At 31.5% G+C, this 288,358-nt stretch overlaps 5 protein-coding genes and 1 long non-coding RNA gene across 7 annotated transcripts; 5 read left to right on the top strand and 1 right to left on the bottom strand.

The window, feature by feature from the left end:
• The first annotated feature begins 8,209 nt into the window (after nt 1–8,209).
• LOC136989858 (uncharacterized) lies at nt 8,210–8,821 on the top strand. The gene is made up of 2 exons (XM_067288139.1): nt 8,210–8,453; nt 8,656–8,821. The coding sequence occupies exons 1-2, from the start codon at nt 8,272–8,274 to the stop codon at nt 8,819–8,821; spliced, it is 348 nt and encodes a 115-aa protein (XP_067144240.1). The 5' UTR covers nt 8,210–8,271.
• Nucleotides 8,822–31,535: 22,714 nt separating this feature from the next.
• Nucleotides 31,536–33,709, top strand: LOC136989763 (uncharacterized). 2 transcript variants are annotated; one of them, XM_067288022.1, is made up of 5 exons: nt 31,536–31,672; nt 32,710–32,845; nt 33,123–33,229; nt 33,324–33,396; nt 33,436–33,709. In XM_067288022.1, the coding sequence occupies exons 1-5, from the start codon at nt 31,625–31,627 to the stop codon at nt 33,594–33,596; spliced, it is 525 nt and encodes a 174-aa protein (XP_067144123.1). In that variant the 5' UTR covers nt 31,536–31,624; the 3' UTR covers nt 33,597–33,709. The 2 variants fall into 2 exon arrangements, with proteins under 2 accessions (XP_067144123.1, XP_067144122.1); XM_067288021.1 differs by having other exon boundaries at nt 33,324–33,709.
• Nucleotides 33,710–35,780: 2,071 nt separating this feature from the next.
• LOC136989857 (protein BANP-like) lies at nt 35,781–55,379 on the top strand. The gene is made up of 10 exons (XM_067288138.1): nt 35,781–35,949; nt 40,836–40,951; nt 45,839–45,993; nt 46,122–46,129; nt 46,208–46,306; nt 46,381–46,456; nt 46,530–46,693; nt 51,462–51,583; nt 51,713–51,907; nt 54,983–55,379. The coding sequence occupies exons 1-10, from the start codon at nt 35,886–35,888 to the stop codon at nt 55,184–55,186; spliced, it is 1,203 nt and encodes a 400-aa protein (XP_067144239.1). The 5' UTR covers nt 35,781–35,885; the 3' UTR covers nt 55,187–55,379.
• A 28,355-nt stretch (nt 55,380–83,734) lies between these two features.
• LOC136989949 (uncharacterized) lies at nt 83,735–246,044 on the top strand. The gene is made up of 22 exons (XM_067288257.1): nt 83,735–83,917; nt 86,456–86,647; nt 127,295–127,496; nt 127,567–127,631; nt 134,182–134,303; nt 135,237–135,444; nt 135,939–136,752; nt 175,775–175,875; nt 189,390–189,590; nt 190,081–190,279; nt 209,334–209,521; nt 215,262–215,549; nt 216,624–216,773; nt 222,204–222,456; nt 227,079–227,530; nt 227,593–227,952; nt 234,196–234,324; nt 234,401–234,622; nt 234,697–234,894; nt 235,110–236,874; nt 236,942–237,097; nt 245,792–246,044. The coding sequence occupies exons 1-22, from the start codon at nt 83,896–83,898 to the stop codon at nt 245,934–245,936; spliced, it is 6,432 nt and encodes a 2,143-aa protein (XP_067144358.1). The 5' UTR covers nt 83,735–83,895; the 3' UTR covers nt 245,937–246,044.
• Nucleotides 246,045–253,406: 7,362 nt separating this feature from the next.
• LOC136989804 (uncharacterized) lies at nt 253,407–285,063 on the bottom strand. Its single transcript, XM_067288078.1, has 12 exons — nt 285,018–285,063; nt 282,030–282,254; nt 273,486–273,629; nt 273,148–273,390; nt 267,720–268,631; nt 260,800–261,066; nt 260,533–260,733; nt 259,571–259,811; nt 255,454–255,561; nt 254,318–254,518; nt 254,059–254,180; nt 253,407–253,986 (listed from the first exon to the last, which is right to left on the bottom strand). The coding sequence occupies exons 1-12, from the start codon at nt 285,036–285,038 to the stop codon at nt 253,828–253,830; spliced, it is 2,844 nt and encodes a 947-aa protein (XP_067144179.1). The 5' UTR covers nt 285,039–285,063; the 3' UTR covers nt 253,407–253,827.
• A 2,331-nt stretch (nt 285,064–287,394) lies between these two features.
• LOC136989810 (uncharacterized) lies at nt 287,395–288,120 on the top strand. Its single transcript, XR_010882963.1, has 2 exons — nt 287,395–287,546; nt 287,612–288,120. It is a non-coding gene; the product is annotated as an uncharacterized lncRNA (long non-coding RNA).
• The last annotated feature ends 238 nt before the right edge of the window (nt 288,121–288,358 follow it).

Raw genomic sequence — 288,358 nt, 5'->3', positions numbered from 1 at the left:
TGTATAAGCCCGAAATGCATTTGTAAAAGACAATAAAAGAAGTAGGCTACCTAACCTGAAAGCTGTTGAGATAGTCTACCGAACGTAATATTTATTCGGATTTAAGAGACATACATACACAGTAAGAAAAAACCAGCTACCATACTCGATATTTAGATCGTTTTGAGAGTCGTAGCATGCGCAGTGCACCACACGGAGCACCACAGTATGTGTATGTTCCGGCTCGACAATGCTTATATTTACAAGTTTGCACAAGATTAACATACGTGCAGAATATGAATCTATGAGTGTTATGACAGGTTCATTAAACATTAAAAATGTAGACAATATAATGTCGAGTATTTGAAATATGGTTTTATTCAGGCACCCTTAGGCCCACCACTGGCCAAGCGATTCCGTTCCCTGGACTTTAAGTGTTCAGGAAATGGAACTTTGTGATCGTGGGTTCGCGCCTCACTCGGACGGGCTGGCCACGTGGAGTTTTCCGGTTTTTTCACGTCTGTAACGCTTGAATAGGGGCCAGTTTCCCTTAAAAGATTTCCCGAAAGGCATTATTTCCCCCGCGTGCTCGTATGGGCATTCCAGCTACGGCCTACTCGGACGCAAGTATCCAATATAACGTTCATTCGGAGTCAGCCTATATGAGCTGCATACTCCATATAAAAAACGAAAGAAACAAGACATTACCAATGTGTCTGATTTGCCAGAGAGTTTTTTTAAATGAAGCCACGAAACCTTCACGATTAGAAGAACATTTGACCAAAATATATCCTGACAGAAAAGACAAAAATTTATCTTACTTTACGTAAACAGTAAAATCTGTCCAAAACTGAGTTCCGAAGAATTCTTCCCGTTAAGGCAGGTTTCCGTTTTATTAACGTTCCGGAGTTTACAATAAATAAATGTTTTTTTTTTCTACCTAATTACAAATTCATCTTTGCTTTTCCTTAAATTATAATAGTTCAATTTGCATATTTTATGGTGATTCCTTTTTACATTTATTACGCTCGGCTGTTTCCTGTAAACAATTCAATTGTCTTCTATCCGATGTGTTAACTATAATAATAGGCAAAGAAATTTATATTTTATTGCTGCAAGGGTATTAATTTAATGATCCTAAACACGTTACAAATGTATTAAAGGATGCATTTGTTTATTATGATTAAGCGGAGTACACTAAATTTTAAATTATTTCCTTTATTAACACCTAAATCATTTGACCGATCTGCACCAAATTTTTTAGAGTTACTCTCTAGGAACCTGCAGAAAATAAGGCGACTGTATAACCTGGATTCTCTAATCCTCTTCTTGGTTTTAAAAGTAAATTTATCTTAAGATAAATTATCATACAAAAACTTAAAAACTAGTCTACATCCAATGCATTCTTGTCTAGTTCACTTCAATTTACTCATTGATATTTTTAGAATAAACTAAAATATTTTACAAATCTTTGACAATAAATTACATCTAGAATGAAGCAAAAATAAATTTTAAAATCTAAAATTATCTAACAATTGAAAAATAATAATATAAATCAAAAATTAGACTCGACAATTTCAATGTGACATGATGATTGATGGATAAATACTCCAGAAAGAACATTCATGGATATATAACGAGGGTCTATGACCTAATATGTATTGTAATATTTAATTATAGTTACTATTTTTTAAATAAAATTTCGCTTAATTGATAGTATTTTTAATAAATAAAATGCAATATTAAATCGTTAAATATAAAAGATATATATATGTTTATTTGAAAAAAGAATAAATCGGAACGTGAAGATGAGGTTGTTTTTCTTCTTAATTTATTCTTTCATGCAAGAAGTGGCACCAAAAAAATTATTCTCATTAAAATTTTAGATATTTGACATTGGTAATGTATGTATACAGGCTAAAACACATAAACTCTGATTAGAAATCGACCCAATTATACGTCCCTAATAATACTGTAAGTTATCTAAATATTTTGAATAAATTTAAGCAAAAATTACAGTCAAAATCATTTAACTACGAAGTAAAATAAGGTAAAAATGACTTAACAATGGTAAAATTATGCCTATAAAACAATTTTCCATACTTGTTAAAACACTCTTTGTCCGGTAGGCACGATAAGGCGAATCATCCACGATACGTATGGAAAAAAGGTGTACCTAAATATGGAAAAAGTGTACTTATGATACGGAACAAAGACTGTTGGGCCTATAGGGCCTTTTTCCATGCCTATCGTGGGTGACACGCCACGCGGGTCTTTAACAGATAAGTCTAAATATTTTTAGATAGGTCTTAAAAGATTGTGCATAAGTTATATATTTATGGTTAAGAGGTGGGGAACAGTCATCTCTCTGCTCTCACTAAATGTATCTCTACTAATATAACATTCCATTATCAATAAGCATACGAACGTACAATTAAATATTATTTAAATAGGTAAAAGTTTGCTTTAAATGTAAGCGTTTTACAATAGAAATCTATATACAGGTATATATATATATGCTTAAGACTAGACAATTTCTATTCGGTAACTCACCTTACAGTTTGGAAGTGGAAGATAAATATTTGACAGAAGAGTGCGAATAGTTAAATAAGGAAAACATGGAAATAAAAACAAACTAATGCCTTTTACGCAGGAAAACTTTTGTAAATTGTTCGACACTGTGTCGTACGGATCCTAAGAGGGTCACGTACAGATATATAGTGATGATTTGATAGAAGGTCACCAGTGACGTAGTGGGATTGGGAATTTCGTGAAGTTATATGGCACAGTCCGTTTTTTGATGTTATTTTCTTTTTAAATGTTAATTCTAAGGCGTTGTTATCTAATGATAGTTTAAAAAGCTTAATCTTTAACTATCATTAACATACTTATTTTTTTTTATTATTTAAAAGTAAGAAAAGAAATGGTGGGGAAAAAATATCGTCTACATAATAGAGCTATACAGAAGGTCAGATTGCTCGGGAAGTTAAAACGTCAGCCTATCGCTCTGGGGAACCCATCATTGAAGGAATGGATAAAAACCACTGAACACTGGTAGTGGTCACGGGTTCGTGCTCGGCTAATGGACTGACTACGTGGAGTTTTAAAAAGCGTATATTTCGCACTCCGGAAAAAACAGTGATTGTAACTCATAAATGAACGATTTTATTGCCTTTTTAATATAAAAAAATAGGGTCTTATAGCAAAATTGCGCCTAGGGTCCGAAAGGAACGTAATCCGCTACTGCGTCAAGAAATCTTTCATGTACAGTACCTTAAGTCCCGAACATGTCGGACCCTGCACCCGATCGCTTCCATTGTGGGCTTCGTCATATGGCGGAAAGAACAAAAAAAGAAAAAGTATAGGTTTACTAAGAATATTTCTGAAAATTAATTTATAAGTTTGCTATACTTTGATCTGAATTACTAACATTGATCTGAATTGTGGATTTTGACATAATTTTTTTTTCTTTATGAATAGGAAAATAATTTTGTATCTTAAATTTATATTTAAAAAAAAATAATAATAGTTTTGAATAAAAGTAACTTATTTTTAGAAAAGAAAAGATTTAGGCTACATATTCTGTATAAACAGTAAATCTTCATCTTAAAAATAGAATTATAATTATAGAATTATAGCACCGTTATTTTGTCATAAAATTAATCTCTTGCAATTTATTAAAACTTGCCTCCGAGTAAATGTTTAAAGCTCTGTTGAATTTTATATTTTTACTGTAAATTATGTAATGAAATTTATCATAATACGTACTCAACAGAGGATGAGTGGATATAACTACTGAACACTGGTCGCGGGTTCGCAGCTGACCAACGGGCTGACCAGAACAAGTTTTCTGGGTTTTCTTCATGTTCTAATACCCAAATAGGGGGCAATTTCCCTTAGAAAGTCCTCACGGAATGTATCCTGAACACCTAAATAACGGCTAATTTTTCCCGGATGGATTCCCTATGGGAAATTGGCCCCTATTTGGATGTTACAAACGTGAAGGAAATCCGGCAAACTCCACCTCGCCAGCCCTTTGGCCAAGCGCGAACCTCCACTACCAGTGTTCAGTGATTTTATCTAGTCGGCAATGGCAGGCCCCATAGAAAGTCCTTCCGGGATGCACCCTTCTTGGCAGATGGCCAAGTGTTCTGTTGCTTGTTATTCTACCAATCGTTCACCCTTCTATTCTCAATTTAATACTAAAATATGCATTGTTAATTGATATCTGACAACTTAAAGCTATTAATAAACAATAAAAAAGTCAATTCATCCACCCAACTTTTCTATTTTGGAAATATTGTTTTAAATTGAAATATGTTTTATGCTTCACTTCTGTTAAGATGACAAATATTTTGATAGCTTCCATGATGAGATAAAATGCGAATGGATATTCATCACGAAAGATACGGTTGCAATTTCAGATTTTTTTGTTTTCATAGAGTTTAAAAGGGAAAAAATCATAATTTTTTGCGATCTAAAGATATAGGCCCTATAACACGCAAGTTTACTCTATAAAAATGTTCCCAGTGTTTTCAAATTATAATAAACAATCTCTTGGGGCATTACTGTTTCATATGAATGAAGATTTTACTTCTTATTAGCATTTACATTTTTTAAAAAATAAAAACTCATCCCTACCCTCAAAATTAAGCTTTTTCGCATTTTATTGATATATTAATAATTAATAATATAAAAAGTTTCTAAATAAAATATCATAATAGATGGTGCCAAACACAGTTTTAAAATTTGGCAGGGACTCGTGATTTTTCTTTGAGAAAATCTTCGAGAATTACGAATTTGCTCTATCTTTTAGCACAGATCACGTGATGGCTAAATGATACAGCAGAACCTTCAAAACCTTTCCGTCGTTCTCAGGTTCCGGCTTTCGCAGGTTATACTATATTAGAACAACTAGATCATTGTACAAAAAGTTATTGGTCTGGAGATTATATCTATTTTATGTTTGTAGATATTCAACAATGACCAACAAACAGTTAAGAAAACAATATATTTTAGTGGCGTGCCGTCTTTAGAAGCGGTGGAAGCGCCGCTTTCCTTGTATTTTCTAGGATATAAATACATATTGTGCGATTATTTTCATATTTGAACGTACTTTGAATTAATTAAAATTAATATTTTATTATAACAGCATTATGTATCTTATTTCTATACTACATGTGAAAAAATCGATAAGATTGCTATTGTATATTCGAATGTCAGTGGCACTGTATTGCCGAATATGGACAGCTTCCACGGAGAAAATATCTGAATGGTATAAAGCAGCCAGATTATAGGCATTGGCGTATGCGCTTTACAAAGCACCAACCTCACGCAATTTAGCTAGTGGAAGCTACACACCAAAATATCGTATAACGCTTTCAATGATTCTATCCAGGACCGGTTTTAAAATATTTGATATATTTATTCTGGTTTTATTCTGCACTCCCATCTTGTATTAGTTACAGATTTCAATGTTAAACTAGTGATACTGCGATTTAGTATGTCCTATCGATAAAGGGATGCAGAAAAAAACGTGTACAATTCTTGTACAGCGTTAAAAAATTAACTGTTACTTTGGCAGCATCATTTACAACTAAACTTAATGAATAAGACGCACAAGGTACCAAAAAATCTCTGCGTTGTCATAAAAATTTGTCTTTCCACTTCTTTCCCAAGACTACAAATATTCAGATATAAAGTAACCGGTTTCAACTTATTTCTACTTAGAAGTAGTTAAATAATTAAGAGATTAAGGAATTGGGGACAAATAAAACCGTGCTGAAAGAGCCGGAATTTTACTTAAACAAAAGTTTAACTGAACAAATCTCTAGCCGAGTACAATGGGGACTGATTTCTTCGTAATATTAGATGTAATACAAAAACTTTTCCAGTTCAACAAAAGTGACTGAAAAGTTGTAAATTTTGGTCCTAAAACGAATTAGAAAACAAATGACGAACAATCTACTTAGTATTAAGTTTAACATATGTAGATTTTTACAGCTATGGTGAGAAACGTTTAAAATTTACAACCCTGACTCGTTCTTTGAGGTATACTAGTGATGCAACAAAAGAGGCATTTGACATTGACCAGTATCGGCACCCGTCTTCACTCATGCATACACTGCACACCTACAGGACCGTCTCTGATTCCATCATTAGGCTCCACTTAATCAAATAGCTTCCTACCACTGGTAGGAAGCTATTTGATTAAGTGGATTGTTTTAAGATTTAAAAAGTAAAGAAGATTTTATGTTATTTTTATGTACGTTTCTTTACAAAGCTACATTTAATTATAATTTTCTTTAAAAGTATATTCATACATTCATACAATTGAAGAATATTTTGTACCAGTTTTGTACTGTATATCCACCGCACATTTTATTTCACCAAGTATGTTTTTATAATTTTATTTTTAATTGTAGCCCTTATATCATGGCTAGCGATTCAGAATGTAATTGCGATATTGAAAATTTATTTTTAAAAATTTTGGCTCAAGACTATATAATGAAAAAGAAGACATTATTAAAAGAGAAAGACCAATACCTAAATTAAATATAAATACTTCAACAAAAAATTTGTTCGACATTTTCACGATAAAATTTACGAAGACATAAAATGGCTTTGTGGATGCATAAAAATGCAAAAATTGTTTTGTCGGCTTTGCCTATTATTTTCAAATGAAATTAGTGTGTGGAATAAGAACTTTACGGCTTTGACGATTTAAATAATTTGAATAAAGTTGGCAAAAGACACGAAAATCGTAAATGTCACATCGATTCTTTCGTAAAATTGAAGTAATGTGGAAATCAAAGCAGAATAGAATTTAACATTAGTAAACAATATAAAATAAACATTGAAAATTACAACGAAATAGTTACGGCTAATAGATATATTATAAAATCTAAATTAATAGATGCTGTATGTTTTTATCAAAGCAAAAATCGGCATTTAGAGGGCACAGGGAATCTATTGAAGCTAATAACACAGGTAATTATATTGAACTTGTTTATTTATTAAGTACGTCAGATAATCGATTAAAAATACATTTAGAGAAGTCTATAGTTTTTACCGGCTTATCGAACAAACGAATACGAACGGGCCCTGACGCGCAATTAACTGATTGTCCCTGGAAGTCGGCTTCTTACAGAAACACAGCTTCCCTATCATCCAATGTCAAATTTTATGTAAATTCGGTTCTTGTATGTATATTAAAAGATTTAATGCTGTTTGATTGTGAATTTTCCTCTATCTGTAAGTTTGCAAAAATTAGGACAGTCGTATGCCTGAAGGGATAATGACGTCAGGCTAATCTTTTGAGAATCCACGTTCGAATCCGGTTCGGTTCCTTTACATTTTCGAATGATACGGATGTTTGGACCACCTATAATCAAGACTTTGCACCTGGGGGTTTAGTGGGTTTAACCTTATCCACTTTGAAAAAAATTAAAAACTTTAGAACAGTCGTATATTTTCTTTACACGAATTATATAAAAATGTTATATAAATGATCTTACTCCGTACCAGCGAGGCTCACCTCAAGGAATTTCTGTTAAGTACGCTAATGAATGGTATAAAGGTAACAAAATGATCGAAATATATTAATATTTCAATCGTAATAAATATAAAAGGTTTGAATTTTCTTGTTCTGTCATTCATAATTACATCTATAAGTTGAAATTTCGAGCCGGAGTACGATTGATTATTCTTAGTTAAAGCCATGTTTAAACGGTGAAAAATGTTTAGTCTAATTTTTTAATAATTATAATTTTCATAAAAATAAATAAAACTATTCGAAAATAAATTTTGTTTCTAATTTTTCGTAACATTTTATATGCATCAATTTATCAATGTGACAAGTTTTTGTATCAATTTTTTTCGGCTTAACCTTGATAAATAATAATCAATGCTAATCTGTTTCTAAGAAATTGATTGCACTCAATTAAACATGATGTAAATCGATTTATAATGAGTTTATAAAAGATATTTTTTATTGAGGATTAAATAAATAACAAGAATATTTGGAGTAAGCATAAATTAATTGTTGACAGCATCGTCACTTCTATTCCTATAAGAATTTATAATAATCATTAAAAAAATGATTGTCCCAATGATGTATTCCGAATAGGTTTCTGCTTTAACAAGTTGGAGTTTTTTTAGAAAGGTTTGGAGTAGTATTGCATGTGATTTATAACCGTATTTTATTGTTAAAGATAACCACCCTCACCAAAACATATCGGCAACACACTTGTACCCAACTTATACAAAGAGTGTAAAGAAAAATTGAAAGTTATGATCGATACAGTGAAACAAGTATCCATAACTATCGATATGTGGACTTCTATAAGTAATAACTCATATTTAACTGTAACGTGCCATTTTATTTTTAATAATATATTTACACCATGTGTACTTGAAACACTGATAGTGGCTACCGCTCATACATCAGAGAATATAGCAAACTTGTTGAACAAGTTTTTTAAAATGGTCTCTAGAAGATAAAATCATATGCGTAACTACCGATAATGCAGCCATGTTAGGTGCTTGCAGCATATTAAAAATCAGGAATCTACCTTGTTTTGCCACAGCTTAAACCTCTCTAGTAGGATGCTCAGGATGCTCTAGTAGGATGTTCAGGATGCTCTAGTAGGAAATGAAGAACTGATAAAAATAAAGAAAAAAATGTAAGGCAATTGTAACTCACTTTAAAACCTCAACCAAAGCTTCCGATAAACTCCATGATATCCAAATTAGACAAGGAAAAACGCCTAAAAAAGTAACTAGGGAAATAGTAACTTGTTGGAATAGTTATCTAAATATGATAAGAAGATTATTAGAATAGGAATGAAAGAATAGAATTAAAAGATGTAGGACTCGCCCTTATTTCACTACCAAACTCTCTCTTGCCATCGACAGCTGAAGAAATTGTAGTTTTACAAGAAAGTTGTAATTGTTTGGAACGTTTTGAACGAGCAACTAACAGCGTCTCGGGCATACGTACAGTACTTTACAATATCTTCAATCGTTCAATGGCCTTCACATCAAGCTAAAGACACTAGAAAATTCTGTTACTACAGAATGTAGTAAAAAGTTATTGCAATCATTGGAAGAAGGAGTAATCAAAAGATTAAATGGTTACGAAACGCAAACTGTATGTGGCATTTCAACAATTTTACATCCTAAATTCAAAAGTCTTGTTTTTCGACTCAAGGAGAACCACATAATTTTTTCAAAAGAAATAACATATGAACTTGCAAATATGATAAATTCAACTTCAATGGATGTCGAACCATCTAGGCTTGAAAATGAACAAGAGAATAAAGAAATAATCCTAAATAATACACCCGATCTTTTTGATTTTTTAAAAAGAGTAGACATTCACCAAATACAAATAACTCAACAGCGGACGCAATTATTGCTTTCCGGCATTAGATATCGATAGTATCCGACCACTAGTTTGGAGTTTGATCTAAAGGCAACGCAACACAATGGTGATCTTTTAAGGACGCTGTGGAAGAATGCCTCTATTTAGGTTTAAGACACGTTAGGAAACCCAGAAAAACCTCACATGGCCAGTCTGTTGACGAGGCTCGAACCCACGACCAACTACTAATGTTCAGTGGCTTTATCCACTGGAGGACGTCTTGTTCGTGATAATATATATATTAGTTTAATTTTTCAGAGATGAAAAATAGCTATATTAATACACACACACACACACACACACACACACACACACATATATATATATATATATATATATATATAGAAATATTTTTATCTATAAACTACTGAATTTTATCATATAAAACCTTCCAAAAAATATATTTTTTAAAACAGGATTTTATGTTTCTCTTTATTGATTTATCTTTATATTGCTATTACTTAATTATGTTAATTCCTTAATTAATGTTACTTAATCTTCCTGCTGTACATAATTAAAAAACATAATTAAAAACGTATATTGAGAAGAAGGCCTTCCTGGCCTTCTTCTCAATATACGTTATGAGTTCTCCAAGGCTCTCTGTGGAGAGGTGTAAGATCTGACAGATTAGGCCCACAAGTAGATGGACTGTAGTGAAGCACAATATATACGGATCAAATAATTTATTTAAACTTATGAAATTTCACCCCTCAAATTTGGTTCCTCCCAGAGAAGTAAAAATCACGATCATCGCCATGTAAAAATTATAAATACTACTATCATTTAATTGTATAAATAAATATAAAAATACAACGCAAAATACAAATATAATTTACTTATAAATTAAATGTAATCCTGTCTGCCATGGATTCTTACTACTTTTTTTTTAACTTAAAAACTACTATCATGTTTAAATTCCGAAATAAATTTAAATAATTTATTTCCGAAATTCTTCTAAATTACTAAATTCTAAATCTCCAGAGCGGAAGGATGACAGCTTAACTGCACTCTGTTGAATACTGCATTCAACAGAGTGCAGTTAAGGTGTCAGCCTTCCGCTCTGGGGGACCCGGGATCGAATCCAGGTATTTCTCATAGTTATGTCGGACCTCGTCCCTCACCAATAGTTGGCCTGGCCTTACCAATAACAGGTATGAGAAAAAAAAGGCCCTCTTAGTGCCAACTGGGCGGAAAGAGTTAAAAATGGGAGATGGGAATAATGCAAAGACTGGATTATGGATAACGAAATCGTTTTGGTATGTTATTTTATTATTAAGGGCCATCCTAATTCTATTTTAATAACACTACTAAAGTAATATGGGTGAAAGACACAACAATAAAATTAATCCAACCGATGATAAAAGGTTTATAAGTTGAACAATTGTACTATATCGAAGGACCTCCTTTATTTTTTATCATAACAATATAAGTCCTATACCTAACAGAAGAGTAGAGTATATTTAGAATGATATAGTATAGAGTATAGCGGATATTTAAATGTCAACAATAAGTGGGAAACAATTATTATATGGTAAATTATAGACTTGGTTTAAATCAGTTATTAACAACCCTTGTTATTTTATCATAGTTATGGCAACAAATGTCAGCCACATTGTGATAGAATTATTCTCAATTATTAGTTACTCACCTCGTGACTTAGAAGATGGCATGTACAAACTGTTATATATTGTTCACACGCAATCTAACCTTAAGCGGTGGCCCATGACTATTTTTTTTTATGATGATAAAAAAATAATATGAAAAATTTAAGACAATTTTATCACGTGCTTACTTTATGATGTTTAGCAGTAAAGGTGAGGGTTGTTACCCCTTAGTGGGCCTCAATTTTTGAATGGAATGGGACCGCTTTTACGAAAATCGTTAACACACGTCCAATACTAACGCTTGACCTCTTTTCCTTTTTTAAAGATACCGGGAGGCTAAAGAAGTGTGAATTAAATTCAGATTTATTTACTAATTTAATCTATTTTTTGTTATTTGCCATTACCAATATTTATATATTATATTTTTTTCGTAATTTTTAGATAAAAATTACTAATTGTTTTAATGGCTTTTCTATTACGTTACTAGTTATTTAATTTAAATTATTCCTACAATATTTTACTTTAATTTAAGTATTAAAATATTAAAATTATTAACAAAAATTTATTAAATAAGGAAAAAAAAATTGCGTATAAAATTCAAATTTTATAAGTTTTATTAAAGAAAATCAAGTTAAAATATTAAATATACCTAATAATTCCACATTTAAGTAATAAAGCATCAAATTATCCGCAATTTAGTAGTTGAAAATTTGAATTTTATACTGCAGAAATTATATTTAAAATTTATAAAATAATTATTTTAAAATGTACAAAATATTTTTGAAATATTAAATTTTATTAATATATATAAATTAAATTATAGTAAAGAGTAATATAAGACACTACTGACCTTCTAAGTCTGTTAAAATGCTGCGAAAAACTGATTCATAAGTGCTATCCAATGAGAATAAATAGTTCCCCCTGGTGATAATGCGCGGAACTAAAATTTACCATTTTATGCCTTTGTTAAAGTTGTCATTCTGGATTCTTGTGATCTTTAATAATTGAAAAAATATTTAAACCATAAATCACAATTTTCTAAAAATAAATAAATATTTTTATAGGACATCCTTTTCCATTATTAGTCAATGAGGTGGTGTCCATTAATTACGCGTATAGTTTAGAGGAGGGTGGAGAGTTGCGAAAAATACGTCACTGTACACAAAAAGGAAGGAGGTATTTCCTACGTGTATTTTTTAATGGTGTACACATTTACTCTCATAAGTCTACTTACTAGCAGTTGAAAAATGCAGCTTAACCTCTAATAACGGACACCTCCCAACAACGGACACAGCTGTAAACAGAAACATTTTGTGTTTTCAAATAAAAATGCATACAAAATAACCTCCGTACAACGGTTACTTTTTACGTTCCTGTCAGTGGTCGTTGCTTAGAGGTTCGACTGTAGAACTTTTTTGAGTCATTTATTTAATGTTAGGGGAGTGTATTAATTGTTGTGTATGTAATTAAAGGATAAGCGTTTGTCAAAAGTACAGTATTGTACCAGACAGGGAAGGAGGGATGAAAAATTATACACGTAAGTAATGGCCGGCTCACCCCTCTTATGAATGAAAAACAAAAACGCCACTTCATAGTCTGTAAAGTAGTTATATTTGTTGATAGGACGTATTTTAATTTATAGCAGTAAAATGATTAAATTATTGCTGCAAAATTGCTTCATTGTTAATTGGTTGTGTGCGTGTTTATATAAATTACATAACGAATGTCATAACCTGAATAGCTCACATAATGTATTTTAAATTATCATTATATTTTAAAAACTAAATTGTTTTTAGTTAAACATTTAACATTTCCTCCTTAACAATTAATTTATCATTTTTAATAGAACAGTTGTAGAGTTAGCAATGAGAACCAATACGACATTAACAATGAGGATCAAGTAGGACCTTAAACAATGATCAGTAGAACCTTAACAATGACGATCAATACGGTATTAACAATGAGGATCAGTAGAATCTTAGCAATGAGGATCAATCATTAAAGTTGGTAAAAAATAATCTGAGTTATTTATAACAATTTTTTCAATAATTTCAATATTATTTAATGCAATTTAGTTATAAAATTTGTGAATTTCTTATTTAAAAAATTGTTTTAATAGCTTTTTTTCTGAGAAGAAGAAGAATTTAACTTTATCAAAAATAAGTAATTCCCCTTATAATTTCCTATATATACCCAATTTGTTGGTGATTAATTAAAATTTTATATTTATTATAAGGGTTTTTGAACTCATAAGTAGGACAGATGAATGGATTTATAGCTTATTTATATCTATATCTCTAATTTAAATATGTTGTAAGTGTACATCACATTTAAATTATGAAATTCTTGCGTATATATCGTTCACTGACATTCTATTATTTCAATAAATTACAATTAAATTAGATTTATTAATTAAAATAAACATATTTTTAAATTTTAATTACTATTTTTTTATTTATTGAATGTTTTTATCGTAATCGCTATTAATTGTTAATTTTCATTGTTTTAAATAAAGTTTTCAATTGTTTGAAGATTAACACCACTATCTTCATCTTGATACGTAATTTTAATAATTATTATTTAAATATTTACGTCATAATTTAAGCAGTGCTGTTTTTTATGAATACATTTTTAAATTAATGAATTTGTTTTTTAAAAAATAAATAAATTCAACTAAAAGGAGCAAATAAATTGATGAAATGATAACTGCACTATATCGTGCTTAAGAAACAAATTTTTATGTTGTAATTGTTCAACCTGAACTTCAGAAAATTATTTTTCTTTTTCTTTTTAAGTGTTTTTCTCTTTACATATAGGAAAAAATCGAGTAAAAGAAGCATAAAATATTACACTAGCAGGGCCATGGAGAGAGGAAAGGTGTAGATTTTTTCCCGTGCCCAAAAAATCTTAGTGTTTCTACCCCTACAAATTTAATTTAACGAAAGAAAAAGAATTATAGGCATTTCATTTGTATAAAAGACAAGTAGGACCTGCCACGACGGACATGAGAGTCCGGAAGTCCTTAAATCCGTCACCCATTTTAAGTATAGTAGACGCTTACATTTATGATATAGCGAAGTAATGGATTCCTGGAATCCTTCGTAAAGCGAACCGTCCTATTTCCTACGATTTCTGTGTCCTAAATTGAGATCAAGTTCCTGGAAATCATTGTTTTTCACTGTGTGGGGTAGCCACACACAGATAACTAACAAAATACGGCTGTCATGATATTAAATTTAAATCAGTTGTCAAGTGGGAGTTGCAAAGTGAGAGGTGGGATAGTTCATGTTTTGACAATTTACTGGCAATTCCTAGTTTTTATTTTTATTTTTTTTCTTTCAAATTTAATATTAGAATTCATCTGGCATCCTCCTTGATCGACATGTTCCTTTCTTTATAGTTTTTTTATATAAAGAAAAACAAATGAAGTGTTATGTAAACGTTCCTAAATTAGCTAGTGGCAAAGTACTTAACCTTTATTGTTGTATTACTTGAAAACCTGTAACGTTGACATCATTTTTTTATAGCTTAAATTCTTAATTATTTGTTCGAATGAATGTTTCTTGTAAAGACAATGGTAGATCGTTTAGACTTCTTATGGTGTATTATTATATTTTTTCGTGAAATTTGTGTAATTTTAACCTTAAAATGTAGATACCGGCTTATAAGATGCATATTTTTTCCGTAAAAAATAGTCTGAAAATTGGGCGCGTCTTATACACCATAGCATATACGATATTTTGCATTGTAACTACGATAAAACAGCAGTTTATGTGTATAAATTAGTAATTAAATCATAAATTTACAAATGCAAATTTTTTCTCTTGCAGTAAAATTCAAATTTAAATCGAATTGTATTTCTATTGTAATTTCTTATAATGAAACGAATTACAAGGTATAATTAGAAACTATAATTATTTAGTTATGTAAATCTCTGTGTATTACGAAATTTTTGGAAATATCATACGAAAACCAGGAAAACTTCATGCTTTTAAAGCAATTAGAAGAATTACAGAATTTAAAAACGTTCAACTGTGACGTATATAACAATTGTAAGTTACAAAATTTTCCTGTTGATAGTTAAACAAAATTAAATATTGCGAAATATACTTTAAGAGTAGAAAATTTGAAAGAGATCATAATCGAGTTTTATGGTCGCCCATACTAAGTCGAACTAAAAGAGATAAAGCGATTTATGGATCATCCTGTATGTACAGTACGTTTCACAATGTACATACAGGATGTTCCTTAAATCTGGAACCATGAATCATTTTAAAGGTAAAATGATAAAGATTAACATGGCATTAAGTAAGGGTTTTTTTGCTTGTTGGAATATGACAACGCAACAAGTGAGCGATCTGCCGAGAGGACCTTCTCCCAGGAGGAATTTCTATGAGAATCTAGCCCCATTTGGGTTACAAACGTGAAGAACGACAGCCGTGGCCGAGGGGTTTCATCCACTTGGCCACTAGTGGGTTTTCAAGTAAGGAGGAATGAATTTGTGTTATTTGGATGGTAGGTACAGTACAAGTAATCATCGTGAAATCTTGAAAAGTTTAACGGACTGTATTGGAACGGTCTGGATGCAGCCTGTTAAATAAAGTAGAATGATAATCCAGGACTAAGCAGCTCCTCAGAAAGATAGTTTCTTGTTTCTCTTTGAACGATGTTAACGATAACTGAATTTATAGTTACACATAAATAAATGTATAGTACAAGGTAGTCCACGAAATCAGCAAATCAGACGTGTAGACTTATGTTGCACTTTATTAGGCTAATCTCTATTACATGGGATACCATTTCGGAATTTTAGTGTGGTTCTGTGATGACGTGCCATGTCCACACGTCTGATTTGTCCGATTTTATAGGCTACCAGCTGCGCGTGTCCTGTATTGCTCGAGCTTTTGAGAAGTGGGGATTGGTGAGGTTGGGTTAGAAGAGGGAGATTAAAACAACGTTCTCAATAACTAAAATGTACATTTATTGTAGCCTAGGTATTTATAATAATGAAACTACAAAACACAAAAAATTGCTCGAGCTTAAGTTGTTTGTGCTCTAGGGTGTTTGAGGGACACACAAACACCTCTAAAGTCAACCCCTCAGTTTTTTCTAGAGTTTCGAAGAATATTCTTCCCAAATTTGGTGAAAATACATTGAACGGTTAGAGCCCATTACCTAACAAATGTACATAGTAAGTTAGGAGGGGTAAGCTTTAGGGGTGATGGGATCCCACGGTAGTTTTTTAGGGTGTCAAAGAATATTCTTCCCAGATTTATTTTCACCTGCGTTTATGGTTTTTTTGAGTTTTGACTAAGACTTCCTCTCTTTGCTAATCAGAAACTACACCGGTGTAAGTCCAATTTATAAATAAGGTCCAAGTAGACGATATAGAAACAAAAAACAAAAATACATACAAGTTGACTTATATTATATATGGGTATGTGTATGAAGAAACATTGCATAGACTACACACAGAATACCTTCGTAATTTAGGGTTATTGTTATTTCCCAGTAGCGGATAAATTCTTATTATAATACGGGTATTACATCTCATAATAAATTATACTGAATATAAGCAATTATGAATGACTATTATCTGTTCAGACTTAAAAACAATTTTTAAAATAAATCATCTGTCTAAATATCTATTGTAGTCGAGGACAGATTGTATAATAAAATATATAAATTTGTAATTTTTACTCATTTTTAAAAGGATAATAGATAATCTTTTGAAGTACAACTGAGCAAAATTATATAGTATTATAGAATTTATATGTTTTGTAATTATGTCATGCATCACAGAAACGTTTATTTAATTATGGGCTGAAATGAGTCAAAAACGATTCTCCGAAACCCTGGAAAATATCGAAAAATGTCTCTATCACGTAATTAAATTGTTAAATATAATATGAAATAAACTGAATCAAGAACAATTAAACTTAAATAAATATAATTATAAAGAAAGCACTTAATTCAATAAAGTAAATCTATTTTTAGGCATGCCTCCGTGTAGATAACACCACTGAACACAGGTTCGCTCTTCACGTGGAATTTTTCAGATATCCTTCACAATGCCTAACATCCGAATATGAGCCAGTTTTTCATAGAATGGTACTCCTCCTTATATTGCTTTATCCTATCAATCATACAATTCCACTTTTAGGGACATTGAATAAAGGAAATTTTCTGTCTTAAGTATTTTTTTAATAGCAGATATTGTATATTTTAATTTATTAAATTTCTTTTTATGAGGGCGTGCATCAGCCTTGACGGAAGCTGGGAGTGTACCATACTTTCATCAGAAAGATCCAGATTCTTGCGTCGTGCACAATAAGGATTCTTGTCTTTCTCCTTCCGGGTGGTTCCTTTATATGCATATACAATAGTCACTTGATGAACTAATAAACATTACATTACATTACATTATTTTATTTTAAGTTTACAATAAGGAAAGAGTAAAGAAATACTAACGTATACATTTTCCCTTAAGGAAGATAATTTAGTATTTTCGTTCATTATATTATCAACAAAAAAGACATAATTATCTACGCTTCAAGACTAATTTCAAATTTATATTTTTATATAACTTTATAGAAAAAAAGCTTTAATAATTGTACAGCATTAAGTGTATATAAAATATATAGTAGGCTAATATAAATTCATTTATTAACATAATTCATAACATAAATTCGTTTAACATAAAGAAAATTGACGTTAACTACTTTTAACTCATTCAGATGGGTTTAATTTTGTTCTAAAACTCCATTATTTCGTAAAAGATTGTTTTCAAAATACTTTTCACCATTGTTTAATATGTTTCCCTCATTCCTATGCTACTTAAAAGTACATTAATGTTTATTATAATTAACACTAGCAAATAGACTCCAGGGTAAAGTAATAAGGAAAAGTAATGAGGGAATCAGAAATAGGGGAATATAATAAACATTAAAATGACATCCATATCAAAAATTTGATTATTTTAGTATACTCATGGCTATGTTATTGTTATCACAGTGTCAAAGAGAATTAGGGGCGGTGTGGGATGTCCAGATTTCATGGTAACTTATATTTTATGCAGGGTCCTAGAAAATAACTCTGAAAAACTTTATGCAAATCGATCAAAGGAATTAGGGGAGTATAGAAAACAGACAACAGACATTCTATTATATATAATGAACGAGTTTCATTCGTTCTCTGCGTAACAATACTTCTTGTTCCTTTTTTATAACGGTAGTAATTAATGTAACTATTCCTCTTTAATATAATATAGATGGATAAAGAGTGCAAATAGGTTATAAATAAAAATAAAAATTTTCTTCGCTCTAATAATTTATTATTTATTAAAATTAATACTCAAGTAAGTTCTTATGATAAAAAAATTGTTTAACATTTCCTTTGCAACATCTAAAGCAGTATGGAGATCAGTTACCGAGTAAGCATGGACCATTCTCATCGAATCTATTACAGATTTTTTCACGCTTCTTAAGCTACTGTCAGGCATAAAACAAAGGTTGAGTGGTTAACTCCTCCATGTGTAACCAACTTTAACGTTGATGATTTTTAAGTAATGACGACAAATAAGAATGAATAATTTATTTATTTTTTTTACAGTTGAAACAAGCACTTTTGTACACGTGTCAGAAGGACTCTAAATTTAAATTTTCTTAAAATAAAAAAATAAAACATACAGACGAATGCTAAAGATAGACTTTTCCTAGTTAGAAATAGATAACTGGGACGGATTTTCGAAGTGAGAAAGTTATAAGATTCACCTTTGGTGTTAGAATGGCATGCCTAATTATAAATAATTTATAATACAAAGCGATAATTCTATTTGTAGACAGGAGAAATGAATAAAAAATAGAATCTCAGAGTGTTTTCAGGTTTTAATTGAATCGAATTTTATATTTTTATATTAAGTATTTTGACCAGAGAATTAAAAAAACCTGTTTATTTTGTTGATAACTTTATCAAGTCGTACTTTAAAAACTTAAAAGCGAAAAAAATCGCTTATTTCTCACGCTTCCCATTGGTCAAATTTAGCAAATGAGGTCTCGAATTCAACCACGTGCCATCTACATGTGCAGAAAGGTATAAAAATTCGAATTTAGTTTGAATCGATCGAATTATTAACGATTTTTATATCGGCCGCGTGACTATTAGTGCTTTTTATATAGTCTACGAGGATAATTTGTATCCTAAATTAACTCTCTTAACGCGTTTATATTTATAAAAACTTTGACGTTTTGTCACGTGTAGGGATTGAAATTGCTGGATCCCTCATCCAGCAATCCAGCTGGATTCAGCGCATTCTTCGGCGTGCTGGATCCAGCGCTGCGGATCCGCAAATACTCAATTAACTTTCTAAATAATGGCGCAAACGTCTACGTTGTCGGAGTTGCCGCTTTGCTACTTGCGCTATCGCTCGGCGGCGAGAATGACGTTGCCGTTCAGTGTGGCAACCTGTGCTACACCTCTCTCTACACCGCACCGCCCGCCCCCTCTGCTGATCTAATTGCCAGTTGACTTTCCGCTCTCGCTAAATAAAGTGTCTTCGCGCTAAATAAAATAAGTAACTTCTCTCCTAGTCCTGGTGCATAATTCTAATTTACGGTCGTTGTGACGTCAATGAATCACGTGACGGAACGATTTATGATTATTTGATGACTCTGAAACCAACTAACGTAGAGGCAGAAAGGGCCTTCTCCGCAGCGAAATATATATGCAGTTCATTAAGAAGTAGGTTGGGAGACAACACCATTAATACCGTTTGTTTCTTGAGATCCTACTTCCAGAAAAGTCCAAAAAAATAATAATAATAACAGAAGTGATTGATTTAATTTTATTTAATCCTTTAAAATACTTTATTCAAGACAGGGCTAATATTTTATAACTTCTACTCTAATTCTATTAAGTAAGAGGTTTTAACATTTATTCTACAAGTGGTTAGTGGGCTAGACTAGGCAAGTTTATTGTGAAAATTAGTGAGAAACTGAGGCTACCTAATTAGTTAAATAGTTAATTAAATTAATGAGTATCAGTATCTTAGATATATGATGATATGAATGTATGTGATTCATGATTGTGATAATAATAACTAACTACTAGACTACTACTAATTACTTATTCACTACTTTACTAACACGAATAATTAAATTAGTTATAAATAACTACAGACTGATATGTAGAGCCTATATAAGAAAACTGGTAAGACTGATAGCCACTTAGCCACTGATTATCTGTCCTTACATTATTATAATATATTAATATAAATTAATTAGTAGAATTATCTTTGCTATTATTTAACTTTAGTTAGATTATAATTATAATGTAATCTTTAACATTTAAAGTTAATTATCTCTATCTCAAGTGTTAAACCGAACCAAAGTTAAGTTTGCTACCTAAATGTGTAAGAAGTTTTACTGATTTATAGTGACAAGTCTAAATAATAAAACATTTTTTTAAATACTTAAGAAACTTTTATTTCTTTAAAAAACATAAATTGCTGGATAGATAGATAGATAACACTTTATTGCACCAAAAATACATCTGCGCTGGATCCGCGCTGGATCCAGCTGGAATGATGTTGGTCCAGCAAAAATCCAGCTGGATTGAAAACACTGCTGGATTGCAATCCCTAGTCACGTGACAGTGTTATCGCGTGCTTCACTTTGACGTTTCATCCGCAAACACGTGATCTACACCATTAACAACATGACGATCCTCATGGTTTAGTGCTTTGTTAATATCTATTTTAAATTCATGGTTAGTAAGTTAGACAAGTAACTGTCGTGTGCGGTAGAGTTTAATATATCAAAGACGCTCTTCTATACTCCCCAGTAAAGTAGGTTGTCTTTGATATATTGATTTCCAGGAATTTTTTATTAGAAATCCCGCCGCTCCCAATGTGGATCTGGCCGATCAGGATGGAATTTTGTTATTCAACAAATCGAGACTAAAGAGAATTGCAGACATTAATAGGGTCGACCAGATATTAATAGGGACCTGGAGCAAAATATATATTGGGAGCCCTACAGCAAATTCAATTATTATATTAAATAAAGGAAGTAAACGAAAAATCATTGTATAGGTTTTCTAATTCTTCGGGGCAAGGGAAATTTGCTCCTCCCCTCTCGTTTCACCGTCTTTGGACAGTGGAAATTTTGTCCTTCCGCATTGTCGTTGGTAATACCATTCCGAGATTGGGGAGTTAATTTTGAATCGCAAGTGTATTAAGTCGGTTAGAAGTGTGAAAAACGTTAGACCATGGAACTCGCCGGGTGGTGGCCAACCGAAGCGAATGCCATTCAACCATCCGGATACTCATTAATCTTTATAATTAACATTTAGAGGTGATGGAACAGCTTTTAACTGAGTCGTTCCACAATAAAACACGCTGAATGTACTGTCGAATAGATGTAATTTACAATATTTTATACAATATATTTATATTAATAATGAATGAAACAGGATATAAATTCAAAAGTATGAAGTAAAAATTTTAGAAAAATTAAATTATTGATATTTTAATTGGTAATTAAATAGCTTAATTAAAACTTTAAACATTTGAAAGCAAGCAAAACTGAATATGTTGGCTTCATGAATTTATTTATAAACTTTATCATCCCTATAGGTACTAAGAGAGCTGTTTTTCGTGTCTATTAAAGTGCCAGCCAAATTGTAAGGATCTTACATATGTGATTACCCTAAAAAAATTCTGGAGGTCTGATACAAACAAAAATCTTGGTCCTAGAATAATTAACCATCTTGTTTATTCTAGATTTAAAAAAAAAAGACCGGAAACTTTAAATTGTATTAATTGTAATAATTATTTTATTTTTAATTTTGATGATTTTTATTAAAAAAGAAATAAAAAGCTGTACTCGATGCAAATCATTTAATTTTGTGTGAACTTCGACAGCTCCAGGCACAGTGGCGCGTTGTAGCTTCATGAGGCCCAGGCTAATTTGACTTAGGAGGTTCGTGTACAATGTTAACTTCACTCATTTTTATTCGGAGGAATTTTTGGGGCAATCCCTGGTATTCTCGTTCGATTTTTAATGCGATCTCTGCGTTCTTCTAGTGCACCTTGCGCTACACTGGCAATCTAGAGTCCCAGATACGATCCAAATTTAAACTTAAAATTAAACTTAAAAAATTTAAACTTAGTTACTCTTACTACAATAATGAGTTTATAAAAAATTAGTTCGGGGTTTCTTGTTTGTGAGGTCGCGAGCAATTGCTCTTCTTGCTCATAGGATAACGCGCTACTGGCTCCCTCCTGTAGCTCCCGTTCTGACTATAAATATTTAATCTATTGAACAAAAATTCGAATTAAAGACAGAAAATCATATTAAAGGACGTATTGTAAAGTTACATTCGAACAATGTTTTACCATTTCATTCGTACAATACGTTATAAAATATATTTTATCCGTAAAAATTTTTTGTAAATTCCAAAAATAAATAAAATTATCTCCAGATTAAAAACTACTCTTTCTTATCCGACTTCGAGTGATTTATTTTAAAAGACAAACAAGTAACGAAATAAATTCCAAACTTTAATTATCAATAACCTCGTGTTCATCGATGTCACGGATTCTAAATGCATTTCGCTTACAATAGCATTTCATGTCCTTGTAGCCGTGTCTCCAACTTTCCTCCTGTTTCTATTATGTAAAGTTTCGGTCTTGGACAAGTACACGATAATTTGTAAACGACACCTACAACTTCGAGTTGGTTTTTTAACATATTTTGGTCTTCGTTATTTATGACATTAATTACATTCGTCATCTTGTTTTTTTGTTTTGTCACTAGACACAGAAAATTTCTTGAAAACCGGTTTATATTTTTCAAATTATTTATATAAGGGAACTTAACATAAATTATTCGTTATTTGATTTTTAACGTTATATCTATGATTTATATAATATTTATACCACTTACATAATGTATTCTTTGGATAATCATTTAATAAATATTTTGTAAAGAGTTGACTTGTTTCTATTTCTATAGCTTCTTGTAGCGTTGTTTTATTTAATATTTTCTTTAATTCCATAATAAATTCATACACTTTGTTTCTGTAGGGCAATATGATTTGTAATTAATAACTAATTAATAGTTTTCTTTGTGTTACATAATTTTTCGTACCTACGAAACAAAATTTGCGTATCTTCTCTTTTTCTAGTAACATCTAAAAAATTTATTTCTTGATTTTGTTCTTCCTCACTTGTATACTTTAAATTTTTATCTAACTTATTTGCATGGTTCTTCAATGTCTTGGGATGTAATTATTTGTGAGTCATATATAATCAGTATATCGTCTACGTAACGTGCATAATATTAAATACCTTGAACTTGTGATATCTTTTCATCTATCGGTATCGTACAGATGTCAGCCAATTTTAATCCAACGACCGATCCCATAACAATTCCATTTCTCTGTCGATAGTAGTTCTGTAGAGATTTTAAAATAATTGTTTTTAAATACAAATTCTATAAGATTTAATATGTGCTCAGCATTTTATATTTATTAACGGTTCCTTTAATCATTTCTAAAGTAATAGATGGGTACATCGATTTAACATCAAGACTCATAATACGATAATTTTGTTTAATTTTACCTTTTAATAATCCATTAATCAATTCATTTGTATTCTGTACGCCATAAACTGATTTATCTATTACCTGTAAGTAGGTTTTTAAATAACATTCAAGATTATATAAAATAGATTTCTTAATTAAAGTCCACTAAAGTCTGCAAATGTTACCCGGTTTGTGAGTCTTGAATCTTAAATTTAATTTTGGTTCTCTTATGTTATTAAAATCTAATATATTCTTTACCTGTTGACTTGAAAATTCGTCTTTATATTTCTTCATTAGTTTGGTAAGACTATTTTGTATTTCTTTTAAAGGATCTGTTATTAAACGTTCATATTCATCAGATGAAACTATTTCTTCTTTTTCGACAATAATTCTTCTTTTGTTAATATAACTAATTGATGCGATTGATCTGGAAATAATCTTATTTATTTTTAGAATTTACAAAAAAATTTTAAGAATATTACCGGTTCCATTGCTTTTCAATTTTGTGAACATTTTATCTGTATTTATTATCTCCTACTTTTTACTGGGATTTGATTTTAGACTTCAATGCCAAGCCAATAAGGAAATAACCGAACAAGATATACGCGATAAACGGCAATAATTCGGCAGTGCAATACTATAATTACAGCAATAACTTTCTAGTGACATCAGAGTGAAGGTCCTCCGTTTTAATCGCGAATAGTCTACGTGACTAGAATACATGGCACAGTTTTACGTACAGATACGAAACTAATAGAGTTCTGTTAAATCAAGGTCTATATAAGGTCAGGACACGCGTGACCTACTTCTTGAGCCGCCATTTTGGGGATTTTTGAGTCGCATGTTTTAAGCAAACTTGTACGAGCAGTCAGTTTTATACGACATTAATTAAACTAAAATTGCAGAAATCCAGTGATTTCCAGTCAAAAATATAATTTCGGATGATTATGCAACCCCAATTTTATGTAACTTTTCGATCAAATAGTTTAAAAGAAACAATCATCCATATCATTTGCTGTCATGATTGAAACTAATTAAATAGGTGCTAAAACTGATGCAATTACGTATATAGTCACTTCGTAAAGTAATGCAATAACATCAAAGAAAATTTAAAGTATAATAAAGAATATACAATGAAGTTATCCAAAATTTTATTTTAAAGCATTTACCAACACAATATTAATGCATTAAAAAAATAAATACTAAACTAACGTTTAATTAATGAACATTTTTGGTTTTACAAAGGCTTAAACGTGTTATTTTCCTAATTATATAAACTTTAACAAAAAAGAATAATATTAAACACAATTTAATGATATTTTTAACAGAGCTTATCTGTGACATAACTTCTTTCTCTGTAAACACACAGAAAGCTGTAAACTCCGTAAACCCATTGTTTAACGTTTTGAGTACGTATATACGTAATAATAATCGACTCACTCAGGAACCACGTGTGGTGAGCTCTATCGATAAGTCCCAAAATGACCGCTGCCGCATAGAATCACGGGAGCGTGTCCTGACCTTCTTATACAGACCTTGTGTTAAATTCGTTTCAGTGGCGCCGTCTAGTAGCTGTGAGCGGAAACTAATTGCTCTTATGAAAGCAAACATGCAGAGATCAGCTTTACAAGCGTAGATTTGAGACCCACTGATTTAGAGTGATATACTAATTATTTCATATGATTTAATTGTTTTATGAGCACTAACATGGCCTCTTATTGCCCGAACTGAATTCCCACACTCCTATTGCTCTTCTTTATGGGTTTATCCGAGTTGACAATGGCACGACCGAGTGGCGAGTAACGGGACTTGACACATTCGGGATGGACTATACCCCGAAAATTTCCCGGAATTTTTCGAACTGACAAGATCCTCCAATTATGCCTCAACTGCCTCGACCATCTGGCCATCTTAAACTCAGATTTTTGATAAAGTTATGTACAGTAAAGTACTCTTCTAACAAAGTTTGATTTTAATTTTATTTATCCTGCAAGTAGTGTTGCCACCTTTACAAAATCGCTGGCCCGAATGGCAGGTCAGGTTTGTTCGAACAGAAGTTCCTGACGCATGCGCAATGTCATTTTATAATGCGAAGAATAACGTGCATGCAGGTTCTAAATCACTTAGAGTTAGGGACTAGGGGCTTGCGCAGGAGTAACATACAAGCAAAAAAAAAAGAAAGTCAAGAGGCAGGATGCGCGTCACACGTCAGCATAAACAGAGTAACATGGCTGAATGGCAGATGAGTTTCAGTGAATGTGAGGTCTTTCGTTGTTCAAATGGTGTAAATTTATAACAATATTTGCAAGAACATCGTAATTTCACAATTTCTATGAAATTCCCGGACGAAATTAATATTTCACCCGGACAGTGACTCAATTCCCGGACTGTCCGAGTGAAAACCGGACGGGTGGTAACACTACCTCAAGATAAATTACATAGTATGTAGTTGTATTTACAGTAGTAACAGAATAAGATTCTGTACAAATCAAAAGTTTATTTTACAGCAGTACACTGTTTTTATTAATACACGCATAAAAAATAGTTACAGTATAAACCACGATTTTTTCAAATTCGTGGAATTGTTATCTTCAAAATTTCTGTTTAGTTCTTTCATATTTTATTCTATTCCTTCCCCCTTAAATTTCTTCTTTGCGCAAAAAATTAAACAATATTTAAATAAAAAAACATTATTTTTCAGTTCATTTATATATTATTTTATTGCGGGGATTTAATTCTAGGTCGGCCATTACATTTATAGGCCTGTTAGAAAAATATAGGGGAGACTGGAAGAATCGGGAACACAAGATTTTGTTAGTCTTTATCGCGAGACCTTCCTTACAGAACATTCAGATCTTTCTATGGATTCCAATATGTTGGCCATTAAAATTCTAACCTGATTTTTTCCCAAAAAATTAAAAACCAGACACCTACGCGGTATCTGGTATTTCTTTGTGGTGCAGGGTAATTAGTGAACAAATACCCGGGATAACAACAAACAGTTAAAAAATGGTCAAAATTTTGGATACAGTTGAAATATAATTTACTTAAAGATATTCATTGGAAATTGAAATACAATAGATTGTCAATTAATTATAAAAAAGGAAGTTAACACCTCAATTTATCACGACAATTTTAGTTTTGCCATGGTCAGAAGCAGCTCCAGGATTTTTGGTTTTATTCGATTACGGCAACGCGACACGTGGGTGATCTGCATAGGGAAATACCTTCCGGGGGTTTATGAAAAAACTGGCCCTTATTTAGGTGTTACTAACGCGAATAAAACCTGGAAAATTTCACGTGGCCAGTCTGTTGGCAGGCGTGAACCCACGACCAACTACCGGAGTTCGGTGGCTTTATCCACTCAGCGAGTAGTGAGCACCAGAGTAAATTTAACAAATATTAAAAGAATTGTTAAACACAAGATCGTGTTATTAACTCAATTACTTGGCTTTTGACTCCACCTTTATTTAGTTGACAGTGAAAGGTGGAGTCAAAAGCCAAGTGATTGAGTTAATAACACGATCTTGTGTTTAACAATTCGAATAAGCAATCTAGCACAACACAGTTTCTCTACGACTGAAATATTAAAAGTTTGGGTATAAATCTTCTATACCGTCCCGGCACTTAATCGAATATCCACGCGGCTATTCGATTAAGGAATAAATAATAACTAAAATAATTCGTGTATATTAACTGCGACATCTAAGAAAAGCGTGGAAGCCTAAGAGGAAGTTTGAAGAATAAGAAAGCAATAATATGGCTAAAGATGTGACAACGTTGACCTCCAGGAGACGGCAAGTAGCCTACTTGAGGAGATGACAAATAAACTCCTAATGTAGATAAATGAGAAGTATTTAGCTGGTGATAGCATCTCCGAGAGGATTATTTGTGAGAAAGCTATGGACATTATTAATAATTTGGACATTATCACTCGTCACTAAGATATAGTAAATGAAATTTTTATTATTACAGTATATCGAAACGGGTATTGTTTAGAGTCTGGGAACATATTAATTAACTTTCCATTCTTCCTAACGGAGAAAATTGTTTCGGACTTCGAACAATTCAGCGTTTGAATGGTCTCCTGGAATGGATTAAATTCGAAGTACGTGGCAGCACTGCACTTAATAAATAACGACATCTACTGGAGATCGCGTGCACAACTAAAGAGATTAGAATCAAGTTTCAGCGCAAATTTAACATCATAAAAAAAGGGCAAGTGTCTTAAAACGATCAAAATGTGAAGAGAATAAAGTAAGTCTAGGCCTACATTTTTTGCATCTGTGAAAAATTGCACTTATAGCTCCATTAAAGACACTTAAAAAGCTGGTTTCACGACTTTCCCGGAACTTGCGTTTAAGACAATCAGGAGAATAGTCTGATAATTTCCACTTACACTAACTGTAAGATATAAAGTTTAAATAGAGTAGTAATAAAAACTTGTTTAAAAAACCAGTCGGAATTGTGTGTGGCGCCATCTGTATGAGATTTTATTTAAAAATATCTTTTTATAATATTAAGTAGTATAATTATCAAGCCTTACTTTAGGGTTAAGGAAAGTTTAAAAAAATATATATATATATGCCAATAACAGCTAAAACTTTCATTAAGTCTGACTCCACTCGAGATTTGACTTACCCCTCTCCATTCCCCCCCCATTTGACTTATAATTTCCAAAGTTTAGTAGCATTAACACCCAAATATAAAAACAATATATAAATAGTAATTTAGTAAATGACCTCATGAACCGAATTGCCCTCGAATTATCTAGATTTTGTCGCATGCCGATTCAAGGCGCACGTGCGCAGCCGTTTCTAAATTTTCGGGCTCAGAAATCAATATTAGGAACCACTGAAACGTTGCATTATTCTTCGTCTCGAGACGTCACACTATACATATCATCCAATGAGGTAAATGACGTAAGTACGTATTACATGTAAATAGATAACACATATCTACGTCGGAAATTATTTATTTATTTAATTACTTAATCTAATTAATTGTTCTTCTTACGTTAGTGTAGAAACCTTTCCGTTTACGGCAGCTAGACATCAATTCACATAAACACAGCTGTATGCGGTTGTGCGCGTAATTTTAATATACAGGATGATTCAAAAGTTAGTTAACTGTTATTATTTATCGACTAAATAAAGAAGAAGAACTATTATACTTCATTGGATTGGTGGGAAAGCGATTTGCTGAGGAGGGTGAAATTCGGTGGTTTTATCTACTCGATCACTGGAAGGCCATTGTACACCTGTATATAAAATTTTATAAACAGTTCCAAAAGTTAATTATGTTGGATTTATTTTGATGGTGCACATTTTTACATAAATTTGACATCATTCTTTAGAATTTCTTATTTTAAAACTGAAGTAATGACGTCAAATTGACGTAAAAAATGTGCACAGTAAAACCTGTCTAAAACGGAAACCTGCTAAACCGGAAAGAAAATCGTTCCGTTTTGGCAGGTTTCCGTTTTATTCAGGTTCCGTCTTGACAGGTTTTGCTATGTGAGTAAAATACAGTCCGTACTCTCTCTTGAAAGGTTATCTATCAAGAATTTGAATAATATAAAAATCTTAAAATTCGCTTATAACTTGCTGAAAACTTTATTAATAATCTGTATAAATTGTTAAGCAACAATATTAAATAATATTTTATGTTTGTTTATCTTTTGCTTGCTAAGCAACAATATGTATTGCTGCTTATTGAGCAACAATGGGATGATACAAGCCAATGATTTTGGCAATTTGATTAAGTGAAAAGACGAAAAATAAGTGTAACAACAGTAGATACAAAAGCTTTAATGATTCGGATTTATTAAGTAAAATTATATTTCATTATTAATTAACATTATGTAAATTAAATTATTATTGCGAATCATTTAAAATTGAAACTAAAATTGAAATTTCTAAAGTCTTATCTATCTGCGATAATCATAATCTATAAATAATTTAATAGACCAATTGGATATGAAAATAATGAAAATTTATAAATCAGTTAACAGAAAAGAACAAATGGTCTTTGACGTCAATGATTTTTCAATACGAAATACTGATTTATCTTGAATTGTTTGCGCCTGGAAACAAGTTATCAATCGCTCCTTATCAGTTTATTATTCATTGAATTGTATAACGTATCTCATGTATTTGATTGAATCGACCGAATAATTTTATTAGTGAAACAAAAAATTCAATTTTATACGTTTAATAATCTAAAGTACTTATTTTTATATAAAAACAAGCAAGAATGTGCTTTAATTGTTATAACTTTTAAGCTCACCGGAGGCCGAGTGAATGAAACCATTGAGCATTGGTAGTCAGTTGCGGGTTATCGCCTTACTAAAGGGCTGGTCACGTGTAGTTTTCTGGTCTTCTTCATGTTTAACGCTTGTTTAAAAAGGACCAGTTGCCCATAAAAGACCTCCCGGAGGTATTCTTCCCTTGGCAGATCGCTCATGTGTCACGTTGCGGTATACTAATTAAACCAAATCAAAACCAACCTAATGTCTTCTTAAAGGTTATGTCAACGTATTAATAAAATACACCTAGCTATACAAATTTCTCTCAATATTATATTATATGATTTTCTACGACACAAGAAACTAGCGGGTGATTCTTTCGCTATGAAATCCAAAACATTCTTCAATCTTTTTTATAACTTTATGGTTCTGTATAGTGTCATTTTCAACAACGCCTTGATTGCAAGATACAATGTAAGTGCACGTGAATTTTCATACGAAGTCATAAAACAATATAAAAGTTTATTGAGGAATGTTTGGGTTTCTTTGAGAAAGAATCATTCTATTATTAACTGTACTAGTTTTAAAAGTAAGTAATACATTTGTTTAAATTGTTTATTGTCTATTTAACTATCGATAGTTTATTTTTGAACGAAGATCTCCCGCAGTAATCTCCATTTTCTTTCTTTGGTTTGCTTCTCTCATCTACTCCTTCCTAACAACTTCACATCTCTATCTGTTGATCCCCTTCTGTTATAAATTCCCCTGTCTCATCAGCCCATTTCTCATCTTCAATCTTGTCACATTGCATGTCCCAATTCCGCTTTTTATTTTCTACATGATGGCCTGAGATCATAAATATTGATTAGTTTTCCTACCTCCAAGCATCAATTGGAACATGCTCTTCTTCATCTTTCTGTATATAACACTTAGCTTAATCGCCATATCCTTTGTTTCACTACTATAATATAAAACTGTATTATTTTTGTTTTCTAACTTCTTAAATCATTCATTTAAGAATACAACAGCGAAGATAAAACCGTCTCATTATTAAATACTGTAAATTGACAAAACTCTCATAATCTTTCTTTTGAACTTTAATGTTTAGACCAATCGTCCATATATTTATGTAATGTATGCCCAAGTTCATATAAAAATACAAGATTAATTCGTGAATTAATGAATAAAATTACACTTAACCTTTTTACGTTCTCGCGTCATAATTAATAATTTTCTTACGCAAAGAATGAAAATTCTTTGCTTAAGAAAACGGCCGTTGTTTGGAGGTTAAGTGAACATCATTCAACCTTCAAACAACGACCATTTTTTTATGTTTCCATCAGTGGCTGTTGTAGAGGGGTTGCACTGTATAAATAAAAAATTATACTCTGTTTATACTTTGAGGAAGGATTTTTTCACAAATTATACAAAATATCATTTAGAAAACAATAAAATTACGTTCTCACTAATATTATATTAAATGTAACTTACATATTATAACATATATTTATTAACTTAATTTATTATTAATTAATATTATAAAATTTAAATAAAATATAATAAAATATAGAAAATTATGTTATACTCTATCTACTCTAACTGTATCTACGAAACAGCTTATTGCAGCACCATAACTTATCAAGATATGGATGTCACAATGCCGATATTATTTTTAATTTCATAACATATTTGAACAGACGATGATAAATAATTGATAAAGGAAGGTATTTATTCAATCGGAAACTGAGTTTTGCCACATTTGCTTTTGAAAGAAGAAGAAATTAGGATGAAATACTTGTGCATTGTTGCCCTTCTCGCAGTCTCCCTGTACGAGGTAAGCTTAATTTTAAATTGTGAAATTTAGTTTAAATGTCGGTTATTTAATTTATTAACTAGCAATTATAAATCTTTTATTTTAATTATTACCGTAATTTGGTAATATTGATTTGTACAAATTAAGCCGTGATTAGAGATACTCACCCCCACTATTCGTGGAAAGGATAAAAACCACTGAATACTAGTCGCGGGTTCACACCTGACAACAGTCTGGTCGCGTGGAATTTTTCGTGTTTTCTTCACGTATCTAATACCCAAATGGGCTCAGCTTCTTATAGAAAGTCCTCCTGAGAGGCATCGTCCCTTTGCAGATCGTTCATGAGTTGAGTTGCCTCATCCAATCTATCATCGAATTCATACCACCTGGTCGAGATTCGGGGATGGGTTCAATTAAAATCTGTATAATTTACCAATAATAAAATAATTCACGTAATTTTTTTAAACAAATTATTCTTTAAGCTACGTACAATGCTTCATAGATTAGATTTCTATAACCTATATGAAGAAATTTTGTTTTAAATCTCTAGAAATTGCACATTATCATTTAAAAAATTTACAGTTTTGTATAATTTTTTAAAGTTTATTATTAATTTTCATTAAAAAACAATAATAAAATGTTTCTGAAGTTTGTTTGTTCACGCGCAAATTAAGATATAAATGAATTTTCTAATATTGATACTGTAATAATAATATTTGCTCTGGAAAATATGGCTGCTTAAGGAACTTTCCAGCGAAAATAGAATTAAAATATATCAATTATCTAATGTAACAGATCAGAAATTTATCTCTTATTGATAAGGAATAACAATTTATTTTATTCTTCTAAGAATTTCTATCGACAATATTTAATATGCAGAAATCAAGCATTGAGTTAATTATTATCTTTAATTATTGTAATATTATGTTTAATTACACTTTCCTGTTATTAAAAAATTAGATATTAATTACTAATTTAATTAAATTTTCTAGAATTTATCACATGCTCTAACAAAGTTTAATTAAAATTATGTTTATGTAATTAATTCTACATTTTAGGTAGCAGAGGGATTTGCATTTAAGCATTGCAAAACATCAGATGATTGTTCTACTAAGCAATGCTGTGTTCGATTAACTCCTGATATACCTTACATATCATTCAAGTTGAACAAATGCAAAGCTCTTCGTGGGGAAGGTGAGTTTAATTTACTTCTCTTTTGGATATCATCGAGAAAAATTAAGATTCAATATATAATAATACATTTTTCACGAATTTAATCTTAATTTTGAAGAACTTAAACTAATTTTTAATCACGAGTCAATTTAGAGATTACTTTGGAAAATATTTAGGCTTAGATTATAATTTGTCTTAAATTTGATGAAAAAAAGGAATTTGTGATTAATATTTTTCTATTTTTATGGAGCATTAATGCTTAAACATATATTATTTATTATTATTTTTTTTATATTAGGAAAAGTATGCAATCCCAATGACGATGATGAAGGCGTGTATATGTTCCAATGCCCTTGCCGGGAAGGTTTAGAATGTGTTGAAGAGTCTAAAAAATCTTCCTCAGAGGTATAAAATGAAATTCTGTTATCCATAACAATGTTGTTTCTAAATAAACTTTATAGCAAATATATATATATATATATATTGTTTCTCCTTGTAGGATTCTTCTTCATCTTCATCCGAAGAAGTAGAATACAGATGTCGTGCTCCTCCTACTGAAGCACCAGAAGAAACCGAAGCACCTGCTGAAGAAACCGAAGCACCTGCTGAAGAAACCGAAGCACCTGCTGAAGAAACCGAAGCACCTGCTGAAGAAACCGGAGCACCTGCTGAAGAAACTGAAGCACCAGCTGAGGAAACTGAAGCCCCTGAGGCTGAAGGCGAAGGTACAGAAGACAAACACGAAGAAAATCCAGAAGATTCTGCTGTTTAAAACACAACGCAAATGAATGAAGACAAATTACATGTATTTAATTTTTTAATGTAAAAAGTTAGAAGAATTTTTACATCGACAATAAAAAGAACTTATACTTTATTAAGATATAATTTGTTATAAATATTTAAGAAAATTTATTTATGTTCATTATTATTTTATAATATAAATGAATTAAATAATACGTATGTTTTTACTTGTACATTTTAATTTTCATATTTATCGATTTAAGAAAGCTCACTTAAAAACTTCATGTAAGCATACTTTTTTAAAATTTTATTCACCGATTTACATATTAAGAATTGGCAAACGCTTTTTGAGCTGTTTTCGAGATAATTTAGTCACACCCTTTAGTTCTTTCCCTAAATTATGAAATTAGGATGAATTTAAATTATATCATTTCTATCTGTTAACGACAAAAATCGAAACATTAAAGGTGTCAGCCTATTGTTTTTGGGGATCACAAATTCGAGTTTAGATCAAGAACCTTAAAAATATTCATAGACAGTCCAAGTCCTTCGTCATTCGCTACATGGTGGCTTTCTTTTCGGGTCTGGCCGAACCCATGATGGGATTGAAGTGGATTTTTGGAGTAAAGCAATGCAACACCTTTACAATCTGCCAAGGAAGCGATTTTCGGGATAACTTTCTATAATTAACTGACCCCTATTTAGATGTTAGACACATTAACAAAACTCCAAGTGGTAGCCCGCGGTCAGGCGCAGACGCGCGACTAGCATTTATTGGTTTTTATCCGCCCGGTTACTGAAGAACGCGAAACACTTATGAGTAAGATTAAAAATGTCCTCTTGTTGCACTCAATATGGAAATTAAATACTAAAAAAACAAACTATATAAAAAGTGGCTCAAAAGTAACGAATCAGCACCATTTTGCATCTGCAACTACATTGCAAATGCAGAATGGTTGAATTCACAATGTTTGAATTAAACCATCTCATAAGATACATTAACTCTACTTTAAAATGCAGCTGAAGAACCGGTATATCTATCCACTGTGACCAAACTTTTGCTGCAAAGAGACTACAGCGCTCGAAGTGGCAGAAAAATTTATTACTCCACTTTCGTAGCATTAGAGTTATTGGTAACTGAGGAACCAGTATATCTTTCGACTCTGCCTTTACTGTTTATTCTAAGTCAAAGAACTGGCAACAGTAAAATAGAAAAATCATTCGATAAAAAAGGTTGTTAGTCACTGAAATTCGAATTGTTAATATTATTTGCAATTGCTTCGTTTTATTCATTACTCTTAAACTTTATTTAAACTTTTTAATAGAATGTATGGCTTATATTTATTTGGTAACTGAAAGAACTTATACCACAGCCTAAGATAGAGAGAAATTGCCTTGAACATAATCATCTTATACTGAGCATAGTTTCTACTTTTTCATATTCAGAAGTAGAAGAGGAATTCTTACAATATTATTGTGCATATAAAATAAAATGAAGACGTTGGCTTATATTGTATTATTCTTTTATTTATGGAGCTGACTATTGGTCGAGTGGATAAAACCACTGAACACTGGTCGCGGGTTCGTGCTTCATCAACAGGCACACCGCGTAGAGTTTTCGGGTTTTCTTGAAGTGTTTAAAACTCTTCCTTTTCTTTGCACACTTTTACACAACGAATTAAGGCCTACCAGTGGCCAATCGGTTTCGTTTCCTGAACACTGGCAGCTGATTGCAGAGAGAACGTTTAGAGGCCGACGGCGGTTTACAGATCGAGTAGACTACAGTTCAGAAAAATTTCATTGCAGAGACAGCGTTTCGAGCTTGCCACAATGTACACAGCGATTAGAAACAAGTTATTTGACCTACTCACTTGACAGCAGGTTTAGAGGGTTTTTTAATTCGACTCGAATTATTCGAGTAATAGTTTTGTTGGTGGAAAAGTTTAGATAAAAGTGGATATCATAGCTTAACCATACAATTCAGAATAGGTCCCCAGATTATTTGGTAACCCTAATCCGGCCGTTAAATGTTGGAAGAACTATAAAATTTTTGACAAAATAATTTCAGAAATGGATAAAATTTTCAATTATTAATTTTAAACTTTATAGATAATTTTAAACTTTAAACAAAGAAATTACATATATTTTTATTCCACACATATTTTTTATTTTGCTAGTTTCAAGATTTCGACACCAGGCGGAAGAAACCCAGTAGTCACGTGACCGGAACAACCTTCTCAAAACAAACATGGCAGTCAATAGTCAAGTGCGTTGAAGTGTCTAAACATAAAGATTATAAATGTAACAATAAAATAAGCAAATGACATCGTTTCACCAAAAAGACTTGTCCATTTTACAGGAAACAGAAATGAGATACGAAGCGGGTGAGATAATCTTACTTATGTCTTTAGAATTTCCTTTCATTTATGCATCAGTAATTTGTTTAATGTAAATATTTTAACTCCTTCGAGATAATATGAGATATAAATCGCACTTAAATTCAGATTAATGAACAGTTGTTGACGATAAAAGTAAATATGAAGCTATAATTTACATTTCACACTAAAAACTGAAAGAAAAAGCAACATAATACCTGAGATTTGCAATTAATTATCTCAGTTATAACACGGTTGAACAGAAAGGTTGGTTAATTTTACCCAAGGTATCGAGATGGCGGCTCATCTCTGATCCCAGCAATCAGAAGAAAGAAAACAGTGGGGACGCACGTTCTAACCTAACCTAACCTATTCTAATAATTATGGTAATTTATTAGAATAGGTTAGGTTAGAACGTGCATCCCTACTGTTTTCTTTCTTCTGATTGCTGGGATCAGAGACGAGCCGCCATCTCGATACCTTGGGTAACATTAACCGAAAGGTTTTATATTTACTACAGTAAATGCAGCTCTGAATGAAGAAGATGAGGCATTTTCGGAGCTGCAAATCTTGCCCGAAGGAGTAGATTTCCCTGTACGAGCAAAATAGTTGCTGGAACCGTACACTTGTGAGATATTCAGCATCAAAGGTCAGTTTTTACCGTGCACCGGTACTACTATTCGTTCTCCATGTTGGTTGAGGCAAACGATAGATCTGATGTTTCGTATGTAGTCTTGTGCTTTGATGTGAGCAATAGCAAGCACCTTGGTGTCCATGTGAGGGCAAACTCCACATCCTCTGAAACTATATAACATTGTGTACTTCGTGAACAGTCAATTAGGTTACTCAAAGCTGGTGTAGTTGCATGGGCTAAATACGGTAGTTAAATGTGATTCCTGATTGTATACGACTGGGAAGTAGGCTGATTTCGGGGAGCCGTATCTCACCGAGGATCACATGTAGATGTATGGTTCCTTTGACTTTTTGCTTCTATGGGTATGGCCTGCAGCTCTGGTAATGTCCCAATCATCTCATTCAGAAGTGTAATTGTATTGTCATGTATATATATATATATATATATACAGGGTGGGCCAGCGAAAACGAAACGGCAGAGTGTTCGTGTTCGTCCAAGCAAAGCGCTCGGACAGGTCGATCTTTTGCTCGAGGGGACATCTTTTGCAATAAAGTTTTTGCGATTCTGAATACAAAAGACAACAAAAAATTTTAAAAACTCATTTATTTTGTATTAACTAAACAAACATTTATTTTGAAAAAAATGTTTGTTTAGTTAATATTCAGAATTGCAAAAACTTTATTGCAAAAGATGTCCCCTCGAGCAAAAGATCGACCTGTCCGAGCGCTTTGCTTGGACGAACACGAACACTCTGCCGTTTCGTTTTCGCTGGCCCACCCTGTATATATATATATATATATATATATATATACATGACAATACAATTACACTTCTGAATGAGATGATTGGGACATTACCAGAGCTCGCAGGCCCACCCTATATATATTTTGTGATGCAGTTTAGTAGAATAGGCCTCTTTCTACTCTGAGAGCACTAAGAGGTGTCATGTATGTATATTATTTTACTATAATGCTTCAATGAGTTTCAGAAAAATAATAATATTGCACTTCACTTGAAATTTTAATTTTGTTAAAATTTCAAGTTTTAATAAGGTAATTTGATTAAAGAATTGTTTAAATATGGTTTTCATATTGTAAATATGTATAAATTATGAAATATTCGGTAAGATCATTTGTAATTTCTTGTAATTGGTTAAAAAAGCTTTTGTTTTGAATTATGAAGATGCACAATTTAATTTTAAAATTACTTTTAATATTTAGAAGCATAAAACTTAAAAATTATCTAAATTCAATCTTCCTTACACACCGGTGATTCAATCAAAAAATACACTTACGTAATTATCGCAAAGTAGTAATAGCCCTAACCAAGGCAAGGGCCAAACTGGAGTTCCTTTTGACATGTAAGAGAAATGGGATATTTCCCATGTCTATATTCCGTATTAAACTGCCACCAGGAAATGACTCTCTCCATAGCAAAGTGAGATCGTTTCGTTTAAAAAATATGTTGGAACGTTTTCACGTGACGGAATTCGAAACTCGTTTCTTTCAAAAAGGAATATATTCGAATTTATTACTACTAAGCCTGAAGAAGAGCCTAGAAGAGGCTACGAAAACGTTTGCGACCCGAATACTAATCACTCCGGTTATCTGGTTTTACGTAAGTGTATTTTTTAATTATCTAAATCATAAATATTTTCAGCATAGGTCTACTTTACACTATTATCAAGCATCATTAAGTGAGATAGGACAGAATAATATCTTATTTAAATATGATATTTGAATGCCAAAGACATTAGCAATTTAAATAATTTTAAGTTTTGAACTTTGAAATATTAAAGTTAGTGTTAAATATGCAAGTAGTATGGAGATGTTGACTTTTTCATTACCTATGAAATGATGGAGATTGTTTGATTCATATAAATTAAAGCACTAGAAAGTATGTAATGTTTGCATTTTCAAACATAAACAGATATTTAATCTTGCTATAATTTTCTTTTTTCTATCTCAATCCAACTTTTTCTGCATATATTAGTGAGGTTGAGGCCGAAGTTTTAAACGCAAAAACGTGTAAGTCAGACGTTCAGCACTGCTTTCCTGTAAGCCTAGACGTTTGACAATGGTGCTTGGAAAGTCAGTGGAATTATGCTTGACATTCCAGACGCCATTGCCAAACTTCTAGGCTTACAGGAAAGTGGCATTGAACGTACAACGTACACATTTTTGTGTTTAAAACTTCGGCCTCAACCTCACTACTGAATATGTTTTTAGAAAAAACAAAAATTTACAGATAAAAAAAGAGATGTAAAAGTTATTGTTACTCATATGAGATTTCAGTGATTTAGGTCTGATCTTTGGTGTCTGTGTGTATGAAAATTTACTGTTTTTCCTTAGATAAAATTTTATATGTAATTCTAACATAATATTTTTTAATTTGATTTGTCTTTAAATATTTATATTTTAAATGATCTCTTTAATAAAAAAGACATCAATCTTTCAATCCTTTCTTATGTCTTTTTTACTACTAATCTGCATTAATATTGAAAAATTAATTTTAAATGAAATTCTTTTAACTGCTGAAAGGTCACTTCTTTGTAATTTAAATCATGTCATTAACAAATATATACTTACATAAAATCACTGAATGGGGTAATTTTGACCCTTTCAGAAAATTTGATAGGTTTTAAATTGGAAATAAAATCTCAAATGCTCTTATTTCAAGTAAAATGATGAATATTGCCTGCCTACAATAGGAAGCAAATAATAATCATCATTTTAATTTGTCTGTTTCATATGTCTTTATTACTCTTATTCCATTCTGAACTTTTATTGATCACAAATCAAAATAATGCAGATAATACTTATCATATTAAAAAATTTATTACATTATTTTTTTGAATATTGTGCTGCATCTAATAACTTGTAGTTTTGTTCCCAAGCAGGTTCTGTAGATGAACTTTGAACAAACATTACATATATCCACAGTTTTATTGCCTTTACTGTATTCTGTCTGGTACTGTTTGTTTTCTTGATTTTGGATGGCCTTGGATTTGTGATAAGAGATATTGTGATGCGGATAGTTTTTTTGGATTTCTAGATGGTTCTCTTACAACTCCTTGCACAGTTAGATAATGAATTTTCTTTGGGAAATTTTTTTACTCATACTCTGCCTGTACAGAATACTGGCATTTGTTGTTGCAGCCAGGTCCAGTAACTTGAAGTCATTCATTGGCCATCATTCATGTTTTTTTCTCTCTGATGAACTGTCATTGTTACATCCTCATGCTTCAATAGAGTTAATGCAATAACCTTACTGAAGTATTTTGCAAGAAGAGAAGTGCCAAATTTTTTCACTCATGTTGGCACTTCTCTTGTATGATTCACTGTACAAACTAGACTAATTTTACTGGCTTTTAATATTTCTCTGACCTTATTGTCTGAAGGACGGTGGTTATCTTTTCCTGTGTATGGGATTCCATTTAAAGGATACTTGAAATCCACATAAACTGTTAATCAACATTTGATGCCAGACTTCTGTCTTGTTGGTTATGTATTGCATAAAAGGACATCTAACTTTACTTGAAAAAAGCTATTCATTGATAGACATATTTTCTGAGCATGTAACTGGTAATGCAATTTTCAATAAATGAGCATATGTTTGTTTGGATGGCACTGGATTGAAATATCCTGTGACTCCAGTGAGCACGAAAGTTTTGTCCCAGTGTATCAAAATGAGTGTTGCCCTCTATAACAAAAATAATAATATGGGAGAAAAAGGAAAATGAACATCTTTGGAGCATGGAAACAAGCTTCTGAATCTATATAGAATCATTTTGACCCCATCTCATAATTCTAGGTCACCAGATTTATTAATCTGGAACTAAATAAGCTATAGCCCTGAAAATTGGTCTACTATATATGTGGAGTGAAACATTAAAAATCATAATATTTCAAAAGTTAGAAAAGAATAAAATGGAAGTATGCACAAAGACAGTTGCTTACATGGTTCAAAATGAACAAATCTGTAATTCAAATGTAATGAATTAGGAATATCTATAAAAATTAAGAAATTTATGACTATTATAAATATAGAAAAATTAAACATTTTTTACTCATTTAAATATACAATTATTAGATAATTTGAGGAAATTTTTGTAGCCTATAACTATTGTTAACATTTATTGCAGTTGTACAGAATGATATTATGATACTTAAATAGCTTATTTTACTAGAAACTTATTGCTTTATTATTATAATTTTGTATTGCATCACTTCTCAAATTGAAGTAAATTTTTAAATTCTAGATGCACTTCTTGATCATCAGGATGTTATAAGTGATGGATCCGGACAGAATGACATTCAGGGAATGGAAGCAAGTTCACCATGGATGGATGAATTAAGTCCACATCAATCAATACAGGTTTGAAATTTTAATTAAAAATAAATCAAGCAGGGTTTATCTTTATTGTAAGATTACTTACGTGCCATAAATTTAAACATAAACATCCACAAGCCCAATTTTTAGATTAAAGCCAAATTATTACTGTATATGTTATGGACAAAGTGATTAATTGGGCATTATGAATAATGACCAAAAAGGGCGGGCAGTGTGATAAATATTCATTCATTTATCAAATTGACCGGTCATTATGAATACTGCTACCACCTAGTCGGGCAAAGTGATGATAATATGTTGAGGAGTGATCATCCGACATACGCTAGCCAATCGGCACTCAGTTGCATGTGCATATTGTGTTTAGTACCGAATTTTAAATTTGATTAAAAAAAACTCCACTTATTTCATTTAGAAATATTTATTTTTTGTAAATTATTTCAAAGTACTATTAACTATATTAATTAAACTAATATTAACAAAAAGTATTTATTAACAAATTTATGCTTAATTAAAAAAATCAATTTACAGGAAACTTCTGGAGTTTTATTTTTGGTATAAATTATATAAAATATTAAATGTTTTTTAGTTTATTTATTTGAGCAATTAAGATTTTGATGACATTTGGAATTACACAATTTTTTTTCTTTGTAGCATTTTTTAAATTTTTTTTATTTTTTATTTGTGGTTTTAGGTTTTTTACCACTCTGAGAGCACAAAAAGGCCATTCTTTGTAGCATTTGCATCTATTAGATTTGCAACCAATTTTGCAGCAGCATCAACTATAGCCTTGACCTCCAGAAATTGATGACATTCTTGCACATTCTCTAAGTGAAATTTCTTCACCTGGTACATCTTCAACAGAAATGAAGTTTTCTTTACAAACAGTAAATTGGTTTTTATCTTTAACCACAACAACGACACCTAAAATATTATTTCCATCAATGCGGGCTCGATCTACATCAGGTACACGAATCCTTATTGTATCACCAACATTAGCTGCTGTGTATTTGGAATTTGATGTACCAATCATTTTTTCTGCTTGCTTTTTAAGATTTAACAAAGCCATCTCCCTTGTTTTACATTTTTTATTTTTTCTTCTATTTTTGGATCGATTGTTTGGATTGTTTCTTCTTCACTCATCAATTCTGTAATACTAATAGCATCCTGGTTTAGATTTTTTTCATGTGAAGACGATGTAGATCTTTGAACTTCATCAGTTATATTGCTATGTGAGGATGGCATTATCGAATAATCTTTTATAATGTTTTCTTGGACGGTACCTGAACTTTCAGTTTGAACAACTTTGACTTACTTTGTCGATAGTTTTAAAAGTCTCTCTAGATCCTCCTCCGTATTAACATTGGTCAACGATTCGTTGGGTATAAAATTCTTTAGTCCAACTTTTAACTTTGCTCCAAACATGGCCTCATAAGGGCTGCAATTTATACCAGTATGATGCTCTCGATTATTCGTCAGTTGTACAAAACGTAATCCTTCAGACCATTTGTTAATGTTGTTAGTTTCCAATCAAGAACTAAGCATATTTTCTACGTCTTGATTACATCTTTCTACTGAACCCTGACTTTGTGAGTGCCTGGGCTTTCCATGCACCATTTTTAACTCGGGCCACATATTACACATTTCTTTGATGACATTATTGGCGAATTCTCTGCTGTTATTGCTTTGTAGAATACTCGGTGCACCGAAAATTGTAAAAATGTCTAAAAGAACATAGGCTACATCTTCAGCCCTTTTGGTTTTTAATGGTCATAGTTGAACAAATTTAGTTAGATGGTCTTGATATACGAGTATAAATTTATAATCCTCATTGGCTTGCGACTGCATATATATAAGATTGACCTGACATCTTGAGTTCATTTTATTACATAAAATCGGTTTAACTACCAAGCCTTTCTTAGGAACATTCTGTTTTTTCTGACAGATTTCACACAAGTTCAAATAAATTACAATCATCTCCCTTGTAATATTTTTATATTTTGTACTTAATTCTTTTTCCATACGGTTTCTACCACCATGTCCAATAGCGATATGGGCATCGTGCAATATCTGAAATATTTCTTCTGTGTGAACGTAATATTTAATCACATTACCTTCTTTTACAAGCATAATTAATTTTTCTAAATTTCCGATAGATACAATGTCATATCTATGTAAACACTGATATTCTTCCGGTAACTTAGAAGTAACTTTCATTTTTGACTGTTTCACTTTTTCTATCATTGACAAATATGCTGATTTTGTAAAAATTTGATTGTTCTCACCTTTTTCTGCTATTAACTCGTTTAATCGGTTGTTGAAGCGATTATTCATATCACTTAATGATTCCTCCATGTTGTTACTTTTGTCAAAGAAGAAAGATTAACTACTGGTCACATAAATTTAAAATTCAGTACTAAATGCAATATGCATGCGCAACTAAGATGTAAGTTCTGATTGGCTAGTGTATGTCGGATGATCACTCTTCAACGTGTTATTATCACTTTGCCCGACTAGGTGGTAGCAGTATTCATAATGACCGGTCAATTTGATAAATTGTTGAAATTTATTACAATGCCCGATTTTGTTGGTCATTATTCATAATGCCCGTATTAATCACTTTGTCCATAACATATATATTTACAAATCTGGAGTAAAGAAAGCAATTGCCAACTGAGTGTCTTAGTGGGAGTTATAGGCTCTGGGCACTGATTCATACCCAGTTGGCATCATGAGTAACCAGTATGGTTATATCTAAATTAATGGTTCTGGGAAATAAAGATCAGACAGAGCACCAGATAGTGTAACTGGTGATGTGACTACATAGTAAGCAAGAGCTGTGGATTTAAGTCCCACTTTGGGCCGATTCTTTTCTTCCAGAATTGTCTAAATTAATAATTAAATGTATCAAGAGATGGTGCCTAATACCTATATCTAGGCCAATTACTTGAAATTTAATTAGTAGTTACTATCATTAATATAGACCAATGTAATATGGCAGTTGTTTACCATAAATTTAACTTCATTGGTCAAAGACAAGGAAGATACAGTTAAACCAGTAATTATTTTTAGCACATTATTTCTCAAATGTATTCTGTTGAGACATGGATGTGAATGATTCACATCCACAGGAAAAAATTTTTTGAATTTAAAAAGTTTAAATGGAAAATAAAATTGAATATATTGCAGTTTATTCTAATTTGATATTTAGAAAACTGTTTTGCAAGTACATGAGAAATTCAGACAAATGGAGAAAGCAGGGTAGTCAAAAGCACGGTATGGGGTTGGATGATATAGCAGACTCCTTTTTGCTTTTCTTATTTTTTTTGATGAAATGAAATGCGTAAAATGTTATTTATTAGTAAAATAAATAGCAGTCTTAAAGATTCTGTTTTCTATTAGTAAAAATAGCATAAATTTATGGGTTTAAAAATCACTACAGGCCTCTAAATTTCTTGCAAACTTGTGGGAACCTCTCTCTCGTGATGGCCCAGGGAGGAAGAGATATGGATTTATCCAAACATCAGTTCTTTTAAGTAATATTATAAACCATGATTACTTATTCTTTGATAAACCAAACAAATAGAACTTCAATTAGATATGAAAATTTATAAATACTTCAGTTAAACCTGATAAAAAATTATACAGACTGTTTTAAATTATTAAAAATCTAATTCTTCAGTTTGATGGAAAATAACAGTCAGTCGAATTCTGTAATTAGTTTGCTTTATTAATCATCACATTAAATAAAATATATAATATGATAGTCTTATTATTTAACAATTATATTTAACTTAAAGAATGATTGTTTACTGTTAGTTTGTTTAAAGCATGTAAGATTAACTTTAATCATACTTAAGAAAGCTCCTTCATATAAATTTATTCAGGAAAAAAATAATAAAATTTAATAATCGTTTAAGTAAGAATTTATAGTTTTATTTTTAAAAGTTTGGAATAAATTAAAAGATATAAAATTTTGGTTTGTCATTGGTTAAAAAAATTTTTTCTTATATTTTTAGGTGTAAAATGACTCTGATTTAATCATATATAAATGCATACAATATTTTATGTAACAAAATAAATCAAGTATTTTCATGTGTTCCTAAAAATTTAAATATTTATCCATATTTTCATGAATTGAATTTGTTTTATTTTCTTTTCAGAATATTATATTCATTAATGATAGAAAATTATCATTCTTTGCAACTGGGACTGTGAATATTAATTGTAGAGTTCTTAATTAAAGATAAATGAAGAAAATAATTATCTTTGATGTTATATAATTTTGTTTTTTTTTAATACTTATATTAAGAAGATAAAAAAGAATGTATTTGCATATATATGGTGTTGGGCATAGTGGCAAGATATTTACTACATTTCTAGAAGCCTTAGGAATCTAAAAATGTTCTGTTTTGTAAACATTGCTCTTTAAATGCATTATTTCAGCTCTAGAAGGGGTTAAAGTTCAGACTAGCTACCATTTAAGATGCAGATCTTCAGCACTGTGGAAAAGTTGCAGTCTTGCTGCACTTCAGCCTCTGTGCTGTTCTAAAGAGCCAAAAAATGCAAGCGGACCTTACATTTTTGCAAATAACATAAGGTTCTAAAGATAAGAAGCTGAAGGGCAGAAAGATTGAGGCTTTTCTTACAATGCTTAGGAGTGCTCCAGACCAGCATTGTAAGGAGTACTTTTATTAACTTTACATGTAACAAATTGTTAATGATATCTTTTACAATTGATAATGACACACTGATTCATCATAATATAATCAATGACTGTCACACCATTACATAAAATTACATGCTAAGGAATGATAATTAACATCAATCAGAATATACTGTACTTAATTTAATAATAGATTTTAATAATTTTTAAGAATAATTTAATAATATAAGTATGAAAAATTATTGCAGAGATTATTATTGAATTTCAATCAAGTTGTATGTGAACGATTAGATGCAATTGAGAGGAGATTAGATAGCATTAATGAATTCTGTCAAACTTTAGAAGAAAAGGTTGAAATGCTTTCTTCACTTATGAGAGAATCAAATAATCGTCCTTTCCTCAGGTATCTGTCATGGTTTTTACATATTTTTATTTATTTAAAAATTTTACAAATTGTTTAATTTGTTATTAATTTATAAAATTCATACAAATTAACAGTATATAATATTGTTTTCTTTTTCTTTTTTTCAGTTCTTCAAGTAAGTAGTCCTGTTTATTTATTTATTTTTTTAATTATATCATGTTATTAAAAATTTTAATCTGTTAATATAAACTTAATTATTCAGCATCTTCAGAAAGCATTAATTCTGTAGATAATGGATCAACTTCTGTTTCTGTTGGTTCAAATTTTACATTAATAACTTTGAATTCTGAAGGTATGACTACATAATTGTTCATATTAACAGTGAATGAGCATAACGGCAAATTAAACATAATTTTATATTCTTAGCTGACTATCCGAATGGTTCTTGGCTTGGAGACGAATCAAATCCGGACATGAAAGTGCGGACACATATTTCTCCTACGTCTGTAATTTCTCAATCAAAATTTATTGTTATCTTTGACAATTTTTTTTAAAAGTTTATATTCTCTTTGCAGAGACTTATTTCATATTAATACTACCTGTCATACTGCAGAGAAAATGGCATTAACTCTGCTAGATTATTTATTTGATAGAGAAACTCAAGCATGTTCTAATATATCAGGAACAGGAAAACATAAAAAGAAACAACTTGATCCATTAATGATATATGGAATTCGTTGTATGTTGTTATTAGAATCATATATTTATAGTATACATTTCATAATATAATGTAAGAAAGTAAGTTTTATATGAAATACAATCATCAAAATTTTCTCTCTTCTAATAGTTTTAAAAATACTTTCATTTTTGTAAAATTTGAAAATTTTTTTACAAATACAATACAAATTTATATCATTTAGAATGCAATAAAAAATTAGTTTAGACATTAAATTGCATAAAAAATAAAATTATTTAAAATGAATCTTGAAATGCAATACAATAATACACAACACTTATTTGAACGTTAGATTGTCTTAACTGTAATTTTATACTCTATACCAACAGGAATTCTGGAATATCAAATTAGATTTATAATATACTAAAATATTAAAATGCAATGATATGCATAAATTGCAAAAACAGCATTAATTAATACAGTACACAATGGTGTTTTCATGTGTACTATGCAGCCATGGATTTTCCATTACCCTATTATATATACCAAAATGCTTTTAACAGATATGCAAAGTTGCATATTTAAACATTATTTTACAAATCACTATATAATTGTATAGTGATTTCCTTTCCTTTTCCAATTATGGAAGCAGAAAATAATTTACAAAGAAGGCCTGAAAAACATAATATAAATTTTCTCATTGAATAGGGTCTGAACACTTCATAGGGCCATCTCAAGTCTTAATAACAGCTTTGCAAGACTGTAACATAGACAGAATGAGTTTCTTCAAGTATTTGAGTAATTTGAAATGCTTTTTTAAAATACTTGAAGAACTAAAGCTTGTAGTAACAAACTTTTCTAATATACTACTGCAGTTGCTATTTACTTTCAGATCCTTTCTTTGTGCTCAGAATATGCCGACAATTTCAATAAGATTAAGATTAGGACTGTTACCTTGTATGAATTTTTTACCTAAACAATAATTTGTGTCAGTTTAAACTGCCAATGATGCTTACAAAACATAGAGAAAGGACACATTATATAAACAAACAACATCATTATAAGATTACAACCTGATACTACTACCAAATTGTTTCATAATTTATTAGTATTATAGCTGTCTTCTAGCCTGATGACATATGGCATTGGTTGGCTTGTAGACACATTATATGGGACCATCTTGGTACAATGACAAGGGGCAGAGTCATACAGGAAGATGCAATATTTTGTGCTACCAAATTCTTCCTTGATTGTCAGAATTAGTTTGACAGATAAGATATTTCTGTAGTGTGCTGCATTCACACCCATTTATAAAGTTGTGAGCCTGATGGTTTATGGACCCAATTTTTTATAAAATTGTAAAAGGTTAAAATTAGTTTTGAGAGTTAAAATAAACATCCCTGAGAGAAAAACTCTCTATGCAGAGAATCGGGTCAGATATCACTGCCAAAGTCAACAATCTGGTGTGAAAGTTAGCAAGTCGTTAAGAAACAACAGGGCAAAAATGCAAGTCATTGTGCACCTACAACTTAGAATGAAAACACCGGACGATCAGGTGACTCATTTCTCATGCTAAGCGTATAAAAGAGTTCATCACCGGAAGCTCGGCACGATCGTTCCAGGAAGCTATTTCTGAGTCAGTGTCCATCTTGGTCTCCTGAATCAAGACACCCAGGGCTTATGCCGCTTCCCACAAAAGATTGATTGGCCCATACAGCTCTCTGAGATACTTGAGAGGTATTTTAAAGCTTGAAACTGTGAACTTTCTTTCCTCTCAAACCTTTAGGCCCGCGATCTAAGAGATAGATTAGCTACCCATCTTTGGAGATACCATATATATTATCCGCTTGTAAGCACATGTAATTGCTCTAGTTAGCCGAACAGCTATTTTTGTATTCTTGTATGATAGTCTTGCATACTAGGTTTAGCAATATAATAAATTTTTGTTTTTTTATGTGTTAAAGCCTGTCAACTTGTCTTATTCCAACAGAATCTGTCGACTTACTGATGTGCTCCCCACTTGTGTTTACCCTTCTAGCCATCCGAAATGACAACGTGAGTGGTCTTTGCAGACTGTGGCCGAGTAAGTGGTTCCTAGGTACACCCCTGGAGCTTGCGATTTCTCACAAAGTGTAGTCTACCAACATCTTTATTGGTTATTCATTCCCCACATCATTTGACTCACTGCAGTTTATTTTAGGCCTCATCTTTTCTATGCCTAAAATATAAAATTTTTATTTTAAAAAAAAAAAGATTGATATTGGTTTAGAAGAGTTGCATGTTATTATTTGTGATTCTATTGGCTTATTGGAACCGTTTTGTAATATTTGATACATGTAGTTGTTTCTAACTTGTTCTTAAAATAATTTTAAATGTGCATTTTGGTTAATTGGCTATTGGACTACATAATAAGAGTAACATTATGAATTCAAAAATTTATATTTTTAATATTTGAATGATTGTATTCCATATATGATTTAAAAATTCTTCATAACTTTCAGCAATTTTATTTAATATTATTTTGTTTATTCAAATCTCTTAAAATTAGAGGAATGCTTTCAAAATTTTTAATAAAACAAGATATACAGATCAAGTAATTAGTCTGTGTATCTCATTTTGTTTAAAGATTTTAAAAGTATTCCTCTAATTTTAAGAGATTTTAATAAACAAAATGATTTAAATGATTAGATCTTAGTATAAATAAGATAAAATTATTATTCTTTTTATGTTGATTACATTTAAATGTTAACAAAGAAGGTAGTTGTCAAAACTTTAACATTTATACTAGAGATGGGTGAATATCAGTTTTCTCAAATTTGAATATTAATCAGATTTTGAATATTTGAATACCTTGAATACTTAGTGAACTTAATTACCTAATACAACTTATTTAGTTAATAATCTTATTTAATATTTATTATTTAACTTGCTTTATTTATTTGTATATATAGATAAGCTGATAAAATAAAAGAAAAAGTAAAAATAATATACTAAATTTTAAGAAATGAAACTTTTAATTTTGACTTTGAGTTTTAACATAGGTTTTTGTTTTTACATACTGTTAACTTAAATACAACAGATTAACAAATCATTGTTTTCATTTTCACTGACTGCAGATTTTTATTTAAGAAAACAAAAATTGAAAACACTCGGAATCTTGTCTGTTCCTGTGGAAAATTAAACAAGTGGTACTGAAAACAGGGTTAGGGTTTTTCCTAAAATGGGAACTTTTCAAGTCAACTTGGAAAAAATGGGGATGAGGTATTAATAGGGAAATTTTATATTCTTGAAGGAGAAATTGGAAAATATATAATTTTTTATTTAACAATAAATTAAATTATTATTTTATTAAAAAGTAATTGTTTTTAAACTATTTTATTGCATCCCATGTATTATTAGTTTACCTAAATGGAGAAAATTTCAGTTAAGCTTGTTAAAATATCTATAGGCCTAATCAGAATGCTATAATTGATATATATTATTATTATATAATATGCTCAAATTGACTTTCTTTTAATCTCACATATTTCTTAAGTCTGATCTTTGATTATGCACATTTTCAGCAAATGTTCTGATTTTTTAAATACTTTTTCTGTGGGAAAATCCTCTACCAAAAATTCTTAAAAATAGGAATAGTTAGAACAAAACAGTTTTTGCATTAGAATTCTATTTAATTCTTCTATTAATACACAGTTCAGAATTTTGAAAATCAAATTGATTAATTTTCAATGAATTTTAAAATTGTAAAGTTTGTACAGAATTGATTATTGAATGCTACTTAACACTTGAATGTACAGGGTGAGGAAGGAAGTTACTTAACACCCCTGCTACAGAATATAGAATGTACCAAAAGGTAATGTGAGACATTACCTTTTGGTAAGGAACACATTAGACCAAGGGAAAACAGATTGATGTGTTACACTCACGGTCACCACCTTGATGGTGACCATATTGAATGCAAATTCAAAAACGTCATTATTATAATTATAAACAGTTATCTAATTCTTAATATATTATTATTATCAACTAAATTTAACAGGAAGTGTTTGCAATTATAACTCAAAGATTTTGTGAAGATAAAGCAGGTGAAATTTAAGACTTTTTATATTCTGACATTACATTACATTATGTAGTATTTAAAGCATTTGAATACATCTACATAAATACAGCATTTAGTTTATTATCATCTTGATATGTATGTAAGTGAAAGAAATGAGTGTGACAATTGTATAAGTATTTTAAAATGAAATCATATAAACTGAAAATCCAGTTCTATGTATGTTTTTCCGTTTTCCAACTGGTTACATAGGTGTTTCTATACATATGGTGTAATATTTGTTGTATTCAAATCTTGTTTTTGATCAGTGGGATATTCAAAGATTTCAAATACCTTCTAGTATTTAAGTATTCACAGATCTCTGAGTTCTAGTATTCACCCATCTCTAATTTATACTGTATTTAACAATATAGATTTTGTTTATTATTATTAAATTATTGTGTAAATTATTTAGTTAAAATTATGAAAATTTATGAAATCTAGGAATTAATTTGAAAGTTTCTAATAGCTAAAAAGAAGCGTATATTTGATAAAATTAAAGTAATATCCTACTACATGTAAGAGGTAACTTTTGTTATTCCAAAATCTTAAGTTACCGCTTGAGTCTTGAAACTTATGATATTTATTAGTTAAGAATAATTTGCACTTATGAAATATTTCAGCAATTTCAATTGGCAGTTTTATTTATAAAATTGGAATTTTTAATAAGTGTTAACATTTTTATGAATATTTTAAAATTATATCACCAGAAATTGAATTGCTGTTACTTTTTAGGTCATCTCATGCATAAATTTAATTTAAGCAATTATGAATGGAACAGAATTAAACAGAACCTTGATTCCAAGTGTCGTACTGCATTTAGAAGAAAGCAAAAAGGATTGCCTCTTCTTTCAAAGGTAGAGTTCTTAATATGCAATGTTTTCATTTGATTTGTTTGCTAACTAACATAACAAACATTTAATTTTACTTTCTAATATATTTATGAAAAGCATAGACCAAAGTTTATGAGAAATTTATTATTTAAGGGTCAAGCATTATCCCCATCACCAGATTCTATTGATAGTTCAATGGATAAGTCAGTCCCTGTTCCTGAGGAAACATTGTGCAGTAATGAAGAATTATCTAATGGAGAATCGATGCAATTACCATCACATTGTTTACAATTTTCTTTGCAATCTGAAGATCAACAAAATTTGCAACAAATCATACCAGATATACAGGTATTTTTTCATTTATTTTTATGCTAATTTTTTTTAATGCTAATTAGAAAACATATAAATGAAATTATTTACAGATTTCAAATTTCTGAAAACTTCGAAAATATATCAAGGATACTCATTTTATTTTTAAAATTAATACAGCTAAATTGCTGCAAATAGTAATTATGTGAATAACTAATTAATTTTACAAATTAGTTCATGTGTAGAATGTCGATAATTATACAACATGTAATTGATTTAGACCATCTACTTAATTGAATAAAATAATCGTTATGAAAAACTTCTTTTTTCTGCTATTTTACAACGTTATTAAGTATTAATGCACTGACATCAAAACTTAAGATCAAACCGCTTTTCTTGAATGATTTTTCTTTAATTTTGAATTCTGCTTTTCTGTTCTTTAAAAATTGTTTGAGTTTCTAAACATAATATTTCTCATGACATTTCAAAATAACAAATAAGTAATAACAAAACTGAATTCTGATTCTGTCTATTGTAATTTTCTTTCCTTACTTATAATTTTTTCACTTCAAAGTACAGTAGTTTCGTTAATAGCAAATTTTGAAGTTTATAAAGTTACTCATATTAAAGTAAGGTTTATGTCTGTACGTGGTATACAAAAACATTGTATATCTTGCTTCTGCTACATATTAATTAAATATAAGTGTATGAGATTATAGGTAACTGTAATGAGCTATTTAACAACATACATAGTCAACATGCATCTCCACTTTCTCATGGTGCCAAACCCTGTCTCAGCTTTTATGAAAGATAGCAGCACAGTTTAAATCAGAGTGGTAAAACAACTCAAAATTATTGCAAAATGTGTTTTGTTTGGTTAAAATACTCAAACACAAAGCAGTTGGACATGAACAAAAATGTGTGGGAACTGTGAGACATTTCTATAAGGCCTTGTGCACAAAGACAGTCATCTGTGTAAAGGAAGCTGATTCTGGGGGATATAATTTAGTTTGTTTTCAAATAATAGCATTTTTAGTGGAAAACAGTTTAGTTTTCAAACCTAAACTGTTCAAAAGCATAATAATTTTGTTGTTGTGAGTGCCCAAGGTCATGCAGAGAAAGCTCAAGTTTCTTCCCACTCATTATGGATAATGTCCAAACACTTACCATTTGAATATTTTAATTAAAAAAATGTTATGTACTAATTTTGAGGCTCATTATATAATTAATATGCAACTGTCTTTCATAGGAGCCAGGATAGGATTGGCCTCATGAAGAGAAGGTTGAGAATGCATTTTGATTGCTCCATTGAACATTACCAATTGCCTATTCTCTTGAGCACTTGTATTTAACTACTACATTGCAGATCTTGCTTCTGCAATGTAGTAGTTAAATTTGGCCTGATGCAAAGTTGTTTCTGCACTCTGTAAGAATGTACAAAATATAATTTTTTATTTTTAAGTAATAAAATGCCTTAAAAATGCTGACATATTATTAAGGAACATTGAAAGTCAAACTTTGTTATATAAGAAAAATGAAATTACACTGAAATAAATATAAATTTTTTTAAGGGATTTCTTTGCCCTTTTGAACATGTGCCATAATGAATTTCAAAGCCTGTGGCTTACAAAATAAATACAGTAATTATGCAGAGAGTAACACAGCAATTTTTTTTATTAAATTTTGAGTACATGGTATTATTACCTAAATCTTTGGCTGCCATGAATCAATTTTTCCATGTAGTCTTCTTTCAAATCTATTGTCTTCATATCATCAAAACATGAGAACCTATATGTATCAGTAATGCTATTCTGCAATCTATTGCAACCACCTCTTTACTTCAGAAATAACTTCATCATTCTCAAATTTCTTACTATGAATTGCATTTGATAAAAAATTGCCAGGACAAACATTTTTTGTTAAATGTATATATCTTTTAATATTGTGCCATTGCCAGGGGAATCTTTTAACATTTTTACATGTTGAGGCAGATGAGTAGCCTCAAATGAAAGGTTGACTCCATGTGGAACTGTTGTGAAAAGACAAGTGAGAAGAAACATTACATGCATTGCCTTTTTAAAGAATTTTCTTAAATTTTGTAAATTTAAGAATTGCATCTTTGAAAAGATTGAAAAATTATTATGTGGAAGGAGCAAGATCTAGGTTGCAAGATGGATGAACAGGATAGTTCACTGAAGTTTTGCAATAGCCTCTCAGATATGTAGACTTACGTATAGTCTCACGCTACCATAACTGATAAGCATTTTTGTGCAAACTACATGAAACAATTTTCAACTTTCACTGCCTTCTATACCAGTGTTTTTCATCTGCCACTCCATAGACTGGAGCCAGTCTGTGAAAAAAATTTCAAAAATCCTCAGAAAAATATTTGACTGTACTAACGCTGGCATAGTTAATTATGGGTGACAATTAATTAGTACTATAGAGATACTATACATACTTTGGGACATTCAGTAACTCTAGGTAAGCATATATAAGCTTAATAAATAAACATAATTTGTAGTTGCAAATAATTACTCAGTCCACGTAATATTATTCATAATTTTACTGGTCTGCAATTAGAGAAAGGTTCAAAATCACTGCTCTATATAATGTTACTTGCAGATATCATTTTAAAACACTACTATTACACTGCTATTTAGTAGAAAGTAATTCAGCTATTCAAAATACTTGAAACCTTTGGAAAAAATATTATTTTATATTGTAATGTAATTTTCTTCAAGAAATAGATATTTTGCAGATTCGCCCAATGAAATATGCCAAGATAGATATGTTGAATTACTTTATAGATATTCCTCTGTGTTCAAGAAAAATCAGATTAAATGTGCATTTATAATCTTTAAAAAATTACCTTTTGTACATTAATCTTATTCTGATATTTTAATTTAGTAATTATAATTAAGTTTATTCTCATTTTTATTAATCAGAGTAATGTTTTTGATAAACAAATACTTTATTACACATTAAACCTGTCAATGATAAAAATATAAAAAATATTGTTGAATGTTACTTGTTTACAGAATATATATTATTTTAATAATTGGAAATTTATTCTTTTTTTGAATATTAAATAATAATATAAAATACTCTAAGGTGATACAGACAGCACATGGAGAAATACAAGTATTACAAGCCACTCCTGAACAAATCGTGCAGATACAACAGACTCATCAAATTCAAATCCTGAACGGTGGACATTTTTTAGCAACTCCTATGGACGACACCAATAATCAGCTGTCCTTCAAGAGTGAAGCCCTGTCATCTTTCGAAGACACTTTAGCATCTTCGACAGAATAAATATCTAGAATATTTATTAATTTATCAGATTTTTCTAACATTTTATGTATTAATTTTATATATAGGTATAATGTTTACAATCAGTTTAAGATGCAAAATGTAATTTTAAATATTTTATTAGAGATATGCAACAAAATCAAATTATGTACAAAATATCCTTCTAAAGTAGTAATAAAAATATTCTGAGTTTTAATTAACTTTAATTATTATTATTATATTTTGTACTAATTTGAAATAGTACTAAATATAAATTACATGTGTAAGATATCAATGTTATATCAATGAAAATGGAGACTAAATATGGTAAGTTTAGGGGCCCTATTTTCATTTGTTACTGGAAAATAATTTGACCAATGTTTACGCTTTACAGGTAATTTTAATTTAAGACATTGTTTTTGATCCTTCACTCATCTTGGTCATTTACTTTTTGAGTCAATTGGCTTATAGGTGAAAGCTGTCCACAATAGAGGTGTCAATCTACTGCTCTGGGAACTTAGGATCAAATTGAGACAAGCAATTCATTTGGAATTTTTCATGAGTGATCTGACCTGGATATGTTGGGTCTATTCTTCACCATCCATCTTATCCCATTGTGAGCCCTTTTTTCATACCTACGATGGGTATGGAAGAAAAGGCTTTCTGAGTGCCCACAGAGCAGAAAGATTAACAAGAAATAGCTTGATACAGCCTTTACGTTATGTGAGGTCCCAGACGAGGTCCGAAATCGCGTAAATCGTGGAATTTTTGTGTTTAAATTATAACGATAGATTATATGAGAGAGAGAGAGAGAGAGAGAGAGAGAGAAAACCCTTGATCTAGAAAACGCGACACACAATGTAAACAACGAATCTCGGGACAACTCCAACGCGTGTTAGACGATCTGTCAATGTCAAACCGAAAGATAGAACTCTGACACAAGCACTCATAGTCAATCTAGGAAAACAATTTCGGAAAAAGGGGAAAGATTTGATGGATAGAAAAACATCGTGTATGATCGTTAAAGTTCCAAAATGACAGAAATCACGAACAACGGGCTGAATTATGAGCGCAAGTGTTATGGTTCTATCAACAATCTCCGGACATGCCGTAAAGATGTCGAATAGACACCTCGAATCGGACCTTTCTCGTACCCGAGTTGGTCTCGGTTATCACCTGGAAACCTGGAAACAAAGGAGACCAATCGGGAAACGAGGAAGGGGACCAGGGACCAATCGGAAATACGAATAGTGAGAGAAATATAAAAATTAGAAATTCAAAGTCGATAGACAGTCTCCTCTGGATTAAGCCAAAAGTCGTAACTATTAAATTGTATTGTGCTATCGCCTACCACGCAGGACGCATCAGCATCTCTGCGATCATCTGCATCGTCCAGCGATCCCATCTCGTCCGCCCCGGGTCTACGACCAAGTTCGAAGTTCTCTCCACTCCGAAGGACTATAATGAAGCGGATCTGTCAATTGTCGACGTAAGCATAAATGTTACCAAATAAACGGCTTTCTTTTGTGAAAACACTTGTCATCATTTGCCTCTTCCGCCACAGCCCACATGCGAACTTCCCTTAGGTTCATCCTGACGCGGGATTAACCGATTCCCCCTTAAAGACGGTAACCTCACACTTGTGCCGAGGAGTGGGTTTTCAAGTCCCCTATGTCCCCTATGACTACCGGGTCGGCAACCTTACTGTTATACTCAGTTTCTCCACTTTACACATCTTTCCAGACTTTGTGCACGGATCTGAATGTGTAAAATGAATTATAATTAATCGCTAAAAACGTGTAACTGAATTTGAATTGTATCAAAATATATTGAGGGCGCTATATCGAGGTTCAGCCGTAATTCGTAGGTTCTGTCTCCAGGGAGATATTTTATGGGAAACTAAATGCTATTTAAGTGTTTTCCTGGGTTTTCTTCACGTTATAATTGCACACAGCCGAACCCACGACCAGTGTCCAGTGATTTTGTCAACTCGGCCACCGGTGGGGACGAATTTCGATGAGGTCGGGCCCGGTCCCTCACCACCCTGCCGCCCTATTGTGAGACCTGACCGAACCCATAATGGGCTTGCTAAAAAAAAAGCCCTCAGTGTCCATGGGGAAAAGAGTTTTAAAAAAATTTAAAACAAGAATGCAACAGCATTTATTCCTTAATGACAAAACACACATTAAAGAGTATTTTAATGAAAGTTTAATGATGACATCACAAATTCTGTAAAATAAAATTTCAGAACATTCGTTGCTTTTTCTCTCTAACTCTAGAAATAGATTATAAAACACCATCACAATTCTGGGCAATTGTGATGATGTATAATGATTGATAGATCTACATTACAGTGATTAATTATTATTGATCTTAATAAAAGAACTTTTAATGTAGTTTTAATTAACGAATGGGGATAATTAATATACATAATTTGACAGAATACGGACGGAAATACATCATTAGAATGGAAGGTTATGAATTGGATAAAAGCATCCATAAATAGAATAAATTCGGAAAATTGAATTTAAGAACGTTTTGTTAATTTATTGGTTCGAAAGAATGCATTATTTATAACAATAAAATTGAAATTGTTTTCGGAAAATGCATAAAATTTGATGGCATTTTTATTTTATAATTTATTTTATATTTCATTTTCAATTTGGAAATGTTTTTATTAATTATTATCAATGTTGTATGCGTTATTCAATAGTTTTTTAATGTGCCGGTCGTGGGATCAGTGGTTCCGTCCAGGCGAGTGGATGGAACCACAACCCACGACGCAGGGCTGACCACGTGGAGTTTTCCGGGTTTTCTTCACGTTTGTATCATCTAAATGGGGCTAATTTTTCATAAAAACACCTTCCGGGAGGTATTTCCTCCGTGTGTCGCGTTGTTCTAAACAAATAAACCCAAACAGAATGGATAAAATCATTGGTTCGCACCTAACTTACAGTTGGTATCGTGGATTTTTTTCACGTGTGTTGACTTACGCATTTTTATTTCATTTGATAGAAATAAGTTTGTGAAAAATTTCATAATTTACAATGGATATACGAAAAATTTAATTGTCAAGCTCACACCAGTCTGTAAACTCCGTAAAAACTGATTAATGTCGAAAATAGCTTAATAAGTTATTAATACGAAACATTTGTGATGAACATGGGCGCCAATAGAAGGAGGAACAAGGCACTTGTCCTCTGGATCGAGTAAAAAATTTATAAATTAAGTTTGTAAAAGTGATTTAGATAAGTAAGTTTACATTCTCGACCATGTGATGCTTTGTCGCATTACTGTATTCTATAATCTACTTCGGAAAAAACCAAAAATTAAACAAGTAAAATAAAAGTTTATTGGGTGTAATAATTTGTCTTCAAGCTTCGTCCCTCTGGAAAATTTTTGCCGATGCTCATGGTGATGAAACTGTTCTTTAATGATGTATCCTTATGCTGTGACGTTATAATTATTTTCTCGACAATCTATATATGTAATCGAGATGGGTTAATAATAAGCGTAGAGCCCAAACGGTTAGGAGTTGAAAGTTGAAATTTGGTACACAGTTAGGGTACGTTGCGAGAACGTACACTAAGAAGGGATTTTTGGAAATCTCCCCCCGCGGGGGAGAGGGAGAAGGAGAGGATTAAGTCTTACCATGAAGAACTCGGCTTCTATTATACTATTTTAGATGCAATGTTTTGTTTTTAACTGCGTTTTAGTAGGGGATGAAAAAACTGTATTCGTTAACAATAGAAGTGTTAAGAAAAGGCGACATGCAAGATTTACAGGCGCGGATACGGTTTTTTGCGTTTTTTGCGGGAAATCGAACATATTTTTAAACCCATCTAAAAATTCTCTAATTAGGGGAACCTAATTCTTGCATTCTGTGAAAACAGGTAAGATGGCTGTAATGTAATAATCTTACTCTTCTCTATTGTTACTTTTTGCCCGCGCAACGCCGGGCTTATCTGCTAGTTATTTATAAAAGGAAAAGTATGGCGATCGGTCAAAAGTTAACCTTTAAGATGTTTTACATTTTTGGACTCAGGGACCTTGAAACGTCGAGAATGCAAAAATTGGGCTTTTTGCTGTATATAGACTATGTGTGGAAGGCACGATTTCGTTTGTCCATTTTGAAGCTTAACTCCTATGCCTTTTGTCGAAAATTTTGAAATTTTACAGGGAGGTTTGTGTATTAAATAGATTGATACTATTAAATTTTGGTAATTAAGGATCAAGGGAAAGGAAATCACTTTTTCATATCTCGAATGGGGTCGAACTTAAAGAAAATGAAACTTTTACTCGTTATTAGCATTTGTAATTTTTTTTTTTTTATAAAAACTAATCTCTCCTTAAATTAAGCTTTTTGCCATTTATAATAATAATATAAAAATTTTTTAAAATAAAATCCCATAACTGATGGCGCCACACACAATTTTAAAGTTTAGCTGGGAAAGTTACGCAACTCGTTGCTGGAAATGTTTTAACACTACTGCACCGAACTTTTGCACAGAATACATATAGGCTATATTGTATATATATATATATACATATAATTAGGATGCAACTCTACTCAAGTTACTGGGCAAAGAGTTACAAGTGGGTCCCTAACCGAACTTAATTTGTGAATTGCTCTTAGGTATCGATCAATAAGTATATTGATTATAGATTGTTTACTGTAACTTATGGGCTTGACAAAATCTATACAGGGCACACGAAAGACTTTTTTAGTGTCTGGAGAATAGAAGTTGACCATGAAACGGGTACACCAATATAAACTTTATTTTAATGAAATTCCTTAAAATTGGTTGCTTTGGTTTGGTTGGATGCAACTAGGGCTTCTCATTTCCCGGTCTTTTGCTTGTCCCGGGAATCTGGGATAAAAGTGAACTATTTCTCGGAATCCCGGGAAATCCCAGGATAGAATGGATTATTTTAAGCTATACAAAATATCATGAAATCAAATGATATAATTATTTTTCATTTTTTAAAGTAATTCTAATTTTAAAGTAATTTAAAAGTAATGCAACTCCAAAATCATATTAATAATGCTGTGTAAGATATATATATTGAAAATTACCTTTGAATTACAGTACATAGAAATTTTCACAAATAGAAAAAATTTATTAAAATTTGCTGGAAACTGCATACAACAGCAACAAAAATGCTTTGAATTGAGTTAAAAATTAAAAAAAAAAAAGAACTTAGATCAAACTTCTAACTTAAAACGTAATTTTCGTTTTTTAAATACAATGATATTTTGTATTATGTTTTAAAATTTTATAATAAGATTTTAAAAAGCAAATATAGCCAATACTCCCATCACTCAATTTGATTCTTATTTAACTAATGAAAAGCCTGCTACCAAGGATGCCCTTTCCGATTCAATTCATGTGGGTGGAATCGTCTTTAATGCATTTAAGAGAAGACAGATGTTATGTGTTTTTCCCCTGTAGCCTAGAAGATTTCTAGTTCGTTTTCGAGATAGCAGCGCTTCTTTTGCTCTCTAGTATTCTTGATTTGTCTACTTCCGCTACTTTAATAGAGGCTTCGAGCTTATAGCCCGATAATGGCAAGAAAAACTTCATACTTGCAGACTTCGTACTCGTTTGTATCCTTGCCCAATTTGCACAACCTGGCGTTACGCAGTTATTGAAGCTACTGGGCATGGTTAAAAATTAAGACAGCGTAAGCACAATTATTCCAGATATTACAGGTTCTGACAAGTAAAGAATTTTCAGAGTCCTGCCATAAATAAGCTACGTATCGATTATTGACCATTTCTGACGTGCCATAACGAGCAAAAATTTAAAAAAAAAATTAATAAGCAGGCTTAAAATTAATAAACACAAATGTATTCTGACAGTTTATGAGTTAATTATACTTTTTATTTGCAAAATTTCCTCAATCAACACAAAATAAGAAAAAAAGTGAACTTTTTAGAAATTTAAGGGATTTCCCGGAATGAGAAGAATTTCCCGGGTTAAAAAAACAACCGGAATCCCGTTTGAGAAACCCTAGAAGCAACGCAACACAGGGGGTTGCCATTCAGCAGAAAACTTTTTATAGGAAGCTGGTCCCTAGTTAGATATCAGAAACCTGAAGAAAATCCAGAAAAAACGTGGCCAGCCCGTTGGAGAGGCGCGAACCCTCGACTACGAGTGGGTGAGAAGACCATTCTCATAGTTTTTGTTACTGTAATTTATTTATGAGATTGCAAAACTGGAACTAAAAAAAAGGCGAGGAAGATTAAATCGTTTCAAAAGTAATTTATGCGGCCCAAAGTCAAAAGCAAACATCTAAAACATTTAATTTTCAATTTGGTGAGAGACCTTTGGGAGGTTCATTTATTAAAGTGTTTTAAAAAATATTTTCATAGGTTTATACAAGATTTAAATAAGAACAATAAACTTACATATTTAACGTTTTATCAGAACAGATATAAAACAAACAAAGAAAAGCCAATCCATTAATGCTAACAGTTGTTTACTTTCCAATAGAGAATGTGTGCTATTCACTAAACGAGTTTTTTCCTGTTTCCATCCTCATAAAATAGCTAACTTTGTAAATATTTACAATATTAATCATTGTCCGGTACTGATAACTTTGTACGAAAGATAAATTCTTTGCTATATAAAAAAATATTAATATCTAATACGAGAAATGATAAATTTGTTTGGAAAAAATATAATAAATTAGCATTAAATTAAATTCACTTTTCACGCGACTGTCTTCTGTATGTTGATATTTCAATAAAGAAATAAATTATGTGGAAGAAATTATGTATACTAGAAAACACCGAATAACTGTTAAATAAAAACTATAATTTGATTCCTACTAAAAATAATTTCGAGTCTTCATTAAGGTAAAAACATGACGTTCTGTGGTCTTTTGGCATTTCATTTTCATTCTGATAGCCTCTTTCGAGTGTCTTGGCTCACCAATAAGAGTGGATAACATCACGGAACACTTGTAGTTTGTCGTGGATTCACCCCTCCCAAACGGCTGACCACGTGCAGTTTTCCAGGTTTTCTTCACGATCCGGAAAACTCGCGGTCAGGCACGAACCCGCGATCAACTAACTAACAGTATTCAGTGGTTTTCATTCACCCGGCCAATGGTGGACAATCGATTTTTGCCCGATTTTTAACCTATCAAATCTACTTGAGATCGATAGTGGATATTTTTATGAAATAAAATAGTAAAATATTGCAGAATTTTCATCGAGTTGGTCAAGTGTACAGAATGTTTCCTTACGGAGAGGATAATTTGAAATTTGTGTCATAATAAACACGATATTTGTGTGAAGTTCAAATTCAGCTAATAAGACGGGAGCTTCGTTGGTTATATTTGTCACGTGATAAAAGTGCAAAAAATGAAAATTGCACGATCACGGAGCAACGCACTATATGTGTCTTTTGGTGTACAAAGTTTCAGAACTTTGACGGCCGGATGGCCGAGCGGTAAAGGTGGCAGCCTACCGCTCTGGGGAACCCGGGATCGAATCCGAACGGGTCGAATAATCCCCAGGAACTTTTCGAGGGGTGGTCCGTTCGGATATGTCGGGCCCCGTCCCTCACCACCCGGTCGCCCCATTGTGGGCCTGGCCGAACCCATAATGGGCCTACTAAAAGAGGCCCTCTTAGTGCCCACAGGGCGGAGAGTTAAAAAAAAAAAAAGTTTCAGAACTGTTAAATTCGAGTTTTGTCGTGTTAATGGTTCCAGGAAGGCGCCTAAGTACTATTTAGTAGTGTTGGTTTCACGCATTTTAAGAAATGAGGTCAATCACGAGGCTATAGTCTGGTGGTCCTGCGGCAGTCATCTCCAAGAACAGTGTCTTTTTCACTTTTGTCACATGACGAAACTTCCCATTGAAATTCTCCCCTTATTTCACCGTTGTGGCATAATTTGAATTTTATACGACTTTGTTCACTAATTGTCAAGTGGATAAAAACCACTGAATGCTGGTCGTGGATTCGAGCCTGATCAACGAGCCGGTCACGTGGAGTTTTCCGGGGTTTTCTTCACGTATCTAACACCTAAACAAGAGCTGTTTTCTATAAATTGTCCACCCAAGAGGCATTCTACCATGGCAAATCGCTACGTGTTGCATTGCCTTATTCTAACAATCCAATCCTGTGACGCAGCTTTCAAGTTATCCTCTCTAAACGGATCATCCTGTATATCTAGCTATAAACAGAATAATTCAAATTAAAAATCGCTACTGTGGAATTCTGCACATTTTAAAATGTTCGATTTCTTGATAGTTTCACCAATTGGATATTTGTGGCATGGATAAAAGTGCCCACTAATGGCTGAGTGAATAAAACCATCGAACAATAGTAATTGTAATTGGATGTGGATTCGTACCTCACCAACAGGCCGGCGTGGAATTTTTCAGGTTTTTTCGTATGTTCTTAGGTGTCTCATAGAGGCTAGTTTCTCAAAGAAAGTCCTCCCGGGTGGCATCTCCACTTGGCAGATCGTTCATAATTGTAAAAGTGTGCCAACGTATGATATGTAAGTTTATACTTGTTGTATTCCAATTTACGTAATGTTTAATAATGTCAGAAACCTTACCGTATTTTGTATTCTTTGTGCAGCACTGAAGAGGGGTTGGAAGATAAACCAACCCGAAATACGTTTGAGTAAATAAACGAAAATTTTCCCTAACCATAGCTGTATGATCGTCTACCAGTATCATTATTTGGATTACAAGGACGGTACACACAATATTAGTATACACAGCAACCAAACTTACTACGTTAAGAAGCATACAGAAGAAATAGACATGGAAACAAGGTTAGTGAAACTTACAAAGAAAACCGAAGTTTTAAAACATGACGTGAACTACCTAAGATGTTTTTTGAGAGAAGAACATACATCAAACACAATGAAGTTAAAAAAATCTATCAGAAACATCATCCCTAAACATGCAGTGTAGAAAATCGAGCGGATGATAATACAAGCTGTCATCAGATTTAAACATAAAAAGTGGAATAATTTTAAATACCAACCAAGGTTCTACACAAATCTGATTATAACGTTAACCCATACCAAGGAATAGCGAATGATTATAAATATAAAAAAGATATGAAACTACATAAGTTATTTTCATACCCAACACCAAAAGTAAAAAACGCTTGGTTAAATAATTTAATCATAAACCAATCTACCGTAAAAATACCGAAATATGTAAGTTGTTTCCTAGCATTAGGAATTGAATACAACCTCCCCGTCAGTGATATAACCACTAACATGATTGCCAATATTGATAAATGCGTCCAAGATTTAACAATTAAAATAGAAGAAAAACGTAATTTAATCGCAACGATCATTCAAATGTTAAAATCCGTTAAACGAAATAATAAACATAAAATCAACAAATATAAAACTCATTTAAATAATACAATAAATTTCCTTAAAACTAATAATCTTTCAATAATTAAAGCTGACAAAACCGACCAACTGATCATAATAGATATTAATAATTTAAAAAAGAAAACTATAGAACAGATTAACAATATAAATTATATTAAATTAAATAATAACCCATACGAAGAAATAAAAAAGGAGTTAACTAACAAAATCAAACACGCTTAACTAAATAATAAAATAAACGAATACAACAAATATTATATCCTTAATTTCAAAAATAATAGAACCCCAAACTAAATATAAGATTAAAAACCCACAAAAATGAAGAGAAATATAGACCTTTAGTTGATTTTAAATTTTCTATTCTTTACAATTTAGAACAATATATCAAGCAACAATTAATAGACATAGACTATTCTCGTTATAGCGTGAAAAACGCCGATGAAGTTATAAACAGAATACAGAAAATGGAAAAAGGAAACACTGACAAATTAATAAATCTAGATGTAATAAATATGTACCCAAATATAAAATGGAAATTAATAGAAGAAAGCCTAATTAAGCAAAATGTGGATAAAACTTTAATTAACCTAATACAATTTGCATACAAGAAAAACTATTTTAAAGTTAATGACGACTTTAATAGGCAAATAGATGACATCAGTATGGGATTAAAAATGAGGCCAAAATTAGCTGAATTAGTCATGAAAAACATAGATGAAAAATTAAATAATATCCCAGGCATAAAACTAGTAATGAGGTATGCAGATGATTACTTACTAATATACAATAACAAAATAACAAACGATAATATTATCCTCAACATCGCAAGCAATATTAACGTAAACATTCAATTTGACATAGAAAGAGAAAACAATAACAAAATTAATTACCCTAACAATCACGAACACACCTAATAATTTTTCCTTCATAACATACAAAAAACCCTGTAATGTTAACAAAACCATCAACTACTACTCATATCTTCCGGAAAATATAAAAAAGAATATTTTTGTCATGGAACTAAAAAACATTTACACAAGAACATCAGATGATAATTGCCGGAAAATTAAATAAGAGAGTTAGAAACTAAATTTTTACTAAATAACTATCCAAAATCGAAATTAAACACATGGCAAAAACAATACTGGAAACACGGATATAATACAAAACAAAAACCAGACAAAATATATAAGCCCTTCCCATATATAAAAAACATCTTTGAAAACTGCAATAAAATCCTTAAAAAAGACAACATCAGTTTGGCTCCATCCTTGACCAACAAAATATCCAACCCTATCCATCGTAACGTTAATAAACAATACAGCAACAGAACAAACATCCTTAAATGTGTTGGAACAGTTTACAAACTAGAATGCAACTGTCATAACCCGAAAATTTATATTGGTGAAACTGGCCGAATATTAGAAACTAGAATTAAAGAACATGAAGCTGCTATCCGCCTTAAACATAACACTTCTCCTTGATACACCCACACAATAGAAAATAATTGTCAAATTAATAAAAACAATGTCAGAATTTCACATTCCGAGAAAGATCCATACAAACGGAAATTTAAAGAACACATTGAAATTAGAAAACACCCTAAAGAGCATCTTATTAATATTTCTGAGGGTTTGACAATAAACTCCTAATGGAGTTTATTGTCAATAAACTCCATTAGAGTCAATAAATAAACTCCTAATAGAGGACACCTCCATACGCTAAACATCGTTTAAAGCACACCCCACTGTTGGGAATGCCAAGTGTATTGGATAACATTACAACACATGTCAGTAAACTGTAACACAGTCAAGACCGGATAAACACCTGCCCTTTAGTCTTTACTCATCTTCACCCTCATTAGGAACAAAGCACTTTCACTGCAAATGTAAGTTTTTATATAAATAATCTAAATTGAATAACTGTATATATATATTTTTTAACAAATTGTATTAAATCACAAAAAATTATTTTTTTAGGTTATAGAGAATGTAATACACCTTTGTGTTAAAATATAGAAAAATAATTGTAAAAGTGTGCCAACGTATGATATGTAAGTTTATACTTGTTGTATTCCAATTTACGTAATGTTTAATAATGTCGGAAACCTTAGGTATTTGAATTCTTTGTGCAGCACTGAAGAGGAGTTGGGAGATAAACCAACCCGAAATGCATTTGAGTAAATAAATGAAAATTTTCCCTAACCATTGCTGTATGATCGTCTACCAGTATCATTATTTGGATTACAAGGACGGTACACACAATATTACTATACAAAGATATTTTTGATAGGTTCATGGAAACTGTAAAATTAAAACTGGAGTTACCAGAGTGATAAAATGATCGGTACTTTTCATCACTCTGGTAACGGGTTAAATTATATATAAAATCTTCTATCGAATATTTTGACTATTATAGAGATTATGACAATAGCGCAATTTACCTGACTGTATCCATAACTTGTTATGGATAGAGTCAGGGAAAGTTCCACTTTTTATAGATTTGTTAATCAAATAAGTGAATGGGATGGAAATTATATCAGTTATAATAGGATAAGCCGTTTATACGTGTAATACTCGACGAGTGCATTATAGTTTCATGTTCCGTAATTTCCTCGATATAAAAATCGATATCCACCAATAAATTTAAATTACTATAACTTATTTTTTTATACTCGTATCATCAGTGTGATGCGAGAAGTTTGGTCTTGTTGCAAATCCTCTCAAAGAATCAAAATATCCTACGAGTAGCCTCTGGGGAATCGATGGTTGTCTTGTTACAGTCGATTTTATCTGTTGCAATTTTTGTTGTTTTTTAAACTCTATAAGGTTCAGATACACGTTCAGATATCTGTTGTAATTTAATTTTTATACTTTATAATAATTTAAAGAACAGTACGACTGATTTTACAAAGCTCTAACCATCCAAGTTTATGATAATAATGCATATTTTTTGTAGATATAATGTTAGGGACCGAGCAATTTCGTTAACTTCCTATTCAATAGAAATTTTATGAAGTACGTTAGTGGATTATTTTAATCTAGAAAAACAAGTAAAACGGAGAGGCCGTATTTGGGACAAGACTATGTCTCGGAGACTCACTACTAAGCGGGATCACTTCGACGCTCACGGCGTCCCACTTCGGTCTCATTCTCTAATCATCTTTGTTATCGCTGGTTTCGAGCGCGATCATTCAAACTTTGCCGGCCACAGTCACGACCACGAGGTCATCCACGATACATTTTCATTGAAATTAACCTATCCGATGTTGAAATTTCTCTCCGTTGCATGACGCCCCAGGTTGAATTTTTGTCAATGGGAAAATTTCCCGTTTTTGAAAAAAATAATGATGGCTATAGTGTCATTCGCAATTATTATTTTATTTTACACAAACGAGAATATATATATATTAATAAATGTAAAAAGAAAAAAATAATTATATTTCGGTAGTTGGTTTTAATATAAAATTATAACAACGCGCCATCTAGTTTCAAAAAGTTCCGATGAGGAAACGAGATATCTCAGGTCAATCGGTCGAGGTTAGCACGTGGCGACAAGAAATATGTGGGGACTAACACGGGACAGGTAAATGGGTTTTTTTTAAAGATTCGTTTGTCAAAATTCGATTCCACAATAATCGTATTTCCAACTTATCAACCAGCAAGGCATGCGCAAATCTCGCACTACTGCCTGTTTGTGGAGAGTGTCGCCATTTTGTATTTTATTTTGTCTCGGTTTTCGGACCCCTGACTACCTACATGTCGGTTTTTTTTATGCGCCCATGATTTCGGCACCTAATACTCTGTGCTAAATTTCAACTCCTGACATGTACTCCTTCATACCTCTAAGCTGGTAACACATCAGGCAGTACGATTTTATAAACAAGACATAGTCTTGTCAATAAACGGGTTTCTATTTAAGTGTTACTAAGGTGACGAAAAGCCAGAAAAAAGCCCGTTGGTCAGGCTCGAACCCACGACCAACTGCTACTGATAAGTAGTTTTATCCTCTCGGCCACTGGTGGGCTTATTTATAAATAACACGAAGAGGTAATAAAAATAGTCCGTAGAAGTGTTGATAATCTTGTATTTGATATAAATAGTTTAATATATATTATATTACATATACGGCAGTATGGGACGTTCGAACTCGTAAAGATGTAATAAATGTAAAGTTACATTCCCTTCGTGTGGCACGCGGAGGTGTCTTAATATCATATTTATAAGGAACAAAGAGGTATTAGGTAGGTGATGGAATAAAGGATAAGCTGTGACATCGAGTTCGATCTCTGCTGAGTTTCGTAACACGTAATCCAGCGGAGATTGTGTTTTCAGCTATTCTCTTAGGGCAATACAAGTCATCAGTTATAATAAAATTATTTTGTAATCAGGATTTTTTTGTTTTGTTTTATGAAAATCGAAAATGAAATATGAAATATAATCATAAAATATTCTGTTCTTGTGGCATTACGCATTGGAAATGTCACTCTACCGTTAAGAAATTACGATTTGAGATCTTATTACTTTTATACGTAATTAAAACAGGAGTGTCATTATATAGGAGTATAAAGGTGTGGATCACCTATTAGAAAGCCCAATATAATGATTTCAGTCGGAAAATACATCTCATAGTCAAAAGATGATTAATGATACCGTCACGAACAATTACAGGTCGGTTCGTCAGTCAGAAATTTAGTTTAGACACGAATGACAACGTAATAATCGAATTATAAGACGCCGAATCGGGTTAATTATGAAAACAGTAATTATTTCAAATGTAACAGCTGTAATCCTTTAAGTCGATAAACGGTATGAATAGTTTGAAAAATGTGCGCTTAATTAAGGTTTTTTTTTCAACTTTTTACTCACTCTTGCCATCACTTTTACTCACCGTTTTGAAAAAAATTCCTGGTCTTCAAATAAGTCTCGGGAATCCCACGTTTTACAAATTAACTTTCGGATTTAGTGGAAGAAATACAATAGTTTCTAAACGTTATTTTATTTTATTTTAAATTATTAAATATTAATTTAACTGAGGTTAAAAGTTTACACTTAATAACTCACGGCTCAGTGGATAAACTTGAATAAGCTTACGGCCCAGTGGATAAAACTACCGAACACTGTGGTGGGTTCGCGCCTCTCCAACGAGCTGGCCAAGTGCAGTTTTCTGGATTTTCTTCACATTAATAACATCTAAATAGGAGCCAATTCCCATTAAATTTCTTTCATAGCAGATGGCCCACGTTATGATAATTTGGTTTTAGTAAGGTGATTAAATGGGATTGAACAGTAAGAAAAGTACAGACAAATGGATTACATTTTCAATTTTTTGCGACATATTTCATTGTCAATTTATATTTTTCTTGTTATGAATTTAATGAAAAATATTTCAGATAAATGGAAAATAAATACATTCTTTTCTGAAACATATCTAAAAGATAAAAATAATATATGAAGCGATAGAACAAGATTTTGTTAGTTACTGTCGCTTAAGAACATTGTTCAAAACAATTGGGAGATATTGCAAAATCAGCTTATTGGTAGGAGTAAGCTGATTTCGCAATATCTCCCAATTGTTCTTTATAAAAAAAAAATGTATTATAGAACATAAAATCAATTTATTTATGAAGGCAAACTGTGAAATTTAATACATTTACAGTTGAAAACAATTTAAAAATTGTTAAATTTGGATTAATGAGATAAGGTAACTCAACACACGGACGGTCTACTTAGAGGAGGGCCTCCTGAAAAGAATTTCTATGAAAAACTGGGCCATGTTTAGGCGTTACACACGTAAAGAAAACTCAGATTAAGTCTACGCGGCATCTCATTGGTCAGGTGCGAACCCACGACTAGTGGTTTGGTTTGTTTGATTCGTTTATGGCAACGCGACAAATAGGCGATCTGCCTAGAGGGATTTGACGGGAGGACTTTCTAAGGGAAATTTGCCCATATTTCGGTGTTACTAACGTGAAGAAAACCGGAATACTTCACGTGCCTGTTGGCCAGGCGCGAACCCGCGACCAACTACCAGTGTTCAGTAGTTTTATTCACTGATGTGTCCTCCTACTAGTTTAGTTTTATACACCCACTGGTAGACACTGTTAAATTTATGTTAAACAATTTACGAAGTATCTTCGTGGCAAAGTAATTCAATTGAACGTTAAAATCGAATTTACAGTATTGATTTCTGTATTAAATAAATTTAAATATATTGAAATTATTTTTGGGCAGTGTAGTTGAATATAAATTTACATATATTATCTTTTATATATGTCACTGAAAACAAGAATATTTTAATAAATTATTTTTATGTTAAAATAATTTTTAAAAGATTTGAGTCGCGTTATACAGTAGTTTATTAAAATATAAGAGGACGAATGTGCAAATCAATAGACTTCAAAATAAGGAAAAAATAAATTCCAGAAAGGAAAATAAAAATTTCTTATTGAAATTGTTCAATAAAATATATTAATGTTTTTATTTTATATATCAAAACTCTTTTGGACGTGAAACAATGACAGTAATAATACATTATCACGAAGTTCTTTCCTGTTATCGAATGGGAAAATTTTAATTTTACGTTTCAAAAATTAAAAATATCCAGAACTTTCTTAATAATATAAATGTGATGAAAAAATCTTTAGGCTATATTTTACGTGTATTAAATATTATTTTTTATGTAGATCAATATCTTTTGCGAAAATCCCGACCAGATTAAAACTAGGATTCTTCAATGCTGTAGGCTGCGGGTTAGTTTACCGATTGGTTATGGTGGCAGCCTGCTGTTTTGGGCCCACTAAAGGACGAGTGGATAAAACCAATGAACACTGGTAGTTGGTCGCGGGTTGGCCTCTTCATCAGGTTGATTTGTTTGTTTATTAAGCTATGGCAACGCAACACTTGGCCGATCTGCCTAGGGGGATGCCTTCCAGGAGGTTTTTTAAGAGTAACTGGCTCCTATTCAGGCGTTACAGACGTAGAAAAAACCCGGAAAACTCCACGTAGCCAGCCCGTACTGACGAGGCGCGAACCCACGACCGAACTCCCAGTGTTCAGGGAACGGAACTGCTTGGTTACTGGTGGGCCTCATCATGCTGGCCACGTCGAATTTTCTAGGTTTTCTTTACGTTAGAATGCAATGGCAACAAAAGGTATCACTTACATAGGGGCCAGTTTTCCATGGAAGTCATCCAGGAAACAGCTACACTCGTCAGATCGCCTATGAGTCGCACTACCGCATACGATTAAAACCAAGCCAAACCAAACCTACCGCTTTTGGAAACCTGGGATCAAATCTGTACGGGTTAAAAAACTCCAGGAGTATTTTGGGGGACGGTCAGTCCGGTTATGTTAGACACCACATTATGCGTTTTCTGAAAAGGGTCTCTTAGTGACCACAAGACGGAAAGAGTTTTAAAAGTTTGGCTTCTTTGTTTATGAAGAATTTCATACAGGGTTTGATGAGAAATTTTTACATTCCTTTGTTTAACGAGGAAAATAATAAAAACTAATGTTTACCAACCGAAAAAAAAAGTTTATCAACTAGCACAACCGAAAGAAAAGGAAATTAATGTGCTGATCGATTTTTTCAAATTGCATTAAATTCCCTGTAGAATCAGCAATAAGGCAACGGTGTTTTACCAGAACAGAAAAAAACAAATACTTAAAACTTTACGAATTTTTACGGCAAGATATATATGTTTAGTACTGATTAATAGTTTTATTTAAAAACTCTGAAAACTTCCATGTTTTGTATGATGTGCATGACTCACATAGAGTACTTTTTATATCAATTAGTTTCTTTGACATATCTCATAAAAACGAAATAATTTTCTTCGTAGACCGTCTTCAATTTTCTTTGTAGTCACCCATGTTTGAATTACCACGAGCTCATTAGTGGGGTTCAAGTGGAGAAAAACCACTGAAAACAAGTCGTGGGTTCGCGCCTGGCTAAAGGGCTGGTGACCACGTAAAATTTTCCGGGTTTTCTTCATCTTTGTAATATCTACATAGGGGTCATTTTCCCATAAAATTCGTTCCGGGAGGAATTCCCCCTCGATAGATCGCCTCAAATAAACCATATATCACTACATTATTTTAGTTCTTGAGAATATTGTCTACTATAATAATACTGATGTCTATACAGACGTAAAGGTGATTAGTAATAGTGTCATAACAGAACGATTTTGACGGTCCAATGTCCGAAGTGGTTAAGATCTTAGTTTACTTCTCTGGGGAATCCGGAATTGATTTCGGGTGATTCAAAAACACCAGAAATTTCTCGGATATGTCGAGGCTCGTTTTTCACCACCCGGTCGTCATGGCTGACCCATGATGACTGATGAATTTCTTTCTTAGTGTCCATATGGCGGAAAGAATAATAAAAAGTAGGTAATTTATGTTTGAAATTTGTTATTTATAGTGGAATAAATAATTATAATTGGCTTTACTAATGAAGATAATCGATACGTATATAAAATATTAACTAAAGATATTTGCAATATTTTGTCATCAAAGACTCGCCTTTCCTCTTCCATCAACAACAATCGTCAGATACAAACGAATTCTTCTATCTCATATACTACTGAAGTAATAGGCCTATTTGAATGGTTCCTGTATAAAGTTCCTGAGAACAGTTGATAATGTTCTTTCCGTACATAACGTAGCTTTTCTCTTTTATTGATAATAATTAAAATTATTTCTTTAAAATTTTACAATTACTTTTTATTTTAAATTATAAGCCCCACCAGTAACCGAGTAGATGAAACAATTGAACACTAGAAATTGGTCGTGGGGTACTTCGCCAACGGGCTGGCCTCGTGGAATTTCCCGGGTTTTCTTCACGTTATTAACAGCTAAATAGGAGCCAGTTTCCATGAAGGTCCACCCAAGAGGCACCTCTCTCGGTAGATCGCCCATTTGCCGCGTTTCCAGAATAAACCAAACAAAATATTTTTATATAATGTACTAATTTAGAGAACATTATTCTTTATTTTTTTCCTAAAGAAACGTCTTGAATGAATCATGTGGTAACCTATAATTTCGTAAAAACGGTTTGCATTCTTACTAATAAATAAATTTAATTTGTTAAAAATATTTTATCCGTATATTTATTATTAATCAAATGCTTTTTGAGTTGGTCAAAGAATTAGAATTATTTAGGACAAGTAATACAATTCATGAATAATTTGCTTCATTGTGTATTGTAAAAGAAATGTTAATCTTTTATGTTGTTTACATTTTGTATATTTGATTTTCTCTAAGAGCATTGCGCCTTTTAAGTATCTTTTCAATAATAAATACCAGAGAATAATTCTCAATCTGTCATTGAACACTTATTTTTTTTATGTATTTAAAAAGAAAGGAAAGAGACAAGAAAGGCGAAAACATAGGTATCTGTACATAAAGCCACCATTAAATATCAGTAAACGTAAAACAGTATGTGTAGCACCTCATAGATGTATATCCAGGGGGTGCTTATTGTGGCTGCATCACTACCACATCGATACCAGAGCAATCAGTTCAGTTACTTTAAAATAAAAATAAATATAATGACGCTAAATATAATTAGGTAACTAAAGTAATTCTAAGGTAATTGAGTAACATTTTCCAAAAGATGGCAGGAATACCTTAGTCCCCCTTGAATCTTCCTTGAGCATCATCCATATTCTATAAATCCTGGATATGCCACTGATCCTGCGAGAGGCTGGTCACATCTCCACGAGGCTATTAAACAGAAACTCAAGATGATTAAATTAACCGAATCGCTTCAGATGATGATGACAAAGATTGAGATAGAAGATGACTATGAACTAGATGGAACGGTTTGATTTAGTTGGTTAAGGCAACGCGACACAGATCTGCTGGTGTAGGAATGTCTCCAGAGAGGACTTTTATGGGAAATTGGCCCTATTTAGGTATTACCTACGCGAAGAAAATCCGAAAAACTCCACGAGGCAAGCCTTTTGTCAATGCATGAACCTACGACCACTGAACATATGATGATGATGATGTAAAACACATTCGACGTAAGGTTATTTTGCTCTATTTCTTTTCATTTTATCTCTTCACCAATAAAATTGTTAAAAAAATTAATTCAAAAGCTTTTAATAACATTTAATCTTACAGAATTACATCGATGTGACGTAATTTAAAATTAAGAAAATATGTTTTTTAATAAAATAATTTAAATCAATTTTGAATTTTGTAAAAAGTTAGATAGGAATTTAGTGAATTATTAAAAATGTCTGATTTAAAATTAAATCAGTTATTGAAACTGAAAAAATTTAATTAAATAACGTTTGACAATCGGTAAGCTACTAGAATATTTCCATAGAATCATAGCTTAGTAACATTATAATTATCTTTTTGGAATTTTTTTAGGAATAAAATTGGTTTATAATTTGTAATGAATTAATTTGATTCACTGGAAAATTTTGAATTATCAAGAAGAAAAAAAACTTCCATACAGAAAATCTATAACACTCCTGCGTCTACCAGCGACCGAGTGACCACTGAACACTTGGTTGAACAGTTGGTCGTGGGTTCGAACCTAATCATAAGTTGACCTCGTAGAGTTTCCCGTGTTTTCTTCGCCCCTCACCACGTGAAGTTATCCAGGTTTTCTTTATGTGTCCAGCACCTAAATAGGGACTGGACACATGAAGCTTTGCCTTATTCCTTCAATCCGATTTACAAAAATCCTTGGGCTGTTTATAAACCTAATAATTGAAGTTACACACGAGATAGAACTAAGCTGTAAAATGATTTATAAAAACATTCATTTTAATTATTATGAACTGAAAACATGCATTGGTGGAACAAGTGCAAAGAGAAGTGCAAGAACTAAGTAAAGTAGAGCATCGATTATCCGACTTAATTGGGGACTGGGGTTGGTCGGATAACTGAAAAGTCGGATAACCGAAAAGTATGAAAAAATACATTATTAGTATAGTGTATTAGGCCTGGTTTAAATACTAGCCTCCTTTCATGGTCGAGCCAGTGCTGCCAGCTAAAACATGCAAAAATTTAACAAAAATAATATTAAAGTAGCCAAGACATAACCAAATATTGTAGTGCCACATCACTAGTGGACCTTTGAATTTGCTGACTAGAACGCGGTCGGTTAATCGGGGGTCGGATAATCGATGCTCTGCTGTACAATAATATCCAAAGATACAGAGGCAATAATAAGTTCAAGAACAAGTATGAAAGGCCCACCGGTGATCGAGTGGTAGTTGGTCGTGGGTTCGCACCTCATCAAAAAGCTGGAGTTTTCCGGGTTTCCTTTACGTTTGTTATCAATTTTACAATATTTTAAGACTTTATATTAAAAAATTTACATATTGTGACATCATCACGATTCCGGGATGCAATTTTTAATTATATTTTAATTTAAAAATTCGCGTGACTTCAGTTTCAGTCCGGAACTTCGTATATAGTTAATTTGGGGTCTGGTCTCTAAGTTTTCCATATCTGGTCTTGATTCTCATCCATTTAATTCCGTTTATGAAATTAAGAAAAGACCGACGAACAGACGAACGACCTTGCAGACCTACAGATTTTCACTGCCGTCCGTCTGACTGTCCGTCCTTCCTTAATCTCTTTAATCTTTCTTAATTCTCTCGTTCCAATATTGGCGTTGTATTAAATAATAATATTATTATAATTAACGCATTAAAGATTAGAATAAATTATTTTTAAAATGCATTTTACAAATAATTTTTACTTTCTACAGAATTTAAGTTATTGAAGTTCTAAATTGCAGGAGTACTTTATGGATATTTTGCATTATCATATCTTTCTTAGACTCGTCGATGCATATGAAAATTTTAATTTAAAATTTCTTTTCATTTATTTAAATTTGATAGGGCCACACTAATTTAAATATTAAAATATTTTATTTTCATATAAAATAAATCCATTATGTAAATAATACATTTTTCTGTAAAATTAAATTAAAAATTAAGGTGCAGTCTTTGAACTTCTGTACGAATGATTAATAATGATTTTTATGGATATTTGATAAAAATAAATAATTATAACTGAATTTTTATAATAGAAAATATGTTTGAAAGTTTAGATAAATAATTATTTTTTCGTTCTCAACAACGATATAACGTTGTCAAGGAAAGATTGTAATCATTACAATTATCGCTGTGGAATTTCCTTTATCAGACGTAAAATTAATTCTGTGAGGTAGGAATTAAATGATGGAGGTTTGAAACTGAGCATATAAGTCATAACTTGTTTATGGCACTTAGTCTATGGTAAAACTGGTTCCGTTATACGTCATGTCGCTTAACGTCGCAATTTCTAAGATCCTGTTGAGGACATTAAGTGAGGATTTGCAGTACAGAAAATAATTTCAGTGCAAGAGAAAATGAAAGGACAAACTACAAGGACAAGTAAAATGATAACAGGCATGTGCAACAAAAGAAGCGACAACAAAGAGCAAAGATCCAAGTGAAAGGACAAAGTGCAAGAACAAGTGAAAATTGTTGGATCAAGTTGTAGAACTAATGCGAGGAAAAGTGCAAGAACTAAGTGCAAAGATATCCAAAGATACAGAGGAATAATAAATGCAAGAACCTGTATAAAAGATCTACCAGTGACTGAGTGGATAAAATCACTGAATACTGGTCGTGGGGGGGGCACCTCGCTAACGGGTTCGTTGTCGAGGTGCGAACCCACGACCCCGAAAAACTCATGTGACTCCAATACTGGTCGTCCGAAGATCAGTATTAGAGTCACATGGAGTTTTTCGGGTTTTCTTCACGTTTGTAACATCTAAATAGGGACCAGTTTCCCTTAGAAAGCTTTAAATTTTTTTATGGCATCCTCCCTCGTCGGATTGCTATAAAAAATTAACGAAAACCAAACCAAACAACGACGAAATATCTTTCATTTAATGAAATATAATGCAATTATTTTGACGAAAATAATAAGAAAATTATTAAATTATAACTCATTTTATCTAATTTTATTCTAATATGCATGAATTATCTTCTAGAATTATATTAGTTGGAATCTAGCCGCTTGTTTGTATCCAACAAATTCATAAATATTCCGAAAACAATTAAAACATTTCAATTTTCATGGATAATTGAGAAAATTAGTGTATTTGTAATTATATTTCTGTATGTACATCCTAAAATTGCTGTTATAAATTTAAATTACGAAAGACCGAAAACAAAAAACTGGGGCAAGATTGGATTGATGCAACACGCCTGCTTAGAGGGGTGCCTCCTGAACAGACTTTCTATGAGAACTGACCCCTATTTAGGTGTTAGACATATGAAGAAACTCGAAAAAGTTTACGTGACCAAATATTGGTGAGGTTCGAACCCGCGACTATCATTAGCTGGCCCACCAGTGTCCACTGAACAGTAAGAAAGCTATTTCATCGTCTTTTGAACATGCTCTTCTATGGACATCACTCTATCATTAATACTCTAAAATTTATATTTTTTATCACCATAATAAGCTGAATTTTTACAGTGAAACTTGTGTAAGACGGAATCTCACGGTACCAAATAATTTTCCCAGTTTAACAGGTTTCATTTAACACAGAAAATCGATCCATTCTGAAGAATTTTTTCCGTCTAGGTAGGTTTCCATTTTATTCAGGTTCCGTTTTAGACAGGTTTTACTATATTTAATACGTAAGATGATTTTTTACGAAGTTTTTACTAAAATAAGCTTCATGTATGCCTTTTTTTAAAAATAAATGAAGGGATGAGTGAGGGATATATGATCCAACATTCTTCTGTGTTTCTATTGTTTTTACTTCACTCTGTTACGTAAAATTGTGAAAATACTTCTAACAGCAGAAATTAATTTTGATGATTACAGACTTACCTTTAATTAAACCATTGATAAAGCTATTTTTTCCACAGTATAAACAAAAAGTATTTTCTGTATTATTACTTTCCCGGATGTTATGTAACAGAGGGAAAGTATGGCAACTGATCAAAAAATAACCTCACAAAGAGACCTTCACCTCCCATTCAGAGAATTGAGAAATGCAAAAAATTTTGAGGATTTTTTTTTATATGTATGGATGTTAGTGTGTTTGTTTGTGTGGGGTGTTTACCCATTTTTAAGCTTAGCCTAATAACTCCTATGTTTTTTATCGAAAATTTCTGAAATTTTGCAGGGATATTTCTGTATTAGGAGGGTTGATGCTATTAAATTTTGGTGGTTAAAGATCGAGGGGGTGGGTAGATACAATGAATATTTCACTCGTTATTAGCATATAAAACTCATCTCCCTTTAAATTACGATTTTTGCTTTTTCGTGATAATATAAAAACTTTTTAAAAACAAAGTTTTTTAACAGGTGGAGCCACCATAATTTTTAAATTTTTCATACCGGAAAAGTTACACAACTCATTAAATAGATGAAAGTCGAGACCAGATGTGGACAACTTAGATGCAGGAGGCCCTATTTACTATGTAGGAAGTTCCGGTTTAGTTATTTTTTTTCCAAATTTTATTATTTAAGAGCTGTAATATAATTTTTTCTCTGTTTCATCTAAATTTAATATACCGATGGTGTTAATAGCTAAGTAACTCGAGTTTCTCTCAATGTCCAAAAGGATTGGATTGATGGAATAAGGTAATGCTACTTACGGACGATCTGCTAAAGGGAGGACTTTCTATTCTTGTTCATGTATTAGACACGTGAGTGAAACCACCTGGTTGTGGGGTGCGAACCCTCGACCAACTACCACAATCTAAACACAAAAATTATTCAAAAAAATATTTATATATCCCAATGGTAAATTACAGTATTGATCGATTAAATGTTGTTTATTCTCTTCATTACTTTTATTAAGCACATAACGTGTAAAGTGATACTTTAATAAATAACCTAGCTGAATTCTAATTATTTATTATATTAAAAAAATTTTATTTTAATTCACGTCAATAATATATATAAAATTCCACAGTTTAAATTACAATTTTCCGGATAAATAATTGCAATTACCAGTTAGGAAATGTGAAAATAATTCATTTTGTTATTTAATGATATCTAATTTACATGCTGAATTTCGACATTCAAGCTGAACAAAGGGAGTCAATTATTTAAATATTGTGAAATTTAAACCAGTTTAAATTTTAATTAATTGATTATTATTGATTTAAATTAATTTATAACATTTTATTTCCTACGAAGAAATTTACTGAAAATAATTGAAATTAAGCTCACTTCTTCTAGAGAAATTTCCCACTCAACCGCAATTTGGAGACCTAAAATACACGATTTTGTAAGACCTTATTAATTGATTTTATACTTAAAAACAGTAGGTACATTAAAAAATAAGTATATTATTCGACTCTAAGCGGATTAAATCTCAAACTCTCGCACACCAATACGTGTATCGCGTTCATTCCAAATGGTAAAATATAAATATTTCTCCAAATAAAAATATATTGGAAACATTTTATAAATAAAATTTGACACGATGATTTATCTACTAACGTTTTTAGTTTATAAAGCTCTAGAGTTCAGCTCATAAACACTTAATAATTCTCGACATTGATGTATTACAGCTCAAACACTAATGCACACACCGCCATCAAAGTCAAAAATAAATGCTATATATATATTAAAATGAAGATAAATTCTCTACGATTTTAATTAGGACACGATCCTTATCCTCTTGTAATCACTGGCAGATAAACAGGATTGTTTATATTTAAAAGAAATGCAGAAAAATCGATGAAACTATCAAAAATAGAACCACGCTTTAATTTTGTTAGATCCTGTTTGAGTGGAAGATAAACTTATTAACTAGAGGCACACCCAATAAGAGGTAAACGAATGATTGGATACTCGTAGTGTATCCATTAAATGTCACCCACGTACGTTCTTTGTTGTTTGGGTTCACTGACATCTACTCTGCTCCCTCCTACCTATTTATACACCAATTTAATGTTTGCTAAACTACAAATTATCAATTTATCCTTAAATGTTAACCTGTATAACTAGTATTTTTAATCAGATTTAATGTTCCTGATTTTATTTTATTTATTATTCAAATTTTCACTTTACTTGTACTCAGTTGTACGCGCTCCTTCCTTCCACTTAACGCTTATTAATCTGGAAATTGTTTAGATTTGCCTCTACCTTAAAGTGTAATTATTTACCGAAATTTTTAATGAAATTTAAATAAATTTAATATAATTTTTCCCCCGTTTTATTAAATTTTAACGCATTTTTTTCTTATTAAAATTCGAGTAAGTTTCGTTATTTTATACTTTTATTATTGGAAATGAAAGTGTAATTTTCTTTTCACGATGTTTAATTATATTAAAAGTTTCTATTTTACGTTATAATTTACTTAATAAGTAAGAAATCTTAATGAATAACCTATGTTATGTGAATTTATCTTGCTTATAAAATTACAAATATCATTTTAATTGATCTGTTTTTATCTTCGAGCCTTAATTAAACAAATAAAAATAATAATAAGTGATATTTAATCTTTGAGTTTCTAAGTAAAAACTTAATCAGATTTTTTCTTTATATAATATATAATAGAGACTTTTAAGATCTTCCTGAAGAAAATGTTGAAATTATTGTAATTAATAGCGAGAATTATTTAATTTTTTGTTTCTGCATAAAAAATACTTTTTCTAAAAAAATATTGGATTAATGACTCTCTTCTAAAGAAGATATTGAAATTATTGTAATTAATACGAAAATATCTGATATTTTACTATAAAAAATGCAAAATTTTCTTATTTTTTTCTGTGTTTTAACCCCAAATTTTTACTATAATTAATTGCTAATTAATCGCATTTTTATAATAATTTTTTATAAAACTTTTTATTACAATTATAAGCTTAATTAATTGCTTTTATCAACATTTTCAAGCTTTATTTTTTATTTTTAAATGAAGCATATTTGGTCTTTTCATTTTTAAATAAAGGAAAATTCTCTCTGTCCCTTACTAGATAATATACAGTTATAAGAGAACATTTTAAAAACTTTTCTTAAAGAAATGTTAGAATTATCATAATTTATATTAAGAATAATTAAATTTTTTCCTATAAATACCGTACTTAACTTTAATTCTTTAAATTATAATTAATTGCATCTTTATAATACTTTACAAATTATAATATTAATTGATTTATCGTATCTTCAAGTCTTAATTTTATAAAAAAAATTTAAGTAATTTATATCTTTAAATTCTTATCTTTAAATTTTTATCTTTAATCTATAAATCTAATTAAAATCTTTATTTAAAGATTTTAATTAGATTTATTTATTATTTAATATAATATAGAAGCAAAATTTAACCTATTAATATTCGAATTTCTGCCTTAAAAATGTAAAAAATTCTATCAATTTAAGTTTAAATTTTTTATTATAATTAATTGCATTTTTATAATAATTTTTCTTTTATAATTCAAAAAAATATTGAATAAAATTTTAATTAATTTATTCTTAATTTAAATGACTTTGCCCATAAATAATAAATCGTTAATCAGATCATCTCTGAACCCAAACTTGTTATAAATTCTTAAAATTACATTCATAAAATAATAAATATAATTTAGATTTATCGAAAAACTTTTTAAAATTATAAATTATTTATACTGAACGTTTTATCTTTTAAATTATTATACTTAACTCCTGATTTATTTTCCTAACGAACGTTAACATGGAAAAATACGATTCTATCAATAAAGTAGTGAATTCTGCTCTTATTTCTTTTTTTAATACTTATCTATACGTACATTGGACAGAACTAAATTATAGTTTGGATGCAAATATTGATTTATTTATCATGTTGCCTGGTGACGTTTATTTTCTTTTCCTTTAAATTACATCTGTCGAAATAGCCTGTAAATTATACTTTCCTGCATGCACCCTGTGTCTAGCAGTGAAGCATCATTTACAGACGTCGGAATCATTTACTTGTTATTCTAATTTACTTATCAAAAATTGCAGAATTGCAATCGAATGCTAAATTAACAATAAAATTAAATTTATCTACTGAATTAATATTAATTATGAAGTTATTTAAGTAATTAATTTTAATTAACTGTTTTGGTAAAATCGCTGGCTTCTTGATTATTCGATTTCGATTCATTTTTCATAATAATATCATTGTCATTTAAATTTTCAGCTCATCTTCTTCGATTGTACAAATGTACGCTGCTTTATACAGTTGTACGCGTGTATTTATGTAGTAATTTTCCATTAAATATTATCGGAAAATATTTATTTGATCCCGTGCAATATAAAAAGTGTCATAAAGTGCAATTAAAAAAATACAACATCCAGTGTATTGACATTGATTGATTGATATCAAATGCGAATCCGCCCTGAACTAAAAATCTTTGAATTTTCTCATTTATTTTTATTATTTTCTTTTCAATATCCAAACCGCATTTAAGATGTGGATGAGAATTTCAGATATTTGAATAAAATCCTTATCACTTAATAAAATCGCTTATTGAGGACTATAAATATCATCTTACTCGTACAATAATACTGAGAGAGGTGGGATGGAGCTCACAAATATGTGGACACTCCTTTATATCTCCCCACATACTATGAGTTAAAGAGGAAATTTACTTTTTATGTATATAATTATCACATCCACTAACAAATAATTTCAAAATTTATTATTTAATATTCTACCATTCAGAATGATTATCCATCAAAAACAGAGGATAAAAGTATAATTTACGCGAGTAATTTGCGCTAATTAATCCGGAAATACGTAAATAAATTGCTTAATTATTCTTTAAAATGTAATATTTTGGGCGGAGGTATTGTCTATTGAACGGAGCTAATGTATGATTTATAACTAAAGCGAGCGAACAACATAAGTAATATTGATTATTGGATAAATCGCTCGTACGTCATTTCCATGAAGTGTCAAACCTCCACGAAATTTCTAGATCCCTCTCCTATTCTTTTTTTCCCACTATCGCACGGCGCACCCCACCCGAAAACCTTAAAAAAACAGGATAAACGTGGAAGATAATTTAAGAAATCGAGATATAAAGTGGCGTAGAAAATAGTTGGATATGAAAAAAACGGATGAAACGTGACGTTTAAACTCTTAATAATAAATCGATGTGGCCAGGTAAGAGAACAGGTAGGATAGCGCATTTTACGTGTACAGTCTGGCCAAGCCGTGTTACGTCACAGAGACGAGCGCCACTCGGAAATTCAGGCGTGTGGTTTAACGTGTTGCGGTTCTCCCCGCTTGTTTAGTTCACTTTTAAAATCCACACGCAACAAGCATTATTCCATTTTAAAAACCTTTATCGAATGATAACCGACATCGTTCATTCCCTTTGATAGACCTTTAAATATTTGTAGATGGAAAGGATCTTATATGCGGGTGAGTAGCACCATTCTATTTTTTTTTTTTTTTTTCTTCCTTACCCTCCTGTTCTGTGTAACCTTAACACACATATCTCACCTAGATCTAGTTTTATATTCGCTTAACTTACTTGGAGAGGGAGTAGGAGGGAGGAATTTATTAATATTTTAATTGTAATTTATATAGATAATTCGGTAAATAAGAGAAAAGTGTGTGTGTGTCAAACAGGTCGTGGGTGATTTCTCCGTTTTATATACCTGTCAGTTTTATATTAATTATAAAGAAAAATCGGTTAATTGTTCAAACTCCTTTATTTATCCTTCCTAAAGGCAATTTTTCTTCCTTTACCAGCAATTTTTTTAATTACTCGAACGTTATTTAGAGTGAAATCTAATTATTTCTCTGTTATTTTAAACAATATTTTAATTAATTTTATTTATATTTTCTTAAATAAAATTTAGAAACGAATAATTCTAAATTTTTAAATAATTTTTTAAATATTTTAAAACATTTATTATGATTTTAATAACTGATTAAATGAATTTATAATTACAAGTTTATTAATATGTAATAGCTAAATAGTTTTAAACTTAATTTTTAAAATTTATTTCTATGTAAAATTAATAAATTTATTTTAAAAGTAATTTTTTTCTTTCGTAATGACAATTCTCTTAAACTTTTAACTAATTAAAAGGCGTTATAAAGAGCGCACTAAATAAGGAAAAATTTATATATTATATTATATTAAATGATACATTTTTTAGTATTTTTTAATATTCATTTTATAAGCTTATAGTGTAGAAATAATAATAGATTCTCACCGGAAAATGGCCTTAAGCTTATTATGATGTTTTATACGTACAATTAATCAGGAAATATTGACAATTATTATACAAATAAATAAATAAATAGATTATTTTTACTTTTATAACTTGTTTTACAACCTTACTCTTTTATTTTTATGCTAATTTTATAAGGTTTTAGTGTAAAAGTCACAACACGAGCAAACTAGTTTAACCTTCGTCTAATGTTTAACTATATAATTAATCATAAAAAGTTTAAAATTTATTTAAAAAATAAACTAAATTTGTTTTTATTAATTACTACAGCTTACGTTTTATGATTTTATGCTGAATTTTAAGCTTCCTGTGTTAAAATATTAGCAGATTTTTCCCCATAAGGAAACAACTAGTTGAGGCTTTTATACTAACGTTTTAACAGCGTAATTAACAGGAAAAATCAGAAATTACTTTAAAAAATATATTAATCGAGCATAATATATTGTTTTAATATTAATTTTATAAGCTTTTAGCGCATAAATAACCAAAGATTTCCATCAGCAGATGACTTTCTTAAGTTACATCTGATGCTTTAGATACGTAATTAATCAAGGAAATTGAATGATTAATTAAAAATTATGCTATTTTATGACCTTATTTTATTATAATTTTGCTTATTTTTCTGCGTGTTTAGGTCGCTGGTAGATAATAAAAATGTTGATTTATGTGCAGAAGTTAGCCAGATTATTAAGAGCAGAGCAAATGTCCTGCCAAATGACTCTAATGGCATTCTGACAAGTTGCCCATTACTGTTTTAATGAAGCGTATTCAAGAATTAAATATATTTTTAAAGCATAAAATATGATCTCGCGGCAATTTTACAGGTCGCACATTCACATAATGGAGATGAAGTTTCTCCCTCGTTATGATAATGAAGAGTTTTGGATGCAGGAAAAAAATAAATAATGATAATGCACAGCATCTTCCCTGATGTTAATGCGTGGCTATCCTTTATTTTGATCTAGGTGATGCAAATTTCCTGAATAATTTATGCAAAATTAATGCCAATACGCGAGAATTCCTAAATTTAATACTTGCGGGTCAAAATAATTTATTTTGGATAAAGAAATGTGGAGAAATTATCGAGTTTGAGTAAGTTTACTAATAGATTTGAATGCATTTTAAAGCATAAAAGTTAAATATAATCAACTCTTGCTAACGTCCTGTCTCTCGATTATCCGGCATTATCTTATTCGTGTTTTATGAATACATGCATTAAATTAAATTAAAGAATTAGATTTATAATTACGTCTCTGTACGACTGCAAAGAAGGGGGATGTTTTCCGTTATTTGTTGCCTTTAATCAGGCTTAAGCCTGCACTGTAAACTCTCGGTAATTCGGCCCTCCGTGCAAAAATTGCCCGAATTAACAAGAGTGTAGTGTATTAACACCACTTACTCATCATTGAAGCTGTAATGCGTATGGAGAAATGGTAAAAGTAGCTATAAACTAATGGGGATGTAATGCGTGTGGAGAAATGGTAGAGAATTTAAGTTATGGGGTAATGAGCAGTAAAGCGTTCGTAGAAATAGTAAAGTAGCTTTTAATTTATGGGTTAAGTTAAAATATTAGAAGATAGAAAGTGTAACAAAGGAAGAGAATCATAAAAACACAGCTTTGTGAAATGACAAATAGAATTATAATGGTTGAGGAAGAGTAGTAGAAAGGAGTTTTGGTTTCAGCCTACGTAATCCCGATCGACAAACCTTCTTTCAGGTTATGTCATCACCGTCTGTTTGACCATTACGTTCGTCACGTGTAGAGGAGCACCCCGCACTCACCAGGAAATGGTATTGTGTGGAAGAAAAATCAAACTATCGTCCAAAGAAGAGCCGGAGGTGACAGCATACGTCTCTCATCCCTTTTTAGACGTCACGTTAGGGATCGTGCCACAAGTCGAGTACACAGGTAAATCTTTGATGACTGTCAGATAATAAATGTATAGCTCTTATATTATTCAATGATACGCTGTCTAAGCAGCGGGGGGAGGGTGTATACAGTACGCGTGTATCTCCTTATTAATTCATAAAATATCCTTTTGTCGTAGGGTGATTTACAAGAGGCGAGCGTGCGTGTGTGTGTCTGCTCGCTACTCCTTACCAGTTCTATTATTGGTAAGAAGTAAAGTGAGAAAAGTGAAGGTTACTTCTGATTCTTCGATTCGATTGTTATTGGCTTTTCCTTGGAGGAAATGAATCCAATTTATTCGAGAGCTACTCCAATCTGACAGGGATTTTTTTTCTTTATATTTGTAAAAAAGAGGGATATTTCCCTCGAGAGATTTATAAATCCATAACTCGATTGAAAATTTCACTTTCGAAATAAATGATAGGAATATGTCGAGATTCCTATTAATGTAACAATGTAATGAATTTAAAAAAATTGAGAAATCATAGGAGGAGCTTTGATTTTATTTCTCAACTTTTAAAATTAATGTTCTTTATTACAGCTTGCTGTTTTATTATTATTATTTAATTGTATAATTCGAGAGAAAAATCAATTTTTTCGCTTGTTAGAATAGCTCTAAGCTCATTATTTTAATCAGGATTTAGGATTTTTATTTTACTAAAATATTTTAGATTTTTTTTGGTACAGTTTTTGGTTTTGAAAAGAGGAGAGGGGTTGTTTGAATGGCTAAATTATATAAAATTTTAAATAATTGTGAGGGAAAATTGTAAGTGATTTTAGGGGAAAATTGTAGGGAAAAATATAAAATTTATAAAGGAAATTACAGTAAACGTAAAAAATTATTCCAGAGGAATTTGTAGAGAGAAATTATACTTGATCGTAAGAAAAATATTTGCTGAAAAACTGTAAATAATTTTAGGGAAATTATAGGAAAAAATTCTAAGTAATTATAAATAAAATTGCAGAAAAAATTGCAAATAATTTTAGGGAAAATCATAAAGGAAATATAAATAACTGTAGAGAAAATTGTAAGAAAATGTCGTAATAATTTTAAGGAAAAATAATAAATGAAATCTATTTTTGTACAGAATTAACTAAAGAAATTTTTACGTCAAACAGAATGTTTTAACGAATTTTTTCCTGTAATTTTCCCTATAATTTGTCATAAATGTCTGCATAGAAAGACTTCATTTACCCTTTTGTAAAACAGAAGAGGAAACAAATTATCCAACAATTTATTATTTACTTAATCACGCAAAGAAACAATTTTTTATATAAATGAATTCAATATTGTCAGAGATGAGTTCGAAGATAAAAGTACACAAATTATATGAGTATAAAAGTGTATATTTAAATAAGAAAAATCGAACAATTCGAAGTATCTTCGATTCCCAACGGATCTACAGATTGACGATCTCAATTACACTATCGATCAGAGTAGTAGAAATGTATAGTAAACATAGATATAAGTTCAAAAACGTGCTTGATACTTGTTCAATAACAATAATATTTAATATACATAAATATTTAGGGTGTCTCATTACTTAAAATTTAAGATGCACCGCCAATTTTTCCTCGAATATTTAGAGAAAAATTGGACTTAATTAATTCTGATTAAGAATTAAATTATTAAATTAAGGTCCAGGCTTATTTCAAATTTGTAAAAATATGAGATATGAGCTTCTTAAATTCGAATTAATTCGACTTTTAGTGTATGGCCTTAACCTAATTACAATGTTTAATGTCTTGTTATAACTGAACCACGAGGTATAAAAATATCATTCAAATATCATTCGAATCAGCATTTAACGCTAATTAATTTACTTCAAAGTTTTATACCATATTTTGAAAAGAGTTACCTCGTAACAGTGAATACGTCACACTATATAGAGGACTAAGCTCCTGCAGATTCTTTGTTTTGGTCTAATAGACTCTACCTTTGAGATATCTTCATGGAACGAAATCTAAGTTCTAGAGTACAATTCAGACCAGCAAATCCCTCTCCCATGGGATCTTTTCATCATAAAAATCTACCTACCAAGGCTTTTTCCTTCCTCCTTCATCATAAGAATCATCAGTATGGTGCTTACCACAACGTTAAATTCCAAGGCAAACTTATCGAATAGAGTCGTAATAACGCATTAAACTTGATAAATATATGTCTGTTCACTCAATATTCATAAATTATTATTAAAATAGCAGATTAATCATAATTCTTATTAATTAAACTCAGTGTTTTCAGCATTAGACATCTGTTAGCATACCTTATTCTTCCCTCTGCTCCAGAAAAAAAGGATATTTAAATGACTTTCTGCTCTTTCTACTCCAGAGAAGGAGAATTACTTGAATTGTAACAAGGTTCTAAACGGACTTTAATTAAATTCATTAAGTTAAATTGTCAAATAATTCGTTTTAGTTAACATTCTTAACGGTTTCTTACGTATATTTTTGAAGTTGAGTCTAAGAATTGACAGCTTGTCCCCATTCTAGAGCCTTTATTATCGATTTATTAGCATGATGAACCGCATTAAGTTCCTTGAAAATTAGGCCATTTCATTGAAGTGGATCGTCTTAAAAGTCGAATGACTTCCTTTATTTAGCAGATAACTCAATTATCTCTCCATATAATCATTGTTAAATGACTCTCAATGTCTCTTAACGGTGCAATCTACAAAACAGATTTCGAGATTTATCTTAAATACATTGTTAAATCGTTTAGTTTCGTTAAACAATTAACAATATATTTCAACATATTATCACTTAACAATTGCTTAATATGCATTCTTCTAGAGAAATGGAGCTTTATTTAACTTATAACTTCGCTAATTTGACAATTTCTAACGAATATATTCGTAAATTGTTAATTAAATACCTGATTAATAAAGTTTTAACTCGATTAAATTATAGTTTTTTTATCAATTAACCTTAATTTTCATAAAGAAAGCCAGCATTAATAGATGAAAACTAGAGTACTTACAATATGAAAAATAATCCAATTTAAAATATATAAATTGTTACCAGAATAGTTGATTAAATGAGAACTTTTTTTTACCTAATTAAATCAATTTTAATCAATTAACCTCAATTATCATTACAAAAATCAAGATTAAGCGATGGAAAACTGAGTAGTTCCTTGACGAAAGAAACTCATTTTTTAAGTGAAAAAAGTGAAAAAAAATCAAAAATTTTATCTTAAAAAAATTACTTTACACAAAAATCCAATTTAAACATCCAATTTAAACATCCAATTTAAACATTTAAACAAACAATAATTATATATTTATCAGTGCAAAGTCGATTTATATTCCTTAAACAATGCGCTGAATTACGTGATTTTTTCTAAATCCTTCGACTTTACTTTGATCTCACTTAATTATTTCATTCGAACTTTCTAATCCAATAAGTCTAGTTTTAAGAATTAATAATTAACAACCTTAATCCTGTTTAATTTCGAAGATTTCATTTTAAGGACATCGCCCATCCTCTCCTCTTTAATCTTCATTAAATCCCAGTTTTGCAATTATTATAATTACTTTGAAAATAACCTGTACAACGATTTTCACTCCCATTTTTCTTCTTCTTTTTTTAACAGAAATTAATCTTAGATCCTTCCTCTTTTTGCCTCCTTTCCTTTAACTGAGTAAACAATACTTTGTCAATAAATAAAACTTTGTAAGTACTTGTAAGCCCCCTAAGAAAGGTTGGATTAAAGATATTTTTGTCTTGTAATTAATTTTTGTCTGTAATTATATTAAATAAAATATATTTTTTATTGTTTAATTGTTATTGAAAATTTAATGAAGTAATTAGACTTTTTATGCGCTAAACATTGAAAATGCAGTTTATATACTTATAATTGATACTTTCTGTATGTTAAAAGCAAGGAAATTATACAGAAAAATCTGTGTTTTTAAGGAAATAATATCCTTTCCGAATTATACAGATGTATAAATGTGTTATATCCAATTAAATAAGTAAGATTTTCTATAATTTTTAAAGCGGAGAGCCGAGATCACAACTCTTCCATCTTTCTAAGCCTTATCTAGAATTTATGATTATTTCTATGAAAAATATTATGTTATATACAGAAACAGCACGTATTTTACTTATTATAAGTTGTATTTATTGAGTTTTTAGGTGTAAAAAAGCGCGCGCAACATCACTTCTTAAAGTGAGAGCATCCTTTCCTCATCCCTCTTAGAGCATCCTTTCCTCATCCTTCTTAGAGCATCCTTCTCTTATCCCTAAATTACTTGCACTTAATTCACTAAAATTTCTATACGCAACCTGTTAAATTGTTATAGAATATATATTTAATTAAATAAGATAAATTTAAACAGAAAATAATTTATAAAGAAATAAAATAAATGCAAATCATTTCTGAAGTAGAAGCGGATGTATCGATTGTAATTTTCTTGTTTTATTTAAATATTTTCATTTAAATTTTCATGAAAATTATTTAAATATTTGCTTACCATTCGTATATAATCGATAATTACATTAAGAATCGATTAATAAGTCAACTTTTCAAAGTTAATTTCGTTAACATCAATCTTCATCATTATGCATTCGGTAATGTGTTCGAGAAAAGTATCATTTTTAAGTTACTAGAAAACTTAAAAAAATACAGAATTTTATAGTGAAAACATAAGAAATAATTGTATAATTTCCCATACAATGCATAAAATTGCACATGATTCAATTATTTATTTACGTTAAGTACGGAAGATGCAGCAGCATCAATAGTGGTAATTACGTGAAGTTTGAAGATAAACAAAAATAGAAAGTGTCATTTAGTGCACTTGAAACTTATTAAATATCTCGACTTTTTTATTATTTAGCAAATGACAACTACAGTTTCAACTGATATCTTGTTTATCTAAGTGAAATCATCTGATGTTATCTGTAGATAATCGCTTTTCTAGAGCGAAAGTTATCCAGAAAAAAAAGGAAACTTCTCTTCGATGGTTGACGTAATGATTCTCGAGAGAAAAGGTTTTGTGTCACGGAACTGTTACCATGACGACCGTCAATAGTATCGCTCCAACTCTTCCCCTAGAGCTGCATCCTCCATACAACTAATTGAGATGGTTGACTACTTTAACTAAAACATTTCTAGAATATGTTTTCTGATTCGTAACACCTAAACGACCTTTATTTAAGAGCTTTTTTAAATTATTTTTTCACCTGGTCATCCTCTCAGCATCCCGGAGTAAGGAGAAGATGGAATTTAATCGTTCTCTCTCAAGCACATTTTTGCACGTGCCGATATCATCGCGTTATAACAATTTTTCTAATGTGAAATTCCCATTGAAAATTCTCTTTATGTCCTTCTATTTTCTTTTATGTTCCGTTGTTTAATTCCTTTCGTCTTTTCTTATGTAACTGCGTGTCTCGTAAGGAGAATTACTGAGAATCTCTTGCATTTTACATAATTTATAGCGTTAATCCAGCTTTAACGTTTTTATAATGTTTTCTCCTTATATTGCGTGCTTTCCACTAAATTGCGCTTACATCACTCCTAGTCAGACGTTGTTCGTATGAAATCAATTGTATAACGTGGTCCAAAGGTCAGTTGACAATTGTGAAGCCTAGATTTGTGTCATCGTCCGAGTGTTTGTGTTAGCAACGATCTGCCAACTCCCGGGAGGATTTCCTAAGGGAAATTGACTCCTATTCAGGCGTTAAACACGAGAAGAAAACCCAGATAACTCCTGTTGGCCAGCTTGTTGATAGGATGCGAACCCGCGACTAACTACTAGTGTTAAGTGATTTTATCTATTAGACTAATAGTGGAGCTGTTGCCTACAGTTCATAACTAAGAATTTGATGTGGGGATGATCTAAAAAATACAGTCAAAATAAAGAAAACTTAAGTGTCCTTCTAGAATGTTTCCGAAGCATTTAGAAAGATATTTGCTTTTAGATATATAGTCATGCCGGTCATCTATCTAACTCCGTTCTTGAGATTGACGGAGAATAGACATGCAGACGGACGACAGTGAAAATTTGTAGGTCATCAATTTGAAAATTGTGCCCCAACTATAATCTTTTTTCCTGAGTAAGCCACAATATATTGTACGCGTGGTACAGTAAAACCTGTGTATACCGAACGCACGGTATAGAATATTGTTTTCCTGTTTGGCAGGTTTTCGTTTTGTATAGGTTTTTTTTAATGTAGAAAATCGCTTTGTTTCGAAGATTTTTTTCCGTTTAGGCAGGTTTTGTATACAAATAGAATAATTTTACCAGGATTCTGGTTTCTATCGGAATTTATATACGTTTTCTATCAAGGTCTTGATCTTGTCCACGTGTTTCTATTAAGCTCTTGGCTTTTCAAATATTCACGTGGTTTAAACGCCAGAATTTATTAATAATTTTTTTAATTTTGAGTGTAATTTACAGGTTATTTGCTTAATATCCGTATAATAATTCATAAAATTGCATCACATCTTTTTCTTCTTAAGTTAAAGACAATCGTTTATGTATGATAACCTCAAACAAAAAATTAAAATTATAATCTGAATTTATTCATTGGTAAAATATAGTAAATCCGGTCTCAAACGGAACCTGCCTAAACGGGAAAGATTCTTCGAAACGTTGCGATTTTCTACATTAAAAAAAATCTGTTAAAAAAAGAATTTGTACATTAAAAAATGTTTCGTACTGTGCGATTCCGGCTTACACAGGTTTTACTGTATATGAATTTTTGTATGATATATTTAATAAATTATTGCAGTAAATTTTTTTTTATATACGTAAATATTTAATATCAAAATCTTTAATACTAACTTCCATGCTTTAGTATCAAAACTTCGGTGCCGAACATAACGTTCGGCACCGAATGTTGACATGATATAGCTAATGAATATTAGAGATTTTTACTGTAACAAGGTTATATTCTGATACGAATTTTTTATCTTCGATATGTTCTTTTCAAAAGTTAAATAAGGCTTTAAATATTTGAATATCTTACTGCACACTTTAATGCACACCATGCTCAGCCTACTTTTAGTGTATAGTAAAGTGTGCAAACTCTACTTTACTATGCAGTCCATTTTGCACACACTACTTTACTATGCAGTCTATTTTGCACACACTACTTTACTATGCAATCTATTTTGAACACACTACTTTACTATGCAGTCTATTTTGCACACACTACTTTACTATGCAGTCTATTTTGCACACACTACTTTACTATGCAGTCTATTTTGCACACACTACTTTACTATGCAGTCTATTTTGCACACACTACTTTACTATGCAGTCTATTTTGCACACACTACTTTACTATGCAATCTATTTTGAACACACTACTTTACTATGCAGTCTATTTTGAACACACTACTTTACTATGCAGTCTATTTTGCACACACTACTTTACTATGCAGTCTATTTTGCACACACTACTTTACTATGCAGTCTATTTTGCACACACTACTTTACTATGCAGTCTATTTTGCACACACTACTTTACTATGCAGTCTATTTTGCACACACTACTTTACTATGCAGTCTATTTTGCACACACTACTTTACTATGCAGTCTATTTTGCACACACTACTTTACTATGCAATCTATTTTGAACACACTACTTTACTATGCAGTCTATTTTGCACACACTACTTTACTATGCAGTCTATTTTGCACACACTACTTTACTATGCAGTCTATTTTGCACACACTACTTTACTATGCAGTCTATTTTGCACACACTACTTTACTATGCAGTCTATTTTGCACACACTACTTTACTATGCAGTCTATTTTGCACACACTACTTTACTATGCAGTCTATTTTGCACACACTACTTTACTATGCAGTCTATTTTGCACACACTACTTTACTATGCAGTCTATTTTGCACACACTACTTTACTATGCAGTCTATTTTGCACACACTACTTTACTATGCAGTCTATTTTGCACACACTACTTTACTATGCAGTCTATTTTGCACACACTACTTTACTATGCAGTCTATTTTGCACACACTACTTTACTATGCAGTCTATTTTGCACACACTACTTTACTATGCAGTCTATTTTGCACACACTACTTTACTATGCAGTCTATTTTGCACACACTACTTTACTATGCAGTCTATTTTGCACACACTACTTTACTATGCAGTCTATTTTGCACACACTACTTTACTATGCAGTCTATTTTGCACACGCTACTTTACTATGCAGTCTATTTTGCACACACTACTTTACTATGCAGTCTATTTTGCACACACTACTTTCAACACTACTGTTCTTAGCCTACTCTTTTATACCTTACTATGGCAACCTACTTTTCACAGCCTACTTATGCAATAAACTCATAATTGCGAAAATTTCAGGAAAAACTAATTTATTCTAATAACGATGGCGACAGTGTTGCACTCCATTATAAATTTTAAAATACAAGCAATTTTTTTCGAAAATAACTTCATATTTTATATTTTCATGATAAATACGCTGATGATAAACATAAAATGTAACGTTTATTTCGCGTGCAGTCACAACAGATTGCTTAGTTTAGCTTAGACCTAATTCAAAACATTCAAACGTTTGGTATTTATGCATACATAAGCATCTTAGACTCAACTAAAGAAAGAAAAAATAGGGAATAAAGGGATTTTTAGAATAAAAACATCATTAACTAAAGAAATAAATACATTATAGAGCGAAGAAAAGGGAAAACTGGTTTCAAATTTCAAAACAATTAATCAAAAACACTATCTACTTAAAAAAATAGAAATGGAAAAATTATCTTATCGTATCATTTCATTAAAAAATATTTAAAATAAAATTATAAGATCATTTATTATTCATAATAAATGATCTTATAATTTTAAATTTTGAATAATTGTTAAATTTATCAGAAATGTAAGCGTTACGCTGGTTTATAAGATAAATTTACTAAATTTAATCAATAAAATTATTTTAAAAAATTACATTTTTACGTAGATAACAATAGAAATTCTTCACTCTACTTTCTCCTCTGTTATTTACGTAATTACACAGGAAAGTATTTTAATTCTCTCAAATTTTTACTTTCTTTTTACTTTTCTAACCGTTTTAACGTAACATGGGTTACATTTCCGACTGTTATAATACATTATTGTAATGATGTCGTATTTGACCCGCAGAGTTCTTGGAATTGTGATGTTTTAACACCTCTGAACCAAAAAAAGTAAAAAAATTGATACCCGAAATATGTATCTATTTGATTAAATATCTGAAGCAATGAAATTGGGGATGGTAGTTTGTGTATAATGAGCATTAATACTGTCATATTTTGGAGGTTATAGGTCAAGTGGGTGGAAAGATAAAGGAGGTCATGTGTCATATTTAGAGTGGAGTCAAACTTAATGAAGACTACTTGTTATAACATTTATTTACAGTTTTTTTTTTTTTTTTTTTTTATAAAACCAACGATTGGCATTTGGAGTTTTTCGGGTTTTCTTCACATGTTTTACATAAATAGGGGTGAGTTTTCCATAGCAAGTCCTCCTGGTTGACATCCCCCGTGACGTTATCCTTACTATCCAATCCAATATGCTTCTAGAACATAGTTTAAGCATCTTAGTTAAGTAGGATGCTTCCAGAATTTATCTTTAATTTTCTTGTAGGGTTCAAAACCCTAAAAGCAAATTAAAGATGACATTGAAGTGGCATATTACATAAATCCGATCAAAATAATTTTAATTAGTTACAACTTATAAGAATTCCAGATAATCCGCATCATCCCCTGTAATCTCAGATTAACCGGTTTTTACCCAGCTTCATTATCCTTAATCCTCCACTTATCGTGGTGTCACTTAATGCCAAAATTTCTTATTTATAGTCACGTGGTTAAGAGAAAAGTTTGTGCGTGTGGGAAGAAACCAATTCGTCACGAAACACAATCGAAATTACTTTGATAAATGCGGATGAAAGTGATGCCACGTGCCTAATACTACCGATAAGTGGGGGGCAGTTAAGTGATGGGCAGATTTCGTGTTTTGCCAGTCGATGGTTCCTTCTTCATTCGAATGTTAATAAATATCAGATACAAAAGTATATTTGAAGATATTTGAAGTTATTTTTGGCTTCCATTTGTCCATGCGTGCGAGAAGTGAGGAGATGGAGCGATGTCACGTTCTGGTTATGGATGATGGCAGCAGTTTAGCTATCCGTGACCATTGAGTAATTACTAAAGTTCACATAATCGTGTAATTTTCTTCCGTATTTTTTATATTAATCTTAAAGATGTAATAAAATTTAATAATTTACTTATAAATTTATAATTAAATTAGTGTACAAAATTGAATTTTTTAATGTTAATTTGCCAATTCAACCAGAAAGTTTAAACCCTCAATATGCTAATTTCTTGAGTAAGTAATTTTAGTAAAGGGGGAAAAGAGGCCATTTTTATTTTTCGAACACTTCGTTAACAGTAAAACCTCCAATAAACGACCATCTCTAAACAGCGACCTTTTTTTCAGAAACATTTTCTGTTTGAACAAAAATGCGTGAAAATAACCTCCAAACAACGGCCATTTTCTATGTTCTCGTCAGTGGCCGTTGTTAAGAGGTTTGACTCTATTACGAAATGAATTAATGCAAAAACACGATTTTCTTTGATTTTTTAGTAAGTTAAACCTCCAAATTCTGAGGCCTCCGAGAATTTGAGGCCCTTGACAAATAGTCCCATTCGAGAAGCCCTGTTTGTTATCAAGAAAAGTTTATAAATTTTGAAGCCTTCGAGGACTCAGATAGACATTTTAAAATCCTATATGACAATCCTACTTTTTAAAAAAAACAACTTTACTACAGCACACTCCTCTTTATCATCAATTATGATAAGGGTAATTATTGTTTCTCTAAACTTAAGTCTGTAAAATTAATGAGAAAATCAGAAATGACAATATAAATGTTTGATAAATTACAAAGTAACGCTTTTTGTAAATTAAAGCTAAATTAATGTTCTAACTATGGAAACTAATAGAATTAACTCTGGGCGGTATTCTTAATGCTGTTTAACGTCTTCACATTCCAACTAAGTTAAAAAAATATATATATATTTAAAAAATAATACAAAATAGCAAGTTGTTCTTTTTACTTAATTATTTTATTTTATTTATTTTTCGGTCATTTCATTATCTTTATATAAATAAGTAAAAGTCGAATACACGAAGTGGATTTGTAATGCAAATTACTTACAATATAAATTTCTCTAGGCGATTGCCCATACAATTTACATCAATTTAACCAATAGAAGAAAATATTGTTACGAACGATAGATAAATTTACAATGATTTTAACGTTTTTCACGTTAAAGACTAAATTTTGCAGCCGTTTTTATTCATTTTCCTTGCTAAATGAGTATCGTGTTGGCCTTTATCCGGTGGTTGCAACATTCAAACTCCACGTAGCCGCGTGTCAGGTGCGAACCCACGACAGCGTTCAAGGATTCCAACCGCCACCGGTAGGCTGCTGTCTAAATACGTATGTTGTAATTGGACCAGCACGTGCGAAAAATTTTCTATCAGGACCCCATTTTCTTGTGTTATTAAGTGATAAGTTTACACATAAATTAAGGAGAAAATTAAAAACAATAAATAAGAAAGTTAAGTAAAGATAATAGAGGATAAAGAATCTGTAAATATTAATATTTTTATCGAACAAACTTTTGATTTTTCTATATAATAATTACAGAATTCCTCGCAATTTTATAAAAAAAGCAATATTTTTCTCGAATTTTTCCATATTTGTTAGTTTAAATTACTTATTTAGAAAGTGTAAATTGAAGTAGTAGCAAGCGGGTGATTTGGAAATGATGACAGATGTTACTTTAATTGAAATTAGCCTTACACTGATTAAAAAATAATAATAACTTTAAAAAAATTTGTTGCTTAGTAACAATTTCTTTAAAAAAAATATATATATATAATTTTTAAATTCGAATAAATAAATATTAATTCCGTGAAGCAAAATATTAATTATATCTTGAAAGAAATTACATTTCTTCAATTATTGCTAACGTCTCCATAGAAACGGAGTGTTAAAACTCTCGAGAATATTTCCAATCAGAAAATTTAATTTGAAGAAAAAATTATCTCAGATGTTAGTTAGAAATTTATAGTTTCAAAATATGTAGGACGGAGTTTGGAGGAGAAAGATGAAGAGGAAGAGATTCTTCTTCTTGCTCTTGAAGCTGTCTAAGAGGAATTAAAACTAAGAAAAAGAAGAGGATTCTGCTTACATTTTTAAAAATTATTTAATAAAAATTATGATTTTTGAATTTGGATTAATTAACGTTATGAATCAATACAGTCAAACCTCTATACAACGGCCAATGGCGCGAATATAGATGAAGAAGAAGAGATTCTTCTTGAAGCTGTACTCGGAAAGCATCTTAAGAGGAATTAAAACTAAGGGAAAGAGGAGGATTCTGCTTACATTTTTAAAATTACTTTAATAAAAATTCACTTTATGAGTCCGTGCAATAAAGTCAAATCTCTGCACAACGGCCATTGATGGAAATATAATAAAGAGAAAGAGATTCGTCTTATAACTATTAAAGCTGTACTTGGAAGGTATCTTAAGAGGAATTATAGCTAAGAGGAGGATGCTGCTTATATTTATTTAAATTGTTTAATAAAAGTTAAGTTTATGAATTCCTGTTAATGCAGTCAAACCGACGACTGACGGGAACATTAAAAAATAAAATGGCCGTTGTTCGGAGGTTATTTTCTTATATTTTCGTTCCTGAAAAATGGATGCTGTTTACAAATGGACGTCATCGGAGATCGGAGGCTCTATTGTATATTTGTATAAATTTCTCTTGTATAGAAGTAAGAGAATGATGAAATACGTCTGGAATACATGGTGGTCCAAAAACAGTTAACCGATCATATATTTTAAGTTTATTCTAAAAGCGGTTTTTCAACCGGTTAGGACAATGCGAATTCGTTTCCATCGAATAATCTTTGAGCCAAAGGGGTGATCCAAAAATCATTGTCATTGAAAATGATTTTTGGGTCACCCCTTGTTAGTTTTTCGTAAGAGAAATCGTTATTTTTCTTAATTTAATCTATATCGTAATCTATTTAATTTCCTTTGTTATATTTTAGTAACGAACGTTATTGATTTCACTTTTTTTGTAAGATTTATTTGTTTATATTTCATTTAAATTTGATATTTCTCCTCTTTGTAACGCAGTCTCTTTGTCACAGTGTCACGACTTAATCAATGTTAATCAATACGTTTACTATTCTTTGATTTTCCGGTTTAATTTCCATATTTTAATGAATTATCTTCGTTTTTTTCCTGTTTGAATGCATTTTAAACTGCATGTAATTAATTTTAATACAGTCGAACCGCCAATAATGGCCTTCTCCCAACAACAGCCAGCGCTAAACGACAGCCATTTTTTTCAGGAATGCGTACAAAATAACCTCCAAACAACGTTCATTTTTTACGTTGCATTTAACTATAATAAACAATAATATATTGGCACAGTCAGTCAGTCAGTTTGTAATTAAGAACTCTTGCTAGATGCCTGTTTCGAGTCATGTGAGTAGCATAACGAAGTTTTGGGAGTGTCACGTAGTATCAATTCGTTCAATAGGGCTGTTCACTGAACGAGTGGACACCACGTGACACTTCAACTCCATTGGGAGTTAATTATGTATTGCATGTCCTTTATATTACTTCCAACTAGTGGCGGTGTGAATGAAACTATTTTAAACTGGTTAGTCATGAGTTCGTGCCTCACTAACGGACGAGCCACATGAAGTATCTGGATATTATTCGTGTGTTTATCATCTAAATATGGTCAGTTTCCTATAAGTTGTGGGTTCACGCCTCGCCAACAATCTGTCCGCTCGTAATGTTTCCATTTTTCGTTACGTGTCTAACACCTAAATAGAGACCAGTTTCCTTTCTCGGGAGACACTCCCGCTTGGCAGATCGTCCAAGTGTTTAGTTTAAAATCTTCATTATCATCATCCCCAATCTTCATCATCGCAAACAATTCCGACTGAGTTTCTTAGGACCTGTAAAACGAGAGAAAGTTTAGCCTTAGATGCTATTGAAAATTCAATATAACTGCATTTAAAATTCAAATTTTAGAAAGTAATGAAGGGTTTAACAAAATAATTAATAGGCAAATTCAAAAACAGACAAATTACTGAAAAAGAATGAAGAAAATACTGTTTGAAAGCGGAATTATCTTTTCATATTTCAAGGAAAATTCGAGTGATGACAGCCAAAGATTAAATTAAATTGAAAAGTGCAGGTGATCGCCTACTTAATTATATCCTCCTTATCATTAAAAGCATTCACCGTGTCAACACGATAGCGTCAATTATTGCCAATGACATTGATCGTTCGTTTGTTTGTCCGTCTAAGCAACTAACTTAGTATTAACGTGAAAGATTTTGCCATTATCGAAATAATTACAGATAAAGTCAATACGTCAAAAATTAATTCGCACTTCACATTTGTTTTCCATCAAAAATATGATGCTTTTCCGTATAAATATTTTAAACATTATATTATTTTTGTATTTAATATTCATTCTGAGTCAATTAACCGTATCTTAGGCGTTTACTTGTGAATATCCTAATCTTTCTAATGGTTAACTAACTTCGGGCTAGTTTCTCGAGTTATACGCAAAATACTGTCTTCTTCCAGGACAGAATTCACTAAGCTATACAAACTACAACTTGGGTCTTGTGTTACGAGTGTACAGCTTAAGGCCTCCTGTTCTTACACGTATCATTGTTTGGTGGAGGGGAAGAACCTGTTATATGTTATAGCTCAGGGATACAACAAAGTCCAGCCCTACTTGTTTCAGACTATAGTGGTCAGCCAATCAGGTCAAATTTTTAAAAATTGCTCCTTACTGTGGCACTAGAAGGTCTTTTTTCCATTCTCAACGAGGGCTCGGTCAAGCCCTCGATGGTGGCGATTGGATGGTGAGGGATGAGGACATATTTAATACTCGTTTATTTATAAAACGATAGAATATTTTGATTGATATTCGCTTTAACTCAGTGTACTTGTAAGTTAAGAGTGTTTACTGATAGACTAAGTTATTTGCATTCTTAAACTATCGAATTCCTTTCAGTGTCTGATTTAAATATATACTCGTCACCCCCACATGAACGTTTACGAAGGAGTCAAGTTTCACCATTATTTAAGTAAACTGTCCTATTTTCTTCCTTTTTTTTAAATTTTAAATTATATTCACTGAATTTTAGTCGAGTAGTGTTTCTTTTCCTCATTCAAAAACACTTTTAAACTCCTCTGATGAAGACTTTCAGGGAATATTTAACGTCATATGAATTATTTAACATAGAATGTGCCAAAAACTCTTGAACATCTCTCATGAATCAAGTATCGTGTTCATTTCTTAGCAAAAATTTATGAAAAAAATCTATCCATTTATTTTAAAAGAGTAAAAATATATGCAGTTGGAGCTCGCAAGACTTTGGTAGGACGTAGGGTTACGCAACTCAACACATGGATGATCTGCAAAGGCGCGTTATCCTATGGGAAAAAAGGGCAATTTGCCTGCGGCCACACCAACAGGGGGTCCAAACCAATCTTTTAAAAGAAATAATTTTCCCCAAAACATTCCTCCGAATAAAAATGTCTGACGTTAACACTGTACACGGGAGTCCCATAATTCAAATTTGCATGAGCCCCCATGAAACCATAACGGGCCACTGAAGATCTGCCAAAGTGAAGTGCCTCTCGGGAGGAATTTTTATGAAAAACTGGCTCCTATTTAGGTGTTAGACACGTAAAGAAAAGCTTATTGGTCGGGTTCGAACCCACGACCAACTTCAACAGTTTTATTCACTCGGCTACTTGTGGGTGCTTTTTTATGGAAGGCTGAGATTAAGATTATAATATAAGCATACTATTGTTATAGTGAGCAATTTTGTAGATTCTCTGCTATTCTTTACGTATAAAGTGAGGTCTTGATATAGTTCAGTCTCTTGAGATTTCACTATATTGAGAGTCACTCTAATTAATTAGAGCTTTATAACCAATCCCTTCCTTTTTGATTAATTAATCAAAAAGGAAGGAATTGTAGCAGTGTAACCGCTAAAACCAGTCATCCTTCATAAATAATTAATTGAACTTTTATATATAAACCTTATTTTAAATGAGAAAAATCATTTTGGGTTTAAAAAAGCTGATAAATTTGTTTTATTTTATCTGAATTTACTAAATCTGTCTTGCATGTATGCGTAAACGACTTCTCCATTACTTTATTAAAGCACTGGATGCACAACTAATTCAAGAGAGCTTCTAATCGCTCCTTTCTATTAATTATAATAGAAAGGAATTTATTAATTTCATTAATTCAATAAGTTCGTTAATTACTTAAAAAATTAGTTTTAAAACTTGAATTTCATAGTGAACTCATTCTTAAATTTGTATGCTTCATTATAGATTTAAAAATTCTTTATAAATAACTTAATTATGTACTTTTATGTAGATTATATTGCTACAATTTTGTTAGTTTCGTGTTTATTTGAACAGAAGTGTGACGAAGAAGGGGGGAGATCGGTTATCTATCTAACTCCTTTCAGGAGAAAATTTTTTAAATTGAAATAACATACCCTGACCATAAGCTTTCCGTATCTGATCTTGACTTTCATCTATATAACTCCATTTTCGAGATTAAGCAAGGACAGACATACAAACAGACAGACAGATATACAGACGGATGCCAGTGGAAATTTATAGGTGTGCAATTTTTGAAAATTGCAACCCAACAACTGTTCTGTTCTTTAAATATTGGACTTATTTAAGGCTTAATTTTCATCATTTATTTATTATCTGCGTGATTTATTTAACAATATTAATCAAACGTGGTGGTGTTACCCACTCACCAAGTTTGATTAATATTCCCCATTGTTAGTGAGAGGATAACACCTCTAAACACTGGTAGTTGGTTGCGGCTTCGCGCCTCACCAACGGACTGGTCACATGGAATTTTCCGAGTTTTATTCACGTTCGTAACACCTAAATACAAGCCAGTTTCCCGTAAAATATCTCCTTAAAGTACACCATACTCGGCAGATCGTCCAGGGCGTTGCCACAATCAGATAAAACGAACAAACCAATGAAATTTTATGCAGAGTATCCGAAAAATTTGCATTGATAAAAGTCAGATTTATATGCAAACAAAATGCGCATCTCTTCCAAGGATGTGTTCAATATGTTTTCCTTCAATTTCCATTGCACCTTTGTAAGCTACGCTTTGCTTATTTGATAGACTAGATATTGAAATTAATACGTGACATTGAAGATGAGACATATCTCGAATACAAAGAAATATATATGGGGGGTGTTTGAATGTTAAGGACCTCTAAATTTGCTCAAAGTACTCTGTAGATGAAGAAATATTTTTTTTCTTCTTAATATTTAACAGAATGTTTAAGATAAAGTAACGAGACACATGGATGATCTGCCAAGAGGTGGTGCCTTCTGGAAGGACTTTGTATGAGAAATTGGCGCCTATTTAGTATAGGTTAGGTTAAACACGCAGAAAAAACCCCGGAAGAAGCCACGTAATCGGCCAGTTGGTGAGGTACGAAGCCATGACCAACTACCAGTGTTCAGTGGTTTTATCCACAGTGGCTACTGGTGAGGGAACACACCGATGTCAATACTATTTTCATCATCTGTTTAGATAGTCATTGCGCTCCTTTGAATAAAAGAAACAATATTTATTCTGAAAAGTTTCCTTCAGGTTGTAAGAAAACACGTTGAACATCTTTTGAAATGAATTCCTTCTATTATTACTGACTCTTAGAAACATTGTATGTAAATAGAATGATGTGAAGAAATGTTAAATTACATATTTGCACATTTGTCCATTGTCGAAAAATTTGTATATTGTAAATTTATTGGGCTGCAATTTGAAAAAAAAAATGTAGACTTATAAATTCCTACTGTTGACCTGCTGTCTGTCTGTCCGTCTGTCTTTCCTTAATCTTAAGAAGTGAGTTAGGTATATAAAATCCAAGACGAGATATGGAAAGCACGTAGTAGGAGGCTCTGATTAACTACGTAAGAATGTCCAGTTTAGACAAGAAGTTGCGTGATTTCAATTCAAATAATTTTTTCTGAAAGGTGTCATAGAGATGACTTACACGATTCTATTGTTAAAGGAAAAGTATGATGTACAGGGTATACCACGACTAATTTGAGATGGAGAGCATATATTTTAAGTTAAATAAACTAAAAATTGCAGTCCGGCATTGTGACGATGTCACAATAAATAATTGTTCGTTGGGCTGCAATTTTCAAATTGAAATCTCTAAATTTCCACTGGCGTTTGTCTGTCTGTCCTTCGTTAATCTCAATAACGGTTATGTAGATGAAAATCGAGACCAGATATGGAAAGTTTCGGGACAGGAAGCCCAATATCTGTATACGAACCTCCGGTCTGTAGCGGAAGTCACGTGATTTTTATTCAAAAACTTTCTCCAGTACGGAGTTACATGACCATCATGACTCGGTTGTTATCAGAAATATAACGTGCAGTAGAAAGACACCATTAAAAGTCGAGAGCATATATTTTAAATGAAATAAATTAAAATATGAATAAAATAGTGTTTTTAATATATTATTTAAACATAATTTTTAATCATAATTTACTTGTGACAATGTTACAATTATCTTGTTGTTTTATATTTTCTTTTATTTAAATAATATCAAGCGAAACTCATTACTAATAATTGAATAAATAATTGATTTAATAATTGATTTGGATAAGATTTTGTTATTCTGGTGTTGGCAGAGAAATTTAAAATGAAAATCTACCGTTTCTACTTGAACCAGAGCATAAAAAGGGGACTTTTTGGGAGTTTACACGTTTGATATAGTTGTAAATGAAGCTTGATAATTTCCATAACAAAGATCTTAACATGAAAAATATCGTTAATTATATCAACGTTATTAATAAATGAAACAATTTTTTGAATGTTGCTTACTATAATTCGAATACTATAATTTACTGAAAATTGTTTAGAATATTGTCCATTTAACGCATTCAAATTTAGCTGGTTGCGTACAGACATCGAACGATTTACATTAGAATTAATTAATTAATAATAATATTGTTCAGAAAACGAAGCAATTTTCCAGTAAAATAAACTTTCAATTTTCATATAAATCAATATTTATCAACATAAAATTTGAGGCTATGATTTAGGCTCTCACGCTTTGAAATCTGTTATTTGGTGAAAAGTAAGAGCTTCTCACATACAAGCTGTAACTCAGTTCTGGATTATTGCTTTAATGCACAATTTTGCAAATAATAATGGCAAATATTAAATTTAAATACATAATTTATCAATAATATTAAATTTCATATTTTGCCCGAGTAGATATGGATGTATAGCAATATTAAGAATTAATGAAAGTCGGGACCATATAAGGAAACCTTAGCGGAAAGGGGCTACGATTAATTATATACGTACTTTCGATACAAACCGGAAGTGACGTTATTTCAATTCTAAAATTTCTTCCCGAAAAATGTTAGATGACCTGCACGACTCTATTGTCAAAGGAAAAGTATGATGTACAGGGGCAAGCCACAGCTAATTTGAGGTGGAGAGCATATATTGCAGCACCGCATTGTGACGAGGTCACAATAAATAATTGCTCGTTACTATGTATAATTCTTATTGTTAGTTCAACACCACAGTCGATTAAATGTTAATTTTAGAGGGAAATGAACGGTGGCGTTAAATCGAAAGTTAACTGTGTTATACTCTGTTATTACTGATACAAAATGCCAATAGAAGCAAAGTTACCAAAAACAGTTTTTTAATCGTGTTTGAGTTGTTATTTGTGTAGTCGATCTCTAAAGAGCTATGGAAGGCCTAAGACCTCTGAAGAGACTATGAGAGGCCTTATAAAAACGGTTCAAAATTAGATTATGCAGATTATTGGTATAATACGTTAAAATTTTATTTGAAAAATGCAAGTTTTTCCTTAATGTATAAGTAATACAATAAAATGAATAGTTTATAACAGATGCTTCTGAGGCCTCGTGAATGTAAGGCCCGAGCAAAATTACCTTCCTGGCATAGTGTATGTAACTGTATTTGAAAATCCTTGAAAATGCCATACATGTTTAATGTTTCTACTTTCTGTAACATGATACAAACGTAATGATTTAATCGATAAGTTGCTTAGCTGTTGAAGAGAAGACTACGGACACACATACAGACAGGCGCTATATTTCTTCTTAAAACTTGTATATAATAAAAATATTTTAAATAAATTAAGTTAAATTTTTATTATTTTTTTCTGTATTTACTTCTTGTATTCGTAAACATTATTAAATTCCAAATTTGGATGTTGTGTAGTAAGAAAGGTTCAAAAAAATTAATTTTTATATAAATTTTCACGTTTTAATTACAAAATTAGCCCTTTACATGCTCAGTAATCCGGTACTCTCCCTTCTGGCACCCCTTGTATGCAAGAAATGACCGAGAGTCTGGGGTATATTGTCTTTAATATCGTCTTCTGAAACTAATTTTTATTATGTACGTCATTAAAATACGATATCATCATTATTAACTAGCATTGATAATGAAAATCTCTATCATTTTCAATCATATACAGTAAAAATCACTATCATTACCGTTAGTCCCTATCATTTATAATAAAAATCATATCATTCACTGATGTTCAGAAGGAAAATTAGTATCACTCTCGACGAAAATCAATATTATTTACTATCATCCAAAATTAAAATGACTTTAAAAATACAGTGAAACCTGTACAAACGGTTTTCCCATTTAAGAAAAATTTCACCTTCCTTATTCGGGTTCCGTTTTAGAAAGTTTTTACTATATAACATAGTTATACTATAAAATCTGCCTAAAAAGAATGTAAAATTATGTAAAAAGGATGTAAAAAGGGATGTACTTGTAAAAGTTGCGAATAGGGGCCATATTCCCATAGAAAGACACCACCCTTTACAGATCGCCCATATGTTGTGTTACCTCGTCTCATTAATCCCATCAATCTTATAATTATCTCGACACTGCTGTAATATTACAGAAACCACTCAATTACTATTAAAAATTAATTATAAATTTATTAAATAACTTTTTCTGTAATTTACTTCCGTAATAAATTAAAAAAAGTAATTATAAATCATAATTTGAAGCGAATTCATTACTGAAATGAGCGATATTCTACAATTTTCGATTTGTCAAAACTTACTTTAACACCATTAAATATCGGAGCAGACTAAAGGGATTATATACTTCCTAATTTAGTAAACATAATCTCAATTACGATCATAATAAGATTATCATATTTAACTCTTGTTCTCTCTTACGTTATAGATTATGGAAACACATGTTTAGTATATTTAAATTGTAAAGGGGGGGTATTATGATTACAAAATTATTAATTAATGTCAGAAATTTCAAATTAGAATAATCTTATCATTAAACTTGCTGAATATTTTATTGTAAAAACAGGTTTATCAGCATGTCTTATCGTTGAAAATAGTCATTTTTTATACACAAAGACTGAAAACATTTGAAGCACGAAATTTTATTAAGAATTTCCGAACTTGTTCAGATTTATGAGAAATGAGCAATTATTTATTGTGACATCGTCACAATGCCCGGCAGCAGTTTTAATCATATTTTCAATTTATTTAATTTTAAATATATGCTCTGGATCTTGCCCTGTTATGTTTCCGTTAGTACTGTTGTTTACAGGTTTGGCTGCTAAATAAATATATACATATATATATATATATATGAATAATATAATTCATTTGCTGTCTAGTTATTCGAAGTCATGTCAGAAATGAAAGTAATCCCTATAAACGAAGTAATATAAATGAATAAACAATACTTATCCTCTGATAAATTATGGATGAAGAGGAATACAGAACGCCATTAACTATTTATAAAGATTTTGTTGCTAGAGATGTTTATTTGTCGTAACTTGATATAACACGTAATCACTTTCTTTGACATTCTCTTACAGAAAACAATTTTATCTGTATTGTCTTACATTTCACATTTTTCTAAACTTTCTTCTATGTTTTATTAAGCAATTTGTTTTTGAAATTATACTTTAATTCTTACAAACTACTAAAGGATTTGGTTTGGTATCATGGAATACGGCAACGCAACACAATGTGCCTAAGGATGTTTCTCAGAAGGAATTTCTATAGGAATCTGATTCCTATTTATTAATAGTTAGAAACTCTCCTAGGAGGTTGCCGTTCAGGAGGACTTTCTATGGAAAAATGATTCCTGTTTATTTGCAGTTAGACACTCTACCAAGGGATGCTTGTCAGGAGGAATTTCTATGAGAAACTGGTCAATATTCATTATCTAAATACTCTGCCAAAGGATGCTTCTGAGGAGAACTTTCTACGGGAAATTGTCTCTATTCATTAGTTACATACGTGAAGAAAACCCGAAAACTCCACGTGGCCAGCCCGTTGACGAAGAGCGAACCCGCAACCAACTGCCAGTGTTCAGTGGTTATTTTCCACCCGGCGCCATACCCGGCATACTAAGAAAAATTCCTTAATTTATTTTTACATTTAGCCAAATAAATAAACTGTACATTTAGTAAAGATGAAATTTAATATATAGAAAAATTTTTAAATTTGTTTTTCTGGATAGCCGAGGAAGTTGAAGCATCAGTCTTCCTCTCTGGGATGATTTTTTTAAGATGTCTACGCCTTTGCCGTCCTTTGCCACCCGCCTACCCATTGTGGGCCTGGCCTTACCCACGATGAACCCGAAAAAAGGCCATCTTAGTGGTTACAAGGAGGAAAAAAATTCAAAAATTTTTTCTTCAATTTCTAAATAGAAAACTAATATTCGTCGAGTTAATTAAGCATTTCTTGCTTAATTAATTGTTGGAAATTTAAGTTATATATTACAAACTAACACAGATAAATATTTTTATCATTTTATTAGATATATTTTAATTAAAAATAAGATATTTGCATACTGAAAGGTAGGATTAATTTCTCACCGCTCAGAATTAACTTCATTATAATACTAATGAATTTAAATAACATTTTCTAATTAGCGGAATTTTTAAGTATTGATTACAGAAAATAATCTACATTTTAAAACAGAATTATTTAATTCGCATATTAATAACTATACGCTGGTCTTTATTGAATAGATAATAATTATCTATTTTTAAAACTTTGTCCATAGAATAGACTAGATCCTTAAGCATGTTCATAAAAATTCTGTCTTTTACCATTCAGCAACTCCCATTATGAGCTTGGCTGAACTCGAGATAGGCATAGAAAAAGGGTCTCATAGCACCGCAGGGCATAGAAAATGGAAAAAATACACTCAATCTATGATACTTCTCTCCATACAATTAATTCTAATAAGAAAAAAAAAATAGCATGAAAGAATTGGATAAGAGCAGGGCCGAATTTGAAGATTATGTAGTTCTGGGCCAAAGCCTTTTTCTTTTTACCATTTATGTAAATAACGATGGATGCATTTTTTCAAGATGAACTAAATCCCTTCAAGCATGAGGCTTTAAGCTTAGCGTGTTTAATTTATAAACTAAAGAATTTTATATTGTAAATTTTTGCCCTGGATAAGAGGGTTGATTAATCAACGTAGCAAGAGGTGCGCTCTTCCAAAGGGTTTGGGCTTCTTCAAAATATTTTTATGGGAAAACTAGCACCTATTTGTGTTATACACGTAAAGAAAACTCGAAAAAAGAAATTTATTATAATTATTAATATTGTTGTTTCTGTTAAGTGGATAAAGTCATTAAATACTAGCAGTTGGTTGTGGGTTTGGGCCCATCTAACAAGCTTAAAGTTTTAAGGATTTTCACGTATTTTATATCTAAATAGGGACCAGTTTTCCATAGAAAGTCCTCCACTTAGCGATCTCCCACATGTTACCTTCTTTCATAATATAAAACCAAACACTAATAATTTTTTCCGAATATATGAAAATTAAAGACAAAAATATTATTTAACAAACTTATTCCAGAGCATTTAATCCTCTTTGAACTATTATTCATTTCATATTATACTACTACATTCAATTACAATTTATTTTCTCCTCAGAATGATTTAATTATCATTAAAAATGCTTTATTTAGCTGACTCTTCTAACGCATTTCATAAAATAAAGTTCAATGTAAATTAATTATACAATACACTTAATTCAAATTTATTCTTAAACGTAAACTACAAATGAGGTAGATATGTTTTAATTATGTCGGTTTCTACTTAATTATAATATACTTGTAATTTAATTTTCTATAATTATCGGAGAAAATTAATAAAGTTTAGTTTAGAAATATAAATAATTGAAAATTTTGTAAATTTAACAGAGGCGACAAATATTTAAATATTTAACAGCACATCTCATTAAATAGATCATAATTTATTGAAGTAAATTATTTTAAATGTAATTAATAATTTTTTGGGCTATGAACTCCAAAGTTGAGTTTGATTAAACACTTGGCTTTATTTCCATCTTTATTTATTTCCATCTTAATAAAGATGGAAATAAAGCCAAGTGTTTAATCAAACTCAACTTTGGAGTTCATAGCCCAACAATTACGAAAACACGGTTTCAAAGAAGAAATAATAATTTTTTTCTCAAATTTTCCTCGAAGCATATTAATTAAAATCGTGTTTACATGTGAAGCAACTTAAATGATGTCTACCAGGATTTTTCTGAGTTCAAGAGCCCTGTTAGACTCATGAAGTTGCTTCAAATGTAAATATACTAGAAGCGTCAGAAAGGTAAGTGGTGTTAGGGCTTCTCTGAAAGAGGTCCTGTTACCACTTATCTTTTTGAGGCCTCCAGTATTAAAGGTGTTTTTTCTTTAATACATAGGAATTGCAATGGAATTTATAACTTATAAACTAGTTTTTCAGGCCTCGAAAATGTGATACTCGGACAAATTACTTTGTTAGCCTCTTTGCGAAAAGGCCTGGGACTCAATACTGAATGCAAAATTTTAATTAATTCCTTTTTAATAAAATAAAATAAATGATATTAATCGGTTTGCTTTGTCGGCCAAGTGATCCTCGCGGTTAAAGTTTCAGCCTACGGCTCTCTGAACCCAGGATTGAATTCCGGGAATTTTTCGGTGATGGTTTGTCCCGGATATGTCAGGCCCCATCTTTGATACTCACATTGTGGGTTTAGCTATGGCACGCATCATTAGAACGAATCATGTTAACGTCTGGACTGTGCTACACGAACAGTTGTTACACTCCTTTCCCCATCAGATTGTACAAGGGATGTAGAAGTTTGATGATGAAAAGGGTGCAAATTATCCAGATTTTCACGTGGTATTTAGAACAGTGTGAATTACGAACACTCCACGCGCAGTTTTAACGTATGTTTAAAAGTAATGACAAGTATTCGTCAAAACAGGACAGCACTATTACCAGAATTTTGTAAACCTCTATCTCGTAAAGGTGTCTCCGGAGAATCATAGTTCATAAGACCAAAATTCCTTGTATTGACCAATTTCATTTGGTTGAATTTTTTAACACTCTGTATTATAGAGTTTTCCAAAAGTCGTTTAATCGAGATTATTTTAAGAATAATTGATTCAGTCGCTTCATTGGAAGCAGACTGGACACGCAACTGTTCCGAACCGTTATTATAATATGTGAACTGACTTATCAACCTGTATATGTAAGTAAATATCAAAATGCACTACAAAATACAGATCAATTATTGTGATTTAAACGAGAATTTTTCTACAATTAGTGAAAAATCTCTTTCATCTAAAGCTAAATTAATCCAAGTATTTATGTATTTTTCGCAACTTTGAAGTATTTAAGAACTTCCTTCGTCCGTTTTTTTTTAATTTGTAAACGTTCTAAGTGCTATTTTCGCAACTAACGTTTAAGATAAACATCATTAAAACACAGAAACTGTTGTTAGAATCACTTGTCATAATATATATTTTGTAAACAAATACATAATGGATTGGAACATAGAGTGAGAATATCGAACGTTGCGGATGTTTAGCACTCACACACCGCTGTGAACTATTAAATGTCCGCTTACATGTGAGCAGAGTATAATCACTAGCACGCGGAACGTGACACGCGATTATAATAATAATTACTTCTGGTAGAAAAAATAAATACGTAGTTATCTTCTGTTTTGTCTACTATGTTAGCTGACACAAACTTTAATAAATGCCATAGACTAAAAAATATCATAATTATCAAATTAATGAATGATACATCAAAAATGTTTTTCTGCAAGCTGAATACGTAATTAGTGAAATAATTTCATGGAATATGAAAGTAACAGTACATAAATACAAACTGTACCGTACATATATATATATATATAGCCTTACGCTCATAATCCAAAAAGGTTGAGCAGCAGGCAAAAGTAGACTATGCAATCATCCATTCAGCAACTTTCTCCACAACTTCCTGTCCAGACTCTTTTGCTTCAGATACACTCGTGCCTCTTGTAGCACATTTTCTCAATTTTTTTTCAGACTCAACACCTTACGTTCTTTCAGATACTTCTTCTAACCAAGACTTTCTCAGCCATCCTCTACCACGCTTCCCATTCACCTTTCCCACGTATAATCTTTCAACAGTTCTCCTTTCATTTTCTCGACGTGGCCAAACCTTCGTAAAGCCGATTTACTCATCTTTTCAACTACACTCTCACTTCGCATTCTTCCACCACTAATTTATTTCTCACATAATCACATAAAACCAGGATATCATACAGTTATACAATTCATATAAATCATAATTTTTGTAACTATTTATGACTTTCGGTGCCCGGATATCATAGCTTTAGTTGTTAATCATAGTTATTAAAATAATCTTGGAAATGTACTTCGGTTAAGTAACCTTTGAGACCCCCTGAATATTCAACAAAACGGATTTTAAATGCATAATAATTAGAATATAAACTTTCCCTATCAAGAATAAAATGTATACATTTAATAATATTTAGAAAAGTTTATATCCTTAAAAAAAATATTTATCTACAAGCCATATGATAAATTATTTATATTCTCGGAGGTTATACAGTTCCCAGAAAAGAGTTATAATTGATGCAAGTTATACGTGATAAAAATAACTTTATTTTCCTCTAGTTTTGAATTTTTAATTCTAAGTAAAAAAAATTTTATCTGAAAAACGTGTAATACTTCATAAAAGAGGAAGCATGAGAACGAAATTGTAAGTTTACAGGAAATAGGAGAGAAAAATTTAAATATTCATAAACTTCTCTACGTTTTGTAAGATTTATAGCAAAGTTATTCCTAAATATTAATAAAGAAAACAACATAAATTCATATGTGCTTTAAAAAATGCATTTATGCGATTTTAAATACTTTATACAGTTATTTATACGTGTTTATAACTAAAATACATATAAATAATATATACTTTATATCTTAATAACATAAATAATATATACGTTATGAAATATATATACTCACACACTTATACGAATAGATAAGCATAATCAATAATTTGGCCTCTAACTCGGGAACTATTGATTATAACAGCGCAAAACTTTGACTTACAAGTGGAACATTGTATTCTTCATGCAACAGAACAATTGAAAAGCAAACATTGCATTTAAATTACTTCAAACAAACCGTTGTCATAAGTGTTTTTGCACAGAAAATGATATTACTATGGCGTGTGGTGCTCTTGCACGAAAGTTGCACGAAATTTTGGTTATGTCAGTTATAACGTTCTTTTATCAGTCCTATCAAGAGTAAAGTCCATTCTTGAATGAGAGAATCTTGAAGTTTTTGGAGTATTTTGGTTGGATGCTGGCGGAATGCAACCCGTTCTCTAAGGCACCCATACGTACTCTATGTCATTTATATTCGACATCGTGCTGCCATTCCATGACAAGAAATTGACGAATGCAGCATGGACATTATCATCCACGGTAATCTTCACCTAAGGTATCTCGTAAAAGTCTTACTCGGAACTCGAAAACTTCATTTCTGTAACTTCTTGTAGTTACCTTCTTACAAAAACGTGAAGCTCCGTGCGGCCATTGCATATAGTGATGCTCCAGACTATCCAGACAATACTATCAATTGCCATCTCTTCACAATGTTTATGGGACTGTATCAGGTTCTCGGCACCTGATGAGAATTTTTTATATACTGTACTTAAATGAAGAATCTTTACATCGTGTGCCAAAGGCCCAAATTTAGTCTTTTACGTGGAAAAATTGTATAAAAATAATGTAAATTTACTTTTGTCTTGATAAAAAGTGCCTTTATTAATTTCATTTACGTATTTTTATGGCTTTTGGAGAATATCCCGCATTGTACTACCCCGTTATCAAATTCAAACACATGTCAAACGAGTGTAAAAACTGTATAAAGTAGTGATGTAACGAATAATATATTCGGCCTCAGCCGAATACCGAATATTCGGCTACGAGCATGGCCGAATACCGAATATTCGGCCAGGAGCGTGACCGAATGGCCGAATATTCGGCCAAACTATTCGGCTTGATTGACGCACGTACGAAAATTGGCAGGTAAACCGCATTATGGCAAGGATCGCGCACTCTGCTCTCTATTGGCCCGCTGTCACTACGATTTTTTCTTCCGGTAGGTCTAAATTATTTAAATTAATTAATTAAATTATATTTCTTCTTTGAATTTCTTCTTTGAAACCTAAAGATGGAACTAAATAAAGATGGAAATAAAGCCAAGTGTTTAATTAAACTCAACTTTGGAGTTCATAGTCCGATAATTAAATTATAATTATTAAAATTAATATGAGATGGAGCCTAACGTCTACCTCTAGTGCCTAAATTGGTTTATAATTTATGTAATAGCCGTAAATAGCCCGACATGATTCGGCAGTTGTTGGTATTTAGATGTAAGTTATAACTTATAAGTTATCTTATTTGCAATCGATCTTTTTAACTCTAATTAAACACTAAAATTTGTTTTTACTACGTATTTGTAGACTGAAGAGTACCCTAAGGATATACTTTAGTGGGGACATATGGTCTAGTTTCTCTCCAGTTGTGGAACAATTCAAATAGATTATTGGGGGGTTTCTATTTGTGAAGTTTTGTGATATTTTGTTGCTATTGTTTTTGTCAATATTTTTAAAATTAACATGATTTCAAATGTTATCTTTTGCATATAATAAGAAATGCTCATTCTTTGCTTTATATATAAAATAAATTATATATTAGTTACTCATCTTCTAGAAATAGATAAATAATTCTTTCATTAAATAAGATAAGTTTCAATAAAACGTTTCGTAAATCATTTTAAAATATCGTAAAAAATATTAAAATATACGCGAATACGAATATAACATAATTAACTAAACAATAACATTAATGCCCGATATATTCTAACCTACACGCCATCAATGCCATAAGATATCGGGCTAGATAAGGGCTATAATAATATTTAATTACGAAATAATTTAATACTAGAGTTAGACGCTATTTCTTATTAACTTTAATAATTATAGTTTAATTAATGTTCAGCATTAATAAAAGTTACCAAAATGATTAATTTACTGTGTTTTTGTTATTTCTTACTCCTGTTTTTAGGTATTCGGTATTCGGCCGAATAGTGAAAAACAGGCCGAATACCGGGTTGTAACCGAATATTCGTTACACCACTAGTATAAATCAATCAAACTTAATAAAATTTTGAGAAAATCAACGATAATTAAATTTTAAACGGAATTTTAACTTGTTGAATATCCTACAGGTCTGAAATTCGCATCATTCCAACTCTCACAGATTACATGTAATTCAACTTGACTAAATCCTGGAAATAATATTTAAATGTTAAAGTTTCAAAACTTATTTTTATCTTTCTCTAATAAAAGCTATGCTGAATATGCTGCAAATGTAGACAACTTTGTATTTTATTGCCACCCATAAAAACTACATGTGCGTTTTTATATTCCCGCCCGAAACATAAATTTTTATACAACAAATAATTTGTGTCAATTTGTCTAAATTTTATATTTTCGGAGATTTCTAATAACAAAAATCTCTTCAAAATTTAAATAATAAAATTTGACTTTTATGAGGTTTCATTTTAAATGGCTCTTTGGGATTGATCGATGCGCGATCTGCTAATGGGTATGCCGGGAGGACTTTTCAGTGGGGACCATTTAGGTGTTTAGACACGAGAAGAAACATGCGTTGGTGAGGAGCGAACCCGTGATTTTTATTATTAGTGTTCAGTGGTTTTCCATCGGTCAACGGTAGGTAAGTCAGTACGTTTAGACATTGGTACATTCTTCTCAATGCGTTTTTAGGCTCGAATCCAAAGATACCATTCTGAAGAGCGAATGGTATCTTTGAGTACCATCCCGAAACAACTCGAATACAACTTTTAATATGAAAGCAATTTTATTGGAAGATTGTCTTCCTCAATATACGTAAGACTAATTCCTGAAATGCATTTTATCTGCCCCACTCCAGTTATTAGTATTGATGAAGAGGGCACAGGTTACACCAGTGAATATTCTATATATTTTAAATAAGGCATAAAACTATTATGAATACTTCTGCATCTTAAAATATTTTAAAACCAAAAACTATTTCTTAATTTAACTGATATTCTTTCTAGCCCCTGAATAGAGATTGATCTTTTTACTCTCACCTTCAATTTTGATAGTATTTCTCCTAAATTCTCAAGTCCATATACTGTACGGATGGATCACCTTGTGTAGTTAAAATTATTCTATAGATGTTTATTATAAATATCTAGTCTGAGACAATATCGTATTAGAAAGAAGCTGAGGGGCTACCTTACTTTTGAAAGTAAATAAATGAAGAAAAGATTAAGTATGGCAAAACGATCTGAATGTGAAAATTGCACTTGTATACGTGTATCAAGTGCAATTTTCTACATTTTATACACATATCAAGTATGTCTAAGAATTAACTCTATCCATAGTGCTAGTGGCTACTTACATAGTGGTACAAGGGTGAATTTAGGATAGGTTTACACGATTCTATGTAGGTTCTAATTACACCACTTTTATGAGGTAACAATACTCTGAATTTACTGTATAGGAGTAAATTAATACCTTTCTATGTTAATTTAATATAAATTATCGGAGAAATTACATTAATACAACAATTATGCAATCTTAGTATGATTTACTTCAATTAAGGCAATTTCTGTTTAGAAATATTTAAAGCATTTACAAAGAAATGAATTTTAAAATTTCTTAAAATTCCTCGGATATAATAAAAGTATGTGACGAGAACGATTTTAAAAGTTTTAGCATTACCCCAATTCCTCTGACTTCCTTCGAGTAAAGCCCAGAGTTTATTTATCATTTCATCGGTAAAAATGTCAATAATTTTGCATTTTGAAGAAATTTTTCTGTATTTTAAAAATATACAAATAAAATTTATCCTTACACCAAGCATCTGATCTTTTACGGAATTTGTTAGAGTAAAAATATTTTAACGTATCTCACCACAGGCAAAGTGGTAGTTAGTCGCGGGTTCGCACCCGACCAATGGGCTGGTGTGTGGAGTTTTCTGGGTATTCTTAAAGTGTCTAACACTTAAATAAGGACGATTTTTCGTAAAAAGAAACCCACTCAGCAGGCATCTTTTAGTCCTCGTATTGCGTTGTCTCAATCCATTAATTTTATTCAATTGAAAGTAAAGTACTTTCGATTGGATTACATTTTATTTTCACGTAATTAATAAAAGTAGCAAATGATTTTTTAATCTTTAATAAGATATTTCAGTCTCTGATTGAATATTTTAATCGTAAAACAATTGAAAATATCTAGCAAGTTATATACAGGCAAACCTGTTTTTATGCGGGGGATAGGGACCGCATTAAAAAAACGCATAAAAAAAATCTCACGAAACTTCACGAATGGCTGTAAATAATAGTTTTCGCGACACAATTAAAAAATATTTTTTTATGCGGTCAACAGGGACCGCATAAAAAAAGTCTCACATAGAAAATAACTCAAAACCGTACGAAATAGAATTTATTGACAACAGATGTCATCACTTGACTGCATCGTCTGGTCTATCGTCTGTTTTACATATTTTTGTCCAGGTGGTGTTTTGTTGACTTAAAAAGTAAATTATTTCATTTTTCGCATATTCATGCAATAATATTACTATAATAAGTGCATTTATGCTATAATAAGTTTATTTAGCTATAATAAGTCAACGTAAGACATGACGAATCGCACGAGACTAGTCGCCAACTATACCGCACAAATTAAAAATTCGCATTAAAAAAATCGCACAAATAAAAATCGCACATAAAAAGAGCGCATAAAAACAGGTTTGACTGTATATTGTTAACATTTTAATTTATATTTAATTATCATCCATTAATCTTGAAAATCTCTGTATAGAATTGAGGCATATCTTGAATTCTGTATATTATTTTTCACTCTTTAAATAAAAACTTTATGGTATTTTCTATCTGTTTTATACTTTCTGTTAAAGTCATATTATTAACTTTATTTTTTCTCTTAACAAATTTTTAAAAAATTATATTTACTTTTAATTATCGTCTAATTTTTTGATGAAAATTCCTTTTTTAAATTAAGAATGAATCATAAATTCGAATTAATATAGTAATTAAAATTTTATACAATATAAATAGTTTTAAATCGAGATTTTTATTTACTTTATAATTCATTGACATTTTTTAAACCATTGCCACAAATAATAGCAATGCGTTACATACAGTAAATGTTTTAAATTTTATTTCTTATTTACATATTTTTGTAAAATTTTTTCAAATATTTTAGACATTTTAGTAACATTTCTGAAGGATCTGGGAGGTGGAAATACCTAAAGAATTTTTTATGAGCGGGTATATAGGGCCAGTGGTTTAAATTTGTGAATATTGGCGTGGGTTCTTGCCTCACTAACAAGCTGGTGAAGTGGATGCTCCAGGTTGTCTTCACGTGCTTAACAGCTAAATAAGAGTGTTTTTTTTATAGAAAGGAAGCCGTCATCTTTGACAGATCGCCCATACGTTAAGTCATCTACCAAATCAAACCAAACTAAACCATTCTTTCATCATCTGTACCCATGATTAGTTTCATCAGAAAAGGAAGATTAAAAAATTACAGTGAACTCTTGCTGTAAACAACTCCCGATGTAGTGAATCCTTACAATTCCTTTACGCATATAGAGAATTATTTAACTCATTCCTTTATGAGTTCGCTATATCAAGAGTCCACGTATATTTTTCCAAGTAAAAAAATTAATTTGATGTATCTGTAGAATTTAAAATACGCTAAAAAGTTTTTTATTTAAAAGAATTTAAAAATTCAGTAAGAAATAACGTTTTGTTAGCGTATTAATAAAAATAAATATATCTTGCTGAATATGTAAGAGCCGAAATAATTTATTAAAATATTTTAAAATGGTAAATCGCAAGAACTTTTGAGTTGCGATTTTAAAATTGCAGACCTATAAATTCCCACTGTCATCCACCTGTCTGTTTGTCTGCCTTTCTTAAATCTCGAGAACAGAGACAGACAGATAAAAATCGAGACCATATATGTAAATCTTGGCTGAAAGACACCCTGATTTACTATATACAAACTTCAGGTTTACACCGAAAGTTACATTATTTCATTTAAAAATTTAGATGAAAACAGAACAGACAGATAACCGGCATGACTGTCTTGTTAACAGGAAAAGTATATTTACAGGAGAAAGACACTACTGATTTGAGGTGGAGAGCATATATTTTAATTTAAATAAATTAAAAATATGATTAAAAATTAATAAATAATCGCTCGTTCTGTAATAATTTCAAACATATTTTCTGAATTTTAGTGTATAAAGTTGTAAAAAATATATAGGCTGTACGAATTATTATTTTTTTACCAAAATGTAGTTTCAAACATCTTAAAATTCCAACAGAATATTTCGAAAATTCCAACAGAATATTTCGTACAATTTGGGTGTAACACAGAAAATATTTGAAACATTTTAAAAATAAAAAGGTAATTTAAAATTTCTAAAAGAGAAAAGAAGTCAAAAGTAAAAAAAAGAAGTATAATTGAAGTTTGAGGATCAAAGAGCTGGAAAGTAAAAATAATTTAAAAATTGTTACAGAAAATTTAAGTTTTATTATTATTACTTTTTTGGTGAAATTAAATGTTATATATATTTTATACTTTATTTTGAATATAAATTATTTTTTATTTATATTTTATTAATTACTGAAAATTGTAGAATAAATTTCGTATTTTATAATTGTATACTTGTATAATTATTAAATGATAGGAATTATATACAGTAATGAGATTTGAGAGCTTGGAAGTTAAGTAATTTGGAGAAGACAACACAGTTTAAATTACGAAATCGTACTGAGTATTTAGGAAATAATATAAAGGTTTTCTATTTTTTTGTTTTTTGATTCTTTCCTCTGTATGGGCAATAAGAGAACCATTTTTCCTAGCTCTTCATGGGATCGTCCAGGATGATCGAACCCACTAATCCGCCGGGTGGTCATAGACGTTGCCTCGCATATTGTAGATTTATCGCCCATGAAAAATTCTTTAATTTTGCACGCCCGGATTCGATCTCGGTTTCCATAGCGTGGTAGGATAAATATTCGAGCTAAGTTTAATTAATCTGAGTTTAATTAATCGAAAAACCAAGCTGAGTTTATTTAATCTTTGTTATTAAACAAAAAAGTCATTTCAATTCAGATAGGTGAGGAAAAACTTCACTTGGGCAACACGTTGTTGAGGCGCAACCCGTGACCGAGTGTTCATTAACAGTCTTAGGCAATCCGGCCGCTAAGTTAGATGTTTATACGTTCAATATGTTTTAATGAATTCAGACGTATTGAACAGATGAATATAACATTGATGCAGTGCGCACAATGCAAAATTTATACTAGCTCATTGAGTGGATAAAATCAATAGTAGTTGGTCGCGGTTTAGCGCCTCACCAATGGGCTGGCCACATAAATTGTCCGAATTTCTTCACATGCTTAACACCAGTTTAGGAGCCAGTTTCTCATAGAAAGTCCTCTCGGAAGTCTTTCCTATAACAATTGACCGTGTGTCATATCCTACAAAACCAAACCAAGTTAAATATCCCAAAGTACTGTATTAATAATAATTGGGATGTAATTTTCAAATTGCAGACCTATAGATTCCAAATGAAAATCGAGACCAGATATGGAAAGCTTATTTTTAAATTAAAATACGATAAAAAAAATTATTTATTTTAAATCATTTTAGATGATGAATCAGCGCGTATATCTGCTATTACTTGGTCATTTAATTAAATGACTAAGTAATAACAGAATTATTGCGAAACGTATTGAGTTCCTAGATTTCTGTTAGGGCTTTGTGTTTATTTCAAATTAACTGCAGAAAATTCACGAAACTTGTTGGTTATATTTTTTTTTCGTGGTTGGACTCATGGATTTCTTCCTTAATGGTAAAGATTTACTCGCCGAAAACTGAATTTTAATTTCTACATTTTAATACAATATCTTCTCTGTCTTAAATAATTTTCTAATTTGAATATCCGGTTTGGAAAAACCAAGCTGAGTTTAATTAATCTGTGTTATTAAACAAAAAAAGTCATTTCAATTCAGATAGGTGAGGAAAAGCTGAAAAACTTCGCTTGGGCAACACGTTGTTGAGGCGCAACCCGTGACCGAGTGTTCATTAATTTTATGCATTCGACTACTGTGGACTCGTTTTTGAACAATACATTGAATTTTGATGAAATTGTTAGGCTGCAATTTTAAAATTGCAAACTTATAAATTTCCATTACGTCCATTTGTCTGTCTTTTCTTAATCTCGAGAACAGAGTTAGATGAAAGTCGAGACAGCTATGGAAAGTTCATGGGTAGATGCCCCGATTAACTATGAACTTCCTTTAGACCAAAAGTCATGTTATTTGAATTCAAAAATTTTCTTCCCAGCAGAGTTAGAGGATCGATATAACTCTCTTGTTAACGGGGAAAGTATTATGTACAGGGGCAAAACACTACTAAAACTGAGAGCATCGTGCATCGAAATCTAAAAAATTGCATCCTGGCATTGTGACGATGTAACAATAAATAATTACTCGTTGAATCTATAAATTAATTGAAACTGTAGTGAAAATTGAGCAAATAATTTAATTAATTCTCTGGTAAATGAAAATAAAATAGATTGTGGCGTAGAATTGAATGTACAGTACAGTACAAGACTAAAAACAACCACTGCTAGATAAGAAGAGGCTGCAGAGGAGTTTGTTTTAGTCTTGTCGCAGTTACAGGAATTGAGTAAAAACGAACATGAAATTGAATTAACTGTAAATTCTATATAAAATTGCAAAATTATAATGTAACATATTTTTATCCAATTTTATAAAAAAATAAATTCCGTCAACGCGGTACATCATATAATCAATACTTTCGTTTCTTCGAACGTAATTACCTGAGAAGTGTAGGAAGATACTTCCTACACTTTTCAGGTAAAATGTCAGTATTATATACATAAATTCGAATAAAAATAAATTTACATTCAAGAATAGATTCTATATTTTTATTTTTTTCCAATTTCTATCATAAAACTTTTAGTACTAAAATTGTAAATGTTTTTTGCATGCTTTGCAATATCAGAATTTCGATTTTCAAATAATTGCAAGAGAAAAAGAAAGAACTTTGTCTTTTAATTATTTTGCCTTCGTACTAAGTAATAAAAAAAGTACTAGTATACAAGATAAATTTTAAATTACGATAGAGGACACCTCTATCGTAATTTAAAATTTATCTTGTATACTAGTACTTTTTTTTATCAATTAACAAGACTTATTATACTCGAATTATGGATGCAGATATTTAGTCTTACATAATCAGAAATAATATTTTTTATTTAGTTTACCCAAACACACACACTTTAAACTTGTGTTTCGGACTTGTTCGTCCCTTCTCAGCAGGAGTTCAAAAGACACTTTCTACAATTAACAATTTTTTTTATACAATTATAATTAAAAATTAATTCAATCACAATATTTCCCGACAATAAAATAAAATTCTTACAAATTCTATATTTCCGAACTTCTTCACAATTCCAAAGTAAACTCGTGATCACATTAACCATATAACTTGATACGTATTCCTATTTTTTATACATCATAATTAATCAGATTAAATCTATAAATTTAATTTTTATTTACAATTTCCATCTTTAATTATTCTTTTTCACTTAAACTGTGTTCCAATTCATTCAGATCTCTCCTTTTATACCTCTCCCTCCCTTCCCCTTCTATAATGCTTCTCCATGATTGGAGAATCTCCTTTTGGTGTTGCTATTTATTCTATTAGTTTGTTTGATTATATTTATGTGTTCATATAATTGTCTTTTATAATTATTTAATTCTTTCTTCCTTATTTTCACTATATTTAAATCAATTTCGCAACCTTCTGTATTACGATGTTCAGCCACTGCTAAATTTGCATATTTTCCTTTTATTGCTCGGATATGTTCACTTAATCTTATTTTTAATTTTCTTTTTGTTTCTCCAATATATGGGTTACGATTACAATTAAATGGGTACACTACACCTTTTTCCTCTGTTATATCATATTTTTCTTCTTTTCTATAACACAGATATTTTTTAGTTGAAATTACTTTTTCAGGTATTAAATTAATTGTACTGCTTACATCTTTTTAAATTCTTTCAAATAATTCAAGAAAAACAGAATAGCATAAATTATTTAGATATAACCATTGAAAGAAAAAATAATAGATTAATTTATAAGAAATATGTTAAACCCATACAAATACCCAAAATAATTAAAAATCTGTTATTCCCATTAGTATGAAATATAAATATAATATACATTTTAAAATGCATATGAATAAAATAAGACAAAGAACAAGTGAAATAGAAACACAAAAACAAGAAGAAGAAATAAAAATGTTTATTTTAAATGATTATCTAAACTGTTTATTAAAGAAATGGATTGGAAAACTAGATAATGACAAACAATCAAAATTAATGGACAAAGAGAAAAAATTGGTTAAATTAAAGTATGTTCCAAAATTATTTGAAGGAATTAAAAGAGTAGTAAGAAGTAGAATTAATTTAATACCGGAAAAAATAAATTCAACTAAAAAATATTTGTATTATAGAAAAGAAGAAAGATATGATATAACAGAGGAAAAAGGTGTAGTGTACCCATTTAATTGTAATTGTAACCAATATATTGGAGAAACAAAAAGAAAATTAAAAATAAGATTAAGTGAACATATCCGAGCAATTAAAGGAAAATATGCAAATTTAGCAGTGGCTGAACATCGTAATACAGAAGGTTGCGAAATTGATTTAAATATAGTGAAAATAAAGAAGAAAGAATTAAATAATTATAAAAGACAATTATATGAACATATAAATATAATCAAACAAACTAATAGAATAAATAGCAACACCGGAAGGGAGATTCTCCAATCATGGAGAAGCATTATAGAAGGGGGAGGGAGGGAGAGGTATAAAAGGAGAGATCGGAATGAATTGGAATACAGTTTAAGTGAAAAAGAATAATTAAAGATGGAAATTGTAAATAAAAATTAAATTTATAGATTTAATCTGATTAATTATGATGTATAAAAAATAGGAATACGTATCAAGTTATATAGTTAATGTGGATCACGAGTTTATTTGGAATTGTGAAGAAGTTCGGAAATATAGAATTTGTAAGAATTTTATTTTATTGTCGGGAAATATTGTGATTGAATTAATTTTTAATTATAATTGTATCAAAAAAATTGTTAATTGTAGAAAGTGTCTTTTGAATGCCTGCTGAGAAGAGACGAACAAGTCCGAAACACAAGTTTAAAGTGTGTGTGTGTTCGGGTGAACTAAATAAAAAATATTATTTCTGATCTGTAAGACTAAATATCTGCATCCATAATTCCAGTATAATAAGTCTTGTTAATTGAAAAAAAAAGTACTTAGTATACAAGATAAATTTTAAAGTGTCTTTTTATTATCTTTTGAGCTGATGCAAAAATTTCAATATTTTTACATGTAATTTTTCAATTATCACATGAAATTAGATCTTATATTAATGTCTAATAAAACTATATTGCTACTTATTTAACGAATATGTAGTGTTTGCAGCAGCAGGCGTTGCAACTTGGTTCATTTGTTTAGGGTAACACCACACATGGGCAGTAGGTCTTTTATGGAAAACTGTTCCCTATTTAAATGTTACAAACGTAAAGAAACAAGAAAAATTCCACGTGGCCAGTCTGTTGGCAAGGCGCAAACCCACGACCAGTGTACAGTTGTTTTATCCACTTGTTCACTGGTACAACATATACTCAATTTATTATTTATTAGAGACTACGAAGACGCAAAACATGTTATTTGCTGATAAAATATCTAAGTATTTACATATCTTTTCTTCAATTTCAAATAAAAAGTCTGAAAAATATACGTAGAAAGCACGCGCAGAAGATAAATAATGTATTGGAAAAATATGGTAGGAGTGAGTTTTGATGAATATGCATTAACCATTGTAATACATGTCATACAAAAGTAAAGATGAGTTGGAAATATGATTACCTTAAAGATGATTGATTACGGGAGTAGAAATAAATATAAATAGAAGTAAAAATTGTAAAAAATACAACTGTCATCTATCCTCATATATTGCAAATCGTTATATTGACAAACACTTCCATCCACAAATCCTTCACTTGATATTTCTGTCAGTCGATCCTGTTTCACCGCTACTAACTTGTATGTCACACAAAAGTCGTTCTCTTTTTTCCTACTCAAATTCCTTTCATTTATCTTCAAAAATATTTCGGTTTTGATGAATGACTCGTTTTGTATTTCTTTATTTCTTATACTATCGAATCTTGTAAAATTTGAGACCATTGAGGATTTATGAATAAAAGCTTTGAAGTTTCACTTACATTCAATATAACTAGCTGAAAATCACGTTTTCTTAAAAGAAATTGTGAATTTCATAGCTTTTATTCTGTATACATAGTCAAACCCTGTTTATCCGAATTCGCTCACAATGAAAAAAAAATTATTACTTTAGCACTATGAGACCATTGAAACGTTATTTTCAACCGTAATATGCAAATTGCCAATGCGAAAATCTCATATTTTCAAAACCAAAACTGCCCACCATTGACCAAATGGATAAAACTATCAAATACTGTAGTTGGTCGCGAGTTCGCACCTCGCCAACAGACTTGACACGTGGAGTTTTCCGAGGTTTCTTCACGTTTGTAACATAAAGGCCAGTTTCTCATAAGTTCTCTTGTGAGGCAGCCCTACGGCAGATTCTGTCGTTTTATATGGTTCCGTTTGATACGAATAAAGATTCTTTGACTGTATTTTTCTTTTTAAATATAATTTATTTAAATTTAAGAATATTTTTGATTTAAAAGTCTTTAATTAATAAAAAAAACCACCTATTCTATGAAAGTTCCTAATGTATCTAACATTAGAAAATTGCAAGAAAATACAATTCTGAATTGATTAACAATTAAAAAAATTATTCAACCCACGAAACAGGTGAAATTTATTTTAAAATTTGTGCGAAGATTTCGCTTGATTTTTTATCCATTAATTTGCTTTCAGTCAACGTTCATCTATCGAGTCGAGTCACGTCGTCGATATCAAAAGTTGCTCTATTATCCGAAGGTGAATTTCGTATTTCTGGTGACGGATATACAATTTGTGAATCATCTAACGGGACAATAATTACAAACACTGTGAAAGGTTCTTTCTCCCTCATTTGGATACCGAGTCACGTACAAGAAAATTCAAAAATAAAATTAATGTAAGTAGAAAACGTTGAAATTTTTTTGTTTTGCTGGATGATTGCCTTGTTGAATCATTTGTCTTTGTAGGATTTTGCGATCGATAAGCGAAGAAGAATGGGTTTTTCACACCGATTACTACGGTTGGAGAAATAGTAAGTATAAAAGATTTCTTTACATCTTATCGTTTGTTCTCGCTATTCTTTCACTTAAATTATTCACTTTTTACTTTCCTTACTTAACTAAAGTTCAAAAAATGAACCTTCGTCTCCAAGATTTTTACAGTTTTTAAACTCAATGGACTTTGAAACGTCGAGAAATACAAAAAAATTTGGAGAGTTCTTCATGTATGGAAATTAATGTCTGGGGAGTACGCTTTTGTTCACCGTCTTTGAAGTTTAGTAACTCCTGTAGCCCTTTTCGGAAATTTCTGCAAGGAAAGTTGTGTATTAGGACAATTGATGCTATTAAATTTTGGTGGTTAAGGTCGAGGGGCGAGGAGATAAGGGGGTCGTGTGTCGTATCTCGAGTAGGGTCGGACTTAATGACGATTTATTCGTTATTAGCATCTACTGTTTTTTTTTTTTTTATTAAACCCATTCCTACCCTCAAAATTAAGCTTTTTGTCATGTTATAATAATTAAAAATAATAAAAAGTTTTTAAAATAAATCATCATAAGAGATGGTGCCACACGCAGTGTTGCCGGGAAAGTTAAGAAACTTGTTGTTGGATTTTTTGCTTATTATACAAAAATACACAGACGTTGTTATACTACGATATTATTCATATTTGTAAAAAATTTTTACCTCTTCCGCCTTTGAACGAGCCCCTCAGTGACCTAATGGATGACACCACTGAACGCTGGTAGTTAGTCGCAGGTTCGCATCTCTCCAGAAGACTGGACACGTGGAGTTTTTCCTGTTTATTTCCCGTTAGTAACACTTAAATAGGGGCCAGTATTTCGTAAAAATTCTCCCGTGTGGCATCTTCCCTCGGCAGATCGCCGTAGACGAATAAAATCAAATCTACCTTTGAACACTAAGAAGACCCATCATGGTTTTCCGCCAGGCCCAAAATAGTGGTAGTCTTGTAATTAGAGATGGGGATAGATCTATTTATTCACTTTAAGTCAATATAGATTCATCGTGGTCTCTTGAAGTACGATGTATAGGGCCCTGCCCTTTAATTGAGGGCCTAGTCGAACTGTGGCACGAGAAGGGGCTTCTTATCCTATGTCTAACTAAATTTTATCTGTTTTTATTAAAAATTTTTACAGAATTATTATTGCAGATGAAATTTGATATTATATTTTTCAATTTATCTTATTTACAGTGGCTTCTTAACTAAAAACTGAATATTCCTGTTTTTTTGTTTAATTCGTTAAATGTGAAAAGAAGAAAATCTTTAATTATTACTTTATGCTTGGTTAAACTTTGCTATTTACATTGAAAAATATTTTATTTCATTGCAGACGTTAGGATAAAATAAATTTAAAACTTTCTTGTAGTAAGTTTATAAATAATATAACGAAAATATTCTTGTTAAAAGTAGATATTTACTTGTATCAGTCAACGTTTATATTTTGGCTGAATGCAACAGTCAAACAGACCATATTTGTATTAATTTTTGCTGACTGAATGATTTTATATTTATTATAATGCATGAAAATAACTTATAAAGTTAAATCTTTATTAATAAACTGACAGGAAAAACTAATATTGGCTTTCCAAGAATCGACTAACTATCAAGCAGGATGTATTTATTTACTTGTATATATTATATACAGTACCTGAATTATCTGTATTTATTGTTTATTTTTAAACTATTTTTACATGGAGGGACATCTCGACCTCATGTTTCACTTCAGTGTATATACAGTTACAATGTAAATATATTTATACAAAAATTAAAATTTGTGCAACACGAATAAAGAACAGACAAACTGATATTTTAAACAATAATGAAATTAAACCACGCCTTAGAAATTCCATGAAGGCATTCTAACATAAATTCAAGCTGAAGTATCTGAAAAAATCGTTTTGTACTGGCCGTATATTCGTTAAAACGTCACCATCTGAATGATTCACGTAACAAAAACTTTCACAAATTAAACTTGAAGCTCTTCTGGCATTTTTTAATTCTGTCAGCTGTGCGGATACTAAGAGGTCCTCCTTTTAGCAAGCCCGTTATGAATTCTGCCGTGCCCACAACGGGGCTGCAGAAGGATGGGACCCTACCGGATCCCCTAAAAATTCCTAAGATTTTAGAACTGTCTGAATTCGATCCCGGATCTTCCAGGGTGGTAGACTGCCACCTCAGCTTCTCAGCCATCCGGCCGACTCTTTTGACCACTCTGTTATACCTTTGGTTGAAGCTTGGTTTGTATAATTCGTCGTTATGTAACTTTGGGTCTACCAATGGCACAGTGGTAAACTGTTACAATAGTTTTGTCATAGGTTCGGTCCTTGCCAACGGCGGCGCGAACCCATAACGGAGGTGGAGTTTTCCGGGTTTTCTTAACATTTGTAAGACGTTAACAAGGACCAGTTTCCCATAAAATCCTTCCTGAATGCAATCCTTCGGAAAATTGCACCATTACGCATTGTCGTAAACAAATAAACCAAACCTATATTAATAATGTTGCAATTAAATTTTTGAATTATTTTATTGAAAATACGTAAGATTTAAAGCGGAATTTAAAAAAAATTCCAAGAAAAATTTCTGCAATGTCTTACCTCTTCATAGTTAGGACATAAATCATTGGAAAATTGCATTCCTATTAGTGGTGGTTAAATTAATGCTTAACGTAGGTTTTGCAGAAAGAAATGAAAAGGTATTCCCGCATGTCTTAATCTAGAAAATGATTGAATATCCTAATTTGATTATTATAAATTCTTTTTCGACGTTCATTAACGCGTTCAGCCCTTAGCCCGAGATATCTCGGGCAAGTTGTATAGCGTTACAAAAAATGGGGTCCTTTAGGACCCCTAAAAAAATTTTTTTTTTTTTTTGATTTTTCGGATGTTTTCTAAGTCTCCAAATTTTTTGAAAAATTTTTACCCGCGCGAAAAAATTTTATTGCGAGTTTAATTAACCTTTAATGACACGCAATTAACGCTTAATGGTTTTTTTATGGGATTTTTTTATAAAACTTTATTCATCTTTCTAAAGTTCTAGTGCGTCGATTTTACTTCGGTAAAGTTATTTAAAGCTATTTTCTGATGTCAAAAACAGCATCCAATAGTTTTTTAATTTTTTTAATTAATAGATTTTATTATATATACGTTTAATTAAGTCGGGGGGTCGGAAATTTCAATTAAAATCGTAATTTTAAAAAAATATTTAGAAATATACCGCCATCTAGTATTCACCCTACTTTTTACCCTTCTCCTCCCGAGAGTTTCATGAGAATGTCCCGCGAAAGACGACACCAGCTGTTCTCAAGGTCATCCAGCTGTGTAAACAATGACGCATCAGTGTCAAGTTTCGCGCTAAGGCGAGAAAAAGGAAATTGTACTTTGAAGTGTTTTCTTCAAAATTAACACATTTCTATAATTTTTTTTTTCGTTTTTATGTTTAACTACATTAAAATTAAAAAGTATTTAATTCACCGGAGTCCCAAGGAGTTAATAAGATAAGCAATGTAATAATCTGCCATCTTTAATCGTCATCTTTATCTTCAAAAATATTTATTTATAAGTCAATTATAAGATATTTATACCTGTCGTTAAAGAAACTAAAAGATTTTAATGTCTATTTTGTTTAGTTCTTTTAGAAACACACGTCATTACATTTTTATGCATGATAAGAAAGTTTAGGTTTATTCTGATTCTTTTTGCCTCTATGTCCTTACTCTTATCAATTTCTGTTTCTATCCTCTATTTCCTAAAATGAATGCTGCTTGAGATTTTAATTTTTTCTTTTACTTTGCTAAGAGTTCTATGTCTACTTTATATCGATTTAAATACGTATATACGCGGTTTTTTAGCAGTCGTTTATTTGTTGTTTGGATGAATTATATTATAAAGTTGCAGCTATTTTTTCATATTCTCCAGTAAGTAATCGTTACAGATAGTCGTATACTGTACTAATATTTTTAACGTACTGTACGTAATACGAATAATATGGAATTATAACTTGCGCAGTAATTATATTTTCATGTAAACACTTACTTAAAAACCTTTAAATAGTGCAGCCAAACTTTAATATTTAAAGGTTTAAAGTATTTAAAGGTTTTTGAGTAGGTGTTTAGTTATATTATGCAGTCCCAGAAGAATTATATTTTCATATATCTTTGAACTTTGGATACAGTATATAAAGTAAAAAGAGAATGGTCAAAATTGATTGGATAGATTCTATAGATAGAGATTATACGATAATTAATGAAAAAATGGAGGATGAAGGATTATTATGAAGATTAGAAAGATTGCTTAGAAGTTCACTCTAGACATGAAGTATCCGAGTGGATAAAACTAGTGAACACTAGTCGCGGGTTTGTGCCACGCCAACGGGCTAGCCATTTTAAGTTTTTCGTGTTTTCTTCACGTATCTAATACCTAAATAGGAAGCAGCATCCTTCAAAAGTCCCGAAGGCACGTACTCTTTAGCAGACGGTCCTTACGTTGCTTTGTCTTATACCATCAATCCAGTCCAATCCTACCCTGTGCTATCGTGCCAATTTTAAGAATCTAATCGAATTTTATGTTAATTTCTTTTTCAAAGTTTGGGGTTTAGAACTTTTCATCCTGTCTCGATTAAAATTTTCTTTTTTCTTTCTAATTTAAAGATTCGAGGAAGCATTTGATACCAACACTTTTATGGATTTTCATTTTTTAATTCTTAAACAATAAAAATCTGTTTTTCTCTTAATGTGGTTCTTTAAAATCTATAAATTATGATAGAATAAGAATTCTTTTAAATAATTCTCTTATGCATTATGTAAAATGGCAGAAAGAAGGCACAATTTGTTTTATTTTGTCATAAAATAATAAGTAAAAGATAGAAATATAAAAAAAATAATTTGTGGTAATAAAAGAAGTATGTTTTTGATTTTGTAAATAGAAAATATTTTCTGTTTGCTGTAAGTAAAATTAAATTATTTCTTACTCTTATATCTGCTTTCTATCCATTAAGTGATTGCTACGTCGCGCGACAGTTTTAACAGTCTGGAAAATGTTTCGCTTGAAATATTTATTTTTTGATGTTTTTTTAAACAAAATCAAATATTTAAAAATGTAAGGGAAATTCCTACGTCACATTTGCTTCCAAAATACTTTAAAAGTTTTATTTTCGAAGTGAAAAATCACTAAATGGAACTTTCTGTTTACTTTAAAAATTGTGCGGATTCATATGCATTTATTAAATAATGAATTTCAGTGTTTTATAAATCTCAGATAAAACAGCATTTATGCGGTGATTAACCGAAGATTTCACGAATAAAATTGCTTTAAAAGTTCTTTTAAAAGTGTGTTTGTTTGTATATGGTACTGAAACACGTGGGCGAGCCTCCTGGGAAAATTTTCATGAAAACTGGAGCTTATTTAAAGGTTACAAACGTAAAGAAAACCAGGAAAACTCCACGTGGCAAGCTTGTTGGTGACGTACGAACCCATGACTAATCGTTTACAAGTTTTGTCCACTTCGGCTAGTGTTGAGCTAAAGTAAATTAGTTTATGCTGTATTACCAAACATCTTTTAGAAATTTTAAATCAGGAAATTATTTTCACAAATAAATTAACTATTCTGTATCCTTTGTACAAAAATCTGTACATTATAATTCTAGTATCGATTCTACAGTGTTAATTGTACATACATAGGCAAGGGGTTCATTTCATTGTGAGTCACATCTATGTAGAATGTTTTCCTTCAACTCGTGGTAAATTCGTGTTACACGTCTAATGTTATGTGCACACACAAGTATAAGTTGGTCTATATTTTGAATCATCACACACAATATAAGTGTAAATCAATTTATTAAATATTTTCTGCTTATACTAGGTGATCCAGAAGTCCTTCGATGTAGCAGCCATTTGCAGTGCCAAGAATGTAAATTTTTTAATATTCTTTATGTAACGGTTAACTGGATTGGATTCGATTGATGGAAGAAAACAATGCAACACTTGAGCGATCTCCTAAATTTGGATGCTTCCCAGAAGAATTTCTATAGAAAATTTGCCCCTGTTTAGGTGTTAGACATGCGAAGAAAACTCGAAAAACTCCATGTGGTAAGCCTGTTGTTGAGAAGAGAACTAGCGACTAATGCCACCAACAGTGAACTAAACTATTTTCCTTTAATTCAGTACGGGATTTTTGATTTTTGCTTAGGCATGCATATACATTTTGTTAATACATGTTTATAACACGTATGGTGGTTCTCATAACAGTGCAAATGGCTGCTATGTTGAAGGACTTCTGGATTACCCGATTTAATGACGGCTGTTGAGTATATTGCACAATAAAAGATGACAGTAGTTGTAATATTTGCTGATTTCTACTCATCAGAGAACAAATTTCCCTGTTGATTATACTCAAACGTGTCTCTCATGTTATCGATTATACATTTGAAAGTACTAGAAGATGTCTCCTTAAATCTCCTCTTGTTTCATCTCTTATGACAACTACATTTACATTAATTTATTTATATATTGAAATTTTTTCGAATTATTAAAGTATTTATTATATAATTTTGTTTATTTGGTTGCTAGATTGCTTCCAAGCCATGGTGCCTCAAGGAGATTTAACATATTCAGATGTTCGTTATCTTTCTAACTGTTCTGTTTTTAACATTTATCCAAAATCTCCGCCTGACTCGCGTCAACTTGTCCAAGTAAGTAACAAAAAATCGAATTAAAAAATAAATTTAAATTAAAAAATATATACTTTTGGTGCGAATTTTCGAAAAAAGTAATCACATTGTATGAATTTCTCAATCGATTCATCCAGTTATAATATTTTATCCCTTTTTTTCTCTCTTTTTTTTACTTTTTCCGATCGATTTTGACTTTTTAAATATTTAAACCCATGCGAATTTTAAAGTTTAATACTATAATCATATAACAGATTATTCTATATTTTAACAAAATAATTCTTTTTGAGTTTAAATTATTAATAAGCTCTAAATTTAGTTATAAAATTTCAAACTTCTTTAAGTACAGTGTTTGTAATTTAAGTTTACATTTTTAAAACGTTATAACTCGAAAACAAAACGGCAGAATCGCGTCGTATTTTACACGGAATCATCCCTGATGATAGGAATTTTATTTGAAGCAAAAGGACAGCTAGTTACACAAATGTTCGCTAGAGATGTTCGCGTAAATGGTTCTGTAACACAGTTATAGATAACTCAACACGTCTCAAAAGTTAAGATACGTGTGTGGTAACGCAACAGCATATTGGCCTTCGTTCTGGGAAGCATGCTAAAATCTCCAAATTCATGTTCGACCACAAAACGCAAGAGAAGAATGGAAATTTGCATACAAATCGCATTAATATCTTGCACACAATATAGGCCAACATACTGAGCATGCTGTTGCGTAATCACATAGTATATTATATGTATCTTAAGTTTCTAGTACGGTGTTTCAGCGCCATTTACCGCCTTAGCGGACATTTTTGTAACTAACTGTTTTTTGTTTTTAACTGTTTTTTGTTTCCGTGTGAAATATGGCTCCATTCTGGTGATTAGTTCCTTTCGAAATGTGAACTTAAAATGTATTTAAAGTAAAATTGTTGAATATTTTAATTAATTTCTTACGAAAAGTTTCAGGATGTGCTCTTATCCGATGAAGGCTACATCGCTCTTCATTTAAATTCAGAAAGTTTCGTAGATATTATTATAAACTCGGAGAATTTAGAAGAATATCGTTATCGCTGGATAGAATCGTTAGAAGGGAATTTACTCATTCGATTTCATTCATGCCAAAAATGTCAATTTAAAATTGGAACTTCATTTTTAGACTTTAAAAATGGTAAGTCGACTTAACTATTTTCTAAATTAATTTATAATTAATTTTTATTCTAAAATTTGTACAACGGAAATTAAATATAGTTAAAGGTAAATTAAATTACTGAATTTTTATTAAATTCTTTTGTAATTATAATTTTATGGGAATTAAAATTGCATTATAGATAGTCATATCAGATATAGGCCTACAATGAAAAATTTTCATTTTAGCACTATTAATTTGCGATTTTTCATGAAGAAAACTATGTATATAACTTGAAAATTTTATTTTTTTTTTCTCTAAGGAAGCCATTCTTGGTTTTATTTTTAGAACAAAATAAGATTTTTCTATAAAAAATATGGCGACTCTACGGACTTGATAATATAAAAGTGGTTATTTTTTATCACTTTTATATTTTTACGCCAGTAGAACTTCATGAAAATTTAACAATTTTAAAGCATTTTAAGGCTTTACAATTAAAAAATTTCATGTAAATTCCTTTAAATAAACATATTTAGGTTGCATCGCCGTCCTAAACAGCCAAAAAGGCATCCTTACCAATCCAGGAAAATCTCTGGAGCGAGAATGCAGCATTCAGATTCTTACTGATAATGTTGACGAACAAATTTATCTATTAATTCCCAAAAGAAAATCGAGCGTAACGGATCAATGCGCCGACAATTACGCTACCGTATCATTACTAGTATCTGGTAACATCACCCTGTGCCCCGGTAGAAAACAGATGAATCTTTTATCTACGGGTGTAAAATTGATCATCACTTTCCGAACGTCTGACTTGAAGATTTTTTATAAGTCCGTGAAAATGTGTAAGAATATGACAGTTACAGAAGAAAGCGGTAACATATGCAGTTTCGGAAATTACGGAGAGTGCTACTATATCATAAACACCCCCGTGGGATATGGTATCGATCTGGATTTTATATATTTTGAAACCGGTCGATCGTTGAACTGTGAAGGAAATTACATGACAATACAAGATACAGAGAAATTAATCAACTTTTGTGGCAACATGACCGATAAAACCAATAAGATTCAATCTGCCAAGAACGTCGTGACGTTACGTATGAGCATGTTGCAACCTATGGAAGACGGAAGGGGTTTCTGTGCCGTGTATCGAGCTGTGGTGCAAAATGATTCGTTTACTGCTTGTGATTATGGTTGGGTTTCCGGTTCTTATTACTGCTATAAACTATTTACGATGCAAGCTGATTGGAAATCGTCTAACGAAGTTTGTAAGGACAACGGAGGACATCTTGCTTCTATAGGTGATATACACGTGCAAGAACTTGTAAACGAGATCCTGTTAACTAGGTAAGTTACTCCACGTCGTAAAATGCGATTTGTAAATAAGTTTTCTAGTTTGTTATTTTTACTTTCTAAACTTGTTTTAGATATTTCTATAATCTTATTTTGTATAAGACCTTTTATTTTGGAAATTTAACAGTATACTATATATATATATATTTTTTTTTTACTTTTCCTGCTGTTATTAATAACAGAAGGAAAGTATGGCGGTGGTCAAAAGATGACCTCCCCAAGAATTTTACATTTTTGTGTCGGGACCTTCAAACATTGAAAAATACAAAAAAAAGTAGTTGGAAGTTTTTCTACATGTATGGATGATAAATGTGTTGTGTGCGTGTGGCCCCCTCACACACATACAACACACTAACTTTTTGGATCGCCTCTCCGTATCGGCAAGTGTGTGTATGCCAAATACACACACACACACACAAACTTGCAAAAACGGAGAGGCGATGCGATCCAAGAACAAATTCTTCGGCTTTGTTCTTGTGTTTTGTTTGTCTTTCGCACCCATCTTTAGTTAGGTGCTCTCAATTGCGCCAAGGAGCATGGACACTGCCATTTTTACTCCACTGTATGTCGAAAACGAAGTCAAGGATCCTCTTTTTTATTACATTTTTAAATTCCTCAACACAGATAATGGAAAATGGCGAAGTTTACTCAAAATCGATCGATCAAATTTTGAGAAGGAACTCAATTCTGTAAGCTGAACGAAAGAAGCTTCGCTAGCCCTCCACCTCAATTATTACATTCTTCTTCAAAAATATGTACAGACACGGTACATATTTTATTCTTATTTATCATTAGAATTAAACATGATATAAAGTACGATACGAGCACTCGTATTCCTCATACAATCTGTATTAAAACATAACAAATCGTTTAAAGACATTTAATCGAAATTCTCTTTAATTGAATGGAGTATAGGAAATCTTAGTCTACAAAACATCTAATTTCCTGTTTGAAAGTTTAGAAAGAACGCTACCGTTTCTATTATAGTGCTAAAGATAAAGTATATATTTAGCCAAATGCTGGAACAATTACTTAGAGGTATCTCCTTGTAAACATAATAACTATCATAGAAGAATAATGGATACTTTAACAACCACCTCTGCACTATCTTCACTTTCTTCAATGATTGCTGCATTTCCAATTGTGTTCTCTATTTTCAAAAATTGTTTATGCTCTTATTTCTTTCTTTCTGATTGTTCTGTTTACGTTCTTTATTCACTATACTTAACTAATTACAAGTTTCTAAACAACAAACACAGAAGAATCTTGCGTACTTTACTTAAATTTTTAGAGCACGAACGTTAGTTATTATAAAAATGTATTCTTTTATCGATTATACGAGACTTAATAATGACATTTTTTCTTGTTACGAGGGTGTATAAAAATGTTTTAAAAATGTTTGATGGTTAAAAAAGTGTTATTCTATGAATTATACGACAAAGAAACACGCAACAATGGAGGATGATAACTGAGGAAAAAGAACAGCGTGATAAAAGAATATTGTGACGTAACGTCGCCGTAACAAAATAAAAATAAATTTAAAAATAATGTGTGACAAAAAAGGCAGTGGAGCGTTGTTTTTTTACACAGTATTCCGCGAAATCATCCGAGAATTTCCACGTATAATCTCTAAAGAATTAAAAAACAATTATAAATTTACATTTAAAAAGTTTTGTAGTAATACTATAATACTACGTCGTAATTTATTATAAATCGACGTGATTTGCAATTATTTACCTTAACTTCATCTTAACTCGTTAACTTATCGATCGTATTCCCAAGGCAAGATCGCGTTGCTAAGCAATTAATGAAAAAAATCATTGAAATGTTTTTCCTAACTTTAGCTTGAGCTCAATTTAGATGGTTTAATGTAATTTTTTAAAATGCTTTTTGCTGCTACGTTCTTCAAAGTTTTGATAAACATCAGAAAGTGTTTTTCATAAGAAAATTCTATCACTTCATATGTGAAAAAATTTTATTATACGTTGTATTAAGCAATAGCAAAAGTAATTTCTGTCATTGTATAGAATACAAAATTTAAATATTAAATCGAATAAATTAAATAATAATGCCAAGTGCAGTATCTTAATTTTTAACACTATAACATAGAGAGACCGGGTTTGATATGTCCATGAAAGATTTCTGCAAGTTGCTCGCGGATTCGAATCAGGATCCTCCAGAATGGTATCTTGATACCTAACCTACTGGGCTATTCGGGCGGCAATATGACGATTTATAATATAAATACTTTCATAAATTACTGAATTTCTTGCAGAAAACAGAGTTCATACGACTTGTACGGTTCATAGACGACTATTTCAAATTATTTAAATTATAGTTTATATCTAGCATCGTTTCGATTTGGTATATTGATCAATGCTGTTTCTTTTATGATGTTAATTGTCTTAACTTCTGTCTATTTTTATGCATGTTATTTCCTAAAAATTAACAATTTTTTCCCTTTATTTATTACGTTAAAAGTTGCAATTTCTTGGTAGAATCATTGTTAATATCAACATTTGTTTTTTATATATATATTTGTTTTTAACTTTTTAGTTTTCCTGCTGTTATATATAACAGAGGAAAGTATTGCGTCGGTCACAAAACGACCCCCAAAAATTTGTACGTTTTTGGAGTCAGTGGATTTTGAAACTTCGAGAAATGCAATAAAATTCGGGTTTTTTCTGTGTGTATGGTTATTTGTGTGCATATGAAAAGGCAGAATTTTGTTTACCCTGTTTGAAGCTTAATAACTCCTGTGCTTTTTGTCGAAAATTTCTGAAATTTTGCAGGAAGATTTGTGTATTAAAAGGATTGATGCTATAAATTTTGAGTAGTCAGAAGTCGAGGGAACGAGAAGATAAAAGGAGCCACGTGTCATATCTCGAGTTGGGTCGGACTTAATTAAGATTTTACTCGTTATTAGCATTTAAATTTATATATATATATATAAATTTAAATAACTCATTTCTACCTTCAAAATTAAGCTTTTTGTCATGTTACATTAATTAAAAATATAAAAAGTTTTTAAATAAATTATCATTAACAGATGGCGCCACACGTAGTTTAATATGTTGCCTGGAAAGATACGCAACTGGATTTTTTAAAATGTACTTAATAAATAGGAAATTTATCACATTTAAGTAAACAATATTTACTTTTTATTTATTTAATATGATTAATTAAATAGGAATTTTTCTTTATTAAATGTAAGAACTTATTTTTAGTATTATTTAATTACTAATTAACGGATATTGACGTGGGTGAATTTCCTTATATAAGATGTGAGTTTCTAAGGTTTTCGCATGTAACATTTACTAAATTATTCAAGAAAATTATAAAATTTGTATAGTATCATTAATAAATAAAGAAAAATTTCGATAAATAAATCAGTATAAAAAATAATCCTTTTTTAAATTTTCAGATACTAATTGATTGTATTAGAAAATATATTTATCAATATTCTGATACTGTATTTTACGACACATAAGATTTGGTTTCGTTTTGTTTATCTGTTTACGGTATAGCGATCTACCAGAAGGGAATGCTCCAGGAGGATTGGTTTGGAAAAATAACCTCTATTTAGGCGCTACTAGAGTGAAGAAAACTCGAAAAACTCCACGTGGCCATCCCGTCGGTGAGGAGCGAATCCACTTCCAACTACCAGTGTTTAGTGGTTTCATTAGCTCAGCCACTTGCAGGAACTAATGCACACAATACGCAATCTTATTTTAGCTTAAGATATTTAAGAAAAGAAGCATTTAGCGTATATTATTTAAGCCATCTTGTGCTTTTGGTACTCGGCCCCCACCTTTTTAAATTTTTTTACTGTATTCTGGTTTTAAAATAAAGTAAAATTAGAATACTTAACCTCTTTTATTTATCAGGGAAAAGGATTTAAAAGAAATCATTTACAATTAAAATTCCCCATGAAAATATTTACATGAATACGTGAAAAAGCTGCTTAGCTGTAAAGAATAATGATAACACTAGTGATAAATTTAATTAAACAATAAAATTTTATTCGAGTGTTGGGCGTGGTAGAGATTACTTGTAGAGTGCTGAAGGACATTTGGAAAATTCATCATTCTTTTTTACAAGATGCAGGGCTATTTTATCAGCCTGTTTTTGGACAAAAGTCACGTATTACATGCCGTAAAATACAGTAATTAAAATTATAAATTCACTAATATATAAGATAAAGAAATGACTGAAGTATAATTTGAATTAACTGTTTTAAGTTTTTAGCAGTGCAAAAAAATAGTCTTAGCACTTTTAGATTGCTTATTACTTAGCAGCTTTGGTATATTTAGTAGGGTGTAGCAAATATTATAAAATATTTAAATATATTTAAAGTTTTTGTTTTAAATGTAAACACTATATATCTCTATTTATTTTCAATATTAAAACAAACAATTTACGATTAGTCACAACGATTTAAGGGGTTTCTGATATAGCTAAACGACAAGGAAATTCGGGAATCATGCAAATATTCAGAAATAATTTTAAATATATTTAAGACAATATCTTGATTAGAACTCTGTATATGTTCATACCTGAGTGGATAAAGCACAGAACATTGTTGGTCTCTAGTTCGCGCCCGAATAACAGGTTGGTTGCGTAGAGTTTTCCGGGTTTTCTTCACGTTTCTAACACTTAATGAGAGCCAGCTTCCCATAGAAAGTGTTTGCACAATGTATCGTCCTGCTTTGTTGTATCGTGTTGCTTTGCCTTATCTCATTAATTTTAAGTGCAAATAGATAATTGCAGAAATGAGGGTAAATTAAACGAGCAAATATTTACTGTGACATCGTCACAAGGCCCGGTCTGCAATTTTTAATCGTGTTTTTAATTTATTTAATTTAAAATATATGCTCCCCACCTCAAATTAGTAATGTTTTGCCCCTGTACATCATACTTTTTCTGCTAGCAATAGATTCGTGCCGGTCGTCTATCTAGCTCCTTTCGAGGGAAAATATTTGAATTGAAATAACGTGACTTCCGGTGTAAACCGGAAGTTCATATATAGTTTAGCGGAAGTTATACAGTTTGCCGGAAGTTCATATAAGTAGTAAATCGGGGCCTCCTGCTCTTACCTTTTTCACTTCTCTCAAATTTCATCTATATAACTATGATCTCGAGATTAAGGAAGGATAGACAGTGGGAATTTATTTACGATTTTTTTCAAAATTGCAGCCCAAAATATATGCTTGTGTATTTTGTATGCGTATTTCTTTGGTAAATGATGTTTTACAAATTAACTCCTGTCGTTTTTAATTGGGCTGCAGTTTGAAGAAATTATTGACCTATACATTCCCACTGTCCTCTGTCGGTCTGTTCGCCCGTCTGACTTTCCTTAATCTAGAGAAGAGAGTTAGATAAATGAAAGCCGAGACCAGGAACCTTAGGGGCAGGAGGCCCCGATTAACTATATACGAACTTCCGAAACAAATCGGAAATCACGTTATTTCAATTCAAAACTTCCCCCGAAAGGTGTTAGATAAATGACCGGCACGACTCTATTGTTAACAGGAAAAGTATGATGTACAGAGGCAAGCCACTATTAATTTGAGGTGACGAGCATATATTTTAAAATAAATAAATTAAAAATATGATTAAAATTGCACCCACATATAGAAAAGATAATTCGATTCTTGCTGTGTATAAAGCGTACAGTTTAAAAATGCTTAAAACCGAAGACTTACTCTTAATCTCTTTCGTATTCTGATTGTTTTTAAGGAAATCATTTAAATGTCGTTACATAACTCTGGATATCTTCTATTTTCGAAGTTTAGACAATGAAGAAAATTATTCACATTTTCAAGTCTATATTTTAATCCATTTTTCACCAACCACAGAAGTAACAGTTAAAAACGTTTGAAGATAAACTTCACGAAAAAACAAACAGTAAGTAGAAAATTCACATGATTAAAACGATATCAACGTCAGCCTTTTTATGGAGGATCTGACGTTTTTACATTAAAAACGGAAGTATAATCTTCTTACCATACCGTCAAGTCCTTAACATATTTATAACTGGTCTGGCCCTCTAGTGGTGGTTCTGAGTATTCCAATTTCATTTACATGTCGTTACATAACTCTGGATATCTTCTATTTTCGAAGTTTAGACAATGAAGAAAATTATTCACATTTTCAAGTCTATATTTTAATCCATTTTTCACCAACCACAGAAGTAACAGTTAAAAACGTTTGAAGATAAACTTGACAAATGTGAATAATTTTCTTCATTGTCTAAACTTCGAAAATAGAAGATATCCAGAGTTATGTAACGACATGTAAATGAAATTGGAATACTCAGAACCACCACTAGAGGGCCAGACCAGTTATAAATATGTTAAGGACTTGACGGTATGGTAAGAAGATTATACTTCCGTTTTTAATGTAAAAACGTCAGATCCTCCATAAAAAGGCTGACGTTGATATCGTTTTAATCATGTGAATTTTCTACTTACTGTTTGTTTTTTCGTGAAGTTTATCTTCAAACGTTTTTAACTGTTACTTCTGTGGTTGGTGAAAAATGGATTAAAATATAGACTTGAAAATGTGAATAATTTTCTTCATTGTCTAAACTTCGAGAAATCTTTAAAGTTTATAATTGCTTAAAAGATTAAAAAAATAAGTTAGAAACAAACTCACTAAAAATTCGAAATTGCGTCCTTGAATAATATCGATTCAACACTTAACAGTTAACGCGTTAAATAATAATAATAATAATAACGCTATAGCGAAATAACGTTATATGAGATAGCGCTAATCGAGGTATTAGTGTGGTTTATTCTTCGATTTTTTAACATCTAAAATGTATTTAAAATGCGTAATAAATATTCATATAGAATTTATTATATCCTTTTGCATAAAATTAGAAAACGAGAATAAAAAATTCCTGCATGAATAAAAAATATTCTTCATTTACACTATTTTATTTTTATATTTTGCGATAATATATTCTCGTTTTCTGTATTTTCCCTTTAACCTTTGAAAGTTTCTCCTTTATGTTTTCTCGTTTTTATATTATTTTTTTAAATCGAAAATAATATCTAAGATTTTTTGTACATTTTTAAATACTTTAATTACATTATTGCTACGTAAAATGCAATTTTATTTTTATTTTCATTATTATATAAATCTGAAAAGAGTTTAAGAATTATCTTAAGAATATTAATATTATAATAAATACTAATTAGAGTTAAAATTGTATCGAGTAGCCATTTTTTGTTACACAAAGACGGTTAAAAGACCACGTGATAAGGGGTCAGCCTATTGTCTGAGTTCCGATACGCCCTAAAATTTACCATGGATTGCAAGGATAGAGATGTAAAGGCGAGCCTAGGATTTACGAGGCCTTACCAAAATGATGAGGCCCATTAAAAGAGCGATGGTGATAGTAGGTAGATTTCTTTATGTCCGCAATAGTATTAAGTAGTAAAATTTTGTACAATAGTTTTACAATAAATTGGAAAATTCAACAGGTGAACAGAAATTCACCTACAAATACTGCTCTCCTGTTTTTAAGTACGAATATATTAATCATTACAAAAAAGTGTCCTGTTCTGCAGCAATATCTCTTTCAATGGAAAAGATCGAAAGTGAAGAAAGTCTCTCTTGACGCCTTGTTGATCGATCGTAGTTCTTGATCAATTTTAACCTTAAAATTAATTGTTCAATATGTACTTAAACAATTGTATTTTCAATAATTACCAATATAAATACTAAAATATACTACTAAATTTGTGAGACCCTAGGCGTCTCCTTTTCGCCTTTATGTAGGGCCGCCTAGGTCGAGATTTTGCTCATTCTACACTTATATTGGCGATTTTTATAAGGATCGCGCTCACCTGTAACGTGTAAAGTCGTGTCGATCAATAGCTTTAACATATTAGTGTCCGTGTTAAAAAATTCATCCCAACAATCAGGAATATACTATCTAAAGACAAGTAAAATTGCCGTACTTTTAGTTTGAAAAAGAAAATAAATACATAATTTATTACATAAAAACTCTCTGTTCTCATTCTAAATATTTGTTAGAAAATAATAGACCTACATAATTTTTGCAGGGTGTAGTATATTGTAATTCATTTATCCTATATTTGCCTTCCAGGCCTCAGTTTTGGTTGACTTTCCACTTACAAAATCATCCACAATTATGGATTTGATATTTATGCTTACTTTACTATTCCCAATTTCTTCTGCTTAACTGTAGCATCTACCCATTTAACATTGAAGAAACTAAATTTGCCTCATAGTTCAAATGTTAAATTCATGATAAATTCGATCGATGAAAGCTGTAACAATCAGTTGTTCCACTTGGCTGATCACTATTAGCTTTAATACTTGATCGATTCTGTGAATTCAAAAGTTCTACGCTTTGCCTGCTTTAATTTTAGAAACGATTTAAAGTATATATTCGAAGAATAAGTTATCAAATTAAAAATTGTTAAAGTATAAAAAATAGAAAATTTTTATATCTAAGATAATAATAAAAAAAGTGTTATTCAACAAAAAACTTTAAAATGGACCAATTATAAATAACGTGGATTTAAAATATCTGTAATCTGAGCTTTTACAAATTAGTCACATACGTGTTAATTATCCTTCTCTCTTGTGTTGCTTACCAGTGGCCGAGTGGATAAAACTATTGACCACCTGTCATGGGTTCGCGTCTCGTCAACTGGCTGGCCACGTGGAGTTTTCCGGATTTTATTTACGTGTCAGAAAACTTGATGGCAGAGCTTACCGCTGTGAGGACTCAGGATTGAGCCCAGACGGAAAATTCCCCAGGAATTTTTTGGGGTGAGTCGATATGTCAGGTTCTGTCCCTCACCACTCGGCCGGCCAATTTTATTATAATGGACTTGCTAAAAGAGGCGCTCTTAGTACGCACAGGGCAGAAAGAGTTTCAAAAAATCTAAATATAAGCCAGTTTTCCCATAGAAAATCCTTTCGAAAGGCGTTCTTTTGCTTTAATAGATTGCTTTTGTGTCGCGTTGTTCATCAATTGAAACTTTCTTTATATCTTCAACGGGCCACCAGTAGCAGACTGGATAAAACCACAGAATAATGGTAGTTCGTCGTGAGTTTACGCCTCACCAACGGGCTGGCCACGTAAAGTTTATCGAGTTTCTTCGCATGTCCAACACGTAAGTAGGCATCATTTCCCCTTAGAAACTCCTTTAGAGGACAGATCGCCCCTTTGTTGCTTTGCCTATTCCAGGGATGGCGAACCTATGGCACGCGTGCCATAAGAGTAAGAGAAATCATCTGGCACGTAATGTTCATATGATTTCTGTCTTTTTCAATCACCCTTTCTGTTTATCACCTGATCATCTTTTCTTCAATCAGATTTTTTACATTTATTCGAATTAAAGCGTATTCGTTTAATTTATTTAAATATCATTATTCGAAGTCTAAGACATTGGCACGCATTAACATCTTTAAAGCTAAGTATGCTTACAATATTGCACGCAGACTCAAGAAGGTTCGCCATCCCTGGCCTGTTCTATCAATCTATCCTATTTAAGTTCTTTCTCTTCTCAAACAAATTATATTTTTAAACTCTGTATAGATTACCCCATCATAATTTATAATAAAACATACAATTTCACTTGCCTGATTTTAATTCAAAAGTATTTTTTAGAATGGAGTTAGATAGACGGTTGGCATGACTCTGTTGTTATCAGAAAAAGTATGATGTACAGGGGCAATACACTACTAAAATCGAGAGCATATATTTTAAATCAAGTAAATTAAAAGTGTGATAAAAAATGATTACTTTTTACTCGTTAATATAAGATAAATATGAGTGAAAATAACATTAAAGTGTTTAAATTATTCGAAATAAAATGCTAACAGAGTAAAAAATGTATTTATTGCTTACTATTAACTTTTTTAATGGTAAAATATAAGCCAACGAACATGAGAACACACAAAGAAGCGGTATTATTTTGAAAAATGAAGTTACAAAATTGCAAATTAAATACTACAACCTGAGAAATATTGTTGCATTGAGTACAGATGTTGCAAGTAAATTAAAGAGCAACGTTAAGGCTATTTACACTCGTTAAAGAACGTATCCTACTATGTATAATGTATTTTTACGCGGATGAAAGCCCACTTGAGCATTAAAAAATATCATTTTTCTTCCACTATTTGCAATAACGTCACTAACTAAAATACGTTTTCCGAAACTTTCTTCTATTAAAAACTTTATGAAACCAAAAGAGAAAAAGTAAAACCAAATAACTACTGCAAAATGTTAATTAAAGAATTCTTCATTTGAAACATATGATTACTTCAAACCAGAAGGTCTAAATACCATTTATTGCACCCTTCTTTACAGTGGTTAACATGACGGCCGGATGGCCGAGCGGTCAAGGTGGCAGCCTACCGCTCTGGGGGACCCGGGATCGAATCCGAACGGGTCGAAAATCCCCAGGAATTTTTCGAGGGGTGGTCCGTTCGGATATGTCGGGCCCCGTCCCTCACCACCCGGTCGCCCCATTGTGGGCCTGGCCGAACCCTTAATGGGCCTTCTAAAAAGAGGCCCTCTTAGTGCCCACAGGGCGGAAAGAGTTAAAAAAAAAAAGTGGTTAACTTAACCACTGTAAATAAATGGCCGAGTGGGTAAAAACCACTAAACACTGGTAATTAGTCGTGGGTTCGCACCTCACCAACTCGCTGGCCACGTAAAGTTTTGCAGTTTTCTTCACGTGACTGACACCTGCTAGTTTCCTATAGAAAGTTCTCTCAGGAGGCACCCTTTTTGTCAGATCGCCCATGTATTGCGTTACCTTCTCTCATCAATCCAACCCACACGAAATTATAAAAAATTAATTTCATAATGTAGTTATCAGCTGATTTAACAAGCCACCGATTAAAATATTACTTCTTGACAATTTAAATCGTCCTCAAATTGTTAAATTACAAGAAATTTACATTTACAATTAGGTGTTTAGACCTATATCTACGATCTAGACCTAAATGTTTATAAGCTATATTGATATTGTTGTATTGGGTAATGGGATAAATTAACGCACCACAGAGGCAATCTGCAGGGGAGATGTCATTCGTGAAAAATTTCTATAGGAATCTGACCCCTATTTAGGTGTTAAATACGTGAAGGAAACCGCTAGCTAGTTGCCAGGAGCGAACTCACGATCTACCAGTGTTCAGTGGTTTTTATCCATTCGGTTATTGGTGGACATTTTTATACACGTGTAAAACAGAACGGGTTTACCTCCTTAAATAAAAAGACAAGGGGACATTTAGTGATGATTTTAGTAATTATTCTTCCTGCTAAGTGTTGATTTGGTTATTAAAAAACAAGGATTTTTCGTGGGTGTGTGAGGGTGTATTTTAAAAATTTTAGGTGATGAACAAAGAAAAAGGTTAAGAACCACTGTAATAAAGAATTTTATGAATTATTTTCTAGTTAAATTGTGTGATATTTAAAATTTATTATTTATCACAACTGATTAGTACTAATTCGAAATTATGTCAGCGTATTCTTGCAATATGCATTACGCATTGTTTTCAATCCGGGCGACTTTAAATCTATATATATAATCGAGACGAGTTGATAATAATAATAATAATAATCAGGGCAGAGCCCAAACGGTTAGGAGTTGAAAGTTGAAATTTGGTACACAGTTAGGGTACGTCACGAGAACGCACACTAACAAGGGATTTTTCGAAATTCCTCCCCACGGGGGAGAGGGACAGGATTAAAGCTTTTAAATATATTATCGAGACGTGTCCAAACGGTTAGGAGTTGAAAGTTGAAATTTGGTATACAGGGTACCAAATTTAAGCAGTTGTGTTCAAAGTGTTAAGTAACAATGATAGTGTTAAGTAACAATGGAGAACAAGAGAAAGCGACGTGCAAGATTTACGGGCGCTGGAGGAAAAAAAAGAAAGAAAGAAAAAGAGTAATATGTCAGAACATATTCGATTTTCAAATTTAAACAGATTAGTTCGGTTTTTCTCGACCCTTCTTTAGAACATTCGATGAAAATCTAACGATATTATAACATTCGATTTTCAAATTCGACCTTTCTTTAGAAATATTTAGTTTGTTGATGAAATTACTCTTTTTCTTTTGTGACTATAACGTAATAATCTTAATCTTCGCTATCGTTACTTTTGCCCAAGCAACGCCGGGCCTACCTGTTAGGCCCGGCGTTGCTATAATATTTTTAAGTTATAAATTTCAAAAATTACTTAAATTATATTTTTAACATTTTATAACTACAAATATAAAATTTGTTATAGCGGTTCATTAATTTTTATACGAATAAAGTTTGCGAAAATTTCATTAATTTTATTTCAATTACTAAATAATTTTTATATTAAATTCTATAACATAAAATATACAGTATTTTAGTTTTTGTCTTCTTGTCTGTATATTTTAGGCATTACTTCTCTGTAATATTTTAAGGTGCTTTTAAACTTGTTTCCCATTTTCTTTCCTGTTTTCCTCTCTCCATTTTCCCAATAGATCCACATTAATTAGTCCATGGCCATCTTTCTGTTCCATTCTCTACACATGTTCTTTTCATGTTTTGCTGTATGCAGTGATGTTATCTATGATGTTGACTATGTTAAATCTTTCCATATATCTTCATTTTTTAATCTATTCGTCTACATTTCGATAAATGGTGTAGACGTTTCTTCTCGGTTGCCTCCATCTGTTTTCTATCTTCATCTCTCAAATTTTTCTTCCATATTTTGTTTGTTCGTATGGCCAGACTTTTATACAGTTTTTCATAATATTTTTTTCTTAAAAGCTTCACTTATTATCGACTTTTTAAAAATGAATGTTACTATTGTTTGGTTTCATGTACAAGGCACCGCAATACATGGGCGAGCTACCAAGAGTGATATCTTCCAGGATGACTTTCTATGCATTCTAACTCTTATTTAGGTGTTAGGCACTCGAAGAAAAACCTGGAAAACAGCGTGGCCAACCCGTTGATCAGGCGCGAACCCGCGACTAGCTACCACGATTGTTCACTGGTTTTATCTTCAAGGCTCTGGTGGGCCGAGAATGTTACAATTTTTGATTTGTTTGTGGAAGTCATGTCCTATTTCTATATTTGAGTTAGGGGAATTATTTATTGTCTTGCTTTTTTAAATCTATTTAATTTTTATTCTCGTCTGTTTGTTTTTATACATCACACTAATTCTTTGTATAAGATTATTTATGATCTTCATTAGTTATAGTTTAGGTTATTTGGCAAAACATGGCCGATCAGCCGAGGGGAATACCTCCCTGGAGGTCTTTTATTGGAAACTGACCCCTATTCAGGCGTTACAGAAGTGAAAAAAACCCGGAAAACTCCACGTGACCAGCCACTTGGCCAGGCAAGAACCCACGACTGCCAGTGTTCAGTGATTTTTTCCATTTGGCTACTACCGTAGGTGATGTTTATTAAGTATGATGTGAGTAGGTGTCTTAAACTTTTAAAAAATATTCTTTAATATTTCTAAACTTACCCAATCGTACACTTATTCAATCTTTATAAATATTACATTTGCTAATAAGTTGAATAATATTCTTTTCTCTGTAGCATATCTTGATAAATTAACTTGTTTTAGCACGAGAACTTCTAAAGCTAGATTGTTCTTTACTAGTTATCTTTTCGGATCACGGTTCTAGTCGATTTTATTATTTCTCTAAGTTAATTCATAGCGTGTTAAAAATAAAGACACCCCTCCTTTAATTTCCACATTTACTTTTTAAAATATATCTAGGCCTACTAAATTTTCATTTTTGGCTCTTTCCACTCTGGTAAACCAATAGGGTCTTTTTCATTACTCATCATGAGCTCGGCTAAGCTGAATGAAGGCGGCCGGATGGCGGAAGAAATACAGCACATGAAAATTTCCTGAAAACTTTTGCCCATCCGGATTCAATTCCTGATCTCCTATAGCAGTTGGTTGATACCTTAATCGCTTTGGCCGTCCGGTCGTCTATATTTACTATTATTGATGTTCTTCACTTATTTATAATCCTAGTTTTATCCTATGCTTTGTTAAGAAATCTCTTAAACTTTTCCTTAATTTCTTTTATTCTGTTACTTTTCTATTTTCTAATCTTTCCAATGTGTCTTAGATATTGATTCGTTTCTTTGTTCTTTCCATTGCCACCCATGGCTCTATTTGTCCCATTTCTTTCTTTTCTAGAAATTCGGTATAATGTTAATTCTATTTTTTGAGATTTATCTACATTTTTAGTTTATTTTTTACTTCCTGTAATGATTCAGTATGATTTAATTGAATTTCATTTATATTATATTCCGTTTCTGCATCAATCACTCCCATTCTATTCTGCTGATTTTTCTCTTCTCTCTTCATTTTATTGCTTTTATCTACTTAAATTCAATGACTTTTCTTGGTTTTATTTTCAGTCACTAGAGATAAGCCTTTTTTTCCTGGGAATAAATAATTCCGCTTTTGTATTCAAAGCTCTAAGCGCTTTCCTTCTTTATTTTGCACGGTGTTTCTTATGCTGCTTAGTGTTGGCTTCTTTTCTACTTCTATATCTTTTGGATATTTCAGTATATTCTGTTTTTCTTTCTTGATACAATCTTTGTACATTATTCTATTGTAAAAGTTCAATTTCAAAAAATTCTTGCCGGTTTTAGTATAATCTGCTTACAGATCCTATTATTAGGCAGTGGTTAGTATAGGCTCGTTTTTGTAAATTCGTGTACCGGATGCATTTTTTAAAAATAGTCATGAATTAAATTATAATCTATTCTCTTTCTATGGGTTTTTCATGTATGCTCAATGATTTATTTATATTTGTAAAAGAACTCATCAGTGGCCGAGTGGATAAAACCACTGAACACTGATAGTTGATCGTGGGTTTTTTTCAATTGTTGAATTTTCTGGCTTTTTTCACGTGTCTAAACTTAAATAAGGGCCAGTTTTTTGTAGGAAGATCTTCCAGGAGAAAGCCTTGATAGGACTTTACATGGAAAGAGTTTGTCCATTAATTATATATACAATTTATGAGTCACTTTTGACCTCTTTCCCTCCCTGTTAACGATGCGAGTAATAATTATAAAAACGCGAAGAAAATTCCACTTGACCTGCCCGTTGGTGAGGCCAGAACCTACGACCAAACTACCAGCATTTAGGATTTCATCCAACATGGCACCTGGTGTGCAAATGTCAGGGGTCCATGAATTATTGTGCACATCATTAAAGGGGTAGGGGATTTGCAAAAGTACTGTACATGAGTACTGTACTGTACACAACGGAGAGGGTCAGAAGTAGTTTACGTAATTAATCCAGCGCTGGCCCCCAAAAATGTTTCTTCCCTAGCCCTTGTAGACGGCCTCTTATTTTAGACTATGTTATTAGTAATTACAGAAATAAATTATAAAATAAATAGTCATTATAATTTTATACAACGAATCTCGATTTAAATTAAAAATGATCTTTTTTGTCTCTTTTTATTACATTTTAAAACAGCTAATAGTTGGAGAAATGTTTAAATTTTATATCCATCAATTTTGGAACGAATTCATTTAACTTTTCCACGTTTTAGTATTTCAGTTTATACCTTTCTCGGTTTTTTAATTTAAGAACTTTAGAAGAATTTCGAAACTTTAATATATAACCGCTTTGGATATATTTTTTTCAATGAAATCCATTCGTATCACGAGAAAAAAACCGCAATAAGTTCCATAAGAATCGTGAAAATCGATCAAGTTTTATTCACGTACAGTACGCGAATAAAAAGATTAATTACTTACTTTACTGGGGTGAGATGCAAACTAAAAATAAAACAGAAATAAATATATATTTTTTTCTACAGAAATTTCAGTTAACCGAGGTATATTTGCGGTTAACTGACAGCGGTTAACTTTGAGCTACTCTGTCACAATAAATCAGGAACAATTGTTATCATATAACAGTTCCAAACCAATTTTTCCCCGTTCTTAAAATATGGTTAGGTTCACTGACTTTTGAAACTATATATACACGAATACATGAATCGAAGGTAAATTATTTGTTAGTATTAATCTGATAGTGACAGAATTATAATTTTAAAAAAAAATAGAGTAGAATAATTCTGCAAACTCCACTTTTACAACCCTTTTTTTCTACGCTTTCCGTTCTGTGAGGGCCCACCAGTGGTCGAGTGAATAAAACCACTGAACACTGGTAGTTAGTAGAGGGTTCGGGCCTTACCAACGAACAGACCACGGGGAGTTTTATGGGTTTGCTTCACGTTAGTAACGCCTAATCAGGGGATAGTTTCCTGTAGAAAATCTCTACTCGGCAGATCGCCCACGTATGCGAATAAACCAAAGCATAAAATTATACTCATTGCATAAAATATGTACTTTTAAATCAGTGTTCAATGGAACTGCCGACATATCTTAAACAGATTTCCTTTAATCTTAATCTCTGTTCATCTCTAGTCTCATTCACTCGTCTCGTGTTTGTGTTCTTCTTCCTCTTTTTTATCTTTATCGGCATCGTTTCTTCTTAAAATCTCAATTCATATTCACTTTTTTATTTCGGCAGACGATAACTTTCTTCTATGTTTTTCTAATTTCCAAATTTCTTCGTTTATTCGACTTTGGACACTCGGACTAATCTTCATAATTGCACGTTCACTTCTGAAAATTTTTGCATACTTCATTTTACTATTGTCTAATATTTCATATTCATAATAGAAGAGTTAAAGTAGTCGTAAAATCTAGAATCTATTGCATTGACTCTGTTTACCTCAGTGGGATGTTTAAAATATATGAGTTATAATTCTAATTAGGATGTTAAATGATGATAAATTCTCACTGATAGGAAATATCTTTAACAAAAAAGAAAAGTGAAATTTATCATCATCAATATAATGATGATGCGGAATTCAATTTTCGGAAATTAAAACTGTATGGAAGAATTTCCACGAAAAGAAACACATTGTATCATTGATTCATTTGTTATTGCGTGTATCATTCATGCGCTTTCTATTTACAAATAGTAGCATGAAACTGTTCCAAGTCGGTTTCAATTGTTCTTAAAAGGTTAACTGACTGTTCGGGTCACCCTCTAGTATAATATACTTAATATAATTATTGAAGATAAAACTCTTCGTTCGAAATAATTAAAGAATATGTTGTGTATTAGTACTTGTGATAGAAGAATAAATTTGCTGTATTTAATCGAAATTACAACAAATCTCAATGTGCCATAGGTATAACAATTTTAATAATTAAATTGAAAATTTTATTAATAATAATAAATTGTTAAGCGGTGTGTTCGTTTGGATAAGCTTGGCGTACGTTTTTACGTCACTTCGACGTCATTTTGATGGATCGAGGGTATCGAGTTTACTAAATGAAGAGATGACGTTAAAAATTGCACACTTTCAGGTCTATAAAATTGTTAAAATGTGTAAAAAGTTTTATATCACAGAATTTCCTAATAAAATGTTAATGTAGCAAGGTTTATACAGCCGAACCTCTGATAAAAGACCTCTGTAAACCGCAGCAAAAGTGCATACAAAGTAACCTCCAGAAAACGGCCACAACAAAGACAATTTTTATGGCCTTTATTTAGAGGTTGGATTATATTACCGGCCTGCAATTTTCAAATTTCAGACCTAAAAATTGTCACTGGCATCCATCTGTTTGTCTGTACTTTCCAACCTTAATCTCGAGATCGGAGTTAGATGAAATTCGAGACCAGATATGGAAAGATTAGGAGCAGGAGGCTCCAATTAACTACATATAAACTTAAACTCACAAATTTAAACTACAAATTGATAATATTAATATTTTAATTTTGTCATTTTAAAGTAGATTTTAACAGATTTTTATTTCTCGTGTCACATTTCTGTATTAAAATAATCTGCGAATTCATCAAATTCTGTGCTGGAAATAGCAAATTTTAGTGTAATTTTTTTTAACGAAGGTCATTCAGCGTTGTGAGTAATTGAATTTTAGTTATTTTCAGATTAATTTTGATGTAATTACTGCTTTTGTAACAGTTTGGAATTCCAAAAATGCTTAATGCAGTACGTGATGTCCTGTTAATGGCTTCCGTTTTTTTTTTTTTTTTTTATTTTTTTTGGTCAGTGAATAAATTAAATTAAGTCAGTCCTGACTCTTAAGTAATTAATTCTCAACACATTTTTTCTTAACATATTTGATGTCATAGTTAACTTCACGCTAGAATAAGCAGAATGAAAAGATAGAAACATTAGTGAAAATAATAAAAATCACAATTACACACCTTATAAATGATATAATTATAAAGTCGGATGTATTTAATAAATTGTAATTTTTTATTTCATTGTAATTTAATTAGAATACTAACCTTTACATGTTTGTTTCGCTAATAAATTTACTTTAAAATCTTTCAAAAGCTATTTAAAATATTCAATAACAAATTGATGTATTTTTATAAATTGTGTAAAAACTGTGGATTATTTTTAAAACATAATTATTGAGCTAATTGTCTACTTTTTAATAATAATAATTAGGCTGAAATTTATCTCTCTATATGTTAACTGCGTCTAACAATCCTCATCCTCTATCTTATCCTTTCGTTTCTTTATCTGCTATCATTTTCTTTGCATCGTCGTATCGTTTATCTTTACCTTCTTATATTACTAGTCGTGGGTTCGCGCGTTTCCACGTGGACTTTTCCGAATTTTCTTCACGCTTTTAACAATTAAATAGGAACTCGAAGGTCATCCCTCCTCTGCAGATCACCCACGTACACAAATAAACAATTCCTTCTTACATTAAACTTTGCTTCCAAATCAGTTTGTCGACATAAATAAAAATTCATATGTAATGAAGGTGAAACTGTGAAGCGTTTAAATATATGATAAGAGTAGATTTACCCTGAGGGCCCAGCAAGTTTATTTATAAATAAATAAGTAAATGAAAAAATCTAATAAGGACGGGTTAAAGAATTAAATGTAAAAAACGCACTTATGTACTGTACACGTGTATGAAATATTTAATGATTTACTCATCAGTCACATAGCTAGTAGCTGCACCACAAAGGAACTGGGATGAATATAAGTTTGAACGTTTTAATTCGGGTTCCTGATATCAGTTCTAATTATGATACTGGTGATAAACTAAGTGTTGAAAGCATTAACAAATCTACGATGCATGGATTTAGCTTTAAATATTAAGTTTTAAAATTAACACGCTTTATATTGTTATGACGATATTATAATATAAGAATAATTAATTTCTTTCCTTTTATTTTGAAAATTAGGCAGATTTACATAATGAAAATGAAAGCAGAAATAACTTTTACATATTTAACAGAAGTAACAATTAGAAATGCAGGTGATTTTGACATGTATCCGAAATAAACAATGTAACATCTCGAGCCCTAAAGACCGGATAATCTTTCTGAAGATTTTCTGCCTACAGGGCTTCATTTATATCCAGATGTTGAACAAAGCCAATATACAAACTGAACGGATACGCTATTTAACCCTTTAAAAGTAAAACATTTAACATTATAAAATAGAAAAGAATTTGTAAAATGTTTCAATGAAGCGTCGTGTTTAAATAAAGACGTAATTCTATTAATGTAAGAATTTTGAAATAGTTTCGAAATGATTAGGGAAAAAACTACTCTTATGATTATGAAAGGATCTGACAAAATAATAACAATAATAGAGCATATAACAATAATTTTTGCTCGTTTTACATATCATTACAGTGCCGAACTGTAACTTTTAATAATATTTTAAACTTATTTAATTTAAAATACATGCTCGCGATTCCAAATTAGTAGCGTCTTGCCCCTGTACATCACACTTTCCCTGATAACAACAGAGTCATGCCAGTCATCTATGTTTGTTTGTTTAGTTATGCCTAGGGCAGGGGTCGGCAGTTTGTCAAGTAAGAAGAGCCAAATTGTCATGGAAACAAGATACCGAAAGTACCAGAGAGCCGCATCGAGGCTTTAACTGCTTGGCCGATCGCCGACCAACTGTGTTGAAGGACGCTCCCTAGTGCACGTCACAGGCATTCCGTGACAATAATAAATTTCTATTACAAATATACTGAATTATTTATATTGTTATTGGCTATTGGCCAAATGAATAATAACAATTTATGCTGTTAATGTAAATAATAATTTATATTGTTAATTTAAATGTGCGAAATACGACACGCAACAAGGGCGCCTCTAGTGGCCGTTTTCGGCATAACGTTACACGGACGGACGGACACGCGTTCAATAGGTTATATATATAGATATGCTTTAAATGCTACCACTCGCATGCGATTCATATTGATCAACGCGAGTGGTCTTGTGCGGACGGGCTAAAGAATGGTAGAGAGTATGCCGTACGAGTTGAAGTTTGTTCGGCGGCTCTATCTCATAAACTCATAAGTTATAAAGCTGCTTGAGATGAGATGAGATTGAAGTTTATGTTCGAAGAGCCGCAAACGTCTATGCAAAGAGCCGCACTTTCCGACCCCTGGCCTAGGGGAATGCCTTCCGGGAGGTCTTTTTAAGAGAAAATACTGGTTCCTATTTAGGCGTTACACACGTGGAGAAAACCAGAAAAACTCCACGTCCGAGCGAGGCGCGAACCCACGACCGAACTCCCAGCGTTCAGGGAACGAAGACTGCTTGGCCATTGCTGGTCCTGGTCATCTATGTAACTCCGTTCTAGGGAAAATTTTTGAATTAAAATTCCGTGCCTTTCAGCCCAAACTGAAAGTTATTATATAGTTAATCGGGGCCTCTTGTCCCTTAAGCTTTCCACATTTAGTATAATCTTTTATCTATCTAATTTTGTTCTGAAGATTAAGAAAGGACAGACAGCAGACGGATGACAGTGAGAATTTATAGGTGTATAGTTTTTTAAATTTCAGCCCAATAAAGTTAATTTTAGGTTAGAATTGATGGGATTAAGCAACGCAACACGTGTGTAATCCGCCAAGGCAATGTGTCATTCGGAGGACTTTCTATTGGGAAACTGGTTCCTATTTAGGTGTAACAAACGTGAAAAAAACTCCATGGGGCCAGCCAGTTAGTGAGGTGCGAACCCACGACCAACTACCACGGTTCAGTGATTTTTATTCACTCGGCACTGTTCAGCACAAATATAGTAGAATTGTACCACTTTATACGTAGATAAATTCATATATACAAAAGAAATCTTTAAACAATTTTCCACAATACGTTTCTATGAATACCTCTTGAATTGCATAGAAATTGTGTAAGAGGAATTAATCGTTTCATTATTCTCTAAATAGCTGGATTATCTAGAAAACTTTGGAAAATATAAGTATGTCGTGTCTTCGTAAGAGGATAACATTTTACTTTATGTAAATAGTATGAATAGGGCTTTTGTGAGAACTCAACAAAATAAAATTGTCATAAATTTCAGCAGGATTGATAAAATTTCTTTTAATAAATATTATTATATTCAGTGCCGTCTTTAGGGGAGGGCCTGCGGGGCCCGGGCCCAGGGCCACGAGGTCGTAGGGGCCCCTGAATTCGAAAGTAATAAAGTTACAAAGAAAACAAATAGGTTACTTGAAATGAAGAAACCATTAATAATACGATTGAAATTACTCCTCCAACACGTAGTGTGAAGTGTTGAGTACAGGATGAAAATTCTCACTGGCTAAAAAAAACGTCAACAGATTTTCTGGGATATGTTAAAAGGGTGATAGCACACGATATCCGTAACTGGTCTCGCCCGTGCTAGCGACCCCTAGGTCTGTAATCTACCACCAGCGACCCCTAGGTCTGTAATCTAGTATTGATTCTGTTTATTCATGGGGGGCCCCCAACATTCTTCTGGCCCAGGGCCCCTTACGTTCTAAAGACGGCACTGATTATATTAAATATCTAAAAACTGTTTTCAAAAGAGTGAAAATGCTTTTAGAACATCTTTCTCTTCTGCAACTGTATTGTATTCCAGTGTTACAAATATATTTTATTGTAATTGAATTAGTAAGTTATCGTTAATTCTTAACAATAAATTACTTCTTATATAATAAAAATTATGTGCGACCTCTTCAACAAATATTTAAAAGTGGCATCTCATATATTTATAACTTACTACTACTCTTCAAGATTTTTTATTATGACAATAGTGTTACTCTTTCCTGTAAGAGATTGAACCAGTACATTTACTTTGTAATTTCCTGTCCTTTGTACCTTACTCTGCCATTAGACTCTCCTTCCTGTTTGTTTCTAACTTCTTATTATCCTTGGTGTTCCTCTATTGTATTTTTCCGGTAATTCCCAGACTAGCATACGTTTTTTCATGCGTTCTCATGACACGACCATACCATTTCAGTTTCCTTCTATCCATTACCACCTTCATGTTGTATCTAAATTTCATTTTGTTTAATCCTTTGTATTATAGAGCTACAATAATCCATTTTCAGTTTTCAGTTTTCTGTTCTGTTCTTCATTCATTGTCCATAGCTAGCAATCCTCAGAAATTTTCATGTACAGTCTGTTCTTGGATATGTACTCTGGACATCACCATCCTGCCGTTCATCGAGAACCAAATCCACTTTGGATATGTGAAAAAAAATTACCCTTTTAGTGCTCACAGTGCTGAAAGAAGTGCAGTAACAGTATTAAACAGTTACTGTACATTTGAATTTTATCATATTTGAAATGATAAATCAAATTTGATATTTGAGGTATGATTTATTTTAGTCATTTTCGTCGAGAGTCACCAGTAGCCAGTGAATAAACACCACTCAAAACTGCTAGAGTTGGTTACGGATTCGCGCCTCACCAATGAGCTGGCCGCGTGCAGTTTTCTAGGTTTTCTTCACGAGTCTAATACCTAAACAGAAGTCAGTTTCCTATAGATCTGTTATCAAACTAGGATCCAGTTTCTCATAGTTCTACTACCTAAATAGGGGTCAGTTTATTATAGATCTACTACTTAAACAGAGGGCCAGTTTTTCATGGATATATTACCTAACTATGGGGTCAGTTTCCCACAGAAAGTACTTCATGAAAGTATCCCTCATTGGAAGATCACTCACGCGTTGCTTTGCCTTATCCTATCAAATCAAACAACCTTTACGTAGAATTAAAGTGGATTTACACAGATTTAAAACTGTTTCTGGGAATTCCAATGAATATAAATTCATTATTTCTGTATGGCTTTACAATATTTAAATAATAATTTTTCATCAGATTACGTTCTTCCTCGTACAGAATAAAATAATATTTTACTATTAAATAAAAATTTGTAATAATTTATTTTAAATAAATTTATCATTTAATTTTAAATGGACGGAATTAAAACATTTGCTGCGTGATTAACTTCGAATTTCCTGTATCAAATTCAATTTAACGAAATTTTAATTTTCGAAATTCTAAACTGATGTTAAAATTATATCTATATATACATGTATAATCGAGACGAGTTGATGATAATAATAATAATAATCAGCGCAGAGCCCAAACGGTCAGGTGTTGAAAGTTGAAATTTGGTACACAGTTAGGGTACGTCACGAGAACGCACACTAAGAAGGGATTTTTCAAAATTCCTCCCCACGGGGAAGAGGGACAGGATTAAGGCTTAATTAACACTTCCATCAACAATGGAATTGTTAAGAGAAAGCGACGTGCAAGACGCAGATGCAATTTTTTTCGTTTTTGCGGGAAATTGAATATATTTTTAGACCCATCTAAAAATTCTCTAATTAGTCCGTAAACAGGGGGACCCAATTCTTGCATTCTGTGAAAACAGGTAAGGTTGACTATAACGTAATAATTTTAATCTTCGCTATCGTTACTTTTGCCCGAGCAACGCCGGGCCTACCTGCTATTTTATTTATAATTTAATTAATCATTTTTGTTTTATGTAATTTTTCTATTTTAATTAAATTATTTTAATTATTATTATTATATTACTTAATTTAAAAATTGATATTTTTGTTTCCTGTCCACCTATCAAAAGAAATAAATTTATATCACTTTTACATCGTGTTTTTATATCAAAAAAGACCTAACGTTTGGGAGTCTTTTGTGGCCCACCTAGAGCCTCGTAGGTCAGGCCTGAACCCGCGACTAGCTACCACTACAGAACAGTGGCAGCTAGTCGCAGGTTCGACGAGATTTTTCCAAATATTCTTCGCGTGTATAACTTCTAAATTTAGCAAGTTTCTTATAGAAAAGTCCACCCGGAAGGCACCCCTCTGGCAAATCGATTTATCCAATCAAACAAAGCCTTTACGGTGTTTGAGGGACCTTCTTGAAGCCTAGTCGAAATAGCAACCTTTGTCTGCGCCAATGTAAATTTCCAATGCTATTTACATAACAATTTTAAATACTTTAAGTTGCTTCAAAACACAGCTAAATAGAATATATTTTTTGAGGAAAGTTTATTTTTTCTATTTTCATTCATTTGTATACATCATAACAAAACACCGTTATAGGATATGCTAAATCAAAATGAATAGTGAAAGTGTAGTATATGTAATGGTCTATAAATCTAATCTTAGTTTAGTGAGTGTGGGTTAGAGGAGTTATTATTTCTCTTTTATGCCATATAAATAATACTTTCGGACGGAAAAATCATAAATTTATAAGTGAAAAAAATGTATTGTTTGTGTTGTTGCATATCAGATAGAGTCGTTACTTATCTTATATCAGAAATATTTAGTTAATAAATCATCATAGTTAATAATAAAATGTAAATATAATTTATAAAATTGCCTTGATCCACGAAATTTTGGATTTACACAGGTAAAACTTTCATTAAGCTTGACCTCACTCCAGATATGACAAATGACCACCCTCTATCTTCTTAACCTCTTTATTTTTAACCACCAAAATTTAGTAGTATTAATGCCCCATATATAGAAATAATCTTGCCAAATTTCAAAATTTTTAGTTTATTCAGTCTTGAGATTTAATACAAAATAGATGCCGACACAGAACATTGGAAAATGTTTTTTTTTTTTTCTTTAAACTTTAGGCTCCTGGAGTGTCAATACGTCGAAAAATGCAAAAAAGAGGGTCAAAATTTGATCGATCACCACACTTTTTTTTTTTGTTGTAACAGCCGGGAAAATAGCAGTTCTTTTGTTGTAAGCGATGTTCTCTACTTTTATATATCATTGTTTTTTCATTTAACTTTCAATTTATAAGAATTTATTTATTTATGGCTACTTTCTACCTGTTTTTAAATCTCACAATACAGCCTTTCGGATCTTTTCCATCACACAGCTCGTTTAAATTGATATCTTCAGTATCCAGTGGCGCGCTATCTTATAGGCAAAAAAAGGCAATTGCCTGGGGCCCCCCACCATCCCCAAACCACTCTTTTATAATCTCGTTATTGTAGTAAGAGCATCAATGCGTGCCTTAAGTCATTAAAGTTCCGTGCTGCAATTTTTAATCACGTAATTTAAAAATAATCTTTCCATATCTGGTCTCGATTTACATCTATCCAACTCCGTTCTCGAGATCGGCGAAGGACGGACAGACAAACGGCTTATATAAGTCTACATGTTGAAAATTTAATTGCCCAAAAAATACCAGTCAAGTTGTCTAAATTTAAAATAATTTCAACACAAAAAATATTATCTATTTTCAAAATTCAACTTACATTTCACTCATAGAAGTAAACATGTCAAGAACAGAATTCACTTCTTTTATATAACATCAACCTTTTTTTAAAAAATGTTTTATTATATTTTATCATATATTTAGCCGTATTTTACTTCTTAATATTATAATATTAATAAAAATAATAGAAAATTGTTTAAACTTTCGCAGATTTCATTAAAATTTCACGAATTATTTCTATAATAATTAAGCACGCGCGCGAGGATGTAATTGCTTATTTAAAGCCAATTATTGATTAATTATCCTTAATTTTACGGAAATATTTTATTAACTTAAATATTGTTATACAGGAATTAATCAAAAATCTACAGCAGCTACACAAAAATGCTATTTTTAGAAGATATCATTTGACATTTCCATGGAAACGGCCTGTCCAAAAATATCTTCCAATTGGTTAAAATAATGAATCTCGCCTCTCAATTTTCTATGATGAAATTCAGACTAAATCCGATTAAATTTATATTCTAACAATTTGAATAACGCACTAAAAATGGTTGTAAACAATTATTTTTTAGAAAAATCTACACTTTTTTTATACCAAGGAAGCAATTTTCTAGTAGAGAAAATAGAAATATGATACTTTTTTCTTGGTTAATGTAATAATAAATTACAAACAAACTTTTTTATGTGAAATTCTCCGTGAAAGTTGCTTTTTTATCCAGACATTTTCGGCATTGTTGTACATTAATAAGTACAGTTTATCATTTGATAATTCAATTTAAATTATTGTAAATATTTATAAAAGCAAATTGTTACTGTATTATAGGATAAATGTATGTTATATAACAGTGCCTCAGCAAGCGAGGGAAAGAGTGTCTGGCACCCGCAAAGTAATAGAAAAAACACTAGAAAACTTTCCAAAAATCGTTTCTGAATTGAAATTTGTTTTCAAAAAAGGGGTTCTGTATGTATGGATGTTAGTGTGTGTGGGTGGGGGACACGCTTTTGTTCACCCAACTTGAAGCTTAATAACTCCTGTGCCTTTTGTCGAAAATTTATGAAATTTTGCAGTAAGGTTTGGATATTAAGGGGATTGATTCTATTAAATTTTGGTAGTTGAAGGTCGAAGGAGTGGGGAAATAGACGAGGTCACATGTGATATGAGTTGGACTTAATGAAGTCTTTACTCGTTATAAGCATTTTACAATACAGTAGAGCGTCGATAACTGGAACCAATTGGGGACTGGGGTCGTTCCAAGTAGTGATTTTTTCCAATTTTCGATTATGTACGAAAAAATATGTTAACCTGTCCGATGTTCAAATTTTTCTTTGCTGCGTATCGCTTCCTGTTGAATTTTTCTCCGTTGCGTGTCGCTTCGTGTTGAATTTTCGTCCATTTTAAGCCTAACGAAAATTTTTATAATAATAATCGAGGCTATCGTATCGTTAAAAATTATTTCTTTATTTTGTACAAACAAAATAAATATATTGAAGAATATAAAAAACATGAAAATTATACTTTAGAAGTAAATTTAGTATCAAAAACGTTCGATTCAGCACGACACAGTCCGACTGAAAATCGTTCCAGTTTCCGGCCATTTCAATTACCGACGTTCCAATTTTCGACGCTCTACTGTATATATATTAAATAAAACTCATCTCTATCCTTAAAATTAAGCTTTTTGACACTTTATAATAATTATTTAAAATAAAATATCATAACGGATGGCGCCTCACGCAGTATTAAATATTGTAGCCGGGAAAGTTATGCAACTCGTTGCTGGATATATTTATTTATTTATATTGTGTCGTGTCTTCTATTTCTACACTACTTATGAATTAGCAGTCAGATAAGGTGAGAATTTTTTTGAATTCTTATTAAAATTTCTTATTCCTTCAACTCGGCTCCTTAAGATTAAATCCTGAATGCGCCACTATCATATAATATATATAGGCTTAATGTTATATATATTCATGCCGCAGAAAAAATAATATATATATATATATATATATATATATATATATATTTTTCTGTGGCATCACATTTCATTTCTGATTTATGGATTCTATTTTATATGACGTACTTCAATTATTATTGTGCTTACCGCGATATTGTTGTAAGCTTTGTATTGATTCTTTAGTTAGCTGTAAACGATAAATCACAGTTTAATTATTTTTCCCTGCTGTAAATCGCTCGTTATTTATTGTTACCATCCTACAATAATTACAACTTCTATAATTTCACTTTGAATTATCTATTATTCATTCCCCCCCAAAAAAACGTAACATTAAAGTATTTAATTTTTATCTATTCATCAAATTTCATCTCGAATTAGGAATTAGTTATTCAAATATTGTGAAATTTAAGCTCGAATTACAATTTATTCGTCCAGACGGTGCGAAATTTTAACTTTAAATTATGAATCATCCAACCAAATAACATGAAATCGGACCTCAAATTATGATCTATTCATCCAAATGACCTTAAATTTAACTTTAAATTAAGATTTATTCATCCAATATACCGCGAAATTTAACCTTGGATTATGATTTAGTCATCGAATTACTATGAAATTTAACTTTCAATAGTATCTTATTTATTGAAATTCTGTGAAATTCAACCTAGAGTTATGATATATTTATTTAAGTAAAGTGAAATTTGGCCGCGATATATAATATAATAAATAAAATAATATGAAATACAACATATTTTCAGCTTAAATTTCAGTGCCAAGGTCTCATTTCATATTATTCGGACAGGTAATTCGCGATTAAACTTCAATTATCGACTGTACAATTAGGTAATAAATGGAAGAAGTTATTAACTAGAAAAATTGAATATTTCATCGCTCCATTAAGCGATGAAAATATATTGAAATCGTAAAGATTAAATTAAATATTTTAAACATCACAAAATTCACCGGTTTATCGAGCATTACATCTGATTGATACACGGAATATTCTTTTACTAGGAAATATATAATAGGTTTGTGTGAAGTAATGTATTACTAGGATCGATTATCTATCAGGAACTTCTGACAGAATGACAAATGTATCGATTCTTTTTCTCTTTTTTCCACATTGGCTATCCATTTCTTCAAATCTTTACTTTACTCGCGTGTAAGCGCCGTTATCACAAAATTTCTTTCAATGGAATGAAAAAATATATATATATATATATATGTTAAAAAATGGTTCCTTTCTTGCCGATTAATAAAAATCTCGAATTTGTTTCTGTTGTTTAACCCGATACACTAATATTGGGCTATATTAGGACTACTTATTAATCAGATGTAAAGCAATTTGGCTATAAGTAGGCGATTAATCCGCCCTCTCGCGATAAATAATTATAAATAAATTAATTTTTAATTTTAATTTTGATTATTTCCGAATAAATGAATCTCACTCTATTCTTTTCTTCCAGAATATCCTAAATCAAAATTAAGAATTTATTTATAATTATTTAATTTATCAAGAGATGACGGCTTAACCGCCTATCTGTAGTCAAATTGCTTTGTATCTGATTATTAATTATTAGCGGGAATATAGCCCAATAAATAATTTGATAACCGCTTGATAACTTTTTATATTATATTTAAGTTTTAAATAATAATAAAGTGTTAATGAGCTTATTTTTTAATAAAAATTAAATGTTTTTGTACGTTATTTCACACGTAAATGCTTATCGAGAATAGTTATTTTAGAATATTTTTAGCAAATTGATTTCTTGACAGTTGATGTAAGGTAATTTTTCTTCGATTATGATGTAAAAAATACATTTTTTATGCAAAATTTTACATATATAAGCTTGATTATACTCTCATTTTCAACTATTTAAAAGAAAAAAATATGAATAATAATTTATGAAGAATTTAAAGCCGGGGTGCATCTTAAACTCGAAGTATCCTTAAATTATTGATCGTAGCCAATCTTCAAAACTCTGCGCCGATATTCCTGCTTATTTTATGTTAATTACATTATATTTTAAACATATTATTAACGTTTTTACTATTCAATAAATTCTTTTAAAGTGTGTATACAGTACTTCTAGTTATCATTGGAATTTTTCTTGAATATATATTTTTTAAATAAGGATGCAATTTAAATCTGGATACAGCTTAAATTTTAATGAAAAAAAAATTGAAAAACTTTAAATTGCACAAAGGTATAAATCCTAAATCTCTGGTGCTCACCAGTGGCCGAATTGTCGCGGGTTCGTGCCTCAACAACAGTTTGGTTACGTGGATATTTCTGGATTTTTTCACGTGTCCAACACCTAAATACGGATACATTTTTTCCCATAGAAAGTCCTTCTAGGAGGCACCCCTTGATACATCTACGTGTTGCGTTGCCTTATCCCTATGAACCTAATTTTTAAATATTACCTTATTGATTAATTTAATGAGGTGCTGAATTTTTTTATATCCAGTTATTACAGTTAAAAATTCCACAAATTACAATTTAATATAATTTAGTTTTCATACAAAAATTTCTTCGTGCCTATTTGTTAAAGGTCATATTTAATAATGCATTCGTAAAAGTATCATACATTTTCATTGTTCGCTTTTTAAATAAATTACGTTGACATTTAATTTAATAAGTAAAGATATACGTGTCTTTCATGAATAATATTAAAGATAAAAATGCTGTTTAATTATTTTTATGACAGGATAGAAATTGTTCAAATTTCTATAAATATTTGTAATAGATGGATTACTTTTTTCAGTTTTATTACATCTAAATTAATAATTTTATCACTAAATAGTGTGGTATGAAATTTGATGTCTTCTACATAAGTGCACTTCACACTTAATTAATCAAGTAGGTTGATTTTATGGAAAATTTTAATTTATTCTATGTGGTATAATAATAAGAAATAAAATAAAAATGGTACCGTTAAATTACAAATAAATATTCTTTATTATTACGTAGAAGACTTATTATATGGTGTGTTATGTAAAAATCTATTGCCTCAGTTGGTAGACGTGTTAAAGATTTTACAAGGATTTGTTTAAATATGCGAGATAGGTAAACTTCTTGCTATGCTTTGTGAATGGTGTCTTTGAAAGCAGAACCATTTGTTCTTGCAAACAACAAATTTTCGGATTCGCGTTGACTAGCCACTTTTCCTTTGTTTCTTGTCTCGTACCGGCTAGTTGGGCATGAGATTCTAAGCTATATCGCCCGTGGTAAGGTGTGACGTAATAGTCATGTAATAGTACGAGTAGTAGTAGTTGTGTGCGTTTATGATGATCGGATACACATGGAATAACGCCTTCCGGGAGGTCTTTAAGAGTAACTGGCCCCTATTCAGGCGTTACAGACGTGGAGAAAACCAGGAAAATTCCACATAGCCAGCACATACGTCGAGGCGCGAACCCAAGACTGAACTCCCAGTGTTTAGGAAACAGAACCGCTTGGCCACTGGTGGGTCTCCTTTGTTTCTATGCGTAGAATACGTCTATCAACTTTGGCTACACATTTTTACATATACCATATGAATACGTATCAAAATTCGTAATTTTCTTACATTTTTCACCTTTTTTCTCGTTTTTTCTCTTAAAAATCCGATTAAAATCTAGTTTTTTAAAAAAAATATTTCATAAAAGAACTCATGATTTCTTCATTCTTCAGTTCATTCTTCAGTTCATTATTTAATGATATGTACTCGTTATTTTGCTATTCATTACAGTTTTAAGCAGCAGATATCATGTACTTTCTTATCATATTACCCGAGTGTACAGTCAATAGATACAGAATTTCATCTTACAGAAAAATTTGTAAAATTAGATATTAGCATGACAAAGAGACATACATATTCTTGCCCTCGTCATCCATCATAGAAATTATTAAAATAATTTTTATACAGAATATTATTCATAAAAGGCAAGCAGATCCATCAAAAATCTTGTTTAAGGTTAAACATCAAAGAACTAGTCATTTATGTAAAAATATAATGAAAATTTATGAAACTTTCCTTTGATTTCAGTTCATTAAAATTTAAATTTTCATATATTTTTCAGAGAATACATGTTTAATAATACACAGAAAACTATTATTACCTTTTCAAAATTAAGGATATCGATTAAATATTGCGTAGATAATAATAAACTCTTCTACTTGATTGCACAGTATTAAAACGGATTACAGAGTGCATTACAATTTGCAAGGTAAATTACAAAGAATGTAAGGCAGTGGCGTCGCTTAATCTTTAGTTTTGAGGGTGTGTATGACAAAAATAGCCGAATCAGTAGCCGAAATTCCCGATTGATTTGTGCATTTTATTCAGTGGCGCATTATAACTTCATGGGCCTTACAAAATTTGAATTAGGGGCCCGATGTAGTGTTGACATCAGACATTAATCTTTGGGGAAATATTTTTTTATACATGAATAGTTGGGGCTCTCCTGTTAGTGGGGGTCTCGTGCATTTGTCATTTTTGCTCATTGGATAAGCGCCACTGATTTTATTCTGTATTTAAGAAGTTTTTAAGAAAGGATATGGCTACTTGATTACATAAGTTGATGAGTTATTGAGTTTAAACTTAACATAAGTTTATAAATTAATAAGAAACATATTTATAAATTAGCGCGTTTCCTCCATTTCCTGGGTTTAGTATTAAAACGTTGTATCCTTCGTAGTTTATTTGAAGACCCGAGGTATTTCGAAGCAGAGGTATTACCTTAAAACAAGAGATGAGAGGGTAAAAATTGAAAGAAATACCTTAATTAAGCATACATTTTCCGAACTATCAAAACCGCTCATTGGTTGTATTTACGGGTGACTTTAAGACATTTGAAATACTTACTATATTCATAATTAACCCGATTGAACGTCTTCCAATTCGATCATTACGTTGTCAGTCGTGTCTGCTTCGTTGTAGATATCAAGATCTTGATTCCTAAATTCTTTTAAGAGTAATCGAGAAAATACCTTTATACCTTAGAACTATTGAACTGACTGGCTGATCTGAATCTGGCTTATCATCCGATCATTTCCAGACTGAAATCATTATTTTCGACTTTTGCAGAGGTGATTGATCCTCCATATTCCTTTATAACGACTCTCCTGGGTGTAGGATGATGATATAGTGCATTCAAAAAGTTGGTTTGTTATGGATATTGAAGTTGTGAATGGTATTTTTAGCTTGTTGATTAGTTTCGTGAGATACTTGTACACCAGCCTGTACTGTATAGGCAGTTTAATGTATTGTTTGCATGAGCACTGTTTTGATTCTGTATCATCTACAGTACCACTGTACAGACTTTCGGGTGGTTTTTTCTGTGTGGATGATTTCTTGTGTGCAAGGGATATTTTGTTCACCCAATTTGAAGTTTTATAAGTCTGCACGTTTTGTCGAAAATTTCTGAAATTATGCAGGAAGGTTTGTGCATTAGGGGATTGATAGTAGAAATTTTGGTGGTTAACACTTAAATAGTTTCCCAAAGAAAGTCCTCTTTGGCATACATTCCTCTTTCGGATACATTCCTCTTAGGCAGATTGCTCATGTCTTGCATTTCTCCCATTAATCCAATTGGTAGATGTTAAATAGTAGCCTTTGTGAAAGGGAATGGTCCAACATAGCAATTAATATAAAAACAACTCTCAATTGTAAAGTAAAGTAACACTTCTAAACTTTGATATTAAATAATTAAAATTGTTGAAGTTTCTTCCTCATATTAAAATTTAATTCTATAAAGGAAGGAATGAGGAATCGTTAAGTGTTCATCAAACATTAAGTCGAAGTGCATTTCAATGATGTACCGGTACATGTAAAAAAAATTTCTTCTTACGAAGTTTTAAGTCTTGTTCGAACTTCCGATCCTGGGATGATTTTTACTCCTTTATTTATAAAATTGGATTATAATATTAAAAATATGCAATTAATTTTTTCACTGTACGTGATTTAATTCCAAAATTTAATTTTAGAGCGAACAAATTCCGATTTTTATACTTGATTTACCTCATTCATAATTAAGAAGTTACAAAAGTCTATAGGGTTTTAAAATAAACATTTTAAATTATTAATAATTCAATAATTAATTTTCTTACATATCAAATTTAATTCTTAATCTTGTATTAAACTTAATTTCTGTTTACTTCATTCGATGTTTCTAATTCTATGTACAGTACAGTACAGTACAGTAGAAGTCCGTTAATTAACACATCAATAGAGACCACTTTCCCATAAAAGCCCTCCCGGGAGCCATCTCCTTCGGCAAAGCGCCAATGTGTCACATCGTCATATACGAACAAACGAACCAACCGACGTAAAGATCTAGATTTTTTGAGTAATTATGCATCCCTGCAGTATGTTTATCACACGAATATTACGATGCGCCTACCTGGAGTGTAGTAAGTGCAATAAGTCTAGATACAACTTGCCGGGGTGTCTTCCTGTCGAGATATACAGTACAAACCTATAATATGTATTCCAATCATGAATTCATGAAATATTTTTCTGGTCAGAAGTAAAAAAGAAAATTGGAGATGCTAAAGAAAATGAAATATTCCGTACAAAATCTTTCTTGTATTTTGTGACATTTGGTCGCTTGAACACACATCAATGATAACCGATAATGGAATCACCGTAGGGATTCTTAGGAAGTAGGAATAGTACTCTGCTAATTGCCATCTTGACCCAAATGAAGAGATCCAGCTGAGCCAGCAGCCGTTTACTAATGTTTAGTTTTCTTATAGTTAAAATAAATATTGTATTCAGTTAGGCTTGCAAATGAAAACTCTGCATTTATAATTGATCATTAAAATAACAGAGTAGAGTGTGGAGTTATTTTACTAAAGAAACATTTGGCATTTTTTAGGACCACCTCTTGTCTGGATATGTGTCGATGCGGTCGGAAATGCAGGCATAGAGTCACAGTACGCTATCCTGCGACAGATTTGCTTACAGGTGTTGCAACTGCCTCCCTACACATCAATGTTTGTAGATGGCCGAAGTTAGAATTCCATTTAGTCCCATAAATGCTCGATGGATGACAAGTCTGGATACTGAACAAAATAACTTTGGCAACGGGACGAAGGCATTCCCGTGAAACTCTCCGACTGTGTGCGGTAAACATTATCTTGCTGGAAAATGGCTGTTTGAAGCCCTATCATGAAAGGCAACACGGGTGCTTAGGATTTCCTGAACGTATCGCTGTGTCGTAAATGCTCTCGTACCGCTGCTAGTGGTTACCGACTGTCATACTAGATGGTTCTCTAGACAGCATCCAGTTGTGAGGGCAATGTGCCGCTCAATCATAAAGGTATTTTGCTCACCAGTGATTCTCCACGCTATTATGGATCGTTTATTAATTATGTGTACAGTTTTTAAACCATTTTTGACACCCTCTCTCTCTGTTATGTACAACGGTGCACAGTACTTTCGTCAAACCGCTTTAATTACACGTGAAATAGTTTACGATCCACCCTGACATTGGAAAAATGACTTAAACAAGTTCTGCAAATATTTACTAATAAACAGGTTTATAAGAACTTTATAAGAACAAACTCATTTGTCATTAATACCACTAAAAACTCCACACAGACAATGCCTCGACATCTCTGTACAATGATCTTATTTTTAGCAACGCCCTCCCTTCTTTAAACTGTACAGTACATGGACGGCTCCTTTGACGGTTGTTATTCGTTTCCTAACAAAACTGGGTTCCATCTGTAAAGATGATAACCTGCCAAGTATTCCAAGCTTCTCTTCAGTACCACTGCAAATAAAATTTACGATATTAGAGTGCTAATGGCAGGAGACGTGACGATCGCCGTGTATGCAAATTTCCAATTTGCCCATGCTAATCGCTTGCCGATGGTACAGGAAAAGAAAATTCTGTATCAAGATTTCCACATGATCTAAATAGTAGACAAAGACGCCGTTTCAGCTGTTCTTGTTCATCAGATGATCATTCCTCCTGAGATGACCAGAACCTGGCTGCAGTTAATACGTGCCCTCATGTATCCACTCACATCCAATCACTTCGATGTCAACTCACAATCAGGTCAATGGAATGTATGCCTTTATGTATCCACTCACAGTCTAATCTCTTTCCCTTCACCAATTCATAATCAGGTCTGCGGACCACAGTTTAAGATTTGCTGATGTACAAAGCTTACTTTTAAAGTCGTTTTAAAAGGAGTTTTTATTATTATTATAGTATAACTGAAAGATAATTAGTAATAGACTTCTTTTCTATAAAGTCTATACACATATATAGCCAATAATGATTACCTATCTATCTGTATATACAGACGTCTATTGGGGAACAGTATATGATGATATACGGCAAATACAACACGAGCGATCTGGCAATGATGCCTTCCAGGAGGAATTTCTAAGGAAAACGGGTTCCTATTTATGTATTAATTTAAACATGTAATCCGGTTAACTCCATGCGCCGACCAATTAGTCAGGCACGAACCCTACTAATGTTCAGTACTTTTATCCACTACTAATGGACATATTAGTCTTGGACAATGCACCGAGTTTGATTATAAATTGCAATTAAATTACAAAATATAAAGTATGAGTTCATACGCATTATTAAAGAATTTTGTGCAGATTTTAATGTAAAATCATCCATCTTAGAGCTCTTGAAGACGATGATGTCAGCCTTCTTGAAATATTACGTAGTAACAATAATCCATTTCCCACTTGTAGTTGGTCGTGGGTTCGGCCTTGCCAACCGGCTTGTACGTGGTTTTTCGAATATTTCTTCACATTAGTAACACCTAAATAGACGCCAGTTTATAATTTTTTCACAGACATAAAGAACCGAATTGAAATGGCTAAAGTGGCAATCTAAATTATGAGCAAAAATATAAGAAATTGCTGTTAATTTACATCTACAGAGAAAGAAAATCGTGCGAGTTATTTATTGTAAGAATTTTCATATAAGTAAATAAATTGGCTTTTACATGAATAATTTATTCAAATTATCGTAAAATTTTTAATTTTTCATTAAGATATTAATTTGAAATTAATTTTAATCTAAAGTTAACAATAATTGTTACGTAAAAAATCTTGTGTCTGTCGGTTTGATACCGTTTCATACATTATATAAAATAAAGTATATATTAAATTTAGTAAAAAATCTAGTAAATAAAGTTTTAAAAACTCCATATAAATTGCCAATTGAAAGATATTAGATTAAAATTTTGTTTAAGTTATAAGAAATTCGCTTCCAAAAGGTGCTTTACTTCATAAATATACGATATAATGTTACTCTACGTCGTATAACAATAATTTTGTTATTACTTCTTTCGTCATTAATCAACTTATATATAAAAAAATATTATCATCAACTTGACTTCCATTAACTTGAAGGTAATAAATCAAATATGCAAATCGTCATTATATTAAGGTTGTTTGAAAAAATCGATACTTTAATACGAAAATAAAGATTAAGAATTTAAAACAGAGTGGCCGAGTGGATAAAAACCACTGAACACAGTTGTTGGTCATGTGTTCGTACCCTCACCAACGGACCGGCCACGTGGAGTTATCCGGGTTTAATTCACATTAATAACATCTAAATAGGGCCAGTTTCCCATAGAAAGTCCACCCGGGAGACAGTCCCTCGACAAATTGCCCACGTGTCGCATTTGCCGTAACCAAATAATCCAATCCAATTTTGAAACAGAAACAGCCTGTTGGTGAGGCGTGAACCCACGACTGACTACCCGTGCTCGGTGATTTTATCCACTCGGTCATTGGTGAGCCAGCTGACATATTCAATTATCTGATAAACTGACAGTTATACTCTACAAATTTCTTCTTTAAATATTGATTTAGTAATAATCTATTTAATGTTTGATATTTTAAAAAACAAAAATTTAAATTAAATAATCATTAAAAAGACTTCCGGCTTTAGTTAATAAAATGAATTCGACCAGTTAATACTCAAGCACTAATTTGCATAAAATGCAATCTAATAAACATGTGATTCCAGTTACGTACGAGTAGTTAATTTCTTTCGCTTCTGTAATTATCTCTAAATATTAATATAATATTAAATTAGTTTTATTAAAATTAAAATCTATAAAGGTCTAGCAAATAATTTATCTGCCATTATTGATTTTCGTCCTGTTTATTCACACTTATCCATTTTATTTTTCTTGAAAGTAGATAGGAGCATCGGAGGGAAATTTATACAAGAGAGACTTAAAATAAATAATATAATTATAAAAAATAGTTTTAATTTTCGTTTTTGAGCGTATAAATCAATTTAATCTATTCTGTAATTTTAAATCTTAAACATTAATTAATTAATTAGTGTAAATATCTTTTTCTCAAGTAGAAAAATACACTTACACTAATAGAGATTCTCGGGATGCACCCCTACTTGGCAGATAGCCTGCATTGCCGTATGAAAAACAACAACAATTTTTAAGCTTTTTAGAGCAATTTTTAAACTGTCTTCGTCTCAAAAACTGATCAAAGCATCCATGACTACCTTTAAATTGCACTTTCCAATACTTTCATTACCCTCATCCAATTCTTTACGTTTCAATTTATTGAAAAGATTAGTTAATTTCTTAAGTAAAGATAACGGACAGCATATTTGTATAGGTCTATGCAACAATTCATTCAATCAATAAACTTTCAATTTTTTCACTATAGATTATAGTTTTTGCTTATAAAAATTACATTTTCCTCTTTACAGAGATCTGCCCATTAATAGCCGAGTGAATAAACCTAGTATACAGTTGAAGTCAGTCGTAGGTTCGCACCTCACCAATGGGCTGGCCCCGTGGAGGTTTTACAGTTTTCATTGCGTATCTAACATCTAAATAAGAGCCAATTTCCCATATAAGTCTACTCTGGAGGCATTCCCCTGGCAGATTGCAGGTGTTGCGCTGCATTATCCCATTATTCCAGTCCAACCCAATCTTTACAGAACATAAAGAACAATTCTTTTTCTCTTTAAGAAAAGATAACTTTCAAGAAAGTGAGAGAATTTTTTTTCTAATACAATCAAGAACAAAAGAATAAATGGAGTTCTCTTTTTTACAATTATTTTTAAAATAAGTTTTCTAGTAAAGTGATTTAAGAATGAGTTATTTCTTAGGCCGCGACTCCACTAGCCGTAAAAGGGCCGTAAAACACCTCACCGTAAAAGCTTTTAATCACGTGACCATGATATTTTACGCCTGAGCAGGTCGTAAAATCAACGTAAAAGCGAGTTGAACACTGCTCAACTCGCTTTTACGTTGGTTTTACGACCTGCTCAGGCGTAAAAGCTTTTACGGTGAGGGGTTTTACGGCCCTTTTACGGCTAGTGGAGTCGCGGCCTTACATACAAATAAAAAATTTTAAAAAATAAATATCTTTAATACTTAGTAAAACCTCCAATAACGGCCACCTCTAAACAGCGGCCATTTTTCTCGTCAGTGGTTATTTTATTTATTTCTTTTTTTGTATTTTTAGTGCGTATCTGTCACCCAAGACGGCAGTATGGATCGGTGGGAATGACATAACCTATGAAAATTGTTACGAATGGTCAAGTGGTCAAATGTTTCAATATACAAGTAAGTAGTTTAAAATAAATACAACATATCCCAATTCGTCCTTGTTTCTTTTGAAGTAGGAAAAAATATTCAATTATATTTTCTTGTGAATCGTATTTCCAATTCACGAAAAATCCACCCGTGACCGAACAGATAACTATTAAAAACTGGTAGTTAGTCGCGGGTGACCAACGGCTTGACTATATGGAATAAACCACTGAATATTGGTAGTTTGTCGCGGGTTCGCGCCTCACTAACGGGCTGATATTTCCGAGTTTTCTTCAAGTGTCTAACACCTGAATAGGGTCCGTTTTCCATAGAAAATACTTCCGGGAAGCATCTCCTCTTGACAGATATCCAATGTGCCTTATCAATCCATTTTACCGATAAAAATTTTAATAGATGAGGTTTCAGCTTAGCGCTCTTGAGAATCCGAATCCTAAGAAAGTTGGTTTGATCTAAACTGTCTGGTTTTGTCCCTCACCAGTTGGTAAGAACGAGGTTTGCATTGGATTGGGATAAGGTAAAGCAACGCAAGGACACTGTGTCAAGGGAGGACATCTATGGAAAACTCCCATATTTAGATGTATTTTTTTACTATTGCCTTGTGTGCGCGAAGAGGACCTTTTTTACGTTCATCGTGGATTCGCCAGGTCCACAAGAGGGCCCGACGTATCCGGACAAAGAACAGTAGAAGTCCAGGGAATTTTCGACTGCCCGGGTCATCCAGAGCTGTAAACTAACCTTACTGCCTCGATTATCCGGCCTTACCACCTCGATTATCCGGCCCACTAAATTATATTTAAAGATATGAATTGATATGTTTATCTTGTTAAATATTTTATTTATATTTCATATATTTATTAAAAAAACAATTTCAGTTCCTGAAGAGTTCAATTGTTAAAGCTATATTGTCCTTTGTATAATTATTGATTTACCTGCCGTAATTTTCAAATTTCAGACCTAAACATTTCCTCTGCCGTCCATCTGGTTGTTTAACTGTCCTTAATTAATTTCGAGAACGGCGTTTGATGAAAATCTAGACCAGATATGAAAAGCTTAGGGACCGGAAACCCCGATTAACTATATACGTAATTTTAAATTGAAAATACGATTAAAAATTGCAGTCCTGCATTTTAACTTCACAATAAATAATTGCTCGTATTTTACTTCAAGTTTTAATTAAGAAAAAGAAACATCATTTACGTATGATATACTTACGTACAGTACATATTAAGTAATACGTACATAAACTGACTTTTAAATCTTTAAAAATAAAAATAAAAATAAAATGAAAATAATCATACTATAAATCAAAATCCGAACATCTGTGTTTAATTAAAGCAAAATCCAAAAGATATTAACATTTTCTCGTTTACGGTTTAAAACAATTCATTAAAAGTGAGAGATTTTAAACAGAAATTAAACTTTCCTCTAGAGGCAAGCTCACCTTTAATTATATTTTAATTAAAAATTATACATATCTCTACGAAATTTATTATTAATTTATTAAGAAACTCTTAAACTGTGTGGTTAAAAAGGATATTTTAGGGAAATTTATATTTTGGAGTGAATTTATTTTACAAAACAAAGTCGTAACTCTGATACCAAACAGACTTTTACTTGTAAGCCCTTGCGAAGTAAGCGTGCATTTCCGTCTGTTAACGTCCGATAGGATTTAAAGGATCCACATTTTTTTAAATATTACTAAAATAAATCTTACAAAGATATCATCCGGAAGAGATTGGAAGTTCATCCTTCTCCTTTGCAAGTATCTTATAGTAAAGTTTGTTTCGTGTTTATATTATATTTCGACGACATGATTGTTTATTTTTTCTTAAAATTATTTATAAAGAAAATTATATTTATTTTCATATAGTTTTATTAATATAATTTAAGAATTCAAACTATAATTCCATGTTACCGATAGAAATCTCGTTGTTTTTAAAATTTATAGTTTTAATAAAAATGGATAAATTTATCGTCTCGTAGATAAACTGCATAATATCGAATTTGTGTGATAATCACACGTAACATGAACGTAAGATGGTGGTCGAGGAGGCAATACCAATATATACGAACTTCCGATTGGGACCGGAAGTCACGTGATTTTAGTTCATAAATTTTTCCCCAAAGCGGAATTAGTTATATAACAGGCATGACTCTCTTGTTAACAGGAAAAGTATGATGTACAGGGGCAAGCCACTACTAAAATCGAGAGTAACCTTATCTAATATTTAGATAAGGTCGCGAGCCTTCATTAAAGTCAATCCTTGCATTTACACGTGATGTGAAATGTAATTTTCTGATAATTTTGATTTATTTCGGTTATACGTAATGACGAAACGTTAATTATTATATAATATGCTAAGTGCAGAAGGCGCTTTACAAATTATATAGAAAATAGTAATTATTATATATAAATTATATAGTAATTAGCAACTTTCACAACCATGAGGATGTTTATAATTTTTTAAGCATTCTTAAAATAAATAACATCACATATCGTTATTATTTATTAGTTAATCAATATGTTAAAATTATAGCAATTTAGAGGTTATAACTAAAATAATTATTATAAAATGGCAAAAAGCTTAATTTTAAGAATAGTGATGAATTTTATATTAAAAAATAAAACTGTAAATGCTAATAACCAGTAAAATCATTAAGTCCGTCACCACTCGAGATATGATACATGACTCCTTTATCTCCTCATCCCTTTGTAATTTAACCACCAAAATTTTATCTCATCGATGATCCTTATATACAAACTACCATGCCAAATTTTATTACTTTATCATTGCCTTATCCTGAGATATTAAACGAAATAAACGCCAACACATACAAACACACATACACACATACATATTTCGGGTTTCAGTTATGACCCCTTCTATCTTCCCTTCCTTAAGCTTCAAAGTAGTTCGAACCACACACACACGCACACACACACTAACATCCCTACAAATAGAAAAATCTCCGAAGTTTTTTTTAATTTCTCGACGTTTCGAGGTCCCCTAAGTCCAAAGATGTAAAAATCTTGGGGGGTCATTTTTTTGACCGATCGCCATACTTTCCCTCTGTTATATGCAACATCCGGGAAAGTAATAACTGCTTGTTATTTGTAGTATATTGCATAACAGAACACGTTTCGTCGTTTGTAAGTACAGTGAGTGCACATTCGCTAATCCGGACTAATTATAAAATCGTTCGTGTTGTTTATAATTTTGATTTTTTTGCTTCTGTAGCCACTAAGACGGCTGTTTATTATAATTGATCCACAATTGACGGAGTGGACGGGTCCGACGTATCCTGCAAAAACCTCTTTTCGAAAAATTTCGGGTGTTCTTCGCCCAAATTCAGTCCCAAGTCCTCCAGAGCGATAGGAATTATTTCCATCTCGGCAATCCGGCCGTCCAGTTCTTTCTATTTGTGAAACGTTCAGATTAAAGGGGAAAGAAAGGAAATGAACTAAAGGCAAATACATATTTACCCAAAACAATCATTATGCTGAATTTGGTGTATATGTCGCAGGGATATGATAAAAGTGGGGATTTGGTCAAATCCCTAAGGGAGATGATCAATTTACTGAAGTTGTTAAAATGACAATTCTATAGAGTCATTTCCCTAAAAAAATAAGTGATTTGATCAAATCCTTGTACTGTTTTAGTGAAAAGATAAAATAAACAAGTCAGGACTTGCATAACACTGCTTGCGCAAGTTACCCGCCCCCTCGTCCCTTCAACAGGCTAGTTGCCGGCGACTTCTGACGCACGCAGTTGTACAAATCATTACGTCACGATAGTCGCGCGCATTTATATTTTATTTTCCTTGTAATTTGTACGATTATCAAAATAATGGCTTTGAATACAGGACAAAATCAGACTCAAACCGAATTTGTGTGTGAAGAACAGTTCAATGAAACTATCAGAACGTGTTTGAGCGAGCGGCATGATAAAGAAAAACCGTTGCGGACTCGCGAAAGAATAGAAGAAGCTATCACAGCCATTGAACAATTTAAATTAGCACCAGTACTTAAGTTTCAACGGACAAATAAAGAGTATTACTACGGAAAAAATACGATCTAATGGAAGCAGGTACTAAAAAATCTTTGATTTTGAAGAGAAAGTCTGACTCCGATCCAGTTGTGAAAATAGTGCCTGCAGAAGAATTTTATCACATACTTCGGGAAACTTATCAGTCAACTGGCCACGGAGGCAGAGATAAAATGCTGTATAGTTTGAAATCGCGATACTTTATACCCACTTCGGTTGTTCTGGAGTTTTTGAAACTGTGCACGGTATGTCAGTCTTAAAAAAGTTTCCAAGAAAAGGAATCGTCGTTCGTCCAATTGTATCCTGCGACTTCAACCATCGTGGTCAGTGGATTTAGTTGACTTGCAGTTAACCCCAGACAGAAATTACAAATGGCTATTATATTACCGGGATCGCGCGACGAAATTCAGCTTTCTGCGGCCGTTGACTTTGAAAAGAGCAGCTGAAGTAACAATGGAGCTATTAAAAACCTTTCTGGTTGTCCTCATATATTGCAAAGTGACAACGGCCGTGAGTTTACGGCTACTGTCATACAAGAGTTAACATCCCTGTGATCAACATGTAAAATTGTAAATGGTAGGCCTAGACATTCAGCCAGCCATGGATCTGTTGAGCGATCGAATCATAATGTCGAAGCTATGTTACGTGCTTGGCTTATTGACAATGATACAAATAATTGGGCTAGGTTGTTATTTTGTTCAGTTTCAGAAGAATTCTTCTTTTCATCGTACCATTCAACGATCACCTTACAAAGCCTTATTTGGAAAAGACCAAAAAACGGGACTCCAATCTACTCATATTTCAAAGGAATTGCTTGAGAAGCTTGTTACTGAAGAGGGCTTGGATCAACTTCTTAAACAGCAACATAGTGACAACACTTTGACATCAAAGAATTTACCAGCAACTCAATTAATGAACAACGATGACGCTTCAACTTTAGAAGTTAATCCAGAAGCTGAATTAATTAACTACAATGCTTCAACTTCAAATTTAGAGGATCTACTAGCATCTGAATCAATAACACACCTCGAACCAGTTTAAAACTCTACAACATCTGTACCGCCAGTTAAAACATCTGTACTGTTAATAGAATCAAAAACAGAAGCAGTTGACAGCAAAGTAAAACTACATTGTGTTGTTTGTGGAACAGAATCTACTGGAGCCCATTCATGCGACATTTGTAAAAATCCAGTACATGCAATATGTGGAAATAGCGTAGAAGAAGGATATGAATCGAAAATTTTATGCTACTTATGCCAAAAAGAAAAGAAAGTTATAGATCAAAGGGAACATGCCACAAAATACCTAAAAATATCAGCTGAAAAAATGGAAGATTTTTCATTGGAGAAATTTAAGAATGTGTTAGTAAATTCCATAGTTTTGGTTGATGTACCTAAGGTAGATAGAGGTCCATTAGATGGAAATAATATTACGGGGATAGTATTAGTTTAAAAAAATAATTTATACCAAATTGGTATTTCAGCTGGCATTATAAAAGATTGGCTTCCTAGAAACGCTCCTCAAATAGCTACAGCCACATTTACCGAAACCGTCCCACCGATAAAGCTAAGTTTGCGAGAAATTGCTGGAAAATTATCTTTATTCGGAGGTCAAGGGTTTAAGAAACGTTCCTGTGAAAAATCCAAGGTACAATGCAAAACAAATAGATGTGTCTATAAAAAAATAACGTCCTCTGTAACTCCAGGCGCCACAAATGTACAACGTGTTTCAATAAAAATAAATAAACTTGGCGTTATCTCTATCTTTTCATATAAGTACTTCTTACTTTGTTGATTCGTTTTCTGTCATTTCACGAAACCAGTTTAGAGATTTGATCAAATCACTTATTTTTTAGAGAAATGACTCTATAGAATTGTCATTTTAACTTCTTTAGTAAATTGATCATCTCGCTTAGGGATTTGACCAAATCCCCACTTTTATCATATCCCTGCGACATACTCACGTACTGTACATACGTTAAACTTTATAAAGCATGTTAATTTTATAAATTTGTCATGTTTTAAAAAATTATATATATAATATATATATATATACAGTATATATATTATTGTATTGTATATATATTCAACACAAAACGTTTTGCGACAGAACGAACAAACTTAATTCGGATTAGTGAGAGTGCGGTTCATTTCTTGTTGTTACTGATTGAGATTAAATTAAAATTTTCATCGGATATTTTCAATTTTAATAAGTGCTCTAATAATATAATATGATAATTTTTAATTATATTCTTCTTTAAAACTTTCCTCATTATCACGAATAATATCTGTTTAGGTTTTAGGTTTTTGAGCTCTTCATCTACACTTGCCGTTGTTCTTATTCCTCTACCTTTCAGATTTATATACAAAAATCAATTTTAGTGAGCGATTGCTGTGCATCCTAATTAAATAATCTTTCCATTTTAATGTTATTTATTTCACTGGCGCTATTTAATTTTCTCTAACATTCAAAATTTCGTTGCTCGTTAATGACTTATAAAATTCAAAATTTTTGTGATTTTATAAAATTTACTACCCGAAATAATCGACTAAATAAAATAAACTCAATTTTTTTAATAAAAAGGATTAAATAGAAGTATATAATTATAAAACAATCTCCGTTTATGGAACATATGCCCATGAATGGTTCAGTGGATACTGTAAAACCACTTTTATGGTCGCCGGTTCTTGCCTGATTGAAAGTCATTTTTCGAGTTTTCTTCACGTGTTAATCACCTAAATAGAGGCCAGTTTTCCATAGAAAGACTGTCCAACGTCTAAATAAAAAGTTTTCCATAGAACATCTTCGTGTGGACGATCCAAATCTTCTCCAGATCGCCCATGTGTTGCATTGCCATATAATATGAAATCATACCAAACTAAACTCTTCACATTTTATATATTTATTTTAAATTTAAAAATCACAAAGTGCAAGTAACTTTTATCTTGTGCAAGTAACTTTTATCTTGCTACGGGCCTATACCTGGAATTTATTTTTAAAATGTAGATTTAATGAACCTTGAGTATTTATCATCATTATCTGTTTCGGTCTAGAAGTTGAATTACTATAATTTACTCTTCTATTCCAGTCCTAATTACATTAGGCCAATTCTTACGTATCCATTATGATAATGAAGAAATTCATTTACATTTGGTAGATGGTAAATATGTAGATTAGAAATTATCCAGTAATTTATAACTTTATTTACAGAAATTTTTTAAAATTTTAATTAGCCTCTAATTATAATTCCATTATGTGTATCATTTAACCCGGACGAGTTAATTACCATGATTTCGAAATATTTTACATTACTTTTTAAATAATTGTTAAGTAACAGACAACTAATGTCCAAAGCTTTGATTTGACATGTAGAGGAAAGACATGGCCATATACGAAGTGTTTATCCTGGGAGAACGGGATGGGAGAAGAGAACAAAAAGTGATAGGGAGAGAGTAAAAGAAACATAGGGTTCCTCATGGCTTGCTGTGCACCCAGAAAATTTAGACCCTAGGTTATTCTGTGAGAATTCTTTCGAAAGTTTCCTCCACACAACGTGACAGTTCCACTGTTCTCACTGTTGGATCTATCTGGATCTTTAAGTCTCTTTCTTGTTTAGTCTTTATATGGAGGAATCCTTTAGGAGAAATCCACGGGAAGTCAGGAAAATATAGGGTTATTTATGGCTTGCTGCGTGTCCAAGAAGTCTGGGTCCTAGGCTTTTATTTGACAAAGACGGGAATAGAAACGTAAATAGAAAAAATACGTTTTGCAGTAATACAGTAACTGGGGCATATCAAGTTTGTTTTCTAATGAGCTTCTTAACCAGAAACCTAGCAAGAAATGAGTGTTTGTTCGTATGCCAAATGAGAAAGAGAGATATAAATTGTCCTAATAAATAATAAATAACTTTTAACATTTCTTAAAATTTAAGTGTTTGAATGTTTTTACTTTTCCGGCTATTATATATAACAGGGGGAAAGTATGGCAATCGGTCAAAAAATGACCCCCAAGATTTTTACATTTTTGGACTCGTGACCTTGAAACGTCAAGTAATGCAAAAAAGTTTAGGGTTTTTCTGTATGTATGGATGTTTGTGTGTATGCGCGACTGCTGAAGCATGTATGTATATATATACATACATCTGTTCTTAACTTTATCTAAAGAGCAGTTAATGTTAATTGAGTGTCTTATAAAAATTTGCCAGGACAAATTTAATTTTACAAAATTATGAAATGTCTCGTAGACAATACATACAGGATGTGTCTTTTTTCCATGAAAAAATGACACTGTGTTGTCTTAAATGATTGTATGTATTGTCTACAAGACATTTTTTAATTTAGTGTCTTCACATTACCAAAGAACGTCAGTTCAGATCTCAAATTCCAGGTGTTTTTTTCGTATTTGAGTCTTATTTCTTTGTTTGCAATATAATTTTTAAGGTTATATATTTCAAGTGTTAACTGATTGCTAAGAATTTATGCAAGTCATTAAAGAAAATAATTTTGAAAATCCATGCTTCTATTTTAGTAAATGTTAAACTTGAATATTGATAAATGACAGATAAAATATATAGAGACTCTACTGTATACCTTTCTAGACTTTTATGGTATTTATATCTCTAAACATTTCATGTTTCTAATTTAATGATAAAATCAGTTATCAAGACATCTAGACATAGCTTAATATTTAGATGTAGAATTGTAGGATTAATGGGATAAAGCATCACAACACACGTGCGATGGGCCGGGAGGACTTTCTACGGGAAATTAGCCTGTTCGGATTTAGACACACGAAGAAATCTTGGACAATTCCGCATAGACAACACGTTGGTGAGGCGCAAATTCGCAATCTATCATACTAATAGTGTCAGTGGTTTAATCAACTCAGCCACTTGTAGGCAATATTTCTTTTTGAATGTAAAATCCATAAGAATTTTACATTCAAAATACCATAGACACGCTCTTATGATCTTATTCTTATAGAAGAGAAGAGAAGACTTGGGACAATCTGGATTGACAAAACATCAAAAAATGATCTTAAAATTGATAATTTGGAGACATGAAAAAGATGGGCGCCAGACCCTTCACAAATGCGTAGCTCACACTTTAAAATGTCAATAAACTAAACTGTTTTACTTATTTAACGTAAGAAACTTTAATTTATAATGTATATTAGCCTTCTGTATTCAGGGGCTAGGCCTAATACGTCTGCTGGTCCCATCCTTTTTGAGCCCGATAATTTGCGACAATTTTATTTAACGAAAAGATTATTATGGAAGAAATGAATAATAATGTTTTTTTTTTAAATTTCCATTTATAATAAATTTATAAATTTGCATTAAATAAATGTATGTTAAATATATTTTAAGTGTTAATTAGCTAACTGCCCATCAGTGGTCATTGCATAAAACCACTGAATGATGGTCGTGGGTTCGCGCCTCGACTACGGATTAGTCACGTAGTGTTTCCGGGGTTTTCTTCACGTTAGTAACACCTAAAGAAAGGCTAGTTTCCCTTTATAAAGTGCATACATTTCGTATGCACTTTATAAGGGCACCTGATAACCTCTAAACAACGGCCTTCTTCATGTTCCCGTCAATGGACGTTGTTCACAGGTTTGACATTATTAAACCTTAGAAGTACAACAAATATAAAAATCTGGTCTGAACAGTGCGCTTCCAAGAAAATAATTTATATTAATCAATATTAAAATATAAAAAAGGAGAAAAAATAATTTTAATGATTTTTAAGCATGATAGAATATTAATAAGCATTTTATTATTTAAAACTTTAATAAAATCTTTTCCATTTAAATAAACAAAAATAATGACGTAATTATTCTGCGTTTCTGAATAAATAGCTTTCGTATATTGATAATCTCCTCATTGTGCAAACCGAGAGCAATATCATCACCAATCAATATCTCGTTAACTTTGTTTTATATCGAAATCTCTCTTACAATTTATAATTACGAAATATCAATATTTTCCCTGGCGTTTAAATAATAATGGTTTACAATATCGTTTAAACGCTTTCTACGTAATCCTTATACTTAAATTTTAATTTAGGGTATATTAAATTAGAAGGCTGGATGGCCGAGGCAATTAAGGATTTGGATTGGATAAGGCAAGGCAACACATGGCTGTCTAGCCTGTAAGGCCCTTGTAGGAAACATGCCTTTCCGAGAGGCCTTCCAGAAGGACTTTCTATAGGAAACTGGTCCTATTTAGGTGTTAGACACGTAAATAAAATTCAGAAAACTCCACGTGATGAGACACGACTCATCATCCCCTCCAGACCTCACTGAACCCACGATGAGTATGGAGAAAAGGCCTTAGGGCTCACAGAGCAGAAGGAGAAGGAAGAAGCTATATTAAAATACTAACTTTTCTGTTTAAAAATATTATAATCATTTTAAATTATTGTTATAATGTTTTAAACGAGAAATATTGCTCTTACTAATGAATATACCAGCATTAAACTTACTATGTATACGATTAAACAACCAAAAAATTAATATGAAAGACGGGCGAAATACATCTTTTCTGTTTATTTCTTGAAGTAAACAAGAAACTCATCTTAGATCAATTATCAATATCGCCTATAAAAAAAGCTTGGTTGTCTGTCGTATAATATCCTTTATAACATTTTCGGATGGGAAATGATTTGTTTAACAGGAAATAAGTTTAATTTCCGGTGCCGGATTATTTTGAAAGCCAATAGGCAACGTCACGTAAAAATAGTGAAATTTAGACGTTTAAATCTTTATCAGTTATTGCAACACATTCCCTAGATTAGTCATATCTATATGTAAAGAAGTTATATATTTACAGAGAGAAAGAAATAGAAATGATCTTTCTACTTCAATGCCCATCGTTGCTCCACTGGGAAACATCACAGAACACTGATAGTTGGTCGTGGGATCTCACCTCATCAATGGGCTGGCCACGAGCGATTTACCGGGTTTTCTTCACGTGTCTAACACCTAAATAGGGGCCAGTTTTTCATAGACATTCATTCCGAGAGGCACCTCTTTGAGATATCGCCCTTGTGTTGCGTTGCCTTATCCTATTGCTCTTCCACTAATTTAAACTGAAATTTCGCGAAATTTCAATTTAAATTAGTGGAAGAGAACAAGTTTCTTTTCTCATTTATTTAAGTTATTGAACGTGTATTACTACAAAGTTCAATTACTAAGAAGAAAATATGAAATAAGTACAAAGGATTTCATAGTTTCTAAATGTTAATTTTCATTTAACGATTTTAAGCTAACGTAAAACTTTTTTCTTTATTATCAAAATCACAGTGATACTTTTAATGAATATTTATTTTTATAATTTAATTTTTAAGTAAAGATTTCCTATAATTCTAAAAAAGTATCATAATTCCATAATCATCTATGCCAATTCCAAATTTAATTTCTGAAATCTCAAATCATTTGTCGTTTTATTTAAGAAATCAAATTTACGTATCTTTCCAGCAGTTTTATTTCCAATCATCCAATGAAAATACACAGTGGCCCAAGAGTCAGTTAATGATAAAAAGAAAACTCCCGAGATATGGGAGTTTTCTTTTTAAAGAACGGTTAAAATCGGTTTGGAAGCGATTAAAGGAAAATTTTACTCTTAGTAATGAATATATTAGCATTAAAATTCTTATATATAACGATTAAACAGCGAAAACATATAGAAAAAGGTGAAATGAATACACTTTTCTTCTTTATTTCTTGAAGGAAACTTAAGAAACTTTCCTTAGATCCAATTATTTGTATGGCCTATAAAATAGATAGATTGTCCGTCCTGTAATTTGGTAGGACCAGCCTTCTAAATTGACTTCTAATTGACTATTTAGTTACTAACTTTTATTAATTAACCGACCTTTGAGTCACTCTGTACTTTACACAACAAACTTTCGTAAATTTTACAGCGCGAATTTAATAAGTACTAAGTATACTTTTAAATTATATTTTAAAAATTATTAATAAATAAAATTTTAAAATAAACGCGCAATTATTTATTTTGACATTGTCACAATGCCGGACTTCAATTTTTAATTATATTTTTCATTTATTTAATTCAAAATATATGCTCTCCACCTCAAATTAGTAGTGGTTTGCCCCTGTACATCATACTTTTCCTTTAACAATAGAGTGGTGCCGGTTATCTATCTGACACATTTCCAGGGAAATTTTTGAATTGAAATAACGTGACTTTTGGTTTGTATCAGAAATTCGTGTAGAGTTAATCAGGATCTCTCGCCCCGAAGGTTGCCAAATCTGCTCTCTTCTTTTATCTATCTAACTCAGTTCTCGAGATTGAAGAAAGACAGACGGACGGACGACAGGGAATTTGTGTGACACTGTTGAAGTGGTAGTTGGTCGCGGGTTCGTGTCTGATTAACAGGCTGGACACCTGGAATTTTCACGTTTATAACATCAAAATATGAGCCAGTTTCTTGCAGAAAGTCCTCTCGGGAAGCATTATTGCCCATGGCAGATCGTCCATGTGTTTTGTTGCCGCATGCCGTCAAACCCACTAGACTAAATAATAAATGTTAATTAATAGAAAACTGAATAGAATTCGAAGCTAAATTGTAATGCGTATTTGTCATTTAAAAGTCTGAAAATGAAAATATTCATTCGAAGTATAAAGTTTATTCATCTCGTTCACATTGTTGAGATAATTAATTTGTCTTTTGTTTATTGTTAAAGGTACAGAATTCTTAATTCTTAATTACGCTTTATTTTATGTGAGTTAATTATAATGAAAATACTTCTCTGACGGAGCATTTTATGTGATGAAGCTCTCTATTTACAACAATAATCTACAGCTGTTTAAAGACAAAATAATTTTATAAATTTTAATTTTTAATAATAATTTCGGACCGCATTTAGATTTGTCACTCTAATCTACAATACGTGTGGCTCTTTTTCCTCTAACAAATAATAATTTTAAAAACATGAGGCCTTTAACGAATAAAAACACTGAACAGTGTGAAGTGGATAAAGACACTAAACACTGGTTGCACATTCGCTCCTGGTAATCAGGATGGCCAAGTGGAGTTCTCTGGGTTTCTTCACATGTCTGACGTATAAATAGGGCTCAGTTTTCCATAGAAAAATCCTTCCGAGAGGCACTCCCCTTGGCAGATCGCTGAAGGGTCGCGTTACTGAATTTCCCAATCCACAGCATGAAGACCCCAAACTAGAGCATATTCATCTTATGTATAATCCTGCATAAAACTCAAAAGAATTTCTTTAAATTTCTTTTAAAAATGTAATAATTTTATATATTTACATTGTATATGTTTAAGAAGCTTCATGCGTGATATATTCAACTGAAATGATTTTTCATTCTTGACAGCTTTTATGCAATAATTTGAGTATTAAAAATTAATTTATATTCAGAATTAATATTATTCTAGTATTATATATTATATTAAAATAAAATTTCTTGAGTGTTTTATAATTTTATAATTTTAGATTGGTTTCCTGGCTGGAAACAATATGGCGGATACAATGCCCAACCGAATGATGACGGTTTGGCAAATCAAGACTGTATCGAACTTAGAAACACATTTAGATATCCCAGTAAAGGGGAAGGAGTTACAGATACTTTTTATTGGAATGATAGAGACTGCGATGTCCATAATGCATTTATATGTCAGAAACCTAGACCGGGAGGTAAAAATCATTTTTAGTTAACATAAGAGATTTAACAAGTATAATAGACTCTCCCATGTGAGAACTTTTCAATAACACTGTAATATATATGTTTACTATATGTATAAACACGTTTATTTTCACTTTGACAATTGCAATTGCAATTCATGTTCAAAGTATTGTGTTAAAGTTTGTTTTGTCCATGATTCGCTGATGAGCTGCTACATCACACCAATGCCTCCTCATTATCGTGTCAGTGGTATTGATGCATCTACAAGCTTCAAGGCAATCTAACTATAAAAATGTAACGTACATACTGCAGTATATAAAGGTAAAATTCGGAGTTGTGTACAATATTTTCGAAAATTTAACCATTTACCTTTGATCAGTATCGGATATTGGAAGGTCGGATGTGGGAGAGTCTATTGTATATCATTCAATTCTCACGTGTAAAATCCGATTTAAATTCAAGAATTTTGAGTAAAAATGTCTATACTGTGTTTTATTTTAGTATCAATCCTCGAATATGCCAAACCGGATTGTAATAGAACCGTTCGTCTGGATGCTGCAAGAGATAGAGATATGATAACCAGTCCTCTTTATCCGGATAATTATCCCGCTAATGTGAAATGCTTCATACATGTTATTGCTCCCGAAGGAAGATTAATCGATTTACAGTTCAACGATTTCATTTTGGAAGATCATGAATCGTAAGTTTTAATCTTCTCTTAATTAGCCGTAGTGTAATAACTGTAAATAATCAATAGGTAATTAAATATATTTTGCTTATCGAGGAATAATATTTAAAGCCCATGAAATAGTATATATTAATTTTAATAAAGTTAATTAAATTTAATTATATATTATAGAATGAGCCAAGAAATTAGTTAACATTATTGTTAACAGTAAATTGTAATTAATTAAATTAATTAATTAAAAAATGTAATTAACCTAGTAGCATTTTAAAATTATATTTTCTACGAATTATGTAAAAATAAAACACTTTTTCACCCATGAACCTGGAACAGGCAAAATAAATCATGGTTACTGACTTTGGGTCATGTGTATTTTTTATTTACTGTTATTTACAAAAGTTAATTCAGTAAAATTAGCAATTAAGCTAAAATTACAATAATTTTTCCAAACATTTTCATTTATAAAATAATTAAAGCCTGTCAATAGAATTAAAATTTAAATGGTAAATCTAGTAATAAGTATTAGACATACCGAGTAACGTAATTTGAGGTAAAATTCATAATTATACGAAATTTAGTTACATAAAAATTTAAGGTTAGCTTTTTAAAAGATATATAATGTAATTAAAAAACAATTTTGGAGGAAAGTGCAATCTCTTCCAGGTTTTCTAACTGCTCTATGTTTGAAAATCTATAATTACTTATCCCTCTAAAGAACTAATCTGAGAAAATTGTCCGGCAATCATCACATTCTACACGCATTAAAATTATTAGTTTCGTCACTACATCGATTATTCAAGTCTCATACATTTGCTCAGTACGTGTGTCTGTCCCTCGTTTGTCGTTAACCTTTTCACTTTATTCCCGTGTGTAGTTTTATTTGTTTATTTGCCTTTTTATTGACTGCTTGGCCAGTTTATCTCGACAAATTCTTATATCAAAAACAAGCAAAACTGATTAATTAATTAAAATTATCATTAGCACAAGGATCAAATTTTGGCCCCCGTGAAAATGAGACAATGAAGGCCTGCCTGTGAACTTTCTCAACGATATTACTCGTTTCCAATATTATGTACTGTACTTTAATGCATGATTGTATACTTTATTCCCCAGCATTTCGCCATTTTTCTTCACAGAATACAACTGCATAGGGGCCCGAATCGACTGGGAACCCCTATGCAGTTGTATAGTCTGCATGTAGCATCGCCACTGATTATTATTGTTATATTTTTAAACATAATTTTTTTGTAATAACAATGTTTTTGTAAAATCTTAGACTAAAATTTTTTCCAATTTTTGGAATAAAATAAAATAATTTTTAGTTGTTTTGATTTCATGACAAAGGACAATGGCGCGTTATAGCTTTATTAAGCCCAAACGAATTTGAATTAGAGGGCCCTATATACAATGTTGACTTCACACATTTTTCTTCCTTCCTTCCTTCCTTCGGAGGAATTTTTGGAGGATATTTTCTTATAAAAGATTGGTTTGGGCTTCCGGTTAGTGAGGGCCCCAGTCAGTGACGTGTTATAAATTCATGGGTTCGGGTAAACTTAAATAAGGGGGCCTAATGAGTAAATAATGAGTTTATAAAAAAATTAATTTGGGGCCCGTTATTGTGGGGGCCCCAGGCAATTGCTTTTTTTTGCCCATAGGATAACTCGCCGCTGACAAAGGATTAAAATTAATGAAGGTATACTAGTATAGACCTCATTTGTTTTCTTAAATCACTTTGCCATTTTATTGCTTTCTATGCTTTATAAAATAACCAATAAAATGATATGGTTTTAAAGTCTTTTTATATACAGCACATACAGCGTGACAGGAAAATAATTTCGAATTTTTTAAGCCCTTACTACTCGTAAACAAAATATTGAAAAAAGAAATCTCAGTACAAAGTATTATCATATTTTATAAATTCTGAATTTTCTTTTGGTTTATTAGAAAATATTTTATAAATACTTTTTTTTCCTCTCTAAATTTACATTCAGATTTATAGTACTTTTTTGGAATATTTGAAGTTGAAGGCTGATTTGTTTCGTTTTTACTTGTATTGCTTTCTAATAATTCTATCCAACTTCTAACAGTCAAAAATAATTATTGCTATTCTTTCAGCTTAAAATAATATTTTGTCGTCGTAATGTTATTATATATACATATATTTTTTTTTTGTGTGTGTGTGTGAATGTATGTGTATCTTTCCGCCCTGTGAGCACTAAGAAGCCTTTTAGTCAGGCGTATTGTGGATTGATTAAGTCTCGCAGTCGTTGCAGGCCTATAACGGTTCAACTGGGAGTCTTATCAGGAATGGGGCCCAATATATCCGGAAAATTACATGAAAAATCCAACAGCGAGTTGAGTAACTTTCCCGGCAATAAAGTTAAAATTGTGTGTGAAGCCATCTGGTGTAAAAATTTATTTAAATTTTTTTAATATTATTATTAGACGGAAAAACGTTTAATTTTGAGAGTAGTGATGAGTTTTATAAAAAGTTCTAAATGCTAATAACGAGGAAAATCTTCATTAAGTCCGATCCCACTCGAGATATGACATGCGACCCCTTTTTTTCCCTAGTCCGTCGACGTTTAACCACCGTTTAATAGAATCAATCCTCCTAATACACAAACTTCCCTGCAAGATTTCTGAAATTTTCGACAAAAGTCGCCCTGTTCTAGACAAAATGGGCTCCCAGTTGGCTTGGGACCCTTTGTATAAAGTATTCAAGAAAAGTTGTTAATTTTAAGTTTAAAATGCCCAAATAGAAAATAAATTATTTTTGGGGGGCTCCAATTTGAAAAAAAATTGTAAACCTGTAAAATCCCACTGTCTCTCCTTAATATCGAGAACAGAGTAAGAAAGATGAAAGACGAGACCAAATATGAAAACCTTAGAGGCAGGAGGCCCCGATTAACTATATATGAACTTCCGGTTAAGACCAGAAGTTATGGTTCTTTAATTTAAAACTTTTTCCTTGAAAGGTGTTAGATGGATGACCGGCACGACTCTATTGTTAAAGGAAAAGTATTATGTACAGGGGCAAACCACAACTAATTTGAGGTGGCAAATATATATTTTACATTAAATAAATTTAAAATATTTTAATTCTTTAATATAAATGTTGCTGTACAGTAGATAATATTACGAATTTAGTATCATCACGTGATTATTATTGTAATAAAATTCAACCCGGTGTAAGTGAACTAATAGTGTCGTTATTTTTTAACAATTTTGTGAAGTTTGTTAAAATATTTTATGCATCGTGAATGCATTATACCTATACATTTGTTTGTCAGCTTTAACCATTTGCTGTTTTAGAGTGTTTATTATACATCTATGAAGAAAATATTTTTTACTTTGTGAGTATAAGTGTTGTTTGAAATGTTTATTTAAAATTAGCCATACATTATGATATATACAAAAATTGTTATTTTAGGATACCAATCAAGGTGAGGAAGGTTTGCCTTCCCACCTGTCTAAATATAATCTAATTTACACCAACGTATATTGTAAGTCCCCATTTTTTAAACTAGTTATTGTCATACATTGATGTCGTGTTCTTAAAATTTTTATTTATTTGTTTTAGCACTGAAGAGGGGTTGAAACAAATTAAACCAACCCGAAATACATATGATGTACAGTAGAGCGTCGAAAAGTGGAACCAATTGGGGACTGGGGTCCTTCCAGTTAATGATTTGTTCCAGTTTCCGACTTTGTACGAAAAAATACATTAACCTGTCCGATGTTCAAATTTTTCTCCGTTGCGTATCGCTTCCTGTTGAATTTTTCTCCGTTGCGTGTCGCTTCGTGTTGAATTTTCGTCGATTTTAAGCCTAACGAAAATTTTTATAATAATCATCGAGGCTATCGTATCGTTAAAAATTATTTCTGCATTTTGTACAAACAAAATAAACATATTAAAGAATATAAAAAACATGAAAATTATACTTTAGAAGTAAATTTAGTATCAAAAACATTCGATTCAGCACGACACAGTCCGACTGAAAATCGTTCCACTTTCCGGCCATTCCACTTACCGACGTTCCACTTATCGACGCTCTACTGTAGTTTTAAATAAAATCAATTTGCCAACCATATTGCTGTGAGATTAGTCTACCAAAAGTTTTTTTGGATTACAGAGACTAAATTCGTAATATTAAATTTAAAATATGATTAAAAATTGAAGCCACCAATGTCAATCCCAAATTAGACCACCAGTGATCGAATGGGTAAAACCACTTAACAATGGCCCCAGGTTCGCCCCCTATCACCGAGCTGGCCACGTGGAGTTTTCAGGGTTTCCATCACATATGTAAATAAATATGGTCAGTTTACCCACTGATCGTCCACCCTATAGGTTTCCCCCTTTGGTAAATGTTATCTATTAGCAGGTAATAGTTTAGAGTTAATTTTAATGGCCAGATAATATTAGCCTGTCTTTCTGGAGGATCCGGGTTCGAATTCGATTCGATCATCAAAAATTTTCATGGCGAGACATAAGGCGCCATTCTTCGATTCCACTCGTTTAACTGACCTCCCCATTGAGGGCCATTTTGATATGAAGAAAGTCATTTGAAGTTCGTCGGATGTTAAATTTTTGTTTAATAAATTAAGACATAGTCGCTCTGGAAACATTTTTTACTTCCCTAGACGATCTCCATTATTTTTTGTGTTTTAGAACAATTTTTCTTTTAGATGACCGGACCTTCCTTTATAGCAGGGGTGGGCAAAAGCCGGCCCGCGGGCCGGATCCGGCCCTTTTGCTAATTTTATCCGGCCCGTTGAAAAATTCCGCACGCAAATTTTTTAAAACTCTTTTATGAGATTTTGTTGACATCAACATTATTAGTGTGCGTACTGTATATATAATAGGCGTAATAAAATCGTCGAACACAAAGGAGATCGCGCTAGGTTCGAAATGCATGTGTGGACGGCATATGCTGCACTCCTCTCACTTTTCGAGGGACGACAGGTGGCACCACGCGTATTGTTAATTTTGAGTTAGCACTGATCGCATACTCTTTTTTGTTCGAGTCTAATATTAGTTTGCAAATATAAAATTGAAAAAGTGGACTTTTTGTAAGTAAAATTTTAAAACATTGGTTTTATTTTATTGTATTAATTAAATTATTTATTTGTAGACCTTTGTAAAATGAGTCAATCTAAAAAAAGAAAAGTTGATTTGGAATGCAGAAACTTCAATGAAGCTTGGACGGTAAAATATCTTTTTACAAACATTAATAAGAAAGCAATTTGTTTAGTTTGTCAGGAAACAATTGCTGTTTTCAAAGAATACAATTTAAACAGGCACTTTACAACAAAACATCCAAAATATGCATCACTTTCTTTAAAAGAACTTCAAACTGTAGCAGAAAACTTAGCAAAAAACTTGAATAAGAAACAAAATATTTTTACCAAACAAAGTAATATAGAGAAATCTACCACAAAAGCAAGTTATGTTGTCGCACACAAAATTGCTAAGTTCTGTAAGCCGTTTTCTGAAGCAGAATTTGTTAAACAATGCATGGTACAAGTGTCGGAGATATGTTGTCCTGAAAAGAAACATATTTTTGAAAATGTAAGCCTTTCGAGAAGAACAATAGTACGACGGATTGAAAATATTTCAGGAAACTTACTTGACCAGCTAAGAACAAAAATTGCTGATTTTACCTATTGTTCTCTGGCTTTAGATGAGTCCTGCGATATTACTGATACAAGTCAATTATTAATATTTATTCGCGGCATTAACAAGAAATGTGAAATTAGCGAGGAACTTCTTAGTGTGCATCCAATGAAAGATACAACTACTGGTGAAGACTTCTTTCTCGCTGTTGAAGAGTGTTTAGTTAAAGTAAGTTTAACTTGGAATAAAATAGTAAGCGTCACTACGGATGGTTGTCCTAGTTTAACAGGGAAAAATGTAGGCTTACTTAAACGAATTCGCGACAAAGTAAAAGAGTTACAACCAGAACACGATATATTATTTTTGCACTGCATTATTCATCAAGAAGTGCTATGCAGAAAAGTTTTGAAATTGAATCACGTCGTTACTGTTGTGACCAAAGTTGTGAATTTTATCCGAGGACGTGCCGTAAATCATCGACAGTTTGTTGAATTTTTGAAAGAAATTGAAAGTGACTTCTACGAAATTCCTTATTACACTGAAGTGAGATGGCTTAGCATTGGTAAAGTTTTGGACAGATTTCAATATTTGCTTGATGAAATAGTATCCTTCTTGTCGATAAAAGAAAAACTACATGATTTTCCTGAATTGCAAAATAAGGCTTGGCTAAACGATTTCTCGTTTTCAGTAGATATCGTAAAATATTTGAATGAACTAAATATAAATCTACAAGGGAAAAACCAATTCGCTTTCAATATGCACTCAAACGTCAAAGCATTTATGACAAAACTCAATTTATTTGCTGAAAACTTTAATAATAAATTATTAAATCATTTCCCCTCATTGCAAGCACGGCGAGAATCATTGAAAAATACAGATTTTTTTAAATATAGTGCAATAACACAAGACCTGCATTCTGAATTCCAAAGAAGATTTCAAGATTTCAAAGCTATTGAAAAACCTTTATCATTAATTAGCCAACCTTTCAATTTCGATGTGCAAGAAGCTCCTGTTGAAATTCAACTAGAACTAATTGACTTACAATCAAATAATTTACTAAAAGAAAATTTTCACTCAAACGAATTGAGTGCTTTCTATGGCGCTTTGAATAACGAACATTTCAAACATTTTTTGAACTATGTTCAAAAATACCTTGTTTTATTTGGTTCGACATATATTTGTGAAAGAACTTTTTCTTTAATGGTTTCCACGAAAAATAAATATCGATCACAAATTACTGACGAAAATCTACACTCGGTATTAAGGATTGCTACAAGTGATTTGGAACCCAATTTTGAAGAAATAATGTCAGATGAACATTCGAGATTTCACGTTTCGCATTAACTTTAAATATTTATTTTAACGTTTGATGTTTTTCTTTTCTTTTTTGAATTCTATTTACTATTATATTTACGAAATGCAATATAAATGTTAAATTGTAATAACTATGTGTCAATATAAAATAATTTGTATCGTTAAGACATAAATAAGTAACAAAATAAAATCTTTCATTGACTGGTTTATCTAATAGCCATTTATTTATAATAATATTTCTTTAAAAATTACGTGACATATTTTATTCAAATTGAAATGATACTTAGTGTTTTTGTCAAAAAAAAAAAAAATTGGGCAGGGAAAAAACTCCATCCAAAACATCCGCTTGTGCAAAGCATACGCGGTATAGTCCTCCGGCCCGGGAGACATTTTGAAAATTTCATTTTGGCCCGCGCTTTAAAGTATTTGCCCACCCCTGCTTTATAGGCTACTCAGCCATCCAATATCAAAAAACGCTTTTTAAAACAGGGTTAATCCAATTAAAATTATAAAAATAATTTCTTAAAAATTGGAAAATGGGATCTTACGACGTCTTTTCTTACATCCATGTCCATTCGGGAGTTCGGGCCTTTATCCACTCACAAAATGCGCTGGTAAATGTAGATTTACGAACTTCAAAAAACTTAAAAATGGAAAATCGTCGCCAGAGGGACCGAGTCAATAAATCTACATTTACCAGCGCATTTTTTGAGTGGATAAAGGCCCGAACTCCCGAATGGACATGGATGTAAGAAAAGACGTCGTAAGATCCCATTTTCCAATTTTTAAGAAATTATTTTTATAATTTTAATTGGATTAACCCTGTTTTAAAGAGCGTTTTTTGATATTGGATGGCTGAGTAGCCTATAAAGGAAGGTCCGGTCATCTAAAAGAAAAATTGTTCTAGAACAAAAAGAAAATGGAGATCGTCTAGGGAAGTAAAAAATGTTTCCAGAGCGACTATGTCTTAATTTATTGAAGAAAGTCATTTTAGCTCCCGATTAACCATATACGAACTTCCGGTCCGAAACGGAAATCACGTGATTTCAGTTCAAAGTTTTATCTCACTATACAGTACCTTATTTATATTGCTGTAAACATTTTCTCATCGTTATTATCCTCATCTTCATCCTAATAAGTGTTAGGCTTTAGGACCTGTCAGGGTCTCTTCTCATTAGGGTTTCTCAAACGGGATTCCAGGATCCCGGATGTTTTTTTAACCAGAGAAATATCCCGGGAAATTTTTCTTATCCGGGGAAATCCCGCAAATTTTTTAAAAATTTACTTTTTTCTTATTTTATGCTAAGGTTGAGGAAATTTTGCAAATAGAAAGTATAGTTAACTCATTAACTGTCAGAATACATTCGTATTTATTAATTTTAAACCTACTTATTAGTTTTTTTTAAATTTTTGCTCGTTATGGCATGTCACAAATGGTCAATAATCAATACGTAGCTTATTTGTGGAGGACACTCAAAATTCTTTACCAGTAATATCTGGAATAATTGTGCTTATGATGTCTTAATTTTTAACCATGCCCAGTGGCTTCAATGACTGCGTAACGCCATATTGTGCAAATTGGGCAAGGATACAAACGAGTACGAAGTCTGCAAGTATGAAGTTTTTCTTCATAATCCGATTATTAAAGACAAACGAACTGCCGAATTATTGGGCTATGATCTTTCTATTAAAGCAGTCGAGGTAGACAAATCAAGAACACTAGAGAACAAAAGAAGTACTACAATCTCGAAAACGAACTAGAAATCTTTCAGGATACGGGTGAAAAACACATAATATTTGTCTTCTCTTAAATGCATTAAACACGATTCCAATCACATCAATTGAATCGGAAAAGGCATTCTCGGTAGCAAGACTTTTCATTACTAAAATAAGAATTAGATTGAGTGATCGGAGTATTCACCATCTTTGCTCTTTAAAATCTTATGAAAATTTACAATATTTTGTATTATATTTTATTTAGAAAAAAAAAAAAAACAAAAATTACCTTCTAACTTAGAAGTTTGATCTAAGTTCATTTTTTTTTAAATTTTCAACTCAATTCAAAGGCAATTTTGTTGTTGTTGTATGCAGTTTCCAGCAAACTTTAATAAATTTTTTCTATTTGTGAAAATGTCTACGTAATTCAAAGATAATTTTTAATATATATCTTACACAGCATTATTAATATGATTTTGGAGGTTGCAAACGTATTAAATTACTTTAAAAAATGAAAAATAACCATATAATTTAATTTCAAGATATTTTGTATATGTTAAAAATAATTAATTTTGTCCCGGGATTTCCCGGGAAACGGTTCACTTTTATCCCGGAATCCCGGGACAAGCAAAAGACCGGGAAATGAGAAACCCTACTTCTCATCTTCTCAGGGAAGTTCTTATCTATCTCCTTCATCCACTGTTTCATTATATGTGGAACATGGCGGTTAGACATAAAAATCTTCCCTCAAAATATTATTGCTTACTGGGCTGCAATTATCAAATTGCAGACCTATAAATTTCTATTTTCGTCCGTCCGCCTGTCCGTTCTTCCTTAATTAATCTCGAGAATGGAGTTAGAGAGATGAAAATCAAGACCAAATACGGAAATTTTTTTAATTAAATATGATTAAAAGTTGCAGCCAGGCATTGTGACAATGTCACAATAAATAATTAAGATTTTTTTCTAACTAAAATTGTAATTTACGGAACTGCAGTGAAGTTACTAATAAAATAAATTAATTTCTTATACTTATTAGTAATTATTATTGTTGAAAATATCTATAAATAAAGATAAATTATATAATTTCAAGTTTTAAAATGTATAAAGTATTAAATATTAGACAATTTTCTAACTTAGATAAATAACAATAAAAGGCAAACAATAACAAAAGCTTTAAATTCTTTTATTAAAAATTTGAGAAAATGTCATAAATAATGAATGTAATAAATAAAATGTAATAAAAATAAATTTTTTTTCCTTCTTTTTTTATTATATTAAAGCTTCATTTCTACAATGCAATTTGCAAAATTTCGTATAAAGTACTGTTATTAATTAAAAATGATATTTTTAGCACCAGAAAACATTTAACAAGTAGAAAATACACTATAATTTGGAATAAAATAAAATATTTTAAAGAAAATTTAATAAAATAATTTTAGTTACAGTAACAAAAGCAGCAATTGACGCTAGTAATGGATAGAGAACAAAGGATTTACGCGGAACACAGTATTGATTTTAGTGGAATTGATACTCTGCTAGTAAAAGAAAATTGCCATTCTGATTGGATTTATTCTAAAGTAATAAATTCCAGACACTTGAAATTCAAGATACTGATACTTCCTTTTCAAAAGCTGTTTTTCTCTCTGACATAGAGCGATATTGATGTATTAAACAGCCCTAAAAATTCTTAACAAAACCCAGGAGAAACGGGTAAAGTCTCTTCTGTCAGAATCAAATAAGTTTCCAAATCATAAGTCACGAAGTATCACTTGTCTAGATAAATTTGGAGTGGTTTACCACTCCAAATTTATCTAGACAAGTGATACTTCGGTTTGTGGCAGTCAGTAGAAAGCATACTGTCACCTTCCATATATATATCAATATACCAAAGTGTATAAAATATAAGAACTTACCACGCGAGTAAATAATATAGAAAAAGGGTAAATTACAGGATAAATTACAATTATATGTTGCAATGGAGTGCTTTAAATTATTCTATATTCATTTCCTTAAACTATTTTCCTATCAATGCATTTAATAGATGTGATTGTAGGGAATTGATAATCATTAATAATTCCCTTTGTTCTGTATCGCGTGTATTGTGTCAATAGTAATTACATATAATTTAAATCATACCCTTACTCAGCAGAATTAAATAAAAAACACCTTAATGTTCGCTGAGAGATTTTTAATGTAACGAACGAACGTTTTCGGTCTATTCAATAGACCATCATCAGGTCAGAACATACGAAAATGGAATACATTATAAATGGAACATCACGTATAAAATTCAAAAATGCCAAAAAACCGTTAACATCCGAACCAATCAGAATAAAAATTAAAACGTAAATGGTACATAAGTGTAAAAATAAAATAACATACTACATTGGTTAAACATTAATTAATAACCAATAACATTAATAAAATAATTGATACATTATAAAAGAAACAATAAGTGTAAAATAAGAACTTATTACTCGTACTCATGTACTAATATTACCTATCCTAACCGGAAATAATTCAATTTAAAATATACTAAAGTTCAAGCGCCTCTCTCTTATACTTAAAGTTCAAGCGCCTCTTTTAATGTAACGAACGTTCGTTCGTTACATTAAAAATCTCTCAGCGAACATTAAGGTGTTTGATTAAGTTTTTTATATAATTTAAATTCATTAATTTGATGTAATGTGTTTACCTAAAGCATCAATCATGTTTGTACTTAAATTACGCTCCTTACAACTGTAAATATATAACTGGGCTGCAATTTAAAAAACTGTAGACCTATAAATTTTTGCTTCATCCGCTTGTTGTCTGTCCTTCATTAATCTCGAGAACAGAATTAGATAGATGAAAGTTGACGTCAGATGTGGAATGCTTAGGGGGAAAGGAGGACCCAATTAACTACATACTATTTCAATTCAAATATAATCACCTGAAAGGAGTTAGATAGATGACCGGCATGACTCTTTTGCTACAGGAAAAGTATGATGTATAGGAGGCTTTGTTTCCTGGTTAATACGAATTTGTAATTATGTTATGTAGAAAGTATACAGTATAAAAAAGTATAGTGTTCTATAGGATAATAATATAAATTTATCAGACCTGAAGTAAATAAACGTTTATTTATCTATTTAAATAACGATTAATTGGGATAGTCAAACAGACGTTCCGTTTCTCTTAGCGAAATTTCTTAATTAAACTTATGAATTATTATTATTATAAATTTTTACAATGAAATGTATTATTTCGAGAGGTTGTACAAGATGAACAGTCAATCACAGATAAAACAATTTACCACAACAGACCAGACATCACACTCATTGACAAACACAATAAAATCACATACATTATAGACATATCCATTCCAAACACTCACAATATACAAAACGCATGCACTGAAAAAATTAGCAAGTACACAGAACTCGCCCAGGAAATAAGGCATCTGTGGAGGATGGATGGGGTGCTTATTGTACCTGTAGTTCTCTCCTCTACAGGTGTCATACCACACACACTACACAAAAGCCTGGGCACATTAGAATTGAATAGAAACACATACATCACTCTACAGAAGGCCACTATATTGAATACATGTCATATTGTGAGAAAATTCCTGAATACAGACACACACACTGATACACTTCTTTAATTTCTGTTTTGGTTACTATGCCTTGACTTTGGTCCGGCATAGTACTTAGCCACCGGTGTTAACCGAGTATATCTAACTTAACCCACATAATAATAATAATAATAAATTTTTACAATGAAATGTATTATTTCGAGAGGTTGTACAAGATGAACAGTCAATGAACACAAAAATTTAAGAAATATACAGGAATCTGAATATAGAAAAATATTATGAAACAATCTAATTGAATTTATGGAAATTAACAGTATTCTAAATGTACGTTTGTTTCTGTGCTGTGTTTTTCCTTTATTCAGGATATGTGGCAATACTTTAACATGGATATCATGGCTCAAAGCCAATTCTAGGTGTCCTGGTATCTGTGGTGAAGAATACCATTACTCAAAGTCATTGCCAGGTATTTTGGCATTCAAAGCGAAAGATACTATGGCTCAAATGACAATAAAAATATGTATAGATTTTTTTCTATTTGATTCTAGTATTTATGTTTATACATATTTTTCCATTTCTCTTGTTTTATTTTCTTAATTATTGTTTATAGTAACTAGAGTAATGAAAATAAATTGAAATCATAGAAATAACATTTAATCAACATCTCATTCAAAAATTTATTTTATAAATATTTATTTTGATATAAAAGTTTTATCCATAAATTAAAATCGACTTTTTCTGAAATAATCGAACAGAACCAACGAATAATTACAATACAGTCGAACCCCCAAACAACGACCATAAACGTTGTAACTTAGATAAATAACAATAAAAGGCAAACAATAACAAAAGCTTTAAATTCTTTTATTAAAAAAAGCGAATGAAAAAATGTCATAAATAATGAATGTAATAAAAATTTATTTTTATTACATTTTATTTATACAACAGCCATTTTTTATGTTCCCTCCAGTGTTCGTTGATGAGAGGTTCGAGGATTTATGAAATTATTGATAAATAATGAAAGATATGGTCAATCTACCAAGGGCCTCCCGGAGGATTTTATGGAAAGCTGTCCTTTTCAGGTGTTAAAAACACGAGGAAAACCTGCTAAACTGCACTTGACTAAACTATTGGTGAGGCTCGAACCCACTACTCATAATTACCAATGTTCGGTGTCTTTATCCACCCGACTAATGAAGGGCAAAATTTCGTCAGAAGTTACTGAAATATTTATTTTAGTAAAAATAATAAGAAATTGAAAGGAATTTCAATCATTTCTGCTCTGTTCTTTCTTTGTCTGCTATCTTATCGTTTCTTTCGTTACATAAGAAAAATAACATAGCAATACACAGAAATAAACATGATGGAAAGTATAGATTTTCTCATCAAATATAGTCTTTCTTCTCAGATTAAATTGGGTGATGCTGAGAATACTTTACTCACTTCAATAATCTGAAGATATATGAGAAATAATAGAAAAAAATAAGAAACACGCAAATTCAAAAAGGAACGTTCTTGAACGTTGTCGCAGGTATTATATAAACCGAACTCATTGTTTCGGGTTATATTTTTCAGCAAAATTAAAATTATTTTCTAAAATATATAAACTGTCCTTTGAGTAACCTTATATAATAATTAATTAATATTTAAAATATTATGATTTATCTTAATTTTTTACATCAGGTTATTTTATTTTACCTCGTTTTTATTATTAAATAGAAACGGGGGTTTGCTAGCAAAACAGTTTGCTTAACACTGCAGTAGATAATGTGGTGGACTCTAGGCTCTTCCCAAAAATATATAAAACATTTAATTCATTAACATATTAATCAATATCATCATTAAAAATGTATTCTTTTAACATTCTTATAAACTTCATTAAATCGTCACCATTAACGTCCCCGATCTTCTTTGAGGTTAATTAAGCGTATTGCAGGAAGCCTCTTGAGAAAACTCGCATTTTTTTTCATATATGTTTCTTCATATATGTTGAAAAAGTGCATATATGCATTTTTTTTCATATATGCATATTTGTAATATTTTTTCTTCATATATGTTTCTAATGACGTCCTTTTCATTTTCTGACACTTTTCACCCTATGGACACTAAGAGGGCCTTTTTTTTCTATATCCACCATGGTAGATTTGTGGGGCACACATTTATCAGGTGGATGAGAAGAATGGGCTCGACATATCAGGACAGACCATACCTGAAAAAATTGCTTTCCTAGACTCGATCCAGGATTCCCGAGAACTATACACTGAACCTTAACATTAGCTTGTATAAATGACATTTCTATAAAACTGGATCCTTTGAAACCATACTTAAAGGTTTCACAAAGAATATGACTGAACTGTTTCTGTATATAGCAAATTCAACTTTAAGTTGACATCTACAAGAAGCAGTATATGTTTCTACTAACAAGATAAGTGCATTTTCAAATCTGGTAGTCAGTTTCTTTTCCTTAACATTAACTCTCTTTTCCCAGATGTAGATCCGATCTTTCGAATTAAAGAAGAATAGAAAATTTAGTTGAAAAAAATGAACAATTACACACGAAATGAGATAGTATAAACTGTTTCGCAGTTTTATTCATTAAATTTTACGTGTGTAAATGATTATGTACTAAAATATTTGGATTTTTATGGATTAAAGGTCGGTTATAGCAGCTTATTTTCTTCTTCTCATGACGCATTTCTGCTCAATATTTGTGACTTCCTTATAAAGCAAGGATTCCAAACCTTTTTCTTGCATTGGCTCCCACATAGAAAATATTCTCTTCAATCGTTCCCCTTAAAACTTTATTCATTTGCATTGCATCTAGCAAGTTCACTTCAAAACTCACCGCTTCCATTTTCAATAACATACATCTCTCGTATGATGAGCTTTTTGTATTGTAATTTAGAGTTTTAAGTAATTCTCTGATGTACATTGTCATCTACAAGTTGTACTTGTTGGTAAAAATTTAACTGCTATAGCTTTTAGAGTGAAAATCGTTGAATGTGCGTTGCATTTGTAGGAGTTTTCTTGATATTTTCGCTGTTTTTTTCCTAAGAAATTTTCTCTGACAGAACTTTACACTGTACTGTACAAACCATTATGTTGTATATACCAACTTTTAATTAGAGAAATATTGCATTTAAAATAAAGGGCAAAATTTATCCTAAATACTTTAAACAGACAATATCTCTTTTACAAATGTTAAAACTTTATTTTAACAATTTTCCTTAAAGGAAACTATCTCCCCTGTAGAATAATAAAACTCTTCTTAACAATTCAAGGTAAATTTGTGCATAAGATTTTACTTTAATTCATAAAAAAGTATTTAAAAAATCAAACTTTATCCACATTATATGATCAGTTATAGGAATTAATTTTTTTTTAAGAATTACAAATTTTCCTTGATAATAAATGAATCAAGAATGAGTCTGCCAGATTATGAAATTCGCATCTCAGCATTTCATTTCAATGTATTTTAAGATATAAATACGTTTCCATAGTGGAAACTCAGATTATACGTTGGAAAATGTGATTCACGAACTAATTTTAGAATTCATTAAATATAAATTATGACATTTACAACATGAAAACAGTTGCAGGAGGCTAGCAACATGCTTCAAATTAATGGATGCCCAAACAGTAACCGTATAAAAACCTCTTCTTAATCATTACTACTAATTATAATCTTTTACAATTATTAATTAACAGAAAAAAAAATACAAATATTAGTAATATTTTCTTGGACGAATGAATGCAGTTAAAACCAAATAAATATGATAAATTTATTCATTTGGAAAAAGTTATCTTATATGAAAAGTTCCATTAATTACTTTCTGAAAATATTTCATGAAATGCTTAATTTCTATGGTATTTAGATCAGTTATGGACAGTAGTTCTAAATGGAAAAATACAGTAACGAGTTGCTTAACTTTTCAGGCAACATTTAAAACTGCGTGTGGCGCCATCTGTTATGAAATTTTATTTAATTTTTTTTTTATATTTTTAATTATTATAAAATGACAAAAAGCCGGGAAAGTAATAATTATTGATAATATAAATAAACTAAGAATATTTGTTGCTAGAACAAAGCTTTATCTATTCGCGAATGGGAATAAATAAGATTACATCTGAAATTACTTTATTCTTTGCTAACTTTTATCACTTTTAAAATTAGTTTATATATGTAAATAAGATTTCAAAAGTGTGTCCACATATACGCACTTGAAAATACATTGTATTACTGAATTGCCAATTCGAACAATTGGATAAAGACTGATTTTCGAAGTGTAAACATGCTCGAGGTTTCTATAAAATTGAATATCTTTGTTGAACTGTTTAGTAAATACTCCTCAAATAAATTTGTATATCTTCCAGGTGACATCATTTTTATTTTCCTGGCTTTGTTGCATACATATAACAGAGGGAAAGTATGGCGATCGGTCAAAAAATGACCCCCAAGATTTTTACATTTTTGGACTCGGGGTCTGAAAACGTCGAGAAATGAAAAAATGTCGGGGGTTTTTTCTGTGTATATATGTTAGTGTGAATATGAAGGGGCAGGATTATGTTCGCCCTCTCTGAAGCTTAATAACTCCTGTGCTTTTTGTCAAAAATTTCTGAAATTTTGCAGGGAGGTTTGTGTATTAGGGGTGTTGATGCTATTAAATTTTGGTGGTTAAACGTCGACAGGTGGGGAGAAAAGGGAAAGTCGCGTGTCATATCTCAAGTAGGGTCGGATTTAATAAAGATTTTATTCGTTATTAGCATTTAGCATTTTTTATAAAACCTTTCCCTACCCTCAAAATTAAGCCTTTTACCATTTTATAATAATTGAAACTATAAAAAGTGTTTTTTAAAATAAAATATTATAACAGATGGCGCCACACACACAGGTTTAAATGTTGCCGGAAAAGTTAAGCAACTCTCGTTGCTGGATTATTTTATTTATTTGTTTACCTCGTAAGGATTCAAATATTTTTAATATTATTTTATTAAAATAATAATATAATTATATAAACGATAATAATAATATTTAAGTGTGGAATACTTTACTCCATAACATAATTATAGCGGCAAGTCTGTTTATTTTTTGAATTCAGTATATGTGATGTTGGAGCAGTGAAGCAATGCTACACATTCTATATAAGATATAACAAGGAAAAGTTTTGAACTGTTAAGAAGCTTTTGCTTATTAATATTATTATTATCTGTACTCTATCATATACTGTATACTTTTTAATCTTCCCGTAAAAGTGATACTGATATTTCTAAATGGAAAATTATCCAGCCGTAAAAAGTTTCATGAAAAAAGCGAAAGATTATGTCCTAAGGTCGAAATCTTGTGAATTTATCATGGTAATACATTATCTAGAACTACAACCTGAAAGAATAGGCACAGAAAAACATACTACAAAATCTAGCACAATATAAAATCGAAAGAGGATAGCGTAAAAAGAAAATATTGAAGATATATCTTTAGTTAGACAACTAATACATGCAAAACTACACTTAAAAGTTTATTTACGATTTCATCTATCGATTTTTTAATGTCGGCAGATCACCCACGTGTCTCGTTGTCGTAACCAAATAAACCAATCCTACACCACGAGAAAAATTTTTGTAAAAAGTATAATAATGGCCACCATTTAAATAACATCGATAATATCGAATAAACTATTAATGAACAACTTTTAATAATATTTACATTTACTCCGATAAAACAAATTTCAGTGGAAGTACAAATAAATGTATTTAAATAATATTAGTTTAAATCAATATCGATGCAATAAATCGTAATAATCCTCTTCTAAAATTTAAAATCCCAGTCCGAAAACACTTAAGTATTCTCTGTTTAAATAAGTAATTTGTTAATGTTTATTTAGATTTTAAATGAAAACATTTAAACAATATTTCATTCCAAACTAGTAATTTCATATTTATTAATTATTAAATCAGTTTAAATGTGAATATAATTTAAAATCTTTCTGCTTATTAAAGTAGGAAACTACAAGCTTCTGATACAAGATCTTAAAAAAAATATCTTAAAAACACTTAAAAAGTATTTTTAAGTGTTAGAAACTTCGAAAAAAAGTGTTTTAATTTAAAATTAATAGTTATAAACTTTTTCGAAAACAGGTAGGTGGCGCTTTAAAATACTTCGTTCGAACGCCATTTTGTTTGATGTCAAACAAAATATTTTTTGAAACAGTTTTTTGGTAAAGTACTGAAGATTATCCACTGGATCATACTCTTGTTAGCATCAGTTCGGAAATAATTTTTAAAATTGTGACTGTAACAGTTACGATTAAAAATATAATAAAGATTTCATGTGATTTTAAATTCCATGTCTTGGTTTTGCGTTTGGAAAGCGCGATATATTACTTGACACAACACGTAATGCATTTTTTAAAAACGTAACAGTAACTATTAAGGTAACATTTGTGAGTGTCCGACGTGATAGTGACGTCATACGTGATGTAATTTTGAAAAAGCAATACTGTTTGAAAATTGCATTATGTATGAGACATACAATACAGTACCCTATATGGAAGCATTACTATAGTTGTTCTACAGTTTTCAGAAATAAGAGAACAATAAAACGAAAATTTTTTTTTAAAAAATAAAAAACTAGAATTAATTTCCTGTACATATACATACTATTTAAGTATTACTGTACACAATTCATCTATATAAGTAAATTTGTCCTATATTATTTTCCACTATAGAACACGACACCACATACACCTACACATTTATCTTTAAATATTAAATAAATTTAGTATTCTAATGTATAAAATTTTTTCCTGATACGTGAATTAATGACTGCATTTAAATAATTTCAGGTGTCAATACGATTATCTGACAATTGAAGGAGGGGTTGAAGCATCAGGAATCCATTACTGTGGTGATTGGAGATCGAGAATTAAGCTATTGAGGCAGATTTCCACGTCTAACATGCTGAAAATCTTATTCTTATCTGATTTTTCACAAAGTTTTCGAGGTTTCAGAGCAGAAGTCTCTTTAGTGCCAGGTAAATTCTCATTAATTTTATAGAAAAAACAATTATAACGGCTTGTAATTTTAAAAAATATTATTATTATTAAACTTTTTCAAACACATTAGTGTTGTAATTTTCAATAAATTCGATGTCGTTCATCGTTTTAAAAGTGTTTTCAGTGATGTGTAAAATCAAAACATTCTGAAGCACCTTGGCACGGACAATTGCTAATAATGTTATTGTTGATCGTTTTGAAAATAATCTCAATGATAATAGTTTCAACAAAGTGTGCATGTAATGTATATATTGGATATTGTCCTTATAAGTAAATATGCTGCTTTAAATTTGTGTAATAATTTATATTAAAATTTACGTGCGTATGGAATTATCATTTAATTATTCAAAAATAATTCATAGAAAAGAAGAAAAGTTCATTCTTATAAGTACAGTCTAGCCTACAAAACGTCTACCTCTGACAAGCAGCTCTTGTAATCAAGATTACAAATCATTAGTATCAATAAAAAAAAGGCGGTCAGTTAAGATTGTTATCATGGCTCGCTCTTTAATATCATTAAGTAAACAAAGCCAGCCAGTGACGAGTGGATAAAATCACTGAAAAAGCCGCACCAATGGACTGGCCACGTGGAGTTTTCTGGATTTTCTTCAGTTACTTTCCCATAGAAAATCTTTCCGGAATGTATCCCACAAAGCAGATCGTCCATGTCTTGCGTTGCCTGATTCCATCAACTACCAATTAAGCAAATTACTGCAACTACCATTAATATATACATGATGAAAGAGCAATTGGATATTATTAATTAATTACCAAATAATTCAGTTTTGTTAGAATTAGAAAAATTTTATAATTAACAAAAAAACGTAAACTTATTCAGAATTCTAAATTATTATATATTGTATTAAATAATATAAAATTTATTTTCTGAAACGTTTGTATCAGATTAAATCGTTTGCCTTTTGGCTAAAAAACAAGCGATCAGTAATTAAACTGATCCTTCAACAACAAGGATAGAAAAATGAAGAGTTTGGTATCTGCGGTATGATGATTTGTAATGGAACTAATTAATATTGAACAGATGCATGCCAGGTCCATTTATACTTTCATTAAGCAATCTGGCTGTTTATGCCATAGAGACGAGTTTCGCTCAGCTAGTAACAATGAGAATGTGACATATTTCAGCAGGTTGGTTACCAACACACACACACCACGCTAGCGCTCAATAGGGATACCATTTATCTCCATCCTGACTGGATTTGCATAATGTATGAATAGAGGATGAAAGAATTCCAAATAGTGATATAAAGACGAAATCCTTGTGACCTGTGTATGTGGTTACGTAATTTCTTTTATGGATGATGATCGTTTTCATACAGTTCGGATTGGCGCGATCATACCGCGAGCTTAATGATTTTCTAAAGCTTTATATCTTATTAATAACATTTCACAGGTATATATATATACGTTTACCTGACCTAAATCTTATTCACTGATGGGCCTTAATCTATTAAATCAAAGCCCATCAGTGACTGAATGGATATTGGCATTGAATAGTTAATGTCTGGGTAATCTTTACGTGTCGAACACCTAACTAAGAACAATTTCCATTAAAAAGTGCTACCAGGAAGCACCACATTTGGCAAATTGCTTTCGTGTTGCATTGCTTTAGCATATCAATCCTTATTGGATCAGGTAAACGTGTATGCCTGAGGATGAATTGATTAATGAATTAAGTTGACAGCAAATGATTTTTCACGCATTTTCGACCAGAAATGATAATCTGGTCTGTATTGATTTTAAGTAAGTCACTGAATTTGCATCTTAAAGAGTTTAATTGCAAATTTACGTCTCAGAAATTGATTTATCGTGTTGTAATATCCTTAAATTCTATTAAGGTTTTTTTTTTAGTCAAAAATAGCTTTCTTGAAAATTAGCCATTAATTTTGGACACGTAATCATAATTTTCTGCTATTTTCAGAAATTATAGATTTTACGTTTGAGTAAATTGTCTATAATTATTGAAAATTAATCAAAAATAAAAAGATCGTTGCTAATCCCTTTCACTTTCCCGTTGCATTATATATTTATAGTCTACATAACAGAGGGAAAATATGACAATCGGTAAAAAAAAGACCCCCAAAGTTTTTACATTTGTGGGCTCAGGACACCTTGAAACGTCGCGAAATACAAAAAATTTCGGGGGTATTTCTGTATGTATGGATGTTAGTGTGTGTGGGGGGCACGATTTTTTTACCCTCTTTGAAGCTTAATAACTCCTATGCTTTTTGTCGAAATTTTCTTAAATTTTGTATGGAGGTTGTTTATTAGGGGATTGATGATATTTAATTTTGGTGGTTAAAAGTCGAGGAGTGGGAGATAAGGGGGTCTTGTCATATCTCGAGTAGGATCTGACTTTGACTTAATGACGATTTTACTCGTTATTAGCATTTACAACTTTTTATAAAACCTATCCCTACCCCCAAAATTAAGCTTTTTGACATTTTATAATAATAATAAATATAAACAGTTTTAAATAATAATATATAATAACAGATGATGCCACACATGGTTTTAAATATTACCAGGAAATTAACTTTCCTGGTAACATTTAAAACCATGTGTGGCATGTTCTGTTAAGAAACTCGTTGCTGGATTTTTTTTTTAAATTCTTCTCGTACAGGGTGTTTTCAATTAAAGTTCAATTTTGTCACGATATAACTCGGAAACTAATCAGCACAATGACGTCATATTTCACATAGAGACTTTAGTAGTGTAACTAAAAATTTGTTACTTATAAAAATGTCCGCTATGGTGATAAATGGCGCTGCAACAGCGTAGGGATAAATCAAACTGTCTGAAAACTTACGATATATAGTATACGGTACATTGTGTGGTTATGTAAAAGCATGCTCAATATGCCGGTCCCTGTTGATTATGCAACAAACAGCATATCGAGCATGCTGTTTGTCGCGTAATCACACAATGTATTACATGTATCGTACGTTTTGAGACTTGTTGAGTTATCCATTAAGGTGTTGCAGCGCCATTTATCGTTCTAACGGACATTTTTGTAACTAACTTTTTGCTTCAAATAAAATTCCATCACTACAAAAGCCTCCAAGTGAAGTTTGACGTCATTCGGATTATTAGTACTCGAGTTATATCCTCTTGAAATTAAACTTAAGTTATTAAATTCTCGAATTAAGTTATTAATCTCTCGAATTCTCGGCCATCTTTTGTCTTCCCTTCAGTGACCGCTGTTCAGAGGAATTGACTGTACTTGAAATTTCTAAAAGTCCATAAATATAATTAAGAAATTAAAATCTTTTAGCTAAATGCTATTAATATTGTTTCTTGTAGAACTTACTTCCTTTTAAACAGGTGAAAAATACTTGTGAGAGTCACGCTTCGCTCTTAATCCTCCTATTTTTCTATTTTATTCCCGTTTATTACGTATTAAATATTTAATTTCGAAATATCAGTAATACAGTAAAACCTCTCATATAAAATTGTTCTCAATTTAGACACGTATTCCAGATGGAGGAGAGGAAAACTACGGAGTAAATTTATATATTTGTTCCCCAGTTACAATTAGAAAAAGCCAATTTGGAGAAGCGTCTAAAGCGTAAGGATGTCCAACTTGAGATATTTTACTGAATTTAGATGTTTCTCTTCGTACAAGCTCGTGATACAGAAAAATGTGGGCCTCATTTATTAATTTTATGATTTTCTTTTATAACATGTAAAATCATTCTCAACAGTTAAATTATACTGTGTAACATTGTTATCTAGTAAATGAGTATTATAAAAGTTTGATTATTCGAATCACGTTTACGACAGACCTGTAAGAGGTGGGATGGAATCCGGACCAGACAATTATTGATTTAATTCCTATTTGAAAGGATTGAAAAAAATAAGAATAAAAACAATAAAATAAATTGCTTTTCCATCACGTATATAATAACATAAATTAAATTTTTTTAAATATCTTTTTTACATAAAAGACTAAATTTTGGGGCTGTGTGTACAGGCCTAAACTAAATGCATTGGACTGATTAGATAAGGCAACACAACACAGGCAATCTGCCAAGGGGTGGTTCCTTCCGAAAAAACTTTATGGGTCCTTATTTAGGTAAAGAAAACCATGAAAAAAACATGGCTAGCCCATTGATGAGGTGCACTAGTGACCGAGTGGATAAAAACTACTGAACACTGGTCGTGGTTTTCCGGGTTTTCTTCACGTTAGTAACACCTAAATAGGGGCCAGTTTCCCATAAAATACTTCCCGGGTGGCATATAGCCCATATGTCGAGCTGCTTTATACGAATAAACAAACCAAACCCATTAGTGAGTCGCAAATCCATGACCAACTAAGTGCTGTTATCCACTCGTCCATTTGTTGGCCCAAGTTTTTTGGCATCCCTTCAATCGAAAAGAAAGCAATTTGTCATTTTTCTTTAAGATATTCTCTGTTTAATGTATTTATTCTGTGAACGATTTATGCAATAAATACATTTTTATACCATAAATAAATTTTTACAATTAAAATCATAAGATTCTGGAAATTTTATAAAAATAATTATAACATTCTAAAAAATTATATTTATAATATTTAGAAATTTATAAAATTAAAAATCTAATTTTATAAAAGATAAAATTCGAGTTTTCCGATAAGCATTTTAAACCGATAAATTTATCAGTTAAAAATTCACAAAATTAAGAGAGAAAAAAACCTGAATATTTTTCTCAATAAATATCCGAATTTAATTAATGTTTCAAATTTGATAAGAATTTACAAATAATTGTATACAATTATTAGATTTATATAATTATGCCTTTACTATAACGTTAAAAAAAGCTTTTATTTAAAGTCATTTTACTTAAAAGGATCCTTTTCTTTTAACTGAAAATAATTAAGAATTTCATGCAAGTTTTTAATAATAAAAAAAAAGAATTTCTAATTACTGTAATGATGGATGACGCATCACTTACATTATAAGAAATCGCTCCAATTAAATATCACATAATCTTTCATATTCTTTCAATTAGACTTCAAATTAATGCCGAACTTCAAACTCTCATTACAATTCTTAACAATCTAATTACCTTGAACCTATTGATTAAACATTATACGTGATTTTGAACGATATAAGCATAATAGGAACAGTATAAAATAATTAGTTTCCACTAATTATAAGTGTAAAGGATGACAACAACTCAGTTAACAGATTGTGTATGGTTGTTTGGATTGGTGAATAAGGCAATGCAACACGTGGGCAATCTAACCAAGAGTGGTGCCATCCGGGAGGACTTTCCATGGAAAAAATGTCCTTATTTAGGAACTAAACACGTCAACAAAACCCGAAAACTGTATATGGACATCTGGGTAAGGTGCGAACCGCGAACAACCAGTGTTCAGTGACTGTCGGTAGTTTAATCCGAAAAGTTAGCTGACTTTTATGTCATCCTGTACTTTCGAATAAAGGACTGAATCTCTTACAAGTGTTTTAAATCGGCTTTACTCGACCTTAAAATAAAAGCGTATGTATACGTTATTCGGTTAACTGAGCCATCCTGTATATTAATTTATAATTTGCAAAATATTGCCTTAAGGTAAAGGAATAGTATTAGTGAATAAAATAATAGAAAACAGGTTCGAAAAATTTAAAATATTAATTAAAAAATAAAGAAATTTGTAAGTTGAGAAGTTTCAGTTGCAAACTTGATATTGATTATAATGATTGATTTTGGTTACAGAAAAGAATCCAAAGTCGTTATGCGATAATCACCTGTTTCATAGCCACGAACATTATTGCTATTTGGTATCGACGTATCCAGAAGTGAGTTGGGACACTGCCAATCGGATATGTACGGAAACGCAATCACAATTAGCTACTGTTACTTCGACCGAAGAAAAGAAATTCTTGCATTCACTCATACGATCCGCGGAAGGATATATGTCTGGTGTTATTTATTGGATCGGATCAAAGAAAAAATCGGGAGAGATTACATGGAACTGGTTAAACGGAGAAAGAATTTCCTCCGGTAAAAAGACGTCATTATTACTATTTTTATTAACACGCGGTTTAGCCATTAGTAATTGCTATAAAGAAGTAAACAAAAGATTACGATAATTTATATTTGATATAGGTAAATAAACAATTAAATAAGCTTTGATTTTTTAAATAATTTTTAATTAGTTTAAAGTTTTATTATATTTAAAATTGATTAATTTAACAATAACTACATTTTTCGGCTATATCTTGGCTATACACTAATCGTTGAAAGTAATCTGAACTAAAGCCTAGCCAAATTGCTAACTTTTAATGAAATGTAGCTAAAATTTAGCCCAAATTAATCCGGCTTTTACTTGTTTAATATTAATTAATATTGTGTATAAATATAACCGTAATATTAATTAACCGTAAATAAATAATTTTTATTTATTTTTAAGTAATAAAGCAAATGTTTAAAAAACTTTTTCAAATGCTTTGATATAAATAAATTGACTACATCAAGGGCTTAAGCTACTTTTAATAGCCATTTAGCTTTAAGATGGGGTGTTTTTTCGCCTTAATTTAATTTAGTTTATAGAAAAAATGTGAATAAAAACAGAAGAAACTCGTATTACAAAATACTTGACGCTCCTTTTATTCCTTTACTCATCAAAGTGCATCATATCCCTGTCGGTTGCTATAGAAACTGGAATTTATCTTATCAAGTGATGCTGTAATATTTCTCTCCAATACGTTTAGCTCAATTTATTAATGAAATAAACGAAATTACAATGTAAAATATTTATTAAATTTGCTTCTCTTACAGTAAAATATAATTAAACATTAATATTGAAGAGTTTTAAGTAGATGAATATTTAAAAAAAAACCATTATTTTTCGTGGAAGAAATTGAATTTCTCTTTGTTATTTAATTTTAAAAATTACTTTAAAAATTTTTTTAAACAAGAGAAATGCCGAGCGAAAATTACATTTCGGCTTAACTTATCACCTTGATTTTTATTCTTAAAATTATTTATAGTTTAATATGAAGAAATGAATTTTAAAATTTATTTATTTATTTATTTTTAAATATTAAACACATTTTCTTGCTGTTTTATTTTCAGATATCATAAATTTAGACGAAAATTCTGCATTAAATCAACCGTCGTGTTTGGCCATACAGTGGAGGCATCACAACGTTACTAGCGATTTATTCTGGTCTGGTAAACGGTGTAATCATTCTGGCAGATATATATGCAAGAAACTTGCATTTGGTAATCAAATTTTTCATTGATAAAATCAACAAGCCACTTTTTAAGGCATTTATGGTCTTAAAATGACATCTTTTGACTCAGTTCTCTATGATAAATTACTTTAATTTGCATCGAAACTAGATATAACTTTTATATTTTATGTAATGTTTTTACACCTTTTACTAACATAAATGATCAATTAAGCGATTTATAAGAAATTTTATCTTAAAAAAGTTACATTTATATTTTTATATTAATAATATATATTTATAAAGCATATAATCGAACCTCTTATAGCGGCCACTCTAAACGGCGGCCATTTCTAAGAACTTTTCCATTTTTGAAAACAAAAGTGCAACATAATCTCCAAACAACGGATATTTTGTGTGTATGTGTGTGTTTCCATGAATGGCCGTTATTGGCCGTTGTGGCCGTTACTGTATTTTAAATGACCTTATTTTTCTGCAAAATATTTAAACTAATTTATAAATTTTAACATCTTTACAAATTACTTTATAAATTTTTCCGAATTATTTTAAATTTCAACAAAATCTTTACAAATTAGTTTAAATCTTGAGAAAATTCAAACATATCTTTTCTAATGAAAAGCTTTTCTCCACTGTGAATTTTTCTTTCATAATGTATAACTCAACTTATTTTTCAGCGGAAAAGAATAAAGTTTAAATTGAGCTAATATTAAGGAAAACTTTAATTTTGTTGTGTGTAATAGTAAAGTTTATAGGATTCGGAGTGTAGACTTTAACTATAAGATCCTTAACTGTAATATATTTTTAACTATCACTTAACTATAATATATTCTATAATATAATTAATTCGTGAAAACTAAAATAAAACAATTTAATAGATGATATGTAATTAAATAAATAACAGGATTATCTTGAAGTCTTTCGAAATCGCTACCTTACCCAGTGGCGCGTTATCCTTTGGGTAAAAAGGGCAGTTGCCTGGGGACCCCTCTAACAAGGACCCTAAACTAATCTTTTATAAGAAGATATTTCTTCCCAAAACATTTTCTTGAAGAAAAATGTCTGAAGTAAACACTGCATGGGACCCCTAATTCAAATTCGCCTGGATCTCGTGAAGGCCCACGAGCCACTGACTATACCATCTGTTTGTAAATAAACGTGTATGAATAATAAATACATGCATACATAAAAAAAACCCCCATAGTAAAAGAATTAAAGGGATAAAGACCAGTTGGCTGTTGCATAAATAAATTTTTAGTTTAATGGCTGCTATGTCGAAGAATCTGGATCACATGAAATAAACACGTATTCATAGAAAGAAATCAAATTCTATGGCAGTTATAGAAACGAGATGTAAAGCGAACTGAATTTTTTATGACAAATTTAGTATTTACAATGTTAAACTAACTTTGGGCCACCATGAATATCCATAAAGCGCGAGTAGTTACACCTTTATACGACGAGAACATAAAAATCCGTCTAGGGTGGTCCAAATATCGGTTTATCGCATTACACCAATAAAATCTCGAAATGTTTATCTTACTTTCGTGAGTAAATTAAACATTATAAATCAATGCACGTAGATTTCTAATTATATAAATACATCTCTGATAGACTTAACAAAGGAGTAACACGACTTGTTATCTCTAAATTACAATTATCTCTACCAAGTAATCACCTACATCTTTATAGTAAAGACGAAATAAAGTATAATTTAAAGAAATTTATATTATTTAGACTGTAAAATTAATTACATTTGTTAACACTCATAAAATTCTAAATTATTAATAGATATTTCTAAAGATTTGTAAGTTAAATATTCATGAGTATCGATTGTTGCAAGTCACAATTCTCAAATAGCAAGTGTTCTTGATATCATATCAGGTTGTGTCTACACGGTATCAATAATATTTGCAATGAATTTGTGTTATATGCAAGCTTAAGCAAATATCTCCAAAACAAATGTTTAGTCTGTTATAGAATTCATTATCTCATCTTTAATTTGCTTTCATATTTTATTCAATCTTCGTTATACAAAACTTATAGACAATAATAAGCTTTATAAATTGGTTATTATATTTTTTTAATTATTTCAAATGATTGGACTACAACTTTCAAATTGCAAATCTATAAATTTCCGCTGTTGTCTGTCTTACGTTAATCTTGATAATGGAGTTAGATATATGCAAGTCGAGACCGGATATGGAAAGCTTAGGAGCAGAAGGCCCCGATTAACTTTATAGAAACTTTCAGTGTGGACCGGAAATTACGTGCTTTCAATTCAAAACTTTTTCCAGAACGGAGTTTAGACTATCGGCGTGACTCGACTGTTCTCAGGAAAAGTATGATGTGCAGGGATAACACTACTAAAATCGAAAGCATAATATATTGCATTGTTTTTATTTTCTCCAATATTTAATTGTCACGCTCGAGTAAACTATTTTGCAATACATCTAACTAAAAATTTTTTTGTATTTTCTCCTTCTAAATAATTCTAGAATTTCGTTTTGTCCTCAGTTTCCATCGTTTTCGTTTTTCTCTGGTAGAATGCCAGGAAAGCCATTACTTAAATTCGATTATACTTTAAATGTTATAGATACATTTTTCTATGATGATAATTATTTAACATTTCTCTGTTTTATTTATATTTTTCTTATTTTACCTCATTAGTATTGTTTGCATTTGATTATATGAGATTCAGATTCGAATTCAAATCGGATCTTCAAATATTTTCACAGATCCTTCACGCCTTCACGAATCCCATTCTTCATCATCAAACTGCCCTATTGTGCTTCTATGATGGAAATTAAAAACAAATTCTCTTACGGTCATTTCACAACCAAGAATCGAGAGTTTGAATTAGAAATTAACGAATTACCGTTTACTTTACTTTAATACTAAACGCTTATTAATTAATTCCTAACTATTGATTCTTAATTGCGAATATAGCCGTTAGGGAGGTGAAAACGGTTACAAATTGGGGAATACTGATAATCTGAAAATTTTTATAAATAATTTTATTACTTTTATAAAATTTTGAATATGATAATCATTAAAATACTACAAATTAAAACTAATTTATGGACAAAATAAAGATTTTTGTAACCTCACCCTGTGGGCATTAAGAGGGCTTTTTCAGAAAGCCCATTATTGGTTCGGCCAGGCCTACAATGGGGAGGCAAGATGGTGCGAAATATATCAGGAATGATTATCTCCCGAAAAATTCCCTCCTGGATTCGATCCCGGATCCCCCATAGCGATAATTTGCTACCTTAACCGCTCGGTCATCCAGTCGACGAAGTTTTAAACATAATTTTTAGATAAAATAATTATTAAAAACGAATTTTTAAATATTTTCTTGAAAAAAAACTATTAAAGTATTGTTATTTCTTTGTTTTTTCTTCAATTCGGAAAGCTTGGAAAAGCTCAATAAGAAAACGTCAAGTGGAAAAGTGATGTTCTGAAAAAGCATTTAATTTCTCTTTGTTCTCTTTATCAAACTTTTAATGGCAGCTGCTTCACTTTGAAAACAAGTTGACCGAATTGATTTATTTTTGATGAGAGAATGAGAGTGTTGTGTGTGTGCGAAATTAATTTTTCACGTTTCGTTCCTGAATTTTGTATAAATTTCCGTTTTTTCATACATTATTTTACATCTAGATTTAAAATTTATATTAAAAAACGAAATAATTTATTTAAAATTATATTATTATAATGATAGTATACTAAAAACATACTATATTATAAAAAATTTCTGGATGTTTATATATGAATTTACATTTTGACTAAAGCTATATAAATTTAAAAAATTAGTTTTAAGCTTTATTACTAGTGTTTTAATTAAAATACTTTAAAAATTTCTATGATTAATCAAAGATTTCATAAATTTTAACCAATGAAAGTCTTCTACAAATCTACTTAATTAGAGATTTGGATATATACAAATGTTTAAAAGTTATTTATCACTAGTGATTATTATAATCTTCATTATTTTTATTACTTAAGCTTAAGAATTACCTATTTATGATTATACAACTTTAATCAGGATCACTTTCAGCACGTAGCATTATGAATAAAACGATATTCAATAAATTAGCGTACATTCTGTTATTTCTGTCGTCGAGTCAACTTTTTAATGGTTATTTTATTATTAATATTGCAGCAATTATCTGAAGATATTAAGCATACTTGCACCTATTTGGCCGAGAAATTGTACATGATAATTTAAAGTTTTATGTAGTGAGTTCTATAAGTCTGAAACCAAAGGAATCTGTAGTCTGATAAGTCTGGAACCATTAAATTTTGTTTATTCTTTTGCAGATAAAATATGGGACTGTGTAAGGAGGAACGAGTTATTTTGATGGTTAGATCTCGCAATTAGCGTGAAATTGCCGAAGAGTTTAACAAGCTGCATCCAGACTTCCCACTAACATGCAAAGCGATCTAGATGCAGCTTGTTAAACTTCACGCTAACTGCGGGATTTCACTATTTCGCTTATTGGAATTAATCAGCGTCATGCTTCACCCGTAAAAGAATAAACAAAGTTCATTATAACTCTAATGGTTCCAGACTTTTGATCCACCCTGTGGAATCAAATACGCTTAATGAGTATCTTAATCCTTAAATAATAGAAAAATAAATCTTAATTTTGGATTTATATTTAATATATGAGAATTGTTCGTGTTTTATATTGTAGGCTTTAATAACATATAGGTCTTCAAACAACTCGGTAAACTCCAGTGATTAAACGAACAGAGAATCCTATTGGGCTAAATTACGGCTACTTAATTAATTAAGATATTCGGGAATTTTGCTAAAGGTGGGCTATTAAGCTGCCATCTCGTGTTAAATTTAATAATTAAAAATAAATAAATTTAATTTAGAATATTCTGGAATAAAAAGTCGGCCCGAAATGGAATTCGAAACCACACCCCCTGTTTACAGTGCATATTCGTTGCTAGTGTGGGTTCGAGTTTTGCTCCGGGCTAACCTTAACTTCGAGAATAATCTAAATTAAATGTACAGTATTTATTTTTTAATTATTGAATTTAACACAAGGAGGCGCGTTTTAATCGCCTTTCTTTAGTACATTGCTTAATAATGTTGTTAATAAATTAGCCTTAATATAGTCCGATAAGAAATTTGGCTGTTCGTTTTATTAGTATTGTAATATTTTAACATAATTAATTTAATAATTTTATAGGTAATTTAATAATAATATTAACATTAATTTAATTATTATTAAATTAATGTTAATAAAATCTAGATAAAAAAGTTATCGAATTATCTAACTAAAAATAGCTCTATCAAATCCGAAAATGATTTTATTATGAATTTTTAATCGAATTTAAGAATTTGTATATATCTTTTATACAAATTATAATCTATTTATTAACAATATTGCTCTATAGTTAAAGTAGATATCTTTTTAATTAATAATGAACTTTTGTATACACTTGACAGTCCTCCCAGACAATCTCAACACTACTCTGAAAAATAATTCCGGTCGTTTGACGTCAGTCAATTTTCCAGCCCATTACACGAGTAACATGCACTACGTAATGAAGATCGAAAGTAATCCTGCATCAAGGATTGTTATCAACCTGGATCATTTAGAAGTGGAGTGGCAAGAAGATTGCCTCTACGACTATTTAGAGATAACTGAGAGATTGGATGAAAGAGGAAAACGATTTTGTGGATCAGTAATTGATGAAAAGTAAGAAAATATGTCTATTTTATTGGTGTCTTCTTGAAAATATATTTCTCTAGAACAGAGGTTCTCAATCTTTTTTCACTTGTTCATCCTCTGCGCCTTCTGTGTATTGACATGAAGCGCTAACCTATCTTTCTTGCGTACTTCTGTGGGACGTTGAGAACTACTCGTCTAGAACAAATTACTATTGAATCATTGTGTACTTTTGGTACACAATGATTCAACAGTACAGTAATTCATATATAGCAAAGGATACTACTATTTAATGATGATAAAGAAGTCCATTTACACTATACGACTATGGCGGTCTATCGTGGTTCGATTGTAATAAGAATTATGTCGTATATACAGTTGTATACACAATTTTGGGAGTTTGAAAATTACGTGAATTCAACGTTTCCAATAAAAAAAATCACATATTTAATAATTTACGAATACTAAAATATTCTCTGTTTATATACAGCATTTATGGAAAGGTTCGCAAGTATTAATTAGCGCTGTATGAGGATAGTACTATTTAGGGGCGCTACAACAACGTTTTATATATGTACGTATATAAAATATGCATTTATTACATTATATATACATATATAGTATTATAAAATGAAAATATCAAGAAACAATATCATTGTAGGATTTGTTAATCCTATAATGCTTGTTGACGATTTTATTGTAGAATTTTCTACACTAAAACGATAACGTTAGATAATAGACAGAGAATGAACATCTAATTAAAATTCTGTTAAGAATTAACATGAAGTTAGATAAGAGAATTATCCAACACAATAAAAGATCTTACATTTCGTGTATCAAACACTGCATTAAATAAAAGAAATGTATGCAGTTAAATTAAGGAAAGATTAATCAGGATTGAACTTTGTCATTAAATTTGAAATATGTTTTAGATTCTATTTAATAATTAATAATAATATATATATATATATATATATATATATATATATATATATATACATACAGGATATTCAAAAGTCACAGAAATTTAAAAAAAATAATAACTCACAAACTATTTACAGTAAGATGATGCGGTTTTCACAGAAACGCTTAGAAAGGAGCGGGATTTTTTTTTATGTGTAATAAAAATTTTAGTACCAAAATAGTTACATTTCTTGACATATATGGCGCTTGATAAGATTACATAATTTGTGTAGTTGTTACTAGAGCTTACACTAAGAACATTTTTATTTTTTTATTCTTATTTTAACAAATTACAAATGCTTTCAGATTCCTACAGCGCCATCTATGGCAAGAATGGTAATTATTTTGATACTAAAATTTTTATTACAAATAAAAAAAAATCCCGCTTTATTCTAAGCATTTCTGTGAAAACCGCATCATGTTATTGTAAATAGTTTGTGAGTTATTAATTTTTTAAAATTTCTGTGACTTGAATCACCCTGTATATGCTTTGTTAATTAAGCAGAGTTCTATACCAATCAACGTATCCGCAACAAACTTGGCATGAATATTATACGAAATCCTAGGGAAAAAAAAATCCGCCAGCAACGAGTGGCTTAGCTTTTCCGACAACATTTAAAACCGCGTATGTGGTGCCATATTTTATAAAACAAACTTTTTATAATTTTAATTATTATAAAATGTCAAAAGCCTTAATTTTGAGTGTAGGGATGGGGTTTATAAAAAAATTGCAAATGCTAATAACGAATAAATTCGTCAGGAAAAGGGTAAGGTAGACAAAAGTAGGAAAGGGGTTAGCATTAACCTGAACATTGTTATTGCGTTTTGCAGTTTTATTATTGATAATACTCGGGTCAGTAAATATACATTTTAGTTACCAAGGCCATTGTTTTTATTATATTAGCTAATAAATGTCAGATTTCAAATATGTGATGCCTGATTGGATATTGTAAAACCAATCATGTAAGGTTTGCCGACTTTAAAGGGGGGGATACAATTAATCCCGCGTCAGGATAAACTTAAGGGAACCCGTGTATGTGGGCGGTTGCGAAGGAGGCAAATGATAACAAGTGTTTACATGCGGAAAACCGTTTATTTGGACGAATTCATGCTTACATCGGTTAGATAGTTATCCAAACCTCAGCGATCTTCAGTACGTAAGAGTTCGGCAGGTCGATTTCCAGTCCCGGGCGGACAAGAAGGGCTGTTCAGCGATGTGGACGGGCGGTGACACACTTAAAGTTCAGAGGGACGACACTAAACACTGGTTTAATCCTCGAGAAGTACGTCTGTCATTCCGAAAAAACTCTTTTTTTTTACCTTGAAGTCCCAGTTTTTATACGTTTTTCTCGTGTACTGTCCACCTTGCGGATTGGTCCCTCGTCCCTTTCCTCGCTTCCCGATTGGTCTCCCCTTTGTTTTCAAGCGCAAAACGAGACCATGTCGGGTCGCGGGAAAGGTCCGATTCGAGGTGTCTATTTGACACCCTTTGTCAAACTATGCTCCAAGATTGTTGATAGAACCACAACACCTGCACTCATAATTTAATCGGTTGTTTTTAATTGATGTCATTTTGGAATTCTAACGATCACGCGATATTTTTCTATCTCTTCAATTTTTCCCTTTTTCTGAAATTGTTTTTATATGTTTATATTTTTTCCTTTGAATACTTGTGTCAAACTTATACCTCTTTATGAGCGCGTGTGTCAGAGTTCTGCTTTTGGATTGAACATTAACAGGTCGTTTAACACGCGTTGACTTCATCCCGAGACTCGTTGTTTACATTTTTCGTTACGTTGTTGTGATTAAGAGTTTTTTTTCCTCTCTCTCTCTTATATAATTTATCGTTAATTTTTTCCACAACAGAATTCTACATTTTTGCGATTTCGGACCTCGTCTGGGTCCTCACAATCATTAGCAGTTTCTTAATAATTTAAAAATTAATATAGTCAAACATCGATACAGCGCCACCATTTGTTCTCCTCCGAAATCGATAATAAATCGAGTGTGGCGCTACCAGACAATCTCGACAATAAAAATTAAGATGTACTCGTTAGCGCTGTAACGAGATAGCGCTATGTCGAGGTTTTACTGTAATGAATCTAATAATAAATTAAGAGTATTTTCCTCTCATTTTCTAACTCAATATTAATTCATAAACTTTATTACCAAAAATTTGTGATTATCGGAAAAATAATTGCTCTTTATTTTACTATTGAAGATGCTTTGTTTACCCATTTAAAATGCATTTTATTTCGTTATAATTATGAGAATTATTCGTTGAAATTGTTATTAGTTTAATTATTCACTTAACTTTATCACAATTAAGCGATAATTTTAATTTTGCAAAGCAATTTAACAGAATTATTCAGAATTAGAATAATTTAACAGAACTGTAAGAGTTATATTTTCTAGTTGTAGTAGGAGGCAATTTCAATACCAACGATTTGAATTGCAAGTTAAAGTAGCGAAGGATCATCCCGGTAATTAGTGTTTAAATGGACTTCTTAATGTCGGCTTCGTTTGCATATATTTTCGATTACTGTCACGTAAAAATTAAAAAGTGTCTGAATGTCATTTTTTTCTCCCTTTTAACGAGAAGCAGATTAATGTGAATGTTCATAGACTAATTATAAAATGGCGGCATTACAGATATTTAAGAAATAAGTTAAACAAGAGACGTTTCGAGGTGCATTTATCTTGTCGAGAAATGCAAAAAAAGGGGGGGATTTCTTTTCTACGTATGTATGCGTGTCTGTGTGTATTGGGGAGATTTGGCAAGGATATTTGTATATTAGGGGAACTGATGCCATGAACTTTTGGTGTAGAGATCAAGCTAGTGGGAAGCTAGAGGGAGGTACAGTACGTGTCATATCTCGAATAGAGTTGGACTTAATAAAGATTTTACTCGTTATTATCATTTACAATTCCTTATAAAACTCATCCCTACTCTCAAAATGAAGATTTCTGTTATTTTATAATAATTAATAATATAAAAAGTTTTAAAATAAAATATCATAACAGATGGCGCCACCACGATTATAAATAATTAAAATAAATTATAACTACAGTGGAAGCTCGTTTCAACGTTTCTTGATGCAACGTTTACCCCGATTATACGTCCCCATTTACATTCTCTATGAAGACAGTAGAATTTAGACTTCGATTTCGCATTTCTTGATTTTACGTTAAACTACGATTTTAAGGAGCGACATTTATAACTGCACGTCCGAATACGATTTCGATTTAACGTTCTCGGGATAAAAAGTATTGTATAATTTTTGTTTCCTAATTTTTGTAGCAAAACGACAAGACTACATTATATACTGAATTCCATTATACATTTGCCTTCCGAAATACTATACAATGGAATACAATACAATGAAGATCAATAATTGATATTGTTATAATTAATGTACTGTATATACATTTAATCAAAACAACAAACCTGCATAATAATAAAAAATATATTTTTAAAAACTAGCAAAATTTTGAGAAAATGGGGCTTTAACCTCGTTAACTCGAACTCGAGATTTTTTTTACCCTTTAAACTTCGACTTAACACGGTTTTATTGTAAAAAAAAAAATTTACATACGAATAATTAGCTACTGTATGTAGTAAATGTACAAAGGTAAAATGTAATATGAAAACTGATTCTTCCAATAATCTATAACGAATAATTTTTCAGGTCTAACTACGTTTCCGAACAGTCTGTTGTGTATTTGGTATTTCATTCCGATTACTCCATGACTGGAAGTGGTTTCGTCTTAAGATGGGAATCCGTAATCGGAGACAGCTGCGGAGAATTACATAAAACGTCATCTTACATCGTTTTACCAAGCTCTTCACGCCGATATCTTCCGGGATTAGACTGCTTCTTTAATCTATCATCGTCTTCTAGAATACTCATCACCCTCACCCATTTCCATGTTGGTAGCCAAGATGGTCAGGGTGTTTGCTCTAACGATTATTTAAAGATCAGTCTAGACCAATCCCAAACGATTATTTTGTGTGGAAATTCTACATCTGTGCCAATGGGTCTTACATTCCTTTCTTATAGAGAGGTGCTCGACTTTCACTTCCACACAAATTCAGGAACAACACTTGGCAATACGGGATTCAACATTACCTGGAGGATCTGTAAGTTGTAAATTTTATGTATTTTTTTAAATTAAATTATGTTAAAGTTTTTCGATTTTTAGGGAACCATTCCAAGGTGGAAAGTTACGCAAGGCACGAGAAAATAACTTCAAATATGGGAGATTTGTATAGCTTGAATTTTCCACTTGATCCTCCCATGAATGTTGACTTCATTCAGAATCTTATAGTGCCTCTAGGTTACCGAATAAACTCGATATATTTACATCATGATTTACAAACTAGAGGATGCGAAGGAAAAATAGTCATCGAAGATCCTTACGGAGAAACTTTCAATATAATATGTCCCTCGAGTAAACTTTACCGAAATATATCGTCGACTTTGAATATTCTTCGATTTTTCTCGACCACGTCATTCTTAAAGCATCCTATTAAATACCACATCAGTTATAACATAACTACAGGTGAGATCGTTTAAATTGCAACAGAACATACCTACACCATATCTTACAAAAACTCCGCCAGTTAATTCATTAGAAAAATAATAAATGATTGTAATATTGCAACATCCAGGATCTCAGACGAAATCTGGATGCACCCACCTCCCTCCGGAAGCCATGAAAATATATAAGTAAAAGAGATACAAATAAAAATTAAAAATTTCAATGCAACATAAAAATAAGTAAAAGAAAATTTAATTTATAACACAAAAATTTAAATTTTGGGCGCCCTTTTGTGTCCGGTCAGGATCAAGTGGCCTTGTATCTGGGTAATATTTCTTTTAAGTTTCTGAAATATTGAAATAAATTAAACAGTATATTAGGTTTAACCTTGTGAACTTAATGGGCTGTTTAATTTAGTTAAACCTCATCAAATCAATTTAATTCTGTTATCGTCATTAACCTTTTATTACGAATTAATAAATGAATTGTAGTATTGGAGTTTTTATAAGATACCCTGTTAATATTTCATAAATTAAATATTATATTTTGAAATGATTTTTAAATTTAAAAAAGAGTACCCTGTTAAGTCAATTTTGCATCATTTTGCACTTCCCATTACAGGAAGTGTCGTAGAAACTTGCATTATTACAGAAAACGAGTACGTCTTAACTCATCAACCAATCGTCTTTGAAACAATTCCATTTGCCAATAATATGCGTTAAATTTTTATGCTTAATATAGTCACAATATCGCGAAGGACGACATATGTTTAATAAATATTTTAAATTCGTTTTAAGCTTATTCTACATTAAGTTAACAGGGCCCATATTTTTATTTTCTTAAATATGAAACTCCTATTTAAAAAAACAAAATTAATGTTTTTAGCAATAAAATATTTATTTAATCTATAGTTTACAGTAAAGCAACAGGTTTTTCTTTTACCATTTTACAATGGATAAGAATAATGTTTTGATGAATGAGAAGAATTCGTTATAGAAAACATAACAATAAAGATTAAGAGAATTTTTTCACTTAGAAGAGAATAATATTCAAAGGAATTGATGCGTTAAATTTCTCAATGTCGTATCCTTTTAAAAATATTTTGAATACTTTGGTGTCAAACAATGATTATTATCTTTGAATGCGAAGCTTTTCACACATTATAAAGCCGATACAAAGGTGCTAATTAATCAAAAAAAAAAACAGTTGTAGACTCGTGTACAACTGTTTTTTTGACACTGTGTAACAATAATGGGATTTTCAACAACTTTATTAAAGTACAAGGATTGTTTACAGTTCAAGTTAAGGTTTTAAAAGTATTATTATGTTTAAGGGAATAAAATATAAATTTAGGATATTATCGAAGAATAATTTCATGTAAATTTGCTTTTCTTGATGATACAAAATTACATTCGCACTTCTTGGGTGTTTTTCTTAAAAAATGTATACAGGTATCCCTTGATTAATGCGGTTAATTAAGCCCTCGATCCTGCTGCTTATTTCGAAAATGCGTTAATCAAAATAAGGTATCTAAGTTAAGTAAACAGCTGGTAAAACCACGTATATAAAGGGATACTTGTATATAGTAAAGCCTGTTCAAAACAACAACCTACCAAACAGGAAAAAATTATTCGTATCGTGCGATTCTGGCTTACACAGGTTACTGTGTATGCCAGATTCAGAACTTGTTTTCTTTAATAATTTATTAATAGGGTCTATAAGACCCCATAAAACTTTATAAGTTGCTGTAAATGTATTACTACCCCCTGTAAATCTATATAAAGTCGCTATATACAATAAATATCTTTGAAAGAAATAAAAATATTTGTTTGTTAATAGAAAAAGAAAAAATGTAAATAGAAAAAGTTCGGGATAATAAAATCTTTAATAAAATAAATACACAGGATATAGAATAAACAATATACTTTTCAACATATGTTTTAAACAAATTTTTAAATGGACTTTAAATTTTTATCTTTTACCTTTCAAAATTTAAACCGTTTATTCATAAATTTATATATTCTAAAAAGTTAAATGCTAGTTCATAATATATATATAATATACTATATAATAGTTTATTTGCTTACTTTATATACACGGACACACAGTAGAAATTCAAAATTACCAGACGAGATTTAAGTTCACTGGATTAGATTAAAGAATTGAGTTTGGGGCTTTAAATTATCTTAAATTAATACTGTAATTTTCTAGAGTTGGTAAATTGATTTAAATTTATAAAATTAAATAATATGTTTTTAGAAAAACAAAATTTAAAAACACTTTAAATAAAGCCAACATCGACAATAAAATCGTTAACTTTTTTCTTTATAATTTTGAATCGCTGTAAGATACGAAACCCTACAGAATATTTACAAATCATACATTTATTTTAAATACAGTGAAACCTGTGTAATTCGGACCGAATATTTTTCCCGGTTTCGCAGGTGTCCGTTTTAAACAGGTTTCTTTCTTAACGATGAGAAAATCGCTCCGTTCTGAAGAATTGTTTATCGGTTCAGGCCAGTTTTTTTCTTTTTTATTCAGGTTCCGCTTTGGACAAGTTTTACTTGCATTTACAACAACACGTTTTCATTGTGAGAATTCGAGTTTAAACTTTTGAAAAGTGAGAGCTTATTACATTATTGTTATGAAATTCAATAATAACTTCTCTCAATTAAGTCGAGAACTGGGGGAGGGTAAACTTTATAGTGCATTATAAAAACAAAGTGAGAAACGAAATTCATATTAATGCAAAATGTATTACGGAATGTGCTAAGATATTGCATCAACAGATATATTTTTAAAGTTTTAGAGGAAATTTAATTTGCATAAGAGGTAAACAGCATGCATCGAAACCCATTTCTGTTTATTTGTATCCATGGTTTTCTTGGTTTTCTTCACACTTTTTACTGTCTCTTCTCAAAATAATTGTTTATACTTAAAAATATTGATATATAGGGGAAACCGGGGTTAGTTGTGACAGTTTTTACTTAAAATTTTTTTATGAAGGTTCGACTTAGCATAGAAATCTGTAAGTCTGCTGACAGGTTAAGCATTCTCTTAGCTATATATTCCACATTTTTGTACTTTTCTATGAAGTTATTAACATTCTGAAATATTCAGTTTTCTGAAGAGTGCGACTTTGTAACAATGTACCCCTTAGTGGGGCAAGTTGTTACAGAGCCAGGGCAAGGTGTTACATTTACTTTTTTCATACCAACAAAACAGATTAATTGAAAATCTGAAAGTAAACATGACGTAAAGTTTAAGGAATATTTATTTTAAAAAACTTTCACAATGAAACACAGTTATACATAATATATAGTAAGAGAAAAAGCCATTGCACCAATTCAGAACATATTTCTTAAAACAAAATGTGCTTTTACAAAGCATAATGATTTTATTAATCAGAGTCCATTGATATATCAGAAACACAGTGAATACAAACATAGTAAGAATCAGTTCCAGCGCAGCGCTCGTGTGCCCACTTTTTACACTCAGTGCATTGGATCCACTTTTCCCCAGAACTACTAAGAGAGAATGGTCCGAAACAAATCAAACAAAGACAATCTTCGTCATCGTTTTCTGAACTACTACTGATTTCAAGTTTCTTTTTTAAGTTCTTCTTCATGGGTCTTCTGTCTTTGTTGAGTGATGTCTCCTTTTTATGTCCTTTCTTCTCATTCTTTTTCATTCTTTTTTCATATTCTTTTTGAAGCTGTTCTTTCACCGGAGTATCAGTTAATATTGACGATTTCCCCTTCTTCCTGCAGCCCATAGTTTTTCTAGCTCCTGCCTTTGGGTATGGTCTTATATCTTCGGGAGATATGGGGCATTCTTTAGAGGCTCCACTGGTAGAAGGACCTTGTGCTTCATGGACATTAGTTTGCCCATCGGCACTGCTGGTATCTTTGGTATAGTCCTCAATGGCAATATTTCGCGGTCCCTGATGTGGATTATCTGGTGGAACAGGTCTGTCAGTAACAGCTGACGTTAGGAAATCTTCATCCGAGAAAATGCTGCGGTTGAATGGCCATATTCCGGTTTTGCGAAACCCAGATGTTATATTTTTTGGTGTTAAGGCATTAGTTAAAGCTTCTTTGGCAATTCCGGAATGTCATAGATTGATATTGGAATACCAGGATGGGAGTTCATGAAGTCAGTGCATGCCGAGTAGTAAAATTTTTTGAATGGTCCGTATACACTCACATCTAGAGGTTGCAGACGATGTGAAGTGTGAGGTGGAAATGACAGCAGGTAGATTCCGTTTGCTTTGCAAAAATCAAGAACTGGTAATGACAAATGAGAAATATGGTTATCAAGAATGACTAAAACTGGCGAATCGACTGATGATGATACATGCTTGTGGAAATGTTCCATAAACTGCAAAAAAATTGGTCCAGTCATCCATCCGCTGGGATGAGCAGCACCAATGCAACCTGTTGGACCCTGGGCGATGAAATGCTGCTTAAAGTGGACACGTGGAAATATGAAGAGGGGAGGTACAGAATTGCCTATAGCATTTACTGCTACTTCAATCGTCAAAGTAGTTCCCTTTTCTGCGGACGTTGTTCTTCCTACTTGTTTTTTGCCCTTTTCAGCTATGATTTTATTTGGTTTTTGAACTGTAGTTGCACCTGTTTCATCCACATTCCAAACCTGGTGCCCTTCAAATCGATGACGTTGAAGAACATCTTGCAAATTGTCATAAAACTGTCCAACATTGTGAGCATTAAAGCTTGTTGCCCTAGATAAACTCGTGGCCTCAGGAGTTTGAAGGGATAATTTGGGATGCCTTTTTAAGAATCCTGAAAGCCAGTCTTCTGTAGCTCGTTTTGTTTCGTCCCAATTTTTCGGATAGCTAACTTTACAGGCAACACCATATTCGTACGCAAGCATCCTTACATCAGTGGAAGATAAACCATAGTAAATTCTACTTGAATGAACAATATATTCCTCGAGTTTTGATTCTTGTTCATCTGAAAAAACTTGCCTGTGCCTAGTGTACCCAACCAAGTTGACAGATGATGCAGAATTATCGTTATTTTTCCCCACTCTTTTGATGTAGCGTTGGAGAGTCATAAAATTAATTTTATAAATATCAGCTGCTTTTCTAAGTGATAACTTCTTTTCTTCTACATCCTTTGCTGCAGCTTCGTAGATACTCACGTCTGTAGAACCTCTAGTGGTTTTCCTTTTATGTGTTCGTGGCATTTTCTAAAATATAATAAAAAATATAAGCAAACAAATACATGGGGTAAGTTGTTACAATGTAACAACATGCCCCAATCGTTTTGTAACAACTTGCCCCGATTCCGCCATTTTGATTAAATGGCGAAATACTCTTGAGCATTTCAAGATATTTATGCAATTACAACAAAATATTACACTATCGTATACTGTTAATAAGCATGTTAAACATTGGAAACCTACCACGCAATCCTGTATTCAAAAGTAGATGGGGATCACAATACAAAAAAATTACTTTTAGTTTGGAAAATGATACAAATGAAGATATCACAACTCTAACAGCTCATCCTACCGCCAAATTTCATGTAGCGTTAGAATGACGTAAGTGTCAAATGCCACGTTAATTAGCAAGTGCTGCCTCTAGCGTATGCTCAGAAAACTTAAAATAACAACTAACCCCGTGTAACAACTAATCCCGGTCTCCCCTACTTTATTTCTTCATAAATAATCCATCACATTTTTTTTTCAGGCCGGATATGACGATCTCCGACCCTTCAAGCTGTTGGTCTAAATGGTCAGAAATCGTCACATCCGGGGGATGGTCTGTCCCAGAAATTTCGGGTCCCGTCTCTCATCATCCGCCACTGTGGACTTGACCTAATCTTTGAATTGGTCTTAAAAATGCGGAACGGAAGTGGCAAACAAGAAATTCTTCTTAACTAGCAGTACTGATTTTAATTAAGGGAGCATTGCCCGGTAAAGCAGCTTTTATGCAGCTGGAATAAGAGAGCCAATGACAGTTCATTTCAAATGAAGCGGCTTATGTCATTGGTTTACTTATCCAGCTTATTAAAGCCACTTTACTAGGCTAATAGTCCACTTACATTCCAGAAATTCCGTTCATTTTCATTTTAAAAATCTAAATGTATGCATTATAAAATCTATCTTACGTTACATTTTACGTTACTACTGAAAATTTAGAATTAACAATATATAATTATAATTATATAATCTAATCCTGATGAAAGAAAATTATATAATAGCTAATAAATATATCATGTTAATTTATTTCAGATCCAGGATACATTCATAAAACTTTAAAAATTCACTCTGTTTACTCTTGCATGCCAAATCCTTGTCTTCATGGCGGTTCCTGTATTCAAACTAATAAGAGTCAATGCAATTGTACTGGAAGTTACACTGGTAAGATGATTAAAAATCATATTTCTAAAATCATGATACTAAAATTGATTTTATATACTTTTTTACAAAAAAACAGGTGTTTTTTGCCATCTTCAATGGTGTGAAACTCAACCCTGTGGAGAAAGAGGCGTATGCCAAACAGTACCCGACGGTTATAGGTGTAGCTGTCCACCAGAATATACAGGATCTAGCTGTGAAGAACCCATAACGCCTTGCAATGCAAACCCTTGTGGACCGCATGGTCAATGCAGCGTTTTCAACGACACTTTCAAGTGTCACTGTCAGTTATGGTATGAAGGTATGACGTCAAAATTTCTCACTTTTACGACGTCACAATTTTTCACTGTCACTATAAAATTCGTCTTGTTAAAGGTTCGCATTGTGAAAGATTTGTCTTTCGAATTATACAAAAACCTTTGAGTCAGAGAATGCTTGAAGAACCTTTCTGGCTGGGCTTAATCACGGTTTTTGCCGTACTTCTAGTTATTCTTTGTGTTTATTGTATCAAAAGAAAGTTTGCTGAAAAAATTGAAAGACTTTTGGCAGAAGAAATTGAAAAAAGTAAATGCAGTGAGTATCCTGTAGCATTCTTCTTATGTACTAAAGATATTTTTTAAAGATATTATATAAAACATGTATGCTCTTCCTTTCGATAAAATATGCATTGTAGGATTTAATTTCCTACAATAAACATGCCAGATGGATTTTTCTTTTTTTAGTGCAAAAAAAGACATCTGAGCATATCCACTGTAATAAAAATTAACTGATTTCTTATTTTTTTTTAGATCCCTCACCTCCTGCTGCAAGGTACAGTCTCAGCTCCAACCAACTTAGTCTGACTCCTGGAAGTCAAAGTCCTCAAACTTGTCCAAAATCTCTTTTCACTAAATTCAGAAAATATAGTATTCGCAGTACTACCAGTGGAATTAGTCCGACCGACAGAGAACACAGCAGAACTTTTAGTTTTGATGATATTCTTCGTAGATCTACAAAGAAAACATCCTCAGGACCCACAGATAATAATAAAAAAGATGATGAGAAATCTCGAATTTTAGCATCTTTGGTGATGTCTCCTCAGACAAGAAGAATGAGTCTTGATGAATTTATACGAATGAGCGAGAGAAAAATTCAAGAAGCAAACAGAGAAGAGGAACAAAAAACTTGTAATTCACCCGAATCTGAAAGTATACAAGAAACTAGCTTTTCGGCTAGATTATCTCCACGTTTTGCTAGACATTCGGCTCCTTCGTTTACAGAATTTCATTCCATAAGAGAGCAGTCTGTAGAATATGCGTCTTCGACGGAAAGTGAAGAAGATCCGAAAACGAGTCAAATTCAAGCGGACATTACTCCACCACCACAAACAACTCAAGAAGACAAAGAAATATCGGATAAAAAGAAAGCGCCAGATCCGTCCGCCATTCAGAAAACTGGGTTTTTAGAAGTTCCTACTATTCTCCTTCCTACACCCACAACACCAGACAATCCGGAGAAAGAAAGAACTTCGGAGAATCCACAAAGTCCAGTTCGGAAAAAGCCAGAATTTCTGGTTGGCCGAAAATATTCCGTAGATCTTCCCATGCCAAAAATTTTAGTAACTTCGAATACCAGTTCAATTGAGTCCGACCCAAACAGTCCTCCTAGAACTCCAAATCCTGCAAAGTCGATGGCATATCTCACACCCCTTACGGCAGACAGGACGATTTCGGAATCCAATCTTAGTACTTCGGGTTACTCGTCTCTATCCAGCCCTGGATTGAGTAGATGCAATTCAAGTAGCCCTATATCCGACGATCTAGAGAATCAAAATGCAAATACCAAAAAAGTCTCACCTCCTCATAAATGGCACAATCATCCAAAGTGCCATCAGACGCAACAGATCGTGGCTACTTTAACAGAGGGTGAGCAGCCGCAATATAAAACGCGCACTTTTACCAACGCTTTGTGGCGTGCACCAAATCGCAAAACTTGTCATCACGACAGATGCATGAAAAGACATTCCTACCAGACCAGCACCGACGAATCCATAGATGATGAAGGTATCGGTATGGATCCTATCGATTTTAAAATTCGCAAGGGGGAAGTGAAAAGCGCTCGAGAATTAGAAGCGTACATAACTAAAAAGACCCCTTTAATAAATTTCACCTCGTCCGATACTTCTACATCCTCACCCACTACCAGAACCAGTCCCAATTTGAGAAAAGGTGATAAAATTAAGAAAACTGGTACTAAAGGTAGAAAAAGTCCCGTTGCCTCACCCACTTCTGTTTCTGCTTCGGAGACGACAGCAGAAGGCAACGCAAATGTAGCACATTCCTCCGACAGCGATCAAGAGTATCAAAGACCTAAAACTCAAACGAGAAGAACGAAAAAGGATGGAACTTCCAGTCCAAGGATTACAGAAGGAAGAAGAAGCGTATCTTCAGAGAAATTAGGAAGTAAGCAGACAAGAAACGATGTCGCTAGATGCAATTCGTCGACGGCAATTCCTCAAATAATTACTGAAAATTTTGACTTTACCGTTGCCAAGGATAAGAAATCAAATCCAAGGTAATTAAAATTTATAAATTAAGATAATTCTATTAAAATTACTGAATATAATTTGTTTTTTAATCAGATCTTCTGCAGAAAAGGGGTTATCCGTTGATGATTCTATAGAAAGTTCTGTTCCAAGTGACACGGATGAAGAGAAAACGATGGAACCACTTCTCCCTTCAGAATCATTACAGAGTAATCTCAGACGCCAAGAAGCACTGGTAGAAGAAAGTGACAGGTAATAATAATCGCTTTCAAATTTGCTAGTGTTAAAAATATTTCAAAAATATAATCAAACGAATTATGGAGAGGAAATGTTTAAAATGAAAATACGCACAATCAGGATGTGCACAGACCGTAAAAACTTTAAACATTCATAAAAAATTGGAAAAATTATCGGAATGAAATGAGTTTTGCATAGTAAGTATTGTCGGCACAAGGGATTTTTGTTGGCAGGGAAAAAAATTAATTCCAAAAATCATCGATGCTTGGCGTTGACATACAAAAGACAACGAATAGACGTGCAAACGATAATGAAAATGGCTTTCGGTGTGATTTCTGATCGTGGGGTATTTGAATTCCCCAGCGTCTAGACATACTCTTCCATATTGTTGAAACTGAAAAATGCTATTTACCTTTAGGTAGCATTCATTCAACTGGACCTGCCACATTCTGCGGGTGCGGGCGTTGCGTTATACCCTGTGGTGGAGATAATGAAAATGACTGTTTATTACTTATTAGACAATGTGGAACATTGTCTAATAAGTAATAAACAGTCATTTTCATTGTCGTGTCCTCCAGTGGCCAAGCGGTCTTCGTACCCTAAACTCCTGGGAGTTCGGTCGTGGGTTCGCGCCTCGCTCGGACGGGCTGGCCAGATTTTCCGGGTTTTCTCCATGTCTGTAACGCCTAAATAGGGGCCAGTTTCCCTTAAAAAGACCTCTCGGAGGGCATCCCCTAGGCAGATCGCCCAAAGTGTTGCGTTGTCATAACTAAACCTAAACAAACAAACATTGTCGTTTGTATGTCCTTTTGTTGGTGATTTTTGGAACTCGTTTTCCTCCCATCAACAAGAAACCTCCATGCAGATAAAAGCGAGATTGAGACCGAAGTTTTCAACCCGAAAATGTATACATCGGACGTTCGGCGCCGCTTTCCTGTGTGGCCGCCAGCGCCAGAGGTCCCGAATACTGCCTGGCAACACTTGCCAACGAGATGTTAGCTGGCAACTTGTAAGTAAAAGAAGCGCGAAAGTTCGCGGGTTTTTGCCTGGATGTTGGCCGAGGATGTCGGTGACAGTTCTCACCTTTTTAATAAAGTTTTTTTGTTACTGTTCGTGTTTGTCTGCTTAGTTCTAAAGATCAGTAGGATCGAATGGCAAAGTGGTGAACCGAACGTGATGCGATTAACGAACTACCTGGACTTTCGACTGAATTGGATAGTGAACAACTCTGTGTCTATGCAGGAACATTTTTAACAGGACATGCAGGTATGATCAGTTTCTGAATCGTAAATTCAATAAGACGACTAAGAGTGCGTGACTCGCGCTAAGCCTAATCAAAGACTATCCCGCTTTCCTTGTACCCGCATAGTTAGGCGCCCGAAATGGCGGAACAGAACGAGTTGGAAATCGGACGTGTACAGGCAAAAATGCCTATCTTCACTAAAACCAACATCAAATTATTTTTTGTGCAGCTAGACGCAGCTTTTGCCATTAATCGGATTACAAGTGAGAACACTAAGTACAACTATTTAATCAATTCCCTGGACGCGGAGATTCTATCTAACGTCAGTGACTTAGTATTTGACCGTCCAGCCGAGGCTCCGTTTACTAAACTCAAAGATCGACTCCTCGAAATTTTTCAGAACTCTGCTGCTAAAGAGGCTAAAATTCTGCTTGAAGATCTGGCGCTAGGGGATCAGAAACCCAGCGTTTTACTCCGTAAAATGAGGGAGCTTTCAGCGGGCAAGATTACCGAAGAATTTCTTAGAAACTTGTGGCTCCAACGTCTCCCCAAAAATATTCAGACAGTTCTGGCTGTTAGCGGTGATGAACTAGACAAGCTAGCCATCCTTGCTGACAAGGTTGCTGAACTTACAGAACCAACCCAACTGGCCAGCATCAACTTAGAAGCCGACAATCCCGTAATCAAAAATCTCGAAATGCAGATTTTAGAACTCACAACGAAGGTTGCAGAACTTAATATATCGCGTACTGCTCGTCCCCGTTATCGTAGTAGAGAGAGAAACCGACATGATCCGAATTTGAGGTATCGCATTACTTCACGCCCTCGAGGAAGAAGCCTCAATCGTCAGGGATATTGTTACTACCATGATAAGTTTGGATCAGCCGCTAGGAAATGTCGTTCGCCGTGTTTCTTCGACCGAACTGCATTACGATCAGGGAAACGAGCGCAGCCAGCCGCAGTAACGGCCTGTGGGTCCAGCCTGGCTCCTAAATATAGCCGTCTGTTTGTGTATGACAACAAAACTGGCCTAAATTTCTTAATTGATTCTGGAGCAGATTTATCGATCATTCCCAATCGCACTAAGAATCAGCCTACAAAGGTTGAATTGTATGCTGCCAACGACTCTAAAATCTCGACGTATGGAACAAAGGTGCTAGAACTTGACCTGAACTTAAGACGTTCTTTCAGATGGGAATTTACCATAGCTGATGTGCAGAAGCCTATAATCGGTGCAGACTTTTTGGCCAACTTTGGACTCATTCTCGACATACGAAACAGATTACTGGTCGACCCCCTGACTTCCCTTACTACACGAGGAAGATATTATACAGGACCACCTACTTCTATCAAAACTATAATCAGCAATTTCCCAATGCAGGATATCCTCAAGGACTTTCCACATCTCACTCCTCCTCGACCGTTTTCAGATAAAGTCAGGCACAACACAGTGCATTATATCGAGACACACGGTCCACCCGTATTTGCTAAACCCCGTAGATTGCATCTGGCTCAGCTGCAAGTAGCAAAGCAAGAATTCCAGCACATGATGGAGTTAGGTATATGCAGACCATCAAAGTCCAACTGGGCTTCTCCCCTCCATATGGTGCCGAAGGGCTATAACGATTGGAGACCTACTGGAGACTATCGTGCCCTGAATAGGATAACTGTTCCCGATCACTATCCAGTGCCACACATCCACGATTTTGGTCAAAGTCTACACGGAGCCCGAATATTTTCCAAGATCGATTTGGTTAGAGCCTTCCATCATATACCAGTTAACCCAGATGATGTGCCAAAGACAGCCATTACAACGCCATTTGGGCTATTTGAATTCGTTTTCCTCCCTTTTGGTCTCTGCAACGCAGCCCAATCATTCCAACGATTCATGCACGAAGTTCTGAAAGGCTTAAACTTTTGTTTTTCATACCTAGATGACATCCTCATTGCTAGCACTTCGTGGGAGGAACACAAGATGCACATGCGGCAAGTGTTTCAACGCCTTGACAAGTACGGTCTGCAAATCAATGCATCCAAGTGTACTTTTGCTGCTCCACACGTATCATTCTTAGGATACATGGTGTCTACCCACGGCGTTATGCCACTTCCAGAACGTGTATCTGCCATAACTCAACAGAAGCGACCACAGACCCTCAAACAACTGAGAAGGTTCTTAGGCATCTTGAACTTCTATCGTAGGTTCCTACCCCATGCGGCCCATCACCAAGCTCCTTTACACGACCTACTTAAAGGAGCAAAGAAAAACGACCAGCGCGAGATTAAATGGACTGACAATTCGATTCAGGCATTTGAGTCATGTAAGTCACAATTAGCAGATGCCACCTTACTACATCATCCTTCACCAAGTGCTACCCTTGCACTTCACGTCGATGCATCCGATTCTGCTGTGGGCGCTGCCCTTCATCAAGTTACAGCACAAGGTCTCCAGCCACTAGCGTTCTTTTCCCGCAAACTGAGTAACTCTCAGCGTCAGTATTCTGCATACGACCGAGAACTTCTGGCTGTGTATTTGGCTGTGAAACATTTCCGGTTTATGCTGGAAGCACGACAGTTCACCATTTACACAGACCATAAACCATTAACGTTTGCCTTCCAGCAACGACACGATAAGTGTACACCCCGTCAGTTGAGACATCTTGATTTTATAGGACAATTCTCAACAGACATCAGACACATAAAAGGGATCGATAACGTTCCAGCTGATGCTCTTTCCCGTATTGAATCAATTAGTAGCCCATCTATAGATTATAGCAAAATTGCAAAAGACCAACAGCAAGATCCTGAGCTCCAGTCTCTCCTGACTTCAAGTGACTCATCACTTGTACTTAAAAAGTTTAAACTTCCTGATAGTGATGTCGAAATTTACTGTGATGTATCGACAGGTCGCATTCGTCCATACATTCCGCCTAGTTATCGTCGCACTGCTTTCAACACTCCATAACCTGTCCCATCCAGGTGTAAGGAGCTCACAGGGCCGGCCTTCTCGATAAAGGGGCCCGGGTGCAAGAAACTATTTGGGCCCAAATGTTTTTCTAAAATAAAAAAATTTACAAACACGAACATATATTAATGCATGTTTATTTAAAGCGTGATTTTGTTCTTGCTAATATATTAATTACTTCAGAAAAATTACTAAAAATACTGCATTCTTGATAATGTTGGGGCCCCCTCAATCGCGGGCCCCGGTGCGTAGCATCCGCCGCACGCCCCCCGATGGCCGGCCCTGGGAGCTCAACAAGATTGGTAAAAGCAAAATTTGTTTGGCCATCCATCAGTAAAGACTGCCAGACATGGTCTCGCACCTGCATTTCTTGTCAACGGTCAAAGATCCAGAGACATGTCGCTAGCCCTTTGGAAACCTTTCCTGTTCCAGACGCTAGATTTTTAAATATTCATATTGACATTGTTGGTCCATTGCCACCTTCCAACGGCTCAACATATTGCCTTACAATCATCGATAGATTTTCTCGTTGGCCTGAAGCAATCCCGTTGCCAGATATAGCAGCTGAAACAGAAGCTTCAGCCCTGTACTCAGGCTGGATATCTCGCTTTGGAGTGCCTGCCCAAATAACATCTGACCAAGGACGGCAATTCGAATCTGGCTTATTTAAATCCCTCACTCAACTTCTTGGTACCCAAAGAGTTAGGACAACAGCATACCATCCAATTGCAAATGGCATTGTTGAACGCTTTCATCGTTCACTTAAAACTGCCATCAAGTGTCACTCTACTGAAAGTTGGACGGAAGTGCTACCTACAGTCTTGTTAGGATTACGAACTGCGCTCCGTGAAGACACCAATACTACCGCGGCTGAGATGCTCTATGGCACCAGCCTCCGACTGCCTGGAGAGTTTTTCGTCCCAGGTTCTCAGGATGTCAATCCATGTTCTTTCGTCGAAAAACTCAGGACGATGATGGCAAACTTAAAACCAGTGCCTGTGGTGCACCACTCCTACCGCAACCCATTTATCCACAAAGAACTGCAGTCATGTTCCCATGTATTTCTTCGCAATGATGCTGTACAGAAGCCCTTGCAGCCTCCATACGATGGACCCTACGAAGTCGTGTCACGTGGTAGCAAGACATTTACTCTATGCATAAAAGGAAAAGAAACTGTAGTTTCTATTGATCGACTGAAACCGGCTTTTATTCTCGCAGCGAGTGAGTCGGACCAGTTACCCCCAACGTCTCCAATGCCAAGACCAGCGCCAACTAAACGTACCATAGACAATCCAGCCCCAACGCGACAAACTACCACACGCTCTGGCCGACATGTATCCTTTCCCGCTCGTTTCGTGTCGCAGACATTGGTGGGGGAGTAGCTGTGGCCGCCAGCGCCAGAGATCCCGAATACTGCCTGGCAACACTTGCCAACCTTGCCAAGTTGGCTGGCAACTTGTAAGTAAAAGAAGCGCGAAAGTTCGCGGGTTTTTGCCTGGATGTTGGCCGAGGATGTCGGTGACAGTTCTCACCTTTTTAATAAAGTTTTTTTTGTTACTGTTCGTGTTTGTCTGCTTAGTTCTAAAGATCAGTAGGATCGGATGACAAACCTGTAAGCCTAGAAGTTTGACAATGGCGTTTGGAACGTCAAGCATGATTGCACTGATTTTCCAAACACCATTGTCAAACTTCTAGGCTTACAAGAAAGCGGCGCCGAACGTCCGACGTATACGTTTTCGCGTTGAAAACTTCGGCTTCAACCTCGTTAATACTTACCACGCAAACCGCATTTCATTCCGATAATTCTTCCGAATTTTTTATGAATTTTAAACATTCATAAAAAATGTTCTTACGGGCATTTTGTCCGCTCTGTACATCTGTACATGCATGCATTTCAGAATCATTATATAAGGAATTTAAAAAGGTTCAATTTACTACTTATGTTTATGAGTAAGTTCATAAACACATGAAAGTAATTGTAAAAATTGATCCTTTATTGGTGTTTAAGCCCTAGGCCCCCCAGTGTCAAGGGCCCACAAAATTTGAAATATCATAAATTGTTAATACTTTTTCATTATAATATATTTCATAAATTTCATGTGTAGATATAATGGTCTTTATAATAGTCCATACTATTTTATTCACACAAAATAACATTTCTGCCTATTGTTTAGTGCTAGAGATATAATAATAATAATAATAATCCTAACTTTCAGCATGCCCAAAAATTTTGGCCAGAATTCGCCGCTGAGCAGACCCTTTGTACAGTGCCGGATTATGATTAAATTTAAATGTGGTCGGATGACTTTATTAATATATTAAGAAGTTATAGACGTTTAAGTTCGGTGATATCACTACTGGAATTTGATGCATCTGAAAAGATTTTATTCCAAACATTCGAGCGATGGATGGCCCAATATCTTGGCCTCCATAATCGTCAAATTTAGTTCCACTCGACTTTTCTTTTGAGCCATGTGAAGAGTCTTACAAGACCTTTTTTTTTTAACTCTTTCCGCCCTGTGGACACTAAGAGGGCCTCTTTTAGAAGGCCCATTATGGGTTTGGCCAGGCCCACAATGGGGCGACCGGGTGGTGAGGGACGGGGCCCGACATATCCGAACGGACCACCCCCGAAAAATTCCTGGGGATTTTCAACCCGTTCGGATTCGATCCCGGGTCCCCCAGAGCGGAAGGCTGCCACCTTGACCGCTCGGCCATCCGGCCGTCGTCTTACGAGACCTCTGTAGAGTCGGCGGAAAATCTGCTTGCACGAATTATGATGGCGGCACAAGAAATTCAACCCACACCAGGCATTTTTAAGCGGGTGTATCCAGTGGTGATATTCAGCGGGTTCGCACAGGTTCGGCCGAACCCGTTGTTAAAATTTTCAGTTTTCCGAACCTTGTTAAACACACGGAACATTTCTCAGTGGTTTTGTTTTTTTAAAAAAATATATTAAAATATACGTATTATACTTTGTAATACTACTAAACTAGAGCCTTATACCCCGTTCGCATCGAGCATTTCAATCTAGATTGTGAGCAAGGTCGGGGACTATGTCTTGGTGCGATCTCTCTCGACCGTTTCACAATCTCGACTGAAACAAGGTTTAATCGCGATCAATTCAAGAGAGTTCTTGAAACTAGATCCAGTCATAAGAGAGATCCTACAATCCCACGCCTGCAAGATAATACAAGATGGCCGTGGAACACGTGTCGGGCTATGGACAGCGAAATAAAAAGGATATTGTATTACGAGAGATGATGACATCTGTTTACTATGAGTAGTGCCATTCGGGGTGAAAAATTTCTCTGCCAAAAAAAATAAAAAAAAAAGGTTGACAGCAATAATATACTATTGTTACCTGGTCTTCGCCCAGGGCTTGTTACGTTCCAAATACGCCACTGATTATTAGATATATCGCAAGAAAAGGTATTGTATTTATTTCTAGCCAAAACTTCCATTTCGTTTGTCGGCGATTGTCAGGGAAAAATTTTCTGCTAGCGAACCCTTTGTTAACTATTTCGAATATCACCATTGGGTGTATCAGAACATACTTAGCAGATACAGTGTTTGCATAGACGTTGCAGGTCGCCATATTGAGCAGTTCATCATGACCAAAATCAGGATGACAAGCCAAACAAGCGCTTAAGTATTATTACACATTTTTATAAAAACAATATTGCTTTCAAATACATAGTCATAAAATTTTACAATCTACTTATTCTTTTTTTTCAATTTAATAAAGGCTTTATTCTAAAAATGCTACTAAATAAATCTCTCTTAAAGAATATGTCCTTTAAGCTACAGGAATTACATTTACACTAATGAAAAAACTCCAGAAATTTACACTGAAAAACTGCAGGAATTTTTTGGGAGTGATCCATCTAGATACATGGAGCCCCATCCTTCACCAATGGCTGCCCCGTTGTGGGCTTGCTAAAAGCCCTTTTAGTACCCACAGGGCAGAGTTAAAAGATATCTGAAAGTCTTTCCAAAACCAATAGTTTTTAGTCCTTATTAGTCCAACTTAGCCCACCAGTGGCCGAGCGGTTCTGTTGCTAAACACCAAGAGTTCAGTCACGGGTTCACGCTGCGCTCAGACGGCTGGCCACGTGGAGTTTTCCAGGTTTTCTCCACCTGAATAAGGAGCCGGTTTCCCTTACAAGATCTCCCAGAAAGCATTTCCCCTCATATAACACTGCACACCAGAGAAGGCAACAGGGAACCACTCTGGTTGTAACTTCCCCAGGATACACCTTGGCACATTGCTAACCACTTATTAACCTGTGCCAGGTGCTTGCGGACATCAGGACTTCTGATATGGCACGGAGAGAGAGAGAGTCCAAGTTAGCAGGGAGAATTTACTGTACTACAAACTAAATATATTTATGTTTTAATAAATTACAAATTAGTTGAAATAACATATTATATTAGTAAATTAATCTGAGAACAGATTAATAGTATTCACACTTCATTATTTACTGTTTTTTCTCTTTCTCAGTGCTGATTCAAGTAGTGAGACAACAGTTTTACTCAGAAAGGAGCGTACTTCTATTCCAGAATTGGAAGAAGCGGGAACTCAAACAGATCTCACGTCTGCTGTTGTTGTATATCCGGGAGATGAAGCGCTACTCAATGTTTCGTGAATTTCTGCAAGAAAGGGTATTATTGCTCATTTATCTTTTGTAAACTTGGACTATGTGTTGCCTGACAATCTGTAAGACAATCTTAACAAAAAAAAACTTTTGTTTTGGCCTGATTTTGTACAAATTTTCCATATGTTGTTATTTTTATATAAAGTATGTAAAAATATATATATATTGTTATACATTTTGTCATGAGTTTAAGAATTTTTGTGTGTCATTCATCTTCTAATGGAAAAAATCGGATAAGTTTTAACATTGAAAATTTGATATTGAATAATATAGTAAAAATGCCAAATAATAGCATTTAGTATATCAGATATACAGGGTGGGCCAGCGAAAACGAAACGGCAGAGTGTTCGTGTTCGTCCAAGCAAAGCGCTCGGACAGGTCGATTTTACTCTCGAGGGGACATCTTTTGCAATAAAGTTTTTGCGATTCTGAATATTAACTAAACAAACATTTTTTTCGAAATAAATGTTTGTTTAGTTAATACAAAATAAATGAGTTTTTAAAATTTTTTGTTGTCTTTTGTATTCAGAATCGCAAAAACTTTATTGCAAAAGATCGACCTGTCCGAGCGCTTTGCTTGGACGAACACGAACACTCTGCCGTTTCGTTTTCGCTGGCCCACCCTGTATACTGTGTCTATTTTCTAAAGTGTCTTACATGAGTATTCTTTAATAAAGTTAAAATATTCAACAAAAGATATACTACAATATTAAATTTACACTAATATTTCTGTTATAGTATAACTATTTTATAAATCCACAGGGAGTCAAGCCAATTTCATTTATTCATAATGATCTACTTTAAGTCTATTTAAAACTATTAAATCAAAATTTTTGTATCTTCTGTTCCAAAATACAGTATATTAACATGTTATTTTCATACTTTCAAATGGCATATACTAATTACAACCAATTTAATTTTCTTTACTAATTATTGAATCATTCATTTCTCATTTTAGTAGTTTATATGTATAAGATATAGTTTTGTTCACTCAAGAGCTGCTTAAAGAATGTTACAAAATTTGGACAACGGCTTTACAACTTGCATATTAGTAAGCTGTAATGCCAAATCTGACACTGGTCAGTTTGCATGGGTTACCATATTGGGTTTACAATTTTCTGATTTGTATATTCATGATGTATCCTTGTGTTGTGATGCTGAATTTTTCATCTTTTTACTATAATTTCGCATACCTTAATGTCGGCGTGCAGAACACTTGCATGCTGACTATTTTTGCAACATTGTGTGTAGGAGTAATTCAAAACATTTTCAGATTACTGAATTAAAAGGAAATTGGTACAACTGTATTATAATATTTCAATTATAAACTGAACATTAAAACATTATTGGCTATTCTCCAACAATAAATCTCACAATAACAACTATCAATCAAACAAACTTTTTCAAAGTGTCTTTATTATTAGAAGAATTAAAACTTCCTTTAAAATGATGAATAAAACTTCTTTGGTACTAATAAATTTTAAATTTTCTATATATTTTTAAACAATTATTTCTTTCAACATATAAAGCATTCAAATGTTTTAATGTATGCATACTGAGAAGTTCGAATGCTCATAATTATTTAATCTGAAAAGAAAGCTAAGCTTAACCACTCCATCACAAAAGCATATTTTAATAGTTGTAGCAATGCTAGAATTTAATGTAATACAATACTGCAGAATGAGAACATTTATAATTTTACTGGAGGATACTGAACTTTCAGTAACTTTGTTACTGAAAGTTCAATACAAAGTTCAATAACAGTGTATATTTTAACTTTTGGTGGAAACTAATGTTACTGATAAATAACTTTATATTTATTTTACTGAAAGATATTAAAAACATAATAAAATTCACAATTTATATTTTAAAATTTTTTATCTGTTATCTGATGTCATTACATTGGATAAGCAATTTAATTTTTTTTTACTATCATACTGTAAGGTCTGAAGAAACTATGCCTAATAGAGTTTCCATATAAAATCACAAAATGCCAAATCTTGCTAATAAAAACTAAATCAATATCTTTTATTACAAAGACCACATGACATGATTCAAAACTATAATCATCTAGTTCTAGTTTTATTATGGTACTGATTTCTATATTACTTAAACCAAGCTTATTGTATTTGTACAAGTAACGCTGTGCTAAATACTAACCAACCTGTTATCTGTCTGTAAATTTATGTAAATAAATATGAGTGTACATATAATTAATATCTGGTAAGAGTAACCATTCTATACTGAATTTAATTTTAGATATTTATAAGTGGTAATTCTCTTTACACCCTCAATGTAATTGGAACTTTATGATAGATCATCATCAATAATTAAAACCAACTGTGTCTAAAATGGATCTTCTCTTTCCGATTTGCTGCTGTAATTTGATATGCTTGGCTTGAAACAAATGACAATAAATTACCATGAAAAGCTAAACAGTATAAACACTGACAGACATTAATATGTTAACTGTAAAGCTGGTTTTAAATATTTGTTTTCTTTGCCTATACACATTGCTGGCTATTAAATATATATTTTTTAGGTTTTATGACATGCTTTACAGCAACAACCTCATCTTTATATATGTTAACAAATAACTTTAAAAAGATAAATGTAAAAACAAGTTATTAACATTTATAGAATTTTGAAATTATAAAGAACTTTTAAATATTCTTTTGCAATACTTCCCAAAATTGCAGGAATTATCTTTATATATGAAAACTAATTTATTGATTATATTGGAATACTGAAAAATGTTGAATTTGTAGTTGAACATATGAAATGTATATGTAAAAGTTCACATCTAGAAGCAAAGATCAGACAGTGCCAAGAATGTGCCTGTCCAGTATACAGTTTGAGTGCAATTTTGTCTCAGATTAAATTGGGAGAAAACATTATATATTATTAAACATTGTACAAATTGGTGTACAACTGGTTATATTTAAAAGAAATTTCAATAACTGATTGATTAAATTAGCCTTAATATAGCCTGAAAATAACCTGTCAGTTTATCTATGCTTGGCAATTGATACAAGATTTAATTGTATTGTGTATATGTATATAACTTTATAGTGAATTATATATACTGAAAATCCTATAGAAAAGCTATTTTGCTGCATATTATCAGAAATTCAGTATGTTAAGCTAAAATTGAAATTTCTGCAAATAGAAATATTACTTCTTTGATTTCCAAAATAGACATTGTAAGACTTGCAAAGAGAATATGTTATTTTTTTTAACATGTGAAATAAAATGACCAAATACCTCTATCTATAAACAGGGTCGGATGGTGGTATGAGGTGAATAGGCAATGACCTCAGGAGACATTTTTTTCTAATAAATCTTTTTTAAAAGTGCTTTGTTCTTTATGATAATATTCAAAGGCACAAGTGTTTGTAGAATATAAAGGTGTAATGTTAATAACAAGAATAAAAACATAATTTCATGTACTACAATGGGGCAGCTTGCCTCACTATTTCCACAATCCGACACTGTCTATAAGTGATTGTAGCATTATAAAATTTACTTATTCGATATTTTCATTTGAAGATAATCTAAACATTCTATATCTGGAAATAAGATTAAACATATATAAAATGTTTTCTACTTACTTTATGAAAAGTATGCATATCGTTTACTTTAAATTAGTAAATTCATCTGTTTTTGTACATATTGATTTTCCTTGTATGAACTCAAAAATATATGTATATATTGTGTATTCTATGCAGGGAATCCCTAAATATATAATTTTAAAAAAAAGCAAAAAATAAAATTTAAAAATTATTTTTAATAAGAAAGATAAATATATAATGTATAGACTACATGTAAATTGCTTATATTAAATTATTTTAAATATTTAAAATATGTAAATTACTATTTATTTTTATATGTGAAAAAGAAATAACAATATTTATGGGCTTACTTTTATATAAATGAAAAAAAAAAAGAATGAAAGAAATTGGAACTTTTGTCATGGCAACACAATGCACTTTCGTATACTTTGCATGTGCCACACTATGCACCAAGTGCAAAAAGCACATTTGGTACTACCACAAATTGTGCATTGTTTACTCTAAGTGACCTTTGTTTTTGAAATTTTTGCACTGTTATTTGGAAATGATTGTAAATTGCACATTTGTCTTTGGATGTGTTGAAAAATTATATATACATATTCATATGATTTTAACATTTCTGTGGATACAACTGTGTGTGTGTTTTTATAATGTATTGTTATTCTACCAAAGAAAAGAAAAATTATTTTGAAATGTTTCGGAAATACTTTTTTGAAATGTAATTTTGCATATTTGGAAATTAAAGAGTGGATTTCATTTAAAGTTTTGGTCTGACTTCATCTAAATATGATTGTTATAAATTAAATTAGTATAGTTTTTATGTTGTTCAACAATGCCAACTTTGTATTTTTAAACTCGCATTTGGTAAGTATTATCATCTTATCATTTTATCATTTCAAATTGATAAAATTTTATTTTAATTTAAATTGCAAAAGAACATCCACAATATTCAAAAATTCCAATTGTTGATATTTAAAAAAAATAGAAGGACTAAATTGTACATGAAGAAAATAAGTGAAAGATACTTCAAATGATTGCATTCTTCTGAACAGATTTATTATATTTCAATTTTTGTTTTATCTATTTCCTTTATAACATTGTATCTAATGATGTTAATAAAGATAAACTGAGCATAAATAGAAAATTGCAAAATTAAAGACAATTTCAGCAGATACAGGTGTTCCCATACTTACAAACTTTCAGACATAAGAACAATTTGACCATATGAATAAAATTTAAATTCCGTGTCAATTCTGATGTTCTCTTGCTGCTTGTGGGGTGGTGTTGGAGTCAATCATTAGCCAGTAATAATAAATTTTTAATAAATAATTAATGGGAGCTTATTTCATATAATTTATCATTGTGCAAATTCTGAGGGTCCATTGATGCTCGTGAAGTGGCATCAAAGTTGGCAACATTAGAGTAACTCTGTTTTTCACTATTGTTTACAATTTTTATAAATTTTTACAATTAGTGCTTCAAAAATGTGTCAAAAACATAACAGTAAACCTAGCAAGAAGGAGATAAATGCAAGAAGTGTTGTTCTATTACCATAGAAACTAAATTGGACATTATATAACTAAGGGTGTTAGGTGAAAAAAACTGCCTTTGAAACTCCTGCTACTAAGCAGTAGCAAGCCAGTAAACAAATGTATGTATTCTATTAAGTACAATGAAGGATAAAACACTGACAATAAGTGGTTATTCTGTGTATAAATGTACTTTTAAGTGTGAAATGTGTTCATAAGTCAAAAACTTGATTTATGACAAAACATAGGGAACATAATCTATTCATAAGTAAGGGAGTGCCTGTACATAACAATACATCTTCATATTTAGAATATATTTTCTCTTTTTCTTTTTACCAATTTATGATATTGACAGATAGTATTTTAAAAGTAATGAATTCTTGAGTGGAGATGTAACAAGTTGCTATATTAATATTTAAATTTCTTTCTCTCCTAATACAAATTATTTAGATATTTAAACATTTGTTTATGAATAAAATGCTTTAAAGTATCAGAAATTCAAGAAACAACTGTCTTTCAGAATTTAAACTCTTTAATAAAAACAAAAAGTATACACAAGTACTTTCAACAGTGCATTACCATCTTCATCAGGCAAAATGTTCTTTTTTCTTGCCTGATGAAGACAGTAACAGTAACACTAGTAATACACTGTTGAAAGTACTTGCATACAATTTATTTTTATTAAAGAGTTTTAACGTTAAAAGACAGTTGTTTCTTGTATTACATATATAATTTGGTGTCAAGTCTGTGTTCAATATTTAAAGTACAGTATTGTTTTCATACTTGAAAAATGCAGAGGCTCCTTGACTTACAATGTTTTGACATACGATATTTTGCATATGATGGCTGATGAGATTGAAGCAGAAGTGCAGGAAAACAATTAGAATTTGAATTCAAGCTGCTCTACTTATGTGTTAATGATCTTTCTTGAGATTTTTTTTATATATACAGTCTTATATCTTGAGTTTTACAATATTCCCATTATGTCTGCAAAGTGCTTCGCTATGTCTCCTACTACCGGAGAGAAAAAAAAGAAGGCTATTACTCTCAATGAGAAACTTGTGATAATATCTGTGATTGACATAAGCAAGGCAATTATCACTTGTGAGTTTTGGCTATCACAATCAACAATAGGCCAAACTCAAGTTACATACTGTACAATATGCAATGTTATGCACTGTATAGTCTAGTATACAGCCAATTTATTTTTTTTATTTTTGACTTACAATGTGTTTTTCAGAAAGTAACTTCATTGTAACTCGAGAGACTATAGTAGTAATAAATAGGAAGATTTAATAGTAGTAGTTGTTATTTTGCCAAATTAAAAAAAAAATTCAATTCAGTAAATTTATCATTTTATTTCAGTGGTTCTCAAAGCGGGTGCCGCAAGTACGCCACAAGGGTGCAGCGAAATTTTTAAATAATTAAATTAAAATTACTTAAAATAATGGAATTAAAGTATTAAATTAAATAAATAATTAAAACAATTATAAAAAATGAATATTGGTTTTTTCTACTAATCTTATTACATCGCCACTTGTCTCAATGACTCGGTAATTGGCGATACGTAAATACTATTAAAAAAAAATGAACTAGTTACTAGTTGTCTGTTCTTCTGTTCCTGCAGCGAGTAGAAGTGCAATATAAATGCGTTGAATGCAGTAAGTAGTTGTTTTTATTATTGTTATATGTTCAGACAATAACGAGAAAGCATCATATACAAATATTTTTCTTCTTTACAACAAGAACAAATAAATTATTAACTTGTAATTAAATTTTATAATAAAATATTGAAGTTAACTATGTCGTTCAATATCATGAATAATTTTTTTCATTAAAGAAAGAAAACATGAAGATTCTAATGATCAAGAAGTGGTTACTGGTAACAAAGCTAAGGAATCAATTAGCACTAGTAAATCATCAAAAATTCAGAGCTCATTTTATCACCAGATACCTTTATAATAATAACTTTTGTTTTGAATATTTTTGTGTTGTTTGGAAATAAACTTACTTACTTTAAAAAACTTTTATTTTTTTCAAAGACTTTTCATCCTTCATATCTTTACTAACCGTAAAAAAGCAAATAATAATAATAATAGGGGTGCCGTGAATTTTATTTAATAATTTCAGCGTGCCACCAGACAAAAAAGTTTGAGAAACACTGTTTTATTTTGTAGTGTACAATAATGCTATTTATATCTCAAAATCATCTTTAAAAATTGTTACTTTTTTATTTTAAACAACAAAACCTAACTATGCATAAATATTAACTAATCACATTTAAACTTCAAATAAGTTTTTGTTGCTATTTATCTTCGGTATCTTGTGCGCGTGTGAAATAAGACATATATAACAATACATATAGCATATAGATCTTTACTTTTTTTAATTAATCTATGGATCACAGTATCATTTATGTTCCGTCATATCATAGACGGATGAAAAGTTGTACTAGAATCACTTGTAGGTTTCTTTCTGCTTCAGAAAGACTTTTCAAAAACTAGAATAAACTAAATAGCATTTCAAACTAAAACAGCTATACAGAATGAATAAGTGAACCTAAATTACAAAAATTTATAAATATAATTTGGATGGCTTTTACATTTTTGGTAAATTGTTCCTCTTGGAGAACAATATGTATGTAATATATAAATGAAATACGTCAAACTATAAAAAAATCAACAACTGATAAAATGTAATGTTAAAACAATTACAAATAACACAACACTAACAATACATTCATTTTCCTTTTGTCTTTTTAAATAAATTCTGAGCTATAGTCTAAATGTTACCATTCTGAAGAGAATTAAAAATATGAGATACTTCTGTCTTGCTAACAAGAATGTTATCATCCATGGTTGGTGATGAATGAGTCTGATTCATTCTTACACCTGGATTAGTAGGCATAGCAAGAATAGCTTCATCTTCTTCTTCATCATCCTGTTTAAAATATGTATATAAAATTAAATGAATAATCTTAAAAATCTGCATTTATAATAGAAAAAATCGTACATTAAAGCCAAAACATTCCTCTACATCCTTCTGTTTTTGCTCTAATTTTTTTTGCACTATTTCCGCTTCTTTCCTTTTTATTTCTTCTGGATCATTAGCAACTCGTGCTATTTCTTCTAAATCTGTTTTCATATTAAATAATGAAATTAACAAAAATATCTTACTTACATAGAGATTATAATTTTAAAAACAGAAAATTATAAAATCTGCTTAATTTCAATATTTAAAAATATAAACTAATTATTTTTCAGTTTTCAACCTTCAGAACTCTTTGAATTCTTTTGAGATCCTGACTTTGATGTTTTTCTTGGAGGAACTACGGTTACTATGTTTTCGGCTTCACCAGTCTCCGCAACTCTCCTCTTTCTGCTCTGTCTTGTTTCCATCACTAATAGAGTTGTTTCTATTTGATCGTCACCATCATTTTCTAAACAACAAACTTCATTTTCTTCACAATTTTCTTATGTAATAATGTAACAAAAATAAAATTTTAATACTAATGAAAAAAATCAGTGTTAAACATATATTAATATGCTATAACCTCTACAATTAAACAAATAACGTATATCTCTGGTATATCATAGTTAAAGATATATTTCAATAATAATCAAAGTTCTACTGTATGAGCAATTAACCAAATTACCAAAACTCAGAAATGCTGGATCAATCTTTAGATGTATACATACTCCATTCACTACAACAGCTCATATGTTTTTAGAGTCATCCATTTTAATCTAATAGATAACACCAATCGGGAGAATGGAATAATACAGCAATAAACACATCAATCAAAGAGCCTTAATTGAATTCCAGTGAATTTTGTAGATTGAAAGTGTTAGTCCAAAAGTTTTATTTTGAATTAAATCTCACTGGAATTCAATTAATGCCCTTTGATAGATGTGTTTATTGAATTTTAGTCTATTTCCAGCTGTTGTTACCATTGCATATCGATGTTTAGTGTTATGTCCCAATTGATTTTCAACTCCATTCTATTTTTGCAGCTTGGATGCAACACATTTTTGTTTACATGTCATTGTAATTATAATGCTAAATAAACAAAACTGTCTCTCTGACAATGACAATAAAAGAGCAAATAATTACTTTGTTCAAGAAAGCAATCGGAGAAGAAATTCCTTAAACTAATTATCTAAATTTCATTTGTTGCAAACCAATTTGAATAAACCTCACTCTACTATATAACTTACATAGTTATAATTTTTACATAGTTAAACTTCCAAATAACAGCCACTGACGGGAGTGAAAAATGTCTGCCATTTACAAGTGGCCATTGTTGGCAGGTGTTATTATTTCAGGTTTGACTATACAATTTATTTTAATATTTTAGAAACCATTTACAATAAATTTGTTTTTATTAAATTTTAACATAAAACATACCTTTAAAATTTGATTCATTATGAGTAGAATTATTTATTTTTCTAGGTCTACCTCTACTTCTTTTGGGAGTTTCTTGCAATGTAATAGAATCATTTGATTGGTTATATTCTGAAAACGAATAAAAATAAAAAATTTTAATTTTTACAAGAATGTAAAAAATAAAATTTTGTATTTAATTTTTTCAGAATTTTAAACATGGAATAAAACTCGGCATTAACAGGCTGATGGTATAATTTTTACCTGTTATCACACCTTAATAATTCCGGTTGATCAATAGTTTCATATTACTATGAAATTAATTTTTTATATACATAGATTTTCTCCTAATAATTTGGAAAGTGATTTTTTATTGATAATTTCTCAGATAATACAATGTTACCAAAAACATCTTAAAGCCAGCAATTACAAAATAAAACTCATGGTTAACATCTAAAATAAAATATTTATCTATAATTTTAGGATTGAATATGTTTACATTTTAAGAAAACAGAAATTTAAATTATATACGATGTCCCAAAAATTGCAATTATGAGAAAACTGGATCATCAGTCTCTAGGTTCACAGATTGGTCGTTGTGGTCCTGTGGAATGGCCTCTTGATTTTTATCTGCAGAGGCACTCAAAGGCTTCTGTATATCAGAAAAAAATTCAAAACATGCATCATCTAAAGGAATCATTCAAAGTTCAATTTGGTGCATAGCATCTGATGTATGAATACAAGTTCAGTTTGAGTGAAATTAGTGTATCAACATATGTTTAGAAAAAAATATGGCCGATATGTAGAGTTTTATAAATACAGATATTTTTCTAATAAGTGTTAAATTTTTTACAGATTGAGTCTTTTACAAGACACACTACATTTCCATTTAAAATTGACAATATATTCTTTTCCTAACTCATTTTACTTATTTACATAGTTATAAATACATAATGAAACGAGAAATTATTTATTAAGACATTGTCAAAATGCCAGACTACAATTTTTAATCATATTTTTTAAATTTATTTCATTTAAAATATATTCTCTCCACCTCAAATTAGTAGTGTCTTACCCCTGTACAGTACATCATACTTTTCCTGTTAGCAATAGTCATACTGGTCATCTAACTAACTCCTTTCAGGGGAAATTTTCGAACTGAAATAACATGACTTCGGGTTTGCATCAGAAGTTCACATGTAGTCAATTGGGGCCTCCTGCCCCTAATCTTTCCATATCTGGTTTTGACTTTCATCTATTTAAATCCGTTCTCAAGATTAAGGAAGGACAGACAGACAACAGTGAGCATTAATAAGTCTACAATTTTTTCAAATTGTAGCTCAATTACAAGAACTACAATGTTTTCCATATACAGTTGAACTTCCATATTATAAAGTTCTATGTTATAAATTCTTTTTCAACAAATTATGTCTTATTTATTTTTAATATTTCACTTTCTCATTATTTGAAACTATGCCTGGATTCATTATATACTTTTTAAAAAACACAATGGAATGTTAATTCTAAGGTAAAGAATTAAACAAAAGATGTTGAATAGTCTAATGTCTTCAATTAGCACTCCATTTCATTAATTTAAAAGTATTATATATAATATTTGCCTTACATCATGTGACTATTTAGTCTCCCTCAAAAAACAATCACAAAAAAAAATCACCCATTTGATGAAGAAATGATCATACCATACCCATTTGCAGCCCTGTAAACAGTTAACCTTTAATTTCTTTAGTGAATAGACACAAATATAAGATTATACATACTGGTTGTAACCAGTTAAGTTACAAATAAAAAGGAAAAATAAAAAAGCAAATAATTTATGTAAATAAAATTTATTAAACATATAAAACATAAAATTTCTTGATATACAACATCAGTACTTTAATGAACTGGAAACAAGTATGCTTTACCGTATTCAGTATATATAGATACATATACATATTTATATATTCAATTCTGTTCCTAGTAAATTCTAACAAAAACTAATATCGGTATTGACACATATCTGTATGCCCTCTCATTGTGCGACCTTTGTTTCTTTGAAAAGATTTGAATGGCTTTCAGTTAACTTGCATGTAGAAATGAGTACTAAAGTCAATGACATTTAATTCAACATAATTTTTCATTCACTTTTAAGAGTTCTTCTTCACTTAAATGTCATTTTATTCAAAAGAAATGATGTTTCTTTTGAATAAAATGCCTCCTTACCTAAATTTAATTTACAACGATCTTTCCATTAATAACAAAATTAAAAAATAATTGGGTTGAAAAATTGTTTTTGAATCATTTTTATACCTGATGAGGACATTCTATAGCCAGAATAGCAGGGTAGGATGCCACTGCAGCAAAGAGAAATTCAGCATAATTTTGCTTCTAATTATTTTAAAAGAGATTAAACAGTAAAATAGATGCAATAGGGCTAATCTACATTAATTAAATTAGCTTCAAACAATATGTAAACTGTAATTGTAATTTAGATGCGAGTACCTCACAAACTGGAAATAATTTTAGCTTAGCATATTCTGTATACATAGAAGATAGTGTGTGTTTTCTTTTAACTTTCAGAATACAGTCAAACCTTGGTTTTTGAACATAATTCATACCTAAAAGTTGTTCTAAAACCAAAACAAATTTTCCTACAAGAAACAATACAAAAGGATTATAGTTGTGTATTCTGAAACCATGTCTTCTTTTAGCTGTATTTATTGTCACAACTAGGTACAGTACAGTATATAGATAGACACTGGGCATTTCTGACATCATCTTTATTTGGAATATCCTATAGGCCGATATGCATTTCAGGCATAAACCCCTCTTCTGTCAGCTACATAATAAAACATATCATGAATTTCTCATGTTACAAAATTTTTATATTATAATAGTTACAATGTAACCATGACTTGCAGGATTCTTGTAGGTGGTGTTAACATGTATACATCCTGTTTAAAATTACTTATTTACAGTTAAAATTGTTTTACTGTTAAAATACCTTTATAATTTAAAATATATTCACAGTTAAAAGTACTATTACAGTTAAAGTTTCTTGACTTAACACTGAACATCTTCTAGCACATACTCTTGATGTCCGTGTTAACGAGGTTCTGTTTAATCTCGTTGGCATATTAGCTTTTCTTTAAAAACATTTATATGATAAATTAATCTTTCTAATTGTTATTACTATTATTATTATTGCTGTTGATATTATTAATAACTTTATTATAATAATTTTAATCAATTTTTGTGAATTTTTAACACGTACATTTTTATTGATGTTACTTTTTTGTATTTTTATTATTTTGTAACTTTCTTTAAATTTTCTCTTGTACCAATTTGTTTCCTTGTGTAAAATTCTCACGTCATCCTTGTTTATATTACAATTGTTTGCTGCGCAATGTTTGTAAAAAACTGAATTTATCTGTGTTTCAAATTGGCAATATGTTCCTTTAATCGTGTTTCCACTTTCCTTTTAGTTTCTCCTATGTACTTTTTTGGGTTCTCACAGATGCATGGTATTAAGTAGACTACACTTACTATTTAAAAAGGGGAAAGGAAAAAGGAAAAACAAGTTTAAAAAACTGCCATGTAAAGTTTGAAATATAATGTGTAATACAAGAAGAATTAAGATGCAAAAACTGATGGTATACTGGTTTTATTGGAAAATGTTACAGTTAATATGGTTACACTATTATGTATGTCACAATATTGTGAACCCTGAACTGGATCATCAATGCCATGCGACAGAGTAACCACATTAACTGTGACCTTTTCCAATAATTACTGGTATGCCATCAGTTTGTGAAACTTAATTCTTTCTTCTCATATTACACATTACATTTCAAACTTTACAGCACCCTCTATCAACAATTTTTAAACTATTTTTTTCCTTGTTCCATTCTTCTTCCTCCTCCTTAAATAGTAAGTGTATCAATTTTGATTTCAATTCCTTCAAGCTACCAACAGCTCCAAATAGAGATACTTATTTTATAACCACATGGTATATGTGATGAAAGCAGAAAATTATTGAGAAACAAATAATTATGACAGTAAAAATTCATAATTGCATAAACATTCTTTAGAATTCAATTTTAAATATAACTTAAAAAGTTTGTATACATTTTAAACTTACCTTCTGATTTCAATGGAGTAATCAAATCAGAAATTTCAGTGTCGTCTCCATGAACTTGGGCAATGGCAGCTGCCACTTCCTCTGCTAAACTTCCTGAAGGAATCTGCTGAATGATGGTTAAACCCTGTGAATCAGTATCTGCTGCAGAAAGTGTCACAGTACCATCTGGCATTGCACTAATTATTTTATTTTCTTCTCCAGTCTCATTATTAGGCAGCTGTATAACTTCAAATACTACAACCTACATGAAAATTTTAAGATACTGTTAAATTAGTAAAGAGAATTCTGTACAGTAGACCCCCCATAACACGGTAGATACATTCCCTGTTATATGAATCTGTGTTGTACAAGTCACTTAAATACATGAGCCAATCACAGCCTGGCATGTGTGCAGTTTAGGGGCTACGGCTGAAAGGTTTTCTTCCATAAAATTAATCGATTCTAGACTAATTTGACTCAACATTTCCAAATCATGTATAATTTTTTGGGAATAATCCATATAAACTATGCTATAAACAAAAAATTGTAAGATTACTTACCAAGTATGCACCGTTTGACAACGCCATTGCTTAAGCTTGTTTTTGTCACGGAGTGGCTCATCGAACGGCGGATGCATGTTTCCTGATCAGCAAATTTTTCGCAGAAAAATAACTTAACTTTGGCAACATCATTAATAAAAATATAATTTTTATGGCCATCGAATAATAAATGTTTTTTAGTAGGTCCAGTACTCGTTTAAACTCAATGGTTTGTACAATATCGCTATTGGTCCAGATTCGACCAATCCTGTCGCAACATGAGTCAGCGATGATGTTTTACTGTGTTATATGAATCTCTTTTAGCATGTTATACAAATACGATTACAATTTTTTCACCGTGTTATATGAATCCGTGTTATATGAACCCATGTTATAGGGGGTCTACTGTATTTAAATTTAAAAAATAATATTTTATTGCATAACCTGTGATTCGTTATTGCATGTTAATGATCCATTTGTTTGTAGTTCAGCTATTTGCATACAATTATAATCATCATCAATATAATCTTCTTCACCATCAGGTTGTTCTCCTGGGCCTTTAGGTTCACCAATACGCAAAGCTTCTTCTTTCTCTGCTGCAGTAGCATCTGGATCATGAACTGCCATATGTCTAATTAAATTGCCCTAAAATAACATTTAAAGTACAAAATAATTATTTAAAAACATAATATATTCAATATATAATTTTACCTTGTGACGGAAGCTCTTTCCACATTCACAACACTCGTGAGTTTTTTCTTTGGGAAGAGGAGGAACATAAGACGGATCATGATATAAATTTTTATGCCTTCTCAATAACTGTTTCTGACGAAATGATTGATCACATTGATCGCAACAAAATGGTTTTTGATCAGTATGTATCAACATATGTGATTCTAAATGACGTTGAGATATTGATGCATAAGAACATAAATCACATTTGAAACATTTTTCTCCTTCATGGGTTTTCACATGCACCTATAAGAATTAAAGTAATAAAAAAAATATGTGACTAAGTTGTAATTAATATCTAACATCCATAAAGTAACTTTGGTCAAAAATAAAATTATTATTTTATTTTTATAAACTGTGATAAAATCTGACATTGGAGGCTGTTTCCTCGCTGTCTGAGGCTGTATTGTGTCAACTTAGCCAAAACCATTGATGAATGTATGAACTAAATCAGTCTATTTTTAAAACAGGTGGTACTTTTTCAGATACAGAAGGTAAATATTGGTGTGAAAGACTATTTTAAGAAGAAAAATGCTTTATTGGCATATCTTTTTCTTTCAAAACAAATTGATCGTTTCTGTTAACAGAGGCAGTGTATAATCACTATGGATCATAATCATATCACAATCAAAGCTATCTAACACCATGGTTTCCATAATATCCTTCTTTGTACACTTTATATGTGAAATTAAATTATGCTCATCTTCACTGCCTGCTTTTTGGCAAATCTTTTTTATTATTGACAATGATATTCCAGTAATCTGACTTGCACGCTTTGTGGAATAATCAACAGGATGATAAAATTGCCATATTTTGGCTCCCCTTTCACAGAATTGAATGTTGTACAAAAATATGTTTTGTTTCATTGTAAAAGAGTTTAAGATGAGATGTTCCATGGTAAAACAAGGAAGCATGCAAAAGAATATGAAAAAAAAAAAAAATGAAATCTCATATTAAATTCACTATTAACAATAAATAGCATTTCTGCACAGCTTCCTTTCTACCTACTGCCCATTCAAGACCAGTTCAAGAAAATTGGCAAAACACCAGTGATAGGCAATCTACACCAGTTGAACTACAGCAACAAAACTGAATATGCTTTGTGTCCTGCTGTATTTAACAGATTACATATATTAGATAAACTAAAGAAAAACAGACTAAGCTATTGTTCAGCGAAATTTTAGATAATTGTTGTAAAAGCCTTACTGTCCTTAAATTCTAATATTATTGCTAATTGTCTACTTTGACTTTACTTATTAATAGGACTTTATACTGGTGTTTAAAGATTGGCACAGTAATGGGAGTTAATTCAGGAAAGAACAAAATTTCTTTATTATATCACCTGTAGTAATAATTTCTGTACACATATTATACATGTTTCGGGCTAGCATGTCCCTCATCAGCAGTATTACTACCAAACATGCAAATACATATTCCAATCCCAAGTATAACTGGATAATATTTCTTGTTTTACAATTAAACACCTCAATCAAGATTTCGTTTGCCACCATTCCACCTTTAAACACCAGTATAAAGTCCTATTAATAAGTAAAGCCCAAGTAGACAATTAACAATAATATTAAATTTTAGATAGATTCAATTTGAAACTTATAGTTTTTTTTTAACTTAGCTTAATCATTGAAACAAAGATATGTTGTAATAGTTTTAAGTATCTCTTCATGTTTTCAATAATAGCAGTAGAGTTTACAGGTGAAATGACAGTTACAAAAAATACATTCACCTCCACCAATTACGTAAAAATTTTTTATTTTAAAAATTAAACGTAACAGGTTACAGATACTGAGTAGTTCTTTGCAATTACTTCATCCAATTTACTTTTAAAAAATACCGAATGACAGAATGGTCTATTCATTAATTAAAGTTAATTTATTCACTTACACTTATTATCATACTATTCAAAATATGAGATGTTCATTTTAATTAATGAAAGATACATGATACTTTATAGTAAATTAATTTTATATTAACTTAAAGATATCTTTGTAACAAAGCTGTTGTAACAAGCTTGATACATGCCTCATACACATCATAAATAGCAAAATTCACTTCCATCACACACTATTTTGTTAGGAAAAATAACAACAAGACTAATAAATTAATGCTTGTTATGATTTCTGTATAGCAAACCAGTTTAATTTCCACAGCCAAAGTAGTTCTTTTAGCTGCAAGATAGATTATATAAATTACTAGTACAGTTCATCATCTCAAAAGTGAGCTTAGGTAAATATTTATTCTATTAAACATTGGTTGTATGTTGAAAATTAATAATAATAATTTCAAAGTTCTCTGTAATTTCATACTAAAAAGAACAGCTCTAAAAGAAATCATTTCAATAAGAAAATAATTGGTAGTTATTTTGTGAAAATCTTGACATGTAAAGAATCTATATATAGTATGGACATACATATACAGGGTGGGCCAGCGAAAACGAAACGGCAGAGTGTTCGTGTTCGTCCAAGCAAAGTGCTCGGACAGGTCAATTTTACTCTCGAGGGGACATCTTTTGCAATAAAGTTTTTGCGATTCTGAATATTAACTAAACAAACAGTTTTTTCGAAATAAATGTTTGTTTAGTTAATACAAAATAAATGAGTTTTTAAAATTTTTTGTTGTCTGTTGTATTCAGAATCGCAAAAACTTTATTGCAAAAGATGTCCCCTCGAGCAAAAGATCGACCTGTCCGAGCGCTTTGCTTGGACGAACACGAACACTCTGCCGTTTCGTTTTCGCTGGCCCACCCTGTATATAAATATCTCAAAGCCTGACATTTTTAAACCAAAGTCAAACAATCATTATAATGAATTGGGCTACTTCTAGTACCAAATTACAGTAAGACCTCACTTAACATGGGGGATATGTTCCTAGACAACAAAGCACTAAACAAAACAGCGTTAAACAAGGTCCTTTTAACAGAGTAAATAGGGAAAAGGGAAAACACTTCCAAAAGTAAACAGATTTTACTCTAATGTTAAGTTATTTTTATATTAATTTGCATAATAATATATGTTAAATAACATAAATATGCACACAAAAATGTAAAGTTCATTTTTCGTGAAGAAAATCCTGGCTCTTCTGAAATTCTTGACTTTTTTGTGAAGAAGTTATCTAGTGTCATTTGTTGCTTTTTTTTCTTTCCTTAAGCAAATGTCGATTGCAATAGATCGCATCCAAAATGCCTCATCATGTTTTTACACTCCTTTCAAAATCTGGATCATTTGCTATGATTTAATCAGGGCCGGATTATCGAATAGGCAAAGTAGGCAAATGTCTAGGGCTTGTAATTCGGAGGGGCCTGGCTCCATTAGCCATTGCCTAAAAAAAAAAAAGGTCAACAGCCATCCGTGTGTCAAAAGTAATCTCTCCCACGAGATATCTCGCACCATCACATATATTCCATATATTCCTAGGGCCGCCTCTCATAGTAATACTGATGTATGGTTATGATTCATTTTCTAAATTTAAACTTATACGTCGCGACATCGCATATTCGATGTAGCGTTCAAGTTGCTCGAGTGCAAAGTTATTACAATTCAATAGTGTTTTATAAAACAGTTAAAAAGGATAACACTACGGTGTGACTTGGGGTGACACCACGATATCTGCACCGGGTGTCACCCATGCTAGCTACGCTAATGTCACATTATATAAGATTTATTTAGAAGCAACTTATTTAAATAGGGCTCCAATTTAAATTTTGTCTAGGGCCCACTAGAGGCTTAATCCGGCACTGGATTTGATCAACCATTTTGGTTATTGTTACCAAACTTTTACTAAGGAAATCTGTAGAGAAATGCCATTGGGTTCTTTGTTTACAGAATCACTATTTTCCAGTTCTACATGAATTCCTTGTTCTGCCAGTTTTTGAAGGTCATCATTAGTAAGGTTCTCACCAGAAACCTGCAGTAACTCCTCAATATCCTGCTCATCTACATCTCCTAGTCCTGCTGTAGCAATTAGTTGACAATTTGGTCAACCTAATGATACAGCAATAGGCTCTTCTCATTGAGAATTCTTGGATGTATCCAAGAATTCTCAATGAGAAGAGCCTATTGCCATAACTTCTTCAACACTCTGTTCATGCATTTATCAGTTAATTCTTGCCAAGCGAAGTCAATAATGCCTATGGCATCCATGATCAGGGCCGGATTATCGAATAGGCAAAGTAGGCAAATGTCTAGGGCCCGTAATTCGGAGGGGCCCGGCTTCAGTGCAGAAGATTTCTCTGTTTCAAAACGAGTTAAAAATTATGTAAGAAATTCGATAGGACAGAAAAGGCTGTATTTAACAATTCCTACTAAGCTCCGCTCGACTGGCCATTGCCTAAAAAGAAAAAAAAAGGGGTCAACAGCCACCCGAGCATCAGAAGTAATGTACGCCACAAGATCTCTCGCACCATCCAGAAATATTCCTAGGGCCGCCTCTCGTGGTAGTACTGATGTATGGTTATAATTTATTTTCTAAATCTAAACCTATTCGATATAGCGTTCAAATTGCTCGAGTGCGAAGATATTACAATTCAATAGTGTTTTATAAAAGAGTTAAAAAGGGTGACACTACGGTGTGACTTGGGGTGACACCACGATATCCGCACCGGGTGTCACCCATGCTAGCTACGCTAATGTCACATTATATAAGATTTGTTTAGAAGCAACTTATTTAAATGGGGCCCCAATTTAAATTTTGTCTAGGGCCCGCTAGAGGCTTAATCCGGCGCTGTCCATGATGTTATATTTTTTCCAAAATTGCACCAAAAAAACATAGTTTTAAGAAAAGTACAGTTGATGAATTGATGATGAATTGCCACCTTTTGCTGATTGGTTCATGTTTGAGAATAATCATATTATATACAAATCAATGAAATGCCATGATAATTTGAATCAGTGTAAATTTTGAGCTTTTTTTCAGACTTCGAGCAGACAACAATACAGTAGAGCGTCGATAAGTGGAACCAATTGGGGACTGGGGTCCTTCCAGTTAATGATTTGTTCCAGTTTCCGACTTTGTACGAAAAAATACATTAACCTGTCCGATGTTCAAATTTTTCTCCGTTGCGTATCGCTTCCTGTTGAATTTTTCTCCGTTGCGTGTCACTTCGTGTTGAATTTTCGTCGATTTTAAGCCTAACGAAAATTTTTATAATAATCATCGAGGCTATCGTATCGTTAAAAATTATTTCTGCATTTTGTACAAACAAAATAAATATATTAAAGAATATAAAAAACATGAAAATTATACTTTAGAAGTAAATTTAGTATCAAAAACATTCGATTCAGCACGACACAGTCCGACTGAAAATCGTTCCACTTTCCGGCCATTCCACTTACCGACGTTCCACTTATCGACGCTCTACTGTATATCGAATAAGTATTAATCGAGGAAGCATTAAACGAATTTAATTATTAATAGTAGTGGTATAATAGTCCAATTCATTACAGCAATTGTTTGGCTTTGCATATGGACATAAAGTAATAAAGTGTATGTACTATACTATAAATTAGCTTTGTTCTTTGTAGTTATCACAGTTAGATGTACATATTTCCAGTGTTTATTTGGTATTTTCAATAATCCAATATGATTGTATAAGTGTCAGATTACTGAGATCATACTGTAATTAAATCTATTCAGTGCAATCTAGACTATTGTAAGTCATCTTCTTTTAGTCAAAGTTAAAACAATTTCTACAAATAAAATCAATTTTATCAAAAAATTTTAATTTTTATACCAATAATAAATTTAAAGTAATTATTGCAATGTGATTTTTCAGTTATTCTATCGTAAAGCATACATGTTAATCTTCTGTACTGTAAATAGCTTTATATTTTCACACCTTATTTGAGAAATTAAGTTTTGTAAACCCAAAACATTTTAGAATATTTTTAAAACTATCTTCAGTGATAATGTATTATAACAATTACAAGCATTCTACAATATAATAATTTACTCAATTTTTTTATGTATCTCAAAAATACACATTGTATGTTGTATGTGTTTTAGGAATCATTATTCAAAAAAGTAAAATTTGTGAACTATAAAATTGTAAGAAATAAACATTTTACAAAGTAATTAACAAACAGATATTAAGTTAATGACTAATTAAATTCTAAGTATAAATTGCAAAGACAACGTTTTCAAAAATCCCATTTAGAGTAAAAGTTTCATCTAATCACAGGCTCATTAAATCATGATTTAAACTTCATTTCAAAGATATGAATTGAACTTTGAACAGTCTAAATATTTCTTCAACTGCAACCTTATTTAACATAGAACTTGATAGTAAGTTGAGAGCATAACAAACAAATAAGAAATATTAAAAGCAAATTCAACAAATAAAAAAAATACATAATATTTAAGAAGATTCTACACAAAAGGAATGTTCCAATGCATATTAACATGTCTAGAATGAAATGTGATGAAATTCTAGGATATTTGTGTATTTCATGGTAAGCAAGCTTTACTTTATGTCCTTCTAATACACTTTGACAGCATCAATTAAATCTGGTTTCAAATTACAGCATCAATTAATTTACAAATCTCAGAATTAGTCAAAATATTCAATGATATTATTTACACATTGCTTAACACTGTGTGAAAAAGAAAAAAATGTTCCTCTATTTTCTTTATTAAATTGTTTTTCAGAAAATTTAACAATATAATTTGTAAATTATCACATTTATAATTTATAGATTACATATATTAAACCAGTTAAATTGTATATGTATGTATGTATAATAATTATAAATATATATATCAAATAAACAAACAATTTTGTTTCCTGAATTTAGTAATCTTTCATAATCTTTGTTTATTTCTGATTAAAATAACTATTTTCAATTTCATATTAAAAATAAAGAATTAACTAAAACTTATTTTCAACTTACCTTATATGTGTATCGATCAGGAAACACTTTTCCACATCTTTTACATTTTAAAGGCTTATCAGTATTATGTAACTTCTGCATATGAATTCGGAGATCAGTCTTTCGGCCGCAAGTTGTTGGACAGAGTTCACACTTAAATACTGGTTTATTTCCTGAATGAATCAGTTTATGTGCTTTCAAACTATTCGACTGAGTGAATTTAGAATGGCAGACATCACATTCATAAGGTTTCTCCCCTGTGTGTATACGAAGATGACGTTTTAATTTATAAGTATCTGGACTTGCATAAGTACAATGAGGACACTGGTACGGTCTTTCTCCTGTATGGCATCTCATGTGTCGTTTCAACTTACTTAATTCTACACTAGCATAATCACATTCTGTACAATGGTGTGGTTTTTCATGAGTATGTTTATATCGTACATGACGAACTAATTCTCCCGAAGTAGTAAATGCAGCTGGACAATCTTTACAATGATGAGGTCGAGTTCCAGTGTGGGTATTCACATGATTTTGCAAAGATGCTACAGTTTTGAAACCACGTTCACAAACACTACATTTATGAGGACGTTCTTCTGAATGAGATTTCATATGACGTGAAAGCAAATAACGTTTTGGACTTGTATAATTGCAATAACTACACATATGTGGTTGAGCTATTTGTTGACTCTTTTTAGGAGTTACTTTTATTGCATGCGTTTTGGTCCCATCAGCAACAAATTCAGTTGACAACAATTCACTATGTTTTTCACCTTCATTAAAATCATACACTGACATATCCAAACTAAGTTCTTTTTCACCTTTAGATTCATCTGGTTGTGACACAATTAAAACATAACTAACTTCACCTGGGTTAGTATCAGAAGGGACAATAGTCACTGTTTGATAAGAATTTCCTGTATTCAATATCACCTGAAAAAATTTAATTGTATATAAAAAAAACAAATTTTATGCATAATAATTTTCAAACAACATTCATTCTATCTTTGACATTTCTGATGTAAATTTCCTGTCAAAAATGTAAGATTTCTATTTGTATAAATAACAAGATAGTAATGATATATTAAATTAAAAACAATCACACCACTGAACTGTTACCGGTGTACATCTAATAAACAGACCGTTACGAACATTTTTGAACTCTCAGGTTCATCCTCAGGTAACGAATGTGATTCAAATTAAATTCAATTGGAACACCAGTCAGAACTCTATCGCATGGATATTGATAACGTCATTCGGGCATGTGCCCCTTTAACCGCTGTAGATTATCGTAAGTTCTTGTCTACGAGTGCCTGCCAGGCTGTTGACAGAGTGATTTCGTTCTTATGGTTAATGCAATTACCATCTTTGAGTGTAGTCATGCAGATGTAAATAGCCTCTAGCCATCTAAGATGGTGTATGTGTTGCATAGTGTGGATCAGCTTCGCTCGATTGAACATTGTTCTACATTCAGGTCTGAGGCGTAGATGGCTAGAGCAGTGGTAGTCCTCACATGTAGAATGTCTGCTGTGTGTTCTTTCATTCTCACTTCTAGGGAGCGCTTGGTGGAACCTACGTAGACTAGGCTTCTGTCCCATCTATGGTCCATGATTGAGATGGTGTACACACCCAGTAGTAGTTCTTTGTTTGGGGTGTCTTGTCCGTTCCGTAAAATATCAAATATTGTAAGACATCTATAAGCAATGAGAATATTCTTTTTCTTAGCAATCACAGTGTATAGCGATTTAAGGTATGGATTGTATGTAACCGGAATGATACTAGGTGGAACTTCGTTGGGTGCCTGGGTTGGGTCTAGTTCTTGGCAGCGGTGCCATATGCAGATCAATTTATGTGTAATCGCAGGATAACCATGTTGTTTGGCTGTATGTTTAATATGACTCAGCTCGGTTCAGAGAGCTAACTGAGGAGAGGAATGTGTGTAGGCCCTCTTAATTAAGGCTTAAAGCCATTTTATAATTGGGAGGGTCACATGACCCTACCGGTATATATAGATGTTCCGACCCCGGTTTACAGTATACTTCCACGTGGTTTGCTGTTTGCTCGAACTTGATGTTAATGTTGAGGAAATGGGCCTCAAAATCATGAGCCTGGTCCATCTCTAGGGTCAAACCATATGGATTATCATTGAATGAATCGATAAATGCTGATATGTTTGGCTTTAATCTCCATAGGATGAGAATATTGTCAATGTACCATTTATATAGTACAATGTTGGGTAAATGCTGAGGGATGATCCTAGATTCTAATTGCCTGACCACCACCTCACAGAGGTCTCCTGCAGTGGGGCTACTCATTGGGACTCCTCTCCATTGGATGTATGTAACGCCGTTGAATTGGAACAAGGAATTATAACATAGTAGATGCCCCAATTCTGGTATCTGTTGATGCATAGTGCTGTCGTTAACGATGTTGAAAAGTACATCTCTGATGGCGCAAAATGCTGGTGGGAGTCTAATAGACAGGTAAAGTGATTTAAAGTCTGAAATCATTATGAAGGCAGGAGGCGGTGATATTTCCTTGAGGAGGGATACTAGGTCTACAGAGTTGGTCAGAGCATATGGGTATCTTCTAAGAGGGCAAAAGTAGCCTGTGTGAGAGCTTCTCCAGTTTAATGGTTGGTGCCCTGGCTTTATCTATAACTGGTCATTGTTGTTGTTCAGGTTTATGGATTTTCACGAAGGCGAACATCCTAGGAGTATCTGGAGATTCAATTGTGATATTCTTTAACTCAAGGCATTTGGCGAGTTTCATAATGGCAAAGCATTTAACTCTCGCCTGTAATCTGTCAATAGCATTGTTGCTTACGATGGTACATTGGGTGCGATTTATATGCTCTTCTAATAGTTGATTGCACGTATCACAATTCGTGAGGACTATAGATTTGGTAAGAGCCCCTACACCTTAGCCGAAGAGAATGCTCAGCTTATAGCCATACAAGAAAGACTAATGAACACCTTACGGAAGCCCTACCAACAGAAACTCCGAGGGATCATAAAGATGCAGACACCCCGGAAACTGCAACAACCCTCATTCCTGTACTTTGTTTCAGATGAATTAAAGTTACTGACTTATGCAGTCAAGGTCTTGAGTTTAGGACCTAACTTTGCACCCCCTCTGACCACACACAGAAGACTTATACCCCATCCCCAAATTGAAATCTCTACTGGTGGGATTACCTGATATTGATATAGAATACTACTGATGGAAGGCCACACACACACTTAAAAAAATTCACCCAGCCACAAGATATGAAACACTTGCGATATAATTTGGACTGCACAAGAGATGATGGATGCACCACAACAAAGTCACGTTGGTCAGAGCTGGTAAGACCAAATCTATAGTCCTCATAAAATGTGATATGTACAGTACAATCAACTATTAGAGGAGCATATAAACTGCACCCAATGTACCATCGTAAGCAACAATGCTATTGACAGATTACAGGCGAGAGTTAAATGCTTTGCCATTATGAAGCTCGCCAAATGCCTTAAGTTAAAGAATATCACAATTGAATCTCCAGATACTCCTAGGATGTTCGCCTTCGTGAAAATCCATAAACCTGAACAACAACAATGACCAGTTATAGATAAAGCCAGGGCACCAACCATTAAACTGGAGAAGCTCTCACACAGGCTACTTTTGCCCTCTTAGAAGATACCCATATGCTCTGACCAACTCTGTAGACCTAGTATCCCTCCTCAAGGAAATATCACCGCCTCCTGCCTTCATAATGATTTCAGACTTTAAATCACTTTACCTGTCTATTAGACTCCCACCAGCATTTTGCGCCATCAGAGATGTACTTTTCAACATCGTTAACGACAGCACTATGCATCAACAGATACCAGAATTGGGGCATCTACTATGTTATAATTCCTTGTTCCAATTCAACGGCGTTACATACATCCAATGGAGAGGAGTCCCAATGAGTAGCCCCACTGCAGGAGACCTCTGTGAGGTGGTGGTCAGGCAATTAGAATCTAGGATCATCCCTCAGCATTTACCCAACATTGTACTATATAAATGGTACATTGACAATATTCTCATCCTATGGAGATTAAAGCCAAACATATCAGCATTTATCGATTCATTCAATGATAATCCATATGGTTTGACCCTAGAGATGGACCAGGCTCATGATTTTGAGGCCCATTTCCTCAACATTAACATCAAGTTCGAGCAAACAGCAAACCACGTGGAAGTATACTGTAAACCGGGGTCGGAACATCTATATATACCGGTAGGGTCATGTGACCCTCCCAATTATAAAATGGCTTTAACGCCTTAATTAAGAGGGCCTACACACATTCCTCTCCTCAGTTAGCTCTCTGAACCGAGCTGAGTCATATTAAACATACAGCCAAACAACATGGTTATCCTGCGATTACACATAAATTGATCTGCATATGGCACCGCTGCCAAGAACTAGACCCAACCCAGGCACCCAACGAAGTTCCACCTAGTATCATTCCGGTTACATACAATCCATACCTTAAATCGCTATACACTGTGATTGCTAAGAAAAAGAATATTCTCATTGCTTATAGATGTCTTACAATATTTGATATTTTACGGAACGGACAAGACACCCCAAACAAAGAACTACTACTGGGTGTGTACACCATCTCAATCATGGACCATAGATGGGACAGAAGCCTAGTCTACGTAGGTTCCACCAAGCGCTCCCTAGAAGTGAGAATGAAAGAACACACAGCAGACATTCTACATGTGAGGACTACCACTGCTCTAGCCATCTACGCCTCAGACCTGAATGTAGAACAATGTTCAATCGAGCGAAGCTGATCCACACTATGCAACACATACACCATCTTAGATGGCTAGAGGCTATTTACATCTGCATGACTACACTCAAAGATGGTAATTGCATTAACCATAAGAACGAAATCACTCTGTCAACAGCCTGGCAGGCACTCGTAGACAAGAACTTACGATAATCTACAGCGGTTAAAGGGACACATGCCCGAATGACGTTATCAATATCCATGCGATAGAGTTCTGACTGGTGTTCCAATTGAATTTAATTTGAATCACATTCATTCAGGAGTTATTAGTTACCTGAGGAAGAACCTGAAAGTTTGAAAACAGTGGAGTAGTATCACTGCTGTTGTTTGATATATTAAATTAAGTCAGAAATAAAACTGCTATTTTTCTGAAAGCCAAAAACTGTTTAATTGTATTTTTAAATATTTATGAAAATGTTTAAAAAATTTTAACTATTAAAGATAATTTTCTAGTAAGTCTAATTCTATTCATTCAACCATAATGCAATTGGAACATTTAATAAATTAACTTAGAAAGCTAAAAAAAAAAAAAGTCAATCTTGATAATTTGGGAAATGAGTATTATTTTATAAATCATATTATGATATTTCATGATAACTGGTGACAAATTTTAATTAGTATACCTGATTATTTCCATCAATCCCATTATTTGCAGCTTGCTCTGCAAGATTAGCCACCATCTGAAGTGTACCATCTTCACTAATATGAATCTGTTGTCCATCAGCAGTAATTAATGTTGATCCTGAAGCACTAGTGATTGGTACAGTCTGCTCAGTTTCTGTCCCATCAGGTTGCTTTACAACCATGTGAACGGATTGAGGATACCTATTTCTATAGTTTATTGTTGAATCCTGAGTGTTTCCATCCTGCTGAATTAATATTTTTATGCTTAATTTATATCAAAACAATGTAAATTTATTTTAAAATGTTACTGTTATGAAATGTAATAAATAAAAGAAACCTGTTCTTCTCCGGTTTGTATCTCATTTCCTATATTAGGCTGCATAGCAATAAACGTTGGTTGATCCTGTGTATCTGTACTTCCTGAAGTATTGCTTTGCCTTTCCATGACTTGTAATAATTCCTCTGTTTTCTCTGAAGTAATCTGTAACACAATTTTTTAAACATTGTTTTTAAGCAATATATACATTATTATAAAAGCATTACATATATTATTAAAATTATTTAGATAAATACTTCTTTAAAATAATATAAAAGTAATTTTATTACTTACTACTAACTTAAAATCAAATTTTTCTAAAAACTTAGTAAAATTTTTATGTTAAGAATAAATTAAACTCTCGAAAATGGACACGCAAGTCTAAAAATGTCTGAATATACTCTTTACATATGTTAACCTCAACTAACATAGTTCCTTTGATATAATACCCTAATATATTTTAGTGATTCACGTATGATAGAACAACATGGAAAAATGTAAAAAGAATTAGAAAAAATACAAATATTAAACATTTACATTTAATAAAAAGCATTCTTCTAAATCTATATTATAAAATTCTGAAAACCTAGTTACATTTTTAACTTTATAATAATTTTTAATTAGTTTTATATATTATCATCACATAAAATAATAGTTTAATTTTAACATATGCTAAATAATTTATTCAGATTGTAATTTTCATATATCTAACATACAATTTCATGAAACGAACAACATTCTTCTTTTCAGAATTCTTCATACTAGTTAAAAAATTTTAAAAGAACTAACTGGGGTTGCCAACCATCCTCTATTAAACTGTATTCTTTTCCCATCCCCCTTTTGAATACAGTTTTAAGTATTTGCTTTTGTTTCCTTTTACTTTATTATGTTTGAACATTATCAACATATGACATTCCAATATGTAACATTTCATAAAATTTAAACAACATTACATAAATTGTCTTTACATCTTGTCCTTCTTAAACATCTCAGAATTTAAGTTCCATGGCAGAGTCAACCTTCCTATGGAGGTTACTCATATGCCTCAATATGCAAAACTTTTTAATAAATTTACTCTCGGTAATGGCACAACCATGGAAAAAATATATATTAAAAAGTAGCCAAAATGACAATTTGTAAAAATTCACAAAATTTAAAAAAAGATATTCCAATATTTTATTTTCTTATTCTAAAGTAATAGATCTAGCTTTATCACTCACTAGAGTAGCAGAAAGCACTACTATTATTCAGAACAGGATAAGCAAATAAAATTTAGGGACTCAAAACAGTGTGATGTTCGACAACAGTTGGTAATAATTCTAACATTGAGTTTAAAACCCTATTTATTGTGTATTTAATGTTTTATAATTACCAATTAGTTAACAAATATTTATAACAAACTACTTTGTTACAAATGTTCTCCATTGTACAATGTCAATCCTTTTTCTGTACAAGGAAATTGGCGATGCATAGTTAACTAAACCTTGACACTATCCTTTAAAAATGCAGCCTTTTTTATTCACTTTTAAATGTTTTTGGCCATTTGAATGACCTTCTTCAGGAATAACAAATCAAATGATTCCAAATTTCTAAAACTAGATTTGTTTTGGAACTTTTTAAACATTTGAATTTTTAGATGTTTAGTATGCAGGTTCATAAATAAAGAAATTACAATATATACGGATTACTTGAACAAATATACGCTATATACACATATAATACATGAATAAATATATAAATAAATAAAATAACTAAAATAAATAAATACATTAACACAACTGCTAATATAAAAGAAGGCCACTATTGTGCCAATTCTTTAACTGTTTGTCCCTTTTTTCCATACTAAAATATTCACATTATGCCTGCTCTCCATGCCGCTGAGACTCTACTTGATTCTCTGAAGTTTATCGCTTGTCCTTCCTGGTTGGTCTTGTGTATTTGCCATGCTTCTGCATATTTCAGGTGTCTCCTGTCCTGAATCTTTTGTATTACTTCAGCTCTTTCCCAATCCACTATAACCTCTGTTGGGTCTACTGTAACATACGTTGCTAGTGTGGTGACTGGTTGCTCGTTCTGTACAGTCCTTTTATGTTCTTTTAATCTTTTTTTTAATGATCTCCCTGTGGCTCTGATGTAGTAGAGTTCTTTCTGTCACCTTTCGTCTTGTACTAGTATTCTATAAATTCCTGGAATCAGGCTCTGGTCCATGTCTTCCTTATCCATACATAGCACCTGGTATATTGTTGGATACCTTTTAAAAATTATCTTTTTGTTTGTTGCTGCTCCTATTTGTAAATATTGCTTAGGGGTGCAATATATTCCATCACAGTATATTCTTTCTATTCTTTCCTGCTCATTAACTTCATTATAGTCTATTTTTCTTTTGTTAATAATGGCCTTTATTGCATTCTGGCTGACTCTGCACTGCCTAGCTAGTCCTTTAATGTGATCTAATTCTTTAATTCTGTCTTGTAGTTTGCTGCAGTGTGTGTATGCTCTCTTTATAAGCGCCCAAAATGCTGCTAGTTTAAAAGTTGCCGGGTCTTGGGAGGTCCATGGTATTAACAAGTGAGCTGTAAGTCGGCTTTCTATAAACTTTTGTAGTGATTTCCCCTCCTTCCTCTACTTTTATTGTTATGTCTAAAAAAATGTATAGTTTTATTGTTCTCTTGCTCTAGCTTGAGCTCTAGGCCAAACTTGTTGGAATTGACATCTCTGATAAATTGTTGAATGTCTGATATATCTTTCCAGATAATTAAGACGTCGTCAACATAGCATGCATATACTAAAACATGTACTGCATATTTCGGTAAGATGGCTTTCTCTAAAGTCCTTAAGACCATCTTGCATAATGCATCTGACTTCCCATTGCCACTCCTCTATGTTGTGTGTATGTTATTCCTTTAAAATTAAAGATTGACGAATATGTAGCAAGATGTGTCAATTCCAGTACCTGATGGGACTCAAACCCACAACCTCTGCTTACCATGCAAACACATGTTGCCAGTTATGCTACCTGGACCTTTATCCAATCTTTTCTTCCAGAACCATTAATTGAGACATATAACCATATATATTACAGTGGAACTTATTTTCACAATTTGTAAATGTGAACCTCCTACTCTCTATTTCTGTTCCAATATATATAGAAAACATTCGTGCCAAAAATCTACTCCATTGGTGAATATTTACTATTAGCTCAATGTCACTGAAGTTTTATAGGTTCCAAATAGTAAGAATGAGCATATGGCAATCACAAGCTTCAACCACAATATATCCATTTTAGTGCAACAGCTTGTAAAACTATAGTTGGTCATCTCTAAAACTAAACCATTAAATTAATCACACATTAGTTACATGACATTCCTACAGAATTAATTTCTGTCATGACTCATGATCTTTATTTTGTTGACATCATCAAATCATGCTGCAAATTGTTTTCCTTGTTTCTAGTTTAGGCTGGCTCAGTGACTTATACTACTTACATCAGCACCTATTGGTTAGTTGTTTGTATGGACAAATTCAGGCACGTCGCTGAAGGACTGCTGATATCATCAGATGCATAGACTATATAATCCAGAAACTGCTCAAGCAAATCACATAATACATTTTTGTTCATTTCGGCAACGTTATTAAATAATAAATATGGCAGCAGCAGCAACTAGATCTAGAACTAAAGAGTACCTCCTTAGTTCAACAGTAACTGAATTAGCTGGCAACAAGTTGCCATCCTTACATCAGGCTCTTGGTTTGTTTTTACATCACAATCTTCAACTGAAACAAACTATCAGACAGTCATCAGCAATTCAATGGCATACAGTCAAAATTCTGGCAATATTTTATGAAATGGCAAGGATCCCAATGATGGATCCAAGAAAGTGCATAACTAAGCTAGAATGAACATTTGAAGAATGGTGTTTGCTAAAGAAACACAAGGAGCAACAATCAGTAACACAGAAAATCAAGGAGGCTAAATTTGAAATATCAAACACAAATTCGTGTTAATAACAACCACTTGGCTTTTTTCCACCTTTATTTAGTTGATACGGTACACGTTTCAGGCCTTATGCCCCTCATCAGTCAACTAAAATAATATAAAATAATGTATACAGCGTTTTTACCGACAAGTTATATAAACATTTAAACGTATATAACAGGGGTGGCCAACTTTTGTGCACATAAGATCTACTTTTTATCGTAAAAATGTGTCGCGATCGACTTGTTGTCATAGGCATAGTCTAAGTGGGGAGGGGAAGTGTGAAATACATACTATGTTTATACAGTTTCAGTACGAAGTGCACTCACTGCTTATGAGTCGAGTCATAACTGCATGCATACAGTTGCGTTCGGTTACAAATATAATACATTAGGTCAAGACATCGCCAGCGATCGACCAAAATTGGCTTGGCGATCGACCGGTCAATCGCGATCGACTTGTTGGCCACCCCTGGTATATAACATACCAGTTCTTCCCCCAGTATGGCACTTGTACACGGTAAGTTTGGACATTACAAACTCGAGAATAAAAGTTATAAAATTCTTGTACATCTATTTTGAGTTAAAAAGTACAACTATTTAATACAACAATAAATTTAAATTAACTATGAATAAAACTGGGACAAGTTCTTACTTTGTTGTTCTCTTGTACTTCTTAGTAGAGATGGTTAATACACAGTACATTTTCAAAGGTCGTTCGAGCACTTTTGGCTCGTTTATGTTGAAACAGAATCCAGAAAATTTCTTTAAAGACAAATTTGTAGACAAACTTTGGGTATAAGTTTTAGTCTGAACTTTCCCTGTTGAACGTTGTTTAGGTTGTGTGACATTTAAAATTTGCATAACTACATGTAGGGGGTTGAAACAAAGTAAGCCCCCTAGTGGTATTTTTGGTAAAATATTAAGATTTATTGTATTTTTAACTAAATATTAAAATTTATAATATATTTAACCAGTTTTTGTTAATATTTATACTTGTATTTTTATTTATACAATTTTCTGAGTTAATTATAGCAAAACTTTCTTTAAACTTTCTATTATATATGTCTTTTTCTTTATACAGAATTTTGGTGTTGTCCTTGTCAATATTACAATTATTTATTAAGCAGTGGTCGTGGAAAACGGATTGCATCCTTTGGTGCTTCATATCAGCTATATGTTCTTTTATTCGTATTTTTAGTTTCCGTTTTGTTTCTCCGATGTAGGTATGTGGGTCTTTGCAAGTACATGGTATTTCGTAAACGACGTTTTTGGATTCTTCGATGTTTTCATCAGGTTGTTTTTTTCCTTTATTTATTATTCGTGATTGCAATTTTTGATATTTTGGTGCCAACTTTATATTTATTTTTCTCATTTCTTTGTTTATTTCTTCATACAGTCCTTTTATGTATGGGAAACTTTTGTATTTTATATCTTGGTTTTTTATTTCCTGGATTTGTTTTTCATAGGTTGATTTTTCTATTTGTGTTTCCCATGTATTTATCAATCTAATTGGGTATCCGTCTAGTATGAACTTTTTCTTTAAATTATTTAGATGCTTTTGAACATTTTCAGGTTTACTAGTTCTACTTTTAATTTTTTTGTATTCCATGATGAAGACGTTTTGTTTTATATACAGTGGTATTTGGGAGCTGTAGTTTATAGTTTTTGTTATAGCACAAGGTTTCTTAAAGGGTTCAAATTCTAAGTTATTTATATTCCTTTTGATTGTAATATCCAAGTAATTTATATTATTGTGTATACTATCTTCTTCTTCGATTTTGAACTTAATATTATTGTGTATATTGTTTATGAGCATATTTATCTTATCTATTGTAATAATTGAAGTATCATATATAATTATTATGTCGTCTACGTAGCGTTTATAAAAGTTTATTCCATGTATGTTGTTTATCTTCTCATCAATGTCTATCATTACCATTTCTGCAAGCTTTGGACCGATAACTGAACCCATACTTAAGCCTTCTTCTTGTGTGTAGTAATTGCCTTCATATTCGAAATAGTTGCTTTTATAAGCGAATTCTATTAAGTTTATTATTTCCGGTTCTACGTTGAGTTTTATTAATTTTGGTTCTATTATGTCCCATGTCATGGACAGATACATATCAGTAATATCTAGGCTGGCGATCTTCATATTTCTTTCTATTTTTAGTTTTTTGATATCATGAAGAAGTTCGTCGGTATTCATTATTGTGAAAGTAGAGTTTTGGAATTGTTTCAGTTGTTGTTTTAGAAATTTTTCTAAATTATACAAGGATGAGTTCTTGAAATCTATTATCAGCCACACTTTATCACCTGGTTTGTGGGTTTTTAAATGTATATTTATTTTTGGTGTACGATTTATTTTTGGTGTAACCATCTCTACTAAGAAGTACAAGAGAACAACAAAGTAAGAACTTGTCCCAGTTTTATTCATAGTTAATTTAAATTTATTGTTATATTAAATAGTTGTACTTTTTAACTCAAAATAGATGTACAGGAATTTTATAACTTTTATTCTCGAGTTTGTAATGTCCAAACTTACCGTGTACAAGTGCCATACTGGGGGAAGAACTGGTATGTTATATACGTTTAAATGTTTATATAACTTGTCGGTAAAAACGCTGTATACATTATTTTATATTATTTTAGTTGACTGATGAGGGGCATAAGGCCCGAAACGTGTACCGTATCAACTAAATAAAGGTGGAAAAAAGCCAAGTGGTTGTTATTAACACGAATTTGTGTTTGATACTTCGAAGAATAATACAACACGGTTTCACAAAAATCAACGAGGCTAAATTTGTTAGTAAACTAGATAAACTTTTTGACATTTCTCATCTTAAAGCAGTCGAAATGATAAAAATTCCAGAGGAACATGAGTTCTTGTTAGCTCAGCGTAAGAAAGGATGTAAAGAGTCAATGGTAGGTGTGGAGGCAAAATTAACTGCGAAGGAGAAATGATTAGAACAAAGACAGAAACAGATGCATAACAGAAAACATAGAATGGAAGACTTGAAGAGAAGTGGTGAAGAAATAGCAGAACTAATATCCTCAAGCAGCAGCACAGATACTGAAGAAGAAGATGCAAGCTGTAAAGGAGACAGAGTAACTAGTGAGGGAGGAATTGGAGGCAGATTATCCAGACAGCAAGAAAGAGACATTCTCTGCCTCTACCAAAATAAACTGATAAGATTACATTGAACGTAGTACTAAAAATTTCAAATTTTGTGAATTGTGATGTTTAATAATTTTTTCGTTGAATTTTAGTTTGTAATTCATCAAGTTTTTCAATACTGTAGAGTCTACACGACTATTTAATTTGTCTATAATTGTCCAAAAAAGTGAAACAAGTCTGGTTTACCAAAATAGGTCTTGTATGTTTTCATTTGTCATAAATTGCTCTTTTTATACACTTTGTGGTCATTGAGCTACCTCTAAATACTAATATATCAAGTTCAAATTTCTTCTGTAGTAATTTAATACTAGTTGGAATAGTTCTGGAGGGTAGGACCACAAAAAAGTAAGAAATATATTTTTCCCCTATTTTAAGCATCACCCTAATATATAATAAACAGTAATTCTTATTAATAAGAACATTCTAAAAAATAAAAAATGATTTAATCTTTAAAACAAAAAGTGATTTAATCTAAGTAAATTATACCTAAATAAAGTTTCACGTATCTAAATACCTTTTACCGGTGCACGTATCATCCAGAACAAAGTAATTACAAACGTATACCTAAATATTTTTCATTTTAAAAATATTTAAGTATTTATCCTCTTTGACTGTTTGAATAAATAAATTAGTATCCATATGTATAAATATTTAATAAATGTAGAAGTGTTAATAAATGAATACATGATAACTCTTTTAAATAAATTATTTTTTGCCTTTAATTTGATTCATTTGTATTATTCTGAACAATGCTTAAAAATCTGAAGCATTTAAAATGTTTATATACACATACATATACAGGGTGTATCAGTATAGCAGTTACAAACTTTCAGGAGAGATAGAGTACACCTAGACAATGGGAAATCACATAGCAATTCATGGTTGGAAACGCTTTCCTGGCACGGTAGTGACGACACAAAACACAAGAAAGGAAGGACACGAACAGGGTGAGGAAACATGTTTATTATTCTTAGTACAGCAAAAATGCTGGGACATCTTTGGCTAGTGTACACAATAGATGTCGCTACACCAGCCAAAGATGTCCCAGCATTTTTGCTATACTAAAAATAATAAACATGTTTCCTCACCCTGTTCGTGTCCTTCCTTTCTTGTGTTCTGTGTCGTCACTACCATGCCAGGAAAGCGTTTCCAACCATGCATTGCTATGTGATTTCCCATCGTCTAGGTGTACTCTATCTCTCCTGAAAGCTTGTAACCGTTGTACTAATACACCCTGTATATTGATTTGTAAAGCTGAGGCTGCTGTTTTCATTACAAAAAACACTGCATTTTGTTAAAATATTTATTATAAATTTTAAATTATATTTATTAAATATTTACATTTCTTAACTGGGAATCCAGACATCAATTAAGATGACTTTTCAATAAATTTGCTGTTGCATTATGATTACCTGATCATGACTTCTATAGTGGTATTCCTCTACATGGTTTTCACTGCCAGACTGTGTTAAATAATATGCTGTTCTCCCATCTTGTATGATATGTTGTACACTGTCAGAGCTTGCTGTGTTGGAACCATCTTGAATTTCCTTATTAAAAGTAGCTAAATAATTTTGTATGTCATTAATAGATTCATTCTCTGAAGCAGCACTTTTAGAAGATTCCATTTTTTCTTTCTAATTAAATATAAAAATATTTTTATTTTATCATCATTCTTCATTAAATTATTTTATTGCAAATTAATTAATAATAAAATATTTAAATTAAATAAAGTACTATTTAATATTTATATTTTATTCATTGTTATTCACTAACCTAATATTTACCTAAGAATTGAGATTTCTCTACAGTAAATTATACTGTTAGTTTTTGAATATAGCATAGAATAGCACTATCTAATATCTGTTCACCAAAAGTTTAACAAATAGAGTATATAATTTTTGTGTTGTAATTTATCATGTAATCTATATTTATAAAATAGCATGTCTGTCTGTCTGTCTCTTCTCTATACACTTTAAAACCTTTGAATGAATTCCCTGATGAGAATGTTGGTATAATAGGAAAAACAAACAGCACTCCTGTTATCATGACAGTATGCAAACAATTCAAACAAAAATGTACAATCATTTACAAAATTCTTAGGTGAGGGATGGTGAGAAGCATTTGGACATTTTTACCTTCAGGACTTCACAATACTCTCTTAAATTTTGGGAAGCTGTTCAAATACAGCAAATTAAGTACTTGAAGCACTTAAGTGATTTTTCTCAATATACCCTCCCATACGTGCACATACACACAAAACATCTTTGATGTGATTCATTGTAAAATACAGATTAGTTGATGCTTTCTATAAGCATCACATTCACCAAGAGACTAGCAGTTTCCAAGAACTATCAGAATTTCCCATGTGCATTTAGTGTTTACTTAAAATTAATAATAATAAGCTTCTTTATAGGAAACTGCAATATTAATGCTTAATAAAAATAAGAATAACAAACATTGCACATTTACCAATATCTAACAAGAAGAAACCACAAGAAAGCAAAAGTTTTCATCCATGTTTAATGGACATTATCAATCTAACTCAACAGTTAGCCTGACATTGCCTGTTAAACACAGATGAAAATGTTTGCTTTCTTGTAGTTTCTTCTTGCTGAATATTAGTTATATATGCTGTGTTTATTAACATATATATCCAGTTTTCAAGTACAGTAAGACCTCACTTAACGTGGGGGAAATGTTCCTAGATGACAAAGTGCTAAACGAAACAGCATTAAACAAGACCATTTTAACATGGAGTAAATAGGAATGGGGAAACATGCAACCAAAAATAAACAAATGTTACTTTAATTTTAAGTTATTTTTATATTAATTTGCATAATAATATATGTTAAATAATACATAAACATATGCACACAGAAATGTAAAGTTCTTTTTAGTGACAAAGGTCCTGACTTTTCTGAAATTCTTGTTTTTTTGCAATAAAGTCATGAACTTTCATTTGTTCGCTTTTTCTTTCCTTAAGCAAATGTCAGTAGCAGAAGATTGCATCCAAAATGCTTCGTTTTGCTTTTGCATTCCTTTCAAAATCTAGATCATTCGCTACAATTTGATCAACGATTTCAGTTGTCGTTACCAAACTTTTACTAAGGAAATCTGTAGAGAAATTTGTTGGATTCTTCGTTTTCAGAATCTCTATTTTTCAGTTCTACATGAATTCCTTGTTCTGCCAGTTCTTGAAGGTCATTGTTGATAAGGCTCTCACTAGAAACCTGCAGTAACTCCTCAATATCCTGCTAGTCTACATCTCCTAGTCCTGCTGTATCGATTAGCTTGACTTTGGTCAACCTAACGATACAGCAATAGGCTCTTCTCGTTGAGAATTCTTGAATACCTTCAGCCATAACTTCTTCCACATTTTGTTCTTGCATTTATCAGTTAATTCTTGCCAAGTGAAGACGATATAACCTATGGCATTCATGATGTTATATTTTTTCCAAAATTGCACCAAACAAACATAAATTTAAAGAAAGTACACCTTTTGGCCACTTTTTGCTGATTGGTTCCTGTTCGTAAATAATCGTATTACATATGAATCAATGAAATGCTACGATAATTTAAATTGGCGTAAATTTTGAGCTTTTTTTAAGGCTTTGAGAAGACCGCATTATATCAAATCAGCATTAAGCAGGGTCTTACTGTAGCTGAATTAACAAGAATAACTAAAATATTGACTGAAAATCTGAAAATTCATCAATTTGCTAAAAAAAATCTATCCAGGATTTTCACAGCTTGGTGACCTTCACTGAACTAACAGGATATCTAATTTTTCGAGCCTTGTAATGATTACTGGAATGCAACAGTGTCAAATTCCTCTTTACAGCTGCATTTTATATCACAGAATTTATCAGAAAAATCTACGTTCATGTTCATTAGTATGTACTACATGTTCATACTAATTTACATCTTTTTTATAATACTTTAAATTTTAAAAATTTACAATACAAAACAAGCTTGCTCTTTAAATTACAAATCCTTACAAAAATATCTTATTCCTCTCTATATAAGATAGTTACTGGTTTGGTCCATCAAGTCCTGATTTAAATATTTGGATTTTCAAGCTATATAAAATCACCTTACACTTTTTAAAATTTTAAATCAGTATGAAAATTCTATAATTACAAAAGTTTGGGTAAAGTGTTCTTTACATTAGATGTATAAATATACAAAAATTATAATTGAATGATTATAACTGTTCTGTAAGCTTGAAATATTTTAGTGTTATTTACAAACTATATAAAATTATATAGTTTGTAACATATATATAAATTATATATAATGGAAGAATCTCTTCTATTATATATAATTTAAAAATAATAAAGACAGAAATATTAACAAAGATAAAAATGCTAATGACTAATAATTCAATCAGTAAGTACCTGACAGCAACTGTATTGCATGCTCTATCAACAGGAAACATGTAGCATGTGTTACACTTCAATGCATTAAAATTTAAAAAAAATACATTCAATTCACAGAATTTTATTTTATTTCTTTTTATTATAATTATAAATATTATTAGAAATATATTTTAATAAGAAAGATGTTTTAGATCAAATAAAATATATTCATTATTAAAATAATTACTTTGTTATTTATTTAAGTAAGTCACAGTTCAAATAATAATAATAATACTATTTTTCATTGAAAATTAACTTAAATCTATATTCTTCATATGATAATAATGTATCAATAAAAATTCCCAAAATCTTATTTTGCCACAATACATTTTTCGACATTAAAAACAGTACTTTAATAACTGGATCTAATTCTAGAGTTATTATTCACCAAATAAACCAAATGTTTTGAATAAATTCAACATATTAAAACAGAATTCATAAATATTCATTTATATTTCATATTATTATTATTTACCTTTATGATAAATTTAAATCTGATCTAATGAACAGTTTTATTAATGTTGTTTTTTTTATTAACATAAGGTGACACAGGTAAAATATATTGCACTGGGGACATATTAATCATCATCAAATTGACAATGAATTTATTCTAATTAGCATATTCTATAATTCTGATTAGTATCAATACTTAAATAATACTAAGATGAAAGTAACTATTATTTTTGTTAAATATATCTCATATAAATCATGTCACCCTTTCTTGCAATATTATTTGGCTAACTAAAATCAGGCCATATTTTTTTCAAACTCAAGTATGAAGCATTTTTGAGAAAAACAATTAAATAGTTTCACAAACAAAACAGTTGCAAAAATAAACAGCTACTCCTAAATTTTTTGTTATTATTTTTTATAATATATTATTGTAATACTAAATAGTATAGTGTTATCACTTTGTATTGCTCAAAATGATAAGTGTAATTGGAAAAAAATAAACTAAAAACTATCTAAAAGAAATAACATTCATATATTTAGTCAGAACAAACATAAAAGGTATTATTTTCTTATGTAATTAAAAAGTTTCTCATATACTGTTTCATAGAAACAATATCCAAGGCACGTAACAAAGTCCATTGTCATGAGCCCTTAATTGTAGTTATACCATTGGTTAAGAATATTGGGAATCAGTTCAGATTTTTAATCATGTGCTGTCTTAATATGGTAAAAAGACCTGTAATAACTGTTGATGGTTATATCTTAGACCTGTAATTATTTTCAAAATAATTTCTCAGACAAAAAATACACTTACGTAAGAACCAGATAACCGGAGTGGTTGATATTAGGGTCACAAACGTTTACGTAAGTGTATTTTTTGTATGAATTTCCAGTGTGTAAGGAAGATTGATTATAATTTCTCAGATAAACATTCAACTGATGTCCCAAATTCAGAATGTTTCCAATTTTATCAATATGTTTTCTGAATCATTCATTCTTCTGAGAAGTATCAAGTGCCATCAGCCATTTCATAAAGTTATCATGTTTGTAACAATTTCATATGGTAGTTTAATAATGTATGACAAAACTTTTGGTTCACTCTTTATTTTACAAAATTTTTTGAACTTATTTTATCCAATCTTCAAATTATACTGTTAATGTTTTAACTTGTATACTCTAAGGATAAAGATATTTAAATATTCACAAATTAGAAGAAATAGTAAATGTCTTCATTTTTGTTCTTTTCAACATCTCAGGAACACAATATTTACAGTAGTCTCAAATAAAAGGATGACTCTGCATACTGTTGTGTTCCTGAGATGTGGAAATGGACTAAAATGAAGAATTTATTGCATCTTCTGTGAATACTTTTCTATTTTATGAACTATGTACCATGTACAGTACCACATAATTATCAGACCTGCCCCAATTAGAGGCAACTCCAATAATTATAGGGCAGGCATACAAATTAGATTGTTCAGGAATTCAAAGTTGTAAGGTATTGAAGAGCAAAGGTCTATTAACAAGGAGACATAACTTGAATTTGGCTACAACTTTCCCTGTGTAATTTATCAAATATAAAATATAATCCAACAGATTTGCAACAGGTTTGACTAATTAAACCTTTGTCAATGTAAAGTAAAAGAACAAATATATGTGACAGCACCAACAAAGTAAGTTGAAGTAATTTATTTTAAAATTTCTTTTAAAAGATCCACATGATGAATTTCTTAAGAAAATCAATAAATGTTTAATTCAACAACTAAGAAATGTTTGCTGGATAAATCAATGTTTAAGCAATAAAATGTCTGAAGAGTCATCAGAGATGGGTTTTCAATACGGCAATGCATTTAAAACCGAACGAAATAAACAAAGAGGAGGAAGAACTTCGAACTCGTATGCTTCGCCATCTCATCTCAGCGCCCCCTCGAAAATCTATATCGAGCGCCATCTGGTTGGCGATCGTGCAGAAAAACTGTCTTTAACGTCACAACTCTCTCTTACGCCATCTTCATCGGCCAAACGTCCGAAAAATGCAAGAACCTTCAAACGATGGTAAGAAAAACCCCAATCGATATTTTACCCAATTTTATCAAAACAATCATGGCTTGTCGTAACAGTATCCGGGAAAGAGGAAAACACCTTAGCAACAAGCGAACCTTATCATCCAATACAGTGTTACATTACAATGCAATATTTTGACATTTTATATAATGATTTGATATCCGAGGATATTTTTAAGTTGAAAAAATGTTATTTTTGTTGATTAAATTAATGTAAATGTTCTTTTCTTACCTGTTAAGACTAATGATAACGCACGAGGGCGTTGTTGTTGTCCTCCATCATGGCCGATTTCGATGCAAACTTTGAGTACGGCGCATGTCTTGACGTCATGCTTTCCGTGCTTGGAATGATGGGTGCACGTGTGTCTCACATGGCGGAAAATTCGAAAGAATATATCCAAATAACAAACAACTTAAGCAAATATTTATTTGCGATGAATATTACATATTAAAACTGAATGCATGGAAATTATTTACATAAATCTTAAATTTCGATGAATCTCTTTTGTTATTTGTTTATATGTAGTAAATAAATTTTATTAAATTAAAATTCTAATTTTTTTTTAGATTTTGTTTTATTACTTTTTAATTTAATGTAGAGCTTTCAAATTAAAATTTTGTCAATCATTTTCCTTCCTTACTTAATGACTAATGATAAATTAAACATTGATTTGAAGAAATGAATCATTTTAGTAAATAGTTTACATTTTGTAGTCTCATATTTTCATTCAAATGATTTTCTCACAGTTACAATAATAATAATAATCAATGTAAATTTTAATATAAGCTTTGACGTTATAAAAT

The sequence above is a fragment of the Centruroides vittatus genome, unplaced genomic scaffold, assembly GCF_030686945.1.
Source record: "Centruroides vittatus isolate TY-2023 unplaced genomic scaffold, ASM3068694v2 scaffold_769, whole genome shotgun sequence".
NCBI classification, from domain to species: Eukaryota; Metazoa; Arthropoda; class Arachnida; order Scorpiones; family Buthidae; genus Centruroides; species Centruroides vittatus.
This window is presented reverse-complemented; position numbering and strand designations above follow the sequence as displayed.

Bases quoted from the DNA above. Each gene is read 5' to 3' on its own strand.
- LOC136989763 (XM_067288021.1), top strand. From the start codon at position 31,625: ATGAAATACTTGTGCATTGTTGCCCTTCTCGCAGTCTCCCTGTACGAG. The intron at 31,673-32,709 runs GTAAGCTTAATT...TCTACATTTTAG, and splicing joins TCGCAGTCTCCCTGTACGAG to GTAGCAGAGGGATTTGCATT. The intron at 33,230-33,323 runs GTATAAAATGAA...TTCTCCTTGTAG, and splicing joins CTAAAAAATCTTCCTCAGAG to GATTCTTCTTCATCTTCATC.
- LOC136989804 (XM_067288078.1), bottom strand. From the start codon at position 285,038: ATGCAATACAGTTGCTGTCAG. The intron at 268,632-273,147 runs GTATACTAATTA...AAATTTTTTCAG, and splicing joins GGATTGATGGAAATAATCAG to GTGATATTGAATACAGGAAA. The intron at 254,181-254,317 runs GTTGAAAACTGA...ATATGAAAACAG, and splicing joins GAATTCAAAGAGTTCTGAAG to ATTTAGAAGAAATAGCACGA.
- LOC136989858 (XM_067288139.1), top strand. From the start codon at position 8,272: ATGATCGATACAGTGAAACAAGTATCCATAACTATCGATATGTGGACT. The intron at 8,454-8,655 runs GTTTTTTAAAAT...ATAAAAATAAAG, and splicing joins ATAGCAAACTTGTTGAACAA to AAAAAAATGTAAGGCAATTG.
- LOC136989857 (XM_067288138.1), top strand. From the start codon at position 35,886: ATGACATCGTTTCACCAAAAAGACTTGTCCATTTTACAGGAAACAGAA. The intron at 40,952-45,838 runs GTTTGAAATTTT...AAATTATTGCAG, and splicing joins GTCCACATCAATCAATACAG to AGATTATTATTGAATTTCAA. The intron at 46,307-46,380 runs GTATGACTACAT...TTATATTCTTAG, and splicing joins AATAACTTTGAATTCTGAAG to CTGACTATCCGAATGGTTCT.
- LOC136989949 (XM_067288257.1), top strand. From the start codon at position 83,896: ATGGAAAGGATCTTATATGCGG. The intron at 86,648-127,294 runs GTAAATCTTTGA...ATTTGCTTTCAG, and splicing joins GCCACAAGTCGAGTACACAG to TCAACGTTCATCTATCGAGT. The intron at 134,304-135,236 runs GTAAGTAACAAA...TCTTACGAAAAG, and splicing joins ACTCGCGTCAACTTGTCCAA to TTTCAGGATGTGCTCTTATC.